This window comes from Pinus tabuliformis, chromosome 9 (genome assembly GCF_031772625.1).
Source record: "Pinus tabuliformis cultivar Carrire ecotype Pingquan chromosome 9, CPIR1, whole genome shotgun sequence".
Lineage (NCBI taxonomy): Eukaryota > Viridiplantae > Streptophyta > Pinopsida > Pinales > Pinaceae > Pinus > Pinus tabuliformis.
The window spans coordinates 710,724,583-710,962,914 of NC_142307.1; the positions used below are offsets into that span (position 1 = coordinate 710,724,583).

The 238,332-nt window shown below is 39.2% G+C and overlaps 1 long non-coding RNA gene and 1 pseudogene across 2 annotated transcripts; one reads left to right on the forward strand and one right to left on the reverse strand.

Moving 5' to 3' along the window:
* The first annotated feature begins 56,433 nt into the window (after positions 1-56,433).
* Positions 56,434-229,201, forward strand: LOC149150674 (uncharacterized). Of its 2 annotated transcripts, XR_016263570.1 has the most exons (3): positions 56,434-56,574; positions 56,684-56,849; positions 228,992-229,201. It is a non-coding gene; the product is annotated as an uncharacterized LOC149150674 (long non-coding RNA). The 2 variants fall into 2 exon arrangements; XR_016263569.1 differs by lacking the exon at positions 228,992-229,201 and having other exon boundaries at positions 56,684-57,010.
* Positions 140,946-143,120, reverse strand: LOC149150675 (uncharacterized; annotated as a pseudogene).
* Positions 229,202-238,332: the final 9,131 nt, after the last annotated feature.

Genomic DNA, 238,332 nt, shown 5'->3' on the forward strand with positions numbered 1-238,332 from the left:
GCAGTTAATATGTTCATTTCTCACCTTCTCTTTGTTGATGACATCTTACTCTTCAGCAATGGGAATATGACTGAAATCAAGGAACTCAAGAAGATTCTTGAGCTTTTCATGAAAGCTACAGGGATGCAAGTGAACTATAGGAAATCTCAGCTAATCCTGGAAGGCTTTAACAGGCAGGAGAAAAGCCAAATTACTTCAATTCTTCCTTTTGATGTGTATAAACTGGAGGAGCCTTTCAAGTATCTGGGGTTCTGGCTGAAACCAAATGCTTATAAGAAACAGGACTGGAATTGGCTGCTAGCTAAAATAGAAGCCAGAATAATGCATTGGAGCTTCAAGTGGCTCTCTAGAGCAGGCAGATTGACTTTAATCAAATCAGTGCTCTTAGCAATTCTGGTTTTCTGGGCTGCCTTGACATGGGTACCTAAAGGAATTCTGGAGAAGATAAGAAGGATATGCAACAGATTTCTCTGGGCAGGATCAAAGGAGGATTCAGTGCTCCCTTAGGTCGCCTGGGAGAAAGTGGCTAGACCTAAAGAATGGGGAGGATGGGGAATAAAAGACCTCACGGCTTTCGGCCCCTCTCTGGCAGCCAAATCAGGGTGGAGAATCATTAAAATGGAAAATCTTTGGACGAAAGTGGTGAAACAGAAATACATAGACCCTGTCCCATTAGAAGAATGGATAAGGAATCCCAACAAGAAAGGAGGGAATGTGTCGATGGTTTGGAAGGCTACTATAGAGGCATTCAAGGTTATCGAACAAGGTTTGGCATGGCAGATTGGAAATGGGGAAAACCTTCGGATAGGGAAGGATCCCTGGGTGGGGTGTAATGAAAACTTTGCTCTACCCCCAGGTCTTATCAGGCACCTTGAATCCAAAGGAATTCTCTTCCTGAGTCAGGTAGAGAAAATTGGTCATTCAACAATTTGGGGACAAGCATGGAAAACGGGAGAAGAGTTGGACCTACGACCCCACTGGTGGAATGAATGGAAGGCCTACACTCAAGAACTCTCCAGATCAAACGTGAGGCTGAAAGACAGGCCGGATCTTTTGGTGTGGGCCCACGCTGATTCTGGATCTTATTCTCCAAAATTCGGGTATAAGTTCCTTATGTCAAAGAAAGGTTGGGGAGATCCGGAATGGTGGACCAAGCCCTTATGGAAGCTGAAATGCCCGGCAAAAGCCAGACTTTTCTTCTGGTGCATTCTCAAGAGAAAAGTCCCTACATGGGACATTCTTCAATCCAGATATAAACAAGGGCCGGGGAGATGTTCTTTATGCAAAAATGATTCTGAAACAATAAGGCATCTATTTATAGATTGTCCTATTGTCAAAAAAGTGTGGGTGGAGGTTGGGAAGCTCATCCAAAAACAGGTAGCCTGGGAAGGGGAAATCATCACTGATGTTTGGGACAAATGGTGGCGGCTATATCCAGAGGGGAATCTGCGGAACTTACCTCCCATTATTTCATGGGGCATCTGGATTGCTAGGAACAGGTGCATTTTCTTGGATAAGGAAACCCCTGTTGAGACAATTGCTTTACAGTGTGCCTCTATTTACTCAAACATCCCCGAATCAGAGGAGGAAAGGATCCCCAGACAGATTAGAGAAGAACAAATCAAGGAAGGAGTTTCATGGGCTTATTTTGATGGGGCTTCTCAGAACAATAAAGCAGGAGCAGGATTGATCATTCACCTAAATGAAAACCAGATTTTAAAAGCATCAGTGGGATTAGGCTCTGGATCAAATAACTTTGCAGAATTGTCTGCCTTAAAGTTGCTTTTATGCTAGCTTATCCACAGGAACATCTTCACAGTTCAGATTTTTGGGGATTCATTAAATGTGATAAAATGGGTTAATGGTCAAAGTAGATGTCAAAATTATATTTTGAGACCTTTATTAGAAGAGATTCAGAATTTAAAGCTTACTTTTAATGTTTTCTCCCTATGCCATATCTACAGGGAATGCAATGATACAACAGACAGGCTTTCTAAAGAGGGTTTACAACAAGATTTGGGCAGCTGGAGAATAGCAGAGGAGGACCATGGACAGATCCGTGTGTCGGATCAGCCTCCTCACACATAGTCTTGTTAAATTTTCCGAGTTTACGCATGTTGTTCATAGCCGTTTTTTCTGGGTTTGTTTACAGTTGTTATGGTCCTTTTGTAAAATTGTTTTCTAGTTTTTGTATGACTTTCGTATCTATTTTCTGTTTGGGTTGTTTTCCTCTATGAGGAGACCCAGGAAATAGATGCATGGCTTGGATCTCTTCATGGATAATCAATACATGGAACTGTATTTTGTGACTGTTTCTGGAGACGGGAGCTGTTTTCCTCTTCATGAGGAGGCTCACGGTCTCAGGGATTACTATTTCTCGTAGTTTTGGACAGGAAGGGCAGTCCCTTTTTGCAGAGCTCTATGATACACAATCATACAGCAAACTGAATGCTCCGGCATATACTATGTAACTTTTTATGTTTGGTTATAAAAAGTTCGATTTTTTTCTTTGGAAGAAAACAAATATATATATATGTAATATTATATTATAATTATATTATATTATATTATATATAATATTATATTATATATAATATAATATTATATTATATTATATTATATATTATATATAATATTATATTATATTATATTATAATATATTTTATATATAATATTATAATATATATATATATATAAAATATTCTATTCTAATATAATATAATATAATATATATATATATATATATATATATATAGCAGAAGAAAATTTTGGCGTAAATCACATTCAGAAAATCATTGTTAACGTGTTTCGAACCAACCAGTGTGGTTCATCGTCAGGACGAGTTGAAGAAACAGATCTAGCTTTGCATGTTAAATAGTCTGCGCAGAGCCTCCAACGGCTAACTTCACCAACGGCTAATTTTGACTTAGGGATCAAAGTCAACAAACCATTTTTATAATTTTAAAGGAAGTTAGTTAATTCGGTGACCATACCTATAAAATAAACTTTGGAAATGTATTTTTTTTTAATTATTATTTCGATAGTTTCATTTATAAAAATATATTCTTTCTAATTTCTTGTTATTTGATTTTAATATTCGTTACAATTTTTGGTTTTAATATTTATTGTAATTTTGATATATTTTTATTTATAAAAAGAAATTCTGATTTTGAACTTTAAATATATATATTCTTTTAAATATATTATTTCTATATAATTTAGTTTAAATATTTATGTTTTGAATTTTTAAATATGTTTTTAATTTTTAAGTATTTTAATTTATATTTTAATCGGTGTTTAAGTTAATAGTTAGTTTTTTTCTCGGTAAAAAGACTAATCTATTAAATATGTACAGAGTTCAAAATTACATCAGGTGAAACCAGTATGCTTTTGCCCTCGCAGGGGCACCAGACAGAGACCAAGACTGAGACTGACAGAAACCAAGACATAGTCCAACACTGTAAGCCCGCGCAGGGGCAGTAAACTGAAATACCAAGGCTGACCATGGACGTAGGCCCGCGCAGGGGCATTAGACAAAAAGGGTGCCTACCAATCCCTCCCGCGCAGGGGAGACGGCTCTTGCCCACAACAGTAGCACAAAATACATAACAGCTATAACAACCCAGAAAACGCCAACTGAACACATAACAAAACAGAAAACGATAACTGAACCTTGAGCGACCTGGCGAAGCTTGAGCTCTGGCGCCGTCATTCGTCTGGTTCGTCCGGTTGCTCTTCCACAATTGGGCACCACCCATAGTATTCCCGCTCAGCTTCAGTTGGAGAGGTCGCTGCCTCTTCCCCAATTTCCGCCCTTGGAGCATTCTGGGTATGCTTGGCTTTTTCCGGGTCTGTAGCCGGGACCTTTGCTTCCTGCTCCATCTCAGCTGTCGGAGCCTGCTCTGCTTCCCCTGGGTTGTCTTGCGTCCTTTGCCCCTGAACATCCATGGGGTCGTCATCATCTGGAGGATTCTCGATAAACAGAATGGAAACATGCGCGTTGATTCTTGGGTTATTCGGTGAGCTGGTGAAATTGAAGATGGTGGAACCAAAAGCTGGCAAGGTGGCCGAGCCTTAAGCCCCTATATCCATGAATTGGCCGGAGTGAAGGGAGGTGGCTCCAATGGAGCTGGCAAGGTTGCAGTGGCAACAATGACCAGCACTGTCCCTTTCAGGTCTGCGCGAGCCCCCTCCTCTGGATGAGCCTCGACGGCTGAGCATACGCTGTCGAGGTCTCACCATTGTGGGATGAGAATTCCAGCAAATTACCAGATGAACCAGACTATCAGCAACCTGAGCCAACCTCGTGATGGACCCTTCCGTCTGAGAAGGGACCGCAACAACGACAAAGAGGCCAGCCAACTGCATAATGACCAACATTCCCTGCTCAATCCCTGCTTTATTCTCAGTGTCCTCACCTACCCTGCTCGGGATCCCATCTGCCATTACTCCTGCCTTACGCTAGGTCGAATACACTCTCCGGGCATTAACTGTCCCAGGTCCCCTCGCCTTAAACCTTCCTTGTCCTTTCCAGCTGCTCGCTCGGGGTGCCACGTGATGGCTGAGGGGCGGCATGTGTCCAGCCCCCGACTCCCGTCCCATCTCCCTAATCACCCGCATCCGGGGTAAGTTAATAGTTAGTTAAAAAGGTATCATTTAATAATTAAAAATTATAAGTTATTTGTAACTTAAATGGGATTTAGTTATATGGAAGAAATTTAAGATAATAGTTAGTTAGAATAAATATATAGAGGAAGGAGAAAATAATAAAAATTAAATTAAATAAATAAACATAAAAATAAATAAATAAAATAAAAATCAATTAATAACCTAGCTGGTAAAGATTAAAAATAATAATAATAATAATAATAAATTAATTAAAATTAAAAATAAAAATAAATAAATAATAATAATAATAATAAATAAATTAAAATTAAAATTAAATATATATATATATATATATATATAAATAAATAAATAAAAAATAAAAATAAATAAAAAATGAACAAATAGATAATAATAAATATATTAGAATAAAATAAAATAAATAAATAAAAATAACACAAAAATAAAATAAATAATGATAATAATACAAATATATAAATATGTATAAAAAAAATGAGCGACACAAAATAAAAAGAAGGAGAAGGACAGGAAAAAGACTATTAGAATACCAGAGAGCAAGAACGATAAATCCTAGAAGGAAGGAAAAGACAGGGCTCCAGGGGGAACAACGAAAGCTCGAAAGGATAAAAAGGGGGGGGGAGAAAGACTAGGAAAAAAGGGCAGGGATCCAACAGGTACTGATCTTCCAGCCGTCATCTTTATTGAGATTGTTAGGCCTTCTTTCAATCTCAATAGCTTCCCTGAATTTACGATGATGAAAATGAACAACTTTGGCAATAACCTTGGCCTCCTCTATACAAACCTCATGCTTGGTCTTTTCCACATGCTCTGCTAACGCAGAAGACTTGGTTCTCCCATGTCTTAGGTCAGTTGCATGTTCGCTAATCCTCTGATGGATGGAGCACCCTGTTTCCCCGATATAGGGGGTCCCACAAGAACAAGGGATCAAGTAGACACCCTTCATGTCCTTCGGGTCAACAGGATCTTTCACCGATCGGAGGGATTTACAAATGGTGTTGAGGGGCCTAAAGGTTGAGGGAATATCATACCTCCTAAGGATCCGAGCAATCTTGTCTGTGGTTCCTTGGACATAGGGAATATGGACACCTAGTCGGCGGTCCTTCTGTTATTTTTTAATTAACGCATTTTTAGAGGCTTTAAGGAAAGCCTTCTGACCTAGGCACCTACTATAGCCATTCTCTACAAAGACATTAAGGAGATGGGATCTCTCCTTATCAAAGATCTCATTATCAGAAATCCTAAGGGCCCAAGTAGCGAGGGTGTTGAGAACACCCATCTTTTGAGCAGGGAAATGATGGGAATTGGCATGAAGATACTGCTCAGTATGTGTTTTCTTCCGGAACACCAAGTGGGAGAGAGAGTCGTCCTTATTCTTAGATAAAAGAATATCCATGAAAGGGAGGCAACCATTGACCTCTTTTTCCATGGTGAAATTAATGGCAGAGGACTGACAGTTGAGGTGATTGAAGAAGAGATCCAGTTCCTCTTGGCCACGGGACCAGATGACATTAGTGTCATCTACATACCTCTTCCATAGCTTGGGAAGGAGACGAGCCGAGGCTAAAGCTTTGGCTTTGAAATATTCCATAAAAAGATTCGCAACAATAGGGGAAAGGGGGGAGCCCGTGGCAACACCGCAGGTCTGTTCATAATATATATATAATATTATGAAGATTTAGTGGCTAAAAGAAAATTGAGTTATTATAAGAAGGTCATCAACCCCACCTTAAAAGATCAAAAGTATCTCTCTATTTTAACTAGCTCAAAGAAGAAAATTAATATAGAAAATATTAGAATGAATTCTCATGAGCTCCATAGTGAAACAGGTCGTTGGGTAGTTCCTAAAACGCCATGGATGGAAAGGATCTGCCATACATGTGAGAATAGGAACATCGAGGATGAAAACCATGTCCTCTTAGAGTGCCTCGCGTACAACCACGTTAGATCTCAGTTTCATAATCTTTGTTACAATACTGACCTTCCTAGCCTTTTACAATGTCTAAATTATAGTGAGCTCGGGAGGCTTCTCTCCAAGCTTTTTGAGCACAGGAATAAAATCTTAAATCAAAATAAAGAATTTGTTTCTTTAGGTCCGATAGACCAATGTTTGGTCTCAGCCCGGACGTTAACCATCATCATCATCATCAATATAATATAATAAATATATTATATATAATATAATATATTATATTTAATATAATATATATAATATATATTATATTATATTATATATATATATATATATATATATATATATATATACATATATATATTATATATTAAATATTATGTTGAGTGTAGAACCAACCTGTGAAATGACATAGAATGATATCAAAATTACAAATAAATACACTAAAAGTCAAGTGCAAGTAAAAAGAGATGCTAAAAGACAAATCCAATGACACAATATTGTTGCAGTACCTCTCTCGTTTACAACAACAATCCTTACCTTGTCACATGCTCTCACCAGCCACAAACCAATGGGATTTATCATCTTCAAGCATAACAACCATGGGATTGGGATTGACATAGGATATGTCATAACTAAGAAGAGGAATGTTTGATGAGATGAATGGAAAACAATGATGGTGAAAAGAAATAAGAGATGTTCCTTGCATGAGGCCTAGGTGCCAACTTTCCAATGATGTGCCAACTTGTAATTGGAAAACACAAGATAAAGATTGATGCGAGATCATTTAATGAATCATGGGAAAAAGGTTAGTACTCCCTAATGGACAAGTGTTAAGGTTAATTCACATAAGCTCCCCTTTTCATCGTCCCCTCTTATGGTAACATAGTCCCCTCTTTACACCTTAAGCAACCTTTTGGGTGGATATTATATTAAATTATATTATTTTTATACATGCTTCTACATAAATTAAACACACCATGGTAATATCCATGTGGAACATAGATAAAGATAACATCCACACCATAATCCTATCCCAATAAATAGACTTGCAAGCATTCATTATTGATATCATTGCCTTTGGTTCAACACTATAAATATTTACAGTGCCTTTTACATGTTTTTACTCCATGGGGTCATTATAGCTTTTCCCACTTGGTTTGACACCTCTCACATAGACTAGCCCATTACAAATAATGCATGATTTACTATAACATGCTACAAGGCTTAAAATTAAGGTGTTGCACAAACTCTCATGCAAGGGCACATTCCCATCTCAAGATCCTCTTGATGCTCCAAATTTTGGCACCCTAAGGTCATTGCCTACATATTTAAACATGGGTATGCTCTTATTCTATAATAGGAAGAAGCCTTAAATAATCCCTTCAAATTGCTAGAAGCCTTGAGGAAAGATTATCTACCAAATTTTTTGCTTGTTTTCACTTAGAGTTCATATTAAGCTCAAATACTAATAATCATGACACCCATGGAACCTCAAATTTTGTTATTTACAATGGGAAGAATAAAACTATATCTATTTTCCCATTTTTGTTTGGGATGATGAGAGACTCAAAACATTTTGAATTAGATATTTTAGGAGTTATAGGTTGATTTTCCTCGAGTAAGGGATTAGAACCGATTATTTTTAATATGGATAAACTTATATTTTCCTCACTCAAAGGGAAACCTCTCCTCACTAAAGCATGAGCTCTACTTCCCCGGTTCCTAGCTTTGAAAATGTATTTTATTAGGAACATATATATATATATATAGATATATAAAGGAGGGAAGGTTATATATATATATACATAAAGGAGGGAAGGTCAACATGAGGAAGCTTGTGGCATATTCTAATGCTACTACATAATATAGAACCCCAAGATGGTAAATCAAGATCCAACATCCATGAAAAGAAGAGGTCAAGTTGCATGCTTCAAGGATCCCCAACCCCAAATTGAATATAAAAACTGACAAATGGGGATAACAAATATTGGGTTACCTAGTAAAACAATTAAACCCCCTATTTTATATCAAGCCTTCAAGGGTAACTAGGGAGTGACAAGAGCAGGAGACATGATATTTTAACTAGGAGTTACCTTAACATTGAAATTTCATTATACTCTAAGATTAGTAACCAACAATAAATTAGAGGCAGTAACTACCTTTCAAGGTCTTCAAATACTACAAAAGTTGACTTGGAATAAAATTGTGGTGGTAGGGGACTTGACAATGATCATTTAAATCCTTTGTGAATATAAGAATTCACCTCTCCTCCCTTATAAATAACAAGAAGAATGGGAAAAATATGTTATTTATTCACATAAATTTATTCCATTAAGGATAAAAAAATAACACTAGCAAATGAGTGTGCAAACAAAGGAGTTATGGCTCGAGAGGGAGAATTCACAGTTGTAGTTTCAAAAATGCAAGTAATCATATCAATTCTCTAGATATCATGAGGGGAAGGGAAAAGAAGACAAAGTGAGTTTTTGGTGTACTGAACACCATATTATAGGAAGGTCCAATTCAAGGAGACACTTAAAGCATCAAAAAACATATTGTCCAAATCATATGTAGAGACTAGGGAATGTAAGTTGCAAGAGGGTGGTATTTCATCAAGTCAAAAGGTTAGGGTCCAAAATGTTTCCATGATGGCTTCCAAATTCTCTCAAACATATATAAGAAACTCTACCTTTTCCTATAGACAATTTCCTTTTACCATGAAATGAACATCATTTTTTTCCTGCGGAAAGAAAACCACACTTGCATTTATATTTGAAAAGAAAATACATTTTGCATATACACACCTAGACGCATGCATACACCTAGATCTTCCCAGGTCCATGTATGGAAGAGTATGATTACAAAATTCATATGCTTATATAACTTTCAAAGAGATCGTCCCGATAAGGACCCTAAAATGTAGAAAAAACTAAAAAGAGAGAATGAAACTATAATACAAGTGGTAAGATCAACCAATGTAGAAATCACTTATCTTCCCCTTCTTTCCTTTCTTTTTTTGTACCTGTTTCCATTCCCCAGCTTTGGGGTCCACTTGAGCAAGAGCCATATCAATCATGGATGTATTTCGAGGATGCTCTTTATCCGAGCCTGAGCTATCTGATATGTGAACATGCTTTGTGCCCACCAAGCCATCCTCTTTGTGTACTAAATTTATCTGATGATTTGAATCTTGATTTACTGTTATATCTATCCCACTCTGGTGTATTGTGGTATTATCATTCTTATCCTAGGTGCCCCATCTTATTTTATAGGATTCTTCATAATGTCTTATTCTCATTATCAAAGGAATGCGAATCTAAATACTGCCATCCCTTTGTCTTGTGCACCTTTTTCTTTTTTGGGTTCTTTTTTGCTTGTTCGCATGTGTTCTGAAGATGTCTTGTTTGAAAATGATGATGATATCTGAAGGTTGTATTCTCATAGTCTAACGCTTGTGATCACTGAAGATTTTGATGTTTCAATATTATGTGGTCTGGTAAACCTTTTCTCAAGTCAATCTCCACACATACTCTAATAAAGGTAAAAATACCTTTCTCTAATCTTTCCATACCCCTCTTTTTGAACTTACACAAAGTATTTCCAATGCCCTCTAGAACTTGAGGGTGCCAAAAAGGGAGGGGAAGGCTTGGGAGTCTCAACCAAATTGACAATGTTGTAACGATCATATTTGTTGCATCAAAATCTAGAAATCATGGAGTAATAAAGAGCCCTGCTTTGCCCCAAAACCATGGTCCTTCATTTAATGCAAACTCCAAATCCTTTTGTGTGTCAAATTGTACAACAACAAAAAACCTTTGGAACATAAATATAAGCCACAATTGGGAGTCCAGGAGGAGAAAACCCACCGGTGTAAGTCTTCTTATTTGGGACAGAAGCCATTAAATTTGCATATAATTGCCTTGGTGTGAAGAGCTTTGAATAATGTGTTTACCTTCAGAATATTAACTTCCAAGAAAGGAAGTTGCTCCATTTGGTCAACTATGTAGGGACTTGGTATGCTTTGTGCCTGCTCTGTAGGGAAAGCGACTTCCCATTCACAACATCTTTTAATGTGGGAGCTTTTCCATTTGGTTTCATGGATCCAAAATCTCTAGATCCTGAATCCCCTCCTCTCAGTCTTATGGTTAAAATTAGTGTTGAGTTTCTATTGATATTATAATCTTGGATTTGATAAAATTTGTTGCGGACCTTCCCATCGTATTGAAGAACCTGATAATTTATAAGGAGTCCCAATTTATTTTCAATAGTTTTTTTTAATGAAAAAACATAGGTATGATTTATGGTCCATAATAAATGGGATTTTCCACTCAAGATCTTAATAAAGATCTGGAATTTTGTCTGCTCCAACATAGCCCAATTGTCAAGCAGTGCGAACCCCAGAGGGAGAGACAAAGCAAACAGCGGTTAAATAGACCATCTGAGCATAAAGAAAGGAGCTTCTAACAACAACATCACCCAAGAGATAAAGCATACATTAAAAATCAAAGTGGAGAGAGCATAGGGCTCTAAGAGATACACTATTGAGCACTTTGATATCGATGATCTTAGATCAGAATGGACCCACACCACACAAGACACATTCGTATACTTGTGCACTTTTCTAGCCTGGACGCAACAAACAACAGACCAATCCACCTCCAACTTTATTCGCAAGTCCCTTCTACCAAGACCATAATGAAAAAATGAAATCAAATCCCTAATGTTCAACCTATTCAAGGAAGAAACTATTCCAAGCCAAACAATGACGACCAAATAACAACTCCAGAGCGAACAAACTCTAACTTGAGTTTCCCAGTTCATTTTTTTAGCAAAGAATGTTCTGTGTTCCATGAAATGGACATCATAAAGGTGCTTAATAATTAAAATATTTGTGTATGGGGGTACAATAAAAGTTGAGGTGGAGGCCCCATCTTGCATGTTATGTGTTGAGTGGATTAGCCACTCTGCATTCTCTGTCTCCATTGTTCATTTCCTTCTTTATTCATTTGCAATAATCTTTATCCCTTTTCTGGTTTTGTCCATCCTTTATTTCTTTAATGACATAATGCTCCTATTTCTCAACAACTTGTTAGAAAATTAGAAAGGCAGAAAGATTCTCTTATGTTGATAATCACTTGTGATATTCTTGTAGTCTTATTAACTTATATTTATGTTATTCTTTTATCTTATTTTCATAAAGAAATCATCAAATCAAAACATGAAGATAAACGACACCAGATATAGGCACTTAGTCAGGGCTAAAATCCCTCTATACGGGAAAACCTAGTCAAATCCTTCCACTAATAGAGTCAAATCAAATTGAGACAGACTCAGACCTTGGACCTAACCAAAAGACCTTCCTCCTCCACCAAGATAGCCTTCCAAGATTATTCTGCAAAATTCGGTAGTCTCTTCTTGTCTATCAGCTTCATCCCATCAATAACCCAAAATTTCATCCCTATTGCATCCCTGCAACATCATCCCTCCTGTAGTTCCATAATTTTTCACGTGTGAATCACAAGAGAGAGAAAATGGTCTCCAAACTTCTTCACTAAGGTTTTTCTCCTTCTTCCTTGAATTTCACACCCTCTTTCCTTCTCCAGCAACTGCATATCAAACTTTTTGATAATGTATTCCAAATGAGGTCGAGTTGCTACCATTATATAGTGGATCGTGCCTCCTAATTAGGTCGACCTGTCTTCCTTGAGGCCGACTTGGTGGAGGAGGTCTAAATGACTTATTTGACACTAAAATAAATTTCTTTCTTGACTGATAAAGCCCAAAAAAGGGTCTTTTACATGATGACAATGACTCGACATAAACCATAGAAGATTACAATGGAGGCTTTGACCTAAAAATAATTGAGCAAAGCATGAAACCCATGCTTTAATAAGTCAATTTTTTTTACAATAAAATTTTCTTTTTCTTTATTACATTAAATACAATTATGAAGACCGACACTAGTTACATTTTTCAACACTCCTCTTATGAAGACCGACACTAGCCAACATTTTTCAATACCCTTTCTTCTATCCAAGCTCCCTCTCAACACAACAACTTCCTGCTTTTATAACATTGGAGAGACTTCAATCTTTCAAGGCTTTTGGGAACATCATGGCAACAAGGTCATCATAGTCATTATCATTCTTATAGCTTCCTTCATCATGCTTGTTGTGGAGGTAAATCCTCTCTGCGGACAGAGACGATCCCTACTAGCCCAGACCGGGTCTAGCAACAATCACACAATGCTATCACGCAAGTTCCTAATTGCAAATACAAAGTGGATGGTGAGAACCTACTTGGATTCCAACGCTAATGTTCGTCGAAGAGATGTCGCCTTCATTCCTTTGCCTTGGCCAGTCACGATCTGCACGATCTCCGTGATAGGATACCTGCACACACAAAGAACAACACGAAAACAAGCGTAAAATCTAGTAGATGCAATTATATATCAGTCAGAAAAGATATAACTCAACATCAAACATGAGACAATGAGAGTGGAACCATAATGATAGTCATCTATTATTAATAAATAACAAAGAAGAATACAACCATTGTTCTGACGTCAAATCCTCCTTTGGCTGGGTGATCAGCTACACAAGTCTTGCAAAGCTTGTTGGGATGGGAAACAAGCCTCTCTCTCTTTGGGTGACAAGAATCTCCTTACTTAGATTTGGCCTTATGGGTGCAAAGAAGGCTCTTGCAGCTTCAAACTCTTAAACTCCTGGAACTATTGTAATTCTAACTAGCTTGCTCAAGACATAGAGGCAAGCTTTTATAGATAGAGAGGGAAAGAGATAGGATCAACCACATTATTCATGGGATTGGCTTTATCACTTGGAAACTTCCATGAAAGGTGGCAAACCACTTTCCCTTCTATGGAGATTCGAAGCCAAACCATCCTGGCTCAACATAGATTCAGTTGGTGAATGGGTTGAAGAGAACCTTCGGGAGTTTGGTCGTTGAAAACTTTACTCAATTCGGTTGGCGCGAGTGCGACTCTGGGACAGAGCGCCAATGGCGCGCCCTTTATAGAGTATTTCCCTCATTGGCGCGGGCAGTGAACTGTGAACCCGCGCTAATGTAAAAAGAGCTGTTTTCATGAGGATTTTGCAGGAGATGTCTTCAGGGAAAATGAAGCTCATACTAAGAGGAATATGATGCAAGTGGTTTCAGGTCATGTCACTTCTCACAGGTCCCAGAATGAGTCCTCCAATGTACGGGTGAGGGGTAACAGGGACGGTGACAAACGGTGACAAATTGTTGTGTAACAATGCTGATTATTATTATCATCTTAAATTATGAACATCTTCGACGTATTGAAGATTATGTACCTACAAAACTTTAATAACCAGTACAACCAAATACAATGAAGTCAACTATATCAAAATCATGTCATTGCAATGGAAGAATCAAAACATTCAAGCTTTAGACATAAAATACCTAAACCTAGTTAGGTTCATAGTTAGCAGGGGTCACATCTTATGTACTAGGCTTCCACATTTTACTAGGGTTTTGTCATAAACCCTAGATTTCATGTTTGAGACATAAGGTCTTAGATATCAACAACTCAATCAAGATATTAATCCATTCTTAGTATTATACACCTAAGGTTTCAATAATATGCTTTTAGAATTTCATGACAGATTCTACTAGGGTTTTGTTATATACCCTAGATTTTATCAATAATCAAGTTATCATACTTGTATATACATATCTAGGGTTTCATTATTATACACTAGCATCTCATATGAATATCTACTAGATAAATCATAGATACAAACATCAGAACTAGATATACAACAATTTATTAGGCTAGGGTTTCGATTATACGGAAGAATATGCATCTAGAGTTTCATTCCTAGGATCTTACTATAACTATTACAAGGGTTTTGTTCATAAACCCCAATTCACCAAACCATAAAAATCTAGGGTTTCATTATATAACCTATACATTAACAACAAACCCTAAAGAACTAAGGTTTTTTACCACGACATTACAAAAATCCTAAACTTCAAAAGAATGTGAATTCATCATATGTTCTACACTTTTTCAATAAACCCTAAAAGGACTAGGGTTTCATAATCAAAATTTACATATCTTATCATCGAGAGGTTAGGATTTTACAGTGAACCCTAAATGTTAGGGTTTCACAAGAATTATAAAATGGTAAGAGACAATATAACATGGGTAGATTCAATCTAATGATTAATCACCCTAACGAAAATCTTTATGATTCAAAACCCTAGACATAAATATGTTAGTAATATAAAACAAATTTCAAGAATTATCATACCTCTTACAACAAAGCTTGTAGTTTAAGACATACCTTGAGTTGTTCTTTAACAACCCTTGTAAATTATCATTCGAAAGGGCTTCCTTTGAAACAAAGTTTATTTTGAAGTTTCCTCCATAACCTTTTTGTATTTTGCAAGCTTTCCTACCAAGGAAAATATAAAGAAAGAATTATGAGTATTTAATACAAACAAATATCGATGTGAGGAGGAAACCAAAATCTCAATGTGAGAAAGAAACCAAACATGAAAGATTAAACAAAGAACAATATACTTATCTTTTGGTAAAATGGTGAAGGCTCCCTCTTAATATAGTATTTCTGAGGGATACCTACAACTTAAACAATTCAAAAAAAAGTTCTAACAATATATATTACATCTATGAACTCTAGAAATCAAAACATAAAAGAAAACATTACAAAACTTAAAATCGTAGAATTAGAAGGATATGTAAGAGAAGACTTAATAGTTTAAGTATTTGACTTTAGATTATTTAGTCTTGTTTTTATTGGGTGGAGCTTCATTGACAACATTTGCATGTTCTCTTTCTCTCTTCTTATTTCTTGGATTTTCAGGACATTGACTTTTGTAGTGTCCCATTTTATGATAATTATAACATTCAATCTTTGATAGATTAACCTTCTTCTTTGGTCCTTTGAACTTCTTGTATACTCCCTTCTTTTTATGATCAACAGAAGTGATGTTTTCTTCATCCACCATTTTTCACTTACTAATGAGATGCAAGCTTCTTCTTGATTGCATGCATTCCACATTTGTTCAAAGGTTGGTGTATCCTTCCAATTGCTAATTCCTGATGCAAAAGAGCTCCAAGATTTTGGTAGACCTAGTAGTGCAGCAATCATGAGTTCTTTCTCTGGTACAACTTCATCAATAGCTTGGAGTTCATCTCTTATTCTAGAGATCCTTACAAAATATGATGATATAGTATCATCTTTTATCATCTTTATTGTTCTTAGTTCATTCTTGAGACTAGCTATCTGACCAATGTTCTTGATGGTAAACAACTTGGAGAGGGATTCATACATTTCTTGTGCAGAGCATATATTAGATATGTATGGGATTAGGTTATCCTTCGCTCCATCTACTATTAGATTCATGGTTAAGATATCAGTTTCCTTATAATTTTCCTTTCCTGCATCATTTGTAGGTTTCTTAACTTTTCCTTGAGAAAAATCCAAAACTTTATGATTAGCAAGAATAAGATCCATTCTCTTCTTCCATGCCATGTAGTTGTAGGCTCCTTCTAGCTTATTTCTTGTCTTCATTGAGGTTGACATAGACTTTATAATGTCCCCTTCACTTGCTGATAGGATTTTCTTTGTAAATTATCATTTCCTTAATGATATTTTCTTGTTCCTACCTTCTTAAACCTTCTTTCAATAGACCTTCAAGCTTCTTTTTTCTTTCCTCCTTCACCTTAGCTCTGATACCATGTTAGAAAATCATAAGGACAAAAGATTCTCTTATGTTGATAATTACTTGTGATATTCTTGTAGTCTTGTTAAGTTTTATTTATGTTCTTATTTTATCTTCTTTTCATCAAGCAATCATTAAAACAAAACATGAAGATCAACAACACCCGATATAGGCACTCAACCAGGGCTAAAACCCCTCTATAGGGGAAAACATAGTCAAACTATTCCACTAATTGATTCAAATCAAACTGAGACAAACCAAGACCTTAGACCTAACCAAAAGACCTTCTTCCTCCACCAATTTAGCCTTCCAAGATGTTTCTGCAAACTTCAGTAGTCTCTTATTGTCTACTAGCTTAAGCCCAACAATAACCCAAAATTTCAGCTTCCCAACTTCAGAATTTCGGCCATACTATAGCCCTGCAACTTCGACCCTCCCGCAGTTCCAGAATTTCGCTCGTGTGAATCACAAGAGAGAGAAAATGGTATCCAAACTTCTTCACTGGGGTTTTTCTCCTTCTTCCTTGAATTTCACACCCTCTTTCCTTCTCCAACAACTATAGATCTAACTTGTTGAGAATGTATTCCCAATGAGGTCGAGTTGCTGTCAAAATATAGTGGATTTTGCCTCCCAATTAGGCCGACTTGTTTTCCTTGAGGCCGAATTGGTGGAAGAGGCCTAAATGACTTATTTGACACTAAAATAAATTTCTTTCCTGACTATAAAGCCCAAGAAGGGTCTTTTACATGATGACAATGACTCTTGACATAAACCCTAGAAACCTACAGTGGAGGCTTTAACCTAAAAATCATTGACCCAAGCATGAAACCCATGCTTTAATAATTCAATTTCTTTTATAATTCAATTTTCTTTTTCTTTATTACTTTAAATACAATTATGAAAATCAACACTAGTTACACTTTTCAACACAACCAAAGGAGACATTAAAGAAGTACATAGAAATGTGGATCATTGTTTTGGGAAGATCATTGAACTATTGGTAATTATGACAAACCAAATCTCTCTTCCAAAGAAATAATGAATTTAAGGGTTATGTAATGTGCACAATTCTAATTAATAGTTAAGAGATGATGCTAAAAAAGAATTGAAACACTCTTTATACAAGAGACAATGAATTTAAGGACCAACTTACTGATCTACAAAAATGGGTGTATTGAATGAAAGGAGTATTGAAGGTCATATATGATATTGTTGATCAATTTTTCTCGTTGATGCAAGGATAATTAGGCAAGGATGTTGACCTTGCCCCTAGCTTTAATGACAAGGATGGAAATTGAGATTGTGCTCCGTCCATTGAAGCTAATCATTCCAACTTACATGCCTCCTTATTTTTTTGCATTTTCTATTTTGGCTTTTTTAGGGTGGCCAATGCATACTATGATTCTCTTATAGATACTATACTCAGAATTTCAACAAATATTGTTAAGTAGATAATATCTAGTTTAAAATGGAAATGACAAGAGAACTTCCTACCATAAAATGGTACACATTGATGTTGTAAGAGTGTAGCCAGAAATTGCATTGTTGCGTTAAAATATTAATCACATCGTTTCGATATCTTAACATGGTTAGGTATAAACCGCTCTGCAGGTAGCGAACTCTGGTGAGAGATAGGGTTTTTTCCCCTACTTCCGTCGTTGGGTTGTGGCGGCCGGGCCGCCCCTGGTTCTGGCGACCCATCCTACGCTTTCGTTTTGACATCGACGCCATTCCCGTTTGCTGGTGACCTTTGCTGCTTATCAGTTGGGGTTTTTGCGCGTTGAATCGCCTGTGGCGGCGCTTCAATCGGCCCCTGCTTCCTCCTTTCGACTCTGTGGTACCAGTTCGGCGGCCCACTCGTCTTGGGCTCTAATCGGTAGTGATCCGGGGCTCTCTATCGCACCTATCGGGTGGCTGCGGCGTGCCTTGTAGGCTTCGGCGGCCCTGTCTCGCTTCATCCGGGCGGCTCTTCTTGGCGGCTTTGCACTATTTTCTTTGGGTTTTTGACTGCACGGAGGAACGGAGACGAGTTTATTTTGGTCTCCGGATCATTTTTCGTGGGGGCGAGGTGGCTACCCTAGCCGCCTCTGCCCTCGGACCTGCCTCTGCTCTGGCTGGGACCGGTGGGGTTCCTCTGCTGGGGCAGTGGATGCTTTTTTGATGGCTCGTTAGCTCTGCGGTATTGACGTGTTGAGGGAACTGGATTTGTTTCGTGCCGCATCATTGCCGTTTTTTGTTGGTTTTTCTGCAGGCGGCTGATGAAGATTTGGCAGTTTGGTATCTACCTCTGGTTTGGTCGGGTTTCAGGAGGAGAGTTTGAGGGGGCGGGGGAAGCGTGACTACCATGGCTGCACTTTCCTCATTTCGTGCCTCTCCTACTGGCTTGGACAACCAGATCTAGATGTTTTTACTGTTTCATTTCCTCCCTCAGCAGCTATGTTTCTTTGCTTTATTTGTTGTTTTCGTGGTGACGGATATGGGTATCCTCTAGTTTTGGGGTTTACATACTCTTTACTTGCTGCCCTGTTTGTGGGCCTTTCTGGAATACTTCTCTTGAAGTATTGTTTATTGTATGTGGCTCTGCCCACACTTCTGCATATGCGTTTCGCATCTACAACATGTAATTTTCTGAAATTAATGAAAATTACAGTTTTTCTCTTCGAAAAAAAAAAAAAAGAAAAAGTGTAGCCATAATGATTTTTTCCTTTAATATAATATAAAAACATTAATTATTGTCAAAAAAAATATTTATATTTCTCGCATCTCAAACAACAAAACATAACTTCATAATAATTACATGTAAAAAACAACAATACAAATATCTGCATGTTAAATATGAAAACTTGTTCATAAAAAAAACATAATGCTATCCTTAATAAAGAAAGAAAAAATAAAAATACAATTATTGCTTATTCCCAAAATTACACTATAAAGCAAAATGTATTAAAAGGTCACAAGGCATGGACAAGAAATCCAACTTCAATAGAAAAAATTAATAAAATAGAAAAAAATATTAAAAAATAAATTAAAAAATAGTGCAACTTTCTTTGGTCAAAATTAATAAACCAAAGTTTTATAAATAAGAATATCACCGTGCTTTGTCTTTTAATGCTAAAGTGTTAGATAATCATTCATTAATAATAACAAAAAAAATATCATTATTACTTTAATAACTCTCCGCTATAACACAACTCAAAATAAAAATAATAAAATAACATGATTTTTTCATTTTTTTTTAAATATATAAAATTTCTACCATATTAAATAAACAAGAAAATGCCACATCAAACAAAAAAATATCCACCATTACTATCTCAAATATCAAAATAGAAACCAATTATAAAATGAGATGAAAAATAATAATGGGAGTGTCCGGGATTCCACAGCACTAAATGAAATTCTACAGCTCTTCTGTAGTGCTACGGGCATGGAGATCAACAGGGGGAAATCTACTATCTCTCTCGCAGGGTGTACAAATCAGGAAACTCATCTTGCAAATCAGAATTTCCCCTTCCAGGAAACAAACATGCTGGAAGGCATCAAATATTTGGGTTTTAGACTAAAACCAGATGGTTACAAGATTGAGAACTGGACTTGGCTCATCACAAAAATTGAAAAGAGGATAAACTGTTGGCACAATAGGCTTCTATCAAAAGTTGGCAGACTTATGCTGATAAAAACAGTCCTTGAAGCCACACCTGTATACTGGATGTCTCTATCCTGGATACCCAGAGGAATACTTCACAGAATACAACAATCATGTAACAGATTTCTATGGAATGGCAACAAAAAAGGAAAGATCTTCGCCTGGGTAAGATGGTCCAAGATTACTACACCAAAAAAATGGGGGGGGGGCCTAAAATCACTCCCGGAATTTGCGCAAGCATTGGCAGCTAAACAGGGTTGGATATTACTAAAACAAAACAGTCTCTGGGCGGAAGTCATACACCACAAGTATATCTGGCCTCTGACCATCACTGACTGGATCCGGCGGCCAAATTGGAATAGACAGGGTATATCAGTGATTTGGAAGGCCATTCTGAATGCCATGCCTCTTATCAGGGATAGCCTCCTATGGCGCATTGGCAATGGCTCATCTGTGCGCATTGGCATAGACCCATGGCTAGGTTCAGGGAATGCCCACAACTTACCAGAAGGACTGGTCCGCCATCTTAACAACAGAGGTATAAAATATCTCTCTCAGATTGGCGACCAACAGCACTCCACTATATACTCTCAAGCATGGTTAACTGATCGGCAATGGAACCTGACATATGAGTGGAACGAAGACTGGAAATCATACATACAGGCCTTAATCGAATCCCATATTCGATTAAGGGAGGAGGAGGATGAGCTCATATGGGCCATATCAAAAACTGGACTATACTCGCCAAAATTAGGATACAACAAATTGATCGAAGCAAAAAATCCGGACAGTCACAGAAGCTGGTGGTCTGCTATCTGGCAATTGCAGGCCCAGCCACGAACCAGACTACTTATGTGGAATATTCTAGCGAACAAAATCCCCACGGGATCCAATCTCATGAAAAGGGCTTTCGCAGGCCCATCCTGGTGTGTATTATGTAAGAAAGAGGAAGAAACCGTCGTCCATCTATTCCTCACCTGTTCGACCACCAGGGAAATATGGACACAGGTCATTCAGACTCTAAACATCAACGCGGACTGGCAGGGGGTGGACATTCAAGCGGCGTGGGAGCAGTGGTGGACAACAGTGGCGACAGAAAAGCCCCGGAACCTCCCCCTCTTGGTGGCCTGGAACATATGGAACAGGAGGAATGCGATCATATTTGAAAACTGTACAGTAATTTGGAGCCTCCTTCCCCCCATCATATGTGCGGCATATGCAGAATTACCAACTGTGACCAAACAGCTTCAGCCCAAGAACATCAACCCAGAACGCATAAACAAAGATGTGCCGTGGGCATACTTTGACGGGGCGGCCCAGCGGCAAGGATGTGGTGGTGGCATCCTGTTTCATCTAACAGACTCACACTACTATCAGATGAGATTGGGTCTGGGACCCGGAACAAACAACCATGCTGAACTGATGACCCTGCGACATCTTATATATTTTTCCATGACCAAAAACTGCCAGCAAATTCAAATTTTTGGTGATTCAAAGACTGTGGTTGATTGGTTTAACAACAAATCCATTTGTCATGCATATTCTTTGAAACATATCTTGGAAGAAATTGTTTTTTTCAAAACACATTTTGACCAGATATCTGTTTCTCATATCTACAGGGAAAGAAATGCAATTGCTGACCGGCTTTCGAAAGAAGCGGCGGATCGTCCTCTAGGAGATTGGCTGATCGAGGAAATCACTCCCACAGGGATGCACAGATTTTATCACAGACCATATATAGAAGGACCTCTACAGTGAGGCAATGGCCTCTTTTCTGAAAATTTTGGAACTTAAAATTTTTGCATATAATCTTGTAATTACCACAGTATTTTTCAGCATGATATTATGTACAGTTTTTATGCACCTCATATGATGGACAGTACCTATCTCAGTATCCCAATGGGAACCTATGTATTTATTTTTTGTTATTTTGATCAGTGGGGACAACTCACACTACAGCATATGCCCATGGGCATCAACAACATGTAATTTCTTATCAATAGAAATTATGAATTTTCTTCTTCGGAAAAAGAGATGAAAAATAATATTTTAAAAAACAATATAATCATATATAATTTTAGCAATCAGCATATTTATAAATATGGAGAAATCAACTAATTAATGTTTCACAATGTTTAATTTAAAATACTAATTTCGGATATGCCAATTTTAATTATCAACTATATAAATACACATAAATAATTAAAATAAACAATTTTATTATTTATGATCAATAATCTATTTACATCTAAACCATGCAAATTGAAAATCAAGTTTATCAAGTTTATTATTGTATATTTAATTATATATAAACATCTTAACTGAAAAGCAGTGTTTTAGTATGTATTTATAATATATTTAATTATTAAGAATAATAAGATAAGTACAAAATATGTTATGAAATGTAATTTATTTAATGCGCATGGGTTTAGTTTTAATTAGGTTTTAGATTCAAACTTTACTAGAATGGATTCTATGAGTCTTGATTTTCATACAATTTTGATGGTGATAGTATTTCATCTTAAATTTTATGAAGCTATCTTAATCACTTAAATTATTAATTTTTTTTATTTTTATTTTTTATTACCATGGTGAATAAGTAATTCGCTGGAGTAATCTGAGCCCAAAAGTAGCGTCTTCCATTATAACACTAAGAGGATATCCAACATCAAACCCAACTACTCCTACTATAACATCAATAATATATCTAAAAGCCCTGGGGAGCCTACTCCTTGAACCTTGTCACAGGGCCAGAGATAAACCCCGTGGGATTTCAAATCGGGTGAAAAGAATAACAATCCCATTGTATCAACCACTTGTCATCCCACGATGAGACCAAACTAAACTATTAACTACTAGTTAATAATAATGATTAAAACAATTCTTATTATTAATTTCAAAATAACAAATTGTTTTCAAAAAAATAATAAATATACACTTCACAATAAATTAAAAAGCATCCTATATAAACAATTATACGTAAAGACATTAAGGAAGGCACTCCTAGAAGCATATTAAAAACATATTTTAATAATTTAATTGTAAAAAATTATATATATATTAATACAAAAATAAAACACATAAATATATAAACGAATAAAATAAACATATATATATATATATATATATATATATAGATATAGATATATAAACAATATTAGTTAACCATATTTTTTAATTTTTGGTGATGACATTCAACAATACAGTGTTTTATTAGTTGTATTATTTTTGTGATGAAATCTTTGTCTTTATTATTTTTATTTTTATTTTTATTAAGCTATATTTTATCTAAGCGGTGGGTACTAGCTACTAAGTAGCCCTCAGTGATTTCAAAATGCCAAATTGTTTTTAAAAAGATAATCAATATAGGGGAGGGAGGCCAGTGGTTGTGTGGTCTCCCTACATGGACAAAAAATGACACTTGGCGAGCTAACTCGAATGTATGACACATGTCACCCACGTGCCTCCACATGTCCCCTTCGCGGAGTGGACCCCACCTTCGTGTTTTGGCGCCATTTAGGGTTCCTTTTGCCTCGACTACTTGACCTTTTTTCAGTCCCCGTTCATTTTTGTTCAAGCCCGAAACCTACTCATTCTGCTCTGCCGGTATTTGTGTGTGAGGTGTTCGTTTATGGTGAGGTGAACCTCTGTTTATCGCTTTTTATGGCATCTTGTTCGGCTACTGCGTTGTGTTGTTCCGCTGATGCGGTGTGTTTTTCGGTTGCAGAGGTGGGGTGTGGGCGCAGTAAAGGGTTTCGGCTCTTGGGTACATCGCGTTACTGCAGGGTTATATGTCATCGACTGTGGTTCTGAATTGGAGGGACCTTTGTTCGATTTCTCTCACTCACTCGACCCTATTTGACTTGACACTGGACACCATGGTTGGCTTGTTGCAGTAAGCATTGAGAGCTTGGCATCGTCGTTCCCTGGTAGGATTATTCATCCTACCAGCCATACCTGCAATTGTGTTTATCAACACATCAATTTTCTCGGTATTCACACCATTCATCTTCTGTGGTTATTCTCTAGCTTTTGTGCCTTCTATGAATGTATGGTTTTTTTGTTGGTTATTCTCTGGATTTTTTGCCTTTTGTGAATGTATAGTTTTTTTGTGGCTTCAATTGGTGGGTTTTGTGGCTTAATTGAAAAAAAATGGGGTTTTTGCACTAGTTAAAGGGTTTTAATGCAAATATGGAATTTGGGGTTATAATGTGGGTTCTATGGGTTATTCGATGGCTTTTGTGCCTTCTGTGGATATAGGGTTTTTTTTTGGCTTCAATTGGTGACTTATGTGGCTTATGTTGAAAAAAATTGGGGTTTTTTCATTGGTTAAAGGGTTTTAAAGCGAATATGGAAATTGGGGTTATACTGTGGGTTCTATGGGTTATTCGGTGGCTTTTGTGCCTTCTGTGGATGTAGGGTTTTTCTGTGGCTTCAATTGGTGGCTTTTGTGGCTTAGGTTGAATTTTTTGGGGGGGTTTGCAATGGTTAAGGGGTTTAAAGAAAATATGGAATATGGGGTTATAATGTGGGTTCTATGGGTTATTCGGTGGATTTTGTGCCTTCTGTGGATGTAGGGGTTTTCTATGGCTTCAATTGGTGGCTTATGTGGCTTAGGTTGAAAAAAAAAATGGGGTTCCTGTACTCGTTAAAGGGTTTTAAAGAAAATATGGAATTTGGGGTTATACTATGGGTTATTCGGTGGCTTTTGTGCCTTTTATGGATGTAGGGTTTTTCTGTGCCTTCAATTGGTGGCTTCTATGGCTTAATTGTTGGCTTCTCCAACTTAGGTTGAAAACAAAATTGAGGCTTTTGCACTGGTTAAAGGGTTTTAAAACAAATATGGAATTTGGGGTTATACTATGGGTTAGTCAGTGGCTTTTGTGCCTTCTATGGATGTAGAGTTTTTCTGTGGCTTCAATTGGTGGCTTATGTGGCTTAGGTTGAAAAAAAATGGGGTTTTTGCACTGGTTAAAGGGTTTTAAAGAAAATATGGAATTTGGGGTTTTAATGTGAGTTCTATGGGTTATTCAGTGGATTTTGTTCCTTCTGTGGATGTAGGGTTTTATCTGTACTGAGAAAACAATGATGATTGTTTGCTTTGTCTGACTAATAAAAATGTTCTTATGATGATTGTTCTTTAAGTTTAAATGCAAAACATTTCAATTTGTTTGTGATAAGATAAATTTTCAAACAATGAAAGTTCCTTTGAATAATGGAATGTGGAATGTTCCATACAAGACACCAAGATATTCTAGGAGGGTATATACAAATCTAAATCACTATGGTCACACATTGGACCATTATTTCAGTGGATTCATCCCCATGCATTCAAAACCTTTGAGATAGTTGCAAGTAAAAGCTATTTTTAACTCCATTTATTTGGACCATTTTCTTTTGTTTATGTTGGATAACCACATGACATTGCTAGGTGAGATTGCATGTTAACTGATCTGCAAATGGTTCCTGGTTTTTATTAAACCTTTCTTCCATCCACTTCTCATATTAGTATTTGGTATTAAGAGGTTGTTGTAAGTAACTATGAAAAAACCGTCTTACTATAAATTGTTGTCTTCTTGTGATTACATTCCCACTCTTAATTGCATTTTGATACCTTTGTACAAAGAGAGTGACTGAGCCATTTTTTGTGTTACTCATGAGCCATAACTCTTTCACCTAGGTGGTTATGGGAGCACATAACCTGAAAGTACTATTTTTTCTAAACAAAGTGTTCATAATGTAGATTGAATTCTCAAGTGGATTAACTTGCAACGATGAAATTCTTGAAGAATTTTTTGAGGCATTGCTAAATGAAATCTAGTTGGAGTGCTTATGTTATGTAACAACTAAATTATGGGTAAACTTAATAAATCAATACATAATTGAAAATTAGGTCTGGAGAATTTATAGAAAATTAGGACTCTAACAATTACTGGTAATGTGATTTCTATAATATAGACTGAGATGAACTATGTTCAGACTCGACAAAGAATGTGCTTCCAGTAAATGAAAAGTAGGCTAACTAAGCAATGTGCAGCCAATAAATTAAATTTAGGTTGGCTAAAGAATGTGTGGATAGTAAATGAAAGGTAGGCTCAGTAAACAATGTTATCGTTCACATAATTCCTACATGTTTCCATAATTCCACCAACCTCAATCTATGTATATGTGTTGCATACTTAAATATCAAATGGGATGATATTTATATAAGTTGGAAATAATAGAGCATAAACAACCATAGTGGGTTTACTTGCACACCAAAAGGTTGGATAACACCTGGTAACATGGATGGATAGAGGAAGACATCTCCATGAATGACAACTTGACATTGTTTTTTATATTGACAAAGATAATGAGATACATAAGATGGGGGAAGCCCTTATCTATAACAATAAAATCCATAAAGCCTAACCCTAAGCTTATGTCACATAAGCCAATTTTTGTAACATTATAAATTATGCAACATTTTTGTAATCAATTAATTTTTGTAACATTGCAATTTTGTTAGTCAGTTAGTTAGTTTATGTTACATGTCAGTTAGTTAGTTTTTGTAACATTATAAATTATCCAGGGTTTTTGTAATCAGTTAGTTTTTGTAACATTATAATTTAGGTAGTCAGTTAGCTATTTTTTGTAACATTATAAATTATGCAAGGTTTTTGTAACATTAGAGGTTAGTTAGTCAGTTAGTTAGTTTTTGTAACATGCCACTTAGTTAGTTTTTGTAACATTATAAATTATAAACCATACTTGAAACTTATTGTATATTTAACTAGTATATTAAATCATATGTTTGTATTTTGAACTATATCCAAATACACATTGGAACTTACATTACAAATTGGTTACAAACAAAAAACTCATGCCACCCCTATGCTTGATGGCCTCCATTTTCTGAATTGCCCAAACTTGTTGGAGTGCCTGCTTGAGCCAAGTTTCTTCCATATGCTTGAGTCCAATTTACTCGTAACCATGGAGGGATTGAGTAGCTGAATTATCCACTTGTGCTACTAACCCCAACACTAACTTGAGGTGGCCTATAATACATAGGATTTAACCCTGCAATGGTATGTGTATAGGGGGTGGGTATAACCCCTGGCTGATAGCAGGGGACTTGGATGTTAATCGGGTCCTAGTACGATGGTGTATGATATGCAATGTGGTCCAAAGTGTTGAACATCATCCTATTTGCCGCCAACTGACTTGCACCATACTCTTCCCTGTCTGTCACCCCTTCTTTTTCCAGCACTTGTTGAGCCTTTCTTGCCTTGCCAACTATTTTTGATGTTCCTTCTCTTTCCTTGTTTTTTGTCTTTCGAGCCTTTCCTTTGCCCGAGATGTTGCTGCTACAATCCTTGAATCTCTCTTTTCCTTGGCCAACTCCTTCTTTCTCTGTTTAGATTCCTGAATTTCAAGTTTTCTACGCTCAGACTTAAACATTAGGTTCATATATTCTTCAGAGGTGAGTAACTGTGAACTCCTCTCTAACCAAAGATAGTCTGTTGTTGAATGCATTGATGAGGCCTTCACTCTCTCTACTGGTAGCTTTAGGAACCTACCAAGTATTGTTTGGTTCATTGTCACATGCTCCTGATGGCTTGACACTTGCCTTTCAACCTCAGGGAAACTTGATTGAACCCCATTGTTGTCTTCATTTGGTACTTCATTTTGAATAGACTCTTCTTCCAGTGATCCATTGTCCACAAAATAATGAACAAGTTTAGTTCTCAACTCTGCTGGTTAATAAGGCATGGCCATGATTTCATCATTGGTGGATGACACATAATGTTTGTTGTTATTCATCATGGCCTCTTCCAACAATCATGATGGGATTACTTGGGTTGGCACGCTCAATTGGTCATTGTTGATTCTTATTACATCCTCATTTGAAACCACATTTTCATGATTAGCTGCCTCATTTGGAATATCACATGCATAATTAGTAGGTGCTTTAGTGGGTGTGGTAGCCTCCATGTTATTGACAATTGGTTCATTACTGAATTGTGTCTCACATACATGTTCATCATCATAGAAGTTCCCTTGAGAAAGGGATATCATACCTTCAGCAACAATAACATCTTCCTGCCAATCCACATCTTCTTGGGCATCAACCTGGTCATGTAAGTCCTTTGCTTCCTGACCTTCCACAACAAATGCCTGGTTGCAACTAGTATCATTAATAAGAGCATCAACATTTAGTGGCCAAATTCCAGTCCTCCTAAATCCAACCTTGATATTAGAAGGTGTTAGAGCCCTTTTAAATGCTTTACTTGCAAGCTCAGCTAGCTCAAATATTTTTACCTCCACCCTGGATTCTTTGTCATCCATGAAGCTCGCTCTGCCCTAAAATAGTTCTTGAAAGGCCCAAACACACTGACATCAAGGGGTTGCAATCTGTGAGTGGTATGAGCTGGAAATGTTAATAGGTCAATGCCCAAATGGTTGGCCTCCTCGATTGTCTGCACAACCATGTGGCTTCCATGGCCATCTAAAATTAGTAGGTGTCTATTTTTAGGCAAGACACCACCTGACACATATGCAACAAAGTGAAAAAGCCAATTCAAGAAGAGTTCCTTTGTCATCCATGCATGGGGATGTGCAACCATGCATGCACCTGGTTCATAATTATGTATATAGTTTTTAAGTTGTGTTTTTCCTTTGAATAAATAAAAAACCTGGGATTGAAGAACTAGTTGCATTGACACAACAAAGTATAGTGATCCACTCCCTGCTCCTAGGCCACAATTCCTTCTAGCCTGTAAGCCTGTTTCGTCACAGTTCCAAATATGGTTTGGGGCATAAGAGTGTTTCTCATATGCACGAGAAAGGGTGTCATAGAACTTAGACACAATTGCAGGGCGTAAATTTAAAGCCCTGTCTCTGTCAAGACCCTCTACTGTTCATAAGACAATGTCTAGATGCCTTTTTAAAAACCCGCTCCACCAAGATTTGTCAGGAAACCCATCTTTGAAGGGGTTTGACCTCCCCTGACAGATTTGAGCTACTATGGATTTGAATTGTATAAACTCTAACCCATGTCCCATTTGGGCCATATCCTTACACCACACAACTACCTCACCATCCTCTTTAGTCATAACAATAACAGGGCCTCTACGCTTTGTATACGTGAGCCCATTAATCCAATAATGCATGCTTGAGGCTGCAATTCCATGTTTTTTTGCATATGCATGTACTGAATATCCCCTGAACTCTATGTCATTAATTGCACCTAGCATGTATTCCTTTGTCCACCCTCTTATGGTATTGATATTCTTTGTTGAGCTTGCACCTTGTATTGTGGTTGAGGGTGGGTTTGTGGTAGATGAATGGACAATAGCATTTGCCACCACGTGGGAATTCTCAACATAATTGCATGGTGCATTGGCAACATTCACATCATCCACCATTTCCTCTTCCGATGAAGTGCATCACAATTGGGCACCCTTGGTCCCTCGCCTCCTGTTCTTTATACGATCTGCAATTGAAACTCGTGGCATGGCTGCAACAACATGCATATTGTTAAAATTTATTTATGTCAGTGGAAGTTATTTCAACAATAGAAACTCAGTCTTATTTGAATACTAAATTTAAATATGAAAAGGTTAATCAATAATTGCAACCTGCATAATAGAAACTCAGTATTATTTAATGCATGAAATTTAAATATGAATATGTTAATCAACACTTGCAACCTGCATATATTTGAATAAGAAATTTATGTCTTTGCAACAAAAAGTTATGTGTTTGCAACCTGCAAATATCAAAGAATGTTATTTGAATATCTGAATAATGGTTTGGACTATGGCAACCTGCATATATCAATGAATGTTAGATGAATATCTCAATAATGGTTTGGTCTATGGCAACGATTCTTTTGAGATTTAACATATGCCTCCCTCCCTTTTGAGATTTAACATAGGCCTCCCTCCTCTATGTTATCTTCATTTTACATCAATTTTTTGTTACTAAACTTAGACCTGACATGACTTCGAACCTTGAAGACCTACATGTGGACCTTTAATAATAAGTGACTTTGATTGTTTTATGACATGAAGTAAATATGTACCTATTACAGAGCTGAATGTAAAACTCAAATGCATGGACTTGAATCTCTATCCACAGATATCATGACTTTATTTGATAGAAATAACAGGCCTATGTGTTTGATAGAGATATTAGGCCTAAATTTAGCTTGAACATAATCATGTATCCTGAGCAGGGCATCAAATCCATAATACCCCGATCAACTTCAGAAAAAAAGGGAAGGATACTGAAAATTGTCTCCTTACAAATGCTAGGAATAGGTGCTAGTTAATTGAAATAAGTTTTAAATTCATTTGTTGTTAAGGTCAGTGAAAAAGGTGACTAAAAGTTGCAGTGTTTGACCATATCTTAAAACACTCCAGTTCCAAGACATTTAGAACAATTTTACACAGACCTGTATTTCCATAGAAATTATTCTAACCTACCTGTAAATCTTTAAGTAAATAGTCAAGAACCTCAAGAAATAAGATGTAGGGCATCAAATCTAATTTAACATAACATAATCCCTAATCCCATGTAAGGCATCCAATCTATAGAGTGCCTCAAACAACCTCAGACACCTCAGTACAAATGTTAGGTGCCTTGTTAACTGATGTTGGTTGCCAACCATGAAGTAATGGAAAAATCAATAGCCATACCACTGATTAGTGTGAACAACAACACACAAACATTGCATATTTTATTTTCTCTACATTGTCAGCTACAACTGCTTCCCATATTGTATATTTTTTTCAAATATATAGGAACTTTTTACTCTTAATTATGTGAAACACCTCAATTCAATGAAATTGTCTTAATTTCATGAGCAACTGGAATGAAATGGCCCTTGTTTGACATCCTATATGTAAGCCTTTTTTAAGGACATTGTTGCTTATATTAAAGGCATTGCTACTTAAAGACAAGACTGTTGCTTATGCAAATTTTTTAGAGACTGGACTTTCGCATTATGGCAAGACTAGACTTCAACATTATTTTTCCAACCTGCATAATAGAAACTCAGTTTTATTTAATTCTTTGTTGTATTTGTTGGGCATGATTATTTTTTTATCTTTGTCGACTCAGATGCTATGGTTTTTGTCTGCAATTTCACACACATAAGCTAAATTGCATGTTGGGCATGTTTAATTTGTTCTGTGTTGAATTAGATGTTATGGTTTTTTGTCTGCAATTTCACATACAGAAGCTAAATTGCATACAGTTTTTTCATATGGTAAATTAATGGAATATTAAAAATTTGGAAGATTAAAATTAACAAAAAGGCAGTGGCTTCATATGGTAAATTAATGAAAGATTAAAAATAACATAAAGAAATAAAGAAAAAAATTGAAGTTTATACTGCAAATTAATGAAAGATTTAAAAAAGCAGAAAGAAAATATTTGAATTATTCAAACCCGATTACAATGTGCACAGTCTCTGATGGAGCGAATCCAACTGTAGATGAGTATAATGAAAGTTTATGAAGCAAATGTGAGGTGGTTTTATAGTTTTTTGTTGTTGAATTTGATTGGAAGCAAGGACTGACATGGATTTGTTTTTTGTTTTTTGTTTTTTTTTCCAATTCAAATGTGTGTTGTGGATTGATTTGGATGTCATCCAATGGCTGATAAATTCTTATGGTTAATCCTTGTGCTTTCGTTTGTGTTTTCCCAAGTTAGTTCCAGAATCCTGTGTGTTCGTGTCATTTATTGCCTTGAGCAGGTTGCATTGATGAACATATATGCAGTTATCGCTGGCACATAAATTCCCTATTCTTGTGTAGGTATCAATGAACTTTGGTCATAACTACTCCGGTCTATATTTATTGGGGTTGGTCTAATGTGACATATGTATTGTTGGATAGTATGGGATGGAATGTTTGCAAATTTATTTTGTTTGTTTCTATAATAAAGTGAGAGGTACTTGAGACATGATGTCTTATCAAATCGTGATATTAAATATTAATGTTAAATAATTGTAAGACATTCACAGGGATTGGATGCAAAGAATCTATGAAGTGAAAGATTCAAAGAATCTGTTATGGAAACAAGTATATCTTGCTGTACTTCCATCCAGTTTTGTTAATTATATCAGGTTGCAAGAAGTTTTCTAGCTGCCATTTGAATCATATACATGGGGTGAGATTTATTCTCACATTAAAAAAACATTAGTGAGCTTATGCACAAGTTCCAAAGTAAACAAATCTTTGGAAAAACTTTCAAAGCTCCCAGACAAGAAGTCCATTTGCAGTAAATATGGACTTACAGTTGATGACCCTTTGGTCAAAAGAAGAAAAGCAAAGAAACGGGCTAAAAAGGAGTATAAACAGAATGTAAAAGGCTACAAAGATCGAAGAAAGTATTCTCAGCGGCCTAAAAGTCACTCCTCTAAAGCCAGGAAGGGCTACTACAGGTATGTCCCCCGGACACATTATTATAGGCCCTCTGACATTCATTTACATACATCCAAACAAGAGAAATGGAACAATCTCACTTGTTGGTAGTGTGGCAAGACTAGACATACATCCTCAAGATGTCCAGAAGGAGAAGAATCTAAGAAAAAAAGAGGGAAGAAGTCCCAAGCCTCTTTTCAAAGAGGTAAAAATATCAAGCAAGAGGGACAAATACAATGCATGAAGTGTGGTTCCCGCAATCACAGGACAGAACACTGCCCAAATGTGGTAATTAAAGACCAAATCCAACAACAACAATTGGAAGAATCATCTTTTGATTCCTTTAGTTCTTCGTCTCAAGAAGAATTACAAGCACACATGCAAGATTGTTTAGATTCTGAAACGATATCCTATTCTTGTCCTGAACCAGAAGAATGTGCTTGTCAAATGCATTATGATTCTGATTCAGAATCATATAGTGATCCCAGCTTTAAAGAAATGTCCTTCAGACCACAGAAGGAGAAAATATTAATCGTTGCCACAGAAGAAGATGAGATAAAAATTCTTTCTCATATTCGAGCAATGGAAGATGGAGAAATGAAGAGTCAGCTAACAGAGGCATTCATGGACCAGCTCAAATCCAGTTCTTCCAGAAATTCAGGTAAAAAGCCATTATTTGTTGATGCTTCTTTTGAGAGAAATACCAGGTCCTTCCAGAGACACCAAGAGAAGCCAGATAAGGTGCGTTCACTCACCTTGGGGGAAGTGAGTAGAGAAATTCATAACATTAAATCGGAAATATTTACCTTGGAATCCCAAATTGCTGAAATAAAGAAAGGAAAGCAAGCTGCAGAGGAAAATTCTCATTCATGGGACACAGCAGAATATGCTAAAAATCTTAACCCAAATCTTGAAATTGTTGAAGGAAAGAAAGACCCTGTCTTTGGATTTCAAGAAATGAGAATTCTAGCTATCTCCTACCAGCAACATCATGTAAAAGTGAACATCTACATAAAGGGATAAATGTTTGAACTCACAACACTCCTTGATTCAGGAGCTGATGTGAACATTTTAAATAAGAAAGTGATACCAGCGAAATATTGGGTTTCTGAAAAAAGAAATGTTGTAGGTTTGGGGAATAAAACACTCAAGTATGAAGTCCCTAAGGCTTCTATCTGTTCTGAACATCACTGCATCAATTTGAAATTTGTAGTAGTAGACATCCCAGTTGACTGTATTCTAGGAAATATATTCCTAGTAGTTGTTGAGCCACATGGGTCAACAAGATTAAAAGAAAACAAAGCTGGTTATTTTATTTATGTTCCTACTTCAAAAGGAATAACAAAAAGGATTGAGTTGCCCTATATCTCAAATCCTAGAGTCTCTACAATGGTCCAAACTGTCCAAAATTTGGACAAAGCAGAAGCCAAACTGACAGATCTGAAAGATCTGAAATCTACACTTAAGGTAGAAGAACAGCTGAAGAATCCTCAGGTTAGAAGAAAAATTGAGGAATTGAAAAAACAAATTGAAGACGAATGCTGCTCAGAAGAACCAAATGCATTCTGGCACCGAAAGCAGCATACTATTGAGCTCCCATACAAAGAAGGATATACAGGTAAGCCCTGTAAAAGTAGAGTTATTCCTATGAGTAAAGAATACAGAGATCTCTGCGAGAAAGAGTGTTAGGCCCCTATACTACTAGTGTAACCCCTTATTGTTATTAGTACAACCCACTTATTATATTGATGTACCCATGTAGTGCCCATATTGTTACTAATGTGCCCCATAGAAACCCACTATTGTTATTATTGTGCCCTTACATTATTATTGTTATGTCGGCTCTGGTTATGTTATGACCCCTTAGACTCCTATATATAGAAAGGAGGTCTTTTCATTTGTATCATTCAAGAATTGTTCATTTATGTAATGTAAAGGAGGTTGCCCCCTCGAAGAGGCTGAATTCTAAGGCGTTGATCTATCTTTTCTATCTTTTCTTGAGCTGGTTTCATAACATTTGGTATCAGAGCTTTGGGTTCTAGGGTTTCGCTGCTCCAAATAGGTCATCGTAGCATTTTCGCAATAACTTTTTTTCTGTGACGTTTCAGAAGTGGCAAAAAAAACTCATTTGAGAAGAAATTGCGCTGAACCTTGGGTCCGAATTTCAAAGCTTGTGGTGTGATATTTGCGGAGATATGATCTGAGGAAGTTGGTCTTTTTGCAGACTCCTGAATTACATTCAAAACAGGTGACCTGGGGAAAATAGTCATAACTTTCTCTCTGAGCATTGGATTGAAATTTCGTAAGAAGGTACAGAAAGAGGACGGACTGTAGTTTCTTGTATGCATTTTTCAGATCCATAGGTCGAAAAATTGACACGTGGCACTTCATACAAGTTCGCTCTTCTGGAAAGGTCTATAATCAGGTCATCTTGGGAGATTGTGCATAACTTTTTTTTGGGGAATCCAATTTGGATCAGACTGGTGGCATTGGAAAGAGGACACAGAGGGCTACTATAGGTAGCAATTTCAGAACTTAAATATCTGCAAGTACAGAGTTACAGTCGTTTCAAGTTCGAGGTCCTAAAATCAAGAAAAAGCAAGATGAGGAAGTTTGATGGCAAGGATCCGGTAAATTGGATACTTCAAATGGAGCAATATTTTGATCTACATGGTGTACCACTGTTACAGAAGGTATGTATTGCATCTTCATATTTAGAACTGGATCAATTTTTATGGTATAAATGGCTTTGTTCTTGTAAAAAACTTGTTACGTGGTCAATTCTCACGGAGGAAATGATAGCACATTATGACGATACAAAGAGCAACACCTTCTTTAGAGCAACACCACAACAATTGGAAAGAGTAAAAGGGCTTTGTGACATATTTGAAAGTAAAATTATGGCAACAAGGAAGTCTACCCCTCACAACTATAAAGATGGACGTGTTGTTCCTCCTAGCCTTCCACAACCTACAAGGGTTACACCACAACAATTGGAAGAAAAAACAGAAAAAGGGCTTTGTTACAATTGTGATAGCAAATGCACTAAAGGTCATAAGTGTGCTGAGAAGAAATTATTTTACATAGAGTATGAAGAGGAGGAAGAAAAGGATCAAGAAACATCAAAAGAAGAGGATATATGCCAGGACCCGACCCCAGAGAAAGAAGAAATGAATCAGAACATATCTTGTAAACTATTGGCAAGAATGACCACTCCTCAAACTCTCAAGATAGAAGGAAATATCAAGAAGAAAAAGGTGCAAGAAGTGAAAGATCACATCAAGAAAGAAGAAATGAATCCAACCATATCTTGTAATTCACTGGTCGGAATTAGCACTCCTCAAACTAGCGAGACAGAAGGACATATCAAGAAGAAAAATGTTCAAGAAGTGAAAGATCACATCGAGCGTCAAGAAATGAATCCGACCATATCTTGTAAAGGATTGGAAGAAGTTACCACTCCTAAAAATCTAAAGATAGAAGGACATATCAAGAAGAAAAAGGTTCAAGCAGTGAAAGATCACATCGAGCATCAACAATAATTTCTCCAACTTTTAAAGGATAGCGCCACTTCGGTGCAAAATCAAATGAAACAACAGGTAGATCAACATCATAGTGAAAAATGTTTTGATGTAGGCGATTGGGTATTTTTACTGCTACATCTAAAGTAATCTATTTATGAGAAGGAAACGTTTGCAATACTACATGCACTTAAAAAATGGCAACCTTACCAAATGGGAAGACTCTTCAAGGATGAGGATGTGGAAGCATTGTTTTGTGCTATTTCTATTATCCAACCAGATTGGATAAACGAAGTAAGGGACGAATGGAAGAAGGACAAAGAAGTATGGCCACTTATTCAAAACTTGCAAAAGATCCCAATTCAAACAATATTGCCAGATATTGAAAAGGAAGGAAAAATCATATTGGAACCTGGAGCAGTCATAGAAACAAGAACCCGACAGCTACGAAATCGATCAATTTTAGAGTATCTCATCAAGTGGAAGAACTTACCCGCTAAAGATTCCACATGGGAGGACAAGAATTTTATACAGAAGCATCAAGAACTACTCAAGCGTTGAGGACAACGCTTTTTGAAGGAGAGGGGCATGTTAGGCCCCTATACTACTAGTGTAACCCCTTATTGTTATTAGTACAACCCACTTATTATATTGATGTACCCATGTAGTGCCCATATTGTTACTAATGTGCCCCATAGAAGCCCACTATTGTTATTATTGTGCCCTTACATTATTATTGTTATGTCGGGTCTGGTTATGTTATGACCCCTTAGACTCCTATATATTGAAAGGAGGTCTTTTCATTTGTATCATTCAAGAATTGTTCATTTATGTAATGTAAAGGAGGTTGCCCCCTCGAAGAGGCTGAATTCTAAGGCGTTGATCTATCTTTTCTATCTTTTCTTGAGTTGGTTTCATAACAAAGAGATGAAACAGCTCTTAGACAGAAAGCTCATTAGAGAATCTAACAGTCCCTGGAACTGTTATGGATTCTATGTCAACAAAAGAGCAGAACAAATCAGAGGTATCCCAAGGTTGGTAATAAATTTCAAACCTCTAAATTCTGTTCTTGCAAATGACACCTATCCGATCCCTCACAAAGGAGATCTGATTGCAAGGATAGCAGGAGCTAAGATATTTTCAAAGTTTGACTTGAAGGCAGGATTTTGGCAAGTAGCCATTTCAGAGAAAGATAAGTTCAAGACCGCCTTCAGCATCCTAGTAGGCCACTATGAGTGGAATGTCATGCCTTTTGGTTTGAAAAATGCTCCATCTAAATTCCAGAAGGTAATGGATAAAATATTTAAGCCATACTTTGACTGGCTTATAGTTTACATTGATGATGTTTTAATCTTTTCTAAGAACATCCAAGACCATTTCAAGCATGTTCATACATTTAAGCAGCTGGTAAAGTATAATGATCTAGTTTTAAGTAAGAAAAATATAGAAGTTTTCTAGACTACTATCAAATTTCTCGGCCATACTATTTTCAATGGCCCAATTTCTCTACAGAAGCATGCGCTTGAATTTGCTGACAGATTTCCAGATGTTATTACAGACAAAAATCAGCTTCAAAGGTTTTTGGGCTGTTTGAATTATGTCAGTAGTTTTTATCAAGATTGTGCCACTGACAGGAGTATATTAAATAAAAGGCTTAAAAAGAATCTGCCTCAGTGGACAGAAGAACACACTAGAGTTGTTCAGAACATCAAAGATAAGGTAAAATCTCTTCCTATTCTATATGTCTCTGACGACAATGCATTCAAGATTGTTGAAACAGATGCCAGTAATATAGGATGGGGAGGAATCCTAAAGCAGAGAAAAGGTGACACTGAACAAGTGGTCCAGTATGCATCTGGCACTTGGAATCCCGCTGAGCAGAATTACTCCACAATTGAGAAAGAAGTCAAAGCTGCATGGAACTGCATTAGCAAATTTGATGTCTATTTAATAAACAGACAGTTTTTTCTCCGAACCAATGCTTCAGCCTTATAGAAGGTGTTAACTAAGGACATCAAGAAACCAGGCGAGGCAAAATTTTCCAGGTGGCAAGCACTCTTTGCTAACTTCGATTTTCAAGTTGAACATATAAAGGGCACAAAAAACTGTCTCCCAGATTTTCTTAGCAGAGAGTTTATCCAGCCTCAAGAACATATCATGGTCATAGTTATAGAATGGGACCAAGGGCATAAACAATAAGTTCTGCGCACTATACCAGATAACCAGGACTAGGAAGAATATAGGGAAAAGTGGAAGCCTACATGGCAGTTGAGGAATACAAAAGTATTAGATGCTAATTTGCAAGCTCATATTGACATTCAACATTTAGTACCAGAAAGAAGAGTGTATCCAAAAGGGAGTAAATGGATACATGATATGATTTATACAAAAGCAAAAAGGGATGCATTATATGTAGAAGATGCTCTTCAAAGAGACTTTCATGATATTTCAGGCATATGGTGTCATGGAGGAATCCGCCGAGGAATTTAAGAAAAATATTTCTGTATTAACCGAACCAGGAATCTGGCATGGCCTATGCCTACTCAGACCTCTGCATTATGGCCAGGAGGAGATCCTAAACTTATTTTTCCTGACACAGTGTATGATTTTGCAGCATACAAATAGCTATGGTGGGATTTCCTAAATGTAGATGGCAAAGAAGAAACCCATTATATTAAATTAAAATTTAGTACAACATGGATAATGCAAAGAAATCAACAATGCGACTGGCTACAGAAATGGTGGGTCGACTACGGTGTTAACAAAACAACAATGGACCCACACTATCATGAAGCATATTGCAGATTCCACTGTGATATTTGTTTCAACATAACATCCCACACTGCTTCCACATACCTTACAAAACTGTCAAAAAAATGACAATAGGAAAATGGTCTCCTTTTCATGATGAAAATAAAACTTTAAAAGAATACATGTCCCACCATTATGAATGGGTTGTATTAACAAAGGTGAAACATCAAATCATCTTAGGAAAACCAATGATTGTTCGGAGGATTTTCACCAAATCGTGGGATGAATTATTGTACAAACATAGATTTCCTGGCATTACTGTATTCTAATGGTTCTCATGGGCTTGTCCGACAAAAGCATCCATTATTGTCATAATGTTGTCCAGTCACAAGGACTTGATTGTGGCCAGCTTTTCTCGTGGGCTTTGCTGGACAAAAACATCCACTTTGTAAATAATGCAGGCAACATATTTTTCCGTAGGATTTACGTTTTCGGACCAAGAATCTTTGTGCGGATATCACCTCGGTGTTACCATAAAGCAATGATTCTGTCCCTTTGTATGATGCCCTACAATAACGTTTGTCCCCTCTCATTTGTTATAAATTGACGGTAAGGCTCATTACGAAGGCATTTGTATTCGGAGAGTCTTAGAGTCTTAGAGATCTGAGAAGCCTGCGTATCAGTGTACTCGGCACTGGTAAGAACCTAAAGTGGCCAGATCTATTAGTAGTTAGACAAGTCTGTATATCAGCCGAGTCTATATATTCTGAGGCAAAGCCTATCTATTGCTAGGAAGCCTTCGGTAACGCCTATTCCTCTGTGAAAAATAAAAGTCCGATAATGCAACAATAGTCTATCTCTGCAAGGAATACTCTCTGTGGTCTGTAATCTGTAATCTATATCCATTTCTGAGAAATAATATGAGAAGGCATTTTCCGCATTTGAATACTTGTGTGCTTTTATAAATCCTCTGTTGTGTAGTGGTTGTTTCATAATCTTCACTCGAAGTTCATTAGGGGTTCGCCAAAAGTTCAAAGGGACGCCAGATCGTTTGAAGGCGAGGCTGCCATGTGTTTGGTCGCAGAGCGTGAAAGCTCCGAGTAAGTTAGCACTATAGATCCCTTGTCCGGTAGATAAAATAGTAGCTTTCATAAATTCCTGTACTACAACCTCCATGGTACCAAATGCCGGCAATATCATGGAGATTTTGTTCTAGGACCCGACGAGCAGTCCCAGCATCTGCTTTTGCTTTGTCATATATCATATCATGGATCCATTTCCTGCCCTTAGGATAGACTTTTCTTTCAGGTACATAGTGTTGTAGGTCAGTGTGGGACTGGAGATTAGCATCAAGGACTTTTGTATTCCGCAGCTGCCATGTGGGTCTCCAATTATTTTTGTACGTCTCCCAGTCTTGGTCGTCTGGGATGGTTCTCAAAACTTCTTGTTTTCGTTGCTGGTCCCACTCGGTAATAATCATCATGACATGATCTTTTTCTTATATATATTCTCTGCTAAAAAAAGCAGGCAAATTGTTTTCTTTCCCCTTAATATGCTCTACTTGAAAATCACAATTTGCGAATAAAGCTTGCCACCTGGCAAACTTAGCTTCTCCAGCCTTTTTGATGTTCTTTGTAAGGACTTTCTGCAGGGCAGATGCATCAGTTCTCAGAAGAAAAGACTTATTGATAAGATAAACGTCAAATTTGCTGATACAGTTCCATGCTGCTTTTACTTCTTTCTCAATAGTGGAGTAATTTAACTAAGCTGGATTCCAAAGTCCGGAAGCAAACTGGACAACTTGTTCATCTTTCCCAACTTTTTGCTTTAATACTCCTCCCCATCCAACATTGCTTGCATCTAATTCAACAATTTTGTAGGCAAGATCATCAGCAACATAGAGAATGGGCAAAGATTTTACCTTTGCTTTGATGTTCTGAACAACTTTAGTGTGAATTTCAGTCCATTCTGGGGGTCCTTCTTCAGCCTTTTGTTTAGCAATCTTCTGTCAGTGGCACAGTCTTCATAAAAATTGCTAACATAATTTAAGCAACCCAAAAACCTTTGCAGTTGAGTTTTCTCCTTTATGACATCTGGAAATTTTTCTACAAATTCAATTGCATGTTTTTGCAAGGAAATTTGCCCATTGCAGATCGTATGGCCTAAGAATTTTATAGAAGTTTGGAAGACTTCTATTTTCTTCTTACTAAGCACTAGACCAATGTGCTTGACCAAATTTCTAAAAATATTCACATGCTTGAAATGATCATGAATATTTTTAGAGAAAATGAGAACATCATCAATATATACAATCACCCAATCAAAATATGGCTTGAAGATATCATCCATTACCTTTTGGAACTTCGATGGAGCATTTTTTAGTCCAAAGGGCATGACATTCCATTCGTAATGTCCTGCTGGGATGCTGAAAGCTGTCTTGAACTTATCCTTCTCAGCAATGGCCACCTGCCAAAATCCAGCCTTCAAATCAAATTTAGAAAATATCTTGGCACCTACAATTCTTCTGATCAGATCCCCTTTGTGAGGGATTGGGTAGGTGTCATCAGCAAGGACTAAATTGAGAGGCTTATAATTTATGACCAATTTGGGAATGCCTCTAATTAGTTCAGCTCTTTTATTAACATAGAATCCATAGCAGTTCCAGGGACTGTTGGATTCTTTGATCAAATTTCTATTGAGGAGCTGTTGGATTTCTTGTTGGCAAAGATTTCTGTATTCTTTGCTCATAGGAATAGCTCTACTCTTACAAGGCTTTCTTATACCCCTCCTTATAAGGTAGTTCTATAGTGTGTTGCTTTCTGTGCCAGAAGGCATTTGGTTCTTCTAAGCAGCATTCTTCTTCAATTTGTGTCTTTAGTTCTTCAATTTTCCTTTTGGTCTGTGATGAATTAAGTTGTTCTTCTACTTTTAAAGTAGATTTTAGATCCTTTAGATTAGATAGTCGAGCTTCTGCTTTATCCGAATTTTGTGCTGCCTGGACCATTGTGGAAGCTATGGGATGTGAAATATAAGGAAGCTCAATTTTCTTTCTAGGACCCTTTGATGTGGGAACAGAAATAAAATATCCAGCCTTTCCATTCTTGAGTCTAAGAGACCCATGTGGTTATACTGCTGCTAGGAAAACATTTCCTAATATACAATCTACTGGTATATCTGCAACTGCAAATTTAAAGTAGATACAGTGTGTATTAAAACATACTGAGGCTTCTGGTACTTCATATTGCAGTCTTTTATTTCCTAGGCCAACAACTGTCCTTTCTGCAGCAGCCAAATATTTTGCTAGGATATTTTTCATGTTAAGAATGTTAATATCTGCTCCAGAATCTAAAAGGGCAATCATTTTAAAAATTTGGCCTTTTATGCAGACATTAATTCTTACATGGTGTTGCTGTTATGAGATAGTGAGCAATCTCATATCTCTAAATCCAAAATTTGGATCTTTCATTCCTTCAACAACCATTACTTCTAAATTTGTGTCATGATGACTAGTGTCCCATGCATAGTCATCTTCTTTTTCCCTCTTCTTCCCCTTCTGTATTTATGCAATTTGTGTTTTCATGGCAGAAATATCTGCTTTGAGATTCTGAATCTCTCTGCTGACTTCTCCCAGAGTAAGTGATCTTACTTTGCCTGGTTTTTGATGATGCATTTGAAATGATTTTGTATTCTTTTCATAAGATGCATCAATGAATAAGGGCTTCTTACCTGATTCTTTGGAAGCTTTGGATTTGAGCTGATCTGTAAATGCTTCAATCAGGCGAGCTTTCATAGCTCCTTCCTCCATGGCTCTAATATGGGACAAGATTTTTAATTCATCTTCTTCTGTGGCGGCCATGAGAACTTTCTCTTTTTGAGGCTTGGGCCTCATCTCTTCTTCTTCTGCACTTGATTCACTGAAATAGTCAGAGTCTGAATTATATTGAACATGGAAAGCACATTCTTCAGGGTCTGAACATAGGCATCCTGAAGAACTAGATTCTGAGGAGCATTGTTTCATATATGCATGTAGTTCTTCTACTGAGGAAGAACTGAAAGAATCATAAGAAGATTCCTCGAGTTGGTGTTGCTGAGCAATACTTCTAATAGTCACATTCGGGCACCCTTCTGTTTTGTGTGATCGAGAACCACATTTCATGCAAAGCATTGGTTCTCTTCTTTCTTGTTTGACTTGTTTGTCCTTCTTAGCATAGGCTTCAGATTTCTTTCCTCTGTTAAGCTTTGATTCGTCACCTTGAGGACATCTAGAAGCTGTATGTCCATTCTGCCCACAAAGCCAACAAGTGATATTGTTCCATTTTTCTTGCTTATGAGAATGCAGATGTATATCTGATGGATTATAATAATGTGTTTTTGGAACATATCTGTAATATCCCTTTTTCTTTTTGGATGTTTGACCCTTACTTTGTCCGGGATATTTTCTCCTTGTTTTTGGATAATTTCTTTTATTCTTATAAAAGATTTCTTTGAATTCCCTTTTAGCTCTTTTCTTTGCTTTTCTTCTTTTTACCAGAGGATCATCTGCTGTTAGTCCATATTTGCTGCAGATGGACTTCTTATCTAGTAATCTGGAAAGCTTTTCTAGAGATTTATTTACCTTTGAGCTTGTGCAGAGACTTACCAATGTTTTTGTGATGAGAGAATAAATCTCACCCCATGTATATGACTCAAAAGGTAATTGAAAATTTCTTGCAGTCTAATATAGTCAACAAATCTGGAAGGTAGAGCTGCAAGATATACTTGTTTCCATAGCAGATTTTTGGAATCCTTAACTTGATAAATTCTCTGCATCCAATCTCTATGGAAATCATCATACTGGGACATCTTATGACATTTTAAGTTCATGAGAATAACCTCATGTTTGCCAGCAATCTCTGTTTCACTACCACACCAATGTTCAAGAATCATTGATGTTAGTGCTCCAATCGTGTTGCTGGTTACCGTGCCATCAGAATTATGAATAACATCTCCTTTCTCATCCTTGAGAACTTCTGCTTCCATAGTTGCAATGAGTTTAGGAGAAGATTCTCTCTCCCACCACCTAAGGAGAGTCCCTGTGAAGCACTGTATAATAGTTCTGCATGCATCAATTTCATATTTCCCACGAAGACACATGAGTTTATATTCTGTATAATTAAATCTATCATTTGTCGGATCTGTCCGACACTCATGTTATCTATGTTCCATTCTCTGTGGGAATCAGGGAAAAAAGTATGGGCTTTAGGAAGCATTCCTTTTCCCTCAATGTCTGGTGCAGAATATTTGGAGAATCTATGTTCAAGTGGTTCATAAATAGGAAAGATTTGTGTTTGTTGTTCTTTGTCTTCTTTTTCTTCCTCTCTAAACAGAGATTCTATTGATATTTTTGTAGTGACCTCAATATTAGAAGAGGAGGCTACTTCTTTAAGAAATAACAAAGGAAATTTATTTACACTTTTGATAGGATCCTGAAACTTTATATTTCTCTTGACAAGGAAAGAAGGAGGAACTGGTTTTTCAATCTTTGACTGGCTCATCTTATTTACTTTGTCTGTTAAACCAGTTATGAGCTGTTTAGTTGTATCAAAATGATCAACTATTTTTCAGCTACTCCTTCTATTTTGGTGAAAGATTCTTTTACATAGGATCGAATCAAACTTGAATCATATTGAACATTATTCAAGCAACTATTTACATTGTCTATTGATACTTGAACAGTATCAATATGCTCTTTGACTTCTTCGGATTTGGAGACATTCATTTCTAGCCCTTTTATTGCAGTATTTGTCCAGTTGATTTGTTCACTGGCTTTTTGGATTCTGCCATCAATGCCCAGAGCAGAATCATCTCTTAGGACTAGAGGAATAGCTTTGGCTGCATTTGTATTTTCTCCTAAGACAAGTCCTTTGTAAGGAGGAAATGTTGTAGGAGTTTCTACTGTTGACCCATCAAGTGCAGTCCAAGCATGTTTGCTTGCTGTGCTACTGGTTGAACCAGTGAATACATTTAATGGAGCAATTTTATCTTTCCATGAGTAGAAAGATATCCATGTATTATTTACTTCCATATAATGTTTCCAGTCATCAACAAACTTTTTCTTCTCTTCAGGCGTATAGCCATGGTCAAACTCATCAGCCTGTGGATTAGTATATAGATCCCAGTTTATCATTGCTTTCATCCACTTGGTGCTGATCTCAGATTTTAAACATCCATCCATAAGAGAGAAGAACTTATGCATCTCCATAACTGTAGGTTTTTTACAGTCAGAAGGAACAAGGCGAAATCTGCAATCTGGAATTAGGCCATTTTCCTGTTCAATGTATCCTAAGCCATATCTGGGCTTTGCAGGTCTCATTAGACAAGCCATCTCAGTGAGTCTCAGATCTTCACCTTCAAGTGTGACAATTTCGTGCATTATGAGTACATGGTCTGTATCTTCCTCATGTGGGAAAGGGATTTCAGAAAACTTGGAGTTTGGAAATGGATTAATAGAAGTTGATGGCGGAGCAATACCGGACCTGGGATTATGATTTGAATGCAGATTCATCTCAGCTAAAGTAAGCAGATTAACAAGATTTTGACAGTCACGGAATTTGACTTCAAGGGAACAGAAATTTACAAGCTGGGCTAATTCATACAAACTGTTATGCTTACAAAAAGATGAAGAAGAACAAGCTGTATCTACTAAAGAAGGATCTCTGTAATATTTTGATGACTTACAGGCGGCATCAATTCTTCGGCGGTCAATGGTAGATCTTCTAGGAAAAGAGATGACAGCAGAAGATGGTTGTTCTTGTATATCAGCAAACGTTATATTTCTGGGTATCAAAGGTTTTGGATTATTTACTACCCAATCCTTAGGAAAAGTCAAGTCTTCCCACCGGATGACCTGATGCTCGACTTTCTAGTTTCTAGCATCAGTCAATACGACTGTACTTGACTTTGAGTCTCTGCTGGGGGTATGGCGGATTGCCGGCCAAAGGGTATTGGTATGTCTGAAGCGTCCTTTGGTCTGGATGGCTATATTATTTCTCTTTTTCTTCATGTCGAAACCAGATGTCTAAATTTGCAATTGCAGGATTTGATCTATGGTTTCATTAAAGGTATATACAGAGAAATTTGGATAGCAATCGAAATATACAGGGCCATCAAACAGAGGGGCAACAATACCTCCAATGAGGGAGTCAGTATACTTATTGTGAGTTAAATCTCTCACAGTAGCCAGCACAAAAGTGTTCAATCCTTTATGGGTTAAAGGATTGATCCCTACTCGGATACAACCAAGATGCAAATAATTGGTTTTAAGCCTTTTGGCTTCTGCCTGTAGTTCCCTGGGATTTAGCAAAGAGATAGTCTATACATTGTCTGAGTTTTCTTGTATCTGGCTTACAGATTCTTTAATACTTATTATATTTGCGGCAATCAAATGGAAAGCAGACAGGTCACTATATACTTGGGAAGGATTTATCTGGGGCAACTCCCATCTCGCTGAAGGCTGGGTTTCCTCATAAGTAAGTTCAGCAGAATTTAAGGTTCTACTAGAACAACTAGCAAACATGTCCCTCAAGGGGTTTTCCTCAGCCTGAGAATCTTTCTCTGCAAGTTCTCTAAAAGAAACTGATTTTCCCAAAGATTCCATTCTTCTTAAGAGAGTATAGATCTGAGTACCAACCTTAAGAACCAGACGTTACTGGCTCTGATACCAATTTCTTGCAGGGGCTCCTGTCACGAGCTTGCTCTTGCTGTGTCTCTTCGTTTTTCTCTGATAGCCAACTCCTGGTGAACCAGTGGTGAACCTACTCGGAGCTTTCACACTCTGACGGCCTCAACAACGGCTTCCACGCCTTCTAACGGCCTTGGTGTCCCTTCGATCCTTTGGCGAACTTCTTGCGAACTTCGGATGAAGACACAGAGAAAACTACTACCACAGGCAGACTTTATAAATGCGCAGAGATACTCAGATTCAGAATGGCTTACTCATTTTGTTTCAGAATGGAGGAAAATCTTTACATAATGCTCGAAGCTTTTACAGAGATGGATTCTTTACAGAGATAGACTAATCTCGCATTTACCGGACTTTTCACCGTTCATAATGAACAAGTTACTACCGGAGGCTTTCTAGCGAGGGATAGGCTCTGCCTCAGAATCAGACTTTACACACAAATAGACTATGAATGCCACTTCTAATGGTTCGACCACTTCAGGTTCTCACCAGTGCTGAGCACACTGATGCACAGGCTCCCAAACCACCTAAAGACTTTGAGTGATTTCTCGTGTTGCAAGCAGATCAGACTGATCATCCACAGATGCAGAGCAGGAGAACACTCGACTCAAACACACACACCCACAAAGACTCTAAATGCTGATGCCAACCAAATGAGCCTTACCCTCCTTATATAGGAAGCGAGGGGGGACAAACATTATTGTTGGTCGGTACAAAGAAAAGACTTAAAGCTAAAGGAATCATTACTTTTCAGCCTTTACCAGAGCGACGTCCACACAAATATTCGAGTCATTTGAATGGACCGAATAATTGCTTTCGGGTAACGCTAAGATATTGTCTGTAAAGTAGATTCTTGTACTTAAAGCAAATCTGACAGACATCATGACTCTCTACACAGTGGATGCTTTTTGTAGTAAAAGCCCACGAGAAAAGACTAATTACATAGTGAATGCTTTGGAACAGCAAAGCTCACGAGAAACTGGCCAAAATTAAACCCTTGTGACTGGTACGAATCAAAATACAGTCAGATCAGGGAATCTGCCTCTTTTGTAAAGTAAATCATCACATGCTTTGGTGTAGATCCGGCGGACTATCATTGGTTTCCCTAGGATAATTTGATGCTGGACTTTGGTTAGGATATACCATTCTAAATGCTCTCTCATGTACTCTTGGAGTGAATAATTTATTCTATGAAATGGATCCCACTCCTTGACTGTCATTTCTTTGACCGTCTTATAGATGCTATGAAAACATTCCCCAATATTATTTTCAAAACATTTATCACAGTATTTTCTTTCATAATTTTCATGAGATATTGGGTCCAGGATGAGAAAGGAGATGTTATTCATAATTCTGATGGCACAGTAACCAGCGACATGATTGGAGCACTAACACCAATGATTCTTGAACATTGGTGTGATAGTGAAACAGAGATTGCTGACAAACATGAGGTTATTCTCATGAACTTAAAATGTCATAAGATGTCCCAGTATGATGATTTCCATAGAGATTGGATGCAGAGAATTTATCAAGTTAAGGATTCCAAAAACCTGCTATGGAAACAAGTATATCTTGCAGCTCTACCTTCCAGATTTGTTGACTATATTAGACTACAAGAAATTTTCAATTACCTTTTGAGTCATATACATGGGGTGAGATTTATTCTCTCATCACAAAAACATTGGTAAGTCTCTGCACAAGCTCAAAGGTAAATAAATCTCTAGAAAAGCTTTCCAGATTACCAGATAAGAAGTCCATCTGCAGCAAATATGGACTAACAACAGATGATCCTCTGGTAAAAAGAAGAAAAGCAAAGAAAAGAGCTAAAAGGGAATTCAAAGAAATCTTTTATAAGAATAAAAGAAATTATCCAAAAACAAGGAGAAAATATCCCGGACAAAGTAAGGGTCAAACATCCAAAAAGAAAAAGGGATATTACAGATATGTTCCAAAAACACATTATTATAATCCATCAGATATACATCTGCATTCTCATAAGCAAGAAAAATGGAACAATATCAATTGTTGGCTTTGTGGGCAGAATGGACATACGGCTTCTAGATGTCCTCAAGGTGAAGAATCAAAGCTTAACAGAGGAAAGAAATCTGAAGCCTATGCTAAGAAGGACAAACAAGTCAAACAAGAAAGAAGAGAACCAATGCTTTGCATGAAATGTGGTTCTCGATCACACAAAACAGAAGGGTGCCCGAATGTGACTTTTAGAAGTATTGCTCAGCAGCACCAACTCGAGGAATCTTCTTATGATTCTTTCAGTTCTTCCTCAGTAGAAGAACTACATGCATATATGAAACAATGCTCCTCAGAATCTAGTTCTTCAGGATGCCTATGTTCAGACCCTGAAGAATGTGCTTGCCATGTTCAATATAATTCAGACTCTGACTATTTCAGTGAATCAAGTGCAAAAGAAGAAGAGATGAGGCCCAAGCCTCAAAAAGAGAAAGTTCTCATGGCCGCCACAGAAGAAGATGAATTAAAAATCTTGTCCCAGATTAGAGCCATGGAGGAAGGAGCTATGAAAGCTTGCCTGATTGAAGCATTTACAGATTAGCTCAAATCCAAAGCTTCCAAAGAATCAGGTAAGAAGCCCTTATTCATTGATGCATCTTACAAAAAGAATACAAAATCATTTCAAATGCATCATCAAAAACCAGGCAGAGTAAGATCACTTACTCTGGGAGAAGTCAGCAGAGAGATTCATAATCTCAAAGCAGATATTTCTGCCATGAAAACACAAATTACAGAAATACATAAGGGGAAGAAGAGGGAAAAAGAAGATGACTATGCATGGGACACTAGTCATCATGACACAAATGCAGGAGTAATGGTTGCTGAAGGAATGAAAGATCCAAATTTTGGATTTAGAGATATGAGATTGCTCACTATCTCTTACCAGCAACACCATGTAAGAATTAATGTCTGCATAAAAGGCCAAGTTTTTAAAATGATTGCACTTTTAGATTCTGGAGCAGATATTAACATTCTTAACATGAAAAATATCCCAACAAAATATTGGGCTGTATGCAGAAAGGACAGTTGTTGGCCTAGGAAATAAAAGACTGCAATATGAAGTACCAGAAGCCTCAGTATGTTTTAATACACACTGTATCTACTTAAAATTTGCAGTTGCAGATATACCAGTAGATTGTATATTAGGAAATGTTTTCCTAGTAGCAGTAGAACCACATGGGTCTCTCAGACTCAAGAATGGAAAGGCTGGATATTTTATTTCTGTTCCCACACCAAAGGGTCCTAGAAAAAAAATTGAGCTTCCTTATATTTCACATCCCAGAGTTTCCACAATGGTCCAAGCAGCACAAAATTTGGATAAAGCAGAAGCTCGACTATCTGATCTAAAGGATCTAAAATCTACTTTAAAAGTAGAAGAACAGCTTAATTCATCATAGACCAAAAGGAAAATTGAAGAACTGAAGACACAAATTGAAGAAGAATGCTGCTCAGAAGAACCAAAAGCCTTCTGGCACAGAAAGCAACACACTATAGAACTACCTTATAAGGAGGGGTATACTGGAAAGCCTTGTAAGAGTAGAGCTATTCCTATGAGCAAAGAATACAAAAATGTTTGCCAACAAGAAATCCAACAGCTCCTCAATAGAAATTTGATCAGAGAATCCAACAGTCCCTGGAACTGCTATGGATTCTATGTTAATAAAAGAGCTAAACAAATCAGAGGCATTCCGAGATTGGTCATAAATTATAAGCCTCTCAATTCTGTCCTTGCTGATGACACCTACCCAATCCCTCACAAAGGGGATCTGATCAGAAGAATTGCAGGTGCCAAGATATTTTCTAAATTTGATTTGAAGGCTGGATTTTGGCAGGTGGCCATTGCTGAGAAGGATAAGTTCAAGACATCTTTCAGCATCCCAGCAGGACATTACGAATGGAATGTCATGTCCTTTGGACTAAAAAATGCTCCATCGAAGTTCCAAAAGGTAATGGATGATATCTTCAAGCCATATTTTGATTGGGTGATTGTATATATTGATGATGTTCTCATTTTCTCTAAAAATATTCATGATCATTTCAAGCATGTGAATATTTTTAGAAATCTGGTCAAGCACAATGGTCTAGTGCTTGGTAAGAAGAAAATAGAAGTCTTCCAAACTTCTATAAAATTCTTAGGCCATACGATCTGCAATGGGCAAATTTCCTTGCAAAAACATGCAATTGAATCTGCAGAAAAAATTTCCAGATGTCATAAAGGACAAAACTCAACTGCAAAGGTTTTTGGGTTGCTTAAATTATGTTAGCAATTTTTATGAAGACTGTGCCACTGACAAAAGATTGCTAAACAAAAGGCTGAAGAAGGATCCCCCAGAATGGACTGAAATTCACACTAAAGCTATTCAGAACATCAAAGCAAAGGTAAAATATTTGCCCACTCTCTATGTTGTTGATGATCTTGCCTACAAAATTGTTGAATCAGATGCAAGCAATGTTGGATGGGGAGGAGTATTAAAGCAAAAAGTTGGGAAAGATGAACAAGTTGTCCAGTTTGCTTCCGGACTTTGGAATCGAGCAGAGTTAAATTACTCCACTATTGAGAAAGAAGTAAAAGCAGCATGGAACTGTATCAGCAAATTTGACGTTTATCTTATCAATATGTCTTTTCTTCTGAGAACTGATGCATCTGCCCTGCAAAAAGTCCTTACAAAGAACATCAAAAAGGTTGGAGAAGCTAAGTTTGCCAGGTGGCAAGCTTTATTCACAAATTTTGATTTTCAAGTAGAGCATATTAAGGGGAAAGAAAACAATTTGCCTGATTTTTTTAGCAGAGAATATATACAAGAAAAAGATCATGTCATGATGATTATTACCGAGTGGGACCAGCAGCGAAAACAAGAAGTTTTGAGAACCATCCCAGACGACCAAGACTGGGAGACGTACAAAAATAATTGGAGACCCACATGGCAGCTGCGGAATACAAAAGTCCTTGATGCTAATCTCCAGTCCCACACTGACCTACAACACTATGTACCTGAAAGAAAAGTCTATCCTAAGGGTAGGAAATGGATCCATGATATGATATATGACAAAGCAAAAGCAGATGCTGGGACTGCTCGTCGGGTCCTAGAACAAAATTTCCATGATATTGCCGGCATTTGGTACCATGGAGGCCGTAGTACAGGAATTTATGAAAGCTACTATTGTATCTACCAGACAAGAGATTTGTGGAATGAACCAGGGCAATTCCCTGTCCAACCATGTGCCAGGTGGCCCAGAAATGATCCCAGGGTAATTTTTCCTGACACCGTTTATGATTTTGCAGACTACAAGAAGTTATGGTGGGACTTCCTAAATGTTGATGATAAAGAGGAGACCCATTATACAAAGCTGAAATTCAGTACACTGGCAACATCCCAACGCAATCAACAATGTCAATGGTTTCAGAATTGGTGGACAGATTATGGAGTAAGCAGGACCGCTATGGACCCAATATATCATGAAAATTATGAAAGAAAACACTGTGATAAATGTTTTGAAAATAATATTGGGGAATGTTTTCATAGCATCTATAAGACGGTCAAAGAAATGACAGTCAAGGAGTGGGATCCATTTCATAGAATAAATTATTCACTCCAAGAGTACATGAGAGAGCATTTAGAATGGTATATCCTAACCAAAGTCCAGCATCAAATTATCCTAGGGAAACCAATGATAGTCCGCCGGATCTACACCAAAGCATGTGATGATTTACTTTACAAAAGAGGCAGATTCCCTGATCTGACTGTATTTTGATTCGTACCAGTCACAAGGGCTTAATTGTGGCCAGTTTCTCGTGAGCTTTGCTGTTCCAAAGCATTCACTATGTAATTAGTCTTTTCTCGTGGGCTTTTAGTACAAAAAGCATCCACTGTGTAGAGAGTCATGATGTCTATTAGATTTGCTTTAAGTACAAGAATCTACTTTACAGACAATATCTTAGCGTTACCCGAAAGCAATTATTCGGTCCATTCAAATGACTCGAATATTTGTGTGGACTTCGCGCTGGTAAAGGCTGAAAAGCAATGATTCCTTAAGCTTTAAGTCTTTTCTTTGTTCCGACCAACAGTAATGTTTGTCCCCCCTCGCTTCCTATATAAGGAGGGTAAGGCTCATTTGGTTGGCATCGACATTTAGAGTCTTTGTGTGTGTGTGTGTTTGAGTCGAGTGTTCTCCTGCTCTGCATCTGCGGACGATCAGTCTGATCTGCTTGCAACACGAGAAATCACTCAAAGTCTTTAGGTGGTTTGGGAGCCAGCGCATCAGTGTGCTCGGCACTGGTGAGAACTTGAAGTGGCCGAACCATTAGAAGTGTCATTCATAGTCTATTTGTGTGTAAAGTCTAATTTTGAGCCAGAGCCTATCCCTCGCCAGAAAGCCTTCGGTAGTAACTTGTTCATTATGAACGGTGAAAAGTCCGGTAAATGCGAGATTAGTCTATCTTTGTAAAGAATCCATCTCTGTAAAAGCTTCGAGCATTCTGTAAAGATTTTCCTCCATTCTGAAATAAAATGAGTAAAGCATTCTGAATCTGAGTATCTCTGTGCATTTATAAAGTCTGCCTGTGGTAGTAGTTTTCTCTGTGTCTTCATCCGAAGTTCGCAGGAAGTTTGCCAAAGGATCGAAGGGACACCAAGGCCGTTAGAAGGCGTGGAAGCTGTTGTTGAGGCCGTCAGAGTGTGAAAGCTCCGAGTAGGTTCACCACTGGTTCACCAGGAGTTGGCTATCAGAGAAAAACGAAGAGACACAGCAAGAGCAAGCTCGTGACAGGAGCCCCTGCAAGAAATTGGTATCAGAGCCAGTAACATCTAGTTCTTAAGGTTGGTACTCAGATCTATACTCTCTTAAGAAGAATGGAATATTTGGGAAAATCAGTTTCTTTTAGAGAACTTGCAGAGAAAGATTCTCAGGCTGAGGAAAATCCCTTGACGGACATGTTTGCTAGTTGTTCTAGTAGAACCTTAAATTCTGCTGAACTTACTTATGAGGAAACCCAGCCTTCAGCGAGATGGGAGTTGCCCCAGATAAATCCTTCCCAAGTATATAGTGACCTGTCTGCTTTCCATTTGATTGCTGCAAATAGAATAAGTATTAAAGAATCTGTAAGCTAGATACAAGAAAACTCAGACAATGTACAGACTATCTCTTTGCTAATTCCCAGGGAACTACAGGCAGAAGCCAAAAGGCTTAAAACCAACTATTTGCATCTTGGTTGTATCCAAGTAGGGATCAATCCTTTAACCCATAAAGGATTGAACACTTTTGTGCTGGCTACTGTGAGAGATTTAACTCACAATAAGTATACTGACTCCCTCATTGGAGGGAATGTTGCCCCTCTGTCTGATGGCCCTGTATATTTCGATTGCTATCCAAATTTCTCTGTATATACCTTTGATGAAACCATAGATCAATCCTGCAATTGCAAATTCAGACATATGGTTTCGACATGAAGAAAAAGAGAAATAATATAGCCATCCAGACCAAAGGATGCTTCAGACATACCAATACCCTTTGGCCGGCAATCCGCCATACTCCCAGCAGAGACTCACAGTCAAGTACAGTCGTATTGATTGATGCTAGAAACTAGAAAGTCGAGCATCAGGTCATCCGGTGGGAAGACTTGACTTTTCCTGAGCATTGGGTAGTAAATAATCCAAAACCTTTGATACCCAGAAATATAACGTCTGCTGATATACAAGAACAACCATCTTCTGCTGTCATCTCTTTTCCTAGAAGATCTACCATTGACCGTCGAAGAATTGATGCCGCCTGTAAGTCATCAAAATATTACAGAGATCCTTCTTTAGTAGATACAACTTGTTCTTCTTCATCTTTTTGTAAGCACAACAGTTTGTATGAATTAGCCCAGCTTGTAAATTTCTGTTCCCTTGAAGTCAAATGCCCTGACTGTCAAAATCTTGTTAACCTGCTTACTTTAGCTGAGATGAACCTGCATTCAAATCATAATCCCAGGTCCGGTATTGCTCCGCCATCAACTTCTGTTAATCCATGTCCAAACCCCAAGTGTTCTGAAATCCCTTTCCCACATGAGGAAGATACAAACCATGTCCTCATGATGCACGAAATTGCCACACTTGAAGGTGAAGATCCGAGACTCACTGAGATGGCTTGTCTAATGAGACCTGCAAAGCCCAAATATGGCTTAGGATACCTTGAACAGGCAAATGGCCTAATTCCAGATTGCAGATTTCGCCCTATTCCTTATGACTGTAAAAAACCTGCAGTTATGGAGATGCATAAGTTCTTCTCTCTTATGGATGGATGTTTAAAATCCGAGATTAACGCCAAGTGGATGAAAGCAATGATAAACTGGGATCTATATACTAATCCACAGGCTGATGAGTTTGACCATGGCTATACGCCTGAAGAGAAGAAAAAGTTTGCTGATGACTGGAAACATTATATGGAAGTAAATAATACATGGATATCTTTCTACTCATGGAAAGATAAAATTGCTCCATTAAATGTATTCACTGGTTCAACCAGTAGCACAACAAACAAACATGCTTGGACTGCACTTGATGGGTCAACAATAGAAACTCCTACAACATTTCCTCCTTACAAAGGACTTGTCTTAGGAGAAAATACAAATGCAGCCAAAGCTATTCCTCTAGTCCTAAGAGATGATTATGCTCTGGGCATTGATGGCATAATCCAAAAAGCCAGTGAACAAATCAACTGGACAAATACTGCAATAAAAGGGCTAGAAATGAATGTCTCCAAATCCAAAGAAGTCAAAGAGCAGATTGATACTGTTCAAGTATCAATAAACAATGTAAATAGTTGCTTGAATAATGTTCAGTATGATTCAAGTTTGATTTGATCCTATGTAAAAGAATCTTTAACCAAAATAGAAGGAGTAGATGAAAAGATAGGTGATCATTTTGATACAACTAAACAACTCATAACTGGTTTAACAGACAAAGTAAATAAGATGAGCCTGTCAAAGATTGAAAAACCAGTTCCTCCTTCTTTCCTTGTCAAGAGAAATATAAAGATTCAGGATCCTATCAAAAGTGTAAATAAATTTCCTTTGTTATTTCCTAAAGAAGTAGCCTCCTCTTCTGATACTGAGGTCACTACAAAAATATCAATAGAATCTTTGTTCAGAGAGGAAGAAAAAGAAGACAAAGAACAACAAACACAAATCTTTCCTATTTATGAACCACTTGAACATAGATTCTCCAAATATTCTGCACCAGACATTGAGGGAAAAGGAAAGCTTCCTGAAGCCCATACTTTTTTCCCTGATTCTCACAGAGAATGGAATATAGATAACATGAGTGTCGGATAGATCCGACAAATGATAGATTTAATGTATACATAATATAAACTCATGTGTCTTCGTGGGAAATCTGAAATTGATGCATGCAGAACTATTATATAGTGCTTCATAGGGACTCTCCTCAGGTGGTGGGAGACAGAATCTTCTCCTAAACTCATTGCAACTATGGAAGCAGAAGTACATATTTGCTTCAGATGGACTTCTTATCTGGTAATCTGGAAAGCTTTTCTAGAGATTTATTTACCTTTGAGCTTGTGCAGAGACTTACCAATTTTTTTGTGATGAGAGAATAAATCTCACCCCATGTATATGACTCAAAAGGTAATTGAAAAATTTCTTGCAGTCTAATATAGTCAACAAATTTGGAAGGTAGAGCTGCAAGATATACTTGTTTCCATAACAGATTTTTGGAATCCTTAACTTCATAAATTCTCTGCATCCAATCTCTATGGAAATTATCATAATGGGACATCTTATGACATTTAAGTTCATGAGAATAACCTCATGTTTGTGAGCAATCTCTTTTTCACTACCACAACAATGTTCAAAAATCATTGATGTTAGTGCTCCAATCATGTTGCTGGTTACCGTGCCATCAGAATTATGAATAACATCTCCTTTCTCATCTGCTCAAAAAATCAGCCAAATTGTTTTCTTTCCCCTTGGTCATATTTTGATGAGTATCTAGAACGAGTACTATACTCTCCCTTGCACTTCGCAATAAATTAAGACGCACCTATATAAACAATTATATGTAAAGGCATTAATGCACTCCTAGAAGCAGCGCCAAAGCGTGCGTGAAGTTGTTGGTTGCTTGCAGAGAAAACACAGAGGAGTCGCTGCATTAGACAAACCAGAATCGATGGACGTGCAAAATTTTCTATGGGTTTTGTATTTTCTCGTAGGTTCAACATTCTTCACAGCATATACATATTACACATGTTTTTACCTTTCAGAATACGTAAGATTCGTCTATGTTTCTTTATGGGTGGCATATATTCTCGCTGCAGGGGACCGGTGATGTTCTCTATTTCGAAAACTTGGGAAGTTTTCATTGCTGAAGCGCCCAGGATTTGGGCAATACATTAGCTTCGCATGGCTGATAAAATTGCTGCAGTCCGAGGTCTCCTCATGATAACAGACAGATATGGCTTTATTTTCAGAATTGAGGCTTCTGTGAGTTAAATTATGATGAACTTCTTGATTTGTTCAATTTTCAATATATTCAATCCCCTGTTGGGTTTTTTCCACAAATTGCCCCGCAGTAGTTGAAGCTTTATTATCGGGGCTTAGGTTTTAATTGTAGTTTCAGTCTATGTGATTTTTGTTTCATTTTCCCTTGAATCTATGAATGCCAGTATGGTTTCTCCTAATTTTCAACTTATTATCGCTAGACGCGGCGACTCAGAGAATATCAGGTAGGACAACTTAACAATGCGGCCACTCAGAGAATATCAGGTAGGACAACTTAACTATGGTAAACACGTTACGGTAAGTTCGAGTATCTATAGTTTCCTGTGTCTCCCCAAGCGTGGGAGACTAGGAACATAAAATGGCAAGGAGAAGTGCTTCGGAAATAACTATTACAAGGATTCAAAAACAGCTATAGCTGAATTCTTTTGGGGAAATGCTGAAAATGGTTTCCAGATACTTTTGATTAAAGTTTGTAAAACATATAAACCTTTTACCTATCTATCAAGACTAGACTCTCTAACTCAAAATCAAACCTCCGTAATGCAAAATTAGACCCTACAATACAAAATCAGACTTATCGAGTAATTGTTATGCTAATGTGAAACCATTATAACAGTTTTTGAACACAGTGAACACTTTCTGAAGGTTTTGCAGACACTGTTTGGGTATGCAAATGAGTCTTACGTAATGGCAAACAGCACTTTCAAACACTCTGCACTGCCTCTTATTCCAGATTAAGGGTTGAATCACCAACCGGGGGTTATATTTTTTGGGTGAATTTTCGTTTGTCAACCTTTGGCTTAAATGCCACGCGGAGGTCTATTCTATTGATGCCAACATTGCCAAGCTGTCTTTTCAGTTTAAATCACCTCGACTTTAATTGAAACGGTGAACTTGTTTGATTATCGTTTAGAACTAAATATGAACTATTGCGGCAGAATTTTTTGATTTTGCCTTACCCTGATATATCACCAAGCGCAAAACGACCCCAAGTTGACATGAAAAATTTGTCCATTCCAAAATTACTGCAATCACATTTCGAAGGGGAATTTTACAAACTTAGGCACACTTGATACTGCATGCTGTTGTAGAGTAAGGATTGATGCCACAACCAGCCGTAAATATTCTTTTTGAGTAAATGACCCTTTGTTAACAGAGTTGGATCTACCTTTTGCTTAAATTCTATCACTTAGAGGTTTTGATGTCAAAGTTACCAGGCTCAGAATTGGGAAAAACCAGGCAAGGCAGAAGAGCCAAGAATTTGACTTGGATCAATGAAACCTCAGCAAAAACTTGATAAAAAACTTGGTAAGTACAATAATATAAAGAAGTACTTAAGTACTAATCTTGTGTTGAACAAGTGAGAGTTGATCAACCTTGAGTTTGACTTGGGCTGGGATGGAAAAACTCTTTTTCAGCTTGTGATTCTTGTGACACTAGATAACAGTTAATAAGAACATTTAGACCAGAACCTGTGAGAGGAAGGTGAACCAAAAATAACTCTGTACTAATCTTCATCATTGAAGGGAGATGGGGTGCTGAGGATTGGTTCTCTTTGTTAGAGTCCTTGAACCAAACACTTGTTATTTAATTCCTAGCAAAACAGACCATATAAACACATAACTAGGTTCCTAACAAAAAATATTCAGCAGAAGCAAATAATGATTTGAATCACAATGATACACAAATTTCTGCTCAACAAATCAGTTCATTATTAATAAAAATCTCGAAACCTACTTGGGCTTCCGTCTTGGGATAATGGTCCAACTGAGAAAATACAGATACAAAATTTTAACCAACAAATCAATTCTTCATTAATAAAAAACTCAAAACCTACATGGGCTTCTGTCCTGGTATAATGGCCCAACTGAGAAAATACAGATACAAAAAACTTGGATCTGATCCAACAAATCTGCCTTAGATCATTGCTTGATCTCTCCTGTAGATCTAGATCTCTAGCCCCACTGCACTCCCTTAGACTCAACACACTGCTCACTGAGATGCAATTCTCAATCTTGTGCTGTTATTGTGTGTTTATCTTCTCTCCTCAACCGTGCTGTTATAACTTTACATTGAGCCAAAACCCTAATCCTAATCCTAATCTCCCTTTGGTTGAGTGTGGGAAACCCTTATGTTAGGCGAGCTGTTCCTCCCCACCAAATGTCCTTTAGCGATGGCGACGGGCTATGTCTCGATCTCCCCCAATGTTTGGCAGGATAATTTCATTTGATTTGAGGTTGTTTGGGAACCTCGTCGCTTCTTGATTTCTTTATGGCGGGCAGAAAAAAGGAAAGGAAAGGAAAGGGTGGCTGCTTGGAGAGTCAAAGCAGGTGGGGATCGACATATTCGTCTTCGAAATTCTTGGGATGGGTGGGATGGATCATAAGTAAGAAAGAATATAAGAGAAGTGGGGGTTGATCTGCTTTTCATTTCATGATTATCCCCCTGGGTGAGGTGGAATACGTCTCCACGTCAAAGTGATTGACGGTTGAGTTTAGATTTTGCCTCACTAGAAATCAAAGGCTAAGATTAAAACTTACTAAAGTAAATTACTTTACTTTGCCTAAGTTTCTATTAGCTCCATAAGCCAACATATTAATATGTGCTTTTTCTAAAATTAAACTTAGGCTAAGTTACATCAACAACTTGTTCAACCTAGAGCAAGTGTTCTAAGGAGATGTGGGTGACTTCTAAAAGCCTACACACAAGGCCTGTGCAAAAGTACCTGCTTGAGCTACAAAATCAACACTCCCTCTTAGCAAGGGAGGTACTTCTGGAAGAACCTCCTCCACCTGGATCTGTCTCCAATCCCACCACATCATCCATTGTTGTAGTTACTCCCTTTGAACTGGAAGACTTCCTTGCTACTTGCTTTGGGATCTGATATGAAGACTTGTTTCTTTCAACCATGCTCCTAGAAGGCTGCTCTTGAGGATCCATCAATGTTAGCTCATACCAACTGGTTTTGACAGATCTGGAAGAGGCTTCCTGCCCATTTTCTAGATTAAAAAACTGAGTCAATGGTTTTGAGAAGATTTTTCGGCGTAAATCACATTAGAATGTAATAGATATTAAACTAACTTAGTATTTATTTATATAACTTTTATATAAGTCTAATTAATTCCTATATACACATTCCTTATTTAAATATGGTAATAGGCATATAACCGACTCTCATATTATTTAACCATTTTTGTTTTCCTGTCCCTATCCCTTGATCCAGTCCAGTCAAGTAGTTGTTTCCCAGTCAAATATAGCCGTTAGCAAGTTTGGTTGCCCAGGTCAATATAGCCGTTGCTTGGTCAAATTTAGTCGTTGGATGTTCTGCTCTATCTATTTATCATGCAACCAGGATCTGATTCTTCAACTTGTTTTGATGATGAACCACACTCGTTGATTTGAAATACGTCGACAAATGCATTCTAATGTGATTTACGCTGAAAAATCTTCTCAAAACTTGATATGGATCACAAAAGCCTCAATTCCACAATTGAGTCACTGGTCTTAACTTAGTCTTTAGAGCTTCTTGCTCAATCTCTGTCACTAACTTAAATCCTTGATCCATGATCCCTTTGGATTTGCTTATAGGTTGGCCTTGCAAGCTGTATAACTTACCCTTCTTGACACCAAGTTTGACTGCTGTGTCCTGAGTAGCTCCCTTTGAACATATAAATACCTATCCTTTTTGGAACTCAACGTCATACCCTTTGTCCTCCAGAACTAAGATTAAGAGCAAGTTCGTCTTAAACTTTGGGACATATAACACCTCTAATACCTTTAGAGATCCTCATGATTCTAGTTGGAATAACATTGTTCCAACCCCTTTCACTGCATGTATGGTACTCATACCAACTTTCACATGCATGTCTGAATCTGTCTTTGAAACACTAAGGAACACTTCCCTTATTCTGGTCATATGGTGAGATGCTCCACTATCTACGAACCATGTATCTTTCGTGACGATTTTAGAAAGGCATGACACTAAGGCAATGTTCCGCTCGAACTTCTCAGCCAACTTTTCCATCTGTGCAGTGGCTGTCGTGGCTCTCTTTCCCTTGCCCTTCTTTTTGTCTGGACACTGGCACACATAATGTCCTAGCTTGTGACATGCAAAGCACTTGACTTTGCTCATGTCCTTCTTCCCATCCTGAAAGGATCCTCCTCTTGTTTGTTGAGTTTGACATCCCCCTTGCCATTTCTTACATGACATGAAAGAGCAATGTTCTCCTAATCCTTTTCACCTTTCCCTTGGTCACCATGAAGAGCCTCCTCACAAGTCTCCTCCTGGGTGAAGTCATTCCACAACTTGTTCTAGGTTAGGAGATTCTCTTGTGCCGCGACTCCTTTAATGAAGGTACCCACTACTTTGTGAACCTGTTCAGAGTTATCCTTACCAGGTATGAGTTTGACACTTTCTCCCCTACTGCAATAAGCTCATCTCATTCTTGAGAAATTTTGGCGAGATAAGAAGAAATTGACTCATTCTTGGACATCTTGGTGCCCCTGAGTTTCTCTCTCAGCACCATTTTTCAGTTCTAGTGGTCGCTTTGGAATAACTTGGTTAATGCCTCCCACATTTCTCTGGTGGTTTTCTTCCCCGATATACAAGGAATAATGTGGTCCTTACTTATACAAGGTAATCCCCTTGGCTTTCATGTCCTTCTTATTATGGGTCGCCAGAAGTGTTGCATCAGTAGGACGAATCCGAGTTTGTAATACAAACTCCTAAATTTTGTTCTCCTCTAACACTAATGCAATCCTCTCCTTTTGGATGTTGTAGTTAGACAACCCATCTAAGCGATCTTCAAACTTGAGACTGGTTGCCATCCTATTTATAGCTGCTTAAACCTCACAACTCACACTCTACAAACTTAGCCCAAGTTGCCAGAGACTTCAAACCAATTGTTGCCTACTCCGAGGCCTTGCCTTGTGCTTTGACTATGCACTGTCTCGACCACGAACTCATGTTGCTCTGCCCCAACAGTCAACTCTGTCCTATTTTCTCCTTGATTGTCTCTACTGTACATGCCTGCTACTCGTGTTAACTCTCCCACCATTTGGCTCAATGCTTCTTAATTTGCGTGGTTGGCTGTCCTTTGTGTTACCCCTGAGCTGATTTGAGCTATCGGCGGTTGCTAGCACTGCCTCAACACGCTGCGACACTCGGCTCAAAACTTGGTGGCTACTTACTCGACTCGATAGTCCCCGCGACTACTTCCTGTTCCGTCACATTCACTTTCGGTTGGTTCACGGTTGGCCTCACACTCTGCTTACTCGACCTGATAGTCCTCGCCACTACTGCCTGTTCCATCACATTCACTTTGGGTTGGCTCACGGTTGGCCTCACACTCACGCTGCTTCATCTGCGTGTTGACAAACCTGTCGGCTTGCGTTTCGGTCGCGACCTGTGATGGATCCTCCTCAACGTGTTCCCTCTTGTGGCAATGCGGCTAGATGGTGGTTACAACCAACATTTTTTTCTTTGTGGACAATTGGTCTGTTGGCTGTGGACCTTCTTCGTTGACTGCCTTTGATAGCTCAACCTCGACTTCCTACAGGTGGCTTTGAGTCTCAACTTTCTGTTGCTTAATTGTCCTTGCTCTCTTGTGGGTTGCAGACCGCGGCTCCTGACGACTGCCTCTGGTGGTGGGTACCCTGCGATGACTGGCTTTGTGGACTATTCTTGTTGTTGGTTGGGTGGGTCTGACAACCCGCTTAGGGTTGTCGTCCTGCCTCAAATTATTTTATTGTTTTATTTTATTTATGAATCGCGCCTTAAAAAAATTCAACCTTTCAATTTTTTTTCCCTTTAGTTGTTTGGCCTATTTATTTTGGCCCAATTATTTATTTATTTAATAATATTACGGCCGAACCTAGCCCCGACGATACAGTACGAACCTAGCACCTTTGATTCCGAGATTAGTTTTCTTAAGAGTTCCAACTCTGATACCATGTTAGAGTTCCTTGAACCTGGCACCTGGTATTCAATTCCTAGCAAAATTTACTAGATAAACACACATATAGGTTCTTAACAAAAAATATTTAGCGGAAGCAAATAACGATCCGAATCACACTGATGCATTCAGACTTTTGCCCAACAAATCAGTTCATCATTAATAAAAAAACTTAGAACTACTTGGGCTCCCACCTTGGGATAATGGCCCAATTGAGGAAATACAGATACTAAAAACCTGGATTTGATCCAACAAATTTGTCTTAGATTGTTGCTTGATCTCTCTTGCAGGTCTAGATCTCTAGGCCCACTTCACTCCCTCGGACCCACCACGTTACTCATTGGGATGCTGCTCTTAATTTTGTGTTGCTATTGTATGTCTATCTCCTCTCCTCAATATTGCTTTTATAACTTTACGTTGAGCCAAAACCCTCTTCTTAACCCTAATCTTGTTAAAATTGGCAACTAGGGCCAAACTCCATGTGGGTCAACTTATTTATGGAAGCTGATATTTTTATTGGATCCCTCTCATTGAGAGGTGTAGGATTGATCTAAAGATCATCCGATTCCGATAAGTATTCATGGAGTTATGAATTTATTTTGATTATGGAATTATTATCAAGCCGACCAGCAACTTGAGTAGGCTCAAAAAGCCAATAGACATGCCTATTCATCATCTACGTTTTAGTATAAATATAGAGGACTTCAAGTCATTTCAACACATACTTGGGATCTCTTCCTCTCTCTACTTGTCTTTGGATTTTAGTAGGAGGAGAGATCCTAAGGGATAACGCTGCCTTGATCCATAAAGCCGGAAAAGCCAGAACTGCCGGAAAAGCCGGAACTGTCGAAAAAGCCGGAATTGCCAGAAAAGCCGGAAAAGCCGGAAAAGTTGGAATTGTTGGAAAAGTTGAAAAATTCGGAATTGCCGGCTTTTCCGGAACTATCTGAAAAGCCGGAACTGTGGGAAAAGCTGGAAAAGCCGGAAAAGCCGGGATTGCCGGAAAAGCTGGAAAAGTCGGAACTGTTGGAAAAGCCAGAACTGCCGAAAAATTCAGAACTGCCTGAAAAGTCAAAAAAGCTGGAACTGCGGGAAAAGCCAGAAAAGCCGGAAAAGACAAAACTGTTGGAAAAGCCAGAATTGCCGAAAAAGCTAGAACTGTCGAAAAAACCGGAACTGCCAGAAAGGGCGCACTATTGGAAAAGCCGGAATTGCTGGAAAAGCTGGAACTGTCGGAAAAGCCGGAAAAGCTGGAACTGCTGGAACTGTCGAAACTGCAGGAACTGCCGGCGTTGCAGGGAATAGCCGGAACTGCCGGGAAGGCAACATGGTGCAGCAATGGCACATAATGTAGTACAATCATGATGGGTGTAGCATGGTGTAGCGCGGTGAGGTGTAGCATGATGACGAAATGCAGGTGAAGGAGTCACCTTGGAGAATCAGTTGAAGCAGCATGTCTTCAACTGATCTCATGCATCATCTTCTTAGAGATGATCTATGCTCTTATCTAGATAAGTCAAAGTGTTGACTTCTGTTGTAAACGTGCTATCTCTCTCTCTGTCTCTGCTGAACTATTGAAGAACATATAAGAAGAATTGATCAAGGGTTTCCCCACATTGGGGTTTGTCCCTGGCTAGCGCCACATCTTGTGTCCTCTTGTCTTGGCTTGTCTTCTGCGATTTATGTTTATGTTCTATCTGCAGTTTACTTTAATGCTGATGTGATTGCTAATCTGGAAAAGATATGGAGCTAACTGTGAAAATTGAAATAAATTGCTCTAGCATAGAACATACCTAAAATTAACATGGTATCATAGCTGAGGTGAAGACAATGCCCGAGCAAGAGTGAAAGAGCAATCACCGAAGATAGTTGGGAAAGGACAAAAGGATCAGCGGATTCCTCATCCCTCATCAAATTCACCGAGGGTGAAGTCGAAGCAGAGAATATTATCAGAATGGCGCAGAGGAAGTTTCTGATGGCCTACCTAAAGATCACTTTATTGGGAAGTTTGGATCTAAGGGTGGAAGGAAAGGCGGATGCCTTGGTTGCAATAAGTTCGGTCATTATGCGAAGGAGTGTCTGAATGGCAGAGACACATCTCTTGATGAAGATAACAATCATTCCAGGGACATCTTCAATGATCAAAGAAATGACAGGTAATGCAGGTCATCGAGGAAATGGTCGACTCTTCAAAGAAAGCAAGGAACCCTAGGTATGAAGAATCAAATGTTGTTTCTAATAAGATAAAGAGGTTTTATCTTGTATTGGCGTGCTTCAAGGCACTTCATCGGATAGATGGGTGCACTCTCTAATTTGGTAGAGATAGAAACAATCGTGGGATTATACTTGGAGCCGATGCCACCTATCCCGGAAAGGGTGTAGGGAATGTTATCCCTCAATTGAATGAGGGTAACTCAATTCATTTACAAAATCTCTCTTATGTACCTGATCGCAAGAAGAACTTGGTGTCCATTTCAACAATGGAGTCAAAGGTTTTAGTGTGGCACTCAGCGATGGAAAGGTATGTGTTTGAAAATAGAATTTTCAAAGATGTTTTTGAGTTCAGGGTTGTATCAAGTTGCAAGAAGTCCACTGGGGACCATGTCCATTGACACATAGCACCGAAGGTCTGTGAGTTAGATGGTGACAGGGATGCCTGAATTCAAAAAGAGCATGAAAGTACATGTTTGAGATGTACCGAAGGAAAATCTTACAAGGGGACCATTCCCCTCATGTAGCAGGTCCACAGGTTTGGAACAACCCGAGGGGTTTGAGATTGATGATCAGGAATCTCACGTATGCAGGTGGAAGAAAGCCCTCTATGGCTTGAAGCAAAACTCCCTGGGCGTAGTATGAGAGGATTGATAGCTGTCAGATGAAGCTGAGATTCACTAGGAGTGAAACCGATCCAAACCATTACCCGAAGGTTGTGGATGATAGACCTCTCATACCGGCACCTTATGAGGGCGACCTATTTTTGACAGGTGTAGACCCTCTCATTTGCAGAAGTAAGAGGGAGTTGGATTCCGAATGTGGAATGATAAACTGCAAGCCTATGACTACCTCGAGGATCTTAACTTTAAGAAGTTATATGGTAGTGATGTCGGACCAGATTTGGGAAATGCCTCTGAGTTTCATAAACTCATTTGCGTTGATGTTCTTGGTGAACTTCCGTCCAAACATATGTTTTGCACTAAGCATGGTGAGCTCACATTTGGTTGAGCCTCACTGGATCGGTGCCAAGAATCTTCTGAGATATCTTCAGGGCACAATTTCTCATGGATTGAGATACACTGCCATAAATGTGAAACTGCATGATTATTCGAATGCTGAGTGGGCATGTAGTGTGGAGGATCACTAGAGCACTTCTTAGTGCTGGTTCTCTTTAGATTTTGCTTGGATATCATGGATGAGCAGGAAGCAGAAATTGGTTTCTATAAGCACTGCTGAGACCGAATACATAGCTACGAGTATGATCTCGTGTGAAGCTGCATGGTTGTAGAAGCTCTTAAGTGAGCTGTTTGTACACATGATGAATACCACAGTGATTCTTTGTGACAACCAGAGGTGAGATTTGATTATTGAGGAATCTCGTATTCGATGATTGCTCTGGCAGATAGACATCAAATACTGCCTTATCTAGGATATGGTAAGTCGATGAGCGAGGAGGCTCCATCGCATTGAGATTGATGTACAGGTCGCAGACATTTTGTCAAAGCCCCGGGGAAAGGTCAAATTTGTGACTTTCCTGAACGACTTGGAGTTGTTGAGAGACCTTCTTATAAGTGTCCTGCATGTTGCATGCATTGAGCTCTGGGAGCTTTGGGGGGCTTGGGGTACTTACTGGAGCAACATATGACCACAGGGCGACTCACCCTCCCTTGATGGTGTGCTATGAACAGGATGATTAGTTCTCCTGTGGGCGGGATGATTAGTTCTCCCGTGGTAACTATGTAACAGGATGATTAGTTCTCCTATGAGGTCTGGATGATGTGTTCTCCATGACGATTATGTAGCAGGATGATTAGTTCTCCTATGAGGTCTGGATGATGTGTTCTCCATGACGATTATGTAGCAGGATGATTAGCTCCCTTGTGAGGCTTGGATGATGTGTTCTCCATGGTGATTGTGTAGCAGGATGATAAGTTCTCCTGTGAGGACATGATTGATTAGTTCTCCTGTCAAGGCATCCTACCCATGCAGGTTGGGACTCATGGGAAGTACCTCTCATCTGATCAATGAGCAAGGAAATGAGGATAGGGACCATAGTAGTACTAATGGACGCATCATTGTATCTACCGTACTCCCTATGCTAGGATGACCTTCATTGATCTAGGATCAATGATACTGGTCTGGGACCAGTTGTAGGAGTTGTACCTACTATGACGCTGACTTCGGGTCGGTTGAGATTGGTCTAGGACCAGTGGTACATACTCTGAGACTGACTTCGGGTCAGTGGAGGGCTGGTTTGGGACCAGTGAGAGTGGTACATACTATGACGCTGACTTCGGGTCGGTTGAGATTAGTCTGGGACCAGTGGTACACACTCTGAGACTGATGATACTGGTCTGGGACCAGTGGTACACACTCTGAGACTGATGATACTGGTCTGGGACCAGTGGTAGGAGTGGTACCCACTATGACGCTGACTTTGGGTCGGTTGAGACTGGTCTGGGACCAATGGTACGCACTCTGAGATTGACTTCGGGTCAGTGGAGAATGGTATGAGACATTCTTGATCAATTCTTCTCCTTCATGGTTCTTCACAGCTAAGCAGAGCAGAGCAGAGCCAACATAGCTGAGTAGAGCCAGCAGAGCTGAGCAGAGCCAACAGAGCTGAGCAGAGACAGATGAGCAGGGCACTGATGGCAGAGATAGTACAGCCGGACATATGGATCAGCAGATGGAGTTCTCCCTAGTTGAGAGGGAGTGTTAAAATTGGCAACTAGGGCCAAACTCCATGTGGGTTAGCTTATTTATGGCAACTGATATTTTTATTGGATCCCTCTCATCGAGAGGTGTAGGATTGATCTAGAATAACGCTGCCCTGATCCAGAAAGTCGGAAAAGCCGGAAAGGCCTGAAAAGTTGGAAAAGCCGGAATTGCTGGAAAAACCGGAACTGTAGGAAAAGCTAGAAAAGCCGGAACTGCTGAAAACGCCGGAAAAGTCGGAAAAGCCACAACTACGGGAAAAGCCAGAAAAGCTGGAATTGTCGGGAAAGCCGAAAAAGCCGGAACTGTCGGAAAAGTCGGAAAAGCCAGAGCTGTCGGAAAAGTCGGAAAAGCTGGAACTGCGGGAAAAGCTGGAAAAGCCGGAACTGCGGGAAAAGCTGAAACTGTCAGAAAAGCCGGAAAAGTCGGAACTGCCGGAAAAGCCGGAACTGCCGGAAAAGCCGGAATTGCCGGAAAAGCCGGAACTGCCGGAAAAGCCGGAAAAGCCGGAACTGCCGGAAAAGCCGGAAAAGCCAGAACTGTTGGAACTGTCGGAACTGCAGGAACTGCCGAGAACAGCCGGAACTGTCGGAACTGCAGGGAACAGCCAAAACTGCCGGGAAGGCAACATGGTGCAGCAATGGCACATAATGTAGTACAGTGATGATGGGTGTAGCATGGTGCGGTGAGGTGCAGCATGATGATGAAATGCAGGTGAAGGAGTCACCTTGGAGAATCAATTGAAGTAGCATGTCTTCAACTGATTTCATGTATCATCTTCTTAGAGATAATCTATGCTCTTATCTAGATAAGTCAAAGTGTTGACTTCTATTGTAAATGTACTATCTCTCTCTCTCTCTCTCTTTCTCTGCTGAACTTTGAAGAACATAAAAGAAGAATTGATCAAGGGTTTCCCCACATTGTGGGGTTTGTCCCTGGGTAGCGCCACATCTTGTGTCCTCTTGTCTTGGTTTGTCTTCTGTGATTTATATTTATGTTCTATTTGCAGTTTACTTTAATGCTGATGTGATTGCTAATCTGAAAAAGATAATGAGCTAACTGTGAAAATTGAAATAAATTGCTCTAGCATAGAACATACCTAAAATTAACAAATCTCAAAGTGATTGATGGATGAGATTAGATCTCACCTCACTTGAGAGCAAAGGCTAAGATTGAATCTTAATTGAATCTTACTCACTAAAGTAAATTACTTTACTTCTCTTAAGTTTTTATTAGCTCAATAAGTCAACATATTAATATGTGCTTTTTCCTAAGTTAAACTTAGGCTAAGTTACATCAACAACTTGTTAACCTAGAGCAAGTGTTCTAAGGAGATGTGGGCGATTTTTGCATGCTTACACATAAGGCCTATGTAGAAATATTTGCCCGAGCTACAAAATCAACACTCTTCCATATCCCCCTCCTCCCTTCTTCCTTCATAGTCTTTTGGCCTTCATGATGAACCCTAGATGGCATTTAGAAGGTAACAACATTTGTCATTGAGTTGGTGTAGTTTTTCCAAGATGATGTCAAGGATAGCATTGTTTTTCTCTGAGATCAAGTCGATATGGCAGGCTATCATTTATTTTATGTACCAATATAGGTTGAATGTGAGCGAGTATTTGATAACACTGCTTATTGAGTCTTAAGAACCTTGCGTCTATGACAATGGGCACTAATTCCTTATTAATTTCCTTGTTGTAGGTGGCAACCCTTTCGACTTGAACCTTATCCTTCAACCTTTTTGAGGTTTGGATTGTGGTGGCCTTGTGCCTATTAGCAAATCCTTGGGGTATACGAAAGGATTTTGAGTTGCAACCTCGCAATGAGTCCTTTTAGGGTTATCATCCTATAGACCCTATGCTTGGGAAGCTTCCCTCTGCCTTTGTGTCTAGGTGGGTCTATCCTTGTCACTTCCTCTATTTCCTTCATAATCAACTTTGTAGAACATGATATGCACTTTGTAATCCATCTTTGCTCCAGAGCCGTTAGTTCCTTAAGTGTCGACTTCCACAATACTCTTCAGATTCACCTTGTCCTAGTGTGTTTGTTGTGGAGAGGAAGCGCAATTGAAAGGTTGACATAATCTGTTTGACTCATCATGGGACTGAAGATAAGAATTAGTTTAGCTCTATGGCGGAGCGCCATAATCTTCCAAGATCCTTGCTCCATCTGACATTGGACTCTCTTCCCCATTCCATGGCATGCCTTTGTATCCAAACTGACGCAATTTGGTGTCTCCCTTCATATCCTCTCTTCGCTTGCACAAGTGTTAAACATGCCCATTGCAAAGGATTGTTGGTTGATGACATTGCCACCTGACATATTGATTGTGATAACATTGCTCCATATTGCCTCATCCACGGGGTTCAAATCTTTATATTGGTAGCTTGAGGTTTGCGAAGATTCAAAAGGTATCAAAACTCTAAATTGACTAATTTTATAGATTTTTATTGTTTCCTTGTATTAATTCATGCTCTACTTTCAAGAAATTTATGCCCATTCTCTAGTTTATTTTGTAAAAGACTTTTTTGTTTCCTTTAAACTTAATAGGCATCACAATTGGCCCAAAGAAGTTTGGCACCACAAATGACCTTGATTGTGTAAATACAATTTCTTGAGTAGTGATTTGAAATGGATCATTGCGTTGAGAGGTGCTTTTTACAACCTAGTGTTAATTTTCTTGAAACTTTGCAACTACTTAGATGAAATTACTAAAAAATCAAGGCAATTGAAAAATGAAAACAAGTTGAACTTTCACCAAGACACAAAGTTTCTTAAGATTCAACATATAGCGGAGAATAGTTGAGATAAAAGATACATGCACACGCAAATTTGACACTAGTGTTTTACCTAGGAAACCCAAATGGGAAAACCCACTTTCTTTGTTGTGGTCTTCTTATTGATTGTTCTTTTAGCAAATAGATCTTTTACAAATTCAGTATGCTGCTACTGTAACCAACAAATAACCTTTGAGAAGGCTCTTACTAATATCAACTCCACAATTGCTCTCGGCCTACTCCTTTATCACTACTCTCGACCTTGAGAAGATGCTCTCGACCCTGCCTCTTGATCTTGGCATGCACACAAATGTTTCCCGTTGAAACTAGTCTCAACTTGCTCCTCGAATTCCTGATCTTCACTCCCAAACCAATGCGCTATGCCATCAATAAGGAATCATCAATATTTGTGCCTTCATATTTCTCTTGCCTTAATAGACTTTCAATGCACGCAAGGAGGCCAAGTTTGGATGGCTGTTCACACAAGTGCAACAAGTTCCTTTTGCCAATTAACTAGAGGTTACACTTGGACTAGCTCTCAATTGACTAGCTCGAGTTGCTCCTTGATTTCCTCTAGTTGTGAACTAGGTTAATTGAGGACTTAACTCGTCCTCTCATCACTTGTCTTTGAAGTCTTAACTTGTTCGATCTAAACTTGTCTCTGCAGTCTTGACTCTTAACTCGTCCTAATTGGACTTGTCTCTGCCACCTCATCCTATGGTGTAATTGAATAAGGCTTCAAACACTACGCTTACAATCTATTGATGACCATTCCAGTAAACTGGAAATCAACTCATCACAATTGAAGTCTAACTTATGAATTCACATTCATGCTAGAGAAAGACAATTCAAAGTCTTTACGAGCTAAGGCACAAGCCAAAAGACCTTCCTTCGCTACATTTTCAACACTCCCTCTTAGCGAGGAAGGGATTCTGTACAACTCCCAGCCTATCTCTGCAAAACACGAACTTGCCTTTGACTAAGGCCTTCGTCAAGATATCTGCACCCTACTCATCTGTGGGAATGTGCAGTAGCTTTACTATCTGTTTCTGCCCACAGTCCCTAAGATGATGGTACTTGATCTCGATGTGCTTGGAGTAGTCATGAAAAACTATATTCTCAAAGAGTTTAATGCAACTTTGATTGTCATAGTAAATCATGGTGGGCCCCAACTCCTGCTTGAAAAGACCCATAAGCAACTTCCTCATCCAGATGGGTTCACATGCTACCAAGTTGGCAGCCATGTATTCAGCCTTTGCTGAACTGAGAGCAACTGATCTTTGCTTCTTGTGAACCAAGAAACAACTGTTGACCCAATGTTAAAGACTTGCAACTTTAAGAACTCTTTCGATCTGTGTAGCTCCTTGCCCAATCTGCATCCGTGAAGCCCTCAAACCTCACTCCATCAACCTGTCTGTACCATAACCCATAATTAGTCGTGCCTTTGAGATACCTCAAGACATGCTTGGCAACAACCCAGTGAACTCTTGTGTGATCCATCATGAACTAGCTCAACTCGTTCACTGCAAAACATAGGTCAGGTCATATGTTGGCTAAGTACATCAATGACCCATTGAGCTGCCTATACAATGTGGTATCTATTTGCTCTGCTTTTCTAGTGCCCACCTTCCTCCAGTTCATAACTAGAGGCGTGGTCATGGGCTTACCATCCTGCATATGAAACCTCTTAAGAATATATGTAGTGTACTTCCCCTGCCCCAAGAAGATTTCCCCATTACCCTTCCATATCTCCAGCCCAAGGAAATAGTGCATAAACCCTATGTCCTTCATCTCAAACTCTCTTGCAAGATTCGCTTGCCAATCCTGAATCAAGTTGTCGGATCCAGTCAAGATAAGATCGTCAACATAGAGCACTAGAATGAGCGGAAGTCCTCCAATCGTGATGTAGTATAGGTTGGCATCCATCTCACTCTTAGTGAAGCCCAATTCCTAAAGGTAGCCATCAATGCGAGTGTACTGTGCTCTCGATGCTTGCTTGAGCTCGTAAAGATCTCTCTTCAGCAAACATACATCAATGTCTTTTCCAAGACTCTCAAACCCCTTTGGCTGCTCCATATGAATCTCTTCCTCATCCACCCTGTTGAGGAATGTTGTCTTCACGTCCATCTGGTGGATCTTCCACCCCATATGAGTTGCAAGTGCCAAAATTGTCCTGATGGATGAATAACGAGCCACTGGAGCAAACATCTCCACATAGTCAATGGCCTTAACCCGTGGGAAGCCCTTGGCCACAAACCTGGCCTTGTACTTCTCCACACTCCCTTCTGCTCCATGCTTCACCTTGTACACCCAGTGTGAGCCCACTACTAATTTTCCCTTTGGGCGTGCCACATTCTCCCAGACATCGTTCTTCATGATGGAGGAATATTCCTCCACCATGGCATCCCGCCAAACCTGCTAAGAGGCTTCCTCCTTGTAATAAGAAGGCTCTGATTCTAACAACTCAGTCGTCAATGCCATGTACTCGATGTACCTCTGTGGTTGCTTGCTCTTCTTGAGTGTAGAGTTGGGAGTCTCAACTCGCTCCTAGGCCTCCTGAATCAACCTCTCAGCCCACTTGACTCTCTTCCTCCTCGTAATAAGAAGGCTCTGAGTCTAACAACTTAGTCATCAATGCCATGTACCCGGTGTACCTCTGTGGTTGCTTGCTCTTCCTGAATGTAGAGCTGGGAGTCTGTTAAAATTGGCAACTAGGGCCAAACTCCATGTGGGTCATCTTATTAATGGAAGCTAATATTTTTCTTGGATCCCTCTCATCGAGAGGTGTAGGATTGATCTAAAGATCATCCGATTCCGATAAGTATTCATGGAGATATGAATTTATTTGTGTTATGGGACAATTCGTCAAGGTCGACCAGCGACCAAATAAACCCCACATGTGCTCAATGTTTTAGTATAAATAGAGGTGGCCTTCAAGTCATTTCAACACACTTGGGATCTTTTCCTCTCTCTACTTGTCTTTGGGTTTTAGTAGGAGGGGAGATCCTAAGGAATAACGTTGCCCTGATCCAGAGGGTAGAAAGTCGGAACTGTCGGAAAAGCCGGAACTGCCAGAAAAGCCGGAACTGCAGAAAAGACAGAACTCCCAGAAAAGCCGGCAAAACCAGAATAGTTGGAACTGCCGGGAATAGCCGGAACTGCCGAGAAACGCCGGAACTGTCGGGAAAAGCGAGAACTGCCGGGAATAGCCGGAACTGCCGAGAAACGCCGGAACTGTCGGGAAAAGCGAGAACTGCCCGGAAAAGCCGGAATTGCCCGGAAAAGCCGGAATTGCCCGGAAAAGCTGGAACTGCTGGAACTGCCGGGAATTGCCGAAATTGCCGGGAAAAGTCGGAACTGCCGAAATTGTCGGGAAAAGCCGGAATTGCCGGGAAAAGCCGAAATTGCCGGAACTGTCGAGAATTGCCGGAACTGCCGGGAATTGCCGGAACTGTTGGGAATAGTCGGAATTGTCGGAACTGCCGGGAATAGCCGAAACTGCCGGGAACAGCTGGAACTGCCGGAACTGCCGGAACAGCTGGGAAAACTGACGCAGAGGGCAGAAGCTGGAACTGCCGAACTAGCATGCAACAACAAGCATGCAAAGGACAACAAGCATGCTAGGGACAACAAGCAAGCTAGGGACAACAAGCAAGCAAGATGCAGCCAACACATAGGTCAGTATGGCAACATGGTGTAGCAATGGCACATAATGCAGTACAGTGATGGGTACAGTCATGATTAATGAAGCATGATGAGATGCAGCATAGTGATGATGGGTGCAGCATGGTGCAGCACGGTGAGGTGCAGCATGATGACGAAATGCAGCACAACGATAGGTGAAGGAGTCACCTTGGAGAATCAGTTGAAGCAGCATGTCTTCAACTGATCTCATGTATCATCTTCTTAGAGATGATCTATGCTCTTATCTAGATAAGTCAAAGTGTTGACTTCTGTTGTAAATGTACTATCTCTCTCTCTTTGCTGAACTATTGAAGAACATATAAGAAGAATTGATCAAGGGTTTCCCCACATTGGGGTTTGTCCCTGGCTAGTGCCACATCTTGTGTCCTCTTGTCTTGGCTTGTCTTCTGCTATTTATGTTTATGTTCTATTTGCAGTTTACTTTAATGCTGATGTGATTGCTAATCTGGAAAAGATATGGAGCTAACTGTGAAAATTGAAATAAATTGCTCTAAGCATAGAACATACCTAAAATTAACATGGTATCAACGCTGAGGTGAAGACAATGCCCGAGCAAGAGTGAAAGAGCAATCACCGATGACGGTTGGGAAAGGACAAAAGGATTAGTGGATTCCTCATCCCTCTTCAAATTCACCAAGGGTGAAGTCGAAGCAGAGAATATTATCAGAATGGCGCAACGGAAGTTTCTGATGGCCTACCTAAAGATCACTTCATTGGAAGACCGGATCTCAGGGTGGAAGGAAAGGCATCTAACTAGTTTGGCCATTATGCAAAGGAGTGTTCGAATGGTAGGGACACATCACTTGATGATGATAACAATCATTCTAGGGACATCTTCAATGATCAAAGGAATGACAGGTAATGCAGGTCGTGAAGGAAACGACTGATTCTTCAGAGAAAGCAAGGAACCCCGGGTATGAAGAATCAAATGTTGTTTATGATAAGATAAAGAAGCATTATCTTGTATTGGCCCTCTCCTTCAGATTCTTTGGGAATCTGGCTTATTGATCGTAGTGCTTCAAGGCACCTCATCGGATAGAAGGGTGCTCTCTTGAATTTGGCAGAGACAGAAACAACCGTGGGATTATACTTGGAGTCAATGCTACCTATCCTGGAAAGGGTGTAGGGAATGTTAACTCTCAATTGAATAAGGGTAACTCGATTCATTTACAAAATCTCTTTTATGTACCTGATCACAAGAAGAACCTAGTGTCCATCTCGGAAATGGAAGTCAAAGGTTTCAGGGTGGCATTCATCGATGGAAAGGTACGTGTTAAAAACTATAATTTTCAAAGATGCTTTTTCTCATAGGTTTAGGGTTGGCAATTTGTATCAAGTTGCAGGATGGTCCATTGGGGATCATGTCAATTGACATATCGCATCTATAACACCAGAGGTCTACCTATGGGGCCCTACCTGATGTGAGTCAAATGGTGATAGGGATGTCTGAATTCAAGTAGAGCATGAAAGTACATGTCTGAGATGTACCGAAGGAAAATGTTGTAAGGGGACCATTCCCCTCATGTAGCAGGTCCACAGGTTTTGAACAACCCCAGGAGTTTGAGATTCATGATCGGGAATCTCATGTATATAGGTGGAAGAAAGCCCTCTATGGCTTGAAGCAAAACACCCCGGGCGTAGTATGAGAGGATTGATATCTGTCTGATGAAGCTGAGATTTACTAGGAGTGAAACCGATCCAAACCATTACCTGAAGGTTGTGGATGATAGACCTCTCATACTGGCACCTTATGAGGACGACCTATTTTTGATAGGTTCAGACCCTCTCATTTGCAGAAGTAAGAGGGAGTTGGATTCCGGATGTGGAATGATAAACTGCAAGCCTGTGACTACCTTGAGCATCTTAACTTTAAGAAGTTATATGGTAGTGATGTCGGACCAGATTTGGGAAATGCCTCTGAGTTTCATAAACTCATTCACGTTGATGTTCTTGGTGAACCTCCATTCGGACATATGTTTCGCAGTTAGCATGGTGAGCTCATATTTGGTTGAGCCTCACTGGATTGGTGCCAAGAATCTTCTGAGATATCTTCGAGGCACAATCTCTCATGGATTGAGATACACTGTCGGAAATATGAAACTGTATGATTATTCGAATGCTGACTGGGCAGGCAGTGTGGAGGATCACTAGAGCACTTCTCAGTGCTGGTTCTCTTTGTATTCTGCTTCGATATCATGGATGAGCAGGAAGCAGAAGTTGGTTGCTATAAGCACTACCGAGACCAAATACATAGCTACGAGTATGATCTCGTGTGAAGCTGCATGGTTGTAGAAGCTCTTAAGTGAGTTGTTTGTACACATGATGAATACCACTGTGATTCTCTGTGACAACCAGAGGGGGGATTTGATTATTGAGGAATCCCGTATTCGATGATTGCTCTAGCAGATAGACATCAGATACTGCCTTATCTGCGATATGGTAAGTCGATGAGCGAGGAGGCTCCATCGCATTGAGATTGATGTACAAGTCGCAGACATTTTGTCAAAGCCCCGGGGAAAGGTCAAATCTGTGACTTTCTCGAACGACTTAGAGTCATTGAGAGACCTTCTTATAAGGGTCCTGCATGTTGCATGCATTGAGCTCTGGGAGCTCTGGGGGGCTTGGGGTACTTACTAGAGTAACATACGACCACAGGGCGACTCACCCTCCCCTGGTGGTGCGCTATGAACAGGATGATTAGTTCTTCTGTGGGCAGGGATGATTAGTTCTCCTGTGGGCCGGGATGATTAGTTCTTCCGTGGCAACTGTGGAACAGGATGATTAGTTCTCCTGTGGGTCGGGATGATTAGTTCTCCTGTGGCAACTGTGAGACAGGATGATTAGTTCTCCTGTGGGCCGGGATGCTTAGTTCTCTCGTGGCAATTGTGAGACAGGATGATCAGTTCTTATGTGGGCCGGGATGATTAGTTCTCCCATGGCGACTTTGGTGCAGGATGATTCGTTCTCCTGTGGACGGGATGATTAGTTCTCCTATCAAGGCATCCTACCCATGCAGTCTAGGTCTCATGGGAAGTACCTCTCATCTGATCAATGAGCAGGGAAATGAGGATAGGGACCATAGTAATACTATCGATGGACGCATCGCTGTATCGACTATACTCCCTATGCTAGGATGACCTCCATTGATCTGGGATTAGTATGAGTGGTTTGAGACACTCTCTTGTGATATTGATCTGGAATCAATAAAACTATCTTCGGGTCAATAAGAGTGATGTGACACACTCTCTTCAGATAAAACTGACTTCGGGTCAGTAGAGAATGGTATGAGACATTTTCGATCAATTCTTCTTCTTCATGGTTCAGCAGAGCAGAGCAAAGCAGAGCAGATCAGAGCTCAACAACTCAAAGCAGAGCAGAGCAGAGCTCAGCAGATCAGAGTAGAGCAGAGTAGTGCAGGGCACTGATGGCAGAGATAGTACAGTCGGACATGTGGATCAACGGATGGAGTTCTCCCTAGTTGAGAGGGAGTGTTAAAATTGGAAACTAGGGCCAAACTCCATGTGGGTCATCTTATTAATGGAAGCTAATATTTTTCTTGGATCCCTCTCATCGAGAAGTGTAGGATTGATCTAAAGATCATCGATTCCAATAATTATTCATGGAGATATGAATTTATTTGTGTTATGGGACAATTTGTCAAGGTCGGTCAGCAACAAAATAAACCCCACATGTGCTCAATGTTTTAGTATAAATAGAGGTGGCCTTCAAGTCATTTCAACACACTTGGGATCTCTTCCTCTCTCTACTTGTCTTTGGGTTTTAGTAGGAGGAGAGATCCTAAGGAATAATATTGCCCTGATCCAGAGGGCAAAAAGCCGGAATTGCCGAAAAAGCTGGAACTGCCGGAACTACCAGAAAAGTCGGAACTGCAGGAAAAGCCGGAACTGCAGGAAAAGCCAGAACTGCTGGAAAAGCCGGAGTTGCTAGAAAAGTCGGAACTGTTGGAAAAGACGGAACTGTCGGAAAAGCCGGAATAGTCAGAACTGTCGGAACTGCCGTGAATAGGAGGAATTGCCGGCAATAGGCGGAACTGCCGGGAATAGGTACAATCATGATTAATGAAGCATGATGAGATGTAGCATAGTGATGATGGGTGCAGCATGGTGCAGCACGGTGAGGTGCAACATGATGACGAAATGCAACACAACAATAGGTGAAGGAGTCACCTTGGAGAATCAGTTGAAGCAACGTTTCTTCAACTGATCTCATGTATCATCTTCTTAGAGATGATCTATGCTCTTATCTAGATAAGTCAAAGTGTTGACTTCTGTTGTAAACGTACTATCTCTCTCTCTCTCTTTGCTGAACTATTGAAGAACATATAAGAAGAATTGATCAAGGGTTTCCCCACATTGGGGTTTGTCCCTGGCTAGCACCACATCTTGTGTCCTCTTGTCTTGGCTTGTCTTCTGCGATTTATGTTTATGTTCTATCTGCAGTTTACTTTAATGCTGATGTGATTGCTAATCTGGAAAAGATATGGAGCTAACTGTGAAAATTAAAATAAATTGCTCTAAGCATAGAACATACCTAAAATTAACAGAGTCTCAACTCGCTCCTAGGTCTCCTGAATCAACCTCTCAGCCCACTTGACTCTCTTCCACCCTATGCTGGGAGTCATTGACTGAGTGGTTGCCTCAACTCATCTTGGTCTCTCCTCCTCATCCTGCAATGAGTCCTTGTCATCCTGCTGTATGACCTACTTGTCACCTAGTTGAGACTCAGTCTGTGGTATTGGCCGAGGCTCTTGCTTGGGAGCTCCTCCTCAGGCATTCCAACCTGCTCTCGCTTCAATGACTCCCTCAGAGCTTTGTGCTTCGCAAACTCATGTCTCGCATGATAATTGTCTTCCTAAGTGATGGTACGTGCACCTTGTATGCCTGAGGTGTCTCATAGTAACCCACTAAAATTCCCTTTTTAGTTGTGGGCTCCAGCTTCTTCCTACTCTCTTTGGGCACATGGCAGTAAATTCTTGTCCCAAAGATGTGGAAGTGAGAAACATCAAGCTTCTTGCCTTTGAAAGCCTCCTACGGTGTAACTCATCCAAGCACCTTGTATGGATTCCTATTCTGCAGAAATATTGCAGTGTTGCATGTCTCTTCCCACAAGAACATGGGCAACCCATGGTCATGCAACATGGCCTTGGCCATTCCAACTATGTTGCGGTTCTTCCAACTATGTTGCGGTTCTTCCTCTTAGCCACCCCATTCTGTTGAGGGCTACGGGGTGCTGTAAGCTCTCTCCTAATGCCCTCCTTGGTACACAAGTCCTTGAAAGCATTGGACACTTATTCCTTGCCATTGTCACTCCTCAATGCTTTGATCTTTTTCTCACCCTGGTTTTCTTCCAAGGCCTTAAACCCCATGAACTTCGAGAAGACGTCCTCCATCTTCTTCATAAAGAAGATCCATGTTTTTCAAGAATAGTCATCTATGAAAGTGACATAGTACCTGCGTCTCATGAGGGATGGAGAAGAGAAGGGTCCACATATGTTTGAATGTACCAACTCCAAAATCCCTTTGGCTTTGCTGTATTGACTTTGTTGCCCACCATTTTGTGGGTGATATCCCTAGGAGATTTTTTTTCTCCAAGATGGTCCTCAGCTAGTAGCCAACAACCCCTTGCAGCCACCAACTAACTCGTTGTGCCATTTCTACGCCACCTGAGCCAGCCATGTGGTCCCTCGCCCATCTGCCATGATCGTATGTTTGAAGGTGGGCCTCTTGAACCTAAAGGCATGCCTTGTCATTTGGTAATTGAGTATTGTAGTTTGCTTATCATGGACACTTCTGGGCATGGATTAATGGGGGATTTGGAGGAAAGAGTGGGCTAGGTTTGTTCTCTTGTCCCCTAGACCTCTTTTGGATGTTAACCTTGGACCCTAATCCCGTGAGATCTCTTTACTGACCGTCGGGCTTAAGGGATGGTACTACATGGGAAGCCCCGATTTTGGTTGCATTATCTTGCTCCCTCATCTATATATATTACTCCCCTGCCACTCGTTATAACCCCATTCATCATTTCTCCCACCTGGGTCCACATTCCTCCACTGGGTGCACATAGGATCAACCTTCCTCTTCCCTTTGCCCACACCTTGGGTCGGGCTTGGAATGATGCCCCAGAGGTTGATGCAGATGAAAATAAAAGTAAAAGCATAATTGGCCACATTCAACAGGAAGATGTACCACAAAATGCAAAAGATGGCTGGGACAAACACATTTAGCATGTAGGCAAAAGCCAATACGTGAGCTCTACCGCATCATCATGGCCATCACCCTGGTTCCTACAGGCACTAGACGAGCCTCTTTTACCATTCAGGAACCCATGATTGTCCCAACCCTTGGTGGGCAATGAACCACCCTACCTTAAAGGAGGTATCCATTGCTATATCTCACACATCATGCTCTTACACCTTGAACCCCAAGCAATCAACTAAAGAAAAATCATAAAAGGTAAAAGGCATATAAAGAAGGGTGGAAAAATCAATGTCGAGGCACCTCATGTACCATGATTGCTCCCTCCTATACATTATATACCCAAGTGTGGGCTTCCCTTTTATTAGTTACCCTTGTACCCCAACATGTGGCCCAGGGCTGCCCATTTCATTCCCTACTCCATTCATCTCGTTATCACATGCCACCGCCCTTTAAAGGATGTACTTTGGACATACTATCCCCTTTAGAAGTATAAACCACCTAATAGGATACTTGGTTCACCCCATTTGGGGCTTGGAGACATTAGCACATGCTAAAGCTCACTATGGAAGGGCATGCCATTATGAAGTCCCCACCTATTGTCCATGGTTTGTAAGCTCTTTTACTCGATTTCCTTGATGACTTGTTGTACTAGAAGGCTAGGGGACGCATTAGATCTTATGCAGGATTGTAGGTGGTCTCCATTTTGGGTTTGGTCTCCCTATACGGGGTCCTAACCCTCCAGAGGGCTACATTGACACATGTAGGGTGTGTGTTGAGAGCCATGGGCCTCCACAACAGTAGACAACATTCCATGGATCCCCAGAGATGTTCAGAGATTGCTCGAGATTCACCTATTGGATGAGGAAGATGCACCTGGTTCACCTTTGCCCAACCAGCCCCACAGTTGTACCATGCACTTGGCAGATGACCCAAGACTTGTATGCTGATGTGGCATCACTTGCACCATCATCTGAGCCCTTACAGATGGTCTACAGGCATCTTCGACTTACTTGGAGACCCATGAGGTCACTTTTGTGCCCTCACACCCGTTGGGAGCACCATAGTTTTATTATGTGGAGAACAAGGGGCCAACCCCTTATCCATTACTTTTGGAAGTCCTATTCATCACTATGGCACTTATGGACTTCATCAGGCTTCTTAGAGAGCCCAACAATATGTATTATTGATCACTCAACCTCTTGAGAAGCTTGTATTATGAGCTAGTTTGGTGGGCTTGTCACCAAAAGTTAGTTATTTGCACATTATTTCTATTTTAGGGGCTAATGTAGGCTTAAATAGCTAAATGAAACTCCTTAGAGGTGCATAATACAAATGATGAGAGTTCATTTCTCATCATCACTTGGTTTGGACTTGTATCTCTCTTGAGATTTCGCTATTCCTTCTTGGTGGATGAAATTTTGGAGCATGGATGAATTTTGATGTATGGATTGTCTTTTCTTATCTTGGAACTTCTTGATTGACGAGTTTATTGGTAGTTGGATATATTTTCTTACGTGTAAGTACAAATTTAATGCTATTTATTCTTTTACTTTGTCACATACATTGATAATGAGATTTTCGCTATACTAGGGCTAGTTGTTGCATGCATTTACTGCGAAATTGTGGAATTATGTTTCTATATAGCATATCTCTATGTGTGGGCCATGTATGTTGAACGAATTCTCCTAGGGATAATTCCGTGGTTGAATATATCTTGATAAGCCACTTCATCTTGCGAAACGAAGTGTAAAAGCTTTTAAAGTCACTCTCCTTTGCCCTAATGACAAGTGAAGTTGATCTTAGAGCCTCCTTGACCTAGAAACGAAGTCTATCTTCATATTCTTCTCGACTTCAATCTCTCCAAAGGATTAGGCACTGGTCTACCATAAGGTGATCACTTAAAGAAACATTTTTCTTCACCTCTCCTTTATTCTAGTTCTAGCCACATTAGGGCTCCTAGGGCATCATTTTCTCGACAAACCACCCATAGAAAAACTTCGATCTCTTGGCCTCAACTACGCTGGTGTCTCTCCTAGGCCTCCTCTAAATTTGAGGAAATTCTAACAGTGGGGTTGTGAGATATCCTAAGCCCTAGCTTTGTGGTTGGTTTTTGCCCTAAGTTTCCCTAGGTTAGTTCCTGATAGGGATCATTTTGCACCTTTGAGTGAAAATCACTTCTTTGATCCCCTTCTCCTCCTTGTTTAGGTCAAATCTATCATTGGTTTCTAGACTCCTTCCTCTTGACCTAACCTGGGTCCACTTGGTCCCGTGTGGTCCCATACCTTTGAAAAGTCAATTCTTCAAAAACCACTTGGGAAACCAAGTTCAACAAGGATTCTAGGGTTTTTTAAGCTCCTTTACAATTCACACTCCTTAAACCCAGCGCTTAAATACTCACCCCCTTCTCCTTATACCTTGCTTATGAACCAAGCAAGTCTCATTCTTGAACCTCCCCTAGGAAAGGGTCCCCGAGATCACTTCACACCCATCTTAGTTGATCTATCCTTCATAAGTGATCCTCTATATATATCATGTCTCCTCCCATTGGTGAAAGTTCGTAAAGAGAGGAAGCTTTAGTTGTGGCGACTGTGGGCTTTAGCTTCATTGTTGCGCTTGACCTAGCAAACACTCCATTAGGACCCCCTGCTAGTTTGAGCGGTAACATTTGGGCGCCATTGTTGGGGACATGAAATGTATGTTTTGTTCTCCATACGACATATTGACATAACATTATTGGCGACTCCATTGGAAGAACAAAGCCCTAGTTCTTTATTGAACTTTAAAGTCGATGCTTGTAGGGTGAAGCAAGTATTTTTCTAGGCATATTTAAATTCACCCTGGCGACTCCTACATATTTTTCATGTATATCTCAAATAGGTTGTCTTTCTTTGATAAATTTCCCGCTTTGGACATTGCTAGCATCCCTGGGCATCCTAATCATGTTGCAGGAAGGATGGTACGTGGGGTGCCTGTGTTTGATGGTGATCCACTCTCCGCAATTGACCACGTAGAAAGATTTAATGCACATGCTTCAAGAGAGAAGGTTGTTCACCAAGATGTCCTAATGTTATTGTTCATGGGATCTCTCGGTGGTCATAACTCATGGCTGCATGATCATGAACCTAGGAGCATCTCATCTATTGAAGAGTTCGTTGATGGCTTTCTTAGACATTTTCAAGTACACCCTGCATTAAGCATCCAAGAGGAAGCCTTCATTGAGCATCATCAAGACATTGAGAATCTAAGTAATGAGCAGGAAGACGAGTCCTCCTTGGGTCCACATGATGAAAAGGATGATTTTGAGGACACGTGTTGGGAAGAATGAGTATGTGGAAAATGAATTTGAGACTAACCTTACCTTTCTCAAGGACAATATTCTCAATGATTCTCCTTTTGAGAACCTTGAGGAAGGTGATCCCATTAGCCCCTTAGAAGATGACATTGGAGATTATTTCCATATTGAAAAAGAGAAATGGGAAGTTGTTGGCCCTCAATTTGACTGTGCTCCCATTTATGACACTGACAAGGAGGATGAGGTTGAGAGTGGTCCCCCCTTTCTCCCGAGCATTATTTATGAGGACATATCCATCGATACCTTTCGGAAGGAGAATTATCGCTTTGCCTTGCATGAAAAGGAGCAATTGAAGATGATTGATTCTCCTTTTTGGGAAGACCCTATCTTTGATACCAACAATGATAGGATTGATAAGGCCTTTACTTGTACCTACCTTATGATTCCAAGAGTATATTCAAATCACTTGAGCCTCAATAGTTGGATTTTCAGGAAAAGGGTCCCATTGAGACTTCACCTTCTCCTTTGCCCTTTTCTATTGCCCATCACCTCGAGTTTTCATCAAGTGATTCTCTCACCCATATAATCTCAAGTGACCGTGAGCACTTTCCCCCTTCCGAGTATAGTGTCAAGGAAGAGCCCATCATTGATTATACTTTACCTCCTTGGACACACCCTCAGGGTCTTGATCACTCCATGACCTCCCCTCTCCAATGTGACCATCACCTTGAGTGACCTATTTATTGCACCCCTTCCTTCCCTCGCCCTTCATTCCCCTCCCATCTCAACCTTGTGGCATCTACAAAGCAAGATATTATAAACAATGATTGTGATAGGGAGTTGTTGAGAGTGATCTTTCATTCCACCATTGCGTACTTAGAGGGAAAGCCCTACACTTCTAGATTGGCTTATTCTCCTTCTCCTAGGGCTTCCTTTTACCTCGAATGGAGATCATATTTTCCCACCTCCCACCCGCTTCATCCTCCATACAAATGTATCCGCATCCGCTTCGGGATTTGCTACATGAGTAATCATACTAGTAGGTATATGTATATTGACATGATGATATGTTGGTTGCACTGGCTTTATGATTACACTTAGCATTAGCATTATTATATGTATGTTAGAGTAGGATGCATTGAATGTTGATTTTGCATTAGAACTAATGTCATATGATATTTCTCATGATAGATTAGCTGCATTTAGATTTAAAAACTGCATTTTACCTCTATGAGTCGATTTTATAGGCCTAACCCAAGCATGCGTGATCATGAGACGCCGTGAAAGCATGCTCCCTTGTGTTTTTCATCTATTATATGTGCAAGTAACAGGTCTACTATAACCAAGAGATTGTTGGAGTTCTCGTGTCCTCCCATTCGAGTAGCTTCATCCACTTCCTTAAGATTTCACGTCTCAGTTGGAGCAAGATGTTACCCACCATTTTGTGGGTGATATCCCTAGGAGATTTTTTTTTCTCCAAGATGGTCCTCAATCAGCAGCCAGTAGCCCCTTGAAACCACCAACTAGCTTCTTGTGCCATTTCTCCGCCACCTGAGCTAGCCATGTGGTCCCTCGCCCATTTGCCATGATCGCATGTTTGAAGGTGGGCCTCTCAAACCTAAAGGCACGCCTTGTCATTTGGTAATTGAGTATTGTAGTTTGCTTATTATGGACACTTCTGGGCATGGATTAATGGGGGGATTCAGCGGAAAGAGTGGGCTAGGTCTATTCTCTTGTCCCCTAGACCTCTTTTGGATGTTAACCTTGGACCCTAGTCTCGTGAGATCTTTTTTACTGACCCTCGGGCTTTAGGGATGGTACTACATGGGATGGCTAATGTAGGCTTAAGTAGCTAGATGAAACTCTTTAGAGGTGCATAGATACAAATGATGAGAGTTCATTTCTCATCATCGCTTGGTCTGGACTTGTATCTCTCTTGAGATTTCACCTCTCCTTTATTCTAGGTCTAGCCACATTAGGGCTCCTAGGGCATCATCTTCTCGACAAACCACCCATAGAAAAACTTCGATCTCTTGGCCTCAACTACGCTGGTGTCTCTCCTAGGCATCCTCCAAATTTGAGGAAATTCTAACGGTGGGGTTGTGAGATATCCCAAGCCCTAGCTTTGGGGTTGGTTTTTGCCCTAAGTTTCCCTAGGCTAGTTCCTGATAGGGATCATTTTGCACCTTGAGTGAAAATCACTTCTTTGATTCCCTTCTCCTCCTTGTTTAGGTCAAATCTATCATTGGTTTTTAGACTCCTTCCTCTTGACCTAACCTGGGTCTACTTGGTCTCGTGTGGTCCCATACCTTTGAAAAGTCAATTCTTCAAAAACTACTTGGGAAACCAAGTTCAACAAGGATTCTAGGCTTTTTTAAGCTCCTTTACAATTCACACTCCTTAAACCCAGTGCTTAAATCCTCACCCCCTTCTCCTTGTACCTTGCTTAAGAACCAAGCAAGTCCCATTCTTGAGCCTCCCTTAGGAAAGGGTCCCCGAGATCACTTCACACCCATCTTAGTTGATCTATCATTCATAAGTGATCCTCTATATATATCATGTCTCCTCCCATTGGTGAAAGTTTGTAAAGAGAGGAAGCTTTAGCTGTGGTGACAGTGGTCTTTAGCTTCATTGTTGCTCTTGACCTAGCAAACACTCCATTAGGACCCCCTGCTAGTTTGAGCGGTAACATTTGGGCGCTATTGTCGGGAACATGAAACGTATATTTTGTTCTCCATATGACATATTGACATAACATTATTGGCGACTCCATTGGAAGAATAAAGCCCTAGTTCTTCATTGAACTTTAAGGTCGATGCTTGTAGGGTGAAGCAAGCATTTTTCTAGGCATCTTTAAATTCACCCTGGCGACTCCTACATATTTTTCATGTATATCTCAAATAGGTTGTCTTTCTTTGATAAATTTCCCGCTTTGGACATTGCTAGCATCCCTGGGCATCCTAATCATGTTGCGGGAAGGATGGTACGTGGGGTGCCTGTGTTTGATGGTGATCCACTCTCCGCAATTGACCACGTAGAAAGATTTAATGCACATGCTTCAAGAGAGAAGGTTGTTCACCAAGATGTCCTTATGTTATTGTTCATGGGATCTCTCGGTGGTCATAACTCATGGCTGCATGATCATGAACCTAGGAGCATCTCATCTATTGAAGAGTTTATTGATGGATTTCTTAGACATTTTCAAGTACACCCTGCATTAAGCATCCAAGAGGAAGCCTTCATTGAGCATCATCAAGACATTGAGAATCTAAGTAATGAGCAGGAAGACGAGTCCTTCTTGGTCCACATGATGAAAAGGATGATTTTGAGGACACGTGTGGGAAGAATGAGTCTATGGAAAATGAATTTGAGACTAACCTTACCTTTCTCAAGGACAATACTCCCAATGATTCTCCTTTCGAGAACCTTGAGGAAGGTGATCCCATTAGCCCCTTAGAAGGCGACATTGGAGATTGTTTCCATATTTAAAAAGAGAAATGGGAAGTTTTTGGCCCTCAATTTGACTGTGCTCCAATTTACGACACTGACAAGGAGGATGAGGTTGAGAGTGGTCCCCCCTTTCTCCTGAGCATTATTTATGAGGACACATCCATCGATACCCTTCGGAAGGAGAATTATCACTTTCCCTTGCATGAAAAGGAGCAATTGAAGATGATTGATTCTCCTTTTTGGGAAGACCCTATCTTTGATACCAACAATGATATGATTGATAAGGCCCTTGCTTGTACCTACCTTCCTTATGATTCCAGGAGTATATTCAAATCACTTGAGCCTCAAGAGTTGGATTTTCAGGAAAAGGGTCCCATTGAGACTTCACCTTCCCCTTTGCCCTTTTCTATTGCCCATCACCTCGAGTTTTCGTCAAGTGATTCTCTCACCCATATGATCTCAAGTGACCGTGAGCAATTCCCCCTTCCGAGTATAGTGTCAAGGAAGAGCCCATCATTGATTATACTTTACCTCCTTGGAGACACCCTCAAGGTCTTGATCACTCCATGACCATTTTGCAGCTGCCCAATATCTCATTTCTTTCTGAAAGAGTTATTTCCTTCCATTGAATTTCCCAATGAATGCTCTAGAGGAGTATTGGAGGATGGTTTGTTGGACTTCCTCATGCTTAATTTCAATCCAAATATCTCCAAGATGAGGCTTAAAGCACTTGGGATGGGTATTCTTTTGCTTTGATGCAAGGGGGGAGCAGAATGATTAATATAGGAACCCGCGGGGAACTCCTAGTCTGATAAGGCTCGAATAAGATTTGTGGGAATGAAATACAACAATGTTTAAGCCAAGGGGAAGTAATCCATTGAGGATGAAGGTACCCGAGGAAACAATGAGGGGATAGGGTAGGGATATTAGGAAGAGGAAAGGTTGTTGGGGGCTTAGGCAATGTTTTTGCTTGAGAGCACTGAACCACTAGTTTGTTAGCTCTATGAGCAGGAATGATGAAGCCATGAGAGGAATTGGAGTGGACCTATAGTCAATGGTTTGGGATGTTGAGTGGCTTATCATACTAATGGGATGGAGAATAGGGGTGGTGGGTGGCCCAAGGTTAAGAGGGCCGCCATTGATGGCCTAGGTTAGTTTAAGGGCCATGGATCTAGGGTTGCAGACTTCCTCCTCAAATTGAAATATAAAAAAATGCAATATATATCTACATCTCTATGTTTGAAATTTTCTAAGCAAAAGTGGTGTAGCACAATATGTGTATAATTGCAAATTGTTGATTAACTTTCGATGCTTCCGTGATTGACACTCTAACTTTAGAAGCTGCTTCACCTAATATCTGGAGATCCACCAAGAATTAATATGTTTAATATTTTTGTTCAAGTTTTATGATGGAAAAGGTTGTAAAGTCCTAATTTTTTATTGTATCATAATACTAGCATTATTTTACCATTTTGCTAGGTACTATGCTCTATTATTTTGCTTTTAACATTGATGTAGGAGTTGCTTTTGTACTCCCCATTGTACTTACACTAGCTGTACCTTTTAGTCCCATTGACCTACTTTTGTGGTCATTTAGACATGAATAGAAAAATTTGATATTTTCTTATTTAATGCTATTGTTAGACTTATTATTAAAAATTGTTGCATGAGTGTTGATGGTGATTGCGTAGCAATGCATAGTGGTACGGATTAGTGTGGAATACCCAGTGTTTTTAAAACTGGAACCGGTGACCGGACCGGAACACCTAATGAACCGGTTTACCGACCAGAACCGGTCTAACCGGGACTGGTTTGGTCTAAATGAACCGGTTTTAGAAAAATACATTAAATAATTATTTTTTAATGAAAAAAACTATTTTTAAGATTTAAAACCATGATTCCAAGCCAATAGAGACAAAATATGCAAAGATTGGTCATTGATATACCATGTAAAGCCTTAAAGGTGAATATATCAAAATGGCACCGAGTGCAATACATATCATCGACAAAATACATAAGCAATGATGCTCTAAATGGCCACTAGAGTGCAAAAATAAAGCCTACAAACTATGGGGCCAGTGGCCTACTACAAGACTTCAGTCTAGACTCTACATATATGATAATAGTAATACTATAATAGTGATCAACATTATCACTTGAAGTTGAAACTTCTCATGAGTCTCAGTCATCATGATCAAACTCAGTTGGTTGAGTCTCGACTCCCAAACTGTGTAGCCACAAACTTCTCTATTGGTTCAGTGACTTGAGTCTCAGACTTCTGAAGGTATTCTGCCCTAATATGCCCTATTATTTCATTTGGTGCTCCACATGGCTTTACATGGCCTCCTATCCCAGCCAAGTGTTGCTTGAACCTGTTAATACCCCCTCCTTGAATGGATTTTTGGCAATATTTGCAGATCATTTTGCCATCAATCATATCACAATGAGCCCATGCAGTATCTTCGGCTTTTGGAGGCATGATGACTCCCTGGATGGTAGATCATAGAAGTGAGAAGTTTATAACACAAAAAAAAAAATTCATGGACAGCAGACTCAAATGAGGAATTATCAAGTGCAAATCCTTACCTGGAAATGCAAACTAGCTCCCTTAGCCTCCTCTTGAAGATGGCAACTCCACTGACAGCTACACACTTTCTCCAAAATAGCTCCATCTCCAACTCCAAGATGACTACTTCAGCATAAACTCCACACTCTCCAAGCTCACAAACAAACTCACAAACACTCACAAACACTCCAAATCAGTTGTTTGAGACAAATGAGAGTGAGAGGGGTCTCTTATAGCTTGGAGAGGGCCTTTTTGGAGGGAAAATACCTTTCCCTCCCCCCCAAAACCCCTAAACCACAAACTGCCTGCGCTTTTTCATAAGTTACGGTGGGCTTGCCATAAACCGGCCGGTTTAGGACGGAACCGGCCGGTTTGCTACAAACCGGCCGGTTCCGTCCTAAACCGGCCGGTTTTGACCGGTTAGGGCTAAATTTCGGTCACAAGGCAGGGTTAACCGGGTTTTTAGGCCGGTTCCGACCGGCAGGCCAGCTAACCGGCCGGTTGGACCGGTAACTGGTTTTTGTGAGCGGTTTTAAAAACTGGGGGAATACCAAATGGTTGGTCCTCTGTAAACAATATTTTGCAGCCTTTCTGGCCTTGGAACGTTGTTTCTATAAGACATGAAATAATTACCCAAGGTAGGAAACAACATTGTTTTTGACTTTTATAAGACCATTATAACCCTTCCTTACTCTGGTTTGAAGAAAGAAATTTTGGATGGTAAAAGCTTTTTTAAATATTAGAACTCTAATTAGGGTTTTTTTGGCCTTATTGGCCATATGTGGGTGTTGTGTACCCATACACAATATATTTTATACATGAGCTGTATTTCTTGTAAGCTTATTACTGCCTCATCACTAGTTTAGTTGAGAGTTGTTAGTTACAGTGGTGAGTTATCACTAAATTGGAAGAGAGGTGTTAGTTACATACATTAATGACTTGCCACAATGTTAGTGGAGAGGTGTTATTGCGAGAGTTGTATTAAAAGGGGTCTCCCCTTGTGCCTGTAATCATCCATCCTATTATGAAAACTATCCAATATTGTTTATTCATTTGAGTACCAAATACATGGAGATGTCATCCTCCATTATTTAGGAATTGCAGGTGCCTTCCAACCATGGGTGTTCAGGTGTCCCCAACCCTTTGTTCTGTTCTTCTTTATTGTTATTCCTCTTATTATCAAGAGCCAGTATAGTGTAGTGTCCATTTTGCTTCTACAGACATTTCAGTGGGGCCAGTGTTGACGTGGTACTGAAAGTCGGATCAATGTTTAAACATGCATATTGGTGCCCTTTTTGTGGCCCATGTGTTTGAGAACCCTTTTGTTTTCCTGACCATGTAGAACAATGTGGGACTGTTCTTGGCAGCAGCTTGACCTTGACCTTGAAGCTCTATGCATGTTCCACAAGGCCTCGGAACCACCCCCATCCAAAACAGAAATTTTATTTCCAGCTCCAAAGTTCCAAGTAAAAATGCTAGAAACAGGTTCCCCAACCCTTTAGATTTTGTAGACCATGGTAAGCAGATTTAGCATTCAAAAAATTCCTAAAACTAGATAGCCAAAACCTGAAAACCACTCAAAACTGTGACTTTAATAATCCTAGAATCTACAAAGACATACTTCAGAGAATATATAACAGAAACTCACTAAATGGACAGTCAAAACCTGCTACTTCTTTCTCATTAATTCTGCAATGAAATCCGCTACAAGAAAACCAGAGAACTAATTCACTTCTCTCTGCTGAATTAAATAAATAAAACCCACCCCCTGCCTTTTTATATAATGAAAGGTTGTCTCCATAGGGTTACAAAATAGACCTGAGTCCCAGTCTTTGTATGATGGACAGACTTAATAAATGTTCTCCAAGGAAGAGATTGGGATCTATGCCCTAACACTACACTGGATGTACCCTCCATAACTAGACTCAGTAAAAATAAAATTTAACAAACTGCCTAAATCAAACTAAAACTATAACATGCAAACTGTATGCACCCTCTTTTACTTAACTTAGAAAAGACATGCAAAATTTTTAACACATGCAAACTGCTGAGAATAGATTGTAGGGCAGCAATCTGCTCTATAAGTCTGATCAGTTCCACATAATTATAATGCCATACTGCTGAATCTTAAAAGAGAAAGTGTGCCCTCACTGCCGTGATTGAACTTCTATAACTAAAGCACCCAGATATGGTTTACACATCCGCCGAGTGTATAGAAGACTATGCAAAGTACAATAATCTAACACCCTTGAGAGTAGATCTTTGCATCTATGATAAGAAGAGAAGGGTCTTCATCTCCTACTTTAGCAATTCCTCTAACAGGTTGATTTCAGACATTAACATTAGGCAATGTCAACATCAACATGTGTCAAGTCGCATTGTAGGGATCAGGTTGGAAGGGGTCAATAGTTGACACTGGATTGGATTCAGCTAGGAAGTTGATGTATGTTCACCATTAGTTGGTTGTTCAATTATATCAATTGACTAACAATCTATCCAAGGTATACAAGACAATTGTGTAGGCATCAGGTTTGAAGGGATCAATAGTTGACACTGGATGGGATTCAGCTAGGCAGTTGATGTGTAGTCACTATTGGTTGTTCAATTATAACCATTGAATAGCAATCTATCCGAGGTATACAAGACTATCCAAGGTACAATAACACCCTTGAGAGTGATCTTGTGCAACTATGATAAGAAGAGAAGGGTCTCCATCTGCTACTTTAGGAATTCCTCTAATGAGTTGATTTTAGACACTGACATTGAGGGTGCTGTCGACATCAAGATGTGTCCTAATAAGTTGTGTTGGAGGTGTTACCCACCATTTTGTGGGTGATATCCCTAGGAGATTTTTTTTTTTTTTTTTTTTTTTCTCCAAGATGGTCCTCAGCCGCCAGCCAACAGACCCTTGTAGCGACCAACTAGCTCATTGTACCACTTCTTCGCCACCTAAGCCAGCCATGTGGTCCCTCACCCATCTGTCATGATTGTATGTTTGAAGGTGGGCCTCCCAAACCTAAAGGTATGCCTTGTCATTTGGTAATTGAGTATTGTAGTTTGCTTATCATGGACACTTCTGGGCATGGATTAATGGGGGGATTCAGCGGAAAGAATGGGCTAAGTCTGTGCTCTTGTCCCCTAGACCCCCTTTTGGATATTAACCTTGGATTCTAGTCCTGTGGGATCTCTTTTACTGACCATTTGGCTTTAGGGATGGTATGTCACGGGAAACCCCGATTTTGGTTGCGTGGCCCCACTCCCTCATCTGCACATATTACCCCATTTCCACTCATTATTACCCCATTCATCATTTCTCCCACTTGGGTCCACATTCCTCCACTGGGTCCACATAGGGCTAGCTCTCCCCTTCCCCTTGCCCACACCTTGGATCGGGCCTGGAATGATGCCCCAGAGGTTAATGCAACTAAAAATAAAAGTAAAAGCACAATTGGCCACATTCAACAGGAAAACATACCACAAAATGCAAAATATGGCCAGGACAAACACATTTGACATGTGGGCAAAAGCCAATACATGAGCTCTACCCCATCATCATGGCCATCACCCTGGTTCCTTTGAAAATTCCTAATCCTCAAGGAACCCCTACTGCAGCAAATCTGAATCTACTTCACCTACTTGATTTTTTTAACATACATTATCAAGTTATTCTTCTGAATATTGAATTAAATTACTTTTGCAACCTACACTAATTAAATGTTTGATCTCATGAAACATAAAACAAAGCAAAGAACAAGATACATATACATAGGACCCACTAGTCCCTGGAAAAACCCAATGCGGGAAAAACGGTGAAACAACTCTGAGGGTTTATTATTATGCATGAGAAATATCTAAATACAAATCTAGGATGCTCATTTAGCAATCCTTTACAGAGAAAATACTTGACAAAAGGCTGGTGAAATGATCTCACCCTGTCACTAGAGAAATAGTGATTGGTCCTCAACTCTGGGAGGCTCTGCGTCACCCTTTGATAGCCTCTGCGTCAAATTGTGTCACCCTGGGCAACTTTTGCGTCACCCCTGCTAGGTATTACATTGCCTCTCTGCTTTGGATCTTTTGCTGGCTGAGAATTCGACTTTCTTGCTTCCAGTCTCACACCCTGGCTCCCGACAACTGCAAATCGAATTCCCTCTGTAGAATTTCGAATTACCCTCACTCACTGCGCTGCCTCTGCATCAGCACTGCGTAAGCCAGCGTCAACCCTCCTCTGGACGTCATTTTGTCCTCTCTCTGCCTTGTATTCTCCGGAAAGTCCTTCTCCTAGATTCTCACTATCGCTCTGCTGCAGAATGATCATCTAGTTCGAATTTCTCAACTTCCTAGCCCCAAAAATCGAACTCCAGATCAATCCATTCTCTCCGTGCATGTTTCCAAATGAACCCCAAGCCTCCATCTTATACTTTTCTTGTTGAGTCTTCAACGGCCGAGATTAAGTCTCTAATCAACGGTTGAGATTAAAACATGACTTGATCCGCCTTCTAGATCATTCTCACGCATATTTTGATTTTCTAATCAACGGATGAGATTAAAACATGACTTGATTCGCCTTCTAGATCATTCTCACCCATATTTTGATTAATACACATTAATATTTTAATTTCCCTAAGTTTATACTTAGGAACTTCATTAAAATATTAATTATTTTAATAAAATACAATTCGGGTGGAATTTCACCAAACGGTTTTTGGGTTCTTTAGAACTCATGTGCCTTAGCCTCTCCACCAATTTTCAAGGCTAGAGCACTTTCGATGCTACCAAAAACTAACACTCCCTCTTAGCGAGGAAAGTGCTCTAGCAACAATGTCCACCTACATGCTGCTCTGTTTCTGAAGCACCTCCTTTCTGCACTGTTGCTGCCACCAACACTGTGCTGCTGCTACTACTGTACTGCTGCCCATGACATTGCCACTGCCACTGCTACATCTGTACTACAACTCCCTCTCAAACGCTGCATCTGCTATGCTGCTAGCACTACCACTGCTAACACTGCATCCATACTGCAACTCAGTTGATGAGAGAAGCAACTGAATAAAAACATCCAAAATTAACTGAACTTAACTGTGTTCAACGTAATACAATGAATGTTGGAATCTGACTGCTACTAGTCTTTGACCTTGCTCTGCGTTGATCAGTCTTTGGTCCCAAGCTGCAGTATCTGTCCTCCAAACAATCCATTGCATCATCTGACACTAAGTCCATCTCGCTATTGCTGAATATTGGGCTCTTGTAGCAAGGAATTGATCCAAGAAGTGGACTCCTTGAGGATCCTGCCCACATGTAGTCCTCCCGGCTATAGCTCAATATCGCCCCATCTCCCTCCTAGAGATGCATGGGCACTCATGGCAAACTCATCCTCATCTATCTTTGCGATTGCCGCAACCTTTGGATCATGCTTCTCATCCTTATCCTTTGGCTTCAAAGGACACTGAGATGCAAAGTGATCCATCTCGCCACATCTGAAACATTTCACCTGCAAAATGTCCTTCTTCTGCTTCTACTTCTGCTATCCCTTCAATGCTAGAGGTGCGTTTTCCTCCTCCTCCTTCGTCTTTGTGCCACTCCCACTGCTGCCATTGAGGTTGACCTTCACTAGGTCCCTCCTTAGCTCCTCCTGTAGATCTCCTCCCATGAAGGTGGTCTTTCCCTGCCCAATATTCTTTAGACGAAGACTTGCCATTCATTCGAGACTCCATTCAGAGCTATCCTCACCAGCATAGTTGACTGAGGAGTGGACCCCATTGCAGCAAGTTGGTCTCTAGTGTCCTGAAGACATCGAAGATAGAGGTTCACCTCTTCTCCTTTCTGCATCAAAGTCCGTTGCAACTTCTGCTCTAAATACATCTTCCGTTGTTCGGAATAATCTTCATACAGAGACGACAAGGCTTCCCACATCTCCTGGGTTGTATCCTTGCCCTGCAAGTGTGAGACCACAAGATCTTGAACTCCATCAAGAATGAGCCTCTTTGCCTTCCCCTACTTGGCCTTGTACTTCTTCTTTTGATCGTTTTCGGCAAGAACAACTACAACACTTTTGACGTAGGCCTCGAGATCATATTCCTCCAGAACAGCTAAGATTTTGGTCTTCCAAATGACATAGTTGGAAGCTCCTTCCAACGTGTCTTGATCTCTGAGCCCATGTGATGCCATCTCACCCAACTATTGCACTGACTCCTCTAGTCACTGCTTAGCACTGCCTAGCTGCTCAGCAAGTGAGAGATTCAAACTTTCTGGTAGAAAGTTCTCTGAGGAGAAAATTCCCCTTCTACGTGTCTTCGTTCTTTTCCAGTGGATTTCTGCTCCGACAGAAATTGTGCACTTCAAGCACTGCGCTGAGGCTTTGCGTCACTCCCTCTGCCTCTGCAAACTCACAAACTGGAAATCGTACTTCTCTGTCATCTCACTTAGAAAGAGATTTCCTCGGATATGCTTCCCAGCAAGGACTGCGCAATCCCTTCAAGGGGATTTGAATTGCTGCCAAGTGCAGTGTTCGACCTCACTGCTCAGCACTGGATCTACTCTTCCCGTTTCAAAATCAATCCTCTTATAGCATGTGAAAATTCCTAATCCTCAAGGAACCCCTATTGCAGCAAATTTGAATCTACTTCACCTACTTGATTTTTTTTAACATACATTATCAAGTTATTCTTTTGAATACTTACGTAAATTACTTCTGCAGCCTACAATAATTAAATGTTTGATCTCATGAAACATAAAACAGAGTAAAGAACAAGATACATAGGACACACTTATTTTTTGACACAATAGTCCCCAGAAAAACCCAATGCGGGAAAACCAGTGCAGCAACTCTGAGGGTTTATTATTATGCAGGACAAACATTTGAATACAAATCTAGGATGCTCATCTAGCAATCCTTTACAGAGAAAATACTGGACAAAAGGCCGGTGAAATGATCTCTCTGTCACTAGAGAAATAGTGACTGATCCTCAGCTCTAGGAGGCTCTACGTCAAATTGCATCACCCTAGGCAGCTTCTGCATCACCTCTGCTGGGTATTACGCTACCTCTTTGCTCTAGATCTTCTGTTGGCTGAGAATTCGACTTTCTTGCCTCCAGTCTCACACCCTGGCTCTCGGCAACTGCAAATCGAATTCCCTCTGTAGAATTTCGAATTCCCCTCACTGACTATGCTGCCTCTGCGTCAGCACTGCGTAGGCCAGCGTCAGCCCTCCTTTGGACGTCTTTCTGTCCTCTCTCTGCCTTGTATTCTCCAGAAAGTCCTCCTCCCGGATTCTTACTGCCCCTCTGCTGCAGAATGATCACCTAGTTCGAATTTCTCATCTTCCTAGCCCTAGAAATCGAACTCCAGATCAATTCGTTCTCTCTGTGTGTGTTTCCAAATGAACCCCAAGCCTCCATCTTATACTTTTTCTGTTGAGTCTTCAACGACCGAGAATAAATCTAATCAATGGCTGAGATTAAAACTTGACTTGATCCGCCTTATAGATCATTCTTACCCATATTTTGATTAATACCCATTAATATTTTAATTTCCCTAAGTTTAGACTTCAGAACTTCTTTAAAAGTATTAATTATTTTAATAAAATACAATTCGGGTGGAATTTCACCAAACGGTTTCTAGGTTCTTTAGAACTCGTGCCTTATCTTCTCCACCAATTTTCAAGGCTAAAGCACTTCCGACGCTACCAAAAACTAGCAGTTCCTACAAACTCTATGAGCCCCCTTCATCATATAGGAACCCATGATTGTCCCAACCCCTGGTGGGCAATGATTTGCCCTACCTTAAAAGGGGGTATCCGCTATTATATCTCACACATCATGCTCTTACCTCTTGAGCTTTGATGAGTTAACTAATGAAAAATCATAAAAAGGTAAAAAACATATAAAGAAGGGTGGAAAAATCAAGGTCAGGGCACCTCATGTACCACGATTGCTCCCTCCTATACATTATATACTCAAGTGTGGGATTCCCTTTTATTAACTACCCTTGTACCCAACATGTGGCCCAAGGCTACCCTTTCTCATTCCCTATTTCACTCACACCACCTTTTAAAGGATGTACCTTGGACATATTATCCCCTTTAAAAGTAGAAATCACCTAATGGGATACTTGGTTAACCCCATTTGGAGTTTGGAGACATTAGCACATTCCAAAGCCCATTATGGAAGGGCAGGCCATTATGAAGTTCCCACTTGTGGTCCATGGTTTGTAAGCTCTTTTACTTCAATTTTTTGATGACTTGTTGTACTGGAACGCTAGGGGATGCATTGGATCTTATGCAAGATTGCAGATGGTCTCCATCTTGGGTTTGGTCTCCCTATAGAGGGTCCTAACCCTCCAAAAGGCTACATTGACACATGTAGAGTGTGTCGAGAGCCATGGGTCTCCACAATAGTAGACAACATTCCATGGATCCCCATAGACGTGTAGAGATTGGCTCGAGATCCACCTATTGGATGACGAAGATGCACCTAGTTCACCTTTGCCCAGCGAAGCCCCACGGATGTACCATGCACTTGGCAACTGACCCAGGGCTTGTAGGATGATGTGACATCACCTACACCATCCTCTGAGCCCTTACATATGGTCCACAGGCATCTTCGACTCATTTGGAGACCGATGAGGTTATTATCGTGCCCCCACACCCACTGGGAGCACCACAAGTTTATTGTTTGGATATTAAGGGGCCACCCCCTTGTCCATCACTTTTGAGGGTCCTATTCTTCATTATGGCACCTAGCCCTATGACATGTATTGTTTATCATTTGACTTCTTGAGAGGCTTATTATTTCATTCATGAGCTAGTTTGGTGGGCTTGTCACCAAAAGTTAGGTTATTAGCACATTATTTTATTTTTGGGGCTTATGTAGGCCTAAGAGACTAATTCGAACTCCTAATTAGTGTATAAATACAAGTGAGATGAGTTCATTTTCTCATCATCACTTTGGATTGGATCACTCTTCTCTTTAGAGAATTTCACACTTTTTCTGGGATGAAGAATTGGAGCATGGATGAATTTTGATGTTTGGATTGGAGTATTTTATCTTGGAGCTTCTTTATTGTCAAATTGTTGATGGTTGGATATGTTCTATTACATGTAAGTACACACATTTAATGCTATTCTTGTTTTACTTTTGTCATATGCATTGAATGGGATTTTTGCTATACTAGGGCTAATTGTTGCATTGCATAATTGCAAAATTGTGGAATTATTGTTTCTATATAGCATCTCTCAATGTTTGGGCCATGAATATGAATGAAATCTCTTAGGGATAATTCCACTGGTGAATTTATCTTGATAAGCCGTCTCTTTTTTCCAAGCAAAGTGTAAAAGATTTGAGGTCTCTTCTTCTTGCCCTAGAGGCCAAGCAAAGTAGTCCTTAAGGTCTTCTTGACCGAAATACAAGTTCCTTTCTCATCATTCTCCCCAAGGGATTAGGCATTGGTCTACCAATAGGTGATCACTCAAAGAACATTTTTCTCCACCTTTCCCTTTCTCTTCTAGGTCTAGCCAAGTTGGGTCACCTAGGGCATCACTTTCCCGACAAAATAGCCCAAGAAAAAGTTCGACCTCTTAGCCTCTACTGCATTCGTGTGTCCTCAAGGCCTCCTCCAATTTTGAAGCCATTCCGACAGTGGAGTTGTGAGATAACCCAAGCCCTAGCTCTGAGATCAAACTTTGCCCTGATATTCCCTAGGCTAGCACCTCATAGGATCAATTTGATACTTTTAATTGGAAATTTTTGCTTTTATCCTTTCCCCTTCCTTGTTTGGGTTAAGAACATCATTGGTTGCTAGATTCTCTCTCCTTAATCTAGGCCAGGTGCACTTAGTCCCGTGTGGTCCCACACCTTTGAAAAGTTAATTCTTCAAGAACCATTCGGGAAGTCAAGTTCAATAAGGATTTTAGGATTGGGAAACTCCTTTACAAGGCATATTCCTCTAACCTAATCTTCAAATCCTCACCTCCTTATCCTAGAAATCTTTGTACCTTGCTTGAAGAGCAAGTAAGCTCCATTCTTAACCCCCTTCTAGGAAAAGGATTATTAAGGTGACTTCATACCCATTGGTTGATTCATCCTTCACAAGTGGCTTTCTATATACCAGGTATCCTCCCATCGGTGAAAGTCCGTAAAGAGTAGGGAGTCTTAGCTGAGGTGACAGTGGGTTAAGCCTCCATTGTTCCCCTTGACCTAGCAGTGGTCCCTTTAGGAGTCCCTTTTATGCCCCTTGCTAGTTTGAGCGGTAACAGGAGGCATTACGTTGGAAGGGGTCAATAGTTGATACTGGATAGGATTCAACTAGTCAGTGGATATATAGTCACCATTAGTTGGTTGTTCAATTATAACCATTGGCTAACAATCTAATGTATAAATAAATAGTTGCATTCTATGCAGGAGATAAGAGAGATTTTGTTCGTCTTGGTCTGGTCTAGTGCTTGTATTGGCATATTTTTGGGTTATGTACTTATAGATAATTGTAAGCTACATGTTCTATGGGTGATTATTGATACCTTTGATACTATTGCAATCCTCTATGCTGATAAAGGTTATCGAAAAAGTATACATTTGTACCTAGGGAAAACTTTGTTTTCCATTTGGTTGATTCTCACGTGTATAAGTAACAAGAAAGGCTATACATTCTTGTTCATATTTGCTTGTTTGTACAATACAATGAGCTAATGTGTTTGTATCAGAGCTAGTTGTGCTTTGAGTTGACATGAGTGACATAAAAGAGATTGTTAGTTCTCTACTTGTCCCAACAATTGATATTGGATTCATCAGGGAATCTAGTGGGAGTTGTATAATGTTAGTGGATCATAAGTTAATCAGAGCGATGCAAATGAGTAGTGGTATATCCATAGGTGTGGCACTAAAGCAATTGGAGTGGTTGAGTAGTGTTATCGAAAGATTATGACATCTAGAAGCAAGATGAAATCTTATCTATTGGAGACAATGTGGAAAAAGTCGAAGTCGGGATTAATTCGGCAAGGGTCCAAAAGTTGAAAAACTCGGCAAAAAGTCGGCAAAATTAAAAAAACACAAAATTATTCATTTTTATTTTATTTTTTTTAACACCTAGAGTATCCACAACATCAAATAAATGCATTTCCACATAAACATGTAAAGAAAGCTAATATATAATATGTATATGAAGTTTAATGCTACATCACATATCAAAATAGTGAATTAACTCCTGAATTTTGGGTCCTGTCTGAGTCTCAACTCTCAAGAGTCAAAATATCAACAAAAAATATAATAAATGTATATCATGAGTCATCTAAAAGTCATCAAGTAATCAGTCACTGAGATCCTCTCATGGAAATGGTCATACGTGAATGACTTACTTAATGCAGTTGAATCCCAAAAAGATATCTAATCCTCTTCCCCTTTCAATTTTTGTTTCCGCTAATTGTATTAAGAAATAAGTCATGCATTTATTCAGTAGATTGTAATCTGCTTGGGTAATAAGGCGTCAGGTGGTAGGTCCAATGAAAATTAACAGTGAGTATCACAGTAGATGTGAAAATTAAAGCTTGGTGACTCCAAGCTGCTTATTTTCTGAGAAAACAGTAGATGTCAGATTACTAACCTAGCCTTGGCATCTATTATTCAAAAACTCTTGGAGGTAAAATCCACTTCTGATATATAACCTTTGCCCACATTTACAGGGAGTTCACCACTAAAGAAGATTCCCTTTCAAAACGTGCTCTCATTGCAGGAAGGATCTTGTTGTCACAAGATTTCACAGGTACTTTGTTCCTGTCTGAAAAATGGGTTCTTTTTTGAGGCACTGGTTTTGTTTTTTTTGGACAGGTTGTTGCTATTTGATCTTCATGACCTCCTCTTTATTGTTTCTTCTGGAAGCATTCAACAACTGCAACAATGTTTTTGATGATGTGGGGTTCTTTCTATGGAAGACTGTTGTATGCCTGTCCTTTTGGTACTTTTGTAATCTTTTGAAGGGGCAGTGGCTGTTAGAGTCTGGATCACTGAAAGCCTGGAAGCTTAGCCAATGTATACTTTGCTTTCTAACTAGAAATATGAAGTATAAAGATTTGTTTTTCCTTGGAAAACAAAAACATATCTTAACCTCAAAACTAACAGATTACAAATGAGACTGCTATGCTCACAAGAAGTATGACAAACAATACAATGCAATAACTTGAAAATGCTTGGTGGAAGCTTCAATTTACAGTTTTTTCACCTTTGCGGCCTCTTTATCCGCGGTCTGGGAAGGGAGGCAGACTTTTTGGGTTGACTCCCGATTAAATCGGGAGTATAAGGAAAAAATCCCGATTTTTTCCTTTTTGAAAAAGTCGCCAAAAAGTCGGGGGATTAAATCGTTTAGTTCAAAAAATCGCGTTTTTAGGATTAAATCGGGATTTTTTCCAGACTTTTTCCACACTGATTGGAGAGAGAATTGTGGCTAGTGATTGTAGAGGTGTAAAGATAAGAGAACTAGCTTGATTATCATCCAAAACCTTAATGATGCCATATTAGATTGTGTTTATGAGTATAATTTGGTGAAGGAAGTATGGGAAGCTCTTGCCAGCATGCTCAGGAGGAAGACCATGGTCAATTGGCAGTTCTTGAGAGATCAATACAATCATGCCAAGGTGGTTGAGGGAGCATTGGTCACTGTGCATTTCAACTGCATAAAGAAGTTGGTTGAGTAATTGGCCTTTGTCGGTTTGAATATATTAGAGAAAGAGCAGGTCGTTCCTATACTTGATAGTTTGCTCGAGTCATGGAAAACTATGATATTATCTCTAGAAAACATGGTCAATTCATTGTGGAGATTTCTATAGGAAGCGAGCAAATGGTAGACCACGAAGGACTTTACTAAAGGGTCAATGTGGGTCTACTTTAATTAGTGACCTTGTTATAGGCAAGAACATAACAACAAACAATTACGTTTACCAAGTGTTTAATAGACTAGTCATTTTCAATAGATAAGCATATATAAATTCAGCAAATATGATCTATAAATTGTCGTGGATATTCCACTGGTCAGTCATCAACAAATCTAATAAAAATAAATTGAAATCAGAAATCTTTACTATGAAGGTTAATTTTCCTTAGATTTATTAATTTTTGTTTTTATGCTTAAAAATGAAATAGATAAAATGCAAAAAATAGAGAAAAATGAAATACAAACACACACCAATCACAATGGACTCCAAGATATGATCCGGGAAACCCTCTTGGAAAAAAAAAATCCAGTTGGAAGGTGAGACTGCTTTGCTCTCATTTATCTGAATTGAAATGATGCAAGTACAAAAGAGAAGGCACTCTTTATGGAGTTACCTGAGACTTGTAGCCTAGGGGCTGTTATAGAACGCAAACCCCCTTTGTTATGCTCTTTGTTACTCTACTCTACTATGGAACAAAATGTAAACAAATAGAATGGAACCCCTTTTTCTTCCTAGTGGTCTGGTTATAACATAGCCCGATAGCCAGCTAGGGGTTAAATTTGACCCTTCTAGTGTCTTCTTCATTGCCCCCATATGGCTAGCCTCTTTTCCATGAGTAATGGAGGTTGACATGGCATCCTCTCGATTTATGGTGGTCAAACAAGATAGGTCAACTTCTGCGAGGCATAACATTTTGTATTCGAACTCCAATTGATGTGATTCTTGTACTAGTGGAAAGGTATTTGAGTGTAGGCGTTGTCGTTGCTACAACACCCTCCAAATTTTGGCTTGCACCAAATTTTAGAGCCTACCTTGGTCTTGTATATTGTCGTTGCAAACATTGAAATCCATTCCATGTGTTTTCCCTAAGTGTTTTGGTTCCTTTTGCGAGAAAAGAAAAATGTTGTCTTTTCACATGTTAACTGTCGCACAATGTATATAAGCTTGTTTTGGTGGTTTCATGGGGTTATCTTTGTGAAAATGAGTTGATCTTACCTTATAATCATCCTCGCACTCGTTCCCAAAGTTTTAAACACTGTTGCACAAGTGTTGCTACAGTGGTCCCAAAGTGTATCTTTAGTGTCACACATGTCGTAGGTCGTCGCAAAGTGTTGCACTGAGGGAAGTATTGTTGTTCATGTGTCCTAGATGATCTATGGTGTTGTGTCGTCAAGTGTTCTAAGTGTGTGATCACAGTTGAGTCTCATCATTGTTCACATTAGCTTCATTGATCCAACACTTAGTCAAATTCCGAAAAACTTTCCAACCAAGCAACTTAGTCTCTTTCAGTCCTCTTGAACTGCACATTGCGTAGCTCCAGCCCTCAAGCTGTAGCCCTGCCTCTTGACACTACGTAATGTGCAGTTCCTGCTTCCCAAGACTACAAACTGCGTAGTTTCAGTGCCAGGCTTGGACCTTGGCCTCCAAAATTGCGCAATTCAGCCCTCCAACCTAGCCCCAACTGCGCATTATGCAGTCTCTGAGCTGAAGCCCAGCCCTTGAGCTCTTGAACTACGCAATTGCGCAATCACCAGGTCTGCTTCGCCTTCCAGAATTGCGCAGTAGCCTGAATCAGTGCTTCAACCCTTCAGCCCGACTCAATGAGCTCCCAAATTGCGCAATTCTCTTCCTCAATCCAGCCTGAACTGCTCATTGCGCAATCTCAAGGCTCAAGCTTCACCCCTCACTGCTTGAGCTGTGCAATTGCGCAGTCATTGAGCCTCTCCCTCAGCCTGCAACCCAGTTATGGCTCAGTCAGTGAATCAACATGCATCATCTTAGACTAGAGTTTTATCGGATTGATGTCGTCTTGTCATGAGTGAATTGTAGATGCAGGTACTCTATCAATCCATGACAGGATGATGAAGAAGGAGACGAAGAAGGGAAGCATGCTGAAATATATATTTGTAGCTGATTATGCAAGCTGATCAATCAAGAGAAAGAAAAGGGACATCAGTTTGCAACCGCAACTCAAGACCTGATATCACCAAAGACTCCTTACCTCTAAGCCATATGGAGGTGGATAGAAGAGCATTCCCAAGAAGATACATAGCAAAGAGCAGCAAGAATAGCTTGACATTGCCATGTCATCAAGAAGTCCATGTCAGCAGTGTCATGTCATGTCATGAGTCGTCATATGCCACAAAGTGGAAGTCCAAAGGACATGTGCAAAAGATGAAGAGTCATGTAAAGTTGAAAGGTCATAGGAAGTCAAACAATCATGAGGGTAGTCAAAGAGTCACAAGGGAGGTGAAGCATCACCCCATTGGTTATATATACACCCTCATTGTATGAAAAAAATATTGTTCACCTTGGCTCTTCCCGTAAGGCATTAGAGAGACAAGCTAGTTCTTTTGAGGAGTAAGTGGTGGTTCCAATGCTCCACAATTGGAGCTAGTGGTGTTCGATGTATATATGTGTCTTGGGAGTTTTACTTAATATATAAAGCTTGATGGCCAACACGTTCTTCATGCATGGATTATGAATGATTGTAAGATTGTTCTATGAATGTCATGGCTAGATTGCTCACCCTCACATTTGAAGGTCGTGTTGAGAGATGGTATCACACGTTACCCTCTGCTTCTATCCATTCATTCAACCAACTTGTGAAGGAGCTTCATAAAGTATTTGACAGGTATGATTATCAGAATGTTCTTAAAAGAATTAATCAACTAAGAATGAAGCCGAATGAATCAATTAAGGATTTTTTTGATCGATTTCTTCACCTTTATTATGAATTTCCGGGAGAAGACACGGATTGGGATTTCTTTAAACAAAAGTTTAAGCATTTGGTTCATATCTCTTTGCACGGTGAACCTGAACCACCTGATGTTTCTACTTCCCCAACTCTTGTAAATCATGAGTTACCTCTAATTTCAGAGGAGGAACATGTTATCCCTTTGGCTCCTTGTCCTCCTCCTTTTTCAGTTCTGATGCAGGTGCCCCCTTGCGATCATAATAAAGTTGGGAAATTTGCTAATCAAATTCCTAATCCATCTTATCATTCCCCTTTTGCTTTTCATGATTCAGATCTAATGGAAGAAACCCCAGAATGGCTCATGGAGCCTAGGGTGAAGGCTAATCCTTTCATTCCTGAAGATGACATTCACACTCTTAACATCAATCTTGAATCTGGTTCCATTGAAAGTGTTACTTCTTCAAGGGACATCTGTCATACTCTATCATCTACATGTCATGACTCCATGTATCATGATCTGCTCCACCAACTAGCTCTTCATGCTCTCCTAATTTTCGAGTTGTTGGTTCAAATTGTGATTAGATACAAGGAAGTCGCATTACACTGGTAGAGGAGGAGTAAAGTGAAAAGACCTTTGGTCTCTCTTCCCTTTTCAAAACCCCCCCTGTCAAGATGATGCACTTCTATTCTTGGATGATTTTCAATCTACGAATCTCGGTAATGAATCAAACACAATCAATTCTCCCAATCAGTCTATATCCTTGGGCAACAACAATTTGTAATGAATCAAATACAATCAATTCTCCCAATTAATTTGTATCCTTGGGCAACAATCATTCCGATGATGATGATTCTGTTGATATGCATTCACGAATGCCCAGGTGCATCAACTGATCTTTTGGTTTCTCACACAAATTTTAATTTAGATCTAGAATCTGATTCGGTCAAAGAAGATGTTCTACTGTTTGCAATGCATCTACTTGCGATGAAGATGCTTCATGCTTTTCAAGTTCTCCATCTGATGAGTTAACTTCCCAATTGACACAAGGTAGTGAGGTTATCCATGACATGAAAGGAAATAATCGAATCATTGAGTATTCTTTCCATCCCTCATCATCTCTTGTTTTGCATGAAGACAACTCTTCAAATCAGCTTGCTCATGAAATTTCTCCAATTCATACATCTCTAGATTTGTGATCAGAAGAATCTTTCAATCTGAGTAATCTAGTTGTTGAAGTTGTAAAATCCGGTCAAATCAGTGACAAAGATGGCTACCATTCGGTTAGTAGTGGTCCCATTGAAATCAGAGGAAGCAACTATCCTCATGCCATGCATGATTTGATTCAATCGTCAGAATGCGATTTTACAATCCTTGAAAGTTAAGGGTTATGACAGGGTCTTGCGACTCCGGTAAGCCCCTTGAACTTAGTCAAATCTGGATTCTCTCGCACAATCCTTCTCTTTGCATGGTTTCACTCAATGTATATTTCTTTTTGAAAGATGTTTGGTATTGCGGATGTAGTCTTTCGAGCTTTCAAAATTTTATTTCTGATTGGATTCGCAAATCTTCCTTGGTTGATTCACCTTCATGCGAATCTCTTGTATCACACTCGCATTTGGAATGTGTATCCCTCGTAGAATCATGGAATTGTGAAGTTGATCATTTCAAAAATCATCTTTGGCCGAAGCAATCATGCTTTCAGATTCATTTCAGAATGATCAACTCTAAGTTTTTCTTATAAATGCCTTCATGACACCAGAAATCCTCGAGTATTGGCAAGCGCTGAGCTATTTGTTGAATCGGGTTCCCCTTTTTCATCCATTACATCTTGACTGGTTTCGTATGTTCGTTATACTACCATTCCTTTTAAATTTTTTCGATGATTGTAATGCTTGTACAATTTGTCACCAATTACAGGAAAATTGTTTGTCACATTCGACATGCGAGGAAGTTGATTCTATTATTCAAAGCATTTGCAGAGTTGTTCATTTTGATTTATCTTTGTTAACTACAAATTGAGAATCTGATGTTTTAATCAATCCATCTGATCATGATTCTGGCTCTGATGACTGTCATTCAGCTTACCATTTTCTCATTAGCACATCAGATGACAATTGTGTTACATCCTTTGATATTTATGGTTTAACATCTTGTTATTTGGGTATTTGTCAAGCAGTTGAGGCACTTCAGCCTTTTCTGATGCTTATGTCAAGTCCTCACTGTCGTGGCATGCCTGCTGAATATGATCAGATTCAGTTTCCCTCACAAGATTCTCATATTGATATCATGCTCTTAATTGCAAATTCATCTTTTCAAAGATTTCAGAGTTTTCAAGAGAATTGTTTTGAATTTCACAATCCAATATATGATTGCTTGGAAGCATCTTACTTAGCAAGCCCTCTTTCTAACAAGTTGCGCTCTTTTCTCATGCTTGCTAAGAAGGATGGCACAGATGAAGGCGCATTCACAAGAAGATTTCGAGGTTTGTTTGTTTATAATTTTCATCGAAAAGGTAAGATTGCAAGTTGGGTAGTAGTGATGATGACATATCTTTCTGTTGATAGGCAAGACCTTCAATTTTTTGTGCAAGTTATTGAAGCTCTTATCCTTTCCATTGCACATTGTTTTATATTTGTTTTAATTACTCGCATCCTTGTGTATGCAGGTCAGGAATAACTACGGTGGCTTCACTTGAAGTTTCATTACACGTGACTTTGACCTTCTAGCTAGTTAGGTTAGGAGTAGGTATAGTTGCATGTTAGTTTTCCTTGCACATCCATCTTGCATTCCCTTTCTGCAGTCTTTCATTTGCTTTCTATACTTTTGTCTTGCATCCTCTTTTCAGTTTAGCCTCCTTTTGTTTTGTTCTTTTGATTTTGGTTTTCTTGTTGTGTCTTCTCTCTTTTCATGTTTTGTTGAATAAGACATTGCATGAAGGGTGTCCCATTTGGGCTCGAAAGACAATATGGCCAAATAGAAAAGGGCTTTGTGAAACTGCAACATTTAGCTGACCTTCATTCCTTCTCCGCCTTGGTTACACCTTTTGGTTGATGAATGTTTTAACAGAAAATATGATCCTTGCATAAGGAAAGCGTTGTGTCGAACCATGATGTTTGTGTCTATTCTAGGAACCTTATTCCTTCACTTGGTTCCTTATGTTTCGGTGTTTTCACGCTTATCCAATCAAGTAGAAGAGGAGAAGGGAAAAAATATAAACGAGCAAATCTAAATCAGAGGTCTCTATATGTTTCTCTGAAGGAACAACCTCTCCTGCTCTCAATAAGTCGGGATCCCTCTTTCGCCCGTAAAATAAATAAGTGCCAATGCACAGTCCTCTTTAAAAATATAAATAAAGGCGAAAGAAGAGAAAGGCTTCCTGTGCAGAGAGGTGAAGCAAGCAACTCTGTCGGGGTATTGTCAAGGCTCGCTAGTAGCGGAGCAATGTTTATGTTCCTGTATTGACTCTGCGAGGGTAATGTCCAGACCTACTGGCAGCAGAGCAACACCAAAGATGAAAAACTATACTTTGAAAATCTAATGTTTGTGAATTACACTACCATTTCCAATTCAAAACATTGCGATATTGTTGAATTTTATGATTGTGTTCAACCGAGAAGGTACAAAGGGGTCATGTTTATTCACGGGGTAAGTGGGGAAGCCAAAGTGATCTGCACGATGAATCAATACTCCTTGAAGAATTAAGACCCTACACAAAAGAGTCAACCAAGACAGAGAAGCTGGAATTCTACCAGTGTGTCGCCAAGTGTTGTCACTACTACAACACCCTCCAAAATTTTGGCCTGCACCAAATTTCGGTGCCTACCTTGGTCTTGTATATTGTCGTCGTAAACATTGAAATCCATTCCATATGTTTTCCCCAAGTGTTTTGGTCCCTTTTGTAAGAAAAGCAAAATGTCGTCTTTTCACATGTTAAGTGTCGCATGATGTATATAAGCTTCTTTTGGTGTTTTCAATGGGTTATCTTTGTGAAAATGAGTTGATCTTACCATATAAACATCTGCAACACTCATTCCCAAAGTTTTAACTACTGTCGCACAAGTTTCGTCGTGGTCGACGCAAAGTGTATCTTTAGTGTCGCACTTATCGTAGGTCGTCGCAAAGTGCTGCATTGAGGGAAGTATGTTGTTCATGTGTCCTAGATGATCTATGTTGTTGTGTCGTCAAGTGTTCTAACTGTGTGATCATAGTCGAGTCTCATCACTGTCATGTCAGCTTCATTGATCCCACACTTAGTCAAATTCCGAAAAACTTTCTGACCAAGCAACTTAGTCTCATTCGTCCCTCCTAAATTGCAAATTGCGCAGTTCCAGCCCTCAAGCTACAACCCTACCTCTTGACACTACGCAATGCGTAGTTCCTGCTTCCCAAGACTGCGCACTACGCAGTTTCAGTGCTCAAGTCCGGACCTTGGCCTCCAAAATTGCGCAATTCATCCCTCCATCCTAGCCCCAACTGTGCATTGCGCAATCTCTGAGCTCAAGCCCAGCCCTTGAGCTCCTGAACCGCGCAATCACCAAGTCTGCTCTGCCTTCCAAAACTGCGTAGTAGCCTGAATCAGTGCTCAACCCTTTAGCCCGGTTCACTGAGCTCCCAAACTACGTAATTCTTTTCCTTAGTCCAGCTTGAACTGCGCATTGGGCAGTCTCTAGGCTCAAGCTTCACGCTTGACTTCTTGAGCTGCGTAATTGCGCAGACACTGAGCCTCTCCCTCAGCCTGCAACCCAGTTCAGGTTCTGTCAGTGGATCAACATGCACATCTTAGACTAGGGGTTTATTAGACTTATGTTGTCTTGTCATGAGTGAATTGCAGATGCAGGTACTCTATCAGTCCATGACATGATGATGAAGAAGGAGATGGAGAAGGGAAACATGTTGAAAGACATCTTTGTAGTTGATTACGCAAGCTGATCAATCAAGAGAAAGAAAAGGGACACCAGTTTGCGACCGCAACTCAAGACCTGATATCACCGAAGACTCCTTACCTCTAAGCCATATGGAGGTGGATAGAAGAGAAATCCTAAGAAGATACATAGCAAAGAGCAGCAAGAATGGCTTGACATTGCCATGTCATCAAGAAGTCCATGTCAACAGTGTCATGTCATGTCATGTCATGAGTCGTCATATGCCGCATCATTAGTGTGGATTATGTAATTTATTATTCGAAAATGTATTGTAAAGTGGAAGTCCAAAGGATATGTGCAGAAGATGAAGATTCATAGGAAGTCAAATAGTCATGAGGGTATTTAAAGAGTCACAAGGGAGGTGAAGCATCACCCCATTGGTTATATATACACCCTCATTGTATGAGCAAAGTACTTTTCACCTTGGCTCCTCCCACAAGGCATTAGAGAGACAAGTTAATTCTTTTGAGGAGCAAGTGGTGGCTCCAATGCTCCACTGTGAAATTTTAGGTATGTTCTATGCTTAGAGCAATTTATTTCAATTTTCACAGTTAGCTCAATATCTTTTCAATCACATCAACATTAAAGTAAACCGCAGATAAAACATAAACATAAATCGCAGAAGACGAGGACACAAGATGTGGCACTAGCCAGGGACAAACCCCAATGTGGGGAAACCCTTGATCAATTCTTCTTATATGTTCTTCAATAGTTTAGCAGAGAGAGAGAGATAGTACGTTTACAACAGAAGTCAACATTTTGACTTATCTAGATAGGAGCATAGATCATCTCTAAGAAGATGATACATGAGATCAGTTGAAGACATGCTGCTTCAACTGATTGCCAAGGTGACTCTTTCACCTATCGTTGTGCTACATTTCGTCATCATGTTGCACCTCACCGTGCTGCACCATGCTGCACCCATCATCACTATGCTGCATCTCATCATGCTTCATTAATCATGACTGTACCCATCACTGTACTACATTATGTGCCATTGCTGCACCACGTTGCCATACTGACCTATGTGCTGGCTGCATCTTGCTTGCTTGTTTTCCTTAGCATGCTTGCTGTTGCATGCTAGCTGTAACATTGCACGCTTGGTGTATTTGTTGCTAAGTACCATACAACTTTCCCAATGTTAGTTAGTTGTCCCTTGCATGCTAATTTCCTTCGGAGACAGATGCTCTGGCTATTTCGACAGTTCCTGTAGTTCCGACAGTTTCGGCAATTTCGGCTGTTCTCGGCAGTTCCGACGATTCCGGTTGTTCTCGGCAGTTCCGGCAGTTTCGACAATTCCAGTTGTTCCCGACAGTTTCGGCAATTCCGATTATTCCCGGCAGTTCTGGCAGTTCCGGCTTTTCACGGCAGTTCAGACAGTTCCTGATAGTTTCGGCTTCTGCCCTCTACGCCAGATTTCCCGACTGTTCCGGCAGTTCCAGCTGTTCCCGACAGTTCCGGTTATTCTCGATAGTTCCAATAGTTTCGGCAATTTCGGCTATTCCCGGCAGTTCCGACTTTTCCGGCAGTTCTGACTTTTCTCGACAATTCCAGCTTTTCCGGTAGTTTTGGCAGTTCTGGCTTTTCCCGGTAGTTCAGACTTTTCCCGGCAGTTTTGACAGTTCTGGCTTTTCCTGGCAGTTCCGACTTTTCCTGGCAGTTCCGGCTTTTCCCGGCAGTTCCGGCTTCTGCCCTCTAGATTAGGGCAGCGTTATCCCTTAGGATCTCTCCTCCTACTAAAACCCAAAGACAAGTAGAGAGGAAGAGATCCCAAGTGTGTTGAAATGACTTGAAGGACACCTCTATTTATGCTAAAACGTTGAGCACAAGTGGGGTTTATTTGGTTGTTGGCCGACCTTGACGAATTGTCCCATAACACAAATAAATTCATATCTCTATGAATGCTTATCGAATTCGGATGATCTTTAGATCAATCCTACACCTCTTGATGAGAGGGATCCAAGAAAAATATCAGCTTCCATTAATAAGACGACCCACATGGAGTTTGGCCCTAGTTGCCAATTTTAACACTCCCTCTCAACGAGGGAGAACTCCATCCGCTGATCCATATGTTTGACTGTACTATCTCTGCCATCAGTGTCCTGCATTGCTTTGCTCTATTGAGCTCTGCTTAGCTCTGCTGAACCATGAAGAAGAAGAATTGATCGAGTATGTCTCATACCATTCTCTACTGACCTGAAGTCAGTTTCATCTGAAGAGAGTGTGTCATATCACTCTTACTGGCTCGAAGTCAGTTTTATTGATCCCAGATCAATATCACAAGAGAGTGTCTCAAACCACTCATATTGATCCCAGATCAGTTTCATTGATCCCAGATCAATGGAGGTCATCCTAGCATAGGGAGTATGGTAGATACATCGATGCGTCCATCGATAGTACTACTATGGTCCCTAACCCCATTTCCCTGCTCATTGATCAGATGAGAGGTACTTCCCATGAGTCCCAGACTGCATGGGTAGGATGCCTCGACAGGAGAACTAATCATCCTGTCCACAGGAGAACGAATCATCTTGCCCCAAAGTCGCCATGGGAGAACTAATCATCCCGGCCCACAGGAGAATTAATCATCCTGTTTCACAGTTGCCACGGGAGAACTAATCATCCCAGCCCATAGGAGAACTAATCATCCCGTTTCACAGTTTCCATGGGAGAACTAATCATCTCGTTTCACAGTTGCCATGGGAGAACTGTTAAAATTGGCAACTAGGGCCGAACTCCATGTGGGTCATCTTATTCATGGCTAATAATATTTTTATTAGATTCCTCTCGTCGAGAGGTGAAGGATTGATATAAAGATCATCCGATTCCGATAAGTATTTATGGAGATATGAATTTATTTTGATTATGGAATAATTATCAAGCCGACCAGCAACTCATGTAGGCTTAGAAGCCCAACAGTCGCATCTATTCAATCATCAACAGTTTTGTATAAATATAGGAGCTATTTTCTTCATTTGGACTCACTCATCTCATCATATATCTCTCTCTATCTCTCTCCTGCGCAGAAAAGAGGCTCTTCTCCTACTGCGCAGAAAGAGACTCTTCTCTCACATGTGTGGAAGGAAGGACATAGATTTAAGGCTGCAACTGCAAATCGGAAGTTTGACCAGCGTTGACCATCTTTCTCCCTCTCTGAACTGCGCTGTAGGTGGATCTGACTCTCCTCTGAAGGCCGCATTCTTTGGTGAAGGAATCAAGCTGATCTGAAGGTTGGTTTGCAAGATATTGTCTGCCCTAGTTTAGTGCTGATGCCGGTGATGTCGATGATGCTAGTGATGTCGATGATGCTGATGCCGCTGATGTTGATGCCGCTGATCTAGGGTTTGCTGCTGCTGATGTAAATAAGATTTATGTACTATTTCTCTTTGCTAAATTATTGAAGATAAAGGAAGATTTGATCAAAGGGTTTCCCCACATTGGGGTTTGTCCCTAGCTAGCCACCACATCTTGTGTCTCTTGTCTTGGCTTGTTTTCTGTCGATCGTTTAATGTTGTATCTGCACTTTACTTTATGTATATGTGATTGCTAATCTATGGATAATAATAAGAAAGATAAGTAAATTGCTATAAGCATAGAACATACCATAAATTAACATGGAATCAGAGCTAAGGTGAAGACAAAGCCCGAGCAAGAGCAAGAGCAATCACCGAAGAGAAGATTGGCAAGGCTATCCTAAAAGAACTATGGGGTCCTCAACACTCATCCCTGCCGAAGACAAGCTCTGTGAGAAAGCTAACTATCACAGATGGAAGATGTCTCTCGATCTAACCTTAGAAGATCAAAGAGTGTTAGACCATGTGAGAGGCAATATTGTTGAGCCTCCATCAAATGCACCCTCTGTTGCCAGGAACAAATGGAAAACCGGTGAATTCAAAACAAAGAAGATCATCCGGGACTCTATCGACAAGCACTTGGTGGCCTCCATTCATGAAGGCTAGAAATTCCAGGATGTATTATATGTACTTGACCTCAAAAAGAACCTGGTGTCCATCTTGGCAATGGAAGACAAAGGCTACTAGGTGACCTTTAGCGATGGCAAGGTACATGTATGGAAAAACAATGTTAAAGATGTCTTTACTCTGGGTTTCGAGTTGACTCATTATATTAGGTCGGTGGAAGTCCGCTAGGTGTCATGTCTTGAGACACATCTCTTCAGTCCGAACTTTGGCATTGGAGGTTTGCTCACCTTCATTATAAAGCTCTACCCGATGTAAGACAAAGGATAACAGGGATGCTTGAATTCCGAGTAGAAAAAGAAGGTGTATGTCTGGAATGTGTTGAAGGAAAGCTCAAAAGGGGACCATTCCCCTCAAGCTAAAGCAAGACCTCCGATATATTACAGTTAGTTCACTCAGACATATCTGGTATGATGCCTGTGAACTCCTTGGGAGGATATTCATATCCTTACCTTTACAGATGACTATTCTCGAAAGACTTGGATATGCTTCTTGAAAAAGAAGGATGAAGTGTTCTCTTGGTTTCGACACTTCAAAGCCTTGATCGAGAATCAAACCGAAAAGAAGATTAAGATCTTAAGGACTGATAATGGGACTGAATATGAATCTAATGAGTTTCATGATTTTTGTAAAGAGGCTAGCATTAAGAGGGAGACTATACACCATATACTCCTGAACAGAATGGTGTGGCGGAAAGGAAGAACTGTACGATTGTGGAAGCTGTCCGTGCCATGCTCCATGATCAAAGACTTCCAAAGTTTCTATGGGATGAAGCTGCAAACACCGCCGTATATGTACAAAACCGATGCCCTCATCAAGCATTGGGTTCCAAGACTCCTGAAGAAATGTTCACCGGTAAGAAACCTGACGTATCTCATTTTAGAATTTTTGGAAGCCCTGTATATTTTCATGTGCCGAAAGAGAAAAGGAATAAATTGGGTGCATCTGGAAAGAAAGGAATCTTCGTGAGCTATGGTGAAAATACTAAGGGCTATAGAATCTATGTAGCCGGTCAAAAGGAAGTCGTGATTAGTCATGATGTCACCTTTAACGAAGATATGGCTCTCAGCCAGGGGAACAATCTTCCTACAGCGAAGAGCTCTCTAGAAGCTGACTCCAGGGAATCGAAAGAAAAAGAGTATGACAAGATATTTGCACCTGTTGCCAGATATACCACCATCTGCTCGATCATAGCCCTTGTGGCTTCACAAGGATGGAACCTACATCCAATGGATGTCAAGACCGCGTTTTTGCATTATTCGATCAAAGAAGAGGTCTATGTGGAGCAAGCCGAAGTATTTGAGATTTATGATCAAAAATCTCATCTATGCAGGTTGAAGAAGGCTCTCTATGGGCTGAAGCAAGCACCTCGAGCATAGTATGAGAGGATCGATAGCTACCTGATGAAGCTGGGATTAACTAGGAGTGAAGCCGATCCTAACCTTTACTCTAAGGTTGAAGATGACAAACCTCTGATACTAGTGGTGTATGTGGATGACCTCTTTCTAACCGATGCAAACCCTCTCATTCACAAATGTAAGAGGGAGTTGGCTTCTGAATTTGAAATGAAGGACCTAGGACTGATGCACTATTTCTTAGGACTTGAACTCCGGTAGAAGCCAGGGGAAATTTTCCTATCTCAAGGAAAATATGTGGTGAAGATACTAGAAAGATTTGGCATGGTGGACTGCAAACCCGTAACTACCTCGATGGAGCTTAACTTTAAGAAGTTAAGCGGTAGTGCTGCCGGACCCGTTTTACGAAATGCTACTGAGTATCGACAGCTCGTCGGAGCATTGATGTTCTTGGTGAACTCCCGTTTGGATATATGCTTTGCAGTCAACACTTTGAGCCAACATATGGTTGAGCCTCGTCACTCACATTGGATTGGTGCCAAGAATCTGCTGAGAGATCTTCGTGGCACAATCACTCATGGATTAAGATACATTGCCGGAAATGTGAGACTACTTGGGTATACTGATGCTGATTGGGTAGGCAATGTGGAGGATCGAAAGAGCACATCCGGGTGTTGTTTCTCTTTGGGATCTGCCTTGATATCCTGGATGAGCAGGAAGCAGAAGTCAGTGGCTCTGAGCACCGCCGAGGCAGAATACATTGCTGCTAGCATGGCCTCCTGTGAGGCAGTCTGGTTGCGAAAGCTCTTCAGTGAGCTGTTTGGATTTACATTGGATACCACTGTGATTCTATGTGACAACCAGAGCGGGATCCGTTTATCAGAAAATCCCGTATTTCATGATCGCTCCAAGCATATCGATATCAGGTACCACTATATTTGAGATATGGTGTAGCGGGGAACTATAAGGCTCCAACACATTGGTACATATGAACAGGTCGCCGACATTCTGACAAAGTCCCTAGGAAAGGTCAAATTTTTGACTTTCCGAGAATGACTTGGTGTCGTTCAGAAACCCTCTAATGAGGGTTTTGTATGATGTATGGAGCTCTTGGAGCTCCAGGGGGGCGCAGGGTACTTCTTGGAGTGACATATGACCACAGGGTGACTTATCATCCCCTGGTGGTGTATGTGTACAGGGTAAAAGAATAAAAAATTTCCTTGTGACACCCCGTGGCGACTATGTAGCAGGATGATTAGTTCTCCTGTGAGGTTTGGATGATGTGTTCTCCATGATGATTATGTAGCAGGATGATTAGTTCTCTTGTGAGGTCTAGATGATGTGTTCTCCATGACGATTATGTAGCAGGATGATTAGTTCTCATGTGAGGTCTGGATGATGTGTTCTCCATGACGATTATGTAGAAGGATGATTAAGTTCTCCTGTGAGGTTTGGATGATATGTTCTCCATGACGATTATGTAGCAGGATGATTAATTCTCCTGTGAGGTCTAGATGATGTGTTCTCCATGACGGTTGTGTAGCAGGATGATTAGTTCTCCTGTGAGGCCTGGATGATGTGTTCTCCATGGCGATTGTGGACAGGATGATTCGCTCTCCTGTGGACAGGATGATTCGCTCTCCTGTGGACAAGATGATTCGCTCTCTTGTGGGACAAGATGATTCGCTCTCTTGTGGGACAGGATGATTCGCTCTCCTATGGATAGGATTGATTAGTTCTCCTGTCGAGGCATCCTACCCATGCAGTCTGAGACTCATGGGAAGTACCTCTCATCTGATCAATGAATAGGGAAATGAGGATAGGGACCATAGTAGTACCGATGGACGCATCGTTGTATATACCGTACTCCCTATGCTAGGATGACCTTCATTGATTTGGGATCAATGATACTGGTCTGGGACCAGTGGTAGGAGTGGTACCTACTATGACGCTGACTTCGAGTTGGTTGAGACTGGTCTGGGACCAGTGGTACACACTCTGAGATTGACTTCGGGTCAGTGGAGGACTGGTTTGGGACCAGTGGTAGGAGTGGTACCTACTATGACACTGACTTCGGGCTGGTTGAGACTGGTCTGGGACCAGTGGTACACACTCTGACACTAACTTTGAGTTAGTGGAGGATGACATTGGTCTAGGACCAGTGGTAGGAGTTGTACCCACTATGACACTGACTTCGGGTCAGTTGAGGACTGGTCTGGGACCAGTGGTACACACTCTGAGACTGACTTTGAGTCAGTATGATACATCCTCGATCATTTCTTCTTCTTCATAATTCAGACAAAGCAGAGCAGAGTAGAACAGAACAGAGCAGATCAAAATAGGGCAGAACAGAACAAAACAGAGCAGGCAGGATAGAGCAGAGCAGAGCAGGGGTCGAGCTGTACAGGGTAGTGCATTTGATGGATGAAAAGTAGTGACTGACAGACGAATTGCAGATGGAGTTCTCCCTAGTTGAGAGGGAGTGTTAAAATTGGCAACTAGGGCCAAACTCCATGTGGGTCATCTTATTCATGGCCGATAATATTTTTATTAGATTCCTCTTGTCGAGAGGTGTATGATTGATCTAAAGATCATCCGATTCCGATAAGTATTTATGGAGATATGAATTTATTTTGATTATGGAATAATTATCAAGCTGACCAGCAACTCATGTAGGCTCAGAAGCCCAACAGTCGCATCTATTCAATCATCAACAATTGTGTATAAATACAAGAGGTCTTTTCTTCATTCGGACTCACTCATCTCATCACATCTCTCTCTCTCCTGCGCAGAAAAGAGGCTCTTCTCCTATTGTGCAGAAAGAGACTCTTTTCTCACATGTGTGGAAGGAATGATGCAAATTTAAGGCTGCAACTGCAAATTGGAAGTTTGACCAGTGTTGACCATCTTTCTCTCTCTCTGAACTGCGCTGTAGGTGGATCTGACTCTCCTCAGAAGGCCACATTTTTTGGTGAAGGAATCAAGCTGATTCGACGGTCGATTTGCAAGATATTGTCTGCCCTAGTTTAGTGCTGATGACGGTGATGTCGATGACGCTGATGCCGCTGATCTAGGGTTTGCTGCTGCTGATGTAAATCAGATTTATGTACTATTTCTCTCTGCTGAATTATTGAAGATAAGGAAGATTTGATCAAAGGGTTTCCCCACATTGGGGTTTGTCCTTGGCTAGCCGCCACATCTTGTGTCTCTTGTCTTGGCTTGTTTTCTATCGATCGTTTAATGTTCTATCTGCACTTTACTTTATGTACATGTGATTGCTAATCTGTGGATAATAATAAGAAAGATATGTAAATTGCTATAAGCATAGAATATACCATAAATTAACAAGAACTAATCATCCTGGCCCACAGGAGAACTAATCATCCTGTTTCACAGTTGCCACGGGAGAACTAATCATCCCGACCCAGAAGAGAACTAATCATCCTGTTCCACAGTTTCCACGAGAGAACTAATCATCCTGTTCCACAGTTTCCACGGGAGAACTAATCATCCTGTTCCACCGTTGCCACGGGAGAACTAATCATCCCAACCCACAGAAGAACTAATCATCATGTTCATAACGCACCACCAGGGGAGAGTGAGTCACCCTGTGGTCGTATGTTGCTCTAGTGAGTACACCAAGCCTCCCAGAGCTCCCAGAGCTCAATGCATGCAACATGAAGGACCCTTGTAAGAAGGTTTCTCAACGACTCCAAGTCGTTCGGGAAAGTCACAAATTTGACCTTTCCCGAGGCTTTGAAAAAATGTCTACGACCTGTACATTAGTCTCAATGCGATGGAGCCTCCTCGCTCATCGACTTACCATATCTCAGATATGTCAGTATCTGATGTCTATCTGCTGGAGCAATCATCGAATACAGGATTCCTCAATAATCGAATCCCCCCTCCGGTTGTCACAAAGAATCACAGTGGTATTCATCATGTGTACAAACAGCTCACTGAAGAGCTTCCACAACTAGGCAGCTTCATACGAGATCATACTCGTAGCTATGTATTCGGTCTCGGCGGTGCTTATAGCAACCGACTTCTGCTTCCTGCTCATCCATGATATCGAAGCAGAACCCAAAGAGAACCAACGTTGAGAAGTGGTCTAGTGATCCTCCAAACTGCCTGCCCAGTCAACATTCGAATAATCATGCAGCTTCATATTTCTGGCAGTGTATCTCAATCCATGAGATTGTGCCCGAAGATATCTCAGAAGATTCTTAGCACCAATCCAGTGAGGCTCAACCAAATATGAGCTCACCATGCTAACTGCAAAACGTATGTTCGGACGGAAGTTCACCAAGAACATCAATGCAAATGAGTTTATGGAACTCAGAGGCATTTCCCAAATCTGGTCCGACATCATCAACATATAACTTCTGAAAGTTAAGATCCTCGAGGTAGTCATGTGCTTGTAGTTTACCATTCCACATCCAGAATCCAACTCCCTCTTACTTCTGCAAGTGAGATGGTCTGCACCTGTTTGAAATAGGTCGTCCTCAGAAGGTGCTGGTATGAGAGGTCTATTATCCACAACCTTCAAACAATGGTTTGGATCGGCTTCACTCTTAGTGAATCTCAGCTTCATCTAACAGCTATCAATCCTCTCATACTACGCTCGGGGAATTTTGCCTCAAGCCATAGAGGGCTTTCTTCCACCTGCATATGTGAGATTCCTAATCATGAATCTCAAACCCCTCGGGTTGTTCCAAACCTGTGGCCCTGATACATGAGGGGAATGGTCCCCTTGTAAGATTTTTCTTCAGTACATCTCAGACATGTACTTTCATGCTCTTTTTGAATTTAGGCATCCCTATCACCATATGACACACAAACCTCCGATGCTATGTGTCAATGGACATGGTCCCCAGTGGACTTCCTGCAACTTGATACAACCCTGAACTCAAAAACATCTTTGAAAATTCTATTTTCAAACACGTACCTTTCAATCGATGAGTGCCACCCTGTAACCTTTGACTTCCATTGCCAAAATGGACACCAGGTTCTTCTTGCGATTAGGTACATAAAAGAGATTTTGTAAATGAATCGAGTTACCCTCATTCAATTGAGGGGTAACATTCCCTACACCCTTTTCGGGATAGGTGGCATCGGCTCCAAGTATAATCCCACGATTGTTTCCATCTCTACCAAATTAGAGAGTGCACCCTACTATTCGATGAAGTGCCTTGAAGCACTACAATCAATAAGCCAGATTCCCAAAGAATTTGAAGGAGAGGGCCAATACAAGATAACGCTTATTTATCTTATCAAAAACAACATTTGATTCTTCATTCCTGGGGTTCCTTGCTTTCTTTGAAGAGTCGACCATTTCCTTGATGACCTACATTACCTGTCATTCCTTTGATCATTGAAGATGTCCCTGGAATGATCTTTATCTTCATCAAGAGATGTGTCTTTGCCATTCGGACACTCCTTCACATAATGGCCGAACTTATTGCAACCAAGGCATCTGCCTTTTCGTCCACCCTTAGATTCAGACTTCTTAATGAAGTGATCTTTAGGTAGGCCATTAGAAACTTCCGCTACGCCATTCTGATAATATTCTCTGCTTTGACTTCACCCTCGGTGAATTTGAAGAGGGATGAGGAATCCACTGATCCTTTTGTCCTTTCCCAACGGTCTTCGATGATTGCTCTTTCACTCTTGCTTGGGCGTTGTCTTCACTTCAGCTTTGATACCATGTTAAATTTTAGGTATGTTCTATGCTTAGAGCAATTTATTTCAATTTTCACAGTTAGCTCAATATCTTTTCAATCACATCAGCATTAAAGTAAACTGCAGATAAAACATAAACATAAATCGCAGAAGACAAGCCAAGACAAGAGGACACAAGATGTGGCACTAGCCAAGGACAAACCCCAATGTGGGGAAACCCTTGATCAATTCTTCTTATATGTTCTTCAATAGTTCAACAGAGAGAGAGAGTACATTTACAACAGAAGTCAACATTTTGACTTATCTAGATAGGAGCACAGATCATCTCTAAGATGATGATACATGAGATCAGTTAAAGACATGCTGCTTCAACTGATTCTGCAAGGTGACTCTTTCACCTATCATTGTGCTACATTTCGTCATCATGTTGCACCTCACCGCGCTGCACCATGCTGCACCCATCATCACTATGCTGTGTCTCATCATGCTTCATTAATCATGATTGTACCCATCACTGCACTACATTATGTGCCATTGCTGCACCATGTTGCCATACTGACCTATGTGCTGGCTGCATCTTGCTTGCTTGTTGTCCCTAGCATGCTTGTTGTCCTTTGCATGCTTGTTGTTGCATGCTAGCTGTAACATTGCATGCTTGGTGTATTTGCTGCTAAGTACCATACAACTGTCCCAATGTTAGTTAGTTGTCCCTTGCATGTTGATTTCCTTCAGAGATAACTGCTCTGACTATTTTTGCAGTTACGGCTGTTATGGCAATTCCGGCAGTTCCCGGCAGTTCTGGCAATTCCGGCTGTTCCCGGCAATTCCGGCTTCTGCCCTTTGCATCAGCGTTCCCGCCTGTTTCGGCAGTTCCGACAGTTTCGACAATTTTGGCTGTTCCTGGCAGTGCTGGCAACTCCGACTATTCCCAGCAATTCCGACAGTTCCGGCTTTTCGCGGCAATTTTGACAGTTCTCGACAATTTCAGCTTCTACCCTCTGTGTCAACTTTCCCGACTGTTCCGGCAGTTCCAACTGTTTCTAGCAGTTCCGGCTATTCCTAGCAGTTCCGACAGTTCCGATAATTCCGACTATTCCCGGCAGTTCTGACAGTTCCCGGTAGTCCCGACAGTTCCGGCTTTTCTGGCAGTTCCGACAGTTCTGGCAGTACTGACTTTTCCTGACAGTTTCGGTTTTTCCCGGTAGTTTCGGCTTTCCGGGCAGTTCTGGCTTTTCCTGACAGTTCTGGCTTCTGCCCTCTAGATTAGGGCAACGTTATCCCTTAGGATCTCTCCTCCTACTAAAACCCAAAGACAAGTAGAGAGGAAGAGATCCCAAGTGCGTTGAAATGACTTGAAGGCCACCTCTATTTATACTAAAACGTTGAGCACAAGTGGGGTTTATTTGGTTGTTGGCTGACCTTGACGAATTGTCCCATAACACAAATAAATTCATATCTCCATGAATACTTATCGGAATCGGATGATCTTTAGATCAATCCTACACCTCTCGATGAGAGGGATCCAAGAAAAATATCATCTTCCATTAATAAGATGACCCACATGGAGTTTGGCCGTAGTTACCAATTTTAACATCCAGTATTGGAGCTAGTGGTGTTCGATGCATATGTGTCTTGGGACTTTTACTTAATATATAAAGCCTGACGATAGACATGTTCTTCATGCATGGATTATGAATGTTTGTAAGACTTTTTTGTGAATGATTATGATTCATGTTTGTTTTCACTGGTACTAAAGTAGTTGAACTATTTCGGTTATTTTAGTGCTTATCATATTGAGAATATGTTGTAATGGTTGCAATGCCAGTTTCATTCTTGTGGACAATTCCGCTGGATGTTAGACAAATATCTCTTGTTTGTTTGTTTCTACCAGAGTGGTACTATTACCTCTCTCTTAGAGGCTCACTTTATTTTCCCTCAGTAGTAGAAGAAACTTGACACACCTACAACAAAACACTCACCAGACACACTCACTTGCTTTTTGAAGGCACACCTGCGTTCCTCTCTCTTGTTCACAGTTAGGGCCAGGGCAAATCTTTAAGAAACTGGCAACCGGGCCATATTCCGGATGGGGCTCCTATCCCAAATGGTGTGAGGTCTAATTGGGACCACATATCAGGGAGACCCCCTTGGTTGACGAACTTCCAGCACCGTCAACAATAGGATACCATCATGGGGTGCCACACTTAAGCAACAAAGTTTTAACCCCAAAAGATGTCATCTAAGGCCTCAAACACTCTAGAAGGTTTCTGGCCCCAATTCTCCAAACTCTGTCTTGTTGCTAGAACTGCTCTCGTAATCTTATTCTCTGATTTTTCCACCTTAAAAGCATCAAGATGGATGTCAAATAATATAATGATCTAATCTTAATCATCCCCCCCCATTTTGCGAGGCTTTTGGTCCCCAAAAACTTTTATTAAATGAGGTGAGGAAATTTTTCCTCTACCTTCTCCCTAGAGTACCATTTAGCCTTGCTTGGAAGTTGTCCTTTCAACCAATCTGCCAAAGGTCATGCTACCCTTATCTTGTAGTTCTGGAGCTCATTTGCAAAACTATATCCTCTGTCAACTCTACTTGAGCATTTGGTGCTAAATCTTCTATGTAAGGTAGGACCTGCTCCTTTTCCTAATTCAACATGGAAGGCTCATAGAGTTTGAGATTTTTCACATTCACCCCAAAGTGAATGCGCATGTATGGGGGTGGACTGATTCAATAGTTATTATCTCCCACCTTTTCCAATATTTTGAAAAGACCATATCATAGATGGTTGATTTTCTTACCAGGGTGCTGTAGCCTCTCCTTGTTCAATTGTAACCATACTTTGTCTCCCATTCTGAATAACTTTTTTTATTTTGTGTTGATCATGCTTGGCCTTGTATTTATCCTGTGATTTCTTTAGTGTCTTTCGTACTTGCAGATGGATCTGCTTGATCTTTTCAACAAATTTCTCTGCCTTTAAAGCATCCCATGAAAGATCCTCCCTCTATCCTCCTTGCTATCTATATGCAATATCCAAAGGTGAAGGTGGAAAATATCCAAAAGAAGTTTTAAATGAGGACTTACCAATAGAAGTGTGAATTGTTCTGTTATAAGAGTGCTATATATATAAGATCTCCATCACAAGTCTTTGGATGCTTTTGATTGTAACCCCTCAAAAATTGTGCCAAAGTTTTGTTGACTACTTTTGTTTGCCCATCTGTCTGTGAATGTAATGTTATAGACCTCTTTGACTTTGTGTCCATATTCTCTCACAAGGTAGTCCATAATGCACTGAGAAATCTAGTGTCCTTGTCTTGAATGATGCTTCTTGGTATCCCAAAGTGCACCCAGACTTGTCCAAAGAACAAGTTTGCTACTTCTTGTTTGCCGATGGTCTTTTTACAAGCCATGAGAATGTACATTTTTTGAACCTATCAACTACCATGAACATGTAGTCATGTCCCTTCTTGGTTGTTGGTAAGCCTTCCACAAAGTCCATGGAAATACTTTCCAAATGATGAGTGGGTACAAGTAAGGGATAGTATATACCTTGTTTCCTATTACTAGGCTTATTGGTACCAATGTTGCATGAAGCGGGGACATATTTTGGAAACGGATCTGCGGAAGCGTCATTTCCCAAAAATCTAAGAAGCGAAGCGTCTCGGAAGCATCTACTATATATATATATATATATGCATTTATATATATATATATATATATATATATATATATATATATTTGCATTTATATTTCAAAAAACTTCCAAAATACCAAATTAGTTGTAGAAGACATGAAAACATGCATATTTTTACATAAATCAAGATAGATATGGTATCCATTGTACATCAATGATTAATTATTCCAACGTCAACCATCTAGAATCTAGGTTCCTCTTTTCTTTTCTAGCCTTTGCCTCTACTTCAATTCTCTAGGGACCTTAGTCAACATTGCCCAATTTTGGTCAAACGGCCTAATCCAAGCCTTATAATATGGTAGAGAAAGCTTAACATGCCTGATTAATGATTTTGACTTGAGTGAAGGGTACATTTTTACTAAGGCCATGACAAAGGAGTTCAACAATCAACAACACCAACATTGGGGTATGTATAGGGCTCAGTGCTCTTGATTAAATGCAAATCACATGCCCTCATACATGATATAATGCAATGAAATGCCACAATCCCATTGATCCTGAAAACTATTTTTTGTTGAATTTTGAATGGGATATGAAATTCTATTTTCTCCATATGAAGTCTGATGAGGTTGGAACCACTCTCAAACATCCTAAGTCATTCCATGGTAATATTTAAAATTTAAGTAAAAGTGACATTCCCCTTTATCTTTCATTTTCAAAGAAGAATGAAAATGAAAATGAAAGATAAAGGAGAATGTCACTTTTACTTTAAGAATTTAACATTACCATTAAAGAGCATCAAGGGGCACCTTCGGAAAGCATAGTTCCTCACATAACAGTTAGAAATTTCCCAATAAAAAATAAAAAAAGCCTCGCAGAACTGTGTGAACCGTCCACCTTCTCTCGAATCCGCAGCTAATCATTTCTGAATCCGCGGATCGGACCCTTGCCGATCCAATTTTCCAGGAATCTTCAAAAAATGGCAGAACCGCGGATCTAATTTTCGTATCTGTGGTTCCGCTGGAGGATTGGTGGCGAATTCGTACAGGATGCGGTTCTACCTCCTGATCTTTGGAGGGGGACGGTTCCTGCAATTATGGTTGGTACAACAAAGAATACATCCTCCTATGAACCTAGCTACATATTCTTGCATTCTGAACTAGTACACATACCTATGTAAGTTGGCCACTATCTTCCCTACACTAAAATGGCTTGCAACCTTGGAGGTGTGGGCCTCTCTGATTAACCACAATCACTCACCTTTAAGAACACATAGCTTGTCCAACTTGTAGAGTAACCCATTCTAGAGATTATAGTCAATTGTGCTAACTCCATTGTTTGCATGGCTCTAGCTCTACAAACGCTGAATCACCTTCTTGAAATCTTCATCCTCTGTATATGTCTCTTTGTATGCATCGTGGGTGAAAGGCTCCATGTGCATTGGAGTTACCAAAGCTGTAATTTCTTATGTGGGTGGCCTTCAAAGCATGCCAACCAACTTGTTTGTGCTACCCTTCTTATACCTAATCACTAAATGAAATTGTTGTAAGAACTCCATCCACTTGTAATGCTTGGTTTATTGTAGCTTACTTTGGGCCTGCAGGTACTGTAGCAACTAGTGATTTGTGTGGATGACTATCTCCTTCCCCATCAGATAATGTTTCCACTTTTTGACAACTTGTACGAGGGCATAGAGTTCCTTGCAGTATGTAGGGTAGTTGAGAACCACCCCGTGAAACACTTCAAAATGGTAGCATGCAAGCCTTCTTCCTTGAATCAAGACCACCCCCATGGCATACCCAGTCGCATCTATCTCCACTTCAAAAGGTTGTTGCAAATTTGGTAACACGAGAATTGGTGCTTGAATTACTTTCCTTTTCATCCATTTAAATGCATTATGTTGAACCTTCTCCCCCTAGAAACTCTTGCTACTCGTTGTTATGGTGTGGAGTGGTGTGGCTATTTATAAAAATGAAGTTATGAATTTTCTCAAGTATTGTGTTACCCCAACAAAACTCCTAACCTCCGAAACATTTGCTGGCATCAACCACTTCATGATGGCCTCCACCTTGGTAGGATCTATGTTGAGCACCCCTCCACCAATCACATATAGCCTATTTATACCAAAGATTGTTGTGCAAACTCACATTTCTTGAGATTTTCCAACATATGGTGCTTCTTCAATTCCTCTAACACCTACATCAAATGTTAGAGTGCTCCTCCCATTTAACACTATATACCAGTATATCATCTAAATAAGCAATAACAATTGAATCTAGATATGAGTGCAGTATATCATTCATTAATCTCATTAACATAGTTGGTGCATGGCATAGACCAAATGGCATGACTAACCACAAATACAAACCTTGTTTGGTTTTGAAGGCAATCTTACAGGTATCTTCTTTGACTCGAACCTGGTGATACCCTAATTTTATATCCAACTTAGTGAACTACTTTGCTTGCTGCAACTAGTCCAATAGGTCATCAATCTTGGGTAGGGGGTACCTGTTCTTGAGCGTAATTTTGTTTAATGCCTTGTAATCAATGCACTTCGCCAAGTCCCATCCTTCTTAGGCACAATTATGATGGCTAGTCCACATGGTGAGATACTTGGGGGAATAACACCTTGTTCTAGTAGTTGTTGCAATTGCTTTTCCGCCTCATTTACTTCTAGAACAGATTGCCTATACAACTTGATGTTTGGTGATGGAGAGTACAACAATAGTTGGATCTTGTGCTCCACTTCCCTCTTAGGTGTTAGCCTCTTAGGCTTCTAGAACACTCCTTGTATGCCTATAGCAACTATTCTAATTGTTGTCTCTATTTCTTAGTGCACCCTTGAAGAGATGCCTTTTCTCTCAATAACTATCCTATAGAGTGATTTTCTCTAAAAAGAATAAAGCATACTTCTTATTAGAACAAATCAATTTCTTAGTTTGGTTGGCACTTACCAGTGAAATTTTAGACTTGCCCTTGTGCATGTTGATGATGAAAGATTTTCGTCCTTGATGAAGTGGTACTAGTTGGCTTTTCGCATGAAGATTGCATCCCACATGTACATATAGGGACTCCCAAACATAACTCCGCATACATCAAGTGAAACTACATCCAATTCTAGTTCATCAATAAAATCAACATTGATAGCAAATGTTATTTTACATTGTTTTGTTACCTTGATTTCTGAATCCTTATTTATCCATCCCAAAGGATATTGCTTAGGATAATCTTGAACCATAAATCCTAGTTTGTTGTCTAGCTCCATTGCAATGAGATTCGCCTGTGGTTCTGAGTCGAACAAAGCATCATTTTTTGTTTTATTCACCTATATCTTTATATGGAAAAGTTTGTTCATATCCTTCTTTTCCTATTGCTGAAGGCTACTCAGATTCACCCCTTTTGCATTGATGTGCAAACAATCTTCTTATCCACGTCCAAGTTGCTTTCCTCCTAATTGCTTGAATCTTTGGCTATAAGATTTTTCCTTTTTTTCCATCCTTTGGGTTCTTCGGATTGTGTTTTGGATTAATTTCTAGCAGTCCTCCTTTGTGTGACCATCAATGTTACAATGGTTGTAGTGGTTGCTAGGATCGTTGCATTGGTGTGTTGTCGTTGTTGACTTCTTGTCCTTCCCCTCTTCCCACTTGTTCTTCCCTTCTTTGCAAGCTTCTTGGTTTTCCTTTTGCTTTGAACCACTTAACTGCCTTTTCTTCTAGCCTATGTTTTCTAGGTATTGTTCTTGCATATAGTCCTTGTCCACCGTTCTAGGTTTGAACTTTGAACAACATCACTTCCTTTTGTAGATGGCTATGTAGACCCCTTAAATACTTGAGGACTTGTCTAGGTCCTTGGGAGAGATACTCAATATTATTGCCATCTTCCTAAATTTTGTGGTGTATTCCTATATACTCTACCCTTGTCTCTACCTGAAGTAATGCCATTGAATCAATTGGTCCTCTACATACCTAATAGGGTAGAATTGGGACTTTATGAGAGTTTTAAAATCCTCCCACTTAGTTAACTAGAGGATTCCCCTCCAGCCTTGTCATTTTCGTGTGGCTTTCCTACCAAGTCAGGGCACGACCGTCTAATTTCAAATGAGCAAATGAATTATTTTGTTTGTCATTGATGTGGCGAACACTAAAGTAAACCTCTAACTATTTCAACCAATGATTTAATTTCAAAGCATCGACCTGACCTTAATATAGCTTGATGCCCATGTTTGCTTCCACTTTGAAGAGCAATTGTGAATGGTTCACAATGCTCAACCTTGATTGCTCATTTTTGGGTTTCCTGGATTCTTTATCTGGTTCTCCCGATCCCTTGATTTCCCCTCCAAGTTGTCCTCAACATTGGAACCTCCATCTTCTTTGAACAACCCAAGCTTATTTCTTAGGGCCGCCATGAGAAGGCTCACATTACAGTTTATTTACAACTTGCGCTTCCAATCGCACAAACCTCTCCTCTGTTAGATTTCGAGGGTTATCATAAATTGATTCGTTGGCCATGGTTGGGAACTTGGGGTTTTATGAATTGCTACTTAAACCAGTTTGATCCCTTGCAACTTTTCCAAAAATACCCAAAGGAACCTGCTCTCATACCAATATGATCTGTAAACTGTCGTGGATATTCTACTAGACAGTTCATCACAACAAATTCGATAAAAATAGACTGAAATCTGAAATCTATACTATGAGGGTTAATTTTCCTTAGACTTCTGGATTTATTAATAATTGTTTTTCTGCTTATGCATGCAATAGATAAAATGCGAAAAATAGAGGACGGTGAAATGCAAACACATACCAATTACAATGAACACCAAGATATGATCTAAGAAACCCTTTTGAAAAAAAGCTCAACTGGAATTTGAGGCTGCTTTACTCTCTTTAGTTTGAATGGAAATGATGCAAGTACAAAAGAAGCAGACACTTTCTATGGAGTTGCTTGAGACTTGTGGTCCATGGGCTGCTACAGAACACAAATCCCCTCTGTTATGCTCTCTCTCTATTCACACTTAGCTACTCCATTCTACTATGGAAAAAAATGCAAGCAAATAGAATGGAATTTATTTTCCTCCTAGTGGCTCAGTTATAACACAATGATAGCCAACTAAGGGTTAAATATGACCCATTTAATCTTTAAAATGAGTTATAATTTGACTCTTTTAGATTCTTCTTCATAGTCCCATGTGGCTAGCCCCTTTTCCATGAGTAACAACTGTTGATGTTGCATCCTCTTGAATTATGGTGCTCAAACACAATAGGCGACTTCCAGGAGGCATAACTTTTGCATCCGAACTCCAAATGATGCAATTCTTGCACAGTTGGAAAGATCTTTGAGTGTAGAATAGCATCACTAGGGTGCTTTGCTTAATTAGCAGAGTTTTACCCCCCCAAAAAACATCATTTAAGGCCTCAAATTAAACTTGGAAGGTTTCTGACCCCAATTCTCACACTGGGTCCTGTTGCTAAAATTACTCCTGTAAACTGATTTCTCTGATTTTTACATCATAAAATCATTGAGATGGATGACAAACAATATAATGATCCAATCCATATCAAAATATCTCTATTTTAATGTTTTGATCTGAGTTGTGCTCATTCAGTGTTTGAAGCAAGTTTCTCTCGATGGTTCTTTTCTCTGTTTACAAGTGCTTAGGGTTCTTCTATGGTGCCTTTATTTCCTGCACCATAGATTCAAACCAAGGTTGTAGGAACCACACCACCCTCAGCCCCCTGGTTCGGAGGTCGAAACCTCACTCTGGGTGGGACCACTGTAGAATCGCCACATAATTTGTGGTCTGAAAATTCAAAACCACACTTCCTGCGACTGTGGAACCATGATGGTTCCATACATGGTCCGGCATGTGGCACTGCAGTTCGGCACATGGTTCAGAATGGTTCAGCATGCTTCCCATGGTTTGGCACATGGTTCCGACACAGTTCCAATACACTTCCCATCGTGGTGGTGTAAGGAGGAGAGAATAGATGATAGAATAGTGTTTAAAATTTGGATTTTTCAGTATTTCCTACTTCAATGTGTAGATGGCCTATTTTGTAAACATTACTATTTGGTCATGTTGACAGTTTGCTAGATAAGCTATTTCAATGATTTAATGGTCTACTTTCTATTATATGCTTAAAAATTTGATGTTTGTTTGTAATTGCTAGAATCTAGATGGTTGATGCTCGAATAATTAATCATTAATGTACTATGGATGCCATTTCTATCTTGATTTATGTACAAATATGCATGTTTTCATATATTCTGCAACTAATTTGGCATTTTGGATGTTTTTTTTTAATATTAATGCAATATATATATATATATATATATATATATATATATATATATATGCTTCTGAGATGCTTCACTTCCAAGGATTTTTGGAAAATGATGCTCCCATTCTAAAAAATGCTCCTCTTTCACTCCTGCTTCGTGCAACCTTGATTCAAACATTACTTTCAATATAATACACATCTTATCTATTTGCACAGATATGCCTAGATTTCCGATTTCCTACATAATAAAGTTCTTGCTGCTAACTCCTGCAGGAAAAATGAACATTCTTCAAATGATAGTCATATGGGAATTTATCGTCATCAAGAGAATATCCATTCTGTGACTGGTCCATGAATAGGAAGAAACTTGAGATTACAGTCAACCAACAAAGAAACATATTTAATCATTTTCAATCCTCATCACTGTAAATGCAAAGTAGCCTCTCTCTGTCCCCGTGATCTCTCTAGATGCCGAAGGGACAAGGAAACCCGCATCTCTTCTCTGTATTTGTAGAAAATGTCCAAACATATTAATTTTTTTTTTTTTGTTTTTCAGGGAAAACCTCACAGGGAAACTCTTGGGAATTTCTATGCATTCATGGTTGGTACCCCGTTCAAACCTATTGATGCTGATTATGATGCCTGACCCAGTAGGAATATCAAGTAAGGCATGCAACAGAGGCAAGCCAACCTGAGGAATTGATCCCAAAACCTTAGTCATGAAGCTCAAAGCACTTAACCACATGGGCTAGCCTTCTGGCCTTCAAAATGTTCGGAAACATCTCATCCCACCATAGCACTTTAGTCAGAGTGAGATTGTTGGTGCCTTGCCAGCACCAATTGACTCATGAGGAGAAAGCATGCCAGAAGCAGGATTTGAACCCAGGTGGGGAGGGTAAGAACTACTTTTAACCACCCAAGCTAGACCCATATGAGAGAAACATAAAAAGTTACGCAAACCCTGATATTAGTTTGGCCTTCCTGAATGAATATATTCATTACCGAGGGGCAAGAAAGCCAATAGGAAAAGCCAAAGAGCGGGATGTCTGGACTGCCATCTCCAGCAGTCTAAAAGTGAAGTGGATGACAAATAAGTATTTGCAACTTGTTTGGAATGTATGCAATCAACAACCAAGTTTGGATGCCTAGGTAAATACTTCATGAGACAATAGCACAATTGCAAAGAAATGGTAGTTTGAAATAACTCATGACTTTTGTACCAGTGTAAATGTGGTATCTTCTATTTGGTCAAGTTGTGAGCAAGCCGTTATGAGGCCACTGAGTCAATGTGTTAAGTTATGGTATGTTCTGTGCTTATAACAGTTTACTTCTCTTTCTTATTATATTCCACAGATTAGCAATCAAATGTACATAAAGTAAAGTGCAGATAGAACATTAAACGATCGTCAAAAAACAAGCCAAGCCAAGAGACACAAGATGTGGCAGCTAGCCAGGGAGAAACCCCACAATGTGTGGGGAAACCCTTTGATCAAATCTTCTTTTATCTTCAATAATTCAGCAAAGAGAAATAGTGCAATAAATCTGATTTATATCAGCAGTAGCAAACCCTAGATCAGCAGCATTAACATTAGCAGCTTCATCATCAAACTAGGGCAGACGATATCTCACAAACGTCGGTCGAATCGGCTTGATTTTACCACCAAATGTTGCGGCTTCCAGAGGAGGTTCAGATGAACCTACAACGCAGTTCAGATGAGGAGATCTTCTAGTCCACGCAGGTCAAACTTTACTTCTGCAGTTGCAGCTTCAGTTTCGGCAACTTCCGGCTTCAAACTAGGGCAGTCGATATCTTGCAAACCGTCCGTCAGATTGACTTGATTCCACCACCAAAAGTTGCGGCTTTCAGAGGAGGTTCAAATGAACCTACAATGCAGTTCAGATGAGGAGATCTTCTAGTCCACACAGGTCAATCTTTACTTCTGCAGTTGCAACTTCAGTTTCAACAGCTTCCGGCTTCACATGTGTGAGGGAGAGACCCTTTTCTGCGCAGTAGAGAAGAGACTCTTTTCTGCGCAGTAGAGAGAGAGAGATGTGATGAGATGAGTGAGTCCAAATGAGGAAAAGTCCTCCTGTATTTATACACAACGTTGGTGTTTGAATAGATGCAACTGTTGGGCTTCTGAGCCTACATGAGTTGTAGGTTGGCTTGATAATAATTCCATAATCAAAATAAATTCATATCTCCATGAATACTTATCGGAATCGGATGATCTTTATATCAATCCTACACCTCTCAACGAGAGGAATCTAATAAAAATATTATCAGCCATGAATAAGATGACCCACATGAAGTTTTGCCCTAGTTGCCAATTTTAACACTCCCTCTCAACTAGGGAGAACTTCATCTGCAATCTATCTATAAGTCGTTACTATTCATCCATCAAATGCACTGCCCTGTACAACCTGACCCTTGCCTTGCTTTGCTCTATTTTGCCTGTTTTGCTTTGTCTTGTTCTGCCTTGTACTGATCTGTACGACTCTGCTCTGTTATGTGCTGCTCTGCTTTGTTCTGTTCTGCTCTGCTTTTGTCCGAATTATGAAGAAGAACAAATGGTCGAGGATGTATCATACTGACTCAAAGTCAGTGTTAGAGTATGTACTACTAGTCCCAGACCAGTCTTAACCAACTCGAAGTCAGTGTCATAGTGACTACAACTCCACTGGTCCCAGACTAGTATCATCCTCCACTGACTCAAAGTCAGTTTGAGAGTGTGTACCATTGGTCCCAGACTAGTATCAACTGACCCGAAGTCAACTTCATAGTAAGTACCACTCCTGCCACTGGTTCCAGACCAGTGTCGCAGTCTCAGAGAGTGTACCACTGGTCCCAGACCAGTATTGCACTTACACGAAATTAGTCTCAGAGTATGTACCACTTGTCCCAGACCAGTCTCAACCGACCCAAAGTCAGTGTCATAGTATGGTACAACTCCTACCACTGGTCCTAGACCAATATCATTGATCCCAGATCAATGGAGGTCATCCTAGCGTAGGGAGTATGGTAGATACAACGATGCGTCCATCGGTACTACTATGGTCCCTAACTTCATTTCCTTGTTCATTGATCAGATGATAGGTACTTCCCATGAGTCTCAAACTGCATGGGTAGGATGCTTCGACAGGAGAACTAATCAATCCTGTCCTCACGGGAGAACACATCAATCCTGCTACAATCGCCATGGAGAACACATCAATCTAGGCTGCCATGGAGAACACATCAATCCAGGCCTCACAGGGGAACACATCAATCCTGCTACAATCGCCATGGAGAACACATCAATCCAGGCCTCATAGGAGAACTAATCATCCCGCTACACAGGAGAGCAAATCATCCAGTTCCACAAGAGAGCGAATCATCTTGTCCCACAAGAGAGCGAATCATCTTGTTCCAGTGCGCACCACCAGGGGAGGGTGAGTCACCTTGTGGTCGTATGTTGCTCTAGTAAGAACCGCAAGCCCTTAGAGCTCCCAGAGCTCAATGTATGCAACATGCAGAACCCTTGTACAAGGGTTTCTTGACGACTCCAAGTCGTTTGGGAAATTCCAGACCAGTGTCGCAGTCTCAGAGAGTGTACCACTGGTCCCAGACCAGTATTGCACTTACACGAAATTAGTCTCAGAGTATGTACCACTTGTCCCAGACCAGTCTCAACCGACCCAAAGTTAGTGTCATAGTATGGTACAACTCCTACCACTGGTCCTAGACCAATATCATTGATCCCAGATCAATGGAGGTCATCCTAGCGTAGGGAGTATGGTAGATACAACGATGCGTCCATCGGTACTACTATGGTCCCTAACTTCATTTCCTTGTTCATTGATCAGATGATAGGTACTTCCCATGAGTCTCAGACTGCATGGGTAGGATGCCTCGACAGGAGAACTAATCAATCCTGTCCTCACGGGAGAACACATCAATCCTGCTACAATCGCCATGGAGAACACATCAATCTAGGCTGCCATGGGGAACACATCAATCCAGGCCTCACAGGGGAACACATCAATCCTGCTACAATCGCCATGGAGAACACATCAATCCAGGTCTCATAGGAGAACTAATCATCCCGCTACACAGGAGAGCAAATCATCCAGTTCCACAAGAGAGCGAATCATCTTGTCCCACAAGAGAGCGAATCATCTTGTCCCACAAGAGAGCGAATCATCTTGTTCCAGTGCGCACCACCAGGGGAGGGTGAGTCACCTTGTGGTCGTATGTTGCTCTAGTAAGAACCGCAAGCCCTCAGAGCTCCCAAAGCTCAATGTATGCAACATGCAGAACCCTTGTACAAGGGTTTCTTGACGACTCCAAGTCGTTTGGGAAAATCACAGATTAGATCTTTTCTCGGGGCTTTGACAAGGTGTATCGACCTGCACATCATCTTAATGCAATGGAGCCTTCTTGCGCATTGACTTACCATATCCCAGATGATGTCTATCTGTTGGAGCAATCGACGAATACGGGATTTCTCAATAATCGAATCCCACCTTTGGTTGTTACAGAGAATCACAGTGGTATCCAATGTAAATCCAAACAGCTCACTGAAGAGCTTTCGCAACCAGACTGCCTCACAGGAGGCCATGCTAGCAGCAATATATTCTGCTTCGGCGGTGCTCAAAGCCACTGACTTCTGCTTCCTGCTCATCCAGGATATCGAAGCAGATCCCAAGGTGAAACAACACCTGGAAGTGCTCTTACGGTCCACCACACTGCCTGCCCAATCAACATTAGTATATCCAAGTAGTCTCACATCTCCGGTAGTGTATCTTAACCCATTAGTAATTGTGCCACGAAGATATCTCAGAAGATTCTTGGCATCAATCTAGTGAGGCTCAACCAAATATGAGCTCACAATGCTAACTGCAAAACATATGTTCGAACGGAGGTTCACCAAGAACATCAATGCGAATGAGTTTATGAAACTCAGAGGCATTTCCCAAATCTGGTCCGACATCACCACCATATAACTTCTAAAAGTTAAAATCCTCGAGGTAGTCACAGGCTTGCAGTCAATCATACTTAATCTTTCCAATATCTTTACCACATATTTTCCTCGAGATAGGAAAATTTCCCTTGGCTTTCGCTACACTTCAAGTCCTTGGTCCTTCATTTCAAATTCAGAAGCCAACTCCCTCTTACATTTGTGAATGAGAGGGTATGCACCTGTTAGAAAGAGGTCATCCACATACAACACCAGTATGAGAGGCTTGTCATCTTCAACCTTAAATTAAAGGTTAGGATCAACTTCACTCCTAGTGAATCCCAGCTTCATCAAGTAGCTATCGATCCTCTCATACCATGCTCGGGGTGCTTACTTCAGCCCACAGAGAGCCTTCTTCAACCTACATACATGAGATTTTCGATCATAAATCTCAAATCCTTCGGGTTGCTCCACGTAGACCTCTTCTTTGATCGAACCATGCAAGAACGCGGTCTTGACATCCATTTGATGTAGGTCCCATCCTTGTAAAGCCACAAGGGCTATGATATCCGGTTGTATATATGGCAACAGGTGCAAATATCACATCATAGTCTATACCTTCCTTCTGGGAAAAACCATGAGCAACAAAACGAGCCTTATACCTTCCTTCTTGTAAAGCCATTTAGAAGTGACAATTGTCTTGTCCTGGGGTTTGGGAACTACTTCCCAGACATCATTCTCCATAATAGACTCATATTCTTTGGTCATAGCATCCTTCCATACTTGATGCTTGACGGCATCTGAGAATGATGGAGGCTCATTTTGTATGATCGTGCTCATGATGGTCAGGTATCCCTGATACTTGTTAGGTTTCTTACTTTCACGGAAGGTTCCTCGGGGTGCAGCATGTCCTTCAGCATCATCAAGTATCCCCCTAAGCCATGAAGGCCTCTTCCTAGAAGAGGGAGGCTCATGTGGATAAATAAGATCCATGGGTTCCTCCACATCAGGCATTGTTACATCATCTACCCATAGAGACATCTTCCACAATCGTACGGTTCTTCCTTTCTGCCACACCATTCTGCTCAGGAGTATGTGGTGTAGTAGTCTCCCTCTTAATGCCAGCCTCAGATATGCCTGAGTGAACCAACTATAATATATCAAAGGTCTTGCTTTGGCTTGAGGGGAATGGTCCCCTTTTGAGCTTTCCTTCGGCACATCTTGGACATACACCTTCTTTCTCTACTCGGAATTCGGGCATCCCTGTCACCATTTGTCTTACACCGGGTAGAGCTTTATAATGAAGGTGGGCAAACCTCTGATGCCAAAGTTCGGACTGAAGAGATGTGTCATAAGATATGACACCTAGCGGACTTCCATCGACCTGATATAATGAATCAACACGAAACCCAAGAGTAAAGGCATCTTTAACATTATTTTTCCATATACGTACCTTGCCATCGCTGAAGGTTACCTTGTAGCCTTTGTCTTCCATTGCTGAGATGGACACCAGGTTCTTTTTGAGGTCAGGTGCATTTAATACATGTTGGAATTTCTAGCCTTCTTGAATGGTTGTCCTCTTCCTTGATTCCCAGCTCTCCTCTTACCTTTGCTATTGAATTTGTCATTCCTTTGATTGCCATTAGAGGGATTTTGATCATCGTCCCGGTGTGAGTCTTTTCTATCAGGGCACTCCCTTGCATAGTGACCTGCTTTATTGCAGATGTAACATCGTTCTTTTCTTCCACCCTTAGGTCCAGCCTTTCTTTTCGATTTAGACCTAGAATTATTTCTTTTCTTAGCATGAGAAGAAAAAGCAGCAGGAGGACCTTTAGGCAACGACATTTCTTGCTCTTCTACCCTTGTTTCTTCTTGAATGCATCTAGCCATTAATTCCTCGAAACCAGAAATTACATTATTGTTCAGAGGAGTAGTCCTGAACACGTACCATTCGGATGGTAATCCTCCAAGAGTTGTGAGTGCCATTTCCCTATCAGTAATAGTCTCCCCAATAGATGGGAGATCGTTCTTGATCTCGGTGATTCTTAAGAAGTATGCTTGCATACTCTCATCTTTACCTTTCTTAATTTCGTTCAGCTTATTTCTAAGAAACAAAACTTGATTTGTATCATTAACTTTAAATAAACTCACCAGTCTATCGTAGATTTCCTTGGAGGTGTCTAGTTTAGAGATGTAGGCCACCAAGCGCTTGTCGATAGAGTCCCAGATGATCTTCTTTGCTTTAATTTCTCTGTTCTTCCATTTGTTCCTGGTAGCAGGAGGTGCATTTGATGGAGGCTTAACAATATTGCTTCTCACATGATCCAACACTCCTTGATCCTCAAGGGTTAGATCGATAGACATTTTCCATCCGTGATAGTCAGCTTTCTCATGGAGCTTGTCTTCGGCAGGAAAGAGTGTTGAGGACTCCATCGTTCTTTTAGGATAGCCTTGCCAATCTTCTCTTCGGTGATTGCTCTTGCTCTTATTCGGGCTTTGTCTTCACCTCAACTTCGATACCATGTTAAGTTATGGTATGTTTTATGCTTATAACAGTTTACTTCTCTTTCTTATTATATTCCACAGATTAGCAATCAAATGTACATAAAGTAAAGTGCAGATAGAACATTATATGATCGACAGAAAACAAGCCAAGACAAGAGACACAAGATGTGGCGACTAGCCAGGGAGAAACCCTACAATGTGTGGGGAAACCCTTTGATCAAATCTTCTTTTATCTTCAATAATTGAGCAGAGATAAATAATACAATAAATCTGATTTATATCAGCAATAGCAAACTCTAGATCAGCGACATCAACATTAGCGACTTCATCATCAAACTAGGGCAGACGATATCTCACAAATCGATCGTCGGATCGGCTTGATTCCACCACCAAAAGTTGCGGCTTCCAGAGGAGGTTCAGATGAGCCTACAATGCAGTTCAGATGAGATCTTCTAGTCCATGTAGGTCAAACTTTACTTCTGCAGTTGCAGCTTCAGTTTCGGTAGCTTTCGGCTTCAAACTAGGGCAGTCGATATCTTGCAAACCATCTGTCGGATTGACTTGATTCCACCACCAAAAGTTGCGACTTTTAGAGGATGTTCAGATGAGCCTATAGCGCAGTTTAGATGAGGAGATCTTCTAGTCCACGCAGGTCAATTTTTACTTCTGCAGTTGCAGCTTCAGTTTCAGCAGCCTCTAGCTTCACATGTGTGAGGGAGAGACCTTTTTTCTGCGCAATAGAGAAGAGACTCTTTTCTGCGTAGTAGAGAGAGAAAGATGTGATGAGATGATTGAGTCCAAATGAGGAAAAATCTTCCTATATCTATACACAACGTTGATGTTTGAATAGATGCGACTGTTGGGCTTCTAAGCTTACATGAGTTGTAGGTCGGCTTGATAATAAATCCATAATCAAAATAAATTCATATCTCCATGAATACTTATCGGAATCGGATGATCTTTATATCAATTCTACACCTCTTGACGAGAGGAATCTAATAAAAATATTATCAGCCCTGAATAAAATGACTCACATGAAGTTTTGCCCTAGTTGCCAATTTTAACACAATGTGCTTCTCATCCTAGAGTGTTTGTTTTTGTAAACAATAATTTTCTGTAACATAAGCAAACACTAAATGCAGAAAAAGGGCTTAATCATGATACAGAGAGAAAACTGTGTAGAGCATTCTACAAAATCATGGCTGACTGATCTCCAATCTTACTGCACTTTAATATACCATGGACATGTTGAAGATGCAATAGACATTCAAGGGAATCTTTTCTGTCAAAAAAATGTGCTCCATACATTTTATTCACCAATAGAAAAGCTGGGGGTAAATTATGCATATCATAATTGTTGTAGCTTGTGCAAATTTTGGTCCGTCTATGTCAATATTTTGAAGGAAAGATTAATATTCGGACTGTGCATACAAAAGAAGCTATCCATATTCATGTAAAAGCAACGCACATTGGATTAAATCCCTCTGGAATAGCCAAATATAGTAACACACTTTATGCAAAACTAGGCATTTGCTATAAATCAGTAGGGGTCATCAATTTGGGAAATCGTAAAAATGAGGAAAAATCCAAAACTCAAGCATAAATGCAGGCCTGGAAAATTTGGCAATCAGAAAGCCTCAGGAAAAATCAGAGATTTTCGCAACAAAGTAACTAAAAAAGTGCTTTTTAGTGTTATTGATGAATAATAAATACTGCTTCAAGATACATGTGACCATACAAGGGTTACTGATTTGAAGCTGCTTTGTGGGGGAAAGGTTGAGCTTTTAAGAGACAAGAAAAATAGATGTGTTGTGGAAACTCAACTAGTTTTGCCTTTGAGGCTTGGACTGAAGCATAACAATTGCAGGTAATACTCAGCAAGCTATTTTCAAAGATCATGCTTTGAAAACTAGTTCCTAGCTCACTGTAGAAGGGTTTTTCTCATCTCACCAACTGAAACATTTCTAGAAACGCGCTGCCTATCCAACAAATTGTCAATAACTTAACTGGTTTTTCCTTTTAAGGCATGGGATTGAAACATAACAATCGCAGGAAATCCTCAGCAAGCTATTTTCAAACAGCAGCGTTTTTTGAGAAAATGGTCCTAGCTCAGTATACAAGGGTCTTTGTCATCTTGCCAACTGAAACATTTTAAGAAGTGCACTGCATATCCAAGAAACTGTTAATAAGTGTTCGATTGGTTTCATGGATGGTAAAGTTGGTAATTATGCAGGTAGGAACAATAGGATACCTGATTAAATCAAAGGCTCATGAAAACTAAGAAGACGAATTCCATTGAATAGTTGAAAGCTGATTGTAATTTACAAATTGGAGTTTGCACCTACAGATGCACTGATTGTGCAGATAACAGGAGCTCCCACTCTAATTCTGTACTAATTTCCTCAATAGGAACATGGACATTGCTGGTGTCATTCTCAGGGATGATATAAGGATTTGCCTCCCCTGATCGCCATCTATCAACATTTGCATTTTCATCATCTGGATCTTGAAGATGAGACCAACGAAGAGAATCATGCAAATTCTGGGATTTACCTAGAACAAATGCTGCATTTCTTACTCTTCTTTCTCTCTCAGCCACTTTTCCACTCACATATTCAACAAATATTGCAAAGGGAAGATTTGTAAGACATGCACCCACAATGTCTGCCAGAGTCATCTCCATCCAATTAAGCAGCTCGTCTATGGTTTCATATCTGTTGTAGTCAATAATGGTCCTACTGATTCTGTAGAGGCTGTTTCCTGCCAGGGCCTCTGGAGGCCAATGCCTAGGTGGAGCTGAGACTATTTCATTTTCAAAGGCCATCGCATGCGTTTTTCCAATCTCCCCGAGGCATTCAATTAATTGCAGAGCTAAAATCAAACTAGGGTTGTTTACATCACTAGCTGCTCCAATGCTGAAGGTGCTGGTATTGACGGGCAGATTTGCAAGGTTATGACCCAACCATTTTCCCTTCAGATCTATAGTTGACCACACAATATCAGCTGCTTTCCTCATGCTCGTCAATCCTCTGAAATCCAAATTATTCTCAACAAAGTTCATCAGTTCCAGACCCTCTGATAAACCTTCTACCATCATTTTAATCCGATCTCCATAGAATCTAGAAAGGGAAACAGAAACAGCCATGATGGTCACAGCTGATAGAGTCCAACAGTTGGGAGGAATGTCGGAGGAGAAGGTCGGAATGGGTGGAACATTATCGTTCATAAAGAAACGCATGTTCTTGAATCCTTCGGAGACACTGGACTTGGACAGCAGTCTCAGCAATGCTCCACATTTCTCATTCCTTCCCTTCTCCATCCATTTATCCATGTCCTTGTGACCGCTGCTGGACATCCACATCACTAAGTCATTCTCTCCTTCTAGATGCAATACATAGTCATTCAGCTCAAGTCCAGCAATCCCACGGCCAGCATCCAAGACAGAATCCATTTCAACTTCAATTAGATCTTGATCTTGCTGAGCCAGTACAAAAGTCCTAGTTTTCTCAAGAACCGCAAAGCCTTCTCTGTTGTTGCAGACAACTTCGACCTAAAATAATAAACAACTCTCCTAAATAACAGCACCAACAGAGCAGAGGCAAGGCGGACAGCTTTGCTCACCTGAACTGTACCCTTCTGCAAAAATATGCATATGTCCAATATCAGGTTTCTGAGCTTATGGACTCTTGCTCTGACATATCGGTTCCTTAGATATTCAGGAAGCGGATTCTCCTTCCATTCCTCCAGTCTCTGCACCCAGAATCTCTCAACCCTAAAATCATCAGACCAGTGTCTCACCCCTCCAGGCTTCCTGTAACCACTGGCACTGCACCATCTCAAGGTCGGTGCAACACTACCCACAAGGACTGCACTCGTTTGAGAGACCAAAACAGGCCAATTAGCCCACAGATAACTGGACTGCCCAATGCAGAAATCTGTGAAGAACGATCGAATCTCAGCCTGTATCAGAAGCAGAACACAAATCGATGTCAGAGCACCAGCAAGAGTAGACAACACCGAGCGTGCCAAAACATACTGTGGACTTCCAGTATGAACCATCAGCCATAATTTGGTGACATCATTCTTCATATACTCCATATCTGCCTTCTGCAATCTCATGGGGGCTTTAGAATCATAGCGACTATTCAATATCCGATTGGTGGTATCGATTACAAGAGCCGAGGAACACATGAGACCCAGCAGAATCAACATACAGATCAATACTACCACATGCTCGGCCCTGAATTTGTAGATTACGCCAGTACCCAATTGGATACACACGTTTACCACCACTGTAATGACAAAGATGAAGAGAGCCGCCATGTTTGAAACGATCTCTGGATCCTCCATCACTCCCAGCGATGGCATGGAGAAGGCCATGACGACACATATGAAAACGGTGCCGCTGAGTTTGGTTAACTGGTCTTGGGGTTGGGGTCGACAGATCCAAAGGGAGCTTGCAGGCCACCGAGAGCAACGTGAGGGATGTTGCATTGATGGGAAAAATCTACAAGGAAACCATATTCTCCTGTGCAGAAGACCGTGGATGGTGTCGATTCCCATTGCCACCATGCATATCACGCATGCCACTACTATATATACTCCTATCAGAGGCAGAGGAGCATTGAAGTTGCTTTCGTTCAGGCAAGTCGTGCCACCACCACTCATCTTCTTCTCCTTCGCCTCTGCAGTTTTTCGATTCATTCAATTCGTTTCCATGGATGTGGATTTCATCTTTGCGTATGGTTTCTTTCCTTTGACTTGACGTAGCTTGCGCGGTTTGGATTCTCACGGTCCCATCTTCCAACCTACCACGTGCTGTCTCTATTGTTGGCAATTTACAATTGCACATTGCTAGCACTGTGATGGAATCGCAGCCAGGCAAGATCAGAAATGAGGCACCAAAGTACCTGCAAAAACAGGTCATCGAGCAGTAGTAGGAGCATGAAAAATGCAACTAAAGTTTTCAAATTAAAATTGGATTTTATTGTTCTTTACATCATCCATGGATTTCACACGGTGTATTATCTTTGCTGGAAATTGACAATGGAGAAGACATGCCAACTGTATCAAGATTTCAAAGTTTTTATTGACAGTATCTCAAAAGAGTCAGGAGATCTCTTTATCTAGATGGCAGAAAGATTGAATCTTATTACTATAGATTCGATTCAAGATCTGTTGTGTTGTGTAAGAATTTTTGGAACTGTTAATTTTACAGGCAAGTAAGAGTGAAAGAATGAAATATTTTATTATCGGAGTTAAGGCGAGACTTTTGTTAATTGATTTAAGATTTAAGGTTAGACTTTTGCTTTTTTGATTGCCAAATATTATTTAATTGTTTAGCTTAGAATTGACTTTTTGAGAATTTCCCGAAGGTAAATTTTTTATAATATAAATTATGAAAAATTACGATATAATTTTATTTTTGTAAAGATGGATTTATTTATTTTATTTAAACGGAATTCATAAAAATTTAAATAATTCATCAAATAATAACATTATTCAATTTAAATTTATCTCTTATCTACGGATAAGATATCTCCATTTTGACACATTTTTGAGTATTTACTTTATGCCTTGTATATATCTTATACCTCAATTTATTTTTTAATGTATTGAGAATTTTGTTTTCAAAAATTTAAGTTTGCAGAAATTTAAATACCTAAGTAAATATAAATATTAAATATTATGGAGTATGATAGGTAATAAATTGGAGGTTGATTCTAATTATTAAAGGATTAATAAAAAGAATTCTAGTATTTAATATGAAAATATTAAAAAACAAATTAAAAATATAAATACATGAAAAATTATTTAAATATTGTGCAATGTGAGAAAGAATAAGATAATAAATTAAAGGTGGATTGAGTTTAAGAAGTGTAAAAATGAAAAATTATGCAAATATTGTGGAATATGAGAAGGAATAAGATAATAAATTAAAGGTTGAGAAGGAATGAGATAATAAATTAAAGGTTGATTCGGTTTAAGAAGCGTAAAAATTAATATTTGGAAGGTTAAATTTAAAAGTTATAATATAATAAATAAAGAAATAAATAAATAAAATATTTTATTATCTTTTATTTTTTATTTCATATAAAGTTAATTTTATTTATTTTAATGTGAAATATTATTTAAGTGTAATAAGTAGAATTATTGTATAATTTTATTTCATAATATTAATTTTGTAAAATTGATTTTATTTATTTTGTTTAAATTGAATTTATAAGAATTTAAATAATTATATGTTAATAATAATATTTAATTTATTTTTTACTTGAGAGATAAGAATTTTTTCCTTTTCATAAGGTTTTGATTGTTTAATTTATGCAATGTGTATATTTTATACTTTCTATATCTCTTCTTTTTAGGTTTACTTAAGCAACTGATCAGCCAGGGTAAACATGCGACTATAAGGGATTCAACCTCTTTGGTGACCTTAAGGAAATTGAATCGACAGAACACATCATACAAACCCATCCACATCAATAACAACATCCCCATGAAACATGTCAGACACTCAAACATCCAGTTTTGAAGTCCCATTGATGTTTTAAGCCTTTTAACCCCTTGTTGCTCTCATGATATATGCATGATAACATCCAAAAACCAAAGTCGTCGTCAAAGGCCTATGTGCCAACATCCATGGACTCTTTTCAGCAGACTCGTGCTAGTGTCCCTAAGATTTGAGCCACTTTTGTAGCCCAGAATCCTGGCCTCTGCCCATAATTTGTTACAACCTCTAGAATCCATCAAAGACATGATGACAATGCTAAGAAATCAAAAATCAACCTCAGGATTAGGCCTGAGCATCCCTAACCGGGACTGACATTCTGTCAAACACTTAGCATCAATGCAACCTACAGGTCTAGGATACAAGACAATGCATGACTGATTGAAAGCACTTATGAGACATAACTAGAAGGATCACCACCTTCTCCATGGAACTGTTATAACACCAATTAGGTTTTGCATCCATTATTTTAACAATTAAAAGTAAATACATGAAATAACCATGACATGGGCCAATCATATAACTATGCTTACAACCAGCATAAAACCATATAAATATCAGAGATATGACATCCATTAAATCCACATATAAACAAGTGCAAAAGTAAGAGAACTTAGCTTTTATTAATCATAGAAAAAATCCGACCAAGTTCGGGACTTCCACGTACCACCCGACCATAGACATGGTTGAACCAAATCTTTCTTTCAGCGATTCACCTTCGTGCCATATTCCAAGCATGAATGTGGGATCTCATAGAACAACCAATCGAAGAACAACCAATGGAATCTAGAGGTTAAACCACCTCCACCCTTATCAAACCATGATCACACCAAAACTGGTGCTTCGATCACAACCGAACCAAACTTGGAATGCCATCCGGAATCCATCACTATCCTTGAGAAATTTTCTGTCTCCTTGTTTCTTAGGCTTTACCGCAATCCAATCCCAGATCAGTAGGCCCTAAATCGAGACCAGTCTCAGGATTTACTGCAATCCAAACGCGAATCACTAGGCCCTAAACCAAGACTTCTCCCTCAGGCTTTACCGTGTATCCCACCAAAACCGATCAAGGGATTCCTAGGCCTTTGGGAATGAAACTTGAGACCACCTTCGCCTCGGATTTCGAAATCCATATGGCAAGCCAAAAGCTCAAAAACCGAAATAAGCATCCCAATGCCATGGCATCTGGAAAAAGGCAAGGCTAGGATGAAAACCATTGTCATACCCGGCAAAACCATGCCACCGACAGTAAGAGAACTATACACCAACATGCAAAGTCATGCATGTTTAAACCAGCGAGGAAATCACGTATGAAAAAGGTTACTTGCAAGTATTCCTGCTGAAGCTACTTGATCCTGTTTTTCCTTCCTTGATCCTTGCTTTACTTTCCTTGCTTTTCCTTCCTTGATCCAAAGCTAGAGTGCTCCAAAGGAACTCTAAGTGACCAAGAGTAAGGGTGAGAGAGAGAGAGAGAATGATGAAAGAGCTCCAAACTTGAACTGACAAAAGGTTAACACTGACTAAGCTTGAGCCAAGAGCTTACACTGGCTAAGCTTGCCAACTGATCCTCAAAAACCTTTTTATTAATGAGGTTTCTATTTTCTTCATTTTCCATTATTTTCCTTCAATTTCCTCCTCACATGCAACCTATGACCTTTTACCTTCTATTTTTCCTATTTTCCTTTATTTTCATAAATAAATGTGCCAAAAATGTCTTTTTCCTTTTAATGCCTTTGCCAGTTTTCCTTAGACAAAAACACACATCTAGTGATGTCCACTAGGATATCTTTGTCCAACATTCAACTTGGAAGACGTGTCCCTTACCTGTGGCCTTATTTTGCCTTTATTAACTTTTATTACATGACCTTTTCACCGAGGTTGTTACAGAACCCTCCCCCTTGGGGAACACCGTCCTCGGTGTTAAACCACGCCAAGACCTCAGCTAAATCGCTGAAAACAAACATACTACCCATGGAGCTTTATAACTTAGCTCGTTGCAGTATTTACAATGAAAGACATGTTCCAAGCAAAACATCATGACAACATGATAAGATCACAACCATACAACTTACTAGAGCTTTATAACACAACTCATTACAATATTTACAGTAACCACATATACACATATGCACATGTGCTAAACAAACAAATAAAAGGATTTGATGCTTGTATCAATCAACAAGGGCATCCAAAGGATCACACCTCCACCCTCAAAGTAATAACAAGATTCACCTCCTTCCCAGGAAGTCCAAAATTTACTGTCACAGTCAAAGCTGCATCCAATGTCCATCTCTATAATCTTGCACCACTTGTTCCCTCAACGAACAATTATCGACTCATTGTTCCAGGGCGCACTCCCAATGTGCATCTGATTCCAGCTGGCGATGCTAATAACCAAAAACAATATATCTGCGACCTTCCCTTCTCTACTATCCAGTCGCTCCCTTCCGTGTAGTCACTCACCTTCCAAGTTCCCTGGCATCCCTTATCTCGGGCGATCCATCCCTTTGCAAAGGCTTCCTTGCATCAAAAGATAAAAGAACCAAGCCATATCCTTGCCTTAAACCATCATATTGGTCATAGCATGCTCATGACAATCAATAGACACTATTGGGTACCAGTGTCCCACAATGGCCCTGCTCCTAAAGTACTCTACCATCATACTGTTGCATGTTCTAATTTCTTTTGTTGTTGCTGCCAATTCTAGTAGTCGATTTCAACCACCCGACCGGGCATGTTCATGCATTCCTGTTGCAAACACTTAAGTTGCATTAGATTCAAATAAATTTAAATAACCTCAAATCATACCTCATTGGTAGTTCGTCAATAAGGTACACTTGTAATCCTGTTTGCTTCATGTCACAACTAGTCAAATTATCTGTTTGATCAAAACATCATATATAAACATATCACATCTGGTTAGCTCAAAACACAATCATCATAGATCAACATCATAAATCATACGTAACCATCATAAACTAGAATCATAGATCATATATAATCATCATATACCATAGTCATAAATAACATGCATAATAAAACTGAAATAAAATGTTGATACTTATCTTTTCATCAATCCTTAGTTTCTACCTTTATCTTTATTCCGTGTGCATTCTGGATCGATTTCCACACTGGACAAACACCTAGTGCATGCTCCTCAACCATGTGCACATACACAGTGTGTGCATCACACACATACAACTACACACGTCATACAACACCATGCAATACATGCATCTACGCCAGTACCATATGTACTACATGTACTCAATACCACCTGCACAACGTGTGCACAACATCACATGTACACGACACCACCTGCACAACGTGTACACAATGCCACATGTATACTGCACCACTGTAGAACGTGTACACAATACCACACACGACATATATGCGACACCATATGTACACAACACCACATGCACGACATGTACACAACACCACCTGCACATAGCTCCACTTGTACAACATGTACACATTACCACATGCACATAGCACTACTTGTACAATCATGCACACAACGCCATATGTACATAACACCACATGTACACATGCATGTAACACCACTTGTACTTAGCACTGCATATCCAACATGTACATAGCATCATCTATACACAATGCCACATATGCAATATCCGCACAACACTACATGCACATAACATCACATCTGCACCATGTGCACAAAAATAATACCACACATCCAAAACCACACTGTTTTTACCAAGCAACCTTGCTTCCAGTGTCTTATCCATGCTTGTCCCAGCATGTCGCAGACCCCACTGCTTTCATTTCGCTGTTGTATCCCTAGGTATAACATGTCCATAACATAGACATAATATCAACTCATAACCATATGATACTGACCTTGTATATTTGTCATGACTATTCTTCTGAATTGATTCTTCGTAAGACCAGGAACCTCTTCATGCATGTCACCTGTGTAAGCAATCATTCCTCCACAAGGACAATTCCTAATGACCCTGTCATATAGTGACATAGGCACATACGTACATACATATATAATCATTAGATAAAACAATCATCATTCTATTAGACAACGACATACATATATACATGTATACATATATAAACATCAGCATATTCATGATCGTAACATAATTACCAGAGAACATAAGGTCAAGGTTAAGAGAACTTACTTATTGGTGCACAACACTGAGAACCACCGTTCCCAACTTAGTTAAACCATCTGACACCTCGGGCCCATTTATTTTACCTTTTCTGGTTACCCTCCTCACATATGTATTACCACTGTCCATTTACCACAATAGACTCAGCCAGTCTAATCAATTGTCAGTCTTACCTTTCGCTGCGCTTACTCATCCACCGAGCTTCATTTGGGTCTTACATACTCTATTGGGTACCGCACAACTCTCCTAGAGTTCCATTAACTTCCTCCTTTCCCATCCAATTCTCGAGACTCAAAACATAAAAGGCAATACCAAGAAATAAACAAGAAGCAAAACCATAAAAAACAATAACAACACAACGCCGCAACAAAGTGGCATGGCTATGCACCAAACACGCTCAAAATCGCACATCAAGCGCAACAATCGCAAAACACCAAAAGCACAAGACTAACCACAAACATCATGACTCAATCCCCATGGTTCCCAAGGAAAGCTCAACTTGAGCCTTCTTCAAGATTTCATGGCAACCTCTCTTTCTATGCAACTCCTTGCATCATACTGCCATAAACACATAATTGTTAGTGCATAATTAAACATAACAATACATTGGTTACCTTACCTTGTTGTGCCAAGCATGTTGCTTGCAACTGAGCACATCCACACCATCTCTCAAGGGACGACAATCCCCTTGACAGATCCACCTGTAACTAGAGATTAGTTAATACACCTGTCAAGTACATGTTCATTAATCTAGCACACATCCACATAATTTGAAACAAAATCAAGATTAAGAAGACTTCCTGTATGTAAAACATTTATTCATTTGGAATTCGAGTTTCCAAACATAGACAAAGGAATAATTACCCGAGTCCTTTCTTTTACCATTTATCTCGTTGCAATTGAGTCTTATTACATACTATCACATTATCCAATTGTTAGTTATATAGGCAAATCACTTATTACCTCGTCATGCTAATACCAAGCATGTTTCCTGCAACTGTTCACACATGTCAACCGCATGTTCCAAATACCAAGACAAACATATTTATCAATTTGAAATCAACCTTTACCAAGTCTAACAATCATGTCATAATCCATAGTCAGCTCATAGTCATTAGACATAATGCTACAACTGTCAACTACATTCAAGTACATATCAACTGTCTCAATACATATGTGTTAGTACAATTATCTTAAAACAATATCATTTGAACACATACTTATATTTTCAATTCATTAAACATTCAACCAACTTTCAACATACCGTGTTAAATAAATTAACTAAACGACATAATCAAACAATCAAGCACCAAATATAAGACATAAGAAAACTCGTACTTTACTGTATCTTAGGGGAGGATATCTTGTTTGCACAATCAAGCTAGTTAGCACGATATAAATTTTCAACACATCAACTTAAACATAAATAATATCATGCTATCCATAAAAATCACTAACATACATGTTCACATCTTAACTCATAAACAATTATCATTTATGCGTAACAATCACATATGTACTATCGGTCTAGCTTAGTACCACACAATGCAACACAATAAGTCGACTCATACCTAAATGTCGTAACCCTAACCATCCAAATAGGCCAATCCAATTTAGCATGATACATATGACGTTAAGGTATAATTACTATAACCCTAATCATCAAGTTACTAGCATATAACAACCACACACTATATATCATGCTCATCAACAACATATAACTCAATCGTCAACCTAACTGTCACATAACAACAAGAAGTTAACCTATAACATACTCATCAACAACATATAACATAATCATCAAGTTATCTAATATAAAAAAACAATAACAATGAATACTACTACATCTTACTATCATTCTTAACTATCCATATAGCTACACTAATCAACTAACATATATCATGAGTGTAACCATCAAAAGACATGTACATAAACCTAATGTATATAAACATAATGCATATAACAATCATTTACTTACGTACCTCCATGCCAAACATACAATACATGTATGACGATCTGCTCTTACCCCAAAGTTTAATGCTGCAACCTCATTATGACGATCTGCATCTCTTGCTCTATCTCAGGCAACACATTATCATCATAACATACCAATATCACACTGATGACCTAGATTGCATACCATGAATTCACAAGGCATGTTTGACCTACTATTCATACATAACTATAACCAAGACCATACATGCATGACAACCGCATATAGACATATAAGACATGAGTACCAAACCATATTGACATCATTCTAGCGAGAATCCAGTGATCAATGCATGACCGTATCAATTTCACAAACCATGACCTCATGCATGACAACAACCATTACTCCATTGTACACATTGTCACATGCAAATATTAACATGCATAAGCAATGCCTAATCAACTACACATATGAATCAACGCATGTAATCAAGCATAAACGATCAATTCTTGTAACCAACCTACAAGATTGATACATGTAATCAAGCATACCAAGAATGCAACCTACCATACAAGGATGTAATCAAGCAACATATAACAATATATAACCAATCATATACTCATGATGATGCATTCTACAAAATCAACATCAAGTTTCTCATGACAACCTTACTACAATCATGATCAATCATTATGCAATGCAACAAGCACATGGAATGCAAGTGTAAGAGACACACATGCAATTGACATGCATGCATGACCAAGCACCTTCACCCAAGGAGAGTGCAACCACGCTTTGATACCAATCTGTAACACCCCCTCCTCTCAGGTCTACCCAAACAACTGACCAGTCGGGGTAAAAATGCAATGGGAGAGACCACTGTAAGGGATTCAACCTCCTTGGTGACCTTAAGGAAATGGAATTGGCGGAACACATCAAACAAATCCATCCACATCAACAACAACACCCTCAGCAGACAGGTCAGCCACTCAAACTTCCTGTCCCTGAGTGCCACTAATGTTTTAAGCCTTTTAACTCCTAGTTTCTCTTATGTTATAGGTGTGACAATGTCCATAAACTAAAGTCGCTCTCACAAGGCTATGTGTGAGTGTCCATGGACTAATTTTAGCAGTCCTGTGCCAGCATCCCCGAGATTTGAGCCACTTTTCTAGCCCAGAATCCCCGCCTTTGCCCAGAACTTGTTACAACCTCTAGAATCCATCAAAGACATGATGACAATGCTAATAAATAAAAAGTCAACCTCAGGATTAGGCCTGAGCATCCCCAACTTGCACTGATATTTTGTCAAACACTTGGCATCAATGCAACCTACGGGTTTAGGATACAAGTCAAAGCATGAATGACTGAAAGCACTTATGAAACATAACCGGAAGGATCAACACCTTCTCCATGGAATTGTTATAACACCAATTAGGTTTTTCATCCATCATTTTAAAAATTACAACTAAATACATGAAATAGCCATGACATGAACTAGTCATATAACCATGCTTACAACTAGCATAAAACCATATAAATATCAGAGATGTGACAACCACTAAATCCACATATAAACAATTGCAAAAGTAAGAGAACATATCTTTTATTAATCATAGGTAAATCTGACCAGGTTCATGACTTCCATGTACCACCCAACCATAAACATGGTTGAATCAAATCTTTCTTTCAGCCAGTCACCCCCATGCCATATTCCAAGCATGAATGTGGGCTCTCATAGATCAAATAATCCAAAAACAACCAAGGGAATCCAGAGGTTAAACCACCTCCACCCTCATCAAACCGTGATCACACGAAAACTAGTGCTTCGACACAACCAAACCGAACTTGGAATGTCATCCGGAATCCATCACTATGTTTGAGGAATTTTTCATCTTCTTGTCTCTCAAGCTTTACCGCAATCCAATCCTGGATCACTACGCCCTAAACTGAGACCTGTCTCTCAGGGTTTACCGCAATGCAAACCTGGATCACTATGCCCTAAACTGAGACTCGTCCTTAAGGCTTTACCATGTATCTCGCCAAAACCGATCAAGGGATTCCTAGGCCTTTTGGAATGAAACTTGAGACCACCTCCGCCTTAGATTTCGAAATCCATCCAGCAAACCAAATCTCAAAAACCGAAATAAACATCCCAACACCATGTCATCCGAAAAAAAAGCAAGGCTAGGCTGAAAACCACTGTCATACCTGACAAAAACATGCCACTGATAGTAAGAGAAGCATACACCAACATGCAAAGTCATGTATGTCCAAACGAGCTAGGAAATCACATATGCAAAAGGTTACCTGCAAGTATTCCTGTTGAAATTGCTTGATCCTGCCTTTCCTTCCTTGATCCTTGCTTTCCTTTCTTTTTCTTTCATTTTTTTCCTTCCCTGATCCAAAGCTAGAGTGCTCCAAGAAAGCTCTAAGTGATCAAGAGTGAGAGAGAGAGAGAATGATGAGAGAGCTCCAAACTTGAACTGACAAAAGGTTAACACTGACTAAGCTTGAGCCAAGAGCTTACAATGACTAAGCTTGCCAATTGATCCTCATAAGCCTTTTTATTAACGAGGCCTCTATTTTTTTCATTTTCCATTCTTTTCCTTCAATTTCCTCTTCACATGCAACCTGTGACCTTTGACCTTACTTTTCTCTTATTTTCCTTTATTTTCATAAATAAATGTGCCAAAAATTCCTTTTTCCTTTTAATGCTTTTGCCTTTGCCAATTTTCTTTAGCCAAAAGCACACATCTAGTGATGCCCACTAGGATATCTTTGTCCAACATTAAGTTTGGAATATGTGTCCCTTACCCGTGGTCTTATTTTGCCTTTATTAACTTTTATTACATGAAATTTTCACCAGGGCTGTTATAGAACCCTCCCCTTTGGAGAACATCGTCCTTGATGTTAAACCACACCAAGACCTCAGCGAAACCGTTTATAACAAACATACTTCCCATGGAGCTTTATAACTTAGCTCATTGCAGTATTTGCAATGAAAAACCTGTACAAAGCAAAACACCATGACAACATGACAAGATAACAAACATAACGCTTACTGGAGCTTTATAACACAAATCATTACGGTATTTACAATAACCACATATACACATATGCACATTTGCTAAACCAGCAAATAAAAAGATACGATGTCCGTATCAATCAACAAGGGAATTCGGAGGATCACACCTCCACCTTCAAAGTAATACTAGGATTCACTTCCTTCCTAGGAAGTCCAGAATCCACTGTCATAGTCAAAGTTGCATCCATTGTCCAGCGCTATAATCTTGCGCCACTTATCCCCTCAGCTAACAATTACCGGCTCATTGTTTCGGGGCACACTCCCAATGTGCATCTAGTTCCATCTAGCGATGCTAATGACCAAAACTAATATATCCACAACCTTCCCTTCTCTGCTACACAGTCCCTCGAGAAATCCGGTCACCCCCTTCCATGCAGTCACTCACATTCCAAGTTCCCTGACATCGCCTATCTCGGGCAATCCATCCCTTGGCAAGGCTTCCTCACATCAGAAGATACTGATCATAGCATGTTCATGACAATCAATGGACACTATTGGGTACCAGTGTCCCACAATGGCCTTGCTTCTGAAGTACTCTACTGGCATATTGCTGCATGTTCCAATTTCTTTTGTTGTTGTTTCCAGTTCTTGTAGTCGATTTCAACCACCCAACTGGGCATGTTCATGCATTCATGTTCCAAGCACATAAGTTCCATTAGATTCAAATAAATTGAAATAACCTCAAATCATACCTCATTGGTAGTTCGTCAATAATGTACACTTGCAATCTTATTTGTTTCCTGTCACAACAAGTCAAACTAATTGTTTGATCAAAACATCATATATAAACATATCGCATCTGGTTAGTTCAAAACACCACCATCATAGATCAACATCATAAATCATATGTAACCATCATAAACTAGAATCATAGATCATATATAATCATCATATACCATAGTCATAAATCACATGCATAATAAAACTGAAATAAAATGTTCATACTTATCCTTTCATCAATCCTTAGCTTATACCTTTGTCTTTATTTTATACGCACTCCGGATTGGTTGTCACACCACACAAACACCTAGTCCTTGCGCCTCAAACATGTGCACAAACACATAGTGTGCATCACACACATATAGCTACACACTTCATAAAACACCATGCAATACATGCATCTACACCAGTACCATATGTATTACATGTGCACTGCACTACTGTACAACGTGTACACAATACCACATGTACACAGTACCACACACACGACATGTACGTGACACCATATGTACACAATGCCACATGCACGACATGTACACAACACTACCTGCACACACCTCCATTTGTACAACATGTACACAACACCACTTGCATACTACACTACTTGTACAATCATGCACACAACACCATATGTACATAGCACCACATGTACACATGTATGTAGCACCACATGTACTTAGCACCGCATATCCAACATGTACACAACATCATTTGTACGCAATGCCGCATATGCAATATCCGCACAACACTACATGCACATAACATCACATATGCAACATGTGCACAACAATAGTACCACACATCCAAAACCACACTATCTTTACCAAGAAACCTTGCTTCCAGTGTCTTATCCATGCTTGTCCCAACATGTCGCAGACCACACTACTTTCATTTCGTTGTTGTATGCTTCGGTATAACATGTCCATAACATAGAAATAATATAATCACATAATATCAACTCATAACAATATGATACTAACCTTGTTTTTTTTCATGACTACTCTTCTCAATTGATTCCTCATAAGACCAGGAACCTCTTAATGTCATTTGCTTGCATAAGCAATCATTTTTCCGCAAGGACGATTCCTGATGACCTTGTCAGATAGTGACATAGACACATACATACATACATATATAGTCATTAGCATAAAAAAATTATCATTATGGCAAACAACGACATACATACATACATGTATACATATATAAACATCAGCGTAATCATGATTATAACATAATTACCATATAACATAAGGTCTAGGTTAAGAGAACTTCTTTATTGGTGCACAACATGCACAACATTGAGAACCACCATTCCCAACTTAGTCAAACCATCTGACACCTCGGGTCCATTTATTTAACCTTTTCTGGTTACCCTGCTCACGTATGTACTGCCACTATCCATTTACCACAATGGACCCAACCAATCCAATCAACTGTCATAGTCTTACCTTCCCCTGCGCTTACTCATGCACCGAGCTTCATCTGGGTCTTACATCCTTTGTTGGGTACCACACAACTCTCCCAGAGGTCCATTAACTTCCTCATTTCCCAACCAATTCCCAAGACTCAAAACATAAAAGGCAAGACCAAGAAACAAACAAGAAGCAAAAGCATAAAAACCAATAGCAACACGACACCACAACAAAGTGGCATAACGATGCACTAGAGACACTCAAAATTGCACATCAAGTGCAACAATCACAAAAGACCAAAAGCACAAGACTAACCACAGACACCCTGAATCAATCCCCATGGTTCTGGTTGACGATGCTGAACTTGCCGACATGTCAGGGGATCTCCCCAATAAGAAGTCCCAACTAGACCTCAAACCGTTTGGAGTAGGAGTCCCAGCAATGGGTAGTAAAGCTATGCTTTGACTGTGATAGCACGCAGAGGTAAGTGTGATATCTTTGTCAGAAGCAAGTGTGTGACCTTGCAATGAATCAAGAGAGATGCATGGGGAGGTTCTAACACACGAAGGGGAAAAGGAAGTGTGCCCCTTAGAAGCCTGTAATAGTACGCAGCTTGAAAGGAACACACGAGCATAATGACATCACGGGTTGGAAGTGGAATAGTCCACAATCCAGGGTGACAGTTAAACCAACAACACGATTCCAACAAGATTCATACAATCATATACAAAGTAGTTCATACATGAATATGTAAGTTAAATAACATGCATTGCTAAAGCAACCAAAATAATCCAACTACAATAACAACATATGCATGAAAACGTGTTGGCTTTGTTATATTATATAAGGTGAAAGTTCCATCCATACATACAACCATGACAACCACTAGCCCCAATAGTGGAATGTTACAATCAACATCGCCTGCTCCTCCAAAGAGATGTACTCACTCTACACTGTGGAGAAGCCAAGGCTCATCACAATACTCTCCAAGCCCTCTCTAAGCAATGCCTAGCAAAAGCTTGGCTCCCAAAATCCTGTTCTATGAGTTATGAGGTTATATATATAGCAAAGGGTGGGGTGACCCTTGACATTCCCCTTTGACTCTTGGACTACCCTCATGACTCTTCAACTTCATTACATATAAATCTTTACATTACATATGATTGTTTTCATTCCAATAATGACACTTGGAATTTCACCTTACATTACATTTGATTACAACAGATACAACTTATAGTAGTGAGGTGGTCGAGACAACTCATAACACAACTCGACATGACACTATTGACATGTACTGGCTGACTGTGGTGTCCATGTCAAGTTGTTGCACTGCTAAGTGGTGGATGTGTCTTTGGATGTGCTTCGTCTTCACCTCCACATAGCTTGATGCTGCGGGGTCTTCAATGGTCTTGGTCTTTGCAAGATGGTTCCATGCATGTACTCCTTTCACTTGTTGCTCGATGTGCTTTGTACGTTCGTCCAATTGCAAGCAAGTCTTCTAGTATGTACTCCTTCTTCATCTCGCTCGTCGTCTCGCCATGTTCCATCAATGTACCTGTTCCTGCAATTCACTCATGATGGGACAACATCAAACCCGAAAATCTCCTAGTCTAGCATGATGCATTGTTTTCTGTGTTCGGGTCCTGTGACCAAGAGGGAGGACAGGACACTGAAACTACACAGAGCACAACTCAGGTTGGGATAAGGAATTCTGGAGCTTGGTCAGCACTGTCGAGAAAAACTGCGTAGTGATTACTAGGAGGCAGAATTGTGCAGTGAAAGTCACCAGTGTCAGCTACAAGATGGGACCCTGAGGGGAACAATTTTTTCACATTTTCCTGAGGGAGGATAGAGTGGGATTTCAGAGGAACTGGTAGGCAGTTCTTCACAGTTTCCAGAGGGAGGACAGAGCAAGACTACTGCTCAGTTCTGCGCAGTTCCAAAAGGAGGACAAAGTAGGGTGTTAGAGGGAGTTGTTGTGCAATTTTTAAGGGGAAGACAAACCATCCCACTCAAGGGACCAACTGGGAATTCTGCGTAGTTTCCTGGAGTAGTGCAGAGCAAGCCAACAGAGGACCTGTCAGACAAGACACAATTTCTGGAGACAGCTCAAAGCAAGGCAGCATAGGCCTTGCTAATCATGACTGCGTAGTTTCTGAAGGCAATGTGGGCAGGTAGTAGGGGAAATAGTTGGGCATGTCTGCATAGATTTAGAGAGAAGTGCAACCCCGGGTCTTAGTGCAGTGCAGGTTTCTGGCAGACCAGAGGGAGGCTTTACAACTATGCTTGAGAAATGTGCAGTTCAGTTTGGGCATGGAGGCAATTTCTGTGCAGTTCTGGGAGGCAGATAAGCTGCTCACTTCCGGGAGTGCGTAGTGCAGCTGACTGGAGGACAACCTCAGGCACTGCGCAGTTCTGGGTAGCAGAGCAGGGTCACTGAGGGTTGAGACTACGCAGTGCAGCTCAGTCAGGGTCTGGCTGAAGGAGGTTGTCTAGTCAAGCAGATTTTCGGGAAAATGGCTGTGTCAAAAGCAAGTGAATTTGTGCACATTGACACTATGATCATACACTTAGCATATTTTGACGACAAGACAACACAGACCAACAAGACAAAACATGTGCTCAGTGAGACTGTCTTAAAGCTAAGAGCAACAAGTGCGACACTTGAGATAGACCTTTGGACGACTGTGATGACACTTGCATAACTGTGCTTACAACTTTGTGTGTGAGAATAACCAGTGTTCACAAAGCGAAGACAACTCATGCACAAAAAGACAAACCTTCAAAATCACCAGAACCAGATCGCAAGCGTGACAAAGCAATCAGCATGCCAAAGGACGACTGCTGGTCAAACAAGCGACAAGGAGCAAGACACATAAAGGAAACACATGGAATGACTTTTCAGTGCTTGCAACCATGCATGTCATTGAAGACAAAATGATATGACGATGATCAACAGTACTTCAAGCTACACTAAGAGATGTATTTCAAAAGGATGAGCTTTGCTTACCATACTTACCCTCCAGATGGTTATGCATTCGACAGAGTTTGCATGCGGTCCCGATCTTTTATCATAACTCAGTTCCTTGGTATTTCTCCTCAACTCCTTGAGAGTCATCTAGCATGTCATATTTCCTTGTGGTCACTGAGAGATACATCTGCACAGTTTCAGCAGGCAGTGACTGCTGCCGGGATGATGTCTTGGGAGGACATCTACATAATTTCTGAATGCAAGGTAGACTAGACAACTGGGACAACATTGCACAATTTTGTGATGCCAGACACTTCTGCGGGATGGGGTCTTGGGAGGACACCTCTACGCAGTTTCTGTATGCAAGGTAGATTGGGCAGCTGAGGGACAATACTTCATAGTTTCTGGAGATAGTGGGTTTTGGCTGATGGAAATACACTGGAGGGAATCATTACGTAGTTTTGGATGTCAGGGAGGTTGAGGTTTCTGTGCATTGCGCAGTTTCAACAGGCAAGGGAAAAAGCTTGAGGGTTGCAGAAGCGAAGTGTGTAGTTCCAGAAATTTAGATGAGGCTAGGTTGCTCGAGAAACTAGCAAAGTGTGGTATCAGTGAAACTGATGTAAACAGTGATATAACTTGACTATGATCACACACTTGAACACTTAGTGATACAACATAGACCATCTAGAAAATATAAAACATACTTTGCTTGATGCAACAATCTTTGTGACAAGAGTGCGTGAAGTGAGTGTGAAACATGTCTATGTGATGAGAACGACCCATACACACAAAGATTTCCCCTTGAAGCAGAACAAACTTCCATTTTCATGAAAAACGATAATTCCCATGCCCAAGGATGACACATGCTGCATAAAGATGAGAATGTGAACAACTCTTAAGATCAATGATGGGGGCTTGAGATCATCAGCTTACCAATAAGTGACCAAGGAACGATCGATCACAAGATCCACGGTAGGCTCTAAAATTTGCATGTGAACCAAAATTTTGGAGGCTAGTTGTAGCCGCTACAACGTTTCCCAAGGAAAGCTCAACCTGAACCTTCTTCCAAATTTCATGGCAACCTTTCTTGTCATGCAACTCCTTGCATCATACTACCATAAACACATAACTATTAGTGCATAATTAAACATAACAATAAACTGGTTACCTTACCTTGATATGCCCAGCATGTTGCTTGCAACTGAGCACATCCACACCATCTCTCAAGGGAATCTAATCCCCTTGATAGATCCACCTATAACTTGAGACTAGCTAATACACCTGTCAAGTACATGTTCATTAATCTAGCACACATTCACATAATTTCAAACAAAACCAAGGTTAAGAAGACTTTATGTATGTGTTGTAGCGGCTACAACCACCCTCCAAAATTTTGCCTTATCTTTGTTTTGGAGCCTCCCTACCAACCTTTCAAAGCAGCATGTCTTGCTTCGTCATATACACAAGCTTCAAAGATTTTCTTGCAGAAGCACAGTCGTCTAACCAAGCTTGATGCATTCCCCTCACTAGCGGTTTCTCCGGACTTGGTCTAGCTGCAGGCTAAGAAGCTCCCTCAAGAAATTGCGCAATTCTGGAGGGCAACCAGCCTTCCCTCCAGAAATTGCGCAATTCAGTCTGGCGGCTTGCTAGGCTCCAGAATTGTGCAATTATTCAGTCAAGCTTCATCCAGAAAATTGTGTAATTCCTCCTAGCAGGGCTCCTTAGCCTAGGAATTGCGCAATCCTGGGCAGCAGTCAGCTGCTCTGCCCAGAAATTGCGCAAATCTCCTGGGCAGTCAACCCAGCTCCCTTCCAGAAATGTGCATTTTCTCCCAGCAGTTGTGCAGGCTCTTGCATGTTCAGTTGGTTTGACCAGTTCCACCCGGGACCAATGAAACTTGACTTGCATGCATCAGTTGCTTTTTCCCAGAATAAAAAAAGTAACATGCGAAAAGCATCCCTAGATTTTCGGGAGCTATTTTTGGTAGCTGGAGGTTACATGCAAAGATCATTTTAGAATCTTTCCTCCAAGTGTCATTTTTTCCTAGATTTGTGGCATGCATGTCATGAGCTTCAAATTTATTTATTCGACACTTCAGAGCTTATTTCTTCACGTTGATCTTGGAGCTCTGACATCCCACAACACATCCAGGAATCTTCCACACATCCAGCTTAGCGATTCATGGGTAAGTGGTCTCAACTTGTCTTTTGTAGCATTTCTATCACTTTTTGTGTTTTCGCTTGTGTGAGTGTTGTTTGCTTGATTTCTTTGAATGCTTGTTGTCGTTTACATGCATACTAGCTTGTACTATCATCGTTTCAGTTTTTGTTACTATCTCACTGTTGTCGCATGCATGAAACTGTTTTTCACGAACGGTCACGGATTTGACAACTCGCTTCACCCACATGCATGCTGTTCTGTTTTTTGAATCTTTCATTCACTGTTTGCATGCATGATTATTTGCTTCTGTTTACACTGAGTATCACCATGCATTCACTTTCACATTTGCTTTCAATTTCCCATCGGCGGGTTTCGACAACCTTAGCCCGAACTCCGCCTCACCAAGACAACATTGCGCAATCTTGAGAGGGAAGGCTCTGTCTTACCCTCAGGAAATGCGCATTTCTGCCCAGTAACTATCCTTCAGGCCCACTTTGCACAATTATGAGGGATAGTGATTGCTGGCCCAAAAAATTGCGCAATGCAGTCACTAAGCCTACAGTCATTGCCAGCTGAAATTGCGCATTGCGCAATTCCAACAGTCAACAGTCAGCTTGGATTGCGCATTGCACAATTCCAACAGCCAGTCATGCCTCCCAGATAGCCCAGACTTCCTTTTGCGCAGTTCTAGCAGCCAGTCAGCCATCTTCCTAGAAGAAATTGCACAATCCTTGCCTATCAATCCCCAGGTATGTGTTATGTCGTTCCTGAATTTGCTTTGGTTTTCACTGATAGATTTCTTGCCATGCATGTCGCTTTGTCTCCATATCTCGCAAGTGTTCACCCGCCTCTTGACAGTTTAGGATCAATGGCATCCAAGAGAGCAGGATCAAAGGACACTGATGGAAGTGCAACTGGAGCAGTGGTTGAGCGAGTGTCCGCAAGTCTACCAATCTATGAAGATACCAAGCTGATTCTAGACAAGGACATCAAGTTGAAATGACAAGAGGTCAATGATGCATTTGCATGCACATTTGGGGAAGACCTCGAAGACCACGAGGTATACATGAACATTCACAAGTCCAGCTTGTACCGCATTACAGGTAAATACCTCGTGTTCCCATGCACGGAAACGGTACACTGGATCATCTCGCACACTGACCCTAAGACGATGACCTTGAGCAGTGTCGGTGGGATGAAAATTGCAACCTTCAGGGCATAGGATTATGATGAGATGTATCATATGTTGGAGCCTGTAACTATTATGGAGACTCCCTTCAGCTTACCCAGCAACAATGCCAACTCTAGAGACATTCTAAAGAATTGTGTAAAGGCACCGGCTAGATTCAAGATGACACCCAACCAAATATACAAGATGAAGATACTGTGGAAGGCATATCAATACTTGGTCATCTTTGCATGTCGACTGTATGGCCAAGAAAGCACAGAAACCTTCCCACAGAGTTGGGTGATCGCACTGGACCAACTGGCCAGAGAGGGAAAACCATGGGACTAGTCCAGCATGTTGACTCATCAGCTGAAGTAACAGGTAACGAGGGCTCAACAACCGCCCAAAGGTATGCAAGTAGAAATGTACATGTCCACCTACATCTTGGATGCAGTTTGTGCTTGACAGGAGTTCTCGGGCTTGAAGTGGGCATGGTCACCAGCGAAGACTATTGTGAACACTTATTGTAAGATTTTGTCCAAATGCAGCTTCAGAGGAGTTATCACACGACTGTCCGATCATTTTGTTACCCCGATTTACAAGATGATATTCGAACAGGATCCACCTTGCATGTCAATGGCAGTAATGGAGGCACTGATAAACATAGCTGATTGGTATGCCTCACCGCCCGACACCTTCATACAGATGTACAGTGCGGAGAAGCCTCCGCATGTTGTACCGAAGTTTGCCTTGGACGTGCTCGTCATGTAGGAAGTAGCATATCACATCTCAGCAGGATTGAGAGCTAGGTTGCATCGGAAGAAGAAGGCACCTTGGCCCACTCTTTCGCTGCGCATCGGGTTATACGAGATCCAGAATTTCAAGCATGCTGATGTCAAAGAAGAGCAGATGAAGAAGTATCCATTCGACCTTTGAAATTGCAATCCGTATGACCCGCATTGTCTTGTGCAAGATCATTGCACGAGAGTACAGTTCAACTAGATCCATGGGGCATTTCATTGGGCAAAGGAGGACCCATGGAGATATTGCTACAGTTTCTCCAGGCCCAATGAACAGGTCGGCTTCATTGTGGAATGGTTAGTGAAGCAACGTGAAGCAACATCCTAGAGAGAACCAAAAGTAACAACAGCAGTAGAGGCAAACATATCAGTGCGCGACAAGGGCAAGAGGAATATTTTAGATCGCATGGAGGAAGAGCAAAGCTGCAAGTTCTGAGCATATCTACTTGTGGAGAAAGCAACTTTGGCCATAGAGGCAAAGAGGAAATAGTGCGACAAGCGAAACACGCAAAGGCAGAGAGAGAAATGGAGAATGGAGGAAACAAAGAAGGAGTTGCATGAGTTGAAGGAGCTACTCTGAAAGGAACATGAGTTGTGCAAACAGGAGAGCGAAGCACAACATCAATAGGTACAACAAGCGGCACAACATGTGCAGACAGATGAAATAATGCCCGTATAGGTAGTGGACTCATATGAACAGCTGGCATGAGGCGAACAAGGTGAACCATCGCAGGAGCAGGACTTCGCTAAGGAGATAGAGCAAGCACTTGAACAGATGGATACAGAGATGGAGCGGTAGGAGTTAGAGCAGGACATCGACCTCATGCCTCAACACCAAGGGGTCGACCCACCAGCTTCACCGCATCCAAAAGATGAGCAAGTCCCAAGTGACCAAGGAGACGTTGAGATCCTTGGAGATCAGCCGGGAGGAGATATGCACAACATCTCATTCGATGAGTCTCAACATAGAATTGTGCAATATCACAGAGTTTCAACTCTGGAAGATCATACATCTCCTGCATAGTATGAGGAACGAGTGATCGTGTCTGACATGCGCAAACATCCAACAACCTTGGGCAATGCCACTAGAGCATATGCCAAGGCCACTAGCTTAAGTGTTCGCTTTCTGATAGCTGAGAATGAGTGAATGGCTAAGGAGCTGCAGACGACCAAGCAAGGAGGAGAGTTGGTGACAGCATCTGCCCAAGAAGAACTGAAGAAGGCAATACTAGATGAAGTACTATCCCTTTACACAATTATGTGGGCGTTGTATTCCAATTTTGGTACCGTGCATAAGGCAGTGGTCCATCTCAACAGATGGCAGCAACGATGTGCTAGAAGAGCACATATCTTGTTGAACATACATGTTGCTTTTGATTACGCGCAAATGTGGACAATGAGATGCAAGGGATCCTTGCTTCACTTGCCTAAGATGATGAAGCCCAGAGCGGCCGAGATGAAGACACACATCCGGAGTCAGATCCGGAACTATGAAGAGCTCCTGCAACTCATCACTAGTCTACAGGCTTCCCATGCACGTGTATTCAAGAGTATGGATGTTGTGGTGCGCGCACATGCGATCTCATCTATTGGGACTCTCACCTAGGCGAAGACAAAGGCACAGGTCTGACTAGAGCTTGACTCGTACTTTAACGAGTTGATGTGCATAGCCACCAGCCCATACTTGCCAATCAATGCAGACACCATGCATAAATATGTTGTTGGCCCGGCCACATTGAAGACAAAGATGCACATGCTTTGAGATGCGTTGGATAGAGGAGCCCAAGCAGTGTACCTAGATGCTATGGAGGCAAGAGTCAGGTTCCAGGAAGATGTCACCTTGGAGTACACGGACACCATCGCAGACTACTGATCTTGGCATCAGTATGTTACTGTTGATCATCGCGAGGATGTTGAAGAGTTGGACTTCCCATGGTTGTCTGAGTCATAGTGATGTCTTATATGGCTTGCTCAAGCCGTTTTGTCTCTCATGGGTACATGTGCATTGTAATATAACATCTTGTCAAGTGTAAGTTCAAGTGTCGATAGTTGGATGTAACAGTCATAGAGTATATAAAGAGTCATGAGGGTAGATGAACTGTCACAAAGGGGAATGTCAAGGGTCACCCCACCCTTTTCTATAATAGTCCCTCATAACTCATTGTAAAGGCTTTTGGCCAGCCAAGCTTTCGATAGGACTGTCTTAGAGAGAGCTTGGATAGTGTTGTAATGAGCCTTGGCTTCTCCACTGCACAGAGCTAGTACATCTCTTTGGAGGAGCAGGTGGTTGTGGCTGTAACATTCCGCTGTTGGAACTAGTGGTTGGACATGGATGTATTCTATGAATGGAACTTACACTTCTTAATATAACAAGAGCCAACACGTTTCATGCATATGTTGTATTGTATTTCAGCTATCTGTTTACTCTAAATGATATATGTATTTGTTTTCTTACGCATGCATGTATAACTATTTCTGTGTATGTATGTATGGATCTTTCTGAAATGTGTTGTTGGTTTAACCATCACTTTGGCTTGCTAGCTAACTTTCCTTCCATGTGATGATGCATATTTTCTCGTGTGTTCTCTTCTTAACTCCGGGCTATCACAAGTTTCCAAGGGGCTCACTCATCTCAAACCCCGTGTGTTAGAACCTCTCATGCACTTTCCTTGGCTCACTGCATATGTCACACCCTTGCTACCAACAAATTTATCTTACTTTCCTCTGTGCGAAATCGCAGAGAAGACATTACCGTATGACCCACTGTTGGGACTCCTACACCAAACGTTCTGAGGTCTAATTGGGACTTATTACCGGGGAGATCCCCTGACATGTTGGCGGGTCTAGCACCGTCAACTTTTTTGGTGCTAGAAGGAGGGCCAGATGACAAGTTGTGTCCTCTCATCCTGTTTTGAACCTTTGCATATCTATCATGGAGTCTTGCACTCTTATTCCTTCGTGATTTTTTTCACATTCCGAATATGTTACCATCATGAGGGAGTTTTTCGATCTCTTGTCCACATACACGTATGATGGTGAAGGCAAAGTGGCCTGTTATGACTTCTTACATGACTTTCTTTCCATGCTTCATGAGGAAGATGGATGTTCTGACGAATAGGCCAGTTTGTTGCTTGCATACACAATTCACGAATCTCCACATCGATGGTTTTGTAACCTGTCGGCTGATAGTGTGCACTCACTTGAGCACTTTTGTGATCTCATTGAAGACACTTTCTATCATTTTGATCTACAACATCTTGACCAAAAACTGTTACAATAATGGAAGGCTTCGCATGAATCACCTATGGATTTTTGGCAGTTCTTCCGTGATTTGCAGTTTCAAGCTCCGAAGATCCATATGAAATTTTGCTATCTTTGGGACCGATTCGAGTACTGCATTAAGAAATCTACTCGTCCAAAGAAGAAGTTTGAAATCAAGCCTCACTCAGTATTATTCAGTGATGGAGCTGTGCAATCACAGACAGATATGGTCACTGTGACAAGTGATTGTCCGCCGTCCCCTCATCAAACAACTCTACCACTGCAGAGTGATGCGGGAGATCATGCTCGCACATCTGTTTAGCTGTCACATCCTCCCAACATCACTTCGCTTAATTTTCGCGCAGATTTGGTTGAGATTCCATCGAGTTGTCATATGCATTTTGTTCCACAACCTCCGTCTTCCTATGTGGCTAATCCTCTGGATGATACTGTCTTGTGTTCGTCCATTCCGGACTCTATACTTGTTGTGAACAAGGATCAATCCATCGACGGAGTTGGTGTTGCACAACCAACATGCGCTGTCATTCATGAAGAGTATGACTGGGAGCTTAAGCATCAACACTCAACGAAGGATGACTCCCTTCTGTCCGAGCCCTGTCCATTCTTTCCTGACATTTTTGGTGAACTTTCCATCCATGATTTTGCATGTGTATCTCCATCTATGGATGCACCCATTGTTGATCACTCGCAGGACACACTGAATATCAATCCATCATTCAACAACGGAGAGGATGAATTAGTCATTGAAAATCCACTTGATTTTTCATTTGCCTTTTTCGAAAACACAAAGGATGAATTTGTTCGCTTCTCATCTACCCCTTTGTTTGATTCATCAGATCATGAGGATGCTGATGAAATCATTGATTTTTCTGATCATGGCTATCGTGATCGAATATGTGATCCATTTACTCCCATATTCGATCACGATCATGATCCTATCGCAATTGATTTTTTGAAGCCACTGGTTTATGATGATCTATTTGACGATGAAGTTGAAACCCCCAGACTGTCGAGGCACTTCAGCTCGAGTTAATGGTTATGTCACGCCCTCATTGTCCTGAGGTTGGTTTCGCTTCTGATCAGGAAATTGTTCAATCACATGAGGCTCCTCATCACTCATTTGTATGCATTGAAGATCAATCTCACACACAGATCATGCTTCCTCCACTCGAACTGCACGATCCCATCACTCATGCATTAGAGGAATCTTACATTGCAAGCACACGTGCGCGACACAAGTTGTCTTTGTTTCTTTCGTTTGCTTACATGTCACAGTCAAGAGTATGCGTATGATTCAAAGCTGCATGCAGTGTCACACAACACCGTGACAAGTCCATGGACCACATGTCATGCACTTGCACTCACTTATGTCCCGTGGACACTTTTAAACATGAAGTGTGTTTGTCTTCATTGTTATATCTTTCTTGTTTGTTGGTTCGCACAACTGGGTTGCTCGCAGACCAAGCCTTCACCAACATGGGTCAACCAATGTGTCGGTGGATGCATTGGAAATATCACTTCACATGATTAGGCCCATGCACCGTTAGCTTAGGAGTAGGAGTAGTTTTTTCTTTTAGTTAGTTTGCTTGCATGCTTGTTTGCTTACCTGCTTCGTTTTTTTATTTGCTTGCTTGTTTGCTTACTTTGCTTTCACATTTGCTTATGCTTATGCTTCGCTTTGTTGTTATTTTATTGTTGTTCGTAGGTTAGTTTCGCATGAAACCATGTATGACTCTTGAGACAAGCTAAGAAAAGTACAAGAGGTCTTGTACTGCTATCACTACTTGGTTATCTGTCATCTTGCCTCTGTATGATGAACTTGTTACCTTTAGTTTATGAAACGTCGAAGGAAAATATGTACTATTCGAAGTGAACCTTGGTGAAAACACAATGCCTACGCGCTAACTAGTGTCACCTACACTAGTAGGTTGTTTTTGGGTTAACCCTTGTCATCTCAGTCAAGTAGAGTAAGGTGAAGGGGGGAAACCTTAACAAGCACGTCAGAGGTATATAGTACTTCTTTGAAGGAACAACCTTTTCTTCTCTAAATAAGTTGGGATCCCTCTTCCGCCTCTAAAATGAATAAGTTCTATGCACAGTTATGAGAAAATAAGAAGAAAAAATAAAAAGTGAAAAATTTCAAAAATGAAAAACGAATAAGGCGAAAGAAGAGAAAGGCTTCCTGCGCAAAGAGATGATGCAAGTAACTCTGCCGAGGCACTGACCAGACTCGATGGCAGCAGAGAGATGCTTGTGTTCTTATGTGACTCCGTCGAGGTACTGCCCAGCCCTGTTGGAAGCAAAGCAACCCCAGAGATGAAACTAAGACTCTGACAACTATACTGCGTGTGCACCAATATACCCCTCAACCCCAATCGAAACAACTGTGTTGCCTTGGCTTGGAATGTGTGTCAATCTACCAAGAGCATGGAAGATGCTACATCTTACAATCAGGCTAGTGTGAAACCAAGACAAACTAAGAACTGAACAATAATTCTAGAAGTGGAGCGATGCTTGTGTTCCTACGTGACTCCGTCAGGGCACTGTTCAGGCCTGCTGGAAGTGGAGTAACACTAGAGATGAAACTAAGACTATGATGACTATACTTCTTGTGCACCAATATACCCCTCAACCCCAATCGAAACAATTGTGTTTCCTTGGCTTGGAATGTGTGTCAATCTACCAAGAGCGTGGTAGATGCTACATCTTACAATTAGGTTAGTGTGAAACGAAGACGAACAAAGAACTGAATAATACTTTCGGAGTTGTTAGACTTGTTTTTTACAAACAAGGTCCATTCAGAGAACTGGAGTTCTACCAGTGTGTCGCCAAGTGTTGTAGTGGCTACAACCACCCTTCAAAATTTTGCCTTAGATTCGTTTTGGAGCCTCCCTACCAACCTTTCAAAGCAACATATCTTGCTTTATCAAGTACACAAACTTTAGTGTTTTTCTTGCAAAAGCATAGCCATCTATCCAAGCTTGATGCATTCCCGTCACCGGCTATTTCTCCGCACTTGGTCTAGCTGCAGGCTGAGCAGCTCCCTCAAGAAATTGCACAATTCTGGAGGGCAACCAACCTTCCCTCCAGAAATTGTGCAATTCAGTCTGGCAGCCTACTGGGCTCTAGAATTGCACAATTCTTCTAGTCAAGCTTCATCCAGAAAATTGTGCAATTCCTTCCAGCAGGGCTTCTCAGCCCAAGAATTGCACAATCCCGGGCAACAGTCAGCTCCTCTACCAAGAAATTGCGTAAATCTCATGCGCAGTCAGCCTAGATCCCTTCTATAAATGCACATTTTCTCCTAGCAGTTGAGCAGGCTCTTGCATGTGCAGTTGGTTTGAACAGTTCCACCTGGGACAAAGGAAACTTGACTTGCATGCATGAGCTGCTTTTTCCCGGAATAGAAAAGGTGACATGAAAAAAGCATCCCTAGATTTTAGGGAGCTATTTTTAGCAGCTCCAGGTTACATGCAAAGATCGTTTTAGGATCTTTCCTCTAAGTGTCACTTTTTCCTCGATTTGTGGCATGCGCGTCATGAGCTTCAAACTTATTTATTTGATGCTTCAAAGCTCATTTCTTCACATCAATCTTGGATCTCTGACATCCCACAGCACATCTAGGACTCTTCAACACATCCAACTCAGTTATTCACGTGTAAGTGGTCTCAACTTGTCTTTTGTAGCATTTCTGTTGCTTTTTGTGTTTTCGCTTGTTTGAGTGTTGTTTTCTTGATTTCTTTGAACGCTCATTGTCGTTTACATGCATACTAGTTGGTACTAGCACCGTTTCAGTTTTTGTTACTATCGCACACATGAAATTGTTTTGCACGAACAGTCGTTGATTCGGCGACTCGCTTCACCCACATGCATGTTGTTTTGTTCCTGAATTTTTCATTCATTGTTTGCATGCATGATCATTTGCTTCTACTTACACTCAGTATCACCATGCATTCACTTTCACATTTGCTTTCAGTTGCCCATCGTTGGGTCTGGGCAGCCTTGGCCTGGACTCTGCCTCACCAAGGCAGCATTGCGCAATCCTGAGAGTGAAGGCTCTATCTTCCCTTCAGGAAATGCACGCATTTCCTAGTAACTATCCTTCGGGCCTGCGTTGTGCAATTCTGAGGGATAGTGACTGCTGGCCCAAAAAATTGTGCAATGCGGTCACTATGCATGCAACCATTGCCAGCTGAAATTGCGAATTTCTCAATTCCATCAGTTAGCAGTCACCCTGGATTACACATTGTGCAATTCCAGCAGCCATTCATGCCTCCCGGACAGCCCAGACTACCTTTTGCACAGTTATTGAAGCTAGTCAGCCATCCTCCCAGAAGAAATTGTGCAATCCTTTCCTGTCAATACCCAGGTATGTGTTATGCCGTTCTCAAATTTTCTTTGGTTTTCGTTGACAGATTTCTTGCCATGCATGTCACTTTTTCTCTAGATCTAGTAGGTGTTCGTCCGCCTCTTGACAGTTCAGGATCAATGGCCTCCAAGAGAGCAGGATCAAAGGACACTGATGGAAGTGCAACTGGAGCAGCAGTTGAGCGAGTGTTCGTAAGTCTACCGATATATGATGATATCAAGTTGATTCTAGATAAGGACATAAAGCTGAAATGGCAAGAGGTCAATGATGCATTTGCAGGCACATTTGGGGAAGACCTCGAAGACCGCTAGGTATACGTGAAAATCCACAAAGTCCGACTTGTACCAGATTGCATGCAGATACCCCATGTTCGCATGCGCGGACATGTTATATTGGATCATCTTGCACACTGACCCCGAGACGATGACCTTTAGAAGTGTCAGTGGGACGAAGATTGCAACCTTCAGGGCATAGGATTATGATGATATGTATCAGATGGCAGAGCCCGTAACTATCATGGAGACTCCCTTCAGCTTACCCAGCAACAATGCCAACTCTAGAGACATTGTAAAGAACTGGGTAAAGGAGTCATCTAGATTCAGGATGACACCCAAACAGATCTACAAGACGAAGGCACTGCGGAAGGCATATCAATACTTGGTCATCTTTGCATGTTGACTGTATGGTCAAGAAAGCACGAAAACCTTCCCACATAGTTGGGTGATTGCGCTGGACCAATTGGCTAGAGAGGGGAAACCATGCAACTGGTCTGACATGTTGGCTCATCAGCTGAAGGAACAGGTAAAGAGGGCTCGACAGCCACCCAAAGGTATGCAAGCATAAATATACATGTTCACCTACATCTTGGATGCATTCTGTGCCCGACAGGATTTCTTGGGCTTGTAGTGGGCATGGTCACCGACGGAGACTATTGTGAACACTTATTGTAAGATGTTGTGTGAATGCAACTTCAAAGGAGCTATCACATGGTTGTTCGATCATTTTGTTACCCCGATTTACAAGATGATATTCGAACAGGATCCACCCTGCATGTCGATGGTAGCAATGGAGGAACTGATATACATAGATGATTGGTATGCCTCACCGTCCGGCACCTTCATACGGATGTATAGTGCGAAGAAGCCTCCGTGTTCTACTGAAGTTTTCTTTGGACGTGCTCGTCATGCAGGAAGTAGCATATCACATCACAACAGGATTGATAACTAAGCTGCACCAGAAGAAGAAGGCACCTTGGCCCACTCTTCCACTGTGCATCGGGTTATACGAGATTCGGAGTTTCAAGCATGTAGATGTCGAAGTAGAGTAGATGAAGAAGTATCCATTCGACCTCCGAAGTTACAATTCGTATGACCCACATTGTCTTGTGAAAGATCACTGCACGAGAGTACAATTCAACTGGATCCATGGGGAATTTCATTGGGTGGAGGAGGACCCATGGAGATATTGCTACAGTTTCTCCAGACCCAATGAACAGGGCGGCTTCACTGTGGAATGGTTAGCAAAGCAACATGAAGCAACATCTCGGAGAGCACCAGAAGCAACAACAACAATAGAGGCGAACATATCAGTGCACGACAAGGGCAAAAGGAAGCTTGTTGATCGCATGGAGGAAGAGAAAATTTGCAAGTTCCGAGTAGATCCACTTGTGGAGAAAGAAGCTTTGGCCATAAAGGCAAAGAGGCAACAACGTGACAAGTGAAACGCGCAAAGGCATAGAGAGAAATGGAGAATGGCGGAAACAGAGAAGGAGTTGCATGAGTTGAAGGAGCAACTCCAAAAGGAACAAGAGTTGCGAAAACAGGAGAGGGAAGTGCATCAAAAACAGGTACAGCATGGGGCACAACATGTGCAGAGGGATGAAACAACGCTTGTACAGGTAGTGGACTCATCAGAACAACTGACATCAAGCGAACAGGGTGAACCATCGCAGGAGCAGAACTTCGCTTAGGAGATAGAGAAAGCACTTGAATAGATGGATATGGACATGGAGCAGTAGGAGTTAGAGCAGGACATCGACCTCATGCCTCACCACCAAGGGGTTGACCCACCAATGTCACCACATCTAGAATATGAGCAAGTCCTAAGTGACCAAGGAGACACTAAGATCCTTGGAGATCAACCGGAAGGAGAGATGCACAACATCTCATTCGACGAGTCTCAACATAGAGTTGTGCAATATCGCAGAGTGTCAACTTTGTAAGATCATACATCTCTTGCACAGTGTGAGGAACGAGTGATCGTGTTTGACGTGCACAAACATCCAGCAACCTTGGCCGATGCCACTAGAGCATATGCTAAAGCCACTAGCTCAAGTGTTCGTTTTTTGATAGCTGAGAATGAGCGAATGGCTAAGGAGATGCAAAAGGCCAAGCAAGGAAGAGAGTTGGTGATAGTGTCTGCCCAAGAAGAACTGAAGAAGGAAATACTAGATGAAGTACTGTCCCTTGACACAGTTATGCAGGCATTATATTCCAAGTTTGGTACCGTGCATAAGGTAGTCGTCCATCTCAACGGATGGCAGCAACGATGTGCTAGAAGAGCATGTATCTTGTCGACTGTACATGTTGTTGTTCATTACGTGCAAACGTGGACGATGAGATACAAGGGAGCCCTGCTTCACTTGCTTAAGATGATGAAGTCTAGAGCGGTCGAGCTGAAGGCACGCATCCGGAGTCAGATCCGGAACTATGAAGAGCTCCCGCTACTCATCACTAGTCTACAGGTTTCCCATGCATGTGTATTCAAGAGTATGGATGTTTTGGTGTGAGCACATGCGATCCCATCTATTGGGACTCTCACCTGGGAGAATACAAAGGCATAGGTCCGACTAGAGCTTGACTCGTACTTTGATGAGTTGATGCACATAGCCACCAACCCAAACTTTCCAATTAGTGCAGACACCATGAACAAGTATGTTGCTGGCCCGACCATTGAAAACAATGATGCACATGCTTTCAAACAAGTTGGACAGAGGAGCCCGAGCAGTGTACCCGGATGCTATGGAGGCAAGAGTCAGGTTTGAGAAAGATGTCACCTTGGAGTACACAGACACCATCGCGGACTACAGATCTTGCCATCAAGACGCTATTGTTGATCATCACGAGGATGTTGAAGAGTTGGACTTCCCACGGTTGTCCGAGTCATAATGATTTCTTGCATGGCTTGCTCAAGCCGTTTTGTCTCACATGGGTACATGTGCATTGTAATGTAACATCTTGTCAAGTGTAAGTTCAAGCGTCGATAGTTGGATGTAACAATCATAGAGTAGATGAAGAGTCATGAGGGTAGATGAATTGTCACAAAGGGGAATGTCAAGGGTCACCCCACCCTTTGCTATAAATAGTCCCTCATAACTCATTGTAAAGGCTTTTGGTTAGCCAAGCTTCCGATAGGACTATCTTAGAGAGAGCTTGGACAATGTTGTAATGAGCCTTGTCCTCTCCACTGCGCAGAGATAGTACATCTCTTTGGAGGAGCAGACGATTGTGGATGTAACGTTCCGCTGTCGGAACTAGTGGTTGGACATGGATGTATTGTATGACTGGAACTTACACTTCTTAATATAACAAGATCCTTCACGTTTCATGCATATGTTGTATTGTATTTCAGCTAGTTGTTTACTCTAAATGATATATGTATTTGTTTGCTTACGCATGCATGTATAGCTATTTCTATGTATGTATGTATGAATCTTTCTGAAATGTGATGTTGGTTTAACCATCACTTTGGATTGCTAGCTAACTTTCCTTCCATGTTGTGATGCATCTTTGCTCGTGTGTTCCCTTCTTAACTACGTGCTATCACAGGTTTCGAAGGGGTGCACTCATCTCAAACCCCGTGTGTTAGAACCTCTCATGCATCTTCCTTGGCTAATTGCATATGTCACACCCTTGCTACCAACATAGTTATCTTACTTGCCTCTGTGTGAAATCACGGTCAAGGCATTACCGTACGACCCACTGCTGGGACTCCTACACCAAACAATCTAAGGTCTAATTGGGACTTGTTACTGGGGAGATCCCCTAACATGTTGGTGGGTCCAGCACTGTCAATAGTATGCAGAGCACTCATTAGTTTGGAAATAGGGTTCCCAAACATAGCCAAATGAATTATTACCCCAGTCCTTTCTTTTACCATTTATCTTGCTACAATTGAGTTTTACTACATGCTATCACATCATCCAACTGTTATTTATATAAGAAAATCACTTATTACCTCGTCGCGCTAATACCAAGCATGTTTTCTGCAATTGTTCACACATGTCAACCACATGTTCCAAATATCAAGACAATCATATTTATTAATTTGAAATCGGTCTTTACGAAGACTAACGATCATGTCATAATCCATAGTCAACTCATAGTCATTAGATATAATGCTACAACTGTCAACTACATTCAAGTACATATCAACTGTCTCAACACATATGTGTTAGTACAATCATCTTAAAATAAGATCATTTGAACACATACTCATATTATGCAATTCATCAAACATTCAACCAACTTGCAACATACCATGTTAAATAAATTAACTAGACGACATAATCAAACAGTCAAGCACCAAATATACGACATAAGCAAACTTGTACCTTACTATATCTTAGGGGAGGCTATCTTGTCTGCACAATCAAGCTAGTTAGCATGATATAACTTCTCAACACATCAACTTAAACATAAATAAGATCATGCTATCCATAACAATCACTAACTAACATGTTCACATCCTAACTCATAAACAATTATCATTTATGCATAGCAATCACATATGTATGATCAGTCTAGATTAGTACCACACAATGCAACACAATAAGTCGACTCATAAATGAATTTCGTAACCCTAACCATCTGCATAGGCCAATACAATTTAGCATGATACATATGACATCAAGGTATAAATGCTATAACCCTAATCATCAAGTTACTAGCATACAACAACCATAAGCTATATATCATGCTCATCAACAACATATAACATAATCATCAGGTTATCTAATATAAAACAACAATAGAAATGTATACAATACATGTCACTATCATTCTTGACTGTCCGTATAACTACACTAATCAACTAACATCTATCATGAGTGTAACCATAACATCAAAAGACATGTACATAAACCTAATGCATATAAAAATACTTGACTTACATACCTGCATGCTAAATTCTCTTACCCCAAAATCCAATGCTGCAACCTCATTATGATGATCTGCATCTCATGCTCTATCTCAGCCAACACATTAACATCATAACATACCAATATCACCCTGATGGACTAGATTGCATACCATGACTTCACAAGGCATGTTTGACCTACTATTCATGCATAACTATAGGTAAGACTGTACATGCATGACAACTGCATATAGACATATAAGAAATGATTACCAAACCATATTCACATCATTCTAGCTAGAGTCCAGTGATCAATGCATGACCATATCAACTTCACAAACCATGACCTCATGCATGAAAACAAACATTACTCCATTGTACACATTGCTACATGCAACCATCAAAATGCATATGCAATGCCTAATCAACTACACATATGCATGAATGCATGTAGTCGAGCATAAGTGATCAATTATTGTAACCAGCCTACAAGACTGATACATGTAATCAAGCATACCAAGAATGAAACCTACCATACAAAGTTGTAATCAAGCAACATATAACAACATGTAAGCGACATATAACAATATGTAACTAGTCATATACTCATGACAATGCATTCCACAAAATCAACATCAAGTTCCTCATGACAACCTTACTACAACCATGATCAATCATTATGCAATGCAGCAAGCACATGGAATGCAAGTGTAAGAGACACACATGTAACTGACATGCATGCATGACCAGGCACCTTCACCCAAGGAGAGCACAACCATGCTCTGATACCAATCTGTAACACCCCCTCCTCCTAAGGCTACTCAAGTAACCAGTCAGCCGCGATAAACATGCGACGAGAGAAGCCACTATAAGGGATTCAACCTCCTTGGTGACCTTAAGGAAATGGAATCGATGGAACACATCAAACAAACCCATCCACATCAACAACAACACCCTCATGAGACATGTCATCCACTCAAACTTGTTATCCTTGAGTCCCACTGATGTTTTAATCCTTTTAACCCCTGGTCGCTCTCATGCTATAGGCATGACAACGTCCAGAAACCAAAGTCACTCTCACATGCCTATGTGCCAGCATCCTTGGACTCTTTCACGAAACCTGTGGCAGTCTCCCCAGGATTTGAGCCACTTTTCTAGCCTAGAATCCTGACCTCTGCCCAGAACTTGTTACAACCTCCATAATCCATCAAAGGCATGATGACAATGATAATAAATAAAAAAAAACCTCAGGATTAGGCCTGAGCATCCCCAACCAGAACTGACATTTTGTCAAACACTTGACATCAATGCAACATACAGGTTTAGGATATAAGACAGAGAATGAATGATTGAAATCACTTATGAAACATAACCAAAAGGATCACCACCTTCTCCATGGAACTGTTATAACACCAATTAGGTCTTACATATATCATTTTAACAATTACTAGTAAACATATGAAATAACCATGACATGAACCAGTAATATAACCATGCTTACAACCAACATAAAACCATATAAATATCAGAGATATGACAACCACTAAATTCACATATAAACAAGTGAAAAAGTAAGAGAACTTATCTTTTATTAATCATAGGAAAATCCGACCAGGTTTCGGATTTCCATGTACCACTCGACCATAGACATGGCTGAACCAAATGTTTCTTTCAATCAGTCACCCCCATGCCATATTCCAAGATTGAATGTGTGATATCATAGAACAACCAATCCAAGAACAACCAAGGGAATCCAGAGGTTAAACCACCTCCACCCTCATCAAACTGTGATCACACCAAAATCGGTGCTCTGATCACAATCGAAACGAACTTGGAATGCCATCCAGAATCCATAAATATCCTTGAGGAATTTTCCGTCTCCTTGTCTCTCAGGATTTACCACAATCCAATCCCGGATCACTAGGCCCTAAATCGAGACCAATATCTCAAGCTTTACCACAATCCAAACCCAGATAACTAGGCCCTAAACTGAGACTCCTCCTTGAGGCTTTACCATGTATCCCGATAAATCTGGTCAAGGGATTCCTAGGCCTTTGGGAATGAAACTTGAGACCACCTTCACCCCGGATTCCGAAATCCATCTGGCAAATGAAAGCTCGAAAACCAAAATAAACATCCCAACACCATGGCATCCGGAAAAAGGAAAGGCTAGGCTGAAAACCATTGTCATACCTAGAAAAACCATGCCACCGACAACGAGAGAACCATACACCAACATGCAAAGCCATTCATGTCCAAACCATCTAGGAAATCACACATGCAAAATGTTACCTGCAAGTATTCTTGTTGAAGCTGCTTGATCTTACTTTTCCTTCCTTGATCCTTGCTTTCCTTTTCTTTCCTTTCGTTTTTTTTCCTTCCTTAATCAAAAGCTAGAGTGCTCCAAGAAAACTCTAAGTGACCAAGAGTGAGTGAGAGAGAGAGAATGATGAGAGAGCTCCAAACTTGAACTGACAAAAGGTTAACATTGACTAAGCTTTCCAAGTGATCCTCAGAAGCCTATTAATGAGAACTCTATTTTCTTCATTTCCCATTATTTTCCTTTAATTTCCTCCTCAAATGCAACTTGTGACTTTCTACCTTATTTTTCTCCTATTTTCCTTTATTTTCATAAATAAATGTGTCAGAAATGCTTTTTCCTTTTAATGCCTTTGCGTTTGCCAATTTTTCTTAGCCAAAGACACACATCTAGTGATGCCCACTAGGATTTCTTTGTCCAACAATCAGCTTGGAATACGTGTCCCTTACCTATGGTCTTATTTTGCCTTTATTAACTTTTATTACATGAACTTTTCACAGCGTTGTTAAACCTTCTAAATTTAAATTTGTGTATTTCAAGAAAAATATATGTTTTTAATTAATGAAGCTTGTAATTTAATTTTTAAAAGATGTTGGAATTGTTGTCATTGATTGCAAAGGAGAAGCAACAAGGTATGCATGAGCAACTCCAGCAGAGGAACACCAAAGAAGTAGTAACAGGTGATATGACATGATGATAAAGGAGCAATAACATGTGATATGAGATGATAACAAAGGAGCATATGTAATACTTATTTGTTGCTTAGCACATGTTGAGAAATTTTAATGCATTATACTTACATAAGATGTGTGTTATGGTTCAAAAGGTGTTGGTGAAAGGTTGTTTGTGCTTACATATGTTGGTTGGTGTTGATTAGTGAGACAAATGTGTGCAGAACAGATGATGACAGATGTTGGCTTGTTTATGTTGTTATATGCATATAATGGTTGAGTTGAATTATTGTGATGCAAGGCAAAGACAAGTCTCCATGACAACAAAGGCAAGATTCCATGAAAGATAAGACAAGACTCAAGGATTTTGAGGCAATGGCATGAAGAAGTAGTGATACAAGATGTTTCAGAACAAATATATGGCTTTGGAGAGTGATGCATTGTTTTCATATGTTGCATGCATATTGTTTACATTGGAAAGTGAATGTTTTACATGTGTTATGATGTTATAATGTGTTGCTTGCATATGTTGGCATTTTTTTGGTGTATTTAATCATTATGAGTGGATGAAAATAATATTTTGTGGAACACTTATTTGTGTTATAATATTCAAAATATGAAGAGTTTGGAAACGAATGAGTGGAAGGCAAAGAGTCAAGCATGTTCACTTCATATTCTTATGTGGAATACAAACAACCAGCAAACTATCTTTATAAAAGATGTGTTTTTGGAAGGCAGAAGGTGTTAGAGAATGAGAGAATGTTAGAGTTGATTATATAAGTGCTCAATAATTACCTGGTACACATAGAAAGCATATGTGAAGCAGATTTGAGGAGAGGAAGGAGCTAAGACATAAATAGAGGTATGCAGAGTTATAGACCAGGTAAACCAACATGTTATTTTTAGTATGCATTAGTGGATTGTGGTCTCCTTTCAAGTTGTAACTTGATAAATAACAAGTTGTAGCTTGTTGAGGTAGGAGCCTCTTGTGGGTTGAAGGCTGCATAAAATATATGGGAGTTGGAGCTTCCTTGTAAGTTGTAACTTGCAGAAAAATATGGTAGCAACCTCTTGTATGTTGGAGCCTACATAAAATCAGAGGTAATAAAGGAGTAGGAGCTTGCCTTTCCTTCACAATAATAACAAATCATGGTTCTCCCTTTATGGGTTTTCACTTATATCGAGTGTCCATATGTGTTGATGTTATGTGCTTATGTGATGTTTTGGATTACTTATTATTTTTTGTTCACATATTCAATCTGTTGGTCATTATGTGTTAAGTTTCTCATTTAAAAGTTTAGTTAATGAGTTGTAAAGAAAATAAATTAATGTCCATGAATGTACTAAGTTGATTCACCTCGACTCTCACTTTAGTCAAGTTTTCATAAATTGGTATCTGAGTCAGTTCCTTCGATTTAAGCCTAACAACTTCAAGGTAGACCTGGTTAAGTCATGTAATATCAAAGTGTACTCGTGCTAATTGCATCACTTTCATGAATGAAGAGATAATGAGAAATCTAAGTTGATATCTTATTGACCTTGTATATGGAAGCTAATGTGTGATGATTACTATAAAGGCTCTCTCTAAGAAAGAACAACAATGGAATTCTTAGGTAAAATGCATAATGTATAATAATCTTCACAATAAGAATCTTGAGGTAGTGATAGATTCAAATTCTACAAAAGAAATTTGGGAAAGGTTACATCTCATGCATGAAGGAGACAATAGTAGTAGTACTGTCAGAAAGGAGAAGAAAAAGAAAAGGAAGAAAAAGTTTTGTCAAAAGGAAAGTATTCGATCAAATGAGACATGTTCTTCTACTGTATCATGAAGAAAAATTAGTTTAAGAACAATCCAAGATTGACTTAGTCTTGGTTGAAATGGAAAGATTGAGACATGAAAGTAGAGACCATAAGAAACTGTTGCAAATAGGTGATGGGAGAGAACATGAATTTGAGGAAATTGTTAATCTGAAGACACAACTTGAAGATGCAAGGAGAATAGAAGAGATGATGACTAGTCAGCTGAAGGAGAAAGATGTACAGTGTGAAAGATTAAAGGTTGCCAGATTGTCTCAACTAGAAGTGAACCAGATGAAATTGTCCTCATGAAGAACTCAGAGAAGGAAGCCATTAAAGAAAACACAACATAATTAAAAAGACCTACAAAAGAAGAATCCAACAACACCATGATTTGTAAAGAAGAAAACAAAAAGAAGAAACAACATCAAGAGCCAAAGAATGACATGAAGTAATGGTCCTTTGCAAAAAAAAACCATTTGTTGTTGGAGATGGATTAAACAAATTTGGAAGATGTCAAAGGAGATTCTTTGTTCCTGTGAAAAATATTAAGTGAACTTGGACATGTAGCAGAAAAATGTAAGAGAAATCATATCAACACTATCAACAAAATATGTACCAAATAAGAAGGTCCCCTCAAGCAAATAAATAAAGAATACAAACATTCACCAGGTACACAAATCATTTCCATGGTTATTGTTATCTGTGCAATGAATTTGGGCATAAAGTTGTTGAATGTAAACTGTATGCAAAGAAGAGTACAAGAATACACCCACCATTTCTGTTAAGAAATCTAGGGCATTCAAAGTTAACAATTTCTTTGCTTGATAATTGGTTGTGATACACTTTTACTTCTTAGCTTATAATATTTTCTTCGTTATGTTATTATTGTGTTCTTTTCATCAAGACAATTACCAATATTCACAATCAAAGGCATGTGACATAATATATAGGCTTCACATCCAGGGCCAAAACCTCTCACCTCTTGAGAGGAAATCCTGATCAAAATACTTCTTCTAGTTCTTCAATTGATAAGTACCAAGACCATGACATAGACCCTTGACTCTAGTATCCTCCCAAGCACCTTGTCACTAACCTTGATGCTCTACCTCTTCCATTCTTCATCTTTCTTCTAGAGAAACTCGGTCTCTATCCTTCACACTGCCTTTTCTTAAGTTCCTCTAAAGAATCTCGGTCTCTAGGTCTTCAATGGTATCTTCTAGAGAAACTTGGTCTTTAGATTTCAATCTCAGTCTCCCAGAAGAATCTTTCCCTTTTCTTCCCCAAAAGAAACTCTTCTTCGCACTTCCCCAGAAGAAACTTTTCTTCACATTGTCCTAGAAGAAACTCCTTCATTGTCCTATATTTGCACTGCCCAGAAGAATCCTTATCTTCACACTTCCAGAAGAAATCCTTCCTTCGTACTTCCCAGAAGAAACTCCTTCGTACTGTCTAGAAGAAAGTCTCCTCCGTTATACCCAGAAGAAACCTTTCTTGTCCCTCCTTCCCACTTATCTTTACAGCTCCTTCTTTGCACTTCTTCTTCACCCTTTCTTCGTACATCCTGAAAGAAACTCCTTCGTATTGTCTAGAAGAAAGTCTCCTTCGTTATACCCAGAAGAAACTTTTCTTGTCCCTCCTTCGCACTTCTCTTTGCAACTCCTTCTTCACACTTCTTCTTCACCCTTTCTTTGTACTTCTCTTTGACCGAAAGCTTGTTGAGTTACTTGCTTCAAATGGAGGAAGAGTGTGCTTATATATACACCTCATACCATGTCCTTTAAGATGACATGACTGCTTGATTTTAGGCCAACTTCTTCTAGAGAGTTCCTTCATCGTTGTAGGCTGACTTGAAGAGGATAGATGACAAGTTCTTGGAGGATACTTTACATAGACAATATTGACCTTTTACAAAGTGTAACATGACTTAATTACATGAGAATGACTCTCACATTTTATGATTGGATGACAAATAAATCTTAAAGACTCTCAATGGGTGTCTTGACTCAAAAACAAAATCCCTTGTTCATGAAACCCATGAAGCAAGTCAATAAAGTAATTTTATTTTTCTTATTTACATCTCATTACATAAAGCCATATTTACATGTCGTTGTGAAGACCGAACCTAGTTACACTTTCAACACTCCCTCTTAACTAGGGAGGTATTCATAATGGTACTTGGACTTTCTCAATTTGAAGAATCTCTCATAAGAATAATTCAGATTTCTAACTCATTTGTATAGCATCATATTAACCAACATTGTTACATAGAAAGGCCTTGACTAACAGCTCCTTGTATCCACAAGATCTGAGCTCAATACTGGTGAGACCAATGATATATAGACACACTCATCATTGTCTCTCTCACAACATACCCCACCCGGGTTCTCTTGGGATATGTTCCATGAGGACTATTCTTACTTGGACTCCCCAGTCCTAAAAGAATATCAGTCCTCCACGAATACTCTTTTATTGGATGCCTTATCTCATCCCCAAAGAGTATTGAATGCCAAATTATTACACAATCCTCCATTCTGTCTTCCCAAGTGAAGACCAAAACAACATGTCTATCTCTCCCTCTCACATCGAGAGGATATATTTGAATAAAGGAATGTACTCATTCCTATCACAAAGGAATGTACCTAATTGTCCTTCTTAGAAATTTCCAAGTTTCTTCCAGGTAAGAAGCTTCTTTACAGACTCCCTCTTAACTAGGGAACTACAACAACTCCTAATATGGAGCAATTAGCTGCTTGAAGGACTCCTCTCTTCTTCGATGTCATAAGTTTCTTTTGTCATGGAGTCTTCATCTTTTCATCCATGAGTTAGTCATGTCCTTACCTCATTAGAAAGTGATCCATCAAGTTTCCATCTGACTTTGCTTTATGTCATACTGGTTTCTTCATGCCATATTTTTGGAAGGGCCTTATGTCGCTCAATGTGGCCCTCTTGGAAGTCATCCCAAGATTTTCCCTTTGACAGTCATATATAAGCCCATCCAGATGTTAGTTCAAAAATAAACAATGAATTCTTAAATCAAAATTACCTCTGTGATGGTCTTTCATCATGACATCTTCCTGTAGGTATCAACATCCCACATACAGATTGACACATTCTTCAAATATATTCACTGTTAGGGGTCTCTATATTTTTATGACTTCCATCAGAGTCTTCATATCTTTCCGGGAGATACTTTAGTCAAATCTTCTTTGTCTTAGGATGTTGAATGCCTTCTTCCTTTATTGCACAATATCATGATATCTTCCTTTCTTTTCACACACTTCATTCCCAGGAACATCCAATTAGAGTTTCTTAATTGTAGTTAGCTTCCTCATGGTTCATATGAGAACATATTATGTTGATTTCATCTAGTGTGACTTATGCCTTTCAACAATCTTTCGAAGGAGGAGATCCCTTCTTCTCTTGATCATATTTCCTAAAATGGAAATAGTGATCCATATTATCTGCAATCATATGACATGACTTTCATAATAATATATGTAAGCATACATGCCTCATCTTTTGGTCATCCAGACTTCCTGTAGCAAATTCATTTGCACGAAATAAGTTTTAGAACTGCTTTCTTGTCATGTCATCATACCATCATTTCTTGAATCCCATGAGTAGGAATTCTTGATGAAACTCTTGCTTCCTTTCTAGATCGGTGAATCCTTCGATGAGGATTCCATCAGTACAACTTGAGGATATTTCATATCCTTACCCAAGATATGTTTCTTTAATGACTAGTGTATGATGATCCCAGTCAATGATTATCTTTATAGCAATGAGGTTTCCAAGCGCTGCCATTATTTGTAAATAGAATTTCTTTTAGACATTATTTCTGCTTCACATGTCACGAGCTCTTATTTCTAATGCTTCTACCATGATGTTATTTTCTAATTATATGCATCATATCTTATATACTTTGCTTCCTTATATAAATTTACAAGTGAAAAGTACCTTTCAATGAAGAAGATCATCTCAGTCATAGTAGAGATCTTTTACTTCTTCATTCTTACATTTCTTTGACTCGGGCTCTTTCACTTCCTTAGTAATGTGGGCTTATTCCCTATTTATCTTGTCCTTACTTCGTTTAGGAAAATATCTTCTATAGTGCCCAAGTTCTTGACATCCATAGAATCTTACTTTATCCATGTTCCTCTTTTTCTTTTGAGGACCAAACTTTCCAAATTTCCCTTTTCTTCTTGTCATAGCAGCATATGCTTGATTTTGCTAATTTGGTCCAACATCAATATTTTCTTTCAGTCTGGTTTCTTCGATCTTACAGAGTGACCATAGATCTTAAACCGGAGTAGTCTCTTTCTTCCCATATAAGCTTGAAGTGAAGTTACCCCATTCTTTTGATTGTGCATTTAGTACTACTGTGGTCATCTCTCTATCAAACATGACTTCTCCTAGTTCTTGTAGTTGATCTTGAATTTTTGATATCCTCATGAAGTATGAGGCTATTCCATCTTCCTTGGACATATGCAGTTTGTAGAGTTCTTGCCTTAATGATATTACTTCTCCTACAGTACTTACGGAAAACAACTCTACGAATTTGTCATATATAGCTTTTGCAGTTTCCAACTTCAATACATATGGGGTTACAAAATTTTTTATAGATTCTATAAGAATCCTTTGGGCTCTCACCTCTCCCTTCATGTATCTAGCATGTGCTTGAGTATCTTCCTTTGGAGGTTGGGTTACCAATCCCTTGATGTGATCCATGACCTCATTTTCAATAAGATTTAGGTCTGTCCTTTTCTTCCATGCAAGGTAATTTACAGACCCAACCAATTTATTGCTTTCCTTGCAAAAAGATATGTTGATATTATCAAATATAGTCATAGACATACTTGAGTGATTGTTGCTTGCTTCCTTCTGAATCTCGATGTTGATATAGGATGCTTCTTGAGTGATTGATGAGGGAGAGCTTGATTCACGATCTTTCTTGAATGTTCTAGTCTTCCTTCTTTCTTGAAGAGCTTCCACTCCTTTGATGATGTATAAGTGATGATCTTTGAAGTGCTTCTTAGGTTTCGGTTTGATGAAGATCTATATCTCTTGCTTTGATAACCTTCAACTTGATTTGATGCCTTTCTTTGAAGTTTGATTCTCTTGTGTCTACTTGCTTTTGATTGCCCCTTCTTGTCTTCAACACCTAAGCTTTGATACCATGTTGAGAAATCTAGGGAATTCAAAATTAACAATTCCTCTGCTTGATAATTGTGTGTGATACACTTATACTTCTTATCTTATAATATTTTATTCGTTATGTTATTATTGTGTTCTCTTCATCAAGAAAATTACTAATATGCACAATAAAAGACATGTGACATGGTATATAGGCTTCTCATCCAAGGCCAAACCCTCTCACCTCTTGAGAGGAAAACCCGATCAAAATTCGTCTTCTAGATCTTCAATTGATAAGTACCAAGACCATGACACATACCCTTGACTCTAGTATCCTCCCAAGAACCTTGTCACTAACCTTGATGCTCTGCCTCTTCCCTTCTTAGCCTTTCTTCTTGATCTTGAACTGTTCTCCTTGGCTTCCTTCTAGAGAAACTCAGTCTCTATCCTTCACACTACCTTTTCTTGACTTCCTCTAAAGAATATCAGTCTCTAGGTCTTCAATGGTCTCCTCTAGAGAAACTTGGTCTCTAGATTTCTAACTTAGCCTCCCAGAAGAATCCTTCCCTTTGATGCCCCAAAAGAAACTCTTCTTCACACTTCCCCAGAAGAAACTTTTCTTCGCACTGTCCCAGAAGAAAATCCTTCATTTTCCTTCACACTGCCCAGAATAATCCTTATCTTCACACTTCCAGAAGAAAACCTTCCTTCGTACTTCCCAGAAGAAATTGCTTCATATTGTCCAAAAGAAAGTCTCCTTCGTTATATCCAGAAGACAGCTTTCTTGCCCCTCCTTCGCACTTCTCTTTGCAGCTCCTTCTTCGCACTTCTGCTTCACCCTTTCTATGTACATCCCAGAAGAAATTCCTTCATATTGTCCAGAAGAAAGTCTCCTTCATTATACCCAGAAGAAAAATTTATTGTCCCTCCTTTGCACTTCTCTTTGCGGCTCCTTCTTCTCACTTCTTCTTCACCCTTTCTTTGTACTTCTCTTTGACCGAAATCTTGTTGAGTTACTTGCTTCAAATGGAGGCCTAGTGTGCTTATTTATACACCTCATACCATGTCCTTTAGGCCGACATGACTACTTGAGGTTAGTCCGACTTTTTCTAGAGAGTTCCTTCATCGTTGTAGGCCGACATGAAGAGGATAGATGACAAGTTCTTGGAGGATACTTTACATAAACAAGATTGACCTTTTACAAAGTATAACATGACTTCATTATATGACAATTACTCTCACATTTTATGACTAGATGACAAATAAATCCTAAAGACTCTCATTGGGAGTCTTGACTCAAAAACAAAATCCATTTCTCATGAAACCCATGAAGCAAGTCAATAAATTATTTTATTTTTCCTATTTACATCTCATTACATAAAATAATATTTACATGTCATTATGAAGATCGAACCTAGTTACACTTTTCAACAATTTCTGCCATATCTTGGTTAAATAAGGTGTTATTTATGTAGCAATCTTGGATAGCCAAAGACTACAAACTGCCAAATACCCTAAATAAATCTAGATAGATGATGAAATCTAATCAAAATATACAAAACATTGAATAAAAAAGAAATGTAGATAGTAGAAAGCAACCAACTGAAGTTTGGAAGAGGAAGAAAAAGGAGCAGCTTGTTACTTCAATGACATAATAAGTCATTATGGCCCCATGGGGAGATGCTCATAAAACAATAAAAAATCATATCAGTGACAGTATTAGAGGGCCAACGTCTCAGGGGAGAGCAGTCCCAATAATGTTTTGGAAAGGATAATAGATATGATGAGACCAAAAATTTCAAAGACATGGTACTTTACCTATGATGCTTTAGAATAGTGAAGCCTGTGGAGAAGTGGGGAGATAATGAATCTCCAATTTTATATTATGACATGATCCTTTTTGAAAGACTTATTCCCAAAACTAGGTGTTTTACTAACAAAAGTAGATATTTTATTGAATCATTTAATATCTTGCAACACGTAAATGAGAAGAACGAATAAAAGAGGAAAGGAAGAAAATGAAGAAAGGCTAGAAACAATCAAATCTTACGAGCAATGAGTACAAAGGAAATGTTTCAAATTTTGTTTTGGTTGAACAATACTCAATGATATATAAAAGGACGATGGAGGAAATTGCACCCAAAATATTAACCCATAATATTTTGTAGAAGTTTTTTACTTTCCGTCATCTGTAAAAGCGAGTGTCTTCTTGGAAAGGGATGCATGATAAGTGCGTGGTGGTTCCTCCTCCCTCTCACTTGATGATGATAAGTATAGTTGCCTACCACATTCATCGTTTGGAAGAAATCTAAATCTCTCCTCTTCAATGGCGAAGGCTTCATAGTCTTTGATTCTTCTAGAAAGTAAGGTAGACAATTACACATCCAACGTTGAATGTGAACTCTTCTTCATGGATGTAGTGTGGATTTTTCAACTGAGACTATGCCATGAAAAGAGATTGAGGTTGAATAAGAGGTGGTAATAATTTTAAAGGAGGCTACAGGAGAAGGGTATGACTGTGGGAAGTCAGCGTTCAGAACTATTTAAGAGTCTTGTTGGATCTTCTCAAGCAAAGCCCTAGCCAAAATATTAGTTACCCAGGTAGACAGACAAAATTACAGGAAGACTTGCCAATACGATTATCAAATCAAAGGGATATATTTGTAAGTATTGACAAATTATCTCTCAGGTAAATCCAAAAGAAACAACATCTAAAATCATGTTAGGAGATGATGTGCTCGAACTTGTCGCAAAACTTGGAATATAACATGAGAAATTAATCTCACCGTAGTTTTCTAACCAATTGCTTAATCTCTAACAACGAAAGGGCATTAAATGCATTAGAAAAACAATAGTAATGTAGATACACCAACTGTTGGGCAAAAGGGCAGGTGACAAGTTAACGTACAATAGCGGATAATTGATATGGAACATAGATGCACAAAGGAAAAATTGACAATAAGGTTTGCAAGAACAGAGTTGATGGGAAAGACTACCGAATAGAGGCAAAACGTGCATATTTCACAGATAATTAGGTTAAAAATCTAATGCATGCAAACCCTAATCATTAAATACTTATTGGTATATTAATGATTGTTGTGCACAACATTAATGCTTGCAATGCAGTACAACTTTAAATCTTTGCAACATTCCATATATGAGTATTGACTAAGGGATTCGATCTCAGAACTTATGTGTCTTACTCTTCCATGCCAACATTATTGGAACAACGTTAATAGAGAAGTATTATTTCCTTGATATTACAATGTGCAACGTTATTAATTTTCATTCTAAGCCTTATTGTGAACTGTAGGTTTTAACCCTGTACAGAAATTACCTGCATACGAATTCTAAAACATAGAAAATAAACAATGCGAGAGAATAACACATAAAACACAGAGATTTTCCCCTAGATCCAAAAATCGGGACTACCAGATTGATTTTTCATTATGTTCCTTTCAATGTTACAATACATATTTATACATGCGAAAGCATCCAATACCATGGACCGAAAACCATCACGTCCAAAACCATGGACTGGAAACCATTGCGTCCAAAACCATGTGTGAAAATCATGCACAAAACCATAGGTAGGTTCGCCCAACCTAATATATAGGGTCCGAAAAACAAAATTTTCTGGGGCGCTACCCTAGACCCCATAGAGGGGGGTTACCTACACCCCTCAAAGCCCCTGTGACCCCCCCACTACACAATCGGCGCAATGAAGGGGGGGCTCTGCCTCCCCTCTAACCCCCCGGTTAACTACGTGGGCTAGTCATGGAAATAATATAACACAAGCCAACATTCTCCCACTTGTTGCTTTCTTTCCACAGGGGGCCACAAGAGAGCTTAGTCATTTATCGAGCCCTGCAACTCCCATTGTTTCTCTACACCAAGAGAACTTCTCAGAGCTCACAGATTTTGTCAGTGCATCTACAGTATTCTTCAAAGTGTCCACCTTTACCAGCAACACCTTTTTGTCTTCTATCATATCCCTCACAAAGTGATACTGAACATCAATATGCTTTGTCTTTGAATGATATGCAAGGTTCTTTGCTAAGAAAATTGCACTTTGGCTGTCACAGTCTATCCTTATAGCTCCCTGTACTAACCCCATACTTGAACACAATCTCTGCAACCAAACTGCTTCCTTGCTTGCATGAGTGGCTGCCATGTATTCTGCCTCTGTAGTTGATATTGCCACTACAGATTGTTTCTTACTCATCCAACCGACTGCACCTCCAAATAGGTTAAACACATACCCACTTGTAGATCTTCTTCGATCCAAATCTACAACCTAGTTTGCATCAACAAAGCCATGAATATCCAACACTTTGTCCAATACTGGTCTTCCTTGGTAGCATAAACCATAATCACTAGTGCCACGCAAATACCTGAAAGCTCGCTTCACTGCTGTCCAGTGCTCCTTCCCTGGTTTTGACATAAACCTGCTCAATACTCCCATTGCATGTGCAATGTCTGGTCTATTACAGACCATTGCATACAGTAGGCTACCGACTGCACTTGCATATGGAACACGGGACATGTCCTCTTCCTCTTCTTGTGTCTTGGGACACTGTTCAGCAGATAACTTCACACCTACAGGAATAGGAACCTTCACCGGTTTACTATCCTGCATATTAAACCTTTGTAGTATTGTCTCAACATACTTCCTCTGGTTTAACCAGAGCTTCCTCCTTGCCCGATCTCTTTTAATTTCCATACCCAAAATATAGTTTGCAGTACCGAGATCTTTCATGTCGAATTTGGAGGACAATTGGGTCTTCAAATCCTGGATAATTTCTTTGTCATTTCCAACCAGCAACATATCATCCACATACAAGAATAGATAAGTAACACGGTTACCAATTAATTTAAAATACACACAGTGATCTGCTTTGCTTTTGGTGAAGCCAAGTCCCCGTATAAATGTATCAAATTTCTGATACCACATCCTTGGTGACTGTTTTAACCCATATAGAGACTTCTCTAACTTGCATACCAGTTCTTTCTTACCCTTCACCGCAAAGCCTTCAGGTTGCTTCATGTAGATTTCCTCTTCCAGATTCCCGTGAAGAAATGTTGTCTTCGTATCCATCTGTTCTACCTCAAAATCAAAAGCAGCAACAGATAAAAGTAATCTAATAGAAGTTACCTTGGCAACAGGAGAAAAAATATCACCAAAATCAATTCCCGACACCTGGGAATAACCTTTTGCTACCCATTGAGCTTTGTATTTCTCCACCTTTCCTTCTGTATTTGTCTTCTTCTTAAACACCCATTTGCTGCCAATGGGTTTCCTTTTAGCCGGCAACTCCACCAGATCCCAAGCCTCATTTTTGTGAAAAGATGCCATTTCATCAACCATGGCCTCTTTCCAGAGTTTTCCATCCTCTGAATCTACTGCTTCCTTCACAGTTCTGGGATCATCGCCAGTAATAGATAAAGCAAAATTTGAACCAAAAGAAGATGGACTATACTTTTTTAGCTGCCTTCTTTCTCGAACTGATTTTATCACACCCAGAGTTTTTGGCTCTTCATCTTCTGATTCCTCCTTTGTTGTAGAGTCTAATTCTTCCTCCTTAAGCTCAAACTCTATCTTCTCAGGTTCTTTTGGTTGGACTTCATGTTTAATAACATCTTTTACCTCTTTGAACACGACATCTCGGTTGTACACAACCTTCCTTGTTACTGGGTTCCAAAGCTTATAACCCTTTAAACCATCCTTATACCCAATAAAGATGCACTTTTCAGATTTACTATCCAACTTGGTTCATTTCTCTTTTGGAACATGTACATATGCATCACATCCAAATACCCTCAGATGTGAAAGAGAGGGTTACTTACCAATCCATACCTCTTGTGGAGTCTTATCCTCCAATGTTGATGAAGGTGATCTGTTGATCAGGTAACATACTGTCTCCACCGCCTCTGCCCAGAATTCCTGTCCTAACCCGGCACCACTAAGCATGCTTCTTGCCCTTTCCATCAACGTCTTGTTCATTCTTTCTGCAACTCCATTTTTACTAGGTGTGTATGGAGTAGTCTTCTGCCATGCTATACCACACTTCTTACAGAATTCTTCAAATTCCTTATTGCAAAACTCTCCATTGTTATCTATCCTCAACACCTTTATCTTCTTCTCTGCTTGGTTTTCCACCAGAGCCTTAAATTCTTTAAACCTGTCAGAGACTTCAAATTTCTTCTTAAGGAAATATATCCACGTATTCCTTGAGAAGTTATCTATAAATGATACATAGTACACAGGCTTACCCAGTGATGGAACCTTCACAGGTCCAAACACATCACTGTGCACAAGTTCTAATATTTGTTTCGCCCTCGTACCACCAGATGGAAAACTCACCCGATTCTGCTTCCCATATACACAATTTTCACAGAAATCAAAATCCAGAGAGCTATTACTCGTACCTTCTACTATACCTTTACCATGAAGCATTCGAAGGCCCTTCTCTCCAATATGTCCAAGCCTTTGATGCCACAACATGGTCTTCTCTCCAGAGACCACTAGATTTTCTGCTCCACTTTCAGGAAGCACAGAGCTGCTGCACCCATCAACAACAGTGCTACCTTGCAGCTTGTACAGAGTTCCAATCCAAACTCCCCTCATCAATACTAGTGCTCCCCAAATCATCTTGCAGGTATCCTCTCGAACATTGTTTTTACACTTGCATCATCTAGCTTGCTTATAGAAATTAGATTTATGGCCAATGCAAGAATATGCAGAACACCCGGAAGTGTTCTAACCCTTCCACCTTGCAACTTCAACTTTACTTTTCTGCGACCAACGATTCTAGCCTTCCTATCATCCCCTAAGAAGACATCACCACCATCATATTTATCATACTCGCAGAACCACTCTCTATGGGGAGTGAAGTGAAAGGATGCACCCGAGTCAATCAACCATGCCTCATGATCTATATGTGTACTTGAAGAAGCCAAGAACACATCCCCACCTTCATTTGAGGTGGTTTTTGCTTCTACAGAAGGAGCATCATCAGATCCCTTTCCTTTATTAGGAGCTTTAGATTTACAGTCCCTTTTGTAGTGCCCTTCCTTTCCGCATTTCCAGCACACCACCTTTACAGGTTTTCCTGGAGATTTAGATGTCCCTCTAGATTTAGATCTCCCACTCAATGTCTTATTTTTGTTTCTGTTCTGGGACCGTCCTCGTACAGACAAGGCATGACCATTTTGGCTCTCCATATTTTTCCTTCTCATCTCCTTCGTCCGCAAGGATGAGACTATTTCATCAAACTGCAAGGTAATTGTATTGCTACCTATTGCAATAACCAGACTATTCCACGAATCTGGTAGAGAACAAAACAAAATGATGCACTTATCTTGATCTGAAATTTTAATATCAACAGATAATAACTGACTTACCACAGTATTAAATGCGTTCAGGTGCTCTGTCATAGAGTCTCCATATTTCATCCTTAGGTTATACATCTTTTTCCACAGGAAAAGTTTATTCACTAGAGACTTAGATTGGTACAAAGTCCCTAACTTGTCCCACAAAGCCTTCGCCGTAGCTTCCCCTGATACATTCAGCAATACTAAATCTAAGACACACAATCATATTGTGCTCTTTGCCTTCCGATCCAACTTCTTCCATTCTTCATTGGACACTCCCGTTGGTTTAGTACCCGGATCTACTGTGATCCACTGATCTTTATCCACCAACAGATCCTCCATCTTGAGTTTCCACAACTCAAAACTTTGACCATTAAATTTCTCGATCTCTATCTTTCCACTGCTCGCCATCTTCTTTCACCACCAGAATTGATCTCGCAGATCTCCCACTGAACAAGGTCTACCATAGGCCTGAGTGAAACCCCTCAGCAAAAAAGGCATCCCCTTGAAGCCAAAATAGCTCTGATACCAAATGTAGGTTTTAACCCTGTATAGAAATTACTTGCATATGAATTCTAAAACACAGAAAATAAACAATGTGAGAGCATAACACATAAAATACATATACACAAAGATTTTCCCCTGGATCCCAAAATCGGGACTACCAGCTTGATTTTTCATTATGTTCCTTTCAATGTTACAATACATATTTATACATGCCGAAGCATCCAATACCATGGACCGAAAACCATCGCATCCAAAACCAAGGACCGAAAATCATCGCGTCCAAAACCATGTGTGAAAATCATGCACAAAACCATAGGTAGGTCTGCCCAACCTAATATATAAGGTCCAAAAAAAAAATTTCTAGGGCGCTGCCCCGAACCCCATAGAGGGGGGTTACCTGCACCCCTCAAACCCCCTGTGACCCCCCCGCTACGCAATCAGTGCAACGAAGGGGGGGCTCCGACCCCCCTCTAACTCCCAGTTAACTATGTGGGCTAGTCGTGGAAAAAATATAACACAACCCAACACAAACCTCATTTTGTTGACACCTAATCCTCAGAGGTTGGGTGAACCCGGAATGTGAACAGTCATCAAGAAGATGAACTGATCAGTCACATTCATGTATATAAACAATAGCTACCTAATGAAATATACGAATCAGTTTTTTCTGCCTTTAGAGAGTTACTGCTTGGGCTGACATGGTATCAAAGCCAGTCCTAAAAATAGTCGTAACTCCCTTCATCTCTGCCTCTGTCCTGAAATAGTCTGCCACTACCTCAGTGCTGAGCGCTGCTCTGCCTCTGTCGCTGGCCTAACTTACCCAGAGATGCGTCGGTGCCTCATTTTGCTCTCACCCAACGCTCATGGTTGTTAACGCTCTCACCGTTCTCTCACCTAACGCTTTGTTAATGCTGCCACCGGAAGCCTCATCGCAGATCTAAATTCAAAATTGCGAGGAGCTCGCTTTCTCTTTGTCGGTGGTTACACTTTCTTCACCCACCTTATAGAAAATCCCCAAGCTTATGGGTTCGAAAATGGTGATGCAGTTTTAGAAGATACCGGCCCACATTAAGTTGCGTGCCTGCTGCAAAGCTGTGTCGAGACAGAGCGAAATATTTGTTTTGGGATGAATACCATCCAAGTGATGCTGCCAATTTAGTCATCGCGCAGAGTCTTATTTCTGCCCTTAAACTTAATCCTGGGAATCCTACTAATTCACCTGCACCATCTCCTTATCTGCGTCTTCATTGTTGAGAATACATGAATTTGTGTCTGTCAGAAGCCTCGTATTTTTCAGCTGCATCCACAAGCTCTTAACCATCTATCTAGCTCCTCTCCCAATTGCCTGGCGTTATCAGTGTACCAGGATCCAGCGTGAACAGATCGCCTTTCTCTCTCCATGCTTTTACCAACCCACTTCAGAAAGAGAGCTTCCAAAGCACAGGATATTGATTTCTGCCTACAGATCCGCACCTTCTCTTCCTCCTTATAATGCATTGTAATTCACTCACCTTTCCCGTCGAGAGAGAGAATCTGTACCAACTTTGACGGTGGAGCAAGGTTCTAATTCTCCTATGTGACTGAGCGAGGAATATGTTTGTTCTTCTTCAACGAGAACGACAGCGAAGGTGAAGAAAATCTATGGATCTCCGGGAAAAGGATCCGATAGTTTTGATAGTTTTGAGATTTACTCTTTGTGAATTCATTGTTGAGTGATAACCAAACTATGCTGACGGAGGGATGTAGTCCAGCTGCCAGTAAAGTATTTTTTAAAGTTTGTATCAATGATTATAGTATGTTTCTTTGGACATTTGAACTTGTCATGGACGTGTTATTTTTTGGAATAGTATTGATCCTGTGCTCCAGCGAGAGGTCCACAAAACATTAGGGACAAGTGTTGTGCTTAAAATCCGCGGCACCTGAATCATGCTATTGGTTTCAAGAAGGAAACATTAAATCGAGGGCAACGCATGGAATGGTATCAAAAGGAATGAACAAAGCATCGTTCTGAATGTATTGCTCAGTCTTGTTTAAAAAAAAAAAAAAAATCATTCAAAGCATTTGTGGAGGTGAATAGTAGTATTACACAGTTTTTTATCATTTGAATGGTAATGCCGCATTGAAACATTAAAGTAATATGTAATATTGAAGTGATATGTACATAATATTTCAATGAAATGCTGATGCTTCTATCAAACATTAGAGGGATTTGAAGAAAATATAATGCATAAGGCTGTAACGTAAGGAAGTTTTTTTATCAGCAGCAGAAGTATTTTTTTACAGAATGCATTCAATCATCTCTATGGTAGGGATCTCTATGGTAGGGATAGTTCTCACTGGCAAGGAGAACTATCCTGAATGGTCCCGGATGATAAAACACACCCTCATCTTCAATGAGTTGTGGAAGGGAGTGTGTGTCGGAGAAGGAGACAATGACCCAGTACAGCCTACATCAGAAAAAGAGCTCGTCATTTGGGATAACAAGAACAACAAAGCATATGCATTAATCGCAGCATCTGTAAATGAAGAAGTAAGTCGCCATATTTCATCATATTCAACTGCCTTTGAAGCTTTACAAAAACTCAAAGAACTCTATGACTCACATTCTGCACTTGAAGTTGTTCAGCTCATGATTAAACTCTTCACTCTTGAACTGAAAAATAATGATCCTCTTGCTCTTGCATCTGAAGTTAAATCCATAATGCATGATATCAAATCCACTAAAGTTGAGCTGGATATCCCTCTTATTGCTTTTCTCAAGGCAATCTATCCTACTTACTCCAATTATCTTGAGTCTTTACAAGCAAATGGAAATCTTAAAGATATAACCTTTGACTCTCTTGTGAAAAAGTTTGCTGAAAGAGAGAAAGCCTTTGGAAAGAAGACAGTCCCTGAATCTTCTGAAGAGGCTGTTTGTCTTGCTCATAAAGAAAAGCATCCTGCTCAAGATTCTACAAGAGGAAGAGGTGGACGAAGAGGAAGAGGAAGATACTTCAGAGGCAGGGGGGGCAGACATTCTCAAGGAGAAAAAGCAGATCTGCATTGCATTCGCTGCAAACGAAATGGATCACATGATGCTTCTACATGCAAGCTACCATGGGACAAAATTGAGCAGAAAAGAAACCAGCAGAAAGGTAAAACTGATGATACAGACAAAGGTAAAGCACCTGAATCCGCTCACTATATTGAGGCACAATGTAACATTGGAGTAAATGAAGATTTGTTTAATGCTTCACTTGCTTCTTCGAAAAATGATTGGTTGCTTGATTCAAGAGCAACCTGTCATATGACTCATAGGAAAGATTTTTTTGAAGATTTCACTGACAATGTTGATGGAGCAGTATACTTTGCAGATCAATCAAAAATCAAGCCATCAAGGCTTGGCACAATCAGGCTTAAACTGCCTGGTCTTCCAGACTTTCTTCTGGATCATGTTCTATATCTCCCACAGCTCAAGAGAAACTTGTTGTCCTTGGTCCACATCCGCCAGCAAGGTCACTCCATTCATATGTTTGATGGCAAGCTTGAGGTAAGAAAAGCATCTGACCACTCACTTGTCATGAGGGGAATAGAAGAAGAAAGACTTCTCAAACTGCAAGGAACCTCTGCTCATGCACAACATTTCTCATATATTTCTCATCATGAAGAAGGTACACTTCCATCAAGTTTATTATGGCATGCTAGATTTGGACATTTAAACTATGACAGTCTCCGCTTATTGAAGAAAAATGGTGTTGCTGGTTTGCCTACAATTCCTAGGAAACATAAGCAATGTGATGCTTGCATTCTAGGAAAGCATAGCAAACAGTCTTTTCATGATTCACATTCAAGAGCACATAGGAAGCTTGAACTCATTCATTCAGATTTATGTGGTCCAATGCCTGTTCCTTCTGCAAATGGAAATAAATATATCATGACATTTATTGATGATTACACCAAAATGTGTTGGGTTTATCTATTGAAGAACAAATCTGATGCTTTTCAAACATTCAAGAATTTTCGTAAATGGATTGAAAATGATGCACAATCTCATATTGGGTCTATTCGCACTGATAATGGAAAAGAATATACATCAAATGAATTTGAACACTATCTTCGCCAACATGGGATTAAACATCAAACAACTGTACCTTATAATCCCCAACAGAATGGTGTAGCAGAAAGAATGAATAGAACAATTTTGAATATGGTACGATCCATGCTTTTCTTCAAAAATGTAAAGATAATGTTTTGGGCTGATGTTGTTCTATGTGCTGCATATATAAAGAATAGATGTCCATCTAATGCTATAAGAAACAAGACTCCTTATGAATTGTGGTATGGACATGTTCCTTCGGTAAAACATCTCAGGATCTTTGGTTCCACCTGTTATGCTTTGATACCAAAGGTACATAGAAACAAACTTGGTGCTAGAAGTCGTAAGTGTATCTTCCTGGGGTATTCAAACACATCTAAAGCATACCGCCTCTATGATGAAGTAAATAAAAAGTTTGTTGTATCTAGAGATGTCATTTTTCTGGAATCATCCAAACCTGACAATGTTGTTGAGCGGCAACTTGATCGCTTGGATAGATTCGCAAAAACAAAATCATTTCAAGAATTTGATAATCAGATTCCACATCTTGAAGGGGGGATTCCTATACTAGATCAACATGTGGAATCTTCTTCTGAAGAACAATCTCCCCTGCATGAAACACCAACAACGGATGATGCTTTAAGTGATGTAATTGATAGAATTGGGAGACTCAATCTTGATTCAGTCCCAACTCAATCAACAGAGCAGCCTGGACCATCTCAGAAAGGTCCCCCAAAGTGGCTGACAAAGACACTTGAAAGTGTTCATCCTGATGAAATTGGAAAAACAGGAACCAGAAATTCAAACCGACAAAATGGAGGTGATGTAGATGACTCTAATTCACCTGTTGATATGGATGTTACTTATGATTGTGAATTGAACTTGTCTACAGATTTTGAACCAACTTCCTTCAAAGAAGCTACTTCTCATAATGAATGGAAAGAAGCGATGAAAAAGGAGTATGATGCCCTCATAAAGAATGGCACTTGGAAGCTGGTTGACCCTCCATTTGGAACCAAACCAATTGGCTGCAAGTGGGTCTACAAGAACAAGTACAAAGCTGATGGCTCACTTGACAAGCACAAAGCTAGGCTTGTGGCAAAAGGCTTTGCACAGAAGGAAGGGGTCGATTATGAGGAAACTTTTGCCCCCACAGCAAAATGGGCCACCATCCGGACACTCTTTGCACTAGCTGCTCAGAACGGTTGGAAAGTCCATCAAATGGATGTAAAGATTGCATTCTTGAATGGAGATCTAAAAGAGAATGTTTTTATGTCCCAGTTTGAAGGATTTGCTGTGAAAGGACATGAACAAAAAGTATGCAAAGTTGTGAAGTCCTTGTATGGCCTCAAACAAGCACCGCGAGCCTGGTATGAAAAATTAACTGAGCATCTTCTGAAACTCAACTTCAATCATTTTGATCTTGATGATGCAACTTTATTTGTCAAGAAAGTTGGCAAAACAATTGTATATCTTGTGGTATATGTAGATGATCTTTTAATGACAGGGAACAATGAAAGCTATATTGCATCCATAAAGAAAGAATTAGGAAAAAGTTTTGAAATGACTGATTTGGGCTATGTTCATTACTATCTTGGCATTGAAGTAACCCAACATCCAAAATCCATATTTCTTTCTCAAAAGAAATACATTGGAGATTTGTTAAACAGATTTGGCATGACAGAGTGCAATCCTCTTTCTACTCCAATGGAACAAAACTTAAAGCTCACATCTATTGAAGGAAAGGAATTTGAGGATGCAACAAAGTATAGACAGCTTATAGGAAGTCTCATCTACCTCACTACTACCAGACCAGACATTTCATTTGCTGTTGGAATCCTCTCCAGGTTTATGCAAAAGCCTTGTGAGGGACATTGGTCTGCTGCAAAAAGAGTTCTAAGGTACTTGAAGGGAACTCAAGACCTTGGAATCAAGTATACACAGGTGGACGACTTCAGCTTGATTGGATACTCTGATTCAGACTTCAATGGGGACAAAGAAACTGGAGTATCTACTTCAGGATATGCTATGAGTCTTGGATCAGGAGCTGTCTCTTGGAGATCACGCAAACAATCAGTTCCAGCAGATTCCACAACAGAAGCAGAATACGTGGTAGCAGCTGAAGCAACGAAAGAAATTGTGTGGCTCAGGAAAATTCTTGAAGATTTGCAGGTAAAACAAGTGCAATCAACTCCACTCATGATTGACAACACCTCTGCAATAAAGTTGGCCAAGAACCCAAAGTTCCATGATCGTACAAAGCACATCAATACTAAATATCATCTGATCCGACATCATGTTGAGGCCAAAACAATCCATCTTCGTCATTGTTCCACAAATGAGCAAATTGCAGACATCTTCACCAAAGCGCTTGGAAGAGAAAAGCTTGAAAGATTCAGAACGATGCTTGGACTCACCAACATCCCTTCAGATTAAGGGGGGGAATGTTGACACCTAATCCTCAGAGGTTGGGTGAACCCGGAATGTGAACAATCATCAAGAAGATGAATTGATCAATCACATTCATGTATATAAACAATAGCTACCTAATGAAATATACGAATCAGTTTTTTCTGCCTTTAGAGAGTTACTGCCTGGGCTGACAGTTATCAATGTTTAATACATTTTCCATTTGGAAGAACACTAATACATTTAGAGAACAACATATTATTTATTAATGGTGCCTTTCATTGTTTACAATAGTGTTTCAGATAGTGTATTCTGAATGGATGTCGAGACAATCTATGGTTTTCATGGGGACATTGTCGAGGCGAGAGTTTGAGGAGGAAATGTTGGTTGAGCATGAAAAATGACAAGTTAAAGGAAATGACTTTGAATCTCATGTTATTTCAGATTCTAGTGATTATTACTTTCTAGACTATACAATGAGAGATGTTTTTGCAGTTAGATGAACTCCAAACAAAACACTTGGATATGGCACTCATAGAGGCCATCATGGCTCACTTGAAAGGCCCAATTTCTACAAATACCCTAGTGGATCTGATTGAAGTGTCCACTTCTTCATAGCATGTTCCTAATAGTTATCAATTCTTGAATACGTGACTATCTCACTTTCTACAATACAACCAACACTTTGAATTATATTAATGTTTTTTTGGTTTTATTTGTAGTATTTCAATTATTTTTATAAATTATCTTATAAGCTAAAAACACTTAGTATTTGAAAAATATAGAAAACTAAATATGTAACTATTTAAGCTTCATCTATTTTTTAAGACTAAAATCCTCAAATTTTCTCAATAATAAACCACAATGTTAAAAAAATATATATTATACATATTATTTATTATTTATAATTAATAAAATATTCATTAAAAAATATCTACAATTATATATAAACATTGTACATTTAGAATTATTTTTATTAAAAAAAAATCTCCCTATTATATAAATTCCATATTAATGTAAAAAACATTTTCATAAATTCAAAATAAACCCACAAGGTTATTAATCTTTCTATCGACATATTCCTAAAGAAAGAAATTGTTTTAATGTCCATGATGCTAAAGATAGTTTATGGGATAGATTGCTCCTTCATATGCTTGATATATTCGACCTTTTTTCCATAAAGCTTCAAAATAAATACTCCCAAATTTTCGACAAACCCCACGATGTGAATTATTTCTACATCTAAAAGAAAACTTATAATCTATTATATTTTATTATATACACTATTCCTATTTATGTGAAGAATATGTTCTCCATTTTAGTATATTCTATTTCCTATATCTCTTGGTTTTTTTAATAATATGGCTCTGTCATCTCTAACTATTTTTTTAATTAATTTATTTTCATCCATGAAAAAATCAAAATCATTATTAAAAAGGAAGTACGCATGTTATCCAGATATATCTAGATATCATTTTGTCTTTATTTCTAAGAATTTTTTATTGATTTATTTTCATGGGAGAAAAAAATCAAAATCACTATTACAATTCAAATGACACATATATTGTTATCATGCTTACTCTTATATATATGTGTATATATATATATCATCTTGTCTTCACCTCTAACCACGTTTTTGTTTTATTGATTTATTTTTATTTTATAAAAATCCAAAATCATTATTTAAAAAAAATTGAGACTTATGTTATCTTCATGCTTAATTATGTATAGATAATTTCCTCATTTCCATGGAGGAACGGTCAAAATGAAAAATGAAAAATGAAAATTATTGTTAAAATATAAATATTATAATATGTTTGTTTTTAAAGTTAGTAATTATATTATATAAAAAATTATATTTATAAAAATTGTAAAGATAGTGTTAAAAATTATAATTATGGATTGGTGGTTTATAATCGGAATAGTTTTAGTTATGGTAGATAACTTGTGTAGTAGGTTAGGTAGAGTATTTAAGAAAACATAAATTATTTGAAAGATAAAAAGTATGGAAGTATATTGAGTTAAATTAATTTGATATCGTATAGAATTTTGGGGTGAAGTATTAATTTGGTTCATACGTGGAGTTAAATGTTCCATGAAAACTCATCTTCTTGCAACATCTATCGCTGCGCTACTGCAACCCTAGCCGCGTCGTCTGAACCGACTCACCTTCACGCGATCTCCCCCATGGAGATTGGAGGCGGCCCTGCAGCCCCTCCTCCCTTACCTCCGGAGCTCGAAGTCTTCAAATCTCTAGTAGCTGCTGCAGGGAAATGCCAGACCTCAAGCCCGCAGCAAAAGTTTGTTAAAAAACTGGATAGCATCCCCACGGTGACCTTGCCTGTGGAGGAAACCTGCTGATCAACGCTGAAACTCGCAGAAAGAGGCCTCATTGGCCAGTTTACCGGACTGTGGCCATCCCCGAGAGCAGTCGAAGAATGGGTTAAAAGAAACTGGTTACCACTGGTCAACGAAGGAATAAAGAGTCACTTTGTAGGCAAAGGGTTCTTCGTCTTCGTGTTTGACAATGCAGAGGACAGAAGCCTGATCTTCAGAAATGGGCCATACTTCATGGGCCCTCAAGGCCTCTACTTGAACAAATGGTCTCCAGATTTCGACCCAGCACAAGATGTGCCCAAGGCTGTTCCTGTCTGGGTGCGCCTCCCGCACCTTCCCCTTCATTGCTGGAGTCAGAACTCACTTCAATCCATCGGCAATGCCCTAGGGAGATACATAGATCAGGCACCGAGGAAGGATCAATTCTCCTGCGCTCGGATCTGTGTGGAGGTTGACCTGGAAATCGGGCTACCTGAAGCAATAAAGCTATCGGTGGCGGATTGGACACACATCCAAGAGCTCGACTACGAACAGCTGCCCTTCAAGTGTCGACACTGTCATGAGTACGGGCACTTCGCAAGATACTGCAAAAAGAGAAATGATGAGGCATCAGAGAAAGAAAAGGGAGAACAATGGAAACAAGCAAAGAAACCAACAAGCAGTAGACAGAACAACAAAAATAAGGCTAAAGAGACAGAGAATAAAGTAGGTAATGGAAGTGCAAGCAATCAAAACACTAGAAGCAGAGATACAAACAACAATGAGGGGGACAAAAACCCCTTTGAAATTCTCATGCCGCCTTCAGATCCTCCAGAGGCAGAGCGAGAAGATCCACCTCAGCTGGAGAATAACAACACCATAGATCCAGGTAATAACCCAATCCCTACCCCGAGCAATACTTCCTCCCCTTCCTATGTAGATATAATCAAACAAAAGAAGAAAATCACAGAGAATATGGGTTCATTAGACGATGAAACATTTGAAAGGCCAACAAAAAAGGTTGGAAGAAGAACAAACAGGGAGACTAGAGAAGAGGAGTCAGAAAGAAAAAAAACCCTCAGCAGTCAAGCTACCATAGAAATGACACTTAGAAGGAATACCAGGCCTAGGGCCCCCAAGGGAGGAGGGCCTACCCCTACAAGTGGTAAATGATGCAGTTGACCTCTTGGAACTGCAGGGTTTTGAGGAATCCCACAAAAGCAGAAGCTATAAAAGATCTTTTGAAAATGGAACCCACAGACATCCTCATGCTCCAAGAAACAAAAGTAGAAGGGGAGATCCTTATAAGAACCAGTAACACCAAATGGAAATTCGACTCTAGAAAGGTTTTGAGTGCAAGAGGCACGGCTGGAGTAATAGGAACATTCTGGGCAAAAAACTCCTTCTCTCTAGAAAGATCATTCGAGACCCAACATTGGATATTTATTGAACTGCGACACATAGCAAGCAATCTCAACTTAGCCTTGTTTACTATGTATGTTCCTGTTCACTACGAGGAAAAGAGAGAGTGCTGGAAGACACTCTCGGAGTTTCTAGACCATAACAATCCTGGGAACATAATTATAGGAGGCGACTTGAATATAATTCTTGATCCTAAAGAGAAGAGAGGAGGGACTTACTCAAGAGATCCTTTTCTTACCACAGTGGAGAACATAATATTACAGAGGGATTTAGTAGACTTCAAGCCAGTTAAAGGAAAATACACATGGACCAACAACAGAACAGGAGAAAATCATATCGCAGCAAGGTTGGATAGATTCCTCATAAGCAGCTCTATAATGATGGGGAAAAGAATAGTCATCAATAAGATTCTTCCAAAGCTCAGCTCGGACCACAAACCTGTCCTCCTCTGTCTGAAAGATGAAGAGGATCTAGGCCCTCTCCCCTTTCGCTTCAGTCCTCTCTGGGCGGAAAGAGAAGGATTCTTTGAAACAGTCCAAACAGCATGGAGTACAGAAGTCTCAGGCTCCCCAAGCTATGTGTGGGAGCAAAAAATAAAAAATACAAAGAAGGCCCTTAAAGAGTGGATAAAGAAACCTATGAAAACTCCCACCAGTCAGAGGAAAGAGGTTGTCACCCAGCTGGAAGAAATGCAATTTGATTTGGAAGAGAAAGACATCCATTCTATGGATTTAGACCAAGAAAAAATTGCACAAAGGAAAACATATTGTTCCTTCAGAAGCGAGGAAGAGTATTGGCGCCTAAAGTCCCGCAGCCTGTGGCTTAAAGTTGGGGACAGAAATACCACATACTTTCATAGACAGTATAGGGCTCGACTCAGCCGAAACCATATAGCAGAAATCACCTTACTTAATGGGCGGGTATGCAAAGGATTCGCCCAAATCAAGGAAGCTGCTGTGAAACACTTCCAAACTCTACTTACAGCAGAAAAAGAGGGGAGTGAGGAAGATACACTAGAGTTCCTCGCAAATATTCCAAAGCTAATCAGTACGGAGGATAATGAAAACCTCATGAGCTCAGTAATGGAATAAGAAGTATCCAACATTGTCTGGTCTATGGAGCCTGACAAAGCGCCAGGACCTGATGGATTTTCAATCCACTTTTACAGAATCTGCTGGGCGTTAATCAAACCTGATCTCCTCAGAATGATACGTGGATTCATGAGAAAGGCAAGGATCGGGGGCGGAATCAACTCTACCTTTCTTGCCTTAATTCCTAAGGAGACAAATCCAGGATCTTTGGACAGGTACAGGCCGATTTCACTGTGCAATGCGTCCTACAAGATAGTGGCCAAACTTCTGGCGAGCAGAATCAAGCCTCTCTTGCAAAAGCTCATTTCTCCAGCTCAAGGGGGATTTGTGAAAGGAAGACACATTCTGGACAATGTTATCCAAGTCCAAGAAGCCTTGCACTCGAGCCATTCACGCAAAGAACAAGGTATGCTTATAAAACTGGACATGTGTAATGCTTTTGATAGAGTTAATCGCTCCTTTTTGTACAGGGTCCTTTCAGCCTTTGGATTCAATCAAGAGTTTATAAATCTAATCAAAGCATGTCTAGAAAAGATCTGGATAGCTCCAATGGTAAACGGTAGACCAACAGATTTCTTCTTAGCCACCAGGGGACTGAGGCAGGGCTGTCCCTTGTCACCATTTCTTTACATACTGATGGCAGACTCCCTGAGCAGAAAATTAATTTTGGAAAAACAAAATGGTAACCTTCCTGGAATCAGAATTGTGAAAGAAATCGACCCAATGAACCACGCGCTGTTTGCTGATGACTCACTGTTGCTTGGGGGCGCATCTCCACGAATTGCGAACTCCTTCAAAATCATACTCAAAAAGTTCTGCAGCATCTCTGGAGCATTAATCAGTGAAAGGAAAAGTGTTGTCTATGGGTGGAACATAGATCAGCAGACTATCAACAGAATTGCCAGCGACCTGTGCTTCAATGGACACGTAGATTGGGACAAATTTAAATACTTAGGTCTCCCAATAACAATGGGATCCAATAGGAATCAACTGTGGGAAGAGGTGATTTCTAAAATTAAGAAAAAGATCGCAGGATGGGGGGGTTATTGGCTTACCACAGGAGGTAAACTCACGCTCATTAGATCGGTCCTCTCGACACTGCCAACGTTTCAGGCCTCCTTAATGCTAGCTCCAAAGCAAATCTCAGACCAGATCTCCAGCCTTATGCGAAATTTCTTGTGGAATGGAGGGCGAGGAAATGACAATAGATTTCACCTAATAAATTGGGAAACAGCGAAAAGACCTATAGAGGAAGGTGGCCTCCAAATACGAGACCCTCTTCTTGCAAACGTAGTGCTGGGATGCAAATTACTGTGGCAATTGCTTGATGAGCCTAGTCACCCTGTCAGCCAGATATTAAAATACAAATATCTCAAACAACAGTCAATCAAATCCTTCATTCCGGAGAAAGCCCCTAAAGGAACGCAAGCCTGGAGGTTATGCAGTAAAGGTATCGAATTCTTCAAAACTCACCTGTACAAAAATCTTGGGAACGGCAAAAACACTCTGTTATGGAAAGACAGAGTCATGGGCCACCCTCCTCTCAAAGAAAATAGTGAAATCGCAAATATAAGAATATGGCTACAATGAAAAGGAATCCGTAAGATCGAAGACATCGCTGGTTGGGATAACAGAGGAGAATGGCAACACTGGAATTTCCCCAAGGCACCAGCGCATCTAATCCCACAGTTACACGCTCTTAAAAAGGCGATTACAGACTTCGCTCCAGTTCATAGAGATGAAGAAGACACCTGGGGATGGGGGAAGATGGGTGTTTACACAGCGAGGCAAGGATACCTACAAATGCAAAGCAAAAAGAATTCGCCTCATCCGAAAGAAGTATGGAAGCAGGTTTGGGACAGTTTTAGCATTCCTAAGATCAATTTTTTCTTTTGGACTCTATTCCATAACAAAATCTTGACCGGAGAAAACTTGTGCAAGAGGAACATAGCAGGCCCCCATCGATGTGTTCTATGCAAAAATTATCTGGAAACTTCATATCATTTGTTTATTAATTTTGAGTATGCCAAGATGGCCTGGACTATCTTTCTGACAGGATTAAATCTGAGATCCTCATCTCACTGTACGATTGCAGATATGTTCTCCACTTGGAAAGCCAGTTACCCTCACAATATTCTTGGCAAATCTCTATGGTACAAGGTATGGATTGCTACTCCAAAATACGTATGCTGGAAGCTATGGCTTGCCCGGAACGAAATCATCTTCAACCAAAATGAAATATCAACAGAAAAAGTGGCAGAACAGGCAAAGAAACTCCTTCTAGAAACCCTGAATCATTCTTCAGTCAAAGATGACAACTCCCTTCGAACAGAGGAAAGGGCTTGGCTGGACGGTTTCTCATTCAACACCAGACCTTCAGCAATCACTCGGCCAACCCACAAGGAAAGATGGCAGATCCGAGAACCCGAGGATAGATTCCAGCAGTGGTGGAAATCCCAGGGCAAATGCACTATCTTCTTTGACGACGCTTCAAAAGGCAATCCAGGCACATCAGGAGCAAGAGGGGTAATCTACTATCCGAGTGGAGAAAAAGAAGATTTCAGTTGGGGACTTGGAACGAAAATCAACAATCGAGCTGAAGCTCTCGGTCTCTTAAAAGCCTGCCAATTAACCAAAAAAGAAAGCCAAAGAGAAATCCTTATTTTTGGGGACTCAGAATTGTTGATAAAGGCATTAATAAGCAAGAAATGGTTAAAGGACCCTCCGTTAAATAAACAACTCTCAAGAGTGAACAGAATTCTGAAGGAATTCTCCTCGGTGCAAACATTTCATATCCTCAGAGATTTAAACAAGGAGGCGGACAGATTGGCAAATACAGGTTGCACTCAACAAAGTGGAATGATCAGCATAAACGCAGGCGCTTTGAAAATGGAAATCATCCCTTAACTGGGAGAGGAGCTCATGTAAATCCATGAATTGTAATTTGGTTGATTAGGCTTTGCCCAACCTGGAATTCTCAATAAAACACAACCGTTTCAGTTATAAAATAAATAAATAAAATAAAATAATAAAATAATAAAATAAAATAAAATAAATAATAATTATAATAATAATAATAATAATAATAATTAATTAATTTGATATCGAGTTGAAAATAACTTCTCGTGTTTGGTATTGATGATGTTTGAGGTATTTTTTTATGTTGTTGTTTTTTAAACATGAGGTCATTCTATATAATGATAGGATTAGATAGAGTGTCTCTTATATTTGAAATCTTTGCTTCTTCTTGCATTTTCTTATTGTCATCTTTCTATATCTCAAAAACTATTATGTTGACACTAAAGACCACTTTGAATATTGTCTGAAACATTCTAATTATGAGCCTAGTGTCCAGGGTCTCTTTTCTCTGCAATTTAAGTTGGGAAGGTTTTGGTGAGCTAGTAAAGCTTAGTCACTTTCAAGGACTTAATTCTAGAGAACTCGAGATCAAAGACCCAACCTTTAAAATCACGTTCTATATATTCTTTGGTCAATGTGTTTCTTTTCTAATTCATTAAAGATTCCATGTTTTCCATTTCCTCCTTTACATCGGGAGGAAATCTAGATTGTTTGAGATGCTCAACTCTAAGTGTGTCTTTCTATTCTTAGGTTAGATAATTATAGGAGTCATGATAATTGTAGTTTCAAGAGGCAGATTTCAATTTTCCTTGTGCCCCTTCTTAATTGGTTCAAGGCTACTTCACATGGGAGTTTTTACCATAATTAACCACCCAAAGGAGGAGAAATGGCCAATAGACCTAGGTAAATCTGATTATAAGAGAAGCTAGACAGGTGGAATATGAGTTGAGGAGAACCTAGAGGCATAGGAGTGTTCAACGTTGGTGAAATTTGGAAAACAAATGCTTGATAAAGTGATGGTTTTGAATGACAGAGTTACCCACTTAATCTTAGGACAAATTGATGCATGAAGGGAGCTATAAGGAGCACAATGCCTCCCTTTTAGAGGGTCTAAGAAATTTTGCAAAGGCTTAAACATTGTCCTTCGTAATTAAACTAAGTATTAAAATACATTAATCCAACTTTTACCCTCCTTATCATAGTAGTTAAATATCTAAAATATTGAAACAAGATAGCAACATGCAAGACCTAAACCAAGTGTTATGGTTCTTCTCATATCTTCTATTTCTTCTAAGAATGAAACTTTCTGATGCCATGGATTGGCCATAAAAAGCCTTTGTCCGGGTGCACTCATGATGAGTTCTATGTCCTCGATTTTTCTCTCCTCATTATGAAAACTAGCTTCTAAATGGTTTGATATCACCATGAGACATCACCTCCATTTCATGTTCACTTGCTCTCTCATTACTCACAATGATTTCCTAATGTATTGTTCATCCCCTCAATTATGCACTTTAAGAGTGTTGTAACAACCCCACTTGTCAACTCATTTAGAAAGATAACATAATATGTTGTCCTTGCACCTAACTATGATTTAATTATATAATTTAATTTTAAAAAATGAAGAATCAAAACAAATATTAAATTATGAATAATACAATATCCTATCTTCATACATAACTATGATTTTATTCTTAAAGTTTCCGTTAACGGGAAAAAAATGATTTTAAAGAGAGAATCCATACATGTGAGTCAAATTTAAAAATAATATTTTTTGGAATAACCTGTGCAGAGTTTTGATTAAACCCAACATTTTGGACTTCTATGTGAGTCCATCTTTAGGGGAACGCCCAGATTCTTGAGAAGATTGGTGTGGAATAGGGCAAGGAAAACCAAGGATATATATAATGATGGATGTGGGGGAATTCTAGAGTCGGCTTGGAATATTTAATTAAAATAATTTATTAGGGTTATTAAAGAGATAAATTAATTCAATTAAGGGATAATTTATAATAATATTTTTTATGTTAATTTTTTGGGTGCATAATATTTCCTTTTAATTTTTTAAACAATTAATAAAGAAGAGGGTCTTAAATTATAATAGAACTTTAATTTATTGATGTTAATATGGTATGAGAAATTCCTAAGATAACATTCTTTGACATTAATGTTAATTTAAGGGATGGATTTAATTGAATTAGGGGATCATTATTCTATGTTAATATGGTATTAACATTACCTTTAATTTATTATTGTATTATAAGTTAATATGGTATGAGAATAATATTTTTATTAATTTATTATTAATTAAATTTATGATTATTACTCTATAATTATATGTGATGTGGGATCTATAATAAATTCTTATATCAAAATTTTTATGTTTTATCTTAATTATTTTATTTATTTAAACTATTTATAATAACTTTTATCTTTAATTTATAATGTTAAATATTTATAGGTTGAAATAATTAATATTAAGAGAATATGATGATTTTTTTTAGTTAATGTTAAAACATATTAGATTAGTTGTTATGAATGGTGTGATTTATTAAGGGTTTCCAAGTATTGCTAATGCTAAGGCCTTCATCGTGGTTTATATTGTTCTTTCTTCTTTCAATTTCTATGGCCTCTTTAATTTTTCGTTTTAGGTAATGCTCTTCCCTGATGACAAGTTTAGCTTCTTCCATACAGATGTAGTGTGAGGAGGAGAAGGCATGTTCTGCAAGAACATATTTAGAAGTTCTGTTCCTGGATATGTCAGTTGCATGCTCCATAAGCCTAATGTTTAATGATATAGATCAGTTTCACCAACGTATTGTTTTCCATAGGAGCAAGGGACAATGTACACTCCTTTTTGAAGTCTAGGGTTTATAGGATCCTTAGCGGAATCTACGATTTTTATAATAGTGTTAGGGGGAGTGAAAGAAATGTTGATGTTGTGTTTGTTTAAGATTCTTGAAATTTTATCAGTAGTTCATTTTAAGGTAAAGAGATTTTAGGAATGTGAAAGGTTTTCCTATCGATGGTATCACAGCACACCAACGCGCAGGAAGCAACAACAGTGTGGCTAGAACCACACCTGTTCACTCCAACGCAATTCGAGCTATCAACAAAACAACACTCTAGATTGATTCAAGTGATGATTGTATAAATCAAGTTAAATTCAGCCCCTGTCCAGAGATAATCCTGTTGATGGTATCACAACACACTTACGCGCAGGTAATCATTGGAACCACTCCTAATCACATCAACTCAAATCGATTTCTGTCCAACAAAGCTCCAGAACAAAACGACTCCAACATTGGCTGCACAAATCGATATTTGAGCACATTCACCCCCTCTCCAGAAAACATGAATCCAGATCAGAATTTGCATCTATTCAAAACATCGGTCCCAACCATCACACCCACCCCCACAAAAATGTGAATTCCAAAATTCCTAATAATCATCCACTAGCCATCTCTCAAATGGAAGGATTCAATAAACCCACTATCATCAACCTTTCAAACATAGTCTTGGACCACACTTCCCAATCCATTCTTCATAAAGGTCTAAATTTCGCCATCACTCCTAATAAAATCCCCGTTGAGGAGATAATTAGTAACATAGAGGTAGCCTTAAAGGATTTTAATCTAATTGAAGCCGAAGAAATTAGACAAGACATTGCTAAGATTCTTAGAAATTCCAAACCACCATCATGCAACATAACTAAAGAAGAAAAAACAACCTTAAATAACCTGAAAAAGAACAAAGACATAATTATCTTAAAAGCAGACAAAGGCAATGCAACTGTAATTATGAACATATATGATTACGACAAAAAAATGGAAGATCACATAAATAATAGTGGATGCTACAAAATCTTAGATAAAGACCCTAGCGCTAAAATTCTTAAGGATGTCACCAAGAAAATAAAAGATTCTTCTCTAGACACTATTACTAAGAAGAAAATCACCCCTACTAGCTCCATCACTCCTAGAATATATGGTGCTCCCAAAGTTCATAAATAAGGCATCCCATTAAGACCCATAGTTAATACCATAGGTTCACCCACCTACCTCCTTGCTCAATTCCTTGCCAGAAAGTTACATCCCTTAGCTGGTAACACTTCATCCTATATTAAAGACTCTGCATCGTTCGTTCAATGGACCAAAAACCTTGAAATGAAAGATGAAGATCTCATGGTAAGTTTTGATGTTTTTTCCTTATACACTATGATACCATTGGATGAAGCCTTAGATGTTATGCAATCAGTCACTGATAATGAAACTATAGACCTCCTCAAAACTTGCTTACAATCATCTTATTTTAGCTTTAAAGGTAAAATTTATATGCAAACTCATGGAGTAGCAATGGGCTCACCTCTATCTCCTATTATTGCCAACATATACATGGAAAATTTTGAACAAAAAGCCCTCAAATCCTTTCCTTATTCCCCAGAAGAATGGAAAAGATTTGTCGATGATGTTTTCGCAAAATGGAGTCATGGTAAGGACAAACTTGAAGAATTTTTAGCTCACATTAATAGTCTCTCAAATCACATTAAATTCACTATTGAAGTAGAAAAAGATAACCAATTACCCTTTCTTGACATCCTCTTATCCAAAAAAGATGGGAAGCTTAGCTCCAAAGTTTATAGGAAGAAAACCCACACGGAAAGATACCTTCATGCTAACTCTCATCACCATCCCAAGCAAAAATATGGAATCATTAAAACCCTAACCACAAGAGCCTCTAGAATTTCTGACCCTGAGAACCTAAAACATGAACTAAGACACCTCCGGCAAGTCTTTGAACATAATGGATATAATAAAAACATCATTAACAAAACCATCCATCAAACCCTAAAGAATAATAAGGTAAAGAAAACCTTTGACATTCCTAAAATCTCTTTACCTTACATAAAAGGAACTACTGATAAAATTTCAAGAATCTTAAACAAACACAACATCAACATTGCTTTCACTCCCCCTAACACTATTATAAAAATCGTAGACTCCGCTAAGGATCCTATAAACCCTAGACTTCAAAAAGGAGTGTACATTGTCCCTTGCTCCTATGGAAAACAATACGTTGGTGAAACTGCTATATCGTTAAACATTAGGCTTAAGGAGCATGCAACTGACATATCCAGGAACAAAACTTCTAAATCTGCTCTTGCACAACATGCCTTCTCCTCCTCACACTACATATGTATGGAAGAAGCTAAACTTGTCATCAGGGAAGAGCATTACCTAAAACGAAAAATTAAAGAGGCCATAGAAATTGAAAGAAGAAAGAACAATATAAACTGTGATGAAGGCCTTAGCATTAGCAATACTTGGAAACCCTTAATAAATCACACCATTCATAACAACTAATCTAATATGTTTTAACATTAACTAAAAAAATCATCATATTCTCTTAATATTAATTATTTCAGCCTATAAAGATTTAACATTATAAATTAAGGATAAAAAGTTATTATAAAATAGCTTGAAAACATAAAATAATTAAGATAAAACATAAAAAAATTGATATAAGAATTTATTATAGATCCCACATCACATATAAATATATATTAATGTTTTGTAAATAAGAAATCATAAATTTAATTAATAATAAATTAATAAAAATATTATTCTCATAAAATATTAACATATAATACAATAATAAATTAAAAGTAATGTTAATACTAAATTAATCTAGAAAAATGATTGCCTAATTTAATTAAATCCATCCCTTAAATTAACATAAATGTTAAAGAATGTTAGTTTAGGAATTTCTCATAGCATATTAACATTAATAAATTAAACTCCCAATCGGGATGAGACATGGTGTCAGTGGCAACAGACCTTGAGTTGACATAGTCAGTACCAAAGCATTTATGACAACTGCCCCCCACATGCTTAAGGTAGGGGGTGTAGTGTCCTCACTCATGAATGCATGGGATGTGGGTTGGTAGGGTGGCAAAGGGAGGGATAAGGAAGGGTGGTGGAGACGGGGAAGGTATTCGACGTGTCAGGCAAGTGAATTCTGCAGAGTAGAAGGAAGGAAGCTCAGAGCGGAAGAGAGGAGGCAGAACATTTCTGGTATGTAGTCTGGTCTCTCTCCTAGTCAATTTCTAAGCTCTGGTTAGATTCCTGCGGTAATTTCATGCGCTGGTGGGGGTTTCGCTGGGGGAAAGGGAGAGGCAAAGGGTCATACCAATGGGGCGTAGCTCAGTCAGGAAGAAACCAGGGGAGGAAAGGAGGGTCATGGCTCGGCTTTACGTGTCAGCCATTTTGCTTTTGAGCCAAGATTTTAGCAATGGCATGGATATTATGGGGTTGAGCCACGCTACAGGCCCATACCTGTTAGCCTAGTCCGGGCATATTGAGGATAGCGGACATGTCATGTCAGAGGGGGTTGAGTGAAGTCGAGAGAGGTAAACAAGAGTTGTAGGCAGGGGGACAGGACACCAACGACGCCAACAATTCACTGAGAAAGCCCTGGCATTTGCATTTGCAAGGTAGAAAGAGCATAGAAAGGGATCCTAGGGGGTATAATTGGTAGAGAGGCAAGCATTCCCATTACAAGAAGTTGCTAGCTGAGGAAGGGGAATGCAGGTATGACAACAATTGTAAAGCCTGGGTCCAGATGAGCCTAAAATCCTAGCTCCTAATGCAGGAGGGTGACCAGCATCCGAGCCATGGTAAGGGGGAGCGGCACGGGGAAGAGACTGGGGACCTGAGTCTGGAACCCAATCCCCTATGCCACTTATGGCCATAAGGATTCCTTAACCCGCTACAGGCCAGGCAGCGCAAAGAAACAAGGTATGACTAGTCGAGATGGATTGATGTGAATGGAATCAAGGATCTAATGGTGTTTGAATGTCTGCAGGGCATCAACGAACAAGATATCGCTCCAGTGAAACACGGGCGTGGTCGTGGAAGCAAGGGTTTGGCTGCCTGGGCAGCCAAGAGACCCAACCTGATGGAAGGTTGTAGAGGCTGCAAGCCTGCTGAGCACCTCATAGCAGAGGCAGCTACGACATATAGGGATGAAACAAACGAAGGTATCCAAAAGCTGATTGATGACTGGGAAGCAGAGATAAAACAGGAGATGGAACCATACGACAAGATAGAAATCTGGAGGATGATGGTTCTTGACCCAAGGAATACAAGAGGTAGAATCATGCAATTCAAACACACCATGTACCTGTATTTCTTGATGAAAAGTTTGCTTGGTAAAGCAATGCAACAAATCTCTGTGGGGATGGCAGTCACATTGTAGGGCCTGCCCAATTACAAAAAAGACATGGAGAAAATCCTCTTTCAGTTGCACAAACAAGATATCAGTATGGATCGTATCGACCGCCACATCCCTTGCATTGTGGAGCTGTTTGGTATGCCAGAGGCAACTGCTGAAGATCCCGCTCCTGTTGCCTCAAACTCCGAGGAGCAGAATGTCAAGAAGGATTAGTTCCTCTATGCTTAGTTTTTGTTTATGCGGATAACATTTAAATTTCTTGTTGTTTATGCTAGAAGTTATATAGTATTTGGACATGAGACTGGGACCTGCTTAGCCTTGCTAGAAAGACTGATTCAATTTTGTTTTTGGATGGCTTACAATGCTGACCGGTGGCCAACAGACTCGGTTTCCCCTTGGGCGAGTTGAGGCCACCAGGTAAATCTATGTGGTGTAAATTTGCCTTATATAAATAATAGAAAATGGACGTCCTGCCAAGCATTACAAAAAAAAAACATTAATAAATTAAAGTTCTATTATAATTTAAGACCCTCATCTTTATTAATTATTAATAAATAATAAATTAAAAAGAAATATTATGCACCTACAAAACTAACATAAAAAATATTATAAATTATCCCTTAATTGAATTAAGTTATCTCTTTAATAACCCTAATAAATTATTTTAATTAAATATTCCAAGCCGACTCCATAATTCCCCCACATCCATCATTATACATATCCTTGGTTTTCCTTTCCCTACTCCACACCAATCTTCTCAAGAATCTAGGCGTTCCCTTGAAGATGGACTCACATGGAAGTCCGAAACGTTGGGCTTAATCAAAACTCTGCACAGGTTATTCCAAAAAAAATTATTTTTGGGAAAAAAATGTTTAAATGTATAAATTTGGGTGAATTTTACTCATTTTTAAAATATTGAATAAAATTTTTCTTAAAATAATTAAAATTGATATCTATATATATATATATATATATATATATATATAAATAAAATAATGTATTTTATCTCATTTATAATAAATTACTTAAAAAAATAGGGGGAGGCAAGAGTGCGGGAAGGGTCATTATTTGCCTTTATGAAGAAATAGAGACACAATTTGCTTGGGGCTTAGGAAGGTCAACTAATAATCAAGCAAAATTTCTAGCTTTATGGCAAGGCTTAGAGATAGAAATAACAAGGCAGATACAACATTTGGTAGTCTTTGGTGACTCCATGATTGTCATACAACAAATTCACAAAATCAAAGAGATATCAGAAAATGACCTCTCTCCTTTAATACTTAGAATCAACTTGCAAATCCATAAATTTGAAACGTGGAATTTTACAATATCAAAAGACATAATAACAGGTGGTAGATTCATTGGCAAATCAAGGAGTTTCCCTTGAACAAGGATTTATCATCCAGGACCAAGGAGCCCCAATATTAAATTTCATTCCATGATCAAAATACTAAATAAACCTTTGGGTTTCATACCCTGAATCCTTCGAATATGGAGTCTAATAAATTATGAAGCAATGTGTGTCAGACCAATTAATGACCACTCTAATAAAAAAAATACCAAGGATAAGATTAAGGCAACCTTCATCTAAGGTGAATGACACTAATGGATCCAACTGATGGGTTTCCAAGGTGAAAAACACCGTGCTCTTGGACAGGTGGCGGATGTTCTTCATTATTTTTATAAGCAAGATTATGGACAAGCGTGAATATTGCGTCCCACTAGATCGGTGGTTGTTAAAAGCGCACAAATTCTACAACAGAGGGGATGATCCAACTGTTAGCGCTTCAAATTTCACCTCGGGCTGAGAAAGGCAAACCTCAAGGCTACATCAAACCATTCAGCCTCGTAGCTAGCCCTACGGGGCAGGAGAAGGCTCTCTCCGGTCAATCTCGGTAGATCTTCAATGGGATAAGATGACCAATAAGGGTGACACTGATATTAGGCTAGTAAACTGATTAAAAAGGTTGATTTGGGGTTTTTTGGGTTTTTGGTGGCAAATTGAGGAACTGCAATTTAGGGTGCGGGGATTGGACACAGTTTCTGCAGGGGGGTCGTTGGGGCAAGGTAGGAACCTGTATTGATGTCTTTAGCTGAAAGGGATGATTAAGAAGAAAGATGAGAGGGCTAAAGAGAGCAAACAATGGATTTGAATTCTCTTTAGACAGCAGAAAACATAAAAATTAAACAAATTTAAAAGCAAAGCATGGCTAGCATGAATTCTAACTTTATCACTTCATTTGTTTAATATGCAGCAGTATAGAAAGGAAATGAATCACATAACAAAGCTTACAATAACATGTAGAAACACACCATCAACACATGAGTCCACAAGAATCCCAATGATGACTGCAAAACCCTGGTCTTCCTTAGCAAAAAATTGCAGAGATACAAGTGAAATATACAATGATAGCTTCTCCCTCAAGAGTCCAACCATGAAAATGAGCATGAAAGTACATAATATAGATGATTTAACCTCTTTCCCTGCCTCCATGGGTCGAGCTCACTATCCTAGGAGCTGTTTGAACAACTTCTAAACTAAGCACTACAAAATAGGCAGTCAAAACAACTTGCCTCTAAAAACTTGGAAACCAGTTCATACAGTCAATTTTACCCTTTTACATGAGAGAAACTTCTAGAAGAGTAAAACAAGAGTAAAAGTATCCAAAAAGTGCCACAAGTACAGTCAAAAGGACCACCATCGACCTCAGCAAGTCAAACTGGAGCTAAACTGCAAATTCTGGGCTGAACTGGTCAAATCTGGCACAAATCCCTCAACGGGTCGCGCACATCATCCTCAACGGGTCGCGCACTTTGGAGCCCTGTTTGGAGGCCTTCCTGGTGTCAAAATGAGGTGCAGGATAGCTCGTTGGAAAGGTCTCTGAGTCTACTTTCCAACCCAACTGGAATTTTTGGATTTGAAGGTCATTTGCCCAGTCAAAAGTCAATTCTCCCAAGACTACTTCTGCAGCTCAAAAAAGGGGCAGAAAGTCAAAATTTGGCTGTATTTTGACCTTTTGGAGGCCCAAAACTCCATGAAAACTCAAGGTAATGCATGGGAATATGTAACTTTGCATGACAAATCCAAAAATGCTGAGTTTTTGCAAAACGGAGCTACGATGACAAAGGGTCTCACCGGGGGTGAGACCCGTTGAGAAGCCAAAACCTGTAAATTGCCCAAAAATGCCAAAAATGAGCCAAAACTTCCAAAAAATTTTGTGCTTGGTGCTGTGAAGAGGCTAGTGAGTGTCATGATGAGTAAGAGAAGCCTCGGCCAAGATTCGGAGGGGGTTTGGCCTTTTTCTCCGTTTTAGTGCCTCGGTCAACCTCCTTTGAAACACTTTCATTTTCGCCTTGTAAAATCCACCCCTGCAAATCGGTCAAAGAGGTGGGCTCCTCTCGCTTATGATGACCGCCCTTTCCACCCTTATGAGGCCTCCTCTGTACCTCGACCTCTGTAGATGACGAATGGTCATCACTTTGCTCATAAGTTTCGGTTTCTGACATGGTTTAGGAGCAAAGTGGACAAATTGAACTGCTGCCTCTGCCTGCAAAAGTACTGAACTCTATGCTGTTTCAAGGGGAAAAAACATGAGGGGAATGTTAGGGGAGGGAACTTCTTAACAAGGAATGGGAATATATGAAAATAATAGGGAATTTCAAGGGAAACTTTACAAATTGTCATGCAAATAGAAACACATTTTAACATTGGGAAATCATTTGCAAAGAACATCTCATATGGGAAAACATGTATGAAAGTGAACATATGGGAATATGAAAACATGCATTACAGGGGAAGATAGGGAAACATATGCACAAAACCTTTTACATGTTCACCAACAATTTTTATTGTTTACACATGCATATGGTGGAGGGAGATTAGGGTTTTGAATGCTTTGGGAGAGGGGTAGGGTTTGCATTTGATTTATAAAATAATATGGGAAAAGAGATGAACATATAAGTGTGAGTGAAAGGGAAAGGAGGGAAACAAACCAAAGGGAAAAATAGCTTGAAACAACACAAACCCTAGCACAGTTTGCTCATTAATATTGCAGCCATATAAGTCTTTTCATTTGCATGATTTGAGGTTAAAATCATAGCATGAGGGCTTACATCCATCACCAACCTCCAAAACAATGTGTAAAGAGCCTATCTTGAACAAATTTGATGATTTGGAGGAAGATTGGGCAATTTTTTGAAGTTTGCAGCAAGACAGCTCAACGGGTCGCGCACCTTGCCCAACGGGTCGCGCACCTCTGGCTCAACGGGTCGCGCACCTTGCAGGAGGCTTTTGGAGGCCTTCCCGGTGTCGGAATCGGGCGCAGGATGGCTCGTTGGAAAGGTCTTTGAGTCTACTTTCCAACCCAAGTGGAATTTTTCAATTTGGAGTTGATTTGACCTGTCAAAAATCAAATCTCCCAAGACTGGTCAAAACGTGCCAAATGAGGCTGCCTGAAAGAAGAGTACTGTTGAAGTCAACTTTTGAATGCCTTCCTCAACCCCAAATTGAGCTCATGATAGCTCATTTGAAAGCTCTTTGTGTCTAGTTATCATTTTACCCATCAAGAAAGTCATTTGACCAACCAAGCTAGGAGAAAACTTGATTTTCCCAAGGTCACTTCAGAGGTGTCTTTGATTCTCCTGAGGCAACGGTATTCTTGACATTTCTTTCAAACAATGACACCTGTGCAAAAAGTGAAGGAGGTTTTTCTTCTTTGGCATGTTTTAGACAAAAACGTCTCTCATTTTCCCAAAATTCATCTTTGATTGCTCTGAAACATCATTTGAGTGAAACTTGTCCCGATGTGTGAAACAAGGAATTTTTTCGAAATGAAGCGAAATGAAGGGGATAAGGGGCTTCTAAATTCTTGGGGAAATTTTGGGGAGTAGGGAGGGATGTTAGGAAGTAGGGGAAAGTGGAATCTCAGAGATTGAGTGAGGGGAAGGGGTCCAAAAGGGCAAAACACAGGCCCAACCTAGAAAATTGCCAGGTTGTAGCTAGAAACTAGGGTTTGTGGAAAAATGAGGAATTTGGCGGATCTAAGGGATGGGAAGTGTTTTATAAGGTACTTTAAGGATAGGGGAAGGTGTATGAACATCAGGATATGAGTTTTGCTGATTATTTAGCCGCCCAAGAGAAATTGCCTTCAAAACCCTAGGAGAGGGAAATGACCTTGCCTAGGCACAACTGAAGCATGAATAAGTTGTAAAAAGACTCATTAGACACTGACATGATAATGACAACCCTCTGAATGATGATAGGCTCAGCTGAATGATGACATGGACTGACATTTGGGCAAAGCCTAGACCTAATGCCTAGTGACCAAATTTTGCTTGAAGACTCACTGAAATGACAAAATTTGACCTTGACACTCTGAGACCACTTTGTAAGAGCACATTTGATCACTGGAGGAAGGCTGGAAAGACTGACACTAACACCAACCATGGCTTATCTCATCAGGTATAGGCAGAGATAGGACTCAAGTATTGAATGTTTACATGGACCCGTTGGATAGAGTTACTATGGAACAAGTGCCTATGTATGGAGACTCCTTGCAGTGGATTACTCATTGAATTTCATTAAGGTCCTCTGAACATCAATGGATTGTCCAACTAGCCCAAAGAGAGTTGATGAGCTACAATTGTCGTCACAATTTGCCACGAGCATGATCTATCTTTCTTCACTCATTTCCAAACAAGGTGAATTGGTGGTCACTTAGGCGAGAGAACATTTTTCCCTGGTGAGTCAGAAGCTTGAAATGTTGTAGGCTGAGGTTGATTGGTTGCAGGTTCGGTAGATAGTTTAACTGCCAAATGTAGAGAATTGAGTTGGTTTGAATCAATAGCCCTTGGAATTCTTAAAAAATTATCTGAACTAATGAATGAACCGTCAGGCGAATCGAGAGCTCCACAAGAAAATGCGGGACTTATGGAGCAAACTATGGATGATGCTTCTCCCTCACAAGCAAAAATCACCCAGGTTGAACATGCTGGAAGCACTGAAGCTGAAAAGAATGGCACTAGTTAGTTTTGTCCAAGTGTCTTAATATATGTTTTACAAGTACATAATGTATCTAGGAGTCTTCTGGAAACTCTATAAAATAAGTACAGTAAGATTCGTAGTTAGTAGATGGCAAGGTAGGAAAGGGTGTCTTGTTTTGCAATTTTGGAACACAACAATTGAAGGTCTTTCTCCAAATGTAAAGGTGTCGGCCTGCAAACTAGTTGAACTAATATAAAATAGTTGTTCCTTTAAAAAAATTACTTAAAAAATAATTAATTATCTTAAAGAGTATAATTTGTTAGACTAGGGACGAGTAACAAGTTTATGGGAGAAATTGCATTTGATTAAAGTGAACCATACATTGATATAATGAGAAATGACCTTTGGTTTTATCTTCCAAGAGGTATGAATGAATCTTTGTATTTCTCCTAAATTTGATATCTATAATATGCCATAATCGTAGCCATTAGGTATCTAACATGTCCACCCACTTTCCCCAACCCAATTCAAGGGGTGTTTGTAAGTCCAAGCATCTTTCTAAACTTTTCAAACTTTTTTCTTCCATGTGCTTTGGTGAAGATGTCTACAATTTTCTCCCTTGTGGAAAAATGTTTTAGTTGAATGGTATTGGCCTCTACTTGATGTTGAATCATATGGTACTTCGTGTTGATGTTCTTTCACAATCATACAATCTAGGATTCTCGGCCAACTTGATTACATAAGTGTTACAAATAAAAAATTGGAGTAGCATTCACACTCTATATTCGTTTTAAACCATGAAATATACTTTGTCACCTCAATAATAACCACTGTAGAAATCACATACTATACTTCTATAGTGGAATAATTTGGAATGGATGGTGTGATTTTCAAGAGATAGTTGTTGATACAAGACTCATGAGGTATCATGAAGTAGACACTTCATTCTCCTTGTCCCCATTGAAGTATGACTTTTTATGTATGAGTAGCTTGAAGTCTTCCATATTAGAGTATCTGAGCCCAAAGTCTTCAATTCTCTTTGAGTACCCTAGAACTATCCTTACAACACATCAAAGTCCTTCACAAGGTTTTTAGGTGAACCTAGAAAGAATCCCAACTGCAAATGAAATATCTAGTCTTGCAGAGATGAGGGAGATAAGACTCCCCACAAGTTGTCTATGTTTAGTTACATTCAAATTCATTCCCTTCTTTTGAAGTTAGCTTTAGATCTTGCTCCTTTGGATTAGAGATAGGATTACAGTAACCCATGCCACAAATTTTCAACAATTCTCAAATGTACTTCTTTTGGGAGATGATCACATGCTCTAGATTCTAAGTTGCTTATATAGCCAACTAATAGTAAATATGACTTGTGTCTATCTTCTCAAAACCCTTCTTTAATTATTTCTTTGTGGATACAATACATGCTTAGTTGTTCCTAATATCAAAATATCATCTTCATACACCACAAGATATGCAATAGTTTTTCCATTTTCCTTGAAAGACAAAGTTGGACTATCAAGATTGAAATTCTTAAAAATGATTTTCAAAAGATGCTCAATTAGATTTTCATAGCATGCACAAGGTGCTTTCTTTAGGCCATATAAAAACTTGATGAGCTCACATACTTTATGTTCTTAACCCTTCATAGAAAATTCTTCAGGTTGGAATATGTAGACATTCTCTTTCAAGTCTCCATTCAAGAAGGCTATCTTCACACCCATGTGATGAATACTCCACCTATTCTATGCAGCCAAAGGTAACACACAAATAGTAGCTTGTTTTGCTTTGGTGGAAAAGTCTCCTCATAGTCAATGAAAATCCTTTTGCCATAAGCCTCACTTTATGGTTGTCAAGTGATCTATTTGATTTGTACTTGTTCTTGTAGACCCACCTGTAACCAATTACTTTAGTTCCAAATGTAGGATACACCAACTTCAATGTCCCATTATTGATGAGAGCATCATATTCCTTTTTCATGGGTTCTTTCCATCATCATGAGAAGCAACTTCTTCAAAATAAGTTGGTTCAAAGTTAGTACATAAATTCAATTCACAATCATATAAAATATATGTATTATCTACACCATCTAAATCTGAATTCTCTACATCACTTGTGTCATCTTGTCTTGTTGAGCTTTTGGTTCCCATCTTTCCAACTTCATTAGGACAAACACTTTCAATTGTTTTTATGAGTCGCTTTGGTCCTTTATATGATGGGCTAGTTTTCACTAGATGGTGCTACATTCCCATCAACCTTTCAATCCCCTCAATCACATCATCCCATTGAACTTATTGTTTTGATGAAGTGGCTAGATTTTCTACATGAGGGGAGATGGACCTTCAAAAGAAGATTCCAAAGATTGATCCAAGATAACGATCCACTCTTCACGATGTGGAATCTCATCATCGAACTCATGATATATCTTTACATGGGTGAATCTATCCAAATGATCAAGTTGTTGCTTAAAGTTTTGGCATTATTGTTTGATTCAAGAAAATTCACATCTCTAGAAGGAAAAAACTCTTTATTTACCTCATCCTCAATATGATATGCCTTAGTGGTGTTTGATTACCCCAAGAAGATGCACTTTCAACTCCTTACGCCAAGTTTGTTTCTTTGCCCCTTAGGAATTAAGGCATAATGGGTGGAACCAGAAATATTGAGATATCTCATTGAAGGAATATCACTATACCACATTTCATGAGGAATTATGTTTCCAAGAGCATGAGATGGACTCATTTTTTCACATATATTGCACATAGAACTACATCAACCCAAAACATCAAATTCACATTCTTGAAAAATAAAATTCAATGTATCATGTTTAAGAGTGTCTTGTTCATTCTTTATGCTACACCATTTTGTTGAGGATTGTATGACATAGTGGCTTGATGCTTGATCCTTCTTGGGGAAGATAGATTTCAAACTCATTAGAAGTGTGCTCCCCTACACTCTCAGTATGAAGAGCACCAATATGAGATTGAACTTCATTTTCAATCCACGGATGAATTTTGTCAAATGTTTTAAATGCTTGAGATTTTTGTTTTAATAAGTAACCCAACACACCTTAGTGTGGTCATCAATAAAAGTCATGGTATATTTTTTACTAGAGGCATATGAAATAGGCATGGTGCCACACAATTCAGAGTGTGTCAAATCTAGTTCTTTGCGTATTCTTTGAGTGTAATAATGGAAATATTGCTTGCCATGTTGACGAATGATACATGCCTAACATTGCTTCAAATTCCTTAGAATGGTGGGAAAAGCATACACAACATTTTTCTTCAATATACAAAGATTTCCATAATTGATGTACCCAAATTTAGCATGCCACAGGAGACTATGACAATGTCCAATTATGTGCTTGTGTAGATATTCCTTTCAATTTCAACAACTTGTCATCCTCTCATCCCATCATGATAACCATGTTGTTGTAAGACCTCCTTATTTCAACTTGTCCATTAAACATGTGAATAGTATGGCCTTGTTGTTAAATGAGCAAAAGATACAAGAATTTCTTTCGCAACTTAGGAAGATGGAGAATATTATGCAAAAAAAAAAAAATTAGACAATTTGAGCCTAATGTTGTTGATTCCCCACACGGGGGCTTCACTACGGGAGCAATATCATACCACGTGGGTTCATATTGGGGGATATATATTGAGAAAAAAGGACATAATATAATGGGGGATACATAGGGGGTAAAGGGTTTTATATTGACAAATATAGAAAACAAAGCTTAAAGTTAATGAAAAAATATAAAGGGATATAAAAAATGTTAATGAAAAAATGGATATCTACAATATATAATGAAAGTAGGGGTTTTTTAAATTGGAAAGTTGTATTGGGTTCATATTGGTAGGGGGTTAAATAATGTAATTTTTAGAGGGATTTCCACTATGTAGTCAAGTTAAGGGTATTTTTTAATATGCCATGAATGCACGTGATATGTCAGAGGTTCATTAAGTGAATCCCCCGTGATTCCCCATAGGTTTGAGACTAGTGTCTTTTGCAAATTTTAATGCACCCTTCGCATTATCATTCAAATCTTCAAAGAATTTCTTGCAAAATGTCGTGTGGCAAGTAGGAACAATTCCAAGCAACCAATCATCTCTCTAAGAAGTAAATAAGTTTTAAACAAATCTCATTTATGCCAACATTACAATGAGTAATAATTGAATAAGTGGATTTAGTAGCTTTATTTTTTCCTTCCTTTTTTTCTTGTTTCTTTTTGGTCTTTCTCAGGGGATCCTACATATCTTTTCCTAATCTGCATTCTTGCAACAATGAACATAGTGAAGATTAGGTCTCTCATCTTGATTATGCCTACCCCCTACCTTTGAAATCCTTCTTTTTGTGTTCCCTCTTATTTCCTTATGCTCTGGAAGAATCGTGCGATTGATTCTTTCCTTTTTAAGCAAGGCACATAGTCTCTCTAGTAGGTTTATTTGGGCTTAATGCTAGATGTGAGGGCATCCCAAAAGAAAGTCCCAATGTCAAAGAAAGAGAAGTCACAAATGCAGAGGAACCATATGAAAGTGAGGGTGCTAAATTTTAGGACAAAATTAAATAAAAGTAGGTGAAGGAGGGAGTTGTGGGAATGACCACCCTGTGGATGTAGGTTTGAACCATGTTGGAGCTACAATCAAGGGTTCTATGTTGAATCATAAATATTCATTGAATATTAAGTTAGGTATTAGAAATGGAAACCAAACGTGCAGGTTGAACTTCCAAGGGTTAAACCTTGGCACAAATTTTCTAACAATTCTAGACTCTATCTCATCTCCTCTTTCCTTGCAAACTATTCAACATAGGGTTTCCATGTTAGTAATTTTGTTGTGTTTTTTGTTTGTGTAAAATTGATTTGTGACTAGGGGTCATATGGGACAATTATTTGCAAATGTAAGGGTCCATTCATTGTGCTAATGTTGTCATTGTAGCCACATTTTAGATGGAGTTAACATGCAATTTGTATCAATTGATAGTTGTAGTATTGACATGTCCACTTATTACAACAATTTTATAGCGATTGGAGCTCTTAGAGCCATTTATAAGTGGGGTTTTGGGTCAATATTGATTGATAATGAATACCCAACTCCTTCAATGTTTTCCACTTAACATAACGGGTAGCCACCATAGGCCCCAACACCATTAAAAAATACTTTTTAGCAATTGTTGTGCTTAGGAACAACAAAAGCTACATGGGTTCCTCCCTCTACAAAGGAAAGATGATGAGCAAAATTGGCCAAAAAGGAGAATGAGCTATTTAGTGGTTGAGGTTATTCACTAGATGTTAAATTGGCTAGTAGGAATTCAAGAAATTAGGGATTTGGCAAAGAAAAGAGAAGGGAAGCAGATGATGGAGTTATCAAATCAACTTAGCTCCAATATTTTTTTCAAGCTAGGGATGAATAACTCCATGGATGAATTTTATTTGATTAAAATGAGCTAATACAATGAGAAGTGACCTTTGATTTAATCTTTCGAAATCAATGTCAGGCTAGGGATGAATAATTCCATGATGAATCACATTTTATTAGAAGGAGCCATACATTAATATGATGATAAGTAACATCCGATTTAATTTTCCAAGAGTTCAAAATGACTCTTTCTATTCATCTCTAACTCTTTATGTTGCCCCTAAATTAATATTGCAATATACCATATGTTGACCCATTTATGGTCCAACTTATTTTTAGCTAACAAAGAGTTCCAATGTCCTTGAACAAACCGTGATTTTCTTCACTTTGCTACATTGTTAAAATACAAATATAAATGATAGACATGGGTCCCCACTAGGAAATGTTACAATATGTTAAGAGTATTAGAAGAAAGGTAACATTGTATTAAATACATGTAACTGGTACTTTGTTCATAAAAGCCATGTTTCACCTATAAATTTACCTTGGTTACATGTAGTGAAAGTTTTTCAATATTATTGTTGTAAATAATGATTGTTATGTACTTCAAAATACATATATTGGTCAATTTTTTTACTCATTTTAAGAGAAAGAAATCATATATGTGTATGCTCTCAAAATTGAATATAATTAATCTTTGCATGAATATACACCTTTTTCTTACATACAAATATATTAGTACATTATAGCATTATCATCAACCTAAATTGTCTTATCAATTTTCCCTAACATTCAACCATCCCATGTCTACCTTCCTAGTCACTGTCATTGTAAATCATAGAAATGAATGTGTAGTGAAAGTGTTGTTCTTCATTATTTTGCATAGACGGGATAGTTGTTACAAAATAATATATCTAAGACATAAAAATGGCTTTTTGATTTACATGATTTAGATGAGTTTATTTAGTAGAGAATCTAGGGGTTCCCGGAGGTAACACGCATTAAGGCCAAATGTCATTTGGAAAGAGCAAATAAATAAAAGAATTTGATTTTCAATTGATTTTGGCACTAATTCAGATGAGTTCAATCAATTGGCTCAAATAGGACACCTTTTCATGGGAGGGAAACCAATTTTACCTCTACCACTTGTGCTTGTTGATGTTACTTTATAGCCTTACCCTAACAGAGTAAATATTCATCGGCCTAGCCTTGAACTTATTAATGATAAGTGAGAAGAAAACCAAGATAAAGATGCTTCTAAAGTTGCAAACTAGCTTAGTAAACATAAAAATTCACTTATGCCTATTATCCCTACAAATCCCTTTGCTTGAAATCAACTAATGATAAACTAACCCGTGATCCTTAAACAACTAAAGGAAAACAAGCTCTCGAAAAGTCTTTTGTACAAAGTCTTCTCATTCAACACTAACTGAAAAGCAAGACTAAAGGTAATAATAAGAAACAATTTTCCTATTTATATATGTTTTCAAAAATATCTCATATTAGTCTTTTATTTATTTCGTGTTTTGAAAATATATGATAAAAAATACATTTATTTTTACTGAGGGAGATATTGTTTTTTCTGGAGAAAATTTTCCTATGTTTTCAAAAATATCTCATATTAGTTTTTTATTTATTTCATGTTTTGAAAACATAGGGTAAAAAGTACATTTATTTTGACCGGAGAAGATATTGTTTTTTTAAGTATGGTATTGAAAATATTTCGAAAATGACTAATGATTACATTTTGCTTATCACAGAGAGAAATAAGGAGCCTTGATATTAATATGTTTGGTTGGTTTTTATATGTATTTATGGCTTCATCATGTTATAATTTGACATTATGTAACATTTTACTGAGAATTACAAGGGAAGTGTATACTCCGATTGCGATGAATAAGTAGTACTTTATTATAGAGTTTATTGGGATCCTGGTCTATTTTAATGGGAAATAATATTATTATCTCTTATTAATTTTAAAACTATTTCAATGATTCGTTTCTTGCTTCTCATTTCATGTACATACCAAATGGTTGAAAACTAATAACTAATGATAACTTAGGAAGAACATTACAAAAGGAGAGGAGCATCAGTGAGAACGAAGGGGAATTATCACGAGTTTTGCTGAACCTTTGAGAGTTTTGCAAGTGATTTTCTAATTCATCCTTTGTATTTATGTGGGTTGATAACTTTGTTGACAACAAGGTTTCTCCAGGGGTGACATAAAAGGCAAATTGATATTGAATTATGGTCTGTGGATTATTTTGTACAATATTAACCGTGCATTGCATATTTCTTGAAATGTTTAAGTAGATTTGAGATCTTTGTTTTCCAGGACACTCATGAGTGTTGTATTCTATTGTATGAGTCTTTTATATCTAAGGTTATTTAAGAATTTTTGGAATTTGTGGATTATTTTGCACCATATGAATTGTGAAAGGGCATATTTTTTTGAAATGGTTTAAATAGATTTGAGATCTTTGTTTATATGACACTTAATAATGTTTGTATGAGTCTTTTACTTCTAAAGTTGTGGATTATTTTGCACAATTTGAATTGTGAAGGGTATATTTTTTGAAATGTTTCAAATAGATTTGAGATCTTTGTTTTCTATGACGCTCAATAATGTTTGTATGAGTCTTTTACTTCTAAATTTGTGGATTATTTTGCACAATATGAATGGCATTTTTTTGAAATGGTTCAAATAGATTTGAGATCTTTGTTTTCTATGACACTCAATAATGTTTGTATGAGTCTTTTACTTCTAAAGTTATTTAAGAATTTTCTAGTCCAAGTGTTTACAATTTGCAAAAGTTGTTTAATTCAAAACTTATAATTAGTTTTGAATAAAAGATATGATTTATTCTCACTTATGAGTCTTATTTCCTTATTAAACCCACATAGATCCATCTTAATCATGGATCTAGCAATTGTCGAGAGGTATCAAATTTCTTTAGGTACAAACTTCTTTTCGAGTGAAAAACTTGAAAAAAGTATGGACTTAGAGAGATTTGATTTCTCTCAAAGCTTGCTAGATCTGTGATTAAGATGCATGAAAAATGACCAAAATATAGAATAGTGAGACTACTTTAAATGTTTTAACCACAAAAAATTATGTTTTTTAATTCTTTTTTATCATATATATACATTCTATCTTTTTTTAAACCATATATATATATATATATATATATATATATATATATATATATATATATATATGATTTTTTTGTTATTAATATATTTCTAAATACATGTCAATATTACTTAGTTGAGAGGGATCAAATCACTTGAGGTGCAAACCTCTTTTTGAGTGAAAGGCTTAAAAAAAATATTTGCACCTGGAGAGATTTGATTCCTCTTGACACTAGATCTGTGATTAAGATGGATGAAAAATGACCAAAATGTAGAATAGTGAGACTACTTTAAACCTCTTTTCGAGTGAAAAACTTGAAAAAAGGTTTGCATTTGGAGAGATTTGATTCCTCTCAACACTAGATCTGTGATTAAGATGGATGAAAAATGACCAAAATGTAGAATAGTGAGACTGTTTTAAACCTCTTTTTGAGCGAAAAACTTGAAAAAAGTTTGCACCTAGAGAGATTTGATTCCTCTCAACACTAGATATGTAATTAAGATGGATGAAAAATGGCTAAAATGTAGAATAGTGAGATTGCTTTAAATGTTTTAACCATAAAAATTTATGTTTTTTAATATATATATATATATATATGACATTGAAATATTTCATTTATAAACCACATTATTTGCATTAGCATGTTTTTTTGTTATTAATGTATTTGTAAATACATGTCAATATCACTTAGTCTTATATATTGAAATATTTTATTGATAATCCATGTTAATTATTATTATTATTATTATTTAATTTTTCCAGATTGATTTAATATTAAGAAAGAAATGAATTATATATATCGCTTATTAAAAAGCTTTTTTTACTTTAATATTTTTTTTCAAGTACTAAAATATTTTATTGCGGTTTATATGTATACACATTTATATTGAAGTAAATTAATTAACACGAATATTCAAATAATTTATTTAGTTAACTTGTATATTAAAATAATTTATCTAAATCTTGTATTGGAATTTTTTTTTAAAAGTATAAAAGGTTATGTATCTTCTTCACACAATCAAAATTCAAAATATAAGATTTATTTTATATTTAATGATTTTATCTCCTTTCAAAATTAATATAAAACTGTGTGACTTTACATATTTCTTTTAGATTCATTGTAATATCAACAATGAAGCAAGTGAGAATAAGATCATTGATATTTAATAATATTTTAATTAAAATTAACCAAATATGTATATCCATTTTTATTTTTTATTGTAGTCAACATTGTTTTTTCAATTATAAATATTTTTATTTTTATTATTTTAAAAGGGGCATGTGCCAAGTCCACTCTGACGGAATCACATATTGAGCTCTAGAATGTGCCTCTAGGCACAATAATTTTTTACATCTGCAAACTTGTACTAAATATTTGTTGCTTATCTTTTTTTTTGCTATAATAAATTTTAATGATTTATTATAATAGTTACTACTTTTTTTTGTAAGTCAAGATGTTTCATTTATGCAAAAATATTACATTGTTGCACATTGTTTTCCAAATTCTACTAGCCTCAGTGTTACCAGATTTGTTGGCTAGTAAGTAGTTTCCAAAAATGATTACACCATGCCAAAAGGGGTTTGTTGTCCAAAACTGGAGAGGAACTCAAAACAAAAAAACTAGCAAGATCAAGACACAACAAAAAGCCATTAGGATTCTGGTGAAGTTACCGGAGTAGGGTCTCCAGTCGTGTGCCAGATGGGTGGCAAAGGTTGGAATTTACAATGTATATGCTTTTCCATATTGGCCAATTGGGGATCTAAATGTTCTAGGCATTCTTGCATGCACCATTAATTTCGTTGAAGACGAGCCAAATTATCCTGCATATGCCACTGATTCCTTTGAAGGCCATTCATGAAAGAGATAATTACATTTTGGTCATCATGCCTATCTTTGAGGAGCTACTCCAGAAGTGTTTTGAGTTGTCTATGCTAACAACAAGTGTTCTCCAAGCCATCCGTGTTCTCATGTAGGCTAGAATAATTAGTCGGGTGAAAGGTCGCTGCCTCTACTTGAGCTAGAACGTTTGGGTGAGGTTGTCTTGACTGTCCCCTCTCACCAACTCCTCGACAGGCTCGGGAACACTGATGTGGCATGGTATAAATATCAAGGGACCAGGTAGACTAGAGCTTTGGGAGTGCACAAATAAGCCTAAAGGGAAGAGCCTCCCAGGTTACCAAAGAAGAAAACCTCTGCAGGAAATAATGGACACCCGTATAACCTCTGAACTGCGACTTACTGTAGTCCCGTGGAATCATAGGATGATGAAAATTCCCTATCCACAGGTAAGGCTGACATAATATAGACAATATCGCTCCAACTAGGCTAGTGTCAGGCCACTGAAGGAGATATATGTTAACTGGAAAGCCAACGTCTTGCGCCTTATCTTTTTGGCTGAACATACGTGACTAAAACCAATAAAGAGTATATAAAGCCAAGTATAATAGACTAAGTAGACCATAAAATCCAATACACAAAATAGAGAGAGAGGAGCCAAGACCTAAAATTAATCCTACATAAATCTACAACAAGAATTGAAAACCAAGCCAGCCTGAGACTCTGAGTTACCTCATAGACTAATTGAGTGAAAGGAGTGGGGCTCAACTAGAATTCCACTATGAAGATATGAACCACCTGCCATGCCCCTTTTGTGCCCAACTGTTGTTGAGAGTTCAAAGTTTCCTAGATACTAGGGTCCTAAATTTCATTATCATGTGTTTACCAGCCACAAAGTCGCCTAAAGAAATGCGACTGAGACAAGAGCTTGAATTCATAGAAATTAAGAACTAGACATACATGGGCACATTGAAGCATACCTTGCTACCCTTTAAAACACAATATCACTTGCATCAACAACAAGTGATAAGGAAGGATCACGAAACTCTGATCTACACTCGCCATGGTATAAAGAGTAATGACACACATATGGTGCATAGGGGAGGCATGCCACGCCCCCCTCCTCTTTATGAGCCTTGGAGTCAGTGGGGTGGCTGGCGCCCCTTGACCCTACCATTTATTCGTTCATCTGCCCTCATCGGGGCACTGCTATCCTCTGCCAAGATGGTGAGCATCTAATGAATTCCATAAAAGAAACTTCAGGCAAGCCATGGGAATAATAATCACTGTTATACATTTTTATTACATATTTATAAATTTATGCTTTTAATTCAACATTTTATAATCTTTTCTAAACTGAATAATTCATAAAGCAAACCATTATTTAATTTGAGGTTTCTTACAAAATTTTCAAACATTTTAGACAAAAATTTAAATGATAATTCCATCTACCTTGCTTAAATCTTACCAGTTTTGGGGTTCTGTGAGATATACTTATTTCGCTTATCAACACCATAATTACAATAATGCAATATCTAAACTATTAATGTTATATTTTAAAATGTTGTATTATACCTGTCAAAGACAAAGTATATTGTAATTAGTTTGAGTCAAAATGTTTTGACTCTTAATTAATTTGCCAAATTTTAAAAATTATTTCCAAAGTTTACTAAAGTTTCTGTAAAATTCAATATATATATATATATAAAATTAATTTCTGATATTTAAAAATTAATTTTCTATTTTCTAATTGGTTCATGTGTACGAAATGACTAATTTTACTGCTTATAAATATAATTGTCAAAAAAACAATTATTTAAAAAATAAAAATTAAAAAAAAATCTTCAGCCTAACAAGTGTCATTACTAGTACATATGTCAAATCTTAATATTTATAAAAATTTGTACCAATAATTTATTAATTGTATTAGAACATTTGGCTTTGGATGTAAATAAAATGTGTGGATAATACTTGTTCGGCATGAAAATATGTATTCACATTTAACCCATCTGTAATCCTTAACAACACATCTATTATGGCTCGATACAACATAACTGTACTTGTAATAGTAGCACTAAATGTACTACTTGCACGCGACGTAGAAAAACTTAAGGCCTTGACTGCAAACTAAGAATTGCACAACCATGTAACCTTGTTATTCTGAAGTTATCAAGGTGTCTATTATCCAAGCTAATCATGGATTACCCTATGCCACATAAATCTAGGTAAACTACTCTATAACTAGTAAACGTAATTCAATCCGGCAGTTTACTACGCATAAGCTGAATAACAAGGCAATTTAGAATTACATGAAAATTGATTCTATTGGTATGGTTACAAGTGTAAACTACCAAGAGTAGAACCAAATACATGAGTAACAAGAGCTACCAGAGGAAGAATATATCCAATAATTTGTAGCTTACCATTACTACCTGCTCATCTAGGCTATCAATCTCTTACTAATAGCCTTGGCAACATAATTAATACCATACATGTTTATCACATAGAAATTATAAATTTATCATGATAGTTATTACAAGTTTCTAGATCATTTCCCTCCATGGATTATAGAGACTGTAATTCAACTAGTGACTTATGCGTTGTTGAAACATTGATGTATAGTTATCAAGATTATACCCCATGAACATCAAATTAACGAAAATTTGTTAAAAAAAGAATTAAATACAAATATACAATAACTTTATGTATAAACAAATATTTTATTTCCTTGCCATGCTACACACATCGTTGGCCTAATAATAACATAAATGTTCTTTCGTGATCACATTTAATAATGGGTCAAGAACTTTATGGATAAAATAATATTCTACGTTCATTGAATTTTAACAATAAGTAAAAATACTTTATTTATGCCTCACATCGTCTATTATACTTGCAATTTAATTTTTATTATTCAATCTCAACATCAAAGTTGATTGAAGATACTAATCACATATTCTTTTCATAGTCAAAACCCAACTTGATCTCATTTTAACTTCCATCCAAGAATCTCAACATTAAAATATATAAGATTAACTTAATATGCTAATTAATAAATACCACTTAGCAAAATTCAATAGTTTTTATGCTTTCACCTGCACTTCAATTTTTATTATTCAATCTCAACAACAAAGTTAATTCAAAACACTAAGCGCCATATTTTTTGTTAATGAAAATCTAGCTTGAACTTATTATCACTGTTGTTATCATGAATTTAAAATAATTTTTAGTAATAATTAAATTAATAGTAACCTTTATAATTAAGAAAAACCCTATAACATCACTGGATTTTTGTCCTTAATAGAACACCATGTTATTATCTATTCTACCCCGTGAACGTGTAGGTGATCATTTCAATAAATAATTATAACTAATTGAACATAAGTTGTGATTCAACTTTATATTGATTCATAAAATATTATTTAAATTCAAGTTACATTTGTCACATTGTTTTTTATAAAGGGATACTGTAGTGTTCTTTTTTAACGCAATATCTAACTAAATTATTATTATTATTATTATTATTATTTTAATAACAATAAGATGGCTAATAATTTCCTTATTTTCTAATAAACATAGATCTATCTTAACCTGACATCCATTAAGTGTCAAATAAGTATTAAATTTCTAGTAAGTATAAATCTTTTTTCAAGTTTCACTTTAAATCAAGTTTCCACCTCAAAAGATTTGATATATGTGTGTGTGTGTGTGTTTCACTTTAAATCAAATTTGCACTTCAAAAGATTTGATATATATATGTGTGTGTGTGTGTACACTATGGGTCATCTCGGTAAACATAAAAGAAATTCTACTTGAATGTGAGCAATAAAGTAAAAATACTTTAACTATAATATTTTATTTATACCTGACATCGTCCACTATACATGCACTTAATTTTTATTATTCAATCTCAACATCAAAATTGATTGAAGATACTAATCACGTATTCTTTTCATAGTCAAAACCCATCTTGAACTATTTTTAACTTCTTCCGTAAGGCAATCTTAACATTAAAATATACAAGATTAACTTACCATGCTAATTAATAAATACCACTTACCAAAATTCAATAGGTTTTATGCTGTCACCTGCACTTTAATTTTTATTATTCAATCTCTACATCAAAGTTAGTTCAAAATACTAAGCACCATATTTATTTGATAATGAAAATCTAGCTTGAACTTATTATCACTGTTCCTTATGAATTTAAAATCATTTTTAGTAATAATTAAATTAATAGTAACCTTTATAGTTAAGAAACACTCTATAACATGAGTGAATTTTTATCCCTTAATAAAACACTTTGTTATTATCTATTTTACCCATGAACATGTAGGTGATCATTTTAATTAATTGAATGTTTTATGTTTTTTAATTCAATAACTCTATATTATACTACCTTATCATTATTCTCATGCGAATTATCTTCTATTAATTACTTTTATATAAGAGACAAGTACTAAGTAGCAAGGCTACATATTACCCTTGTTATAATTTGATTTTCATTTGAAAAAAAAATATTATGAAAACATGAATGCCAAATGTGTGACACTATTTGTAGTGGAAACTAAAATGGATCGAAAGAAAGAAAGAAAATTATTTTAACGTCCATGAGGCTAAAGATAACATATGGGATAAATCGCTTCTTCATGTGGTTGATGTATTCAACCCTTTTCCTGTGAAGCCTCACAACAAATGCTCCCAGCTTCTCGACAAACCCCTCGCTAAATAGATTATCCCAAGAGCTAGCTACCAAACTATCCGCATAACATTCCCTGTTGTCTTTGAAGGCCCCACATGCTAAAATGAAATGCTTTTCTGTTTTCACTTTTCTGGAAGAACAAAAAATACATACTCTTTCCTCCCACACTTCTTTTGGCCTTTTCCAGTGCCTTGTTTCACAACAGAGTTGATGAGAATTAGTCCTTAACTAAGCAATAAGAAATTTGGCTCTCCAAGAAATATTGACCTCTATGTACGCTTTTTGTTGATAATTATGTGTGAGATTAAACACTTCAATATAGTACTCTTTCTTTCTTCCGAGCTCCTTATCCAAAGTAAACTTATGGAACTTATCCATAACAACAACTTTTATCTCTTTATTGTTTATGGGGCACTTGTTCAAGCAAATAACCCATTTACTAAACCATTTGTTATTTTGTTGCATCCAAGTCTTTTTTCTTTTGCACAATATGTCATTAAAGACAACCTTAGGCCATTTTCCCTCTTCCATTTGCTCAATTTGCTTTAAATACCTTATGACTCACATCATAGCAATTGCTTCAATAGGAGCAACGCCTGTTTCACTTAACAAGATAACATAAGGAACTGCACTTTTAATTTTGAATTTGTTTGTAATCAAACGCTTATGAATTTTCTCAATTTGTTTCCACTGCATGTCGGATGTATTGCTGGCCCACAGTTCACAACCATAGAGAATCACCAGAATCACTAAAAGCCCAAAAAGAGTTTGAGTGGTTTTCTAATCCCATAATTATGCCTCTCTACACCTATTTTGAAAAGCATAAAATGTTTTCCAACCCCCCAAAGTTCTTTTCTTTCTACAACCATCCCAGCTTAGATTTTCTTTGAAATCAATTATGCAGTATTTGTAATCCACAACTTCTTACAGAATGTTGTCTTCAAAGTAGAACTTATGTTGTTTATGTTTTTTTTTAATAGAGAAAACCACTACTTTCGTTTTGTTAATATTGACTTGCATCCCCACCCTTCTATAAAAATGCGCAAGGGATAGTAAGTGCTCTAGCAAACCAAGAGCATATTTAGCAATCAAAATAAGATCATATGCATACAAAAGAAGCCTTATAACAAATTTGCCAAAATACATACCATCAACCCTTTGCGAATTTAACCACTCCTCAAGCTTGTCGATATATAAACCAAAAAGGGTAGGAGATAGTGGGCAACCTTGCTTGACCCCAATATCACTTCTAAAACTTTCAGAAATGCCTATTGAAGTTCTAATTTTGACTTTCACCTCTTCATATAGCCTATGCACAACTGCTCTCAAAAGTTTAGGAACCCCAAGTTCCTCCATTCTGTGCCAAAGCTTATCCCTAGGAACTATGTCAAACACTTTTTTGAAATCAATAAAGCAACAAAAGACTTCTTCATTTTTCTCCCAAACTTTTTCAATGATGTGCCTTAAAGTTATACAATGATCAACTTTGGAATGTTTAGGTCTAAACCTGCTTGCCCTTCAACACGCTTATCTCTTTCTTATGCCCACTTGCTGATTTTATTTTCTAGCATGCTTCCAAATAACTTTGCAAACAAAGGGTTTATCATTATGGTCCTATAATTAGAGGGGTTATTGAGGTCACCACTCTTGAAAAGAGGTATTGCCAGAGTAGTTGTCCAATCTGTACAAGAATCTTTGAGCCTCACTTTAGATACTCTGCGTAAAGTGCAA